This window comes from Phycodurus eques, chromosome 11 (assembly GCF_024500275.1).
Source record: "Phycodurus eques isolate BA_2022a chromosome 11, UOR_Pequ_1.1, whole genome shotgun sequence".
NCBI lineage: Eukaryota > Metazoa > Chordata > Actinopteri > Syngnathiformes > Syngnathidae > Phycodurus > Phycodurus eques.
This window is the reverse complement of record NC_084535.1, coordinates 20,333,030-20,621,387: the sequence shown is the minus strand read 5'-3', so window position 1 is coordinate 20,621,387 and position 288,358 is coordinate 20,333,030. Positions and strand designations below refer to the sequence as shown.

Below are 288,358 nucleotides of genomic sequence, written 5' to 3'. Positions count from 1 at the left end.
ATTGTTATTAGTATTATATTATTATTTTTTATTATTGTTATTAAACCTTTTTACTTTGTTTTTAAATGCTTTTAATCATGTAAATCGCATTGAGTTACATTGTGTATGAAATGGGCTGCATAAAAAAAAGGTGCTTTGCTTTGCTATTATTATTAGTAGTAGTAGGAGTTGTAGTAGTGTCATCATTACAATATTTTTAAAATCATCCCACATGGTCAGCTCAGCTATGGGAGGGGCAAATGGGTAGACCAAGGAAAACAACAGCTGTTGATGACAGAAACATTGTGAGAGTTGTAAAGAAAGACCCCAGAACAACTCTTAGTGACATCGGCAGAGTGAAGGTCAAGAATATGAAGACAAGTACAAATGCTGAACTATAAGGTGATAACCATGTATAAGTACAGAGATGAGCCATTTAAATGTTCGGACAGAGTTTTATGGCTTGACGGGACAAAGATGAACTTTCACTAAAGCCTTAGAAAGGATAAAGTCTGGAAAAACGAATGATCTGATCATCCCAGCTCATCTGTGAAACAGTAGAATAATAATGTCATGTCTTGCGCCAGCATGGCTTCTTCTGGGATTACATTGCATTGATGACGTATCACATGATGGCAGCAGAAAAATGAAATGCGAAATCTTCAGAAACATTTTAGCGTCCAATTTAAAAACAGTGCTACCAAAGTGATTGGGAGGGCCTTTGATCAAATGGTTCACAGCAGGCTAACTGCATTTATTGCAGAATTTGCAACCAAACCAAATATTATTATTATTTACTGTCCATCCCTCCATCCATCCATTTTCTACCGCTTATCCGAGGTCGGGTCGCAGGTGCAGTAGCTTCAGCAGGGACGCCCAGACTTCCCTCGTCCCAGCCACTTCATCCAGCTCTTCCGGGGGGATCCTGAGGCGTTCCCAGGCCAGCCGAAGGAGGTAGTCTCTCCATCGTGTCCTGGGTCGTCCCCGGGGTCTCCTCCCGGTGGGACGTGCCCGGAACACCTCACCGGGGAGGCGTCCGGGGGGGGGCATCCGAATCAGATGCCCCAGCCACATCATCTGGCTCCTCTCGATGTGGAGGAGCAGCGGCTCGTCTCTGAGATCCTCCCGGATGACCGAGCTTCTCACTAAGGGAGACCCCAGACACCTTGCGGAGGAAACATTTCGGCCGCTTGTATCTGGGATCTCGTTCTTTCGGTCACGACCCACAGCTCGTGACCATAGGTGAGGGTAGGAACATAGATCGACCGGTAAATAGAGAGCTTCGCCTTTCCGCTTAGCTCCTTCTTTACCACAACGGACCGATACAAAGTCCGCATCACTGCAGACGCTGCACCGATCCGCCTGTCGATCTCCCGTTCCATTCTTCCCTCACTCATGAACAAGACCCCAAGATACTTGAACTCCTCCACTTGGGGCAGGATCTCATCCCCAAGCTGGAGAGGGCACGCCACCCTTTTCCGACTGAGGACCATGGTCTCAGATTTGGAGGTACTGATCCTCATCCCAGCCGCTTCACACTCAGCTGTGAACTGTTCCAGTGAGAGTTGGAAGTTATGAACAGAATCGGTGACAGAGGGCAGCCTTGGTGGAGTGCAACCCTCACCGGAAACGAGTCCGACTTACTGCCGGATATGCGGACCAAACTCTGACTCCGGTCGTACAGGGACCGAACAGCGCGTATTAGGGGGTTCGGTACCCCATACTCCCGAAGCACCCCCCACAGGACCTCTCGAGGGGCACAGTCGAACGCCTTCTCCAAGTCCACAAAACACATGTAGATTAAAAAAAGATTAACAAAGCGACAGGCCCGGACCATGTGTCCCCTTCCTGCCTCAAAGTCTGCGTGGACCAGCTCGCTCCAGTCTTCACTCAGATCTTCAATAGATCTCTGGAACTGTGCGAAGTTCCATCCTGTTTCAAACGCTCCACCATCATTCCAGTCCCCAAGAAACCTGAAATCTCGGGTCTGAATGACTACAGGCCTGTCGCTTTGACATCTGTGGTCATGAAGTCCTTTGAACGTCTCGTGCTGGACCACCTCAAGAGTGTCACAGGTCCCCTGCTAGACCCCCTGCAGTTTGCCTAGCAAGCGAACAGGTCTGCGGATGATGCAGTCAACATGGGACTGCACTTCATCCTAGAACACCTCGACAATGCAGGGACCTACGTGAGGATCCTGTTCGTGGACTTCAGATCAGCGTTCAACACCATCATCCCTGAACTCCTTTCAACCAAGCTTCTCCAGCTCAGCGTCTCACCTGCCATCTGCCAGTGGATTTACATCTTTCTGACGGGCAGGACACAGCAGGTCAGATTGGGGGAGGCCACCTCATCCACATGCAGCATCAGCACTGGGGCGCCCCAAGGTTGTGTCCTCTCTCCGCTGCTCTTCTCTCTCTACACGAACGACTGCACCTCAGCGAACCCGACTGTCAAGCTCCTGAAGTTTGCAGATGACACCACTGTCATCGGCCTCATCAAGGACGGTGACGAGTCTGCATATTGACAGGAAGCGGAGCGGCTGGAGCTGTGGTGCGGCCGACACAACCTGGAGCTGAACACGCTCAAGACTGTAGAGATGATCGTGGACTTCAGGAGGCATCCTTCGCCACAGCTGCCCCTCACGTTGTCCAGCTGCCTTGTGTCAACCGTCGAGACCTTCAAGTTCCTGGAAATTACAATCTCTCAGGACCTGAAGTGGGCGACTAACATCAACTCCGTCCTCAAAAAGGCCCAGCAGAGGATGTACTTCCTGCGGCTTCTGAGAAAGCACGGCCTGCCACCGGAGCTGCTGAGACAGTTCTACACAGCGGTAATTGAATCAGTCCTGTGTTCTTCCATCACAGTCTGGTTTGGTGCTGCTACAAAAAAGGACAAACTCCGACTGCAACGGACAATCAAAACTGCTGAAAGGATTGTCGGTACCCCCTTACCCACCATTGAGGACTTGCATGCTGCCAGAACTAAGACAAGGGCGTGCAAAATCCTCTCGGACCCTCCGCACCCCGGTCACCAGCTCTTCCAGCTCCTTCCCTCGGGTAGGCGCTACCGATCAATGCAAACTAGAACTAGTAGACATTCCAACAGCTTCTTCCCTCTTGCGATCAACTTCTTAAACACCTAACCTACAATTCCATTACAACAAGCTGGCAATTTTTTTTGACTGAGTTCATTGTCACATTTCTGTGGGGCCAATTATGTATTACTCGTGCACTCACTGAAGTTGTCTCGCCATGCTGCACTATTTGCATGTACTGGCCACTCATGCCAGAGTAGCATCTGCTCCATTTGCACACTGTTTGAGGAGTATCTGTAACATTTGCACAACCAACATTGTCCCAGATTATCGCACTACTCGTCACTTTAAACCGCATACACTCCTTGAAGTCTCAGCGGCCCTTGCACATTGGTCATTGCACCGGACTATTGCAATATTAGTCATTCGCACTGCTCTAAGTGCTAGAGGACTCTGCTTCTTTTTGCACAATTGTTTTTTGTCAATGTCTTTATGTCTCCAAAGTGTTCTGTAAATTGACTGTCTGTTGTACTAGAGCGGCTCCAACTACCGGAGACAAATTCCTTGTGTGTTTTGAACATACTTGGCAAATAAAGATGATTCTGATTCTGATATTTTGTATCCTATTCTGACTCGCCTTTCGAAATATGACGCAGTCACCCTCATCTTGGTATCTTTGTACTGTAGTTCCAACAGTGCTGTTGGTTACAAACTCCAAAGATGCTATTGTTATTTGATGTGACTAAAAGAGTTCTAAAATGTTCAGTTTAGTATTTCCACATCAAGTGTTATTGTGGGGTCTGCATTGTGGTTTCTTGTGTGTTTCAGCAAGATGCATCCAAGCCCTTTGCCAGTCATGTCCCAACCTGTTTTGTTTTGTTCTGTTCTGGTCAGCATGAAACATGGGAACATATGGCATACAATGAAAAGATCAAGAATACCGTATGAAGCATACACACACACACACACACACACACACGCGCGTGCGCACACACACGCGCAGACACAAACTGACTCATCCTAATGTAGAATGTGGACTAAACAGGATTGTATTTGTGCAACACTAAGAGTCTCTTTAAATAAAAATTGTCACCTGCTACCGTTGGGATCCTGGTTTAAGTCACTGACTGGCAGAAGGATGTGGGCAACAAAAAAAACAAACAAAAAAATAAACATCAGCTTCATCTAGTGTGGACAGAGCTTGAGAAGATGCAACAACGGACCATCCACCCCCAACAACCCCCAGCCCCACGACTGTGGTGTCGTTGAGCAATAAACAAATCTGTCGCGTAATCGTCGTTAACGCTCCGTGGTTCACATTCTGCCATGTCGCTGCTGTTACTGTCACATAATCACTCCCCAAGATCGCAATCAATCAATTCAAATCTCATTCCATCTCTCCCCCTGTATTTACGTCATTTTTGACACTGTCATCATCCACTGAGTTTGCCCAAAGTAACAAGCCTATTTTGACAATGTCAGGAGTGGAAATTATAGATATCTGTTTTCAAATGAAGGAATTACAAGTAAAAAGTTGTCTGAAAAAGTAAGTAAAGTACAGATACAGTAAGTGAAAAGTCTAGTGCAGTCCGGTAGTACTAAATCAGTCTACATTTGTATTTCCCACCACTGAACGGACGTGACAGAGTCACAACTTGGCATGTGAGCCAAACAAGATCTTATGATTTCCCATTTTTCCAAAATATAAACTTCCAAAAGAGTTCATCTCACAAAAGCCAACGCCCACCCAACCCCACAACACACCACCCCGCATCTCCCGTGCTGGTTCTTTGGCTGGTCAGGAGAATTCAGGTGCTTCAGAGGAAAAAAAGAGACTTTTGTAATCCCTGGTAAACTGCCAGAAAACAACCAGAGGGCCAAGAGTTTCACATTCAAAACATTCTCAAAAGAACTTCAAAAGCATGTCCAATATCATTGCTCAGGTCTGAACCGAGTGGTGTCATTTTATGCAGTGCAACATAAACGTGAGGGAAGACACTTAGACAAAACTTACATAAGCATATCGTTGGATGGAGTGTTTTGTAACTGCCTAAAGAGGCACCGTCCTCCCCCAGATGGTGTCGTTTGTTTGTGTGTACGTGCAGGATGCCATTCTCCCCTTGTTACCAAGACTCACGTCCTTAAGTAGATCAGCATTCTCTGTTTAGGCTTCAGTTCATACATTCCCATCCTTGATAACATCTTCAATGCGCGCGTGTGCGTGCATTTGTGTGTACGTGCATATGGGTCCCTAAAGGCAAATCTCGATGGAAGCATTGTGACAACGTCAGGACAGCTGAGTTCTCTTTCCGTTCCAGATTGAGTTTATCTTCGAAACATATTTATACCGACCACTCATCGACGTGATGCCATATAGTGATTACCAATCATGAGAGATCATTGGGAGTGCTGTGGAAAATTATCCAATTTCATTTAATTTGTCAGAGGGTGATGGTTAGTTTTACAAACAGTCCTTTGTCACTCAAGCTGTCTTTACCGTTAATGCCACTGGAGAGAGCCTCATCATGTTGTTGCATGTCTTTATCATGATTATGATTGGATATAGACAAGAGTGTAATGGGTTTAATGAGTCGTTGGGATCATTTATGGACTTGTACCTGCAGAGTTTGAAGTACGACACATGTAAATTGTGCAACTCAGATTGGGTTATATGAATCTGTTCATGATTTTACTGTTATGCACTTTGGTTTTTACCGTTATATAAAGAAGTGTACTTCAATGGGGCACCACCGTTTGTTCTGTCAATAAGGATTGCCTTTACTGTGAATGCCTAAAATTTTAAATCATCAATAACATTTTGAAAATAGGACTTTAAGTGCGGCTGTTTTCGCATTGGAGGCATTTCCCCATATAAAACCAAGGCGGCATAAAAAAAATTGCTAAATTAGAAGTGTCTCTACCGTTATTGATCAAATTACTGTATATGAAAATGACCCATATCCGCTTTGTATTCAATTAAAGAGGCCCAGATTGCACGCCGAGTAAATCAATTTGTGTTTAAATTGAATCGAGATCATCATTATTGCAGTATTCATACATTTTGTAACATTTTGTTTGGTGGTGTGCAGGGGCGTCGAACTGGGGGGAGAAAGGGGCCAACTGTCGCAGGGCCCTAAGCAGATGGGGGGCACCTGGCTGTCCAGCAGGGGCCCCTAAGCCCCAAAACCCTCATGACAACAAATAATTTCTGGAAGGAAAACTCCATCCACCACAGGCCCCCTCCCCATATACCCCCGTGACAAATATATATATTTTTTAATGGAATGAAAGTGTGGTGGAGGCACGGTGATCGACTGGTTAGAGCATCTGCCTCACAGTTCTGAGGAGCGGGGTTCAATCCCCGGCCCCGCCTGTGTGGAGTTTGCATGCTCTCCCCGTGTCTGGGTGGCTTTTCTCCGGGTACTCGGGTTTCCTCCCACATCCCAAAAACATGCGTGGTAGGTTAATTGAAGTCTCTAAATTGCCCCTAGGTGTGAATGCGAGTGCGAATGGTTGTTTGTTTGTATGTATGTGCCCTGCGATTGACTGGCGACCAGTTCAGGGTGTACCCCGCCTCCTGCCCGATGATAGCTGGGATAGGCTCCAGCACTTCCGCGACCCTAGTCAGGAGAAGCGGCTCAGACAATGGATGGATGGATGGATGAAAGTGTGGTATGGGGGCCCAGAACCTGGTGCTGCGTATGTGACATTTGTTGCCACCTACAAAGATAAATGTGGAATTGTTCAGCGTGGGCGGCACGGTGAAGCGTGTGGGTAGCGCGTCTGCATCACAGTCAAGGATCTCGGTTAATTGAAGACTTTAAATTAACCATATTTGTGAATGTGGGTGTGAATGATTGGTGATGATCAGTCCAGGGCGTACCCCACCTCTTGCCCAATGTCAGCTGGGATAAGCTCCAGTTCTCCCGTGACCCTGGACAGGATAATGTTCCTTCATATGCTTTATAAACTTTCATTAAATTCACACACACACCCTTTACCCAATTTCAACAGGGAAATTACAACTTAGCAGTCGTTTGTTCTGTCTGTTTGCATGCAGTTTTAATGTTTGACTTCCTTTTTAAGATTATGATTTTTTATTTTTTTTAGAAGCGCTTCGAGTTGCTACACGCCTGCTCCTTAAGTGAGCTTAGTTCTCACCTCGCGTGCAAAAGGTAGGCGTTGTTTGTTCTGATAGATAGTAGCAAGTTAAGCGTCTCACACCATTTCTCGGCTTATATCTTATCTGTGGTATTTTTTTGTTGTTGAAATGCCAATTGAAGCAGTCACGTAAGCACCTGAGTGACAAGTCCAACAGATGATCTGAGGTAAAATGAGAAGAGCTTTTTGTGTGTTCTGAATGGGTTTGGGAGACAATCAGGCCTGCACGTAGTTGCGTGTGAACCGCTGGCTCGTGGCCAGAGGTGAGAATGACTTGGTTGCGTAACAACAAAAGTATGTTTTGATTTTGTATGAGTGTGTGTCACAGAATAACAGGTGATATACGTTGCATATGCTCAAACCTCACGTTTACGAACGTCAACTCAAGACTTAAGCAAAGCAAAGCAAATTTATTTAGATAGACAGATTCTGAAACACAAGGTATCTCAATGTGCTTTACGTGAGTAAAAGAATTTAAAAACAAAGAAAAAACTTCACTTCTGTTGGCAATTTATTCCATTTATGTGCAGCACAATAGTGAAATGCTGCTTCACCATGTTTGCTTTGGACTCTGTGCTCCACTATTTGACCTGAGTCTGTCGATCTCATTCTCATTCAAGTATTCAGGACCTAAACCGTTTAGTGATTTATAGACCAGTAGCAGAATTTTAAAATCTATTCTAAAGCTGACTGGAAGCCAGTGTAAATATAAGTAACATCCTCTGACCTCTTTATTCTGGTCAGAACCCGAGCTGCAGCATTCAGAATGAGCTGTAGCTGGTCAATGCTCTTTTTGGGAAGTCCAGTCAGAAGACCATTACAATAGTCAAGTCTACTTAAGATAAAAGCATGGGTGAGCTTCTCCTGGTCTGCTTGACACATGCAAGCCACTCTGTATATGTTCTTCAGATGGTAGAAGGCAGTTTTAATAATTGATTTGATATGACTGTTGAAATACTTACATTATTTCAGTTTATTTCAGACTTTCATTATTTCAGTTTATCTGTTCACAAAAAAAATATGCGAGCGGTGAATTTGAATGAAATGGGCTAATAATACATGACACTGCAGTGCTCGTCCAGAACAAATTTTAAAGAACAAAGTGGATACAAATGTGTTGACTATGTTATTCATATATACATCCATCCATTTCAACACCGCTTATCCTGGTTAGGGTCGCGGGACGCTGGAGCCTATCCCAGATGGCTTTGGGCGAAAGGCGGACTACACCCTGAACTGGTCGCCAGTCAGTCGCAGGGCACATATAGACACGGACAACCATTCACACTCACATTCACACCGTCACTGAGTGGGAACTGAACCCACGCTGCCTGCACCAAAGATAGATGTATATGATGTATATATATATATGTATATATATATGTATGTGTGTATATATATATATATATATATATATACATACATACATATATATATATATATATATAAAACTTACACTTGAATTGGAAGTGAAGGTCAAAATTATGAGTGCTTTAATATATACAGCTGTATGGTTGGTATTTTGGAACAGTAAGCTGTGATTGTGTTAACGCTACAGTACCAAATGGATTAACTTCCTGCCTGATTTAAAAGCAATAGGCTTGAACATTGGTTGATGGGCATTTTGGTTTATTACCGTCCTCTAGGGGATGTAAAGGGAAAGTGCGGTGTATTCATAAATAAACTACAATTCCCAGCATCGTGTTGTTGGTCGAGTTGAATTACTTCCGCAACTCGATGAGCTCTACTTCCGTGTTCTCAGTGTAATTTGGCAATGGACGCTAATGCTGTAAAGGCGATACTTTTTGACCTGGACAACACGCTCATCGAAACACATCGGGCGGGTCGATATGCGATACAAAAGGTGGTATTCTCCTGCTCAAAGTTTATTCCTGTTTTAATGCCATGTGTACTAAGCCAACCTGAGTTTCGTCACGGCTGCGTTGCGTTCATATGACTGGGAAAGTCAGCTGCCACACCCTTGCGGTAAAAATCATGATATATATAGTACATGTACTGTACTTCCCATCACTGTACTTTTTCACGCGATCATTTAGACGCCCTTTTTCAGATTGGCTGTCATTCTCTTTAAATGTACCTGTTCTACGGCCTTATCCCACAGCTAATTTGTTTCCCCAGTTTGTCAGCTGATGCTGCACTTTTTTTTTCTCCCCCTCCCAAATCATCACGTCATTTTGATTCTGTGGACTAAAAAATAGTCTAAACTCAGTTACATACGAAAACCTAATGATTGATTTGTATGATACTTTTGACATACCTTCAAACCAGTCAATGAGACCATTGAGCTGTGTTCAGGGGTGTCCGAACTTTTTCCTCCAAGACCGCATAGATACAGAAAAATCGAAGGATGCAAAAAAGGGTTACTTCGACATTCTTCATTTGAGAAACTGCTACATCACAGCTTTCTGTTCAAGGTGATATGGTAAATAGTTTTAGATTTTGGCCATGAGCAGATCTCCATATTCACGACCAAATCAAGTGCAATGTGTAATAAACTAGCAATCTTTGAAGTGGTGTTTACTCCAGGATCATAATGAATCATGAAGAATATATTCACAAATAGAAACTTCACACAAAGCAGAAAGTGGAGAAAAACGATTTTGTTTCTGAAACTGAGTTCTCTTTCATTCCTGACCACTAGAGGCAGTGCTTCAAGCACTGGATGATAACGCAGGCGCAGGTTGAGATTTTAATGACAACAAAGTCACCTGTGACTTCCCCGTGCCATCCATTTGCCTCCATACGTGCCTGAGCGGTTCCTTGTCCTATTTGTTGTTGGGCCTGGTGTCTTCGCTGGAGGGTTCAGGTACTGATACTCCTACATGGGGGCTGGTTGACACTGCCCTACAGACATTTGCATTCATGTCAAGAGAACATGGCCTCCTCCTTTCCACGCTGACGCAAGGGCGTCGGCAGGTCTGGTTGGCCCAATCGCTCTTGACTGAGGCCTATAGGGGAGCACTGAGGGCATTGCCCCTCATTCCAGGGGGAATCTTTGGCAGCGCGGCTGTCTTCAGCGCACTGCCTAGGTCTCTCAAACGAGGCAGCAGTTGGCGGGCCTAAACTGCCGTGCCCATCCGCAGGTTGCACCTGCTTCTACTGTTTCGCGTCAACGGCAGTATTTGGTGTCTGCGAGCCCGCTCACGGGTCCTTGGCGGCCCATTGCAAGGCCTGGCTATTAGGGGCCAAAATGAACTTTTTGACTCACCTGCCAAGTTGGCCAGAAGATGGGGGGGAAAAAAATCGACTGCCATTTTACAAACCACCTGAATAATAATGACACGATTTATTGTTGTTGCTGGTGGCCTCACCGCTAGCAGTGGCTAATAGCTAATGCTACTTGTGCTACTAACAGAGTGACAGGCTGTACTCATTGTAATTGTTTTTTTGTTTGTTTGTTTGTTTTCTTCCCACATAATCACTTGGGTGATACTTCTTCAAATGAATAAACACAGTGTTGGATGTTTTTGAAGGTGCTGACATACCATACACATCGCCTTGTTAATAAAAATTTCTCCACGTCGCTTTGGAGACTCCGCCACAAAACCCATGTTGGCTCCCACCAGTAGAAAACGCCAAGGTGGACTCAATATAGTAAAGTAAAACTAAAGGTGGAGCAATACTGTGGACGCAACGTGCCACAACCAGACTCAACCAAAGCGCGAGAACAAACCAGGGACGCTTATATAGGCTAATGGATGGCACCGGGAGGTCACAGGTGAAAAATCTCGACCTGCACATGCGCATGAGTGATCATCCAGTGCTTGAATCACCTCCTCTGGCGGTCATCCGGGATTCATTAGAACTGAAGTTACATACAGTATGTAGAGCTTTGTTTTCAATTAAACAAGTCTACAATTCACACTGAGTAAATCAATTTGCGTGTAAACTGAGACAAGATCTTCATTATTCCAGTATTTTTGTTTGGCGGTGTGCCATAAGTTTTTTTGGGGGTATCTTGTCTCTGTAAAGGTTGTGAGACAATGCTCTAAATCTGCCATTTCTGGACATTGTTGAAGTTTACTTGCATGTCGTAATTGCAGTGCTATTTGTAACTTTTACAGACCCAGGAACTTTTGAAGACCTCACTGGCTCTTGACGATGACACCATAACCAATATTTGTGACAAGTTCAAGCAGAAACTTCTTCATGAGAACTTTGACCCCACAGCTGGCAGATCCATTGATGAGGTCCGAGTGGGTCACTGGGAAGACAGCATTAAGGAAAGTGTGGACAGTTGTTCAACATCCTCCCTGGCACATCAGTGTTACTACCTGTGGAAAAATACTCGACTGGAGCTGCTCAATCTGTCCCCAGAGATATCCAGTCTTCTGAAACAACTTCGGAGGAAATACAAGCTGCTGCTCCTCACCAACGGGAATGCTCAAACACAAAGGGAGAAAGTCGAGGCAGCCCGTTGTGAAGGCTTTTTCGATAGCATTGTGCTGGCGGGAGATTATGCTGAACAGAAACCTTTCCCCTCCATCTTCAGACTGTGTTTTGACCTGCTGCAGGTGGAGCCCCAGGACTGCATCATGGTTGGAGACTCACTGGACACTGACATCCAGGGTGGGTGGAGTGCACATGTACGTGCTACAGTTTGGATTAACAGTGCAGGTGACGCTGTGCCTGTTGGTTCAGTGACACCTGACTTTACACTTTCCACTGTCTTGGACCTGGAAGACATTTTGGCACAACTAAAATAAGGACAACTGGTGATATAATCCTTTTATAACTTGGTCAAATGTGGAAGAGCTTGACCCGGTTGAATCCTATATTTTATCAAAAAGGTTGTTTTTTTTGCCAAAGATGTTCTGAAATACGAGAATAAAATGCATGCCTACTGCTAGAAATTTCATCAACATATGTTTTAATTGCATTTCCAAATAATAACACAATTTGTCAAAAGAAGATGCATGCGACCCTAATAATTATTTTTTGTTGGTATTCCTACTTACTGTGCAAGTTTTTTTTCTTATTACGTCATCACCTATCCATAATTAGTTTTTTTTTAAACGACGACACGCATAACTCACTTGTAAGCGTCATCATGGATTATGATGTCACATCCATGATCACATGGCATGATGTCATAGAGTGGTTATGGTGTTAAATGTGCTCTTGACGCAAGCCAACAGTCCTAAAGATATATTTTTCACATAATGTAAAGATAATAAAATGGCAATGGGTGTAAACTCAAATATTCAAAACTCATCAACTGAAACTGGTAGGTACTTCTGCTTGTAGCATCCCGTGTCTGCTAGCAATCTCTGTAGGCTCCATGACCTTTGCATGCCCACTATAATGTATACGTCTGTTGCCATTTGCAGATCAGAAGAAAAAATCGAAGCCATTTGATAAACTACAATCAAACATTCTGAGTAGTAAAACAAGCACCTACCTGGTTAAGGACTTAATTGGTGAAGGAAGCTTTGGTAAAGTTGCCCAGTGTATAAACTTGGGCACGTCACAGGCCATAGCCCTCAAAGTCCTGAAAACCAAGTCAAATGTGATATCCAAAATGGAGGTATAGCATCCTAAATCCTTAGGGAGCTTTTACCTCATGTAGTCTTTCGATTTCACTCATTGGTGTGTGGTTATTTTTATTTTATTTTGTTCTTCTCCACAGATCAAAATGCTTGGAATTGTGAGTGTTCTGGATCCGGTAAAAAAGAGCATTGTGAAGTTTATTGAAAACTTTGAGCATGAAGGGTATACGTGTTTGGCATTTGAAATGCTAGACTTGAGCCTTTTCGATTTTGTTGTCAAGAAACGTAAGAAGCCACTGTCTATCAGTGAGATACGGCCGATTGCGCATCAGGTAAAGGGATCATTTAGTCATTTCAGAGCTGTGTTAAACATGAAATTTCTTACATTTATTGTACAGTGTATGCACATAATTAAATTGCCCTTTTAAGCTTGTGACGTGGTCAAGGATCACATCTGAGTATATTTCCTCCTCTTATAATACAGTTGCTTACAGCCTTTGAGGCTCTGAAAGCTATCCGAATAATTCATGCAGACCTGAAGCCAGATAACATCATGCTGGTAAACCATTCATGTGAGCCATTCAGGGTTAAATTAATCGATTTCGGCTGCTCCCTCCAGACCTCTGCAGTGACTCTTGGAATGACCATACAGCCTATGGGGTACCGGTAGGGATCAAGCCTCTTTAAATTTGTTACCATGGAACCTCTAAGGTCGAGCACAATCCTGGGTAATATGTCAATACAATATTAAGACAAGCGGAACGGTGGACGACTGGTTAGCAGAACTGCCTCACAGTTCTGAGGACCCGGTTTCAAATCCGGCCTCGCCTCTGTGGAGTTTGCATGTTCTCCCTGTGTCTACGTGGGTTTTCTCCGGGTACTCCGGTTTCCTCCCACATTCCAAAAAACATGCGTGGTAGGTTCATTGAAGACTAAATTGCCCGAAGCTGTGAAAGTGAGTGCAACTGGTTGTTAGTTTATATGTGCCCTGCAATTGGCTGGCGACCAGTCCAGGGTGTACCCCGCCTCTCGCCCAGAGTCAGTTGGGCCAGGCTCCAGCACGCCCACCCTTGTGAGGATAAACGGTATGGAAAATGAATGAATATTAAGAAAAATAATCCCATTGAAAATAATGGAAAATCAAATAATCCATCCCAGTTTCAAACTGTCATAAAGCCTTTATTAATGTTCAGAACAAAGTCAACAATCTGGTATGGGTACCAAATTAACCTGTTTGAGACGTCGAAGAGGTGGTCTGGGACAGGTTGAGTTTGTTTCAAGCGAATAATAAGATCAGTCCCACCTTTGTCCACTCCATCTGACAAATGAAACAACCAGGTTTGATCTAAATGACATAACGCTAAGAAACCAACACCTTTGGTTCAGCATTAATGCAGCTATGTTATCGTAAATAAACGACACGTCTTCTTTTCGCTGTGTCATTGCACTTGTGGCCTTCCCTTGAAGTGCACTTGACTATTTTCTGTGGTCTGGTAGATTCTATCCAACCATCCATTTCTATTCCGCTTGTCATTATGAGCATCACAGGTTTACTTTGGAGTGGTGTACACCCTGGACTAGTTGCCAGTCAATCGCAGGTTTGCTAGATTGGCCAGAGGATCGTCTCTGTTGTCAACATAGGGCAATATTACATTTGCAGTTTGAGCTCGGTGGCACTCACCACCTCAGAACAAGAAACCTTCCCGTTCATATTCTTGCAACCACTGCTGACCAGTGAGAGAAGCAAGCGAATGTTAATTTAATGTTTTGTTGTGATGCATTAGTTGAATTGTATTATTTATTTACAGTATGTGAAATTACACTAAACCAGCAGGGAAATTCATCAGGATTACTAACCCATCAAACTGATCAAAAATCACTTGTAACTTTAGTGATGTCGGAGTCTTACTGCTTTGAATATAAGTCTGCTTACTTCACATAATTTCCAGCTAATATTTAAATTCCTCTTCTTTTGTTGTGTTCCATGATTAAGGCTGGTGGTCCTTTTGTTGGAATAGCAATTGCCAAAAAAACACAACAAGCTCCTTTTGATTCTCGCTGAAATACTTTGTTGACACTTTGCCTGACAAATTCCAAATTATACGACATCAGGGACATTTCAACTTTCGAGGTTCCACCGAATATATCTGTAAACAATTTGCCCAAAAATATTTTCAAATGAAATTCTTATTTCTGGTGGTCCTACAAACAGAGCACCTGAGGTCTCCCTTGGCCTTCCGATCTCTGAGCAAGTGGACATGTGGGGTCTTGGCTGTGCTCTCACTTTCTTGCATATTGGCCAGCACCTTTTTGCAACAAATTGCGAGTACCAGATGGTAAATAAAATGCAACATTTCACTTTTTGTTAAAATAAACCTATAAAGGAAGAGAGTGCCTGATGACATCAAACATGTTTTGTGCCCCAAGATGAGTACCATCGTACATATACGAGGGCAGCCAGCCGACTCGCTCCTCTTAGCAGGGAAATATAGCGAGAAGTATTTCACCCACTTGAACTTTGAACAGTGGAAACTAAAGGTACTAACGTATAACTGTCTAGAATTTAAAATGTTAACAACAGCCTTTATGAAAGAGTAGTGTTTGTTTTGTTCCTATAGACTCCAAATGAATATAAGCTTACGAACGGAGAAGAGACTAAAACATGGAAGATACGACTAAAGTCTCTGGATGCCCTGAAAACTGTAAGCGGGTCTCTTTTTTTAATGAGGAAAGAACAAATAAATGCATGCCTATTTGAAGAACCCTTTTCCAAAACAGTATATAAATCAATGTTGATGATTATTATTAATTATTAGAAAAATGGCTTGCATGTTTTACAAACATGGATTTTATCCCGCTCAAACAATTCGTTGCCTCAGTGTTATGTTCAACAAAAAATGTAATGAAGTCCTAACACAACAGAAGGACGTGAAAAGATCAGTTTTGTCAGTTCATCTCGTTTTGGAAAAGAGCTTTTCATCTACTCTAGTCCAGTGGTTATCAACTGTTGTCACCATGGGACCCTCATTTTCCTATTTTAGCAAAGTTGCGACCCACTTTTATAGAGATTAAGAACAATATTTTGGTTTTGGAAAAATAATTCCCCTGAAAACACGTACAATATATTTTTTCAACACCATCTCAAATGTCTATGATGTAGTGGCAAACGCATATAGTCTGAGCTACACTGTTTGTTTACAGAGTGAACGAGAGGCTGGAGCGCAAGGAAGTAACATATTTTGTTACTTACCTAATATGAGGGAACTTGGTAAACCTCTTTACTATACTGAAAAAATCGGAATTCATGTAATTTCTTTACTAGCTGTCCGCGACCCACCAGTTTAGAATCACTGCTCTGGTAAACGAGGCTGGATATCAGCCATCTTTGTTTCACACCCAGCAGAATCAAGCGGATACAACAGAGGTGTTCAGCGAATTTGAAGATCAGAATGAATTTGTTAACTTTCTAAAAAGTCTTCTAAACCTTCAAGCTGAGAGAAGAATCACACCGGCAGAGGCCCTCAAGCATCGATATGTCTCTATGGCTCATCTGGTTCATGAGAGTCACACAAGCGCATAGTAAGTCAATTAATCGTATTACATGCATGGAGCATGCGGCGACATTTGTGCTGTATGTATGCACAGTGAAACCTGTAAGGTCAAACACAGTCCAGTGGTCATGCAGAGATTCTTCGGGACGTGGGTTGCTCTCTTTATGGGGGCTTTATTAGGTGCTCGGGTGTGTAACTCAAATTCTGCTCGACCCTAACTTTGTTAATACTCCACAGCACATGGATAGAGGAACCTTTTTTTTTTTTGGTCCAATTATGACCAATTATGGACTTCTTCCCACGGGAATGTACGATCTGTGACCACCACGTGTATGGAGTATCATTGAAGCATATACACCAGTGCTTTTCGACACAATAGATTTTGATGATCATTCTCTTTCTTCTATAATTGTCTTCTTTTGCATGTGTCTCTTGTTATATAGGCCTATGCATGTCTTGCTATTTACACCAAAATGCTTACGCTGTGGAGCCATGAATGTTACAACGCATGCTGGCAATTATGGGCATATACTGTTTTACAATACACTTAGGCATTTCTTTATAGTCTAGTTATTTACCACATACCACAAAGTACATTAGTGTAAAGTGATTATACAGTATCATTTTCCACTGCATCATGGGATTTTGGTTGATGTCGCACAGAGAGTTACTGTATTTTTTTTTTTTTAAATTGATGGTTTTATTCATTGCGGTGCTAAGGAGTCACAAAAGGGAAACGTGAGCTCTTTTGGCTTGGAGAAGAAGTCCTTCCAAATTCAGAAATCACAAGGAAGTAGACGCGTGTATCTAACGCAGCTGTTAAGTCGCTTGACATCAATTTAAAAAATACAGTAACTCTGTGTGACGTCAACAAAAACCCAATGATGCAGTGGAAACCAGAGATAATAACGGTGTAAAGTATATTACTGTATGTAGTAAATACTGTAGAATTTACAAAATTGTCTAACAGCGTGGGGTTGTGTCCTGGGGTGAGGGGCTTAAATTCATCAAATTGTTAGCTTTCATCAAGCATAGAAACTCGAGAGCATTTTTAAATCTTCAAGGAAAGTATATACAGTATGTAGACATACTAAGATCATCTTTGGGAAAGACACATTTTCCGAGTTAAAATCTTTTTTTTTTTTTTTTTTTGGGTTGTTTTGTTTTCAGCCTGCATTTGTGATTGATTGCTCTCTTTCAGTGTGGACAACGCTTTTGATCAAATGCTGGTGTGCCCTATTGAAGGATTTGAAGAGGAGCTCATCTCAGACAGCGAGGATGAGGACAGGCCTGCCTACAACCTCATTTTACACTCATGCTCCTCTGACGGAGCAGCAGACACGGGACATTGGAGCAGTAGTGACTCATCTAACTTGGCATCAGCAGCTGAGAGACGAACTGAGCAGGAAGCTCTTGGGTCAGTGCAGGCTTACAAACGAACTGACCAAGTTGAACTTGAGCCAGCACAGGCGAACCAATGTGAAAAAAAGACCCCAGTTTTTGTGTGCAGTGGTTGTGGAGTCTTGTTTGAAAAGTAAATATCAAAAATGGACTCATGAAGAAGAAAATGTGTACAGTTACACTTTAAAATGGGTTCAGAAGAGCATGGGCACGAAAACAAGTTTGAAAGATTTCCACCATTGATGGAATTCCCTCTGCTAACATGTATAGTTGTTTTTGTATTCCTCACTCAAACTGCCAGGAACGTTCATTAGAAAAGGCAAGGTTGAATAAAAGGATTATTTTTCTACTGGCAGTCACCCCATAGCCTAAAAAGCAAACTTTGTTGACATTCATGAACACATCGACAGTGACAACTCATCCACGATAAGACGTCTCACACTCAAGGTCGCGTGGGCCCCATCTGACCGTCCGTGTCATTTTATGTGGACTGCAAAAGCTTGCTCACTAGTATTCCTTAACCTCTGTTTAAAACTAGCCAAAAGAATTATAACTAGTTGCAACTAGAAGTTTACACTACTGTTTCTAAAAAGACACTTTGTTTTTCTCACTGTCTGACATGAAATCAAAGTAAACCGTTCCTGGTTCAGATCAATTAGGATTACCTCTGCTAAATGCCAGAATAATGAGAGGATTTGTTGAGACATGACTTTCTTCAACGTCAGAAGTATACAGACAAGAAGATAATTATATGCCTTGAAAAGCAAAGGGGAAAACCAAGATGATGATGTCATGTCTTTGGAAGCTTTCTGTTTATTGACAACATTATAGAGACACACCTCTGGGTGTATTTGAAGTAGAAATACGTGAAACATTCCTTTTTGTATCATCAGCATCAAAGTGCTTGAACCAGACATCGAACCACTAATCCTTGCCGTACCCTGCTGACGTCACATGCCTCCAAGTCAAAGCCACCAGAGGTGTCGCTTGGTCTCGCCGGGTGCGGTGGCGCGTGCCTGTAATCCAAGTTCCTGGGAGGCTGAGGCTGGCGGATCGTTTGAGCTCAGGAGTTCTGAGCCGCAGCGGACTGTGTCGAGCGGGTGTCCGCGCTAAGTTCGGTATCGATATGGTGCTCCCGGGGGAGCTCGGGACCAGCAGGTCGCCTAAGGAGGGGTGCACCGGCCCAGGTCGGAAACGGAGCAGGTCAAAGCCCCCGTGCCGCTCAGTAGTGGGATCGCGCCTGTGAATAGACGCTGCGGTGCGGCCTCAGCAACACGGCGGGACGCAGTCTTTTGCACTACTTCTCGATTTACAACAAACACGCTGACAGCTCCAATTAGTTTTGCATCACCCAAACGCTCTTTTTTCTTTACTTCACAGAACACAGTTTTTGTTTGTCCTAAACTGCCTCCGCCTGGAGGAAGGCGGTACTACAATGTGTACCATATTCATCAAGGTAAGTAAGTAGGTTAAGCATGGAAAACAACAGTTTGGGTCAACTTGTAAAAGGGGGGGGACGGGGGACGTATTAAGTCAACATTTCACACAATTATATCCCTCTAGTACAGAAAGAGTGTTGCAGCTATTAATAATAGGCAAGAAGATCAATATTCTACACAGGTTTACTCATTGTTGTCTCAGTGTGTAGGATATAAATAATGTGTAAATAGAACAAATCTGCCACAGTATTTTAAAATGGTCACAAATTAAAAAACAACAACACAGGAACCAAAAGAATAGCGGTCACACAAAGCATTGAAATAGGGTGGATTCATAATGAGAATAAAGTATCAAAACAAGTCAGAGCAAAGCAAGGTGGGGGGACAAGGAATGTCACAATGAATACTCGGGCAGAGTTTGAAGATATTCTTAAAGAAGGAAAGGCCCTTTTCTTTCCTGAGGGAAAATCTAGCAAAGGTGACTCGTCACATTTTGAATTTGATGTTTGGGACTTCAAGAAAAATAGTTTCCCTCAGGGTGTTACAATTGAAAACATACACAACAATGTCAAGCTCCCACATTTGCGCTTTTACTTAGCAACTCAACCGCAAAACATTATTAACGATTGATTGATGGATTGGGGGAAGACATTCACAGGTTTCGGTGGCGAGATTGTATATTACGACCACTAGATGGCGCCGTCTGATGACGTCACATGCCTCCAAGTCAAAGCCACCAGAGGTGTCGCTTGGTCTCGCCGGGTGCGGTGGCGCGTGCCTGTAATCCAAGTTCCTGGGAGGCTGAGGCTGGCGGATCGTTTGAGCTCAGGAGTTCTGAGCCGCAGCGGACTGTGTCGAGCGGTTGTCCGCGCTAGGTTCGGTATCGATATGGTGCTCCCGGGGGAGCTCGGGACCAGCAGGTCGCCTAAGGAGGGGTGCACCGGCCCAGGTCGGAAACGGAGCAGGTCAAAGCCCCCGTGCCGCTCAGTAGTGGGATCGCGCCTGTGAATAGACGCTGCGGTGCGGCCTCAGCAATACGGCGGGATGCAGTCTTTTGCACTACTTCTCGATTTACAACAAAATCAACAATGCACATGGCATCTTTACGCCAAATAAAACTTCGGATTCCATTTCTTCCTTAACAAAACGCTGATTTTGGTGGTCCTACACTGCCTCCTAATGGAAGAGAAACACAACTCGGCAGTACACCTATTCACACATTGAATCCTAACAATACCATCACCAGATTTAATAGTTAGGTTTTTGGATGCTTTCCAAATGCAACGTATTTGCTATACTCAAGCAAATGGGGGAATAAAGCACGTGTTAACCAAAAAAAAGGAATTCTCTGATGAGCAAAGCCAACTACAAACGCAAATTCCAATGCCAATGAAGTTGGGATGTTGAGTCAAACAAATAAAAACAGAAGGCAGTTCAATTATTTGCTAATCCTTGAACCCATATTCAATTAAATACACTAAAAAGAGAAGCTACTTCTTGTTCAAATGTATTTATGTTGCACATTTTATACACACAGTAACTCAATGTGCTTTACATGATTCAAAGCATTTTAAAACAAAGGGAAAAAAATACAGAAAAGTCAAACACTGCTTTAAAGCATTTTAAAACAAAGAGACTAAAAGTGTTACATTACTAAAAGCGTACAGTGCAAGAAAGATTTTTTTTGCCAATATTCTCTCATTTCGAATTGCCTGCAACACGTTCCAAAAACGCTGGGACAGGGACATGTTTACCACTGTGTTACATCACCTTTCCTTTTAACAACCCTCAATAAGCATCTGGGAACTGAGGACACTAATTGTAAAAGTTTTTTTTGGTGCAATTCTTTTCCATTTTCGCTTGATGTCCAACTTCAGTTGCTCAGCAGTCCGGGGTCTCCGTTGTCATATTTTGTGCTTCCAAATGCGCCACACATTTTCAATGGAAGACAGGTCTGGACTACTGGAGGCCAGTCTAGTACTCATTCTTTTACTACGAAGCCACGCGACACATGCAGAATGTGTCTTGGCATTGTCTTGCTGAAATAAGCATGGACGTCCCTGAAAATGACGTTGCTTGGATGGCAGCAGATGTTGCTCCAAAACCGGTATGCACCTCTCATCATTAATGGTGCCTTCAGGGATCTGCAACCCATGCCATGGGTGCTAACACACCTCCATACCATCACAGACGCTGGATTTTGAACATTGCACTCATAACAATCCAGATGGTCCTTTTCCTTCTTTGGCCCAGAGGACATGACGTCCATGATTTTCAAAAACAATTTGGAATGTGGACTCATCAGACCACAGCACACTTTTCCACTTTGCATCAATCCGTCTCAGATGAGCTGAGGCCCAGAGAAGCCTGTGGCATTTCTTGGTGGTGTTGATATATGGCTTTCGCTTTGCATGGTAGAGTTTTAACTTGAATTTGTAGATGAAGTGACAAACTGTGTTAACTGACAATGGTTTCCTGAAGTGTTCCAGAGCCCACTTGACCCGTATTCTTATTTTTTCCAAAACAGTACAGAGGCGTACCAAGTTCCCACACAGAACATAGTAGGACAGTGACAAGAAAAGTTTCCTCCTTGCACGCAAGTACTCCGTAAACAAATATTGTACAATGTAGCTCAGCCTAAGGCTGGCGGACGTCATGGCAAGCAATATACTTTTGGCGGTACTGCAAACTCATTTGTAATGACATTTGAAAATGTTATATACTGTACTTGTGTTTTCAGAGGCCATCTTTAAACCCCCCCCCCAAACATCTTTATTCCTCTTAACATCTATAAAAGTGGGTCACAATATTACAACAATAGGAAAATGGGGGTTCCAGTGTGATTGATGGACTGGGGGAAGACATTCGCAGGTTCCGGTGGCAAGATTGTATATTACGACCACTAGATGTCGCCGTCCCACCTGCTGACGTCACATGCCTCCAAGTCAAAGCCACCAGAGGTGTCGCTTGCTCTCGCCGGATGCGGTGGCGCGTGCCTGTAATCCAAGTTCCTGGGAGGCTGAGGCTGGCGGATCGGTTGAGCTCAGGAGTTCTGAGCCACAGCGGACTGTGTCGAGCGGGTGTCCGCGCTAAGTTCGGTATCGATATGGTGCTCCCGGGGGAGCTCGGGACCAGCAGGTCGCTTAAGGAGGGGTGCACCGGCCCAGGTCGGAAACGGAGCAGGTCAAAACCCCCGTGCCGCTCAGTAGTGGGATCGCGCCTGTGAATAGACGCTGCGGTGTGGCCTCAGCAATACGGCGGGACGCAGTCTTTTACACTACTTCTCGATTTACAACAAAATCAACAATGCACATGGCATCTTTACGTCAAATAAAACTTCGGATTCCATTTCTTCCTTAACAAAATGCTGATTTTGGTGGTCCTACACTGCCTCCTAATAGAAGAGAAACACAACTAGGCAGTACACCTATTCACACACTGAATCCTAAGAATACTATCACCAGATTTAATAGGTTTCAGCTTGTTGCAAATTGTTCAACTGTAGTTCTTCATCAAGCATAACAAGTCAAAATCATGAATATTGTAATTTTTATTTGTATTTTTAGTCATAATTCGAATTGTTATATACAGTTCTGTATACATCAACTTGGAAGAATCTTTGTGAAAGTAGTATTTTTGCGCTCATAACAATCCAGCTGGTCCTTTTCCTCTTTGGCCCAGAGGACATTACGTCCATGATTTTCAAAAACAATTTGGAATGTGGACTCATCAGACCACAGCACAGTTTTCCACTTTGCATCAATCCGTCTCAGATGAGCTGAGGCCCAGAGAAGCCTGTGGCATTTCTTGGTGCTGTTGATATATGGCTTTCGCTTTGCATGGTAGAGTTTTAACTTGAATTTGTAGATGTAGTGATAAACTGTGTTAACTGACAAGGGTTTCCTGAAGTGTTCCAGAGCCCACTTGAGTCGTATTCTCATTTTTTAATACAGTACAGAGGCGTACCAAGTTCCCTCACTGAACATACTAGGAAAGTGACAAGAAGTTTCCTCCTTGCACACAAGTACTCTGTAAACAAATATTGTACAGTGTAGCTCAGCCTTTGGCTGGCGGACGTCATGGCTAGCAATATACATTTGGCGGTACTGCAAACTAATTTGAAATTACATTTGAAAATGTTATATACTGTAGTTGTGTTTTCAGAGGACATTTTTAAACCCCACAAAAATCTTTAGTGCTTTTAACATCTATAAAAGTGGTCATGACTTTACAACAAAAGGAAAATGGGGATTCCAGGGTGATTGATGGACTGGGGGAAGACATTCACAGGTTCCGGTGGCGAGATTGTGTATTAAAACCACTAGATGTCGCTGTCCCACCTGCTGACGTCACATGCCTCCAAGTCAAAACCACCAGAGGTGTCGCTTGCTCTCGCCGGGTGCGGTGGCGCGTGCCTGTAATCCAAGTTCCTGGGAGGCTGAGGCTGGCGGATCGTTTGAGCTCAGGAGTTCTGAGCCGCAGCGGACTGTGTCGAGCGGGTGTCCGCGCTAGGTTCGGTATCGATATGGTGCTCCCGGGGGAGCTCGGGACCAGCAGGTCGCCTAAGGAGGGGTGCACCGGCCCAGGTCGGAAACGGAGCAGGTCAAAGCCCCCGTGCCGCTCAGTAGTGGGATCGCGCCTGTGAATAGACGCTGCGGTGCGGCCTCAGCAATACGGCGGGACGCAGTCTTTTACACCACTTCTCGATTTACAACTCTCTCGATTTACAACAACAACACTGACCTTGTTCCAATTGATCTTTTCACCTGTGGAATTTTCCAAAAAGGTGTTTTTCGCGTGAACAACTCCAAGACCATGTAGTCATGTCGCCTCTGCATATAGGAGACCACCCACCATTGTAGATGTTTCCCCTTGATTTGAAGTAGAGAGTGGGCCGATTGCCTCTTTTTAACTTTTTGTTGCTAACTGGTTATATAATTCAGACATGAAACTACATTAGTCTCCTTTGGTGCGAGGCTGCTGTGTCCCTCCAAGTGGCTCATGAGCATCGGGTACACATGAGCAAATGATTAGCATCTCTTCTGTCATGCCTCCTGTCTCTACACCCACTGATTGTTTTGGTTCTCCTCGCATTGAGTCTGTTTTAAAATGATAATTAAATTTGAAATGAGCGGCATTAGGTGGTGCCTCTTTTTCAAAAGATAATTTCAATAATATTGTGCTGCCACGTCATGGAGACAGTTTGAACATATCTAACAAAAAGTGTTTCTGCATGCCTTGTCCAGGATACGTGAAACAGCCTACAGCCACACAACAAACCATTTTGTCCAAAATCGCCAAAAAACAACTTTGAGAAGGCCAAGATCAGGCTAAAGCTAATGCAATTCAGGGTTGTCAACATAGCGTTTGTAAACCACGTGACATGGATTGAACCAATGATAGAGCAGTGCGATTCAAGTTCAAACATTGTCCAGACTTTGTTTTTCCATATGGCTTTGAGTTGTCAGTATGTGTGTTGAGCTTGTTGTAAAAAGAGACGTAGCCTACTGGAGTATAAAAGGCTGTGTCCCACTGTATTATTGTGAATTTACAGTCGCGATCCCACTTCTGAGGGACAAGGGGGCTTTGACCTGCTCCGTTTCCGACCTGGGCCGCTACACTTTCATTGTCCAGGGCACTCGCTTGTTTTCCACTTTGGGCTCTGTATAAGTACGAAGCCAATAGCCACGAACACTCGAGGCGGAAGAGGAGACGGCCAAACACTGACAGGAATGCAACCCATTGGTTGTCAATCTCATGAAAACTGAGCTCACCATTGGCCCAGCAGTATGTGGGCCTGAATGAGGGCTGGCGAACTGCACGAGACAGGCCCGCCTCTTTAAAATGAGCCACTTTTTACCACGGCAAGAACTATGATGTAAAAATATATCATTCTTGATCCTTAAGGTATTTTGATGAAAGCATGCCATAGACAGGTTATTGGGACACCTGGGAACTGTTTTAAATTATTATTATTAAATTATTTTAAAAAATACCAAAGGTCTCATTAAAAGTAATGATGAAATACAAGGCCAACAATTGGACCAGAAGCTGATGGATAAACAGAGGAAGGTTGTTCAAGAAAGGAAAAGTTATTGACAGCATCAATTCCAGGTAAAGTACTTGACACCAGCTGAAACCGAGCGATTTATTGCATGCTATCCAACAGAAGGATAACCGATTGCTCATGTTCTGATGGTGACATATGGGGGCGGGGGTTCAGTGTTTTGATTCTTAAACTGTGTAGTTGTGCTTCTGTTCCAGGCGGAGCCAGAGTAGGACAAAAGGAAGGTGTGTTTTGTCAAGGAAGAAATGGAATCTAAGAGCGTTTTGTCAGATACAAAATAGAGTGTGTGCTGTGTTGTTGTTATATCGGAAAAACAGAAAAAGACTGCGTCCCACCGTATTGCTGAGGCCGCACCGCAGCGTCTATTCACAGGCGCGATCCCACTACTGAGCGGCACGGGGGTTTTGACCTGCTCCGTTTCCGACCTGGGCCGGTGCACCCCTCCTTAGGCGACCTGCTGGTCCCGAGCTCCCCCGGGAGCACCATATCGATACCGAACCTTAGCGCGGACACCCGCTCGACACAGTCCGCTGCGGCTCAGAACTCCTGAGCTCAAACGATCCGCCAGCCTCAGCCTCCCAGGAACTTGGATTACAGGCACGCGCCACCGCACCCGGCGAGAGCAAGCGACACCTCTGGTGGCTTTGACTTGGAGGCATGTGACGTCATCAGACGGCGCCATCTAGTGGTCGTAATATACAATCTCGCCACCGAAACCTGTGAATGTCTTCCCCCAATCCATCAATCAATCGTTAATAATGTTTTGCGGTTGAGTTGCTAAGTAAAAGCGCAAATGTGGGAGCTTGACATTGTTGTATATGTTTTCAATTGTAACACCCCGAGGGAAACTATTTTTCTTGAAGTCCCAAACATCAAATTCAAAATGTGACGAGTCACCTTTGCTAGATTTTCCCTCAGGAAAGAAAAGGGCATTTCCTTCTTTAAGAATATCTTCAAACTCTGCCCGAGTATTCATTGTGACATTCCTTGTCCCCCCACCTTGCTTTGCTCTGACTTGTTTTGATACTTTATTCTCATTATGAATCCACCCTATTTCAATGCTTTGTGTGACCGCTATTCTTTTGGTTCCTGTGTTGTTGTTTTTAAATTTGTGACCATTTTAAAATACTGTGGCAGATTTGTTCTATTTACACATTATTTATATCCTACACACTGAGACAACAATGAGTAAACCTGTGTAGAATATTAATCTTCTTGCCTATTATTAATAGCTGCAACACACTTTCTGTACTAGAGGGATATAATTGTGTGAAATGTTGGCTTAATACGTCTCGTGTCCCCCCTTTTACAAGTTGACCCAAACTGTTGTTTTCCATGCTTAAGCCACTTACTTACCTTGATGAATATGGTACACATTGTAGTACCGCCTTCCTCCAGGCGGAGGCAGTTTAGGACAAACAAAAACTGTGTTCTGTAAAGGAAAGAAAAATTTGCGTTTGGGTGATGCAAAACTAATTGGAGCTGTCAGCGTGTTTGTTGTAAATCGATAAGTAGTGCAAAAGACTGCGTCCCGCCGTATTGCTGAGGCCGCACCGCAGCGTCTATTCACAGGCGCGATCCCACTACTGAGCGGCACGGGGGCTTTGACCTGCTCCGTTTCCGACCTGGGCCGGTGCACCCCTCCTTAGTAGTACTTGCGTGCAAGGAGGAAACTTTTCTTGTCACTGTCCTACTATGTTCAGTGTGGGAACTTGGTACGTCTCTGTACTGTTTTGAAAAAAATCAGAATACGGGTCAAGGGGGCTCTGGAACGCTTCAGGAAACCCTTGTCAGTTAACACAGTTTTTCACTTCATCTACGAATTCAAGTTAAAACTCTACCATGCAAAGCGAAAGCCATATATCAACACCACCAAGAAATGCCACAGGCTTCTCTGGGCCTCAGCTCATCTGAGACGGATTGATGCAAAGTGGAAAAGTGTGCTGTGGTCTGATGAGTCCACATTCCAAATTGTTTTTGAAAATCATGGACGTCATGTCCTCTGGGCCAAAGAGGAAAAGGACCATCTGGATTGTTATGAGCGTAACGTTCAAAAGCCAGCATCTGTGATGGTATGGAGGTGTGTTAGCACCCATGGCATGGGTTGCAGATCCCTGAAGGCACAATTAATGATGAGAGGTGCATACCGGTTTTGGAGCAACATCTGCTGCCATCCAAGCAACGTCATTTTCAGGGACGTCCATGCTTATTTCAGCAAGACAATGCCAAGACACATTCTGCATGTGTCACGTGGCTTCGTTGTAAAAGAATGAGTACTAGACTGGCCTCCAGTAGTCCAGACCTGTCTTCCATTGAAAATGTGTGGCGCATTTGGAAGCACAAAATATGACAACGGAGACCTCGGACTGCTGAGCAACTGAAGTTGGACATCAAGCGAAAATGGAAAAGAATTGCACCAAAAAAAACTTTTACAATTAGTGTCCTCAGTTCCCAGATGCTTATTGAGGGTTGTTAAAAGGAAAGGTGATGTAACACAGTGGTAAACATGTCCCTGTCCCAGCGTTTTTGGAACGTGTTGCAGGCAATTCGAAATGAGAGAATATTGGCAAAAAAAATCTTTCTTGCACTGTACGCTTTTAGTAATGTAACACTTTTAGTCTCTTTGTTTTAAAATGATTGAAAGCAGTGTTTGACTTTTCTGTATTTTTTTCCCTTTGTTTTAAAATGCTTTGAATCATGTAAAGCACATTGAGTTACCGTGTGTATAAAATGTGCTACATAAATACATTTGAACAAGTAGCTTGTCTTTTTAGTGTATTTAATTGAATATGGGTTAAAAAGGATTAACAAACAATTGAACTGCCTTCTGTTTTTATTTGTTTTCCTCAACATCCCAACTTCTTTGGCATTGGAATTTGTGTTCGTAGTTGGCTTTGCTCATCAGAGAATTCCTTTTTTTGGGTTGTGGTTCCAGTTGTTGTGCAGCTGGTGTTGACAGCTGCAATGGTTAACACGTGCTTTTTTTCCGCATTTACTTGAGTATAGCAAATACGTTGCATTTGGAAAGCATCCAAGCCTATAATACAGTAACAATAAGGCAAAGCTGAGCTGTGAAAAAAAATACCACTTTCACAAAAAAAAAATCCAAGTTGATATATACAGAAGTGTATATAACTATTCTTAATATGACTAAAAATACAAATAAAATGATAATATTCATGCTTTTGACTTTCTATGCTTGATGAAGAACTACAGTGAAACAATTTGCCACAAGCTGAAACCGATTAAATCTGGTGATGCTATTCTTAGGATTCAGTGTGTGAATAGGTGTACTGCCGAGTTGTGTTTCTCTTCCAGGAGGCGGCGGTGTAGTGCAGGACCACCAAAAACAGCGTTTTGTTCAGGAAGAAATGGAATCCGAAGTTTTATTTGGCGTAAAGATGCCATGTGCATTGTTGTGTTTGTTGTAAATCGATAAGTAGTGCAAAAGACTGCGTCCCGCCGTGTTGCTGAGGCCGCACCGCAGCGTCTATTCACAGGCGCGATCCCACTACTGAGCGGCACGGGGGATTTGACCTGCTCCGTTTCCGACCTGGGCCGGTGCACCCCTCCTTAGGCGACCTGCTGGTCCCGAGCTCCCCCGGGAGCACCATATCGATACCGAACCTAGCGCGGACACCCGCTCGACACAGTCCGCTGCGGCTCAGAACTCCTGAGCTCAAACGATCCGCCAGCCTCAGCCTCCCAGGAACTTGGATTACAGGCACGCGCCACCGCACCCGGCGAGAGCAAGCGACACCTCTGGTGGCTTTGACTTGGAGGCATGTGACGTCATCAGACGGCGCCATCTAGTGGTCGTAATATACAATCTCGCCACCGAAACCTGTGAATGTCTTCCCCCAATCCATCAATCAATCGTTAATAATGTTTTGCGGTTGAGTTGCTAAGTAAAAGCGCAAATGTGGGAGCTTGACATTGTTGTATATGTTTTCAATTGTAACACCCCGAGGGAAACTATTTTTCTTGAAGTCCCAAACATCAAATTCAAAATGTGACGAGTCACCTTTGCTAGATTTTCCCTCAGGAAAGAAAAGGGCATTTCCTTCTTTAAGAATATCTTCAAACTCTGCCCGAGTATTCATTGTGACATTCCTTGTCCCCCCACCTTGCTTTGCTCTGACTTGTTTTGATACTTATTCTCATTATGAATCCACCCTATTTCAATGCTTTGTGTGACCGCTATTCTTTTGGTTCCTAGTGTTGTTGTTTTTAAATTTGTGACCATTTTAAAATACTGTGGCAGATTTGTTCTATTTACACATTATTTATATCCTACACACTGAGACAACAATGAGTAAACCTGTGTAGAATATTAATCTTCTTGCCTATTATTAATAGCTGCAACACACTTTCTGTACTAGAGGGATATAATTGTGTGAAATGTTGGCTTAATACGTCTCGTGTCCCCCCTTTTACAAGTTGACCCAAACTGTTGTTTTCCATGCTTAAGCCACTTACTTACCTTGATGAATATGGTACACATTGTAGTACCGCCTTCCTCCAGGCGGAGGCAGTTTAGGACAAACAAAAACTGTGTTCTGTAAAGGAAAGAAAAATTTGCGTTTGGGTGATGCAAAACTAATTGGAGCTGTCAGCGTGTTTGTTGTAAATCGATAAGTAGTGCAAAAGACTGCGTCCCGCCGTATTGCTGAGGCCGCACCGCAGCGTCTATTCACAGGCGCGATCCCACTACTGAGCGGCACGGGGGCTTTGACCTGCTCCGTTTCCGACCTGGGCCGGTGCACCCCTCCTTAGTAGTACTTGCGTGCAAGGAGGAAACTTTTCTTGTCACTGTCCTACTATGTTCAGTGTGGGAACTTGGTACGTCTCTGTACTGTTTTGAAAAAAATCAGAATACGGGTCAAGGGGGCTCTGGAACGCTTCAGGAAACCCTTGTCAGTTAACACAGTTTTTCACTTCATCTACGAATTCAAGTTAAAACTCTACCATGCAAAGCGAAAGCCATATATCAACACCACCAAGAAATGCCACAGGCTTCTCTGGGCCTCAGCTCATCTGAGACGGATTGATGCAAAGTGGAAAAGTGTGCTGTGGTCTGATGAGTCCACATTCCAAATTGTTTTTGAAAATCATGGACGTCATGTCCTCTGGGCCAAAGAGGAAAAGGACCATCTGGATTGTTATGAGCGTAACGTTCAAAAGCCAGCATCTGTGATGGTATGGAGGTGTGTTAGCACCCATGGCATGGGTTGCAGATCCCTGAAGGCACAATTAATGATGAGAGGTGCATACCGGTTTTGGAGCAACATCTGCTGCCATCCAAGCAACGTCATTTTCAGGGACGTCCATGCTTATTTCAGCAAGACAATGCCAAGACACATTCTGCATGTGTCACGTGGCTTCGTTGTAAAAGAATGAGTACTAGACTGGCCTCCAGTAGTCCAGACCTGTCTTCCATTGAAAATGTGTGGCGCATTTGGAAGCACAAAATATGACAACGGAGACCTCGGACTGCTGAGCAACTGAAGTTGGACATCAAGCGAAAATGGAAAAGAATTGCACCAAAAAAAACTTTTACAATTAGTGTCCTCAGTTCCCAGATGCTTATTGAGGGTTGTTAAAAGGAAAGGTGATGTAACACAGTGGTAAACATGTCCCTGTCCCAGCGTTTTTGGAACGTGTTGCAGGCAATTCGAAATGAGAGAATATTGGCAAAAAAAATCTTTCTTGCACTGTACGCTTTTAGTAATGTAACACTTTTAGTCTCTTTGTTTTAAAATGATTGAAAGCAGTGTTTGACTTTTCTGTATTTTTTTCCCTTTGTTTTAAAATGCTTTGAATCATGTAAAGCACATTGAGTTACCGTGTGTATAAAATGTGCTACATAAATACATTTGAACAAGTAGCTTGTCTTTTTAGTGTATTTAATTGAATATGGGTTAAAAAGGATTAACAAACAATTGAACTGCCTTCTGTTTTTATTTGTTTTCCTCAACATCCCAACTTCTTTGGCATTGGAATTTGTGTTCGTAGTTGGCTTTGCTCATCAGAGAATTCCTTTTTTTGGGTTGTGGTTCCAGTTGTTGTGCAGCTGGTGTTGACAGCTGCAATGGTTAACACGTGCTTTTTTTCCGCATTTACTTGAGTATAGCAAATACGTTGCATTTGGAAAGCATCCAAGCCTATAATACAGTAACAATAAGGCAAAGCTGAGCTGTGAAAAAAAATACCACTTTCACAAAAAAAAAATCCAAGTTGATATATACAGAAGTGTATATAACTATTCTTAATATGACTAAAAATACAAATAAAATGATAATATTCATGCTTTTGACTTTCTATGCTTGATGAAGAACTACAGTGAAACAATTTGCCACAAGCTGAAACCGATTAAATCTGGTGATGCTATTCTTAGGATTCAGTGTGTGAATAGGTGTACTGCCGAGTTGTGTTTCTCTTCCAGGAGGCGGCGGTGTAGTGCAGGACCACCAAAAACAGCGTTTTGTTCAGGAAGAAATGGAATCCGAAGTTTTATTTGGCGTAAAGATGCCATGTGCATTGTTGTGTTTGTTGTAAATCGATAAGTAGTGCAAAAGACTGCGTCCCGCCGTGTTGCTGAGGCCGCACCGCAGCGTCTATTCACAGGCGCGATCCCACTACTGAGCGGCACGGGGGCTTTGACCTGCTCCGTTTCCGACCTGGGCCGGTGCACCCCTCCTTAGGCGACCTGCTGGTCCCGAGCTCCCCCGGGAGCACCATATCGATACCGAACTTAGCGCGGACACCCGCTCGACACAGTCCGCTGCGGCTCAGAACTCCTGAGCTCAAACGATCCGCCAGCCTCAGCCTCCCAGGAACTTGGATTACAGGCACGCGCCACCGCACCCGGCGAGACCAAGCGACACCTCTGGTGGCTTTGACTTGGAGGCATGTGACGTCATCAGACGGCGCCATCTAGTGGTCGTAATATACAATCTCGCCACCGAAACCTGTGAATGTCTTCCCCCAATCCATCAATCAATCGTTAATAATGTTTTGCGGTTGAGTTGCTAAGTAAAAGCGCAAATGTGGGAGCTTGACATTGTTGTGTATGTTTTCAATTGTAACACCCAGAGGGAAACTATTTTTCTTGAAGTCCCAAACATCAAATTCAAAATGTGACGAGTCACCTTTGCTAGATTTTCCCTCAGGAAAGAAAAGGGCCTTTCCTTCTTTAAGAATATCTTCAAACTCTGCCCGAGTATTCATTGTGACATTCCTTGTCTCCCCACCTTGCTTTTCTCTGACTTGTTTTAATACCTTATTCTCATTATAAATCCATCCTATTTCAATGCTTCGTGTGACCGCTATTCTTTGGTTTCCTAAGTTGTTGTTTTAATTTGTGACCATTTTAAAATACTGTGGCAGATTTGTTCTATTTACACATTATTTATATCCTACACACTGAGACAACAATGAGTAAACCTGTGTAGAATATTGATCTTCTTGCCTATTATTAATAGCTGCAACACTCTTTCTGTACTAGAGGGATATAATTGTGTGAAATGTTGACTTAATACGTCCCCCGTCCCCCCCCCCTTTTACAAGTTGACCCAAACTGTTGTTTTCCATGCTTAACCTACTTACTTACCTTGATGAATATGGTACACATTGTAGTACCGCCTTCCTCCAGGCGGAGGCAGTTTAGGACAAACAAAAACTGTGTTCTGTGAAGTAAAGAAAAAAGAGCGTTTGGGTGATGCAAAACTAATTGGAGCTGTCAGCGTGTTTGTTGTAAATCGAGAAGTAGTGCAAAAGACTGCGTCCCGCCGTGTTGCTGAGGCCGCACCGCAGCGTCTATTCACAGGCGCTATCCCACCACTGAGCGGCACGGGGGCTTTGACCTGCTCCGTTTCCGACCTGGGCCGGTGCACCCCTCCTTAGGCGACCTGCTGGTCCCGAGCTCCCCCGGGAGCACCATATCGATACCGAACCTAGCGCGGACACCCGCTCGACACAGTCCGCTGCGGCTCAGAACTCCTGAGCTCAAACGATCCGCCAGCCTCAGCCTCCCAGGAACTTGGATTACAGGCACGCGCCACCGCACCCGGCGAGAGCAAGCGACACCTCTGGTGGTTTTGACTTGGAGGCATGTGACGTCAGCAGGTGGGACAGCGACATCTAGTGGTTTTAATACACAATCTCGCCACCGGAACCTGTGAATGTCTTCCCCCAGTCCATCAATCACCCTGGAATCCCCATTTTCCTTTTGTTGTAAAGTCATGACCACTTTTATAGATGTTAAAAGCACTAAAGATTTTTGTGGGGTTTAAAAATGTCCTCTGAAAACACAACTACAGTATATAACATTTTCAAATGTAATTTCAAATTAGTTTGCAGTACCGCCAAATGTATATTGCTAGCCATGACGTCCGCCAGCCAAAGGCTGAGCTACACTGTACAATATTTGTTTACAGAGTACTTGTGTGCAAGGAGGAAACTTCTTGTCACTTTCCTAGTATGTTCAGTGAGGGAACTTGGTACGCCTCTGTACTGTATTAAAAAATGAGAATACGACTCAAGTGGGCTCTGGAACACTTCAGGAAACCCTTGTCAGTTAACACAGTTTATCACTACATCTACAAATTCAAGTTAAAACTCTACCATGCAAAGCGAAAGCCATATATCAACAGCACCAAGAAATGCCACAGGCTTCTCTGGGCCTCAGCTCATCTGAGACGGATTGATGCAAAGTGGAAAACTGTGCTGTGGTCTGATGAGTCCACATTCCAAATTGTTTTTGAAAATCATGGACGTAATGTCCTCTGGGCCAAAGAGGAAAAGGACCAGCTGGATTGTTATGAGCGCAAAAATACTACTTTCACAAAGATTCTTCCAAGTTGATGTATACAGAACTGTATATAACAATTCGAATTATGACTAAAAATACAAATAAAAATTACAATATTCATGATTTTGACTTGTTATGCTTGATGAAGAACTACAGTTGAACAATTTGCAACAAGCTGAAACCTATTAAATCTGGTGATAGTATTCTTAGGATTCAGTGTGTGAATAGGTGTACTGCCTAGTTGTGTTTCTCTTCTATTAGGAGGCAGTGTAGGACCACCAAAATCAGCATTTTGTTAAGGAAGAAATGGAATCCGAAGTTTTATTTGACGTAAAGATGCCATGTGCATTGTTGATTTTGTTGTAAATCGAGAAGTAGTGTAAAAGACTGCGTCCCGCCGTATTGCTGAGGCCACACCGCAGCGTCTATTCACAGGCGCGATCCCACTACTGAGCGGCACGGGGGTTTTGACCTGCTCCGTTTCCGACCTGGGCCGGTGCACCCCTCCTTAAGCGACCTGCTGGTCCCGAGCTCCCCCGGGAGCACCATATCGATACCGAACTTAGCGCGGACACCCGCTCGACACAGTCCGCTGTGGCTCAGAACTCCTGAGCTCAACCGATCCGCCAGCCTCAGCCTCCCAGGAACTTGGATTACAGGCACGCGCCACCGCACCCGGCGAGAGCAAGCGACACCTCTGGTGGCTTTGACTTGGAGGCATGTGACGTCAGCAGGTGGGACGGCGACATCTAGTGGTCGTAATATACAATCTTGCCACCGGAACCTGCGAATGTCTTCCCCCAGTCCATCAATCACACTGGAACCCCCATTTTCCTATTGTTGTAATATTGTGACCCACTTTTATAGATGTTAAGAGGAATAAAGATGTTTGGGGGGGGGGTTTAAAGATGGCCTCTGAAAACACAAGTACAGTATATAACATTTTCAAATGTCATTACAAATGAGTTTGCAGTACCGCCAAAAGTATATTGCTTGCCATGACGTCCGCCAGCCTTAGGCTGAGCTACATTGTACAATATTTGTTTACGGAGTACTTGCGTGCAAGGAGGAAACTTTTCTTGTCACTGTCCTACTATGTTCTGTGTGGGAACTTGGTACGCCTCTGTACTGTTTTGGAAAAAATAAGAATACGGGTCAAGTGGGCTCTGGAACACTTCAGGAAACCATTGTCAGTTAACACAGTTTGTCACTTCATCTACAAATTCAAGTTAAAACTCTACCATGCAAAGCGAAAGCCATATATCAACACCACCAAGAAATGCCACAGGCTTCTCTGGGCCTCAGCTCATCTGAGACGGATTGATGCAAAGTGGAAAAGTGTGCTGTGGTCTGATGAGTCCACATTCCAAATTGTTTTTGAAAATCATGGACGTCATGTCCTCTGGGCCAAAGAGGAAAAGGACCATCTGGATTGTTATGAGTGCAATGTTCAAAATCCAGCGTCTGTGATGGTATGGAGGTGTGTTAGCACCCATGGCATGGGTTGCAGATCCCTGAAGGCACCATTAATGATGAGAGGTGCATACCGGTTTTGGAGCAACATCTGCTGCCATCCAAGCAACGTCATTTTCAGGGACGTCCATGCTTATTTCAGCAAGACAATGCCAAGACACATTCTGCATGTGTCGCGTGGCTTCGTAGTAAAAGAATGAGTACTAGACTGGCCTCCAGTAGTCCAGACCTGTCTTCCATTGAAAATGTGTGGCGCATTTGGAAGCACAAAATATGACAACGGAGACCCCGGACTGCTGAGCAACTGAAGTTGGACATCAAGCGAAAATGGAAAAGAATTGCACCAAAAAAAACTTTTACAATTAGTGTCCTCAGTTCCCAGATGCTTATTGAGGGTTGTTAAAAGGAAAGGTGATGTAACACAGTGGTAAACATGTCCCTGTCCCAGCGTTTTTGGAACGTGTTGCAGGCAATTCGAAATGAGAGAATATTGGCAAAAAAAATCTTTCTTGCACTGTACGCTTTTAGTAATGTAACACTTTTAGTCTCTTTGTTTTAAAATGCTTTAAAGCAGTGTTTTACTTTTCTGTATTTTTTTCCCTTTGTTTTAAAATGCTTTGAATCATGTAAAGCACATTGAGTTACTGTGTGTATAAAATGTGCAACATAAATACATTTGAACAAGAAGTAGCTTCTCTTTTTAGTGTATTTAATTGAATATGGGTTAAACGATTAGCAAATAATTGAACTGCCTTCTGTTTTTATTTGTTTGACTCAACATCCCAACTTCATTGGCATTGGAATTTGCGTTTGTAGTTGGCTTTGGTCATCAGAGAATTCCTTTTTTTTGGTTAACACGTGCTTTATTCCCCCATTTGCTTGAGTATAGCAAATACGTTGCATTTGGAAAGCATCCAAAAACCTACCTATTAAATCTGGTGATGGTATTGTTAGGATTCAATGTGTGAATAGGTGTACTGCCGAGTTGTGTTTCTCTTCCATTAGGAGGCAGTGTAGGACCACCAAAATCAGCGTTTTGTTAAGGAAGAAATGGAATCCGAAGTTTTATTTGACGTAAAGATGCAATGTGCATTGTTGATTTTGTTGTAAATCGAGAAGTAGTGCAAAAGACTGCATCCCGCCGTATTGCTGAGGCCGCACCGCAGCGTCTATTCACAGGCGCGATCCCACTACTGAGCGGCACGGGGGCTTTGACCTGCTCCGTTTCCGACCTGGGCCGGTGCACCCCTCCTTAGGCGACCTGCTGGTCCCGAGCTCCCCCGGGAGCACCATATCGATACCGAACTTAGCGCGGACACCCGCTCGACACAGTCCGCTGCGGCTCAGAACTCCTGAGCTCAAACGATCCGCCAGCCTCAGCCTCCCAGGAACTTGGATTACAGGCACGCGCCACCGCACCCGGCGAGAGCAAGCGACACCTCTGGTGGCTTTGACTTGGAGGCATGTGACGTCAGCAGGTGGGACGGCGACATCTAGTGGTCGTAATATACAATCTTGCCACCGGAACCTGCGAATGTCTTCCCCCAGTCTATCAATCACCCTGGAACTTCCATTTTCCTTTTGGTGTAAAGTCGTGACCCACTTTAAAAGTTGTTAAGAGCAATAAAGATTTTTTGGGGGTTTAAAAATGGCCTCTGAAATATAGAGTATATAATATTTTCAAATGTCATTACAAATGAATTTGCAGTACCGCCAAAAGTATATTGCTAGCCATGACGTCCGCCAGCCATAGGCTGAGCTCCATTGTACAATATTTGTTTACGGAGTACTTGCGTGCAAGGAGGAAACTTTTCTTGTCACTGTCCTACTATGTTCAGTGTGGGAACTTGGTACGCCTCAGTACTGTTTTGAAAAAAATCAGAATACGGGTCAAGCGGACTCTGGAACACTTCAGGAAGCCATTGTCAGTTAACAATTTGTCAGTACAGCGACAAATCGACTCATCTGAGACGGATTGATGCAAAGTGGAAAAGTGTGCTGTGGTCTGATTAGTCCACATTCCAAATTGTTTTTGAAAATCATGGACGTAATGTCCTCTGGGCCAAAGAGGAAAAGGACCAGCTGGATTGTTATGAGCGCAACGTTCAAAAGCCAGCATCTGTGATGGTATGGAGGTGTGTTAGCACCCATGGCATGGGTTGCAGATCCCTGAAGGCACCATTAATGATGAGAGGAACATAGAGGTTTTGGAGCAGCATCTGCTGCCATCCAAGCAACGTCATTTTCAGGGACGTCCATGCTTATTTCAGCAAGACAATGCCAAGACATATTCTGCACGTGTCGCGTGGCTTCGTAGTAAAAGAATGAGTTGTAGACTGGCCTCCAGTAGTCCAGACCTGTCTTCCATTGAAAATGTGTGGCGCATTTGGAAGCACAAAATATGACAACGGAGACCCCAGACTGCTGAGCAACTGAAGTTGGACATCAAGCAAAAATGGAAAATAATTCCACCGAAAAAAACTTTTACAATTAGTGTCCTCAGTTCCCAGATGCTTATTGAGGGTTGTTAAAAGGAAAGGTGATGTAACACAGTGGTAAACATGTCCCTGTCCCAGCGTTTTTGGAACGTGTTGCAGGCAATTCGAAATGAGAGAATATTGGCAAAAAAAATCTTTCTTGCACTGTACGCTTTTAGTAATGTAACACTTTTAGTCTCTTTGTTTTAAAATGATTGAAAGCAGTGTTTGACTTTTCTGTATTTTTTTCCCTTTGTTTTAAAATGCTTTCAATCATGTAAAGCACATTGAGTTACTGTGTGTATAAAATGTGCAACATAAATACATTTGAACAAGAAGTAGCTTGTCTTTTTAGTGTATTTAATTGAATATGGGTTCAAGGATTAGCAAATAATTGAACTGCCTTCTGTTTTTATTTGTTTGACTCAACATCCCAACTTCGTTGGCATTGGAATTTGCGTTTGTAGTTGGCTTTGCTCATCAGAGAATTCCTTTTTTTTGGTTAACACGTGCTTTCCCCCCCCCCCCCATTTACTTGAGTATAGCAAATGCGTTGCATTTGGAAAGCATCCAGGCCTATAATACTGTAACAATAAGGCAAAGCTGAGCTGTGAAAAAAATACTACTTTCACAAAAAAAAATCCAAGTTGATATATACAGAACTGTATGTAACTATTCTTAATATGACGAAAAATACAAATAAAATGATAATATTCATGCTTTTGACTTTCTATGCTTGATGAAGAACTACAGTGAAACAATTTGCCACAAGCTGAAACCGATTAAATCTGGTGATGGTGTTCTTAGGATTCAGTGTGTGAATAAGTGTACTGCCTAGTTGTGTTTCTCTTCCAGGCCGAGGCAATGTAGGACAAACAAAAACTGTGTTCTGTGAAGAAAAGAAAAAAAGAGCGTTTGGGTGATCCAAAACGAATTGGAGCTGTCAGCGTGTTTGTTGTAAATCGAGAAGTAGTGCAAAAGACTGCGTCCCGCCGTGTTGCTGAGGCCGCACCGCAGCGTCTATTCACAGGCGCGATCCCACTACTGAGCGGCACGGGGGATTTGACCTGCTCCGTTTCCGACCTGGGCCGGTGCACCCCTCCTTAGGCGACCTGCTGGTCCCGAGCTCCCCCGGGAGCACCATATCGATACCGAACCTAGCGCGGACACCCGCTCGACACAGTCCGCTGCGGCTCAGAACTCCTGAGCTCAAACGATCCGCCAGCCTCAGCCTCCCAGGAACTTGGATTACAGGCACGCGCCACCGCACCCGGCGAGAGCAAGCGACACCTCTGGTGGCTTTGACTTGGAGGCATGTGACGTCATCAGACGGCGCCATCTAGTGGTCGTAATTTACAATCTCGCCACCGAAACCTGCGAATGTCTTCCCCCAATCCATCAATCAATCGTTAATCTTTTGCGGTTGAGTTGCTAAGTAAAAGCGCAAATGTGGGAGCTTGACATTGTTGTGTATGTTTTCAATTGTAACACCCCGAGGGAAACTATTTTTCTTGAAGTCCCAAACATCAAATTCAAAATGTGACGAGTCACCTTTGCTAGATTTTCCCTCAGGAAAGAAAAGGGCCTTTCCTTCTTTAAGAATATCTTCAAACTCTGCCCGAGTATTCATTGTGACATTCCTTGTCCCCCCACCTTGCTTTACTCTGACTTGTTTTAATACCTTATTCTCATTATAAATCCATCCTATTTCAATGCTTCGTGTGACCGCTATTCTTTTGTTTCCTAAGTTGTTTTTTTTAATTTGTGACCATTTTAAAATACTGTGGCAGATTTGTTCTATTTACACATTATTTATATCCTACACACTGAGACAACAATGAGTAAACCTGTGTAGAATATTGATCTTCTTGCCTATTATTAATAGCTGCAACACACTTTCTGTACTAGAGGGATATAATTGTGTGAAATGTTGACTTAATACGTCCCCCGTCCCCCCCCCCTTTTACAAGTTGACCCAAACTGTTGTTTTCCATGCTTAAGCCACTTACTTACCTTGATGAATATGGTACACATTGTAGTACCGCCTTCCTCCAGGCGGAGGCAGTTTAGGACAAACAAAAACTGTGTTCTGTGAAGTAAAGAAAAAAGAGCGTTTGGGTGATGCAAAACTAATTGGAGCTGTCAGCGTGTTTATTGTAAATCGAGAAGTAGTGCAAAAGACTGCGTCCCGCCGTGTTGCTGAGGCCGCACCGCAGCGTCTATTCACAGGCGCGATCCCACTACTGAGCGGCACGGGGGCTTTGACCTGCTCCGTTTCCGACCTGGGCCGGTGCACCCCTCCTTAGGCGACCTGCTGGTCCCGAGCTCCCCCGGGAGCACCATATCGATACCGAACTTAGCGCGGACACCCGCTCGACACAGTCCGCTGCGGCTCAGAACTCCTGAGCTCAAACGATCCGCCAGCCTCAGCCTCCCAGGAACTTGGATTACAGGCACGCGCCACCGCACCCGGCAAGAGCAAGCGACACCTCTGGTGGCTTTGACTTGGAGGCATGTGACGTCAGCAGATGGGACGGCGACATCTAGTGGCCACTCACCACCGGAAACTGCGCATCTCTTCCCTCAATCAATGGATGCAAAAAGCAGCAGGCGCATTCTGCATCATATTTATCGATTTAACTGCTGCATATCTCAGAATCAGAATCATCTTTATTTGCCAAGTATGTCCAAAAAAACTGCACAATTACTCTGCTATTTAAATCTGCTATCGAAATGGCAGATGTGGTTAGTAAAGGGGTTCTTGAGTTACCAAGAACATTTTTAAAATCTTTGTCCTCTGACCTTTAATAATTTATTGCACCGTTCATACTTAAAAAGCAACAGTGGTGCTTCACAGAACAGAACAGAACAACAACAACAAAAAAACTCCTCGTCTATCAGGATAAAACATAAGATTTTAGGCATCAGCAGTGTTTGGAAGATTACTATGGGTATGTGAGGGCCGTGAAAAACTATAGGCCTCCTTCTCAAATTCTTTTTTTTTTCCAGGTTCCCCACTTTAAGATCATCAAACGCATGTAAATATCAGACCAATATAGCCTGAGTGAACTTAAAATGCTGTTTTTAAATGGTGAATTCATTTATTAAGGTAAAGAAAGAAAAATCTCTTCAGTTACATGGCTCTGTGTGAAAAAGTAATTAGCCCCCTTGTTAAATCATGAATTAATTGTGGCTAATAACAACCTTGGGTTCAGTTTCACTGATTACACCCAAGCCTGATTACTTCCAGACCTGTACAATAAAAAAAATCACTTAAACTGAATCTTTTCCGACAAAATTAAGTGGGACAAAAGATCTAAAAACACTGCAACAAAATGACACGCTCCAAAGAAAGTTCAGAACAGTCGACTGCACCGCAGCCGGCCAGAGGAAGCTTGTCTCTGATCCAGTTTATTGTTATTCTAGCGATACAGTTCATGACGAACAACCATGCAACATTTGAAGAACGCACCAGCAAACGAAAGCACAACACCCACACCCTTCTTATTATGACGCTCAATTTCAGATGGGTTCATTAACTTAATTCAGATTACGGTACATGATTGGAGTATCTATTTAACATACAGCATGAATTTCATCTTTGGTTGGGATGAAGACATCCGAGACTCGAGAAAACAGTGGAACAAACATGGTAACAGTAAATTGGATGTGCAATTTAAAAATAAACAGGAAATGTCATTTGTTTGTCGAAAAGGAAATTTACACTAATTTAATAAGGTACAAATGCTTCGTAAAAGAAAAAAAATCTACATACAAGTCCTCCAAGGCACCTTTTGGAATCACATTCCCCCCCTAAAACAAACAAAAAAAAAATCACCAGTCATATTATAGTTACCAATTTGTCACCAAAATAACATGAAAAGCCTTTTTGTGCTTACACAATTGCCTTTTCATTCTTCTGGTTACAAATCTGTTATAATGAATACACGAATGGACTCATCATATTTAGGAATTCACTGAATAAATCTGCAAACGCAGTGTCTTCCATGAATAAACCAGACATTCTGGATTAAGTTGCCCAAATATCCAGTCTCCACTCTTCAGAAATGTAAATACACAGTAACTTTAACATAAACAAATGCATTAACAGCATTTGTTGACTTATGACAAATAACAACAAAATACCAGAGGCAAACATCAGAGACTAGATTAGGAATAGGAAATAAAATGACGTGTTTATGACTAATATGTCCAAAGGGAAGAAAACAATTCTCAAAACGTGTTTACACGGACTCACTAATTAGGTGGTGAGATAATTGACACAGTTCAACATACAGTAAATGGAGCCTATCCAAATATGTTTCTTGGATAAAGTTGGAGCATGATTCGTGCCCTGGACCTCCCAAATGAAGGATGGCCTCCTTGCTCACTAGTTCTCTCTGCTGCCTGTATTGTCAAGATGTGTCAGTTGACAAACTTCCAGACACATGTTGATGGGTTGTTACATTAGTAGTTGAATGGCCAGAAATGTAAGGCACAGGTTTTATTTCTTGAGCGTCTGCACTTTCTCAGGATTCCCAACAATCTGTCAGGGGGCGAAGGACAAATTCCGGTTCCTAAAGTACACTCTCAGAATGTTTGGTATCTTTTAATTTTGTTCTTCAAATAAACCAAAATGTTACCCCACCTGCATATCGAACACACACACATGGGTGAAAGACGAGGTACAAGAAATGCTCAGATTACAATTGATGGCCTTTGCTGCTCCTCCAGCAGTGAGGACAGAGGAGGGTGATTTGCTTGTGCTTTAAAGTCGAGTAAAAGGTCCAACATGAAGCGGGCCTCTCAGTTTGGGTGAGGAGCAAGCGTTGGTCGAAAACAGGGCTGATGGAGAGGAAGAATAAGGCGAAGACGATGAGGAGTCACCACTATTGTTCCGGGTGAAGACACTGGAAATGGCTACATCCACTATGCCTTGACACAGCTCAGGGTACAGCTTCCTAGCGGAACAACATCAAGACAAGACAGTGTCAGTGAGCTCTTAGCAGAGGAGGGGAGAGTCATGTACAGTTACTTTGGAATAATAGGACTTCAACTAAAAGTCAAAAGTAGTCCCCCATACTTGAGGAAGATTAAGTACTCAGTGGAAAAACTAAAGTACTGAGTAACTTCCGATTTTTATTTCAGAGCATGAATTTCCAATAAACAAAAATATAAAATGGGAATGTGCAACTTCAGATATTGCCCAACAATATCACTTTGAATAATTAAAACATATAGTTATTAAATAACACCAATTAAGGCAAATTCAGCTACATAACAATTTCTTAAATTAACTTTTTTGTTTTGAATTTTACACTTGTTCAAAAAAGATTACATAGAAAGCCGCAATGTTTTATCTCAAGTTCGTAGTGGAGGTCTTGCAAGCTGTAAGGTAAACATAGATTGGCGGTGAGGCCAGGGATGATGTGCCTCTTCTGACTGTAAGTCCCAGGCCATTGTCTCCTCAGTTGTTTCTGCCATGCCTCACGTAAATGAGTGACTTTACTGAGAGGACTCGGAGACTTTGTGTATGGTCATGTGACTGCCCGGCTGCGTTTGATAGGTGAAATAGAGTCAAACGTTGCTTGTGGTTACATTGGATTGGTGAAAAAGAATCCTGTGACAGCACCCAAGGCGGGAGTCTCTCTGACGAACCAAAAAAAACAGATCGTGTGTGCAGCAATAGGTAGACGCAAATAAAAGTAGCAAGGGGAATGTAGCGTAACATGAAGGAGTAAAAGAAGCGTTTCTTAACAAAAAAACAAAATGCTCAAGTAAAAGTCGAAAGCATGTTGACTTAAAACGACTCCGACAAGTACAATTCATCCCAAACGTTAGTTAAGTAAATGCAATGGAGTAAATGTAGCATGTTACTACTGACCACTGGCTCTCATAAACCGCTGTAATCGAAATATTATGCCTACTCAACCGCTCCGTAATAATTACACTTGAAAACCTGTTTTTCTGCAAATATGTGTTGCTACTGACTGTGCACAGGCTGGTGCTCCGTTGATCTCAATGAGCCACACTTTGAAGTTCACATCCACCATGAAGTCGAACCCAAACAACTGGAAGCTCTGGTAGGAGAGATGCTTGGTGCTAATCGCTGGTTCAATGCATGACAGACAGCTCCTGCAAAAACACAGTGAAAAAATTTCATGTTGTATTCAGAAATAGGCATTACAGGAAAAATTGAAAAGATTAAATATTTAACTGACCCTTTTGTATTTATGAAAGGCATAAAAAAATAATTAATCGATGAATACTCAGAACAATGGGAAAGTGCAAATCAGTAAACTAGTGAAGGTCTAAGGAGGAGAACTGTATACGGGTTGACTTTTGCAGCCTTTTTTTTTTTTTTTTTTTCAGTTGTGTGTCTTTTTAAACAGCACAGTGTTGTTGTTGCCAGGATGATGGGACAACGAAAAGTGATCGATAATTCACGGCCGTGAGAGGATTCTGGGTGTGCTTGACAGGGATTGGCTGGCTCCTCCTGGTGAAAACTGTGCTCGGGCTGTTTTGCTGCCAGTTGTACTGGTGCAATGCACAAAGTGGATGGAATAATGAAGAAGACCACAACCGTGTATAAATGGATACATCCTGTCTAAAAATGTGAAACAAAGTAGCTGAAAGGAAATTAAATTACCTTATTTATTTTTTTTTTTAATAGATTTTTCTAAATTGATGACTCTGCTGCCTGGACACCAAATTAATGACTTAATGATTTGTGTCATGAAGAGCCGCTAGCATTTTCCAATCCATGTGTGAAGCAGAGTGTAAATAACCAAGGGTTACAAAACAAGTGTGTGAGTTTGTGGTACCAAGCTATGAAGGGGGGGGGGGGGGGTAAAAAGTAGAAAGTTTCACAAATGGAAAGCTTATCAAGCAAATCTGACTTGTGATTGCTTGTAGAAAAATTGTTGGGTCTCTGGAGTGCCAGTCCACTCATCAAGAACATTTTTCTGTGAACAAGACATTCGGATTTTAGCTCATTTACACAACACTGCACCCACACCAAGTTTCTCCACCAATGACTTGGCAGCTACCTGTGCGAAGATCCATCAATTTCAAGCTCAGGCTGGGAGACATAAACCACTATCAGATAAAAAACAAAAGCTAAGCAAGGCTGCAGTGTTCTTGGATAAGTAGATTAGTGTTTGCTAGCGGCGGCTGACTGGTTAGCACATCTGCCTCACAGTTCTGAGGACCGGGGTTCAATCCCCGGCCCCGCCTGTGTGGAGTTTGCAAGTTCTCCCCGTGCCTGCGTGGGTTTTCCCCAGGCACTCCGGTTTCCTCCCACATCCCAAAAAGAAGACTCTAAATTGTCTGTAGGTGTAAATGTGAGTGCAAATGGTTGTTTGTTACAATATGCCCTGTGATTGGCTGGCGCCCAGTTCAGGGTGTACCCCCACCTCTCGCCCGGAGATACCTGGGATAGGCTCCAGCACGCCCGCGACCCTAGTGAGGATAAAACGGTACAGAAAATGGATGCATGGATGTTTGCTAGCTGCATTATCAGCATTAGCGTCCCAGAACCGGCACATCATCAATTTCTGGGTGAGGCTGCCGACTTGGGAGTGTGGGAATGGTATAACTCAGCCAAAAATCTAATATCATTGCTAATAGGAATGTAGTAATTGGTACTTTTATGGATTGAGAAGCGGTGACATACATGCCAGAATCATTGCCATTGGGCACAAGCACGTCTTTGTGCGCGTTCTTCTTCTTCGTTAGTTTTTACCACTTCTCCATTGGTTTTCGACACTTCTTATTCGGGGTCGGCGGACTAGGCATCGAAACTGGGAACCGACATGTTTAAATTTGAACGATTCCGGGAGAACCGTAATGTTAGTCCCAGTTACGATCGGTTCTCGATTCTCGATGCCCAACCCAAGGGCCGTCTACTACTCTCAAATATAAGTGGCGGGTCTTGGTTCATCGCTAACCCCCACAAGTAGCGATGGTTAACTCCGTACCGTGTGTGTGTGTGTGTGTGTGTGTATATATATATTCTTTTTTAAAGATACAATTACTAGATATGGCTACAATGCGTTTTTGCTAAACTCTTTTTCAGCAGCTATGTCAACAAAAATGAAAGAAAGCAATGGCGATTTACTTGATGATTTGCTTGATCTGAGGTAATATTGTGGACTCCAGGATGATACTGTGAGTGTTGAGCAGGTATAGACGGAACTCGTCAAAAAACATCTCGTTCCCTTCCTCATAGCGACCGTAGTTCTGGGAGTGCTCCTTCTGGATGCAGTGGTTGGTCAAGTGGCTGGTCATGTCCTGGAGGTCGGAGCTGTTGTACGGCTCAGAGGATGTCCGCAGCACGCCCTCTCGATATAAATACATGTTGTAATGGTGGTCCACAAGGACCCAGCTCCTGGTAAAACCATAATAGACTGATAGTATGGCATAGTGTAGACTTTTTCTGTGAGTTTCTCTAGTCCAAAACATTCAAGACTTGCCTGATGTCAAACTTCCGATGTCCAGGCTGCAGAAGTAAAGGTTTCTCCAGGTACTTCTGAATAACATGAACCTGTCCTTGATTGTCAATGTACTCCAGTAGCTGGTGAGCATCGTGCGATATCAGAATACCAGCACCTGTTGGAAGATAATGTTGTAAAATACTGTATGTTTTCTAAGCTGCATGACACTATGAAAAGCCATTTGAGCATTTCTTCGGTATCCTTGATAGTCAGCTCAAGGTCCATGTAATAGTATTCTCTTTGTCCTCACTAGTAAAACAATTGAGTGCACTAGTAGAACAGCTAGAGCAAACAAGCAGAATGACAGTTTTGCTAGTGATGTGCAGAATGACTGTCGACCCACAAATGTCTTTTTCACTACTGTATACCATTTCTGCACACTAGTAGGACAACTCTGGGATACATGCCTACTAGTGAGGCCTGAACTACTACGAGGTATTTTGATACTAGTTGGGTCCATGAGCCTACTAGTTGGGCCTAGCAGTGTTACTCGTTACAAGTTCACTTGTAAGGTTTAATCACCTACTAATAGGCCTAAAGTGGCACTCGTAGTGATAAAACATTACTCGTAAGACACAGTTGTTCTACTAGTGCAGCATAGTAGTTCTTATAGTGCACTAAATTGCTTTACTATTGAGGACATTGCTTCACTCGTGACGAAAAAGAGCACACTCGTGCATTGCCTTAATTTGGATACCAAGGATATCGGCTAAATACTCAAACGGCTGTCCATGTCACATGCTCCAAGTATAACGTAAAAGGGAATGTGAATTTGTAGTGTATCATTGCTTTAACGCCTCTTTATTCTTTCTAATGTACCGTTTATCATTCAAAGCTGGTGCCTCTCTCCACTGCCATGCAATTTCCAGCTGGACTACCGGTAACCTGTAACACGTTAGTATTCAGTTTCTGTTGATTCACTACTTTACATTTATGTTAGTTTAGTGATGAGCGTGACTTCTCTATCGTTCTCGCTTGCATGTTCAGTTACTCCCCAATGTCCTTTAGGGATAATGATACTTTATTACACTTAATAAATGCTGTTTATTTGCCATTTCAGAGGTGATGATTAGTAGCACCATGGAAGGAAAGTCTTCAGCCGCAAGAGCTGGCCAGCCACCTGTAGCTGATGCGGAGCAAGTTAACTTAGCACTAAGTGCTCCCTTGGTGGATCCAGAGCAGGGGGGAAAACCGGGGAGCCATTGTTGACTGTCTCGCTTGCAACTATTTTTCAAAGAAGCGACCAGCGACAAATCAAGTGACTTTTGACCTCCCGAAAGACACTACAGTTCCAAGAGAAAGCATATCAGCCCCTTCCCAACCTGACACACTTAGCTTTATGTTGTCATCATCCCATTACTGGTTGTTGAGGTTGTGCCTCGTGAATAACGTGGGCTTCATAGATAGTTGGCTGTGATTCTGGAGTAAAGCCGAGCTTAATTGGACAACATCCATTCCACACCCGGATAAGGCTGCTCTCCTATCCAGAAGAATGTCAAACTTTGTCAGCATTCACTGCATCTAATAGTCAAAGTTGGGGACACTTGGGCAAAACATTAACTAACTACCACTACAACAACTACCCTGAACTTCATGGAGACTGCATCCTTCACCATCCCCGTCAAATGTAATCAATTCACATTTTATAGATGTTAAACAACTGGCAAATATGTTATTGTTAACTCTGTTGTCATGTCCAAAACACAGACTTAATTCAGAAATCATTTGAAAGCCTTCTTCTTAATTTCTCACATCCAGCCCAGAGTACACAAAATCATCTACCATTCGTTACTGTGCACCACCCTCTGAGTCCCAACAGTTATTTTTTTTATTGAATTCTCAAAATTAGTATAATAAAGTAATTATAGTGGATGACTTTTAACCATCATGTATATGATCGAAATAATAACCTAAGCTCGTCATTTAACGATTGGACGCAGTTGGGTTCTCTCAAGCATAATCTCAAGTATAAAATGGAGCAAGCCATCTTTATAATTACACCTCCAACCTTGTTCTGATATACTGTATGTCATAAATGCATAAAACAACATTTCCTCAAAATCCTATCGAACCATTCCTAATGACCTTCGACTTCCTATTAATTGACTACGCACCAGCGACAAAGCTGTTTCATGTAAATGAAATATTGCTAAATTTGAGACAGCTACTCCTCCCATCTTCGATAGAAAATGCCGTCTAATCTTAACAGATGATTTCAACACTAGTTTTCGGCCCTCTCAAAATGATGAAGAAGATGGCTTCTTGCGAGCAACTATAAATTAAAATTTGCAGCTAAGATAAAAGATAAGAAACCAAACCAGGCAGCTCTCCAATTACAAGCTAGGCTGCTTTGCCCTTACCCACACTAGCATAGTGAGAATTTATCATTCAACCCCCACATTCAACCAGTGTCAAAGACAGCGTGTTTTCACTCATGCATTTCACTCTTGAATGGAGTCCACCTGTGGTAAATTCAGTTCATTGAACATAATTTGGAATGGCACACAACTGTCTACGTAGGTCTCATACTTGGCAGTGCATATCAGAGCAGAATCAGGCCTTTATGGTAGAGTGGCCAGACGGAAGCCACTTCTCGCTACAAGTCACATGGCAGCCCGCTTGTAGTTTCCCAAAGGGCACCTTAAGGATACTCGGAAATAAAATTATCTGGTCTGATGAAACCAAAATAGAACATTTTGGCCTGAATTGCAAGTGTCATATGTGGAGAAAAAGGGGCACTGCTCATCACCTGGCTAACACCATCCCTCTGTGAAGCATGGTGGTGGCAGCATCATGCATGCTGTGGGGCTGTTTTTCTGCTGCAAGAAGTGGGCGACTAATCTGCATAGAGGGTAAAATGACAGCTGCCAAATATAGAGAGATTCTTCAAGACAACTTGCTCCAGAGTGCTCTCGAACTCAGACTAGGGCGTCGATCCACCTTCCAACACGACAATCACCCAAAGCACACAGCCAAGATAACAAAGGAGTGGCTTCTTGAGTGGCCCAGCCAGAGCCCGGACTTGAATCCAATCGAACATCTCTGGAAAGACTTCTAAAAATGGCTGTCCACCGACGCTGCCCATCCAACCTGACTGACCTGGAGAGGATCTGCAGAGAAGAATGGGGGAAAATGCCCCAAAACAGGTGTGGCAAGCTCGTAGAGGCATACCCAAGAAGACTTGAGGCTTTGATTGCCTGCCAAAGGTGCTTCAACAAAATATTAAGCCAAGGGTGGGAATACTTATGTACCTATTATGTTTACATTTTCAATACATTTTCACAACTCTCTGAATATGATTTTACTTTTTCATTATGGGATATTTCATGTAGATTTTTACTCGAATCAGGTTTATAATAAGTCTGTAACATAGCAAAATGTGGAAAAAGTGAAGGGGTGTGAATACTTTCTGGTGGCACTGAGAGAACTTGTGGTGCCTTATCAACTGACCAAAGCACTAGTATGTTCCCAAAGTTCCCATTTATTTGTGGTTCCAAGAATCTGTAAAAGCAGAACGGCAGGATAAGCCTTTTGTTTTCAGGCTTCACGCCTGTGGAGCCATCTTCCAGATTTGCTTCTGGAGGCAGACACTCTTTCACTATTTAAGAGCAGACCTAAAAACCTCTCTCTTTGATAACACGTATAGTCAGGACTGACTCACTCAGGCATGCGCTTAGTAAAGTTGCCATATGCCTAGAAATGATTGATAAACTTGTAACAGACAAAATGTGTAATACATTTCTACCTTTAGCTCCAGCAGATGACTTGGCTATCCACACTGTCCCCTCTCCACTTTCTTTTTTGGAGTGATAGGAAGCCAAGAAAACTTCTCGCTCATCCGTCTTGGGATTGCTCTTCAGATGGCTGAGGCCATTTGTAGCGGGAGCCACAGGAGTGTTGAGGTTGGTGGGATAAATGATGTAGGATTCCGGGAACCAGTTGGACGAATCAGAGAGCTCTGGGCTGGTCTTTATTAGCCTGATGAGTTCAATGTGGTTGATGGTCAGCTAATGCAAACCCTTTGAATAATTTACTGGCAAAACAAAACATATTGGTAAGTTTAAAAAGGCAATTGTATAAAATATACATACTTGACCAAGGACGCCTTCCTGCAAAGCTTGTCTGCCCCTCTGTAGTAATTCACCAGCTGCACCAGTCCTGGTTCATGACCTCAAGTAAAGTCCCAGTACAACATTTCAACACAAACACTTGAATGGTAAAAAAAATTGCACATTTACAAAGAGATACTGGTGGAGGCGTTGATCCCCCCCCCACACACACACGACGCAAGGATTAGCAGTCCTGCATGGTCACTGCAGACTGCGAATGTCTCGTCCTGAGTGGGTGGACACCAAATGTAGCGCATGCAGATTCTCCCCCCCCCCCCCCCCCCAGTATAATAACGAAAGGGTAAAACACACATTACCTAGACGTCCAAATGGTAGTCTGTTCCGTTCACCGAGCATCAAATTGAATCTGGGGTTGTCCCTTTTCAGCCTCTTCCACTGCCCCGTAGACAGGAGGATTTTGGAAACTTCTGCATAAACGCTGCTGTTGTCGTCGCGGCTGACAAAAGTATACATCTGAGAGGCCATTGTCCCAACGGTAGGTGGAAAAACGAAGACTTGGAAGCAAAACAACTTTTCCTGCTAGGGAGCTACTTGTCTGGTAGGCAGAGCACAACACAGAGGGTCCAGCGCTACCTCCTCTGACCGGGCCATGCTGTTGATGAATCGGTCATATCCAGTCCAAACATTCACTTCGTATCCGAATCAGAGGATCGACGGCAATACTGCAGGCATGTAGCAATTACGATGCAACAAACCACGACACTGAAAAGGCAAAAAAAAAAAAAACAACAACAACAACAACAAAAAACGTCTTCTTACTCAACAGTCATCGACCCAGCAGTGTCCAGTGGCACACAAGGGTGTGACTGGGCAGGCAGACAGCAGCTCCCCACACGACTTAATGTCTCGTACGGGCCGAATAACTGTCAGCATCCGGTTTTGCGGCTCAAAAGGACTGTTGCTAAATGGGCTGACTTAATTTACAATATGCTACGACTCTGAACAAACACTTCCAAACAACACCATCGAACTAGATGTCCAGTTATGTATAGGCTATCAAGAATATTGTTTATTTACTCAACACTCACATGCGTTTGCATTCTGAAGCGGAGCTGTGTCCTCCTGTGGATAGCGTAATAACGCTCCCTCGGTTATATGGATAGTGTAGTTTTTGCCTACAATTAAAAACAGGTTAATACATATCGATGTTTATTATATATCTTATAAATATACAAAAGTGTTGGAGAGATTATATATATCCACACATGTCGTATTTTTAAAAGTATATCGTTCGATCATCGGTGTGCAAGTGGATGCTTAACGTTGTGAGCACTTCAATTCCCAGAATGCAAAGGGAAGGTGGCAAGAACACTGGCCAATATGGCTCGACGCCCTATACAACACAAGATGTCGCTGCAGGTTTCAATATGTAGTTGTCTGTGGCGTTGTTACTTTATGTTTGGGATTTGGAGTGCTTCGATACATTTGCAAAATTAAGTATTAATAATTTGTAAGTTAGTTGGGTAGGTTTTTTTTTTTTTTTTGCATGACAGCGAAATAAAAAAAAGTGGTCACAGCAGTTGAGTTTTCTCGAGGTGATGTTTCAAGTTTTGTCACATAACTTCGTCCCCCATCGTCGACATAATTCCATTTCATTTGTATGGTTTGTTCGTTCACCACTAATGATTTGAAGAGATTGACTGTCGTTGTAAGTCTTCATTGGCGATTTAAAAATATATAATAATAATAATAATACAGTACAAGGAACGCGACCGGAAGTTGTGTAGTAGAGGAAGCGAATAATGGCGTCAGCAAGTAGCTTTGGAAACGTAAGAGCAATAACGTTTTGAACTGTACGTTTCACGCGAGTAAGAATAGCTTGTGTGGTATTTAATTATTTAGTAATAAAGTCGTGAGAGCATACCGTCAATAGTAAGTGAGCAGTTTTGTGATGCGTGCCTTTATGTTCAATGTGTTTACGAAGTAGGCGGATTGTTGCATGTTATGTAGTCACTACACCGTGCATCCTCGCTATTCTACTACTAAAATGAGTTAACGTAAACTGTCAATTTATAGTTGGTGAAATCTGAAAGTACTTTAATTGTCAATTCTTCAAATCGCGTAACATAGAAAGGGTTGAAATTACGGTACTCAGGGACCCGCGGTGCTACAAAAGACAGTACAAATAACATCAATATAAAAGATAAATAAACTATAGTATATGCAGTATAAAAAGTATTAATTGAATGTGCAAATATCAATGGTCAGGTGACTACAAAAGACAGTACAAATAACATCAATATAAAAGCTAAATAAACTATAGTGTATGCAGTATAAAAAGTATTAATTGAATGTGCATATATCAAATGTCAGGAGACGTGTGTAACACAGTCAAGGTCAGAGAACCAAGGCAAATAAGACATTTATAAATTAGAACACAAAACCCCAATGCTGCGGATGTGGTTGGTGCGACCCTTAGTCTAGTGTGAGTGTGTGTGAGAGAGAGAGTGTGTGCGCATCTATATGTTTGTCAGACTTCAGAGTTCTGGTGGGCAGAGGACAGAAGACGTAGAGCGTGCAGAGAGTTCAGATTCCTGACAGCTTTGAGACTTTGAGTCGGCTTTGAGACTTTGAGTCCTGGTCCGCAGACTGAAGAGGATGTGTGACGGATGGGTGGCATCCCCTGCTATGCGGAGGGTTTTGCGGGTGAAGCGGGTGCTGTTAAATGTCCTGCAGTGAGGGAAGAGAGGTTCCGATGAGCTTCTCAGCTGGCCTCACTATGCGGTGGCGAGTCTTGCGGCAGGATTCGGTGCAGGTTCCGTACCATACAGTGATGCAGTTGGTCAAGATGCTCATCTTGCGAAACAAAAATCCTTTTTTTTTACGTCAATATAGCAAATACGCTCAATTGTAATATTGTTACTTGTATAAATGTGGCCTGGAGCTGCAGGTTACATTTGGTCAGGGCTTTGCCTCAGGTGTTGCATTTTTCATCAGTTTTGACTTTTCTTCACCAGGGTGGAACAGCCCAGGCATGAGTGGCGCACACCTGGACGAATGGCAAAGGAGGTCCTTTGACATTTCATCTGGCAATTGTACACCTGAACAGACGGCCGATGCCTACCGGGCCCACATCCTTTCCATTCAGTATGCATGGGCAAGTTCCCACCTATCAGAGGCCGCCATGGGCAGTCTGCTCAGGACCTACTCAAAGCGCTATGCTGCATTGCTGGACTCGGATGACCCCAGCACGGGGCTGAACAACTATGCAGAGAGCGCGCTTCATCTGGCCCGTAATCAGAAGAACCACAGCGACAAATGGGAGTCGTCCCTCACCATGGAGCGCATGCTCGACTTGCCCTGCGTGCAGAAGATGATTCAAGCAGGGGCAAGGGGGAGAAGGCTCCCTCGTGGCACCAGCAGATGTTAGCATATCTGTTGGACAAGAGTGCAGCAGCATCAGCAACTCCTTGTCTGCTTCCACTGCTCCGGGCAGGTCAGAGGGCACATCCTTCAGACCCACTTGGCCATCACAAGCAAAAGTAGAGGTGAATAACACAGCCGCTGTTTCTGTGGATAGACCAAAAACCTCTGAGGGCATGTCAGATAATATCTATTCATCTTCACGTCCAAATGCCAGAGCGCAGCCGGTGTTGATCCATCCCTCTTCAGGTCCTCCTCAGAGCAACACACATCCCACAGTCAGCAACTATCAATCCGGCTTCTTTCCTACCTCCAGTCCATCAAAGCGGAAGAATTTTTACAGTCCAGATGCAAGTGAAGGTAGAAGGGGGCCACAAGCAGGGGCCGACCTAAGACCAACAAGTAACTTCAAATCAGCCCGTGAACAGCTAATTGTGGATCAACAGAAGAAACATTCCCAGCAGCCCCAAAGAGGAGCAACTTCTGTGGTGGCAGCTACAGTGAAGAAATCCCTGGGAGCCAATAGGCCTCGAGGTGCTTTTTCTAAATTTGTGTCTCCCATGCCACGACAGGACGAACAGGAGGGTGGGCCGAGAACCAACTCCAATCGGGGACCTCAGGTTCTGGATGAACGTCTGAAAAACTTTGAACCAAAGATAGTGGAATTGATCATGAGTGAGATCATGGACCACGGGCCCCCTGTGGTGTGGGAGGACATAGCAGGCCTGGAGTTTGCTAAGACCACCATAAAGGAGATTGTTGTTTGGCCAATGTTGAGACCTGACATCTTTACAGGCCTCCGGGGTCCACCTAAGGGAATCCTGTTGTTTGGACCCCCTGGGACCGGGAAGACGTTGATAGGCAAATGCATCGCTTGCCAGTCGGGTGCCACATTCTTCAGCATCAGTGCGTCGTCGCTCACATCCAAATGGGTGGGTGAGGGGGAAAAAATGGTGCGGGCCTTGTTTGCCATAGCACGTTGTCACCAGCCTGCTGTCATTTTCATCGATGAAATTGACTCGCTGTTGTCCCAGCGCACTGACGGGGAGCACGACTCATCGCGCAGAATCAAGACCGAGTTTCTGGTTCAGCTGGATGGGGCCGCCACAGCCGCCGAGGACCGCATCCTGGTGGTGGGGGCCACCAACCGACCTCAGGAGATAGACGAAGCTGCCCGTCGTCGCCTGGTCAAGAGGCTGTACATCCCCCTTCCCGAGGGCCCTGCCCGACAGCAGATAGTCACCAACCTCATGGCTCGAGAGAAGAATCAGCTGAGAGCGGAGGAGCTGGAGCGCATTGTAGCGAACACTGAGGGCTTCTCTGGGGCAGACATGACCCAGCTGTGTCGAGAGGCGGCCTTGGGACCCATCCGCAGCATCCAGCTAGGTGACATCGCTACCATCACGGCAGATCAAGTTCGGCCAATCCGCTACGGCGACTTCCAAGACGCTCTGAAGACGGTGCGGCCCAGCGTCTCATCTAAGGACCTTGAGCTGTACGAGGAGTGGAATAAGACATTTGGAAGTGGTCGATGATGGGCTTAGTTCAAGAAAACACACCTTTCATCAAAACTTACAAGTGGCTTGGTTTTTTACTTTGCTTCATGAATAATTGTCGTTATCGGAGACAGTTGAATAAATATTCCTTTTGTGGTTACTAAGCAAACATGCACATATTGCTATTTAGACTTTGTTGTGAATTTTGTTTCTGAAATACTGTCCTTAATAGGATATTCTCAAATGTTCCAGGTTATGACTTGTCATTAAAAGTTGGTGGTGTAGTTTTTTCTCAAATACAATAAAATAAAATGCTTACAGCACTGTTATGTTTTTTTGAAGAGATAACACACCGGTGTATTTTGTCAACAGTATTTGCCCCATGCGGACACTGGTAACAGGCTCCAAAAGATGGATGTGTTAATCATGTCCGCGGAAGTTGGGTAATGCACAAGAGTATCCTAAGAACTGTCCTCTTGCGTTCCTCTCTTCCTGTTGTTGATAAAGACAGTAGTGGACAGCACAGGAACATTAGTTACTGCAACACATCCCTTTCAGTGAGCAAGTGTTCCAGAATATTAGTGCATGACTCACATGGTTCCTCCCGCAATACTGGCCACAAGTCTTAAGAAAGTAAAGCTGACCACAATCTGATGAAGGCTTCCGAGCCAAGAGTCTCGTCGGTCACACGCACGCCCCTCTGGAAGGGGACAATTATAGAGTGCACACACATGAAATGAAATTGTCATGTAATTTTAATGAAATGATCTTTGCAAATCTGGAAGACCATGAAAAAGGACTTTCATTTATTTTTCATCTTTTTGTCAAGTCCCTCATAAATATTAAAGACTTGTGTGGCTGGCCACTGTATTTAAACTTTGTTGGTTTCGCCAGCAGCGAAAGTGGTCACACAACCCCCCAGTTGGTATGCACGGGGACTCCTCACAGCTGGACTGGGACAGATGCACAGAATTCCTCTTGTGCTGCCTGGGATCCACTGAGTATGGACTCCAAACTGAGACATATGGTGTTAGCTTGTTTTCTTAATTTCTACAGTGGCAATGCACCAGTCATATCTGAGCTTGTTTATGCATAAACATACAAACTAATAAAGCACACATTTTGAATTAATAGTCTCGTTCTTAATGATTCCTCAACAGTACCTTTTGTTAAGTAATCATTTAAATACTTGGTTTTAACCACAGAACATACTGGATTTTAAGATGTCCTAAAATTTTACTAATTTTTTATTTTTTTTTACCTTTCTAAATGTTCCTTCGTTGACTGGAAGAAATGGAACTCAATATAGTGAGTGTGAGCTATTATTTTAAGGTAGCAAATGTGGTTCCTAAAAGATAATTTTTAAAAAGGCTACCAGTGATGTATGTTTTTTTTTTACTTGACAGTGAATGAACGATGAGCATGTTTTATCTACCCGACTGCATGATACTAACCAAGGCAGGTATTCTGTTGGTTTTTCATCACTTTGCGTTTTTTGTTTTGTTTTGTTTTTGTTTTTCAGTGTATCCATTTCCTTTTGGTCACTTTTAAGATTTAACATAAGATATTTAGGAAATTATCCACACACTCATTAATTTCCCTCCCCAAACGTAAGGCCTGATTTCTCTTTTTGTTTGATTTTTGTCTTACTTGTACAACCAAGAGCATGCATCCTCAAATACTGTACCAATACAGCGGTTTAACCTGAAAGCAATTTTTCTTTTCTTTTTTTTTTAACCGACAGCTCTACTTGTGTACAAGTGTGTCCCACTGTCACAGCCACATCTTGAGAAGCACATTGAAAATGGTGAACAAATTTGCAATGTCAACATTTAATGTCTTCATGTCACTTTGCATTAATGGGACATAATGCTTTTGTGTGAAGTCCACCAGCACAAACATGTTCACACTGTAGGAACTTAAGTGTAATTCACTTAAAGCTGTTGGAGTAAATGGACTGTAGTAAGCATTTGTAAATATAAAATAAAGACATGGTCTAAATCTGAAAAGGTCAATGAATGTTCATACTACAGTATACAACAACAGAAAATGTTCTGTGTAATAGCAAAGCAAATTTATTTATATAGCGCATTTCATACACAAGGTAACTCAATGTGCTTTACATGATTAAAAGCATTTAAAAACAAAGGAATAAAAACAGCTTACAAACCTTTAAAACAAAGAGAAAAAAAATACAATTAAAACAGCGTACAGTGCAAGAAATATCATTTAAAAGTGGAAATGCTCTAAAAAGCGTGAGGAAAAAAAGAAGAGTTTTTAACCTGGACTTAAAAACATGCACACTTGGGGCTGACGTCACTTCTGTTGGCAAGTTATTCCATTTGTGTGCAGGATAATAGCTAAATGCTGTTTCACCATGTTTGCTTTGGACTCTGTGCTCCACTATTTGACCTGACTGTCGATCTCAGCGATATATCTCATTAGCATTTCATTCATGTATTCTGAACCTAAACCGTTTAATGATTTATAGACGAGTAGCAGAACTTTAAAATATATTCTAAAGCTGACTAGAAGCCAGTGTATGCATGGATCAGCTTCTCCTGGTCTGCTTGATACATGCAAGCCTTCACTCTGGATATGTTCTTCAGATGGTAGAAGGCAGTTTTAGTAATTGATTTGATATGACTGTTGAAAGTCAGGTGGGAATCTATCAGAACACCAAGGTTTTGGACTTGACCTTCATTAACGACGTCCTCCGTGATATGTTGAACCAGTTTGTTTTTGTCTATTTGCATGACATTCTCATTTTCCCCTGCTCCCTTGAAAAACATCACCGTCATGTACGTCAAGTCCTCCAACGCCTCCTTGAAAACCGCCTTTATGTTAAACCCGAAAAATGTGTATTACACCTCTCCTCCATACACTTCCTGGGCTACGCTATCTCTAAAGGACAACGACCCTGCCAAGATCCAAGCCATCGTTAACTGGCCCACTCCCACCACCCGTAAAGAACTGCAACGTTTCCTTGGATTCACTAATTTTCACCGTCGATTCATCTGTAATTACAATAAGGTCGCAATTCCCCTCACTAACCTCACATCCACCAGCTCCCCCTTTCAGTGGACCCCGGCAGCATCCCAAGCATTTAGTCAAGTCAAGACCCTGTTCACCAGTGGGCCCATTCTTCGCCACCCCGACCCCTCCCTCCGGTTTGAGGTCGAGGTTGACGCCTCGGACACGGGAGCAGGGGCTGTCCTGTCGCAGCGGGACCCCACGACCCAGAAGCGTCACCCCTGTGCCCGTTTGTCCCCTGCCGAGAGGAACTACGACGTCCGCAACCGAGAGCTACTGGCCATTGTATGGGCCTTGGAAGAGTGGAGACACGGGATGGAGGGGACTGAACTACCATTTATCATTTGGACAGACCACAAGAATCTCTCTTACCTGCGTTTCGCCAAACGCCTTAACCCTCGCGAGCTCGCTGGGCTCTCTTCTTGAGCAGGTTTAATTTCAGTCTCTCCTTCCGTCCTGGCTCGAAAAACAGCATACCAGAGGTCTCTCTCCAGACCATGGCTTGTGCTGTAGGATTTGACCACAAACATGTCAGGGAAAGCCTACGACAAAATCAAAAGAGAGATAAAGTCAATCGCAATGTAGATTTTGGTTGATTGATTGAGATCTTGGGGATTTTTAAGGTGGAAAAAAAAAAACGAAAGCAGTGACATGGAGGAACATGGACCCTCCATCCGTTAATTTTCTGAACCGCTGCTCCTCACTACGGTCGTGGGGGTGCTGGAGCCTATCCCAGAAAGAGCATTAATGACGATGATGCAACAGATTCAGAGAAACTAAATATTTCCCATCCATGGCCCTATTAAAGAGAATTGTTTGATATTGTTGATTACAAGAATAAGTCATGGCAAATATGTTTTGTCTTGTGCTAGCCTAAAAACCACCAGCTTCTGGCATTCCAAAATAATTTGTCTAGTCTGAAAAAAAACAGATAACAGAGGTGTATTTCTTCAGTTATCCAGCCATCATTAGCTAATTTTGCACTATTTTTTGTTTACTAGCTCACCATGTTATCAAAGAACACTGTTTTGATAGTGTTTCTAGTCATTTTTTTTCTTCTTTATGCAAGTTAATGAAAGAGGGAAACCATTTCTATTCTTATATCTGTTTGTCCAAGTTATCAAAATGGATATAGATTTCATAGTCTGTACTACTTTTACTAAAGGAGTTGAATCTGTACTTCTATTTTACCAGTCTTTTTTTTTGTTTTTTTTTACATGAGTACCTGTACTTCTACTGTCTGTAAGTGGAGAGCGTGAGTACATTTGCCACCTCTGACTAATTATTCCACTCCTACAACCCAGTGTGGCATCCAACTAACTTTGAACTTCAACTTTAAGGTTAAAGTACATATTGTTGCTTCAAGGGAGTATTTTAAGGTGAAGGGGGAAGTGAGAGGTGGAATTGTGTAGCAGGTCTTGTTGGACTGGCCCTCTCATGCAAATGTCCCTCTCTCCCCTCTTGGGTCTCAGCCAAGCGTGGGACCTCGACGCTACCCACAGCTGGTTCCCACTTCTGCTAAATCACACTGCAGGCCACTGGATGATGCTGTCACATCACAACGCCAGTGCTGAGTAGTCCTCCGTTGACATGCGTGGCGATCCAAGCCCTGGCCCCGGTGTCTGCTCCAGTGCCTGATCTTCTCTGTCCCAGCTCTCCGCTGTTCTCTCTGAGGACCCTGCAGCTCGTGGACTCGTCAGCTACTGATTGTGGAAAAAGTTAATCTGAGCACCTTTCCCGTTATAATCTTGAAACCTCATCGCGTTGAATCATGCTCGCGTGATAATCCGTTGTGGAATGTGAAAGTTATCATTTACTGTTATTAACACCACATATTAGTGGGTGCATGATTATTAGGGGCTCAAATCCGGGCTCCGGCCTCCCTGTATGGAGTTTTCATGTTCTCCCCATGCTTGCATTTGTAGTGTTTGGATAAAACATAATTTACTTAAGAAATAAATTTGTCGAAGTTGAACACCTGCGCCTGATTTATGTTTTTAAAGTTAAAATCAAACAAATTTTGTGTCGTAAGGGCACCACGCCACTTTTTATGTCTACAATTTAGAGAAAGCGACGAGAAACCTTATATCATTCTCATAATCTGAATGTTGCTTCATTTGATGAAATACGAGTTCTAGATTACAGAGGTTTCATTATTAAACTTAAAACACACGCAAAACACATCAAAGAGTGGAATTTTATAGAATATTTAATGAAATCTACAAGGGATCTATAGGGAAACATACAAAGGGGTCTAACTACAGAAAGAAAATAGCACTAATAATGGTGAAAGAATGATAAATAGGCGTACGAAAGGGGAAATAGAACATTATGTCACTCACGACTTGACAGACGAATCCCAACTGAGGGAAACCCTAGGTTAAAATGTTTAACTGAAAACAGATAAAAGCTCCATGTTTCTTGTCCAGATTAAGTTTCAGTAGATCAATTATACTTTACTATGGACAGTTTTGAGAAACCCCTGTTATTAAATGTGTCGTTATTTTGTTTGTATGCATATATAAATCTGAAGATGTGCCAAGGGCGAGTCTAGGTGAAGTACTTTGGGTGGGCTGAGCCCATGACCTAATTGTGGAAAGTACCCTTCTGAAATTTGATCGAGCTTTTTAGACCTTGAAAAAGACCATTTGGTGGGTGATCCAAAATAGGGCTAGCGTCGCCACTAATAAATAATAATAATAATATTAATATATATATATATATATATATATATATATATATATATATATATATATACACACACAGACAGCGGATGAAATAAGTATTTAACACGTCACAATTTTTCTCACTAAATACAGGGTGATTGAAAAGTAATTCCCTATTTTTAAGTACTTAATTTCAGTTCTGAACTATAATTCTTACAAGAAATGAACATGAGAAGAAAGTGTATTGCATGGAGTTTTATTTAAAATGCGACATGGGCGCCAGCATTAACCACCAGTTTCTCAAGCCGCCTGGGAACCGCATTGATTGTGGGATGGAAGAAATAACTTCTCGTATTCGCCCTTCAAGTTCTTCCAAAGTCGTTGCTTTGGTAGAATAGACTTGCTCCTTTAATCATGCATCATACACAAAAAAATGTAGAAAAATATTACACATGTTAATAAATTATTATCTATTATTTCAAAATAGGGAGTACTTTTCCATCACCCAAGGTGCTAATGATTGGAAAATTCACCAGATGTTGGGAACAACCCAAGTAATCCATTCATACAAAGAAAGTAGGACAAATACGCTCAGAAATTAAGTTACGCCCTATCTTGGCATAAAATACTTAACGGAGAACCTTCATATTGTATCAGACACAATGGGGAAATTCTTTGCTATTCAATTAGCTCCAAGTGCATAATTAGTTTATTAGCTAATAGCTACGCAGTACGCACCATGACAAGCCTCTGTCGAGTCAATGCCGACACATAACAAATAGCAATTCAAAAGGAGGCATTTCATAGACCTTGTCAGGGTTGTAAATCAAGCATTACCTGGTCATTAGCGTAAACACACCTGGAAATGTGTGCAATTGTTCTGACCATAGATATGAAGACTACACCAGCGTGCAGACCGACAGATTGACGTGCCTACGTGGCAGCCATGTTGGAAAAGTCGATGTTCCCTTCAAATGCAATGCTTGGACATTGAATTTAATTCATAACTTGCTCATGTCGCAACAAATTTTCATGGTTTCCTTTTTTTGTCAATGCCAAAGCATGTGACATCACCACAGAAAATTCTTTATTAATTATTATTATTATTATTTTTTTTTTAATTAAATGAATTTGAGGATGAATTCATAGGGTGGGCCAAAACTGGGCTGGCCTCGCCACTGTGATGTACACATTCTCTTGTGTTCCTTCTTCAATCTCATTACAACAGTTTACTGGACAACAAATGAAGTCAAGATTATTCTCCCTTATATAAAATATTCTTTATTGATATTTTGTTACCATGAAACTCCCTCTAAGCCTCAAACAGCTGAAATCTTGTGAGCAAAACAATTCTAATTTGACAGGAACGTAACAATTTCCAATATAACATTGTCTTCATCTTTGCCGTTCAGCAGCAGTCATGTTTTCGCCATAAACACACTTAATACAGTTGAACAGGAGGAGTGGCAACTATTCTATTGACAAACACCAATCACAGTAATAAATACAAAAAAAAAATGAGCAACTAAATGTAATATAAATAATATGTGGGTTGTTGTACTCGATGAAGAGTTATCTACATTGGCATTTGTGATTGATTGTGTTTTATCCAGACAATTAGCTTGCACTGATTGAACACACCTGTAAATACATATGTTTTTTTAAGTAAAAAAAAAAAACCAAACAAAATAAAGTTGCTGCTTGGTTGTAGAAAAAAAGTGTCCCTATACACACATATAATGAAACGTAAGAACATTTACATACTGTAAGATGTGATGCTGTTTTGGCACAACATTTTTGCCATTTTGTCTTTAATGAACACTATTTAGTTTGTTATTTTTTTTACATACGTTTTATATTTAAAAATGAGATACAGGTGGCTTTTAAACACTTCTGTATTCCACAAACATGCACACTGTATAAAAACACACTTTCACACGTCAACTGTTTATTTCATATTATGCACTTCCAGGCATTGATTTGATGTGTGTGTTGTGGTCATTACGTGTCAGTAGCGATGCTCCCCTCGTGTAATGTGAGAAGAGAACTCATATCGGTCTTGACTGCGATGGCCACAGAGATTGCATTCAAAGGGGTCTCTGAAGCCGTGGCAGCCCATGTGTATGGTGTACATGACATGGTCCAGGAAGAGAACACGACAATGTTCACACCTGTACGCCCTCACCTGCTCACCGTCCGCCGTCATCACTTTGAAGCCCTCCGAGGCCATCTCCATGCTTGCTCGGATGGCCTCGTACTGTCGGTGCTGTTCCTCCTTCACGTGGGGCAGCGCGCCATTCCGCACCCCCGAGGTGATGTGATTGGTCAGGTAGATGAGGCCGGGGGCCGCCCCACCTGCTCGATCACCGCTGTTGCTCTCCGTGTCAGTGGAGTCTTGGCCGCTGTGGCTCGGAGAGCCGTCCTTCTCGCTGGAGGCAGACTTGGACTTGGAGAGCAGAAGCAGGTTCGCGGCCGCACTGTCCTTGGCTGACAGGTTGTGGCCCGTTCCTGTTTGTGCTTCCGGGGCCGGTTTGTGCAGCGGGTAGATGGAGCCCATGCCCACATCAGAAGAGGAGGCAGGGGAGGGCTGGACCAGGGGCCGGAGCGACTCTGCCCCCAGGTAGCTGATGGCACTGTTGATGGCCTGGTCGATGACGTGGGGCTGAATCAGCTCGCCTGGCGCTCCGTCGTAGGAGAGGTCTGACAGGCGCTTTTCACCTGAGGAAACACACGTATGTTGATTGTCACAGACACGAAAATGTATGGCCTAAATCTTGTGACAGAACATCTTGAGCTAGGCTCTTGAGGTCATTTTCTCACTTTACCATTCCAGATCATATAGGTAGATCAAATTGAAAAATGTATGAGATAAAACACAACAAAAATAGAAAAAAAAAAAAGTGGCTACTTAAATGGACACACCATAAAAAGAGGCCTATTTCTCATTATAAACTTTGTAAATCAACCGCTTTCCACAAAAGTGTAGGCTCACTACTTGTCAAGTTCAAGTAAGTTCCTGTGAGACTCTACACTGCGGTTGTCTGTTCTGTTCAACGTCCGAGCCAGTCCGAGCCAGTCAGGTAAGTGAACCTGAAGTGACTTTTCAAGAGCTGCTACCATTTATAGGAAGTAAAGTCGCAAAACGTTAGCGCTTTAAGATGAGCTCACAAGCAGTGGGTTACCCTCATATAGTTCATTCGAAAAAATGAATACCAATTTATCACCAATTCAAAACCCTTGATAAAGCTACCGTTATTGTAAAGTGTTACTAACACATTGGATTCACCTATGTAGCATTACTGCATGACTTTATATTTTATGACACAAAGGAAGCAGATTTCAGCCCTTACCCACAAACTTCTGTGGCATAGTGCTCTTACGCTTAGCTACATTATTAGCTAGCCTGTCTAGCACCAAAGCTCTGTCAGATCCCGTCTGGCTTAAGTCTTCCCTCTGTTCATTCTGGCTGCTTTCTTCCTTTACTACTGGAAAGCAAGACAGAGAAGGAGGTTTTAGAGTCAAAATAGGTGGACGTGGTGGAAAAGTGATGTAGTGCTGTAGAAGGGCTGTTTTGTTTGTCTATTTTTTTTTTTTTTCTATCTAGAGCACTAATTTTGATGAATGTCCCTTTACGTATAGTGCATGGGTAATCTATGCGTGTCTCAGTTTCAGCTCACATTTACACAGTCTGCGATGTATGGATGGATGCACAAGTTCAGTGTCCATCAGATATCAAATATAAGCTATAACCTGAACCATTGATTCTGCTCTACTGTGCTGTGCTGATGAAATTAAGTTAAGTAAGTCATCAATATTTAGGTGAAAGGGAAGGCAAACATGAGGCTCCAACCTGTGTAGATGCTGTTCTGCAGCCCCATGCATTGGAGGTAGTTGTGACATCTCTCCTTGTGCTCCTCCAGGGAGCTGCGCTGCTTGTAACTCCGCCCGCAGTAAGCGCACTTGTGGGGTTTTCCGACTACAAAACAACAACAGACAAACATATTCCATCAATGATCACAGTAAAAACGAAATCGATGTTCGATTCAGAAATTGGAAATGTACTCAACAAAATATTTGTGTGATATCCCAATTCAAACAATTTGTTGTAGAACTTGAATTTTTCATAGGCTGTTATGTTTCTGGATTTTTGGCACCAAACATTTTGTTTTTCATTTTTGAGTAGTCTAAATTCTGCACATTTAAAATTGTTCTATTTTTTTTACTGCAGTTCGAATAGATTCATTGCGAATGCTGGCAGACCAGGAACTTGACTTGACTGGTATGCATTTGTCATTGGTGTTAAGCCCCACATGCTCGATAAGGCTTCCTAAAGCTTAATGAGGGAAATTGAATCGCATTATCCGTAAACCCCTTCATAGGGCGAGGAATCATATTTAGTAACTTTGGTAGCAACAGTTAAGTTTAACATTGCTGGCACATGCTTCTCTATTTATCAGTAAGAAATGAATGATTTCAAAAGAGTACGGATAAAAAAAAGTTATACTTTCAAAGTTATACGTTCATGTCATAAAAAACATATTAAAATGGTAAACATTTGGGGAAATTACATAAAAAACAGCTCATAAGGTTTAATATCACATGTAAATAAGTTGACTGAGAAAATGAATGCCATGATGTCATTATAAAATGCATGAAGGCAATTGCCAATTGATGTGCTCTCACTGCAGAGCACATCATGTACAGCTCTGGGGGGAAAAAAAGACACTGACCCTTTTGGCATTCTTTATTCCCCGCAAGTAAATACTCCGAATGACAATAATGGTATTTGAAATTTCGGAGTTATGTTGTCAGTAGTTTATAGAATGAATCGCCACTGCAGTAGTGTGTGACTGAACTTTGCGTTACTCACCAGAGTGGGTGCGCAGGTGTCCGGAGAGAGCGTCCCTCCTGCGACAGGCATAACTGCAAAGGTGACACTTGAAGGGTTTCTCTCCAGAGTGGAGCTTGATGTGACGCAGCAGGTTGCCCTTCTGGGTGAAAGAAGCACCGCACTGGCTGCACTGGAAGGGACGTTCTCCTGAGAGCAAGAACACAACACAAGAAAATACTGTTAAGTGACAGCTGAAACAATGAACACCATTGTTTTAACATGTATTTTTGATGAGGACTTTCCTCCTGATCTCGGTCTGAAAGAGTATGCTACAGCAGCGGGAAAGTGGGGTCAATGTGTTACGAGCATCCGAGGAAAGCGAGAACAATGACAGAGCGGCTCCGGAGAAGAGGGGGTGTGGGGGTGTTCCACAGTGACGCTCCATCTCTCCATGCTCCCCCCTGCCCCATCAACTCCTGGTGCTCTGATCGAACAAGAGCTTCTCAGACTCAGCCTGGCAGTTTTGTAACGCACCATTGCCTGGGTCAATTTGATCTGAAAATCTCATTTTTTCCTCTTCTTCGTCTCTAAAATAAGAGCAGCACATCACAATGCAAATTCAGCCTCATTTGAATAAAGTGAAGGAAACACTTTGTGTTGAGAGCCAGTCTTCCTGATCAGCGCTCCTGGAATAAATCAATATCCAGCCTCCTCGAGTGTTGTGGCCTTCTGTGAGAACCTTTTCATATGGCTTTTTCAACGCCTCCTCCTCAATAAAATAAGAGTCACCAGTGAAGCAGCAAAAATATATAAAAGGGGAAATTCATTAAAAAAGCATTTCAGGAGCAAAGACTCACCACAGAATATTTTCTATTCAAATGGGAGGCACTTCATTACATCTTTTATTGTACTTTCATTTACATTAGCCTACTGTTCCCCGATTCCATTTTGAGTGTCATTAGTTTCTACAGCATGACAGTTAAGTGCCTTTTTCAAAAATGTTCCCCACCACTGGTTTGGGTTCATTATGATAGAATATCAATTCACCATTTTTGCGAACTTTTAATAGCTAGATATATTTGTGACTGCACGGAGATCCCATTTAATTGTTGCATAGGGAGACCATTTTTCTCAACTTGGGCAAGTTTTTTTTTTTTTTTTTTAAGATTATCTGATTGCACAATAATGTAATAAGTTACTCTTTACTTTTCACATGGTCTTACTCAGTTCTTTTTTTAGCATGACAAGACATACCTGCATCCACACAGCCAAACTACAGGACAAGTATTATCACACATTGTTTGTTCGGAATGCACAAAGAGACACAAGCGAAGTTGCAGTAAAGCATTTGCCAAAATTCTTTTTTTATTTGTTATTTTTTTTTGCATAGTTTCCCCACAAAGATAACGCAAGTTAACATAAAATGTGGTTTGTGAACAAGTATAATTACCTCCAGACCTGTTAAATCAAGAAAACAGTTAAATAAAACCTGTTTACAAAATGAAGTCAAAAGAAGTAAAAACAGCTCAAAAAGCTGCAAACAAATTTTACGATCCAAAGAAATTGAAGAACAGATGAGAAATAAAGTAGATGAGCTCTATCAGTCTTGAAAAGGCACAGTTGACGTGTGAAAGTGTGTTTTTATACAGTGTGCATTTCTAAAGCTTTAGGACTCCAGTGAACCACGGTGAGAGCCATTATCCACAAATGGAGAAATCATGGAACAGTGGTGAACCTTCCCAGGAGCGGCCGGCCGACAAAAATGACCCCAAGAGCACAGCGATGACTCATCCGGGAGGTTAAAAAGGAACCCAGGACAACATCTACAGAACTGCAGGCCTCCTTTGTCTCAGTTAAGGTCAGTGTTCATGACTCAACAATAAGGAAGAGACAATAATAACAATAAGGAAGAGAAAATGTCATCCATGGCAGAGTTCCAAGGCGAAAACCACTGCTGACCAAAAATAACATGAAAGCTTGTCTTACTTTTGTAAAAAAAAAAAAAAAAAAAAAAAAAACACACCTGAATAATTCTGGGAGGATATTATATGGACTGACAAGATGAAATTCCAACCTTTTGGAAGGTCCGTGCCTCGTTACATCTGGCATAAATGGAACACAGCATTTCAGAAAAAGAAAATTTTCCAACAGTCAAACATGGTGGTGTAGTGTGATGGTCTGGGTTGTTTTTCGGCTTCAGGACTTGGATGACTTGCTATGATTGATGGAACCATGAATTCTGCCTTTTAGCAGAAAATCCTGGGGGACAATGTTAGGCCATCAGTTCATGACCTCAAGCTGAAGCGTGCTTGGGTTCTGCAGCAGGACAACAAACCAAGAACATCAGCAAGTCGACTTCGAAATGACTAAAAAAAGAAAAGGTTTTGAAGAAACCAAGTGAAAGTCAGGAGTTGAATCCGATTGAAATGCTGTGACATGACCTTAAAAAGGCAGTTCATGCTTGAAAACCCACCAGTGTTGCTGAATTAAAGGAGACGCGCAAGAAGAGTGGACCAAAATATCTCCACAGAGATGTAAAAGTTTTAGAGAACATTTGATTTCAGTTGTTGCTGTTGAGAGTGGCCCAACTACTTATTAAGTTTAGGGGGTAATTTTTTCCCCACAAGGCCGGATAGTTTGTTTGTCCTCAATTAATAAAATTACCCTGCGATTGGCTGGCAACCAGTTCAGGGTGTACCGCGCCTCCTGCCCGATGATAGCTGGGATAGGCTCCAGCACGCCCGCCACCCTAGTGAGGAGAAGCGGCTCAGAAAATGCATGGATGGATGGAAATAAAATTACCATTTTAAAAACTGCATGTTTACTTGGGTTATCATTAGCTGATATTTACAATTATTTGATAATCTGAAACATTAACTGCGATTGGCTGGCGACCAGTTCAGGGCGTACCCCGCCTCACGCCCAAAGATTGCTGGGATAGGCTTCAGCACGCCCGCGACCCTAGTGAGGAGAATGGGTACAGAAGATGGATGGATGGATGGATGGATGAAACATTAACGAGGGGAAACTATGCAAAAAAAAAAAAAAATTTGAGAAGGGGGCAAATACGTTTTGACAGCACTGTTTAGCAGGCGTGACTTTCATGCTAAAGCAAAAGAAAAAAGTACCAAGACACCCATTTTGAGTCTTCATTTGTAAATCTAAGGAAGTCTTCCAAACATGGGATGGTGCCACTTGGCTGCCCCTCATCCATCCTCTCAAACTAACATTGAAAATGGGTGCATATGGAGGGCATGATGTATTGCAGGTGGCTTACCAGTGTGGCTTCGCTTGTGCACCATCAACACATTGGGGCCAATACAAACTATCCCACAGATATCGCACTTGAGCTTCCCGTTGGACAGCCGGATGCCACCAGCCGAGGAGAAGACCTTGGCTTGGGGACTCGGCTGTGAGCCGTTCACCTTGACCCCCGAGGCATCGATCACGCGCAAGTCTTCCGCGCACTCCTCCTCCTCCACGCCATTCATGTCACAGGACAGCCCATTCTCCTCATCACTGCGAGCCTCAACTTTAATGTTACAGGCTGGAAAAGAGGGCAGGGGGGAGGGGAAGGGCCACGGTTTAGAAGAAGAGCAAGATTCTGTCATGATGTCATATGGAACGAGCGATGGGCAGTCTGTTAACGTGACGTGTAATTAGTTCATGTTACATATGAAAAGATAAAGCTAGCTTTTGTGACATCACGTGACCTTTACCTAGTCTGTGAACATTCAACTTTGTTTTCTCTGTGATAAGGTCTGAATTCCAATTTAGTGCCTATATAGACAGAACTGTGTCACTCGGTAATTGAGTCGTGGCACGCTGGATTTACTCTCCACGATTCGAAGGACCCCATACCTTTTTTTGGTCCCTTGTCCCACACGGAATCAGATATTCTCAGATCCCAATGAGGCCACATGAGAATATGTGGGTGAAAGCTGATGTGACTCAAATGTCACACCCACAGATGTGGTGCCCCTGAGCAGCACTGAAAATCTTGAACTAGGTCGCCTGTTCTACCAGCATCAACAATGTTCATTATCGTTGTGCAATGAAAAGTTGTGGGTAAATGCTCACTTTCTCTTGTTTTTTCTTCCTTACATGATGTGAATCTCGGGATTCTCCTCAATGTATTGTCAAAGGAAATAAATGGCCAGTGAAAGTGGAGTCAAACCGTCATTAAGACAAGAGCCGATTGCCATTTGTTTTTTCCAATAATCCAAATGCAGACAGCTTCAGATAATAAACCAACTATTTTGAGCTTGACAATAAACGACAAACCTCAGTGAGCGTTCACACATTTTTCCATGATTCTATTGTTATCACTGGCAAAATATCGTATCGGTAACATATCGGGAGCTACTTTGGGATTCTCACCCCTAGTGCATTGACCATTGATTAGGCAGGGCACGTGGAGCGACGCTGACAATTACCATTTATGAGCTCAAAGGTGGTAGAAGCCTGTCCAGGCCAGGCTGAAACCTATGTAATATTGAATATGATGTTTCTTCCAAGTTGTCACTGTTATTGGTGTCCTTTCAAGATGTAAACAGAAGTGAAAACGGATACAGGCACTCCATTGAAATTGGGCCGAAACATTGGCATTGTAAATGAAGCATATTGTAAAGATGTTAGGCAGCATCTTTTGTTTAGGATAAGAAGTTCCTAGTTTGCACATATACAAATGACTGCTGAGAAGCCTTCCAAAAAAAAAAACAGTGGGCTCTGCCGCAACGCGCTCCACAAACATGATAGATGCGCTTGAAAAACTTCGCTTATTTTGACAAAATTAATTATATACTAATTAGAGCTTAATTGAACAGTACAGAAGAAGTTGTCTAAATTAGATCTGCTTTGAGTCAGCCTCTATTTTGTCAGACGATTACCATTGTGGTCACTCTGTGTTGAACCTCTTATTAGCTTTTTGTACTTGCATTTTCTTGGGTTTTGTGTGCGACGCTGAATTTTATAGCTGCTTAGAAAGTGTTGTAACAATAAAACCTTTATATATTTTGGGACAACTATATTCATTTGGAAAAAAAAACTACGTTATTAACGTAGATTTAAGAGTTTTGCATTGCACCTTAAAAACTTCCTTAATGATAAAAATGTATATGTTCACGATTCTGACAATTCAACATTTGATATGATCATTCTGTAGTGCCGTCCTAAAGCAAGATGGTGTCACGCGGGTGGAAAAGATTCAGTAAATGTGTGTTTGAGAATGTCAACAATAAGCTCATCGCACGCCATCAAACTTAGGTGAAACAAATGACAGCGAGATAAACAGGAAACCGAGACACAGGAAGCCGCGTGAAACGAAGGACTGCAGCATTGACAATATGATAGACATACATGCAAATTCTTGCTGATTTTCATCCTCGTTTCAATCAATCAGAATCTGCAAATTAGCACATCGCGTGTGCATGATGATGGCTATCAGAGCCGTCGTTTTTATTTGATTTGTGGGTTTCCCGGAAAAGAGAAGTTCCCTTTGCGTACGAACGACCTTCTCCTTCTTTCTTTTAACAGAATTGACAGACATCATGGATGTCGCCAAGCTACGGTTTGTGTGTCATGTTCACAGCCTGATTTCCCCACGCTTCAAACCCCTCTGCTTTTACAACCGAAGAGAAAGAAGTGGAAATCATGAAACATTTTGGAATCCATGGAAAAGGGGAAGCTTCAGAAAGAGGGCCTGTGTAACTGAAATACCAAGAATTATGGAGAAGTGACAGAAAGGGAAGCATGGGAAAGGAATTGTAAAACAACATGTAACTGAAAGAGGTTGACTTTTTTTCCCCCTCTCTTGTTTGCTTGATCCTCACATTTGCAGAGAAAACATGTCTCGATATTTCTACACCGTCACATTTTGGTTGTATGTTTGGAAGCTTATTTTCGTTACATTTTGTCTTTTTTCTTCTGATGAGTAGATCAGAAAAGACAAAAAATCGTGCAAAAAGTATGATGCACAAAAAAAAAAAAAAAAAAAAGCAAAATGAACACAAACATATGGTTACATTTGAGTGCAGGTACTCATGTTTGATCTCACTCTCTATTTTATTCCCCATTTGTTGCATCTATTATGTTAAGTCCTTGAACTAACCCTAAACAATTTATAATGTCGCTGTCTAGTGAAAATCATGTACACTATCGCAAGTTTTTTTTCTTCTTCTTCTTGTCTGAAAACACACATGCTATTCATGATTTTTTAAGGGATCAACACAATAAAAAAAAAAAAAAACCTGAGCAAATTTGGAGATATATTTATAAAAAAGACATACTGTTTTATAAATTTATGAAACATTTTGACTTGGATATTTCACTTTCAGTTTCTCAAATAATTTAAGTAATGAGTAATATTTTAAACTAACCATTTCACAAGTCCAGCTGATAAATTATGAACTAAAATAATATTTATCAATGTGTAACTAGTACGTATACAGTAATTTACTACAGTGAAATTCAATGTTTAAAGGTTTGATGATGCGCTTACATCATCTGAATATTGATCCAACTGACTGGAGTCTGGATTATCACAATTAAAATTGAGCATTTCTTGTCTGTTTTAAAAACTTTCTTCCAAACTAACAAATTGTTTAAAGCGTAGTTTCGGCATGCATACGCAGAGCTGACAGTGGCACCGCAGTTCTTTGTAGTTGAGTCTGTTTTGCATGAATTTACCATCTAAAGGTTACATGCATATACAGTAGTAACATATTGCAGAGAGCTCAAATGCGTCTGTGTTCTTGAATACTCGAGCAAATTTGAGCTTTTAAGTCATGTACTTGACTATTATTTGAAGATGACATTCATTCAAATGGTAAATGAAAAACTAGAAACCTTTCTGTTGGAGCTGTCATGCAAGCCTCCTCTCACTGGAGCAGACATAAGGGAACCGTCGGGCTGTCACTCACTGCTCATGGACATGGGGAAGTTGCAAATGAACTGGGAATAGTAAGAACCTTTTTCACTTTATATCATGTTTGTCACAGTCACTTATCCTGATGAGCTCGTTTTGGGAAGCAAGTGTCACAACCCACGGTAGTCAAACAAACCACGTATCAATAAAACGGCCGGGAGTCGATGTGGATAAATGTTCTCCTTGATTTGCAAACAAAGGAGAAGCAAGTCATGCGGCAGAAGTAATTGGCACATTTCGGCGTTGATAGATAGCAGATATGGGAAGTTAGATAGCAAGTGTTTTAGTTCTTGTCTGCAATGTGGAAACACACACTGAGCTTGCCGGGGGTTCCTGTTACAAAGCTGAAACCTGGTGCAAGGTATTGGAACGATGTGTTCAACACGTCCAACACACAAACAGCCCACTTTTACCCTTTTTGCATCCAAATATGGGAACAACTCAGTGTCTGTCAGTCCAAGTTGCATTTACCAGGATGTCACTTCTTTCAACTTCTGACACAATGACATTCACTGGCAATCAAAAGAGGTCCAATACGTGGCACATGTATGAGAAATGTGCGGTGCACATTATCCCTCCAATTAAGCTAAATTAGATGATCAAAATATGAAGTAACAGCTTTTCAGTCTGATGCTATGCAGTTGCAATCACAATAATAAACACACTGAAAGTGTCAATATAAACTGAGCAGACAAACATAGGTAATAATAATCATCATCATATAATATACAGTAGAAACCATAACTTACTCCATAATAAAGGCATACTTTCTAATATATCTCTTACATTGGACTTCAGGGAATGCTTTTTGCTTTTTTGAACAACTGATATGGATTGCTTCAAACAATAATAAACGAGGCGCGTCATTTGCTTCTGATCCAAGGCATCGACACAAAAATGAAGGAGAAACTTACACTTCCCCCTCTTGTGTTTTCTCTCTAACTACAGAATATAGATGCACCCACTGAGCACATGCTTACACCGTTTTATGCTGGCTGTTTAGGGAAGTAACAAACATACTACTATAAACTACATCACGTTCACACTTATTTTGCTCAATGTCAATCAGCCGCTCTAGATTTGTTGTGCTCTATAAATCTTGTGTACATGTGCATGTTTGTGTGTATATATATATATATATATGTGTGTGTGTGTGCGTGTGTGCGCGCAGGTGTGCATGTTTCAAGTTTGTTGTTGGCCTTGTTCCTGAACTCTTTATCTCCCAGAGTGTTGAAAGTATCTGACGGCAACTTGTTTCTGAGGAAACTCTTACACATCCTATTTCAGTTTCCTCTCGCTTTTCATTTCTCACTGCATGCTGCTAATCTTTGCCGTTATCTGAATGAGTGGAAAAACACAGATATGATAGAAGCTTTTTTTTTTTTTTTTTTTTTAAGCATCGTGTGAATGCAATTTTTGATTGAACATCCATCCATGTTCTACCACTTGTCCTGTCACGAGTGAGCTGGAGCTGTTTGGAATGTGAATGAACATACTTTTTTTTGTGTATAACACCCATATATGTGAGGGACAGCATCACTTCAATAAAGTCAAATAAAAAAAATCCGAACATTTGCACTATATTGCAATTGCAGCCATTTAAGGGGAGTTAAGGGAAATCTACAGCACAGATAGGAACTCCCAAACATCCTTAGCTTTATTCCGTGATATTCCGTGACTTGATGTTGACACACTCAAATCCAGGCCACATTAGCTATTCCTTAAGATTTGGCTTATTAATTACATGCCACGGATCAGACGTTTTTTTTAAAAAAACCTTTTATGCCAATGACCTAAATGCATCCATTCCGCTCTTTTTAGATCCTGTAATTGATCCAGGGGATTAGAAGCCGCAAATATTTCTCACTTAATGTGCAAATTAAAAAAAAAAAAAAAAATGTATGTGTGTAACACTTTTGAATTTGACTTAACTGCTGCTTTGGGAGGGGATTACATTTCTGTTTAATCCTTAATAGGGCAGTCATTAACATTTCAGGAAATTTGAATGAAGACATTCAAAACACTGACGTAAGAACGGTGAGAGCTTACAAATGCCACACGGGAAGGCTGGAGCTGAGAATCGAACCCTAAACCTCAGAACTGTGAGGCAGATGTGCTAACCACCCGTTCGCCGTGCTGTCCAATTCGCTTCAGTTAACCTAAATTTCATGTTTTTCAAATGTGGGAGAAGCGGAAAACCCATGCAAGCCCAGTAAGAACGTGCAAACGGAGTTCGGAAAGATGCGGCTTCGTTTATACCTTTGTCCCCTCTGTCGTGCTGCTGGTGGGCGGAGCCCGCCGACAGGTCCTCTGGGACAGCCATGGGCTCCTCTGCCTCCTCGGCCCCTTCGTTGGCAGGGGGGCTGTCTCGGCCTGGGGTGACACACATCAGAAAGCGCTCGTCACTCCACACGCGCGGACCCCAAGCCCCTCTCTCAGACGACTAGAATTACCTCGGGTGGATTTAAAAGCTGTTTGTGGCTATTGTGTCTACATTGTGGACGTTACAGCTCAATCATGCAGCAGTCGCTTACCTGGCATTGGGGCCATTTCCTGGGCCTCCTCTGTCTCCATGCGGTGCAAGTACTCTAAATGGGGACAGATTGAGATGTAAAAGTATGTACTTTTAATCAAGAGCAAGCAGAGGAAACATTACATGAAGCTGGAGCCGGGTAAAGGGTGTACTCTCGCTATGTCACCTCTGTGAGATCACGCTTGTCGCACCGCTGTCGCCCTCATTACTTTACAAAGAATTACAGACGATTTCATTACAAGTCTGACAGAGTCTGAAATCGGAGCGTGGCCCCGCTTCAGCTGATGGGCCCACCGATATAACGCAGGCTTGCTGGGAACAGGCTTTCAGAGCACATTTGTTATTTATTGTTAATTTCCTGCCACGTAATCATCTAAAAAATGCAAAGTGACCGCAGCAAAATTAAGCAGAAAATTAACTGGCCTCAGGTCACTGAGAATGCGGGCGCTTGCCGTGCTCAGCTGATCACCACTCATGTTCTCTCTAATTTACTGAGCACGCATGGCTGAGTCCGCGGCCTCGGCACAGACACAGTCCCATTCAGAACCCAAAAGAGGAGCAATAAGACGAGGCGAAGCAAGGGCGCCAGCGAGATTGACATCCAGGCAGTGGAATAGATTGCTATTGAGGGTAAGAAGACAAGAGGGCAAATGCAACAAGAAGGTGGGGAGAAACCAGTTTACGAGCAGAGACGAAGAGGATGGAGGATGGAGAAGTTCTCTTTATTTGTTCGATCTGAGCAAGAGAAGGCAGTTGAGTCCAGAGGTGCTCCTCCGGCCAGGGCTGAATATCTGAGGAGTCACCAGTGCTCGTGGCCCCATTAATAATGGATGGGCCTCAAGCCTGAAGCAGATGGGCCCGACAGCCTCGGCCCGGTCTCCGCCACTTCAAGAAGCCCTCGGTGGGGCCGCTGCCCGGTCCAAGCAGCCGCGCAGGGAGAAGTGAAGCTCCTGAAAATAGCGAACCAAGCCCAAGGGAGAAGGGGAACCTCGGCCTTCCTGTTTCGCTAACAGATGGCTCCACACATTTGGAACAAATAGTGGGAAGCGACCGGGCTTCTCTGTCGCAACTCAACAGTATTTTGCGGAGTCAAGTCAGACACAAAGGTCACTGGTGCAAATGATTTACTGCACATCGGGTGTTGCGTGTTACTCGGGTGAGCTGCGAACACCATCCTCCTGCATCTGGAGTTTGGAGGTCGAGGGTATAGGGGGGTATGTATTCTCTTGTGCCCTTTCGTCTGGGCAGATGGTGCGAGGGGAATCACGGATGTGTTGGTGGGGGCACACTGACAGAAATGGGGGAAAAAGAAAGCGAGATCCTATTTACATTCAGCCAAAACCTACTTGCAAAGGCGTCTGTAAAATATGGTGCACACTCAGTAGTCAGGAAGTCTGTGTGCGTGCATGTGTGTGTGTGCGTGTGTGTGTGTGTGTGTGTGCGTATAGGGGTACTGGAAAAGTTTTGGTCTGAGTATAAGTGAGGAGAGGCAGGAAGAGGCTTGTGGGTTGACAAAGGGTTGTGTGCGTGTAGACATTAGTGTTTACGTGCCGTGGATAGGGTGGGTGGAGTGGGGGCATCTTCTCATAGAGATGTGCAAAACAGCTACAACAGCAAGTAGGGTGGAGATGAGTAAGAGCGAAACCGTTAACAGATATGGAGGATCACACCAGCGAATTCTCGATACCCAAAAAGAAGATCACAAACGGCGTGTGTGTGTGTGTGTGTGTGTGTGTGTGTGTGTGTTTCTATGATATCAAATAAATTGCAAGCATGGGTATCTACACTCATCGGTCACAACATAAAAGGAACACCTGCACAATTTATTGAAATTCAATACAAAAGCTGTATACAATATATTCAAGTCTATCCATTATTGACAGTCAGAGAAGGTATTCATTTAACAGTGTGTATTCTTGGGGTTATAGTTTACAGTGGAGTAAAATTACACGGCATGATATTGAGATGTACCGAAGCAGCTCTAACAACTCTATGAAAGTATATTCAGAAGTAAATATTAATGTCTTTTCAAAGTCCAGATTTCTGGTACAGTTGTTGTATTGGACCTTATTGAATTAAGCAGATTTACCTAATGAAGAGTTGAATGGTTGTATAATCATCACTGGTGGAAATGATAAATGAAGTTAAAAAATTAAATAATGGAATCATGCATTTAAAAATACACACACACACACACACACACACACACGTCCAATGTTGTAAATGAAATGAAACCATATTTCAATATTTAGAATAGTGAAACATATCATGAATAATAATCAACCAAAAGGAAATATTATAGCAATCAATCAATCATATATCAATGATAAAATATATCGAATAAATTAAACATGCAAATTTTGTATAAAGTATATATTCTTTATGTGTGTATGCAGGACATAAACTATAATCGTATTATCAGTTAAAATCAAATGTGCCATTCACATTTTTAATTTGTGTTCACATTCAGGTATTCAGTGATATTTGGCAAAAGAGAGATTTGATGTGACTTGGAATATGTGAATTTAAATTGAAAATGATCCTGTGGATTTGAGAAAAGTAATAAATAAAGCGACGAATGCTATCAATAATTAGGGGGCTAACTTGTCTCATATAGCCTCCTGTGCACATTTGTTCACAAGTAGCATCATATCAGTAATTCATGAAATGTATGGATGGTATAAGCGGGGAGACAGAGCTACCAGATGTGTTTCTGGGGGGGCTACTGAGGGAGACGGGGGGGGGGGGGGGAGTAAAGGTGCATTTGAGAGAAGTTTCCTTCATTTGCATGTGACACACTTCACTAGTTTGCTACTCAGACAGTACAATCATTTTAATAACTGCCTGTCTTGCACTGCCTGCTCCCCACCTACTTCTCTTTCTTCAGACAGTACACATGAGGCACACATTTGCAGCACTTCTGCTTCTAACTCTTCTATCAAAAAATTCATTTGTGCAGGTGTGTTTCCAAGCTTTAAATAGAAGGAAAACTGAAATATTTTTTTGGGGAAGTGTTGCTTTTTTGTAAAATGTCTGATTTCCGATTTGAGTTAATTAAATTAGGATTTTTGACTTCCTTTTATTGTTACTTGTTTTAACCATTATATAAAGAAAGTGGTCTTTTAAATATGAATTAAAATTCAACAAATTCTGTTCTATGTTTTCAAAATCAACCCATATGACCACATATTTCTATACACGCACTCACTTAATTCAATTTGTAAAGTTAAAAAGCAGAACATATGAACATTCCTGAGTGTTTTGAGGCAGTCTTTTTTTAATCAAAGAATTTTAAAACTTTTTACCTTTTTGTAAAAAGTTTAATCAGTCCTAAAAAAAAAAAAAAAGATACAAATGTGCACTGTTTTCTTCCCTTTGCACAATTTAAACAACTTAATGAGAATGTGAAACGAGCTTAGACGTGCAGGAAATGATCATGTATTTATCCTTGGACCATCTTTAAGAGTCATGGTAAGGTTCCCGTTTAAGCTGTACTGATATACTTTCTAATTCGGCTATGTTTGACCACCATAATTGTCTAAAAAAAAGAAAGAAGTTGCTCAAAGAAATGCATTTTTAAAGCCTTCAATTTAACTTCTCTGCAGTGGTACGGCATATTCCTTGTGTTACAACAGAAATTAAAAAAAAACAGATGAAAAACCTGAATAAGTAATGAAATTTGGGAAAGACGAGTGAAATTACGATCATTTTTGAATGAAACATTTTTAAAATATGGATCAAACATTTTTCCCAAAAAGAAAATGGAAAATGGGAAATGCCACAAATGTTCCTCTAATTTCTGTGAATGTTGTTGAAGAAAACAGCCTCCAATTTCCAGTGTTTCGTCAAGTGTTGGTGCAATGTGTCGGCAGAGAAAAGCGCGCGTAGGAAACGGGATGAGATGATGCACCTGCAGCCAAACTTTGCAGGAATCTTTTCCAGCGGGCGCATGCCCCCTTAAAAAAGCCTGAACAGGATCTCACCGTGCTCATGTAGAACTCTTCCCCTGTCCTAGAGTTGTTAAGGTTCTTGCTGAGTTAAAGGTCAGTGGAAGCCACTTTACCTGCTATTCCTTGAGTTTGCAGTATGAAGTTCTTCCAACTGTCCCCGGCTCCATGTGCAGAAGGTCGCAGCACCGCGGCCCCATGGAGCTGCGCCCTCAGTCCCTCCCCTCTCCACTGCACTTCCTCGTTCCAGCCCAACATGACTACACTGTCCTCGACTGAGGCATTTTGCTTGCTTTTATCCACAGGCCCGGTGTGTGGCGGGGCGTCTTGGCACTTGCTTTGTGCTGTGCCAATAAAAGCTGACACCCAGGAGACCATTACTGGCAGCCATGCATGAGATGGGATGAGGCGCGTGGAAGAAGAGTGGACCATTCATTGTTTATTTATTTCATTCTCACTGAGGATGCTGATGGAGGAGGGAGGGGGGAAGGGGGGGCACCCCTTCACTCGCATATTGGACAGCTCCCCTTCTGTCACCTATGCTGGCATGCTGAGGCAGTCCATGAAATTAACACAAATACTTTCTTACCCCCTTAATGTCACAATACCTACATAATAACACTCTAAATGTCCAATTAGTCATTAATTAATGTTAATGTAGCCTCACCTGCCACAGTATAATCTAAAAAGACATAATCATATCAGACAAGATATATCATTTAATGAAACATTATAGAACATTTACTCTTTAATTGCTCATATACAAATTGTTGGGTCACTGGAGTGTCACCACACCCATCAAGTGTGAAATTAAACAACCAAGGAAATGATTCATTTGCTGCCGTTTTCTGAAAATGTGTCTGTGAGCGAGTCGATCAGAATTTTGCCAAATTGTGATAGTCTAACTAATTAACATAATAACCATTCCTCTCACACAGAGTTCTCCACCCACGGTGGAAGTGAGACACTGGGTATCATCCACGAAGCAATGAAAGAGAATATTACATTCATGGAAAATGGCGCCGAGAGGGAGGAGGTAGATGACGAAGTGTTGGAGGGCCAGTACAGAGCTCTGGGGCACACCTGTAGTGACTGGGGAGGGGACGATTGAAAGGGACATTAGCTGAATGAAGATGACTTGGCGGCTAGGCTGAGAAAAGATCTGCGATGTTCAAATCCCAAAGTTTTATTGGATGCACAGATAAGCATCCACTAACAGTGTGAGCTTTTGATATACTTGATTGTTTGGTAAGTTGTCGACGGGGTAGCTATGCGCCACATATTGTCAGCACAATAATTGCCAAGCTGAATTTGGCAGCTTGGTGATAAAGTCCATCCTCCATGAGTGAAGATGATTGTACTCGTGAGGGGGGCATGCATTTGGCACTCACTTTTTTAGGCTCTGTGCTCACCAAGAAGGCTGTACGTGATCTTTAGGGTATTTTGATAGAAACCATGTCAAAGACATGTTGTTATTAAGATACCGAAAAAATGCACAATATGTATCGGTGAAAAGAGCCACACATGGACAGAATTGTTGGCACCCTTAAGAAACAAAACCCACATTGGTCATTGAAATAACTTAAACATGTTCAACAACAAAGAAATAAAAAAATGAGCTCACAAAAATCTTTCACTTATTTATTTGTTTGTTCGTCCATCCATCCATCCATTTTCTGAGCCGCTTATCCTCGCAAGGGTCATGGGAGTGCTGGAGCCTATCCCAGCTATCTTTGGGCAGCAGGCAGGGTACACCCTGAACTGCACGCCAGCCAATCGCAGGGCACATACAAACAGACAACCATTCACACTCACATTCACACCGACGGGCAATTTAGAGTCTTCAATGAACCGACCATGCATGTTTTTGGGATGTGGGAGGAAACCGGAGTGCCCGGAGAAAACCCACGCAGGCACGGGAAGAACATGCAAACTCCCCACAGACGGGGCCGGGGATTGAGATTGAGGTCCTCACAAGTGGGAGGCAGACGCTCTAACCAGTCGGCCAATGTGCCGCCTCTGTTTGTTTATTTATGTCTAACATAATGATTTAAAAAAGTGGTCTGGACAAAAAAAAAAAAGCTTAACTTCAAATTTCGTTGTACAATCTTTTTAGGCAATCACTGGAGTTAAACAAGTTTTGTAATTCTAAATGAGGTTTGAGTATAATGTCAACAGGTATTTTGACCCACTTCTTGTGAACTAACTGCCCCATGTGTCCCCGGTTTCTGTAACCCCAGAACTTTAGAGCCTTCCTTTATGTTTCACAGCAGCTACAGTGTGTGTGCATCTGTAAACATAGAGCTAGCTAGATGTGACTTGCCAAAAAGGCTCCAGTTTTGTCTCATCGGTCCAAAGCATATTCTTCGTAAAGCTTTGTGACTTGTCAATATGCATTTTGGCAGAATACAGTTTCATCAGTTATTTCAGTGACCATTGTGGGTTTTTCCTTCTTTATCAGAAGGTTGACAAAAAAACATTTCCACATATGTATATGCAAAATGTCAGAGAGGTATTAATCAAACAATCTACCAAACGTGTAACGTGTGATGCACTTTTATATGGGTGGAATTTGTTTCTTTTTCAGTCGCTAACATCAGCATATAACAAACAAATCAGCGATAGATGTTTCAGGATGCATTGCAGTAGCGGGTTCATTTTCACATAGCTGTCATGCAGTCGTGCAGAATGCAGATTTGAAATACGCTACTATGTATAACTGTTCACTAAATTGTGTCCCTCAACAAGTTTAGCTTACACTCTGCGTACACTCTGTAACATGAAGTATGGTAGTTTTTAAGGATCAAAAAGTATAAATAACGTTGCATTTTTGGAAGGGAAGAATATTCCGCTCTTCATTCTCTAAAAAAAAATAATGTTGTCGTATCAAAATCATGTCACTAAAATTATTTCATTATAAAGTCTTATAATTTGACTAACACTGTATGCTAATTACATTGTATGCTAATTACATTGTCGTTGTTCACATCCCATAGAATTGTGTCTGGAATCTCTTGTCAAAAATCCCGCTGTCATTTCATCTGCGGGTATTTCCAATTTAGTGGCCCAGTAAAGGGTGTTAATATTGGTGTTGGAAATGATTGAAATATATATGATTTGAAGATTAATATTGATGTGCATTTTTAAATAAATAATGACTTCTGTCTTGGCCAAATGGAATCACACCTTATTCGCAGTTCTTCCATAATAATCTCATATCAATGTCTGTAAGGATCTCTGTCACACACAGAATGTGTGTGACATTAAAAAGTATGTCTTTGAGCACTTGTATTCTTGTCATTTTTGTTTTAATCAGTACTTCAATTTGGTCAATACTATGAATTCTCCTTGCATTATTTTCGGTGTGTGTGTGTGTGTTCTGTTTTTTGTTTTGTTTTTTTCTCCCAGTATCCCACTACCTTTATAGGCCCCACAGACTCTTATCTCAGGAGCAGTCGTGTACTGGATTGCTGAGTCACCTTTCGTGGGAGGCAGCTCTTATCTCCTGAGAAGCACAACATTTAGGCAGTTGCTTGCAAAAGGAGGAACTTTGAGCGGGAGCGCTGTGGCCTGCTGTGTCTTCTTGGCTAAAATGTGGATTGCAACAACACTCACTAACTTCCTCAATGCTTTGTGTTGGGTCAGAAGCGTTTTCCTTTTTCTTAATGTTTGACATGCTGGTATGAAAAGGCAAGTAAGCTCGCTGGCCCCTCTTGCAATGCAGAGGGAATGTTGGGACTTAAATATGACTCAGCATGATCTGAGGCTTCTCATCAAAACGCTCTGTAGGTCAGAGTCGTATTGACGCAGCACTTGACATACTTTGTTTGTGTGATGTGCTTTTTTAAATTGCAATCTCTTGATCAATCAAAACAATACCTCTCACACTCATACTTTTAGTTTGGGGAAGGTAAAAAAAAAAAAAAAAAAAAAAAAAAGCATCTCTCGTGCGCAGTGTATACAATTTTAAGTAGATAGTTTTATAAGTAAACAGAAATGTAGCTTGACAGAATTGCTTGGATTCTTTTGCCTCGTCCTTACGTATTTAACCTAAAGGCAAAGTTCATGGGGTTCACACTTAACTGGCCCATAGGTGAAGAAAACATTTGCATTTGCCCACCAAGCTGTCTGAGTGTGAAACGAGGGGCTGAGAGACCAATGCTTCCTAATGTTGTTCTGTATTAAACATAAAAGACGTTTTATAACTAAAGTAAAAAAAGTGTAACAATGTGGGGCCCTGCACTACACTCCTAATCAGTGTCTCACGACTCAAAAAAATCATGAGCTTTTATGAAATAATTGAATTCCATATTAGGTTTTATGTTCATGTTTGATCCAGCATTCCTCACAACTCAAGGTAAACAGAAACCTTGGCCCCTTGGAGTTGATCCACAACCTGAAGCAAGTTGTGTTGCTGTAATTAATATCACTGGGCGAGTCTGGAAAGAAAAGAGGAAAAAAAACATCAGCCGCTGATGTAGCTTGCCGACTACCACACAATACGTTCCAGCTTCTTATTTCATGGATCCTTAAGCAGTATTCAATGTTTCACATGTGGAAGCATGAGCAGCATGTAGCGCTTAATTGCTTCGAGCACCTTAATAAGCCAAATACGTTCAAGGCTGATAATCACATTAAATAGTCCCATTTCTCTAAAAAGTCAACTGCAAAGTGAAAAATTCTCTTTCTTTAGGAACGCATTATGCTGTGAGGTTGTCGGGGTAAATTAAATTCCCCCCTGCACACTAAAGCATCAATTTCCTTATGGTAATTATCCGCTGGAATAGACGTGTCACTTGAAGGAGTCAGGCATGCTTGACATTTAGCCTTTTTATGGGGAGGCGATGAGTAAAAATTAAGATGAGGAAATGAAATTAATCTCCAGCCCAGGCAGGCATTGAGAGATCCTGCAGGATAGTGCTGAATCAATCATGATGTTTGTGAGGCTGTTTTGAAAAGAAACCAGTGATGAGATGGAGACCACGGGGCGGAACGGCAGTCGGGGTCGGCGGGGGAGGACGGTCTTTCTTTTTCTTTTTTGAGCAAATAGAGTTCTCATTATGAGGCGTGCGTTTACGCCATTTGATTGGGCGTGGACACTAGAGCAAATTTGGAAAGTTTGGTACTTTAGAGTTTTGAAAATAGAATCAATCTTAAACATTGTTAAATCCATTAATGTAATTATGACCACAATTACTGACTCATTGTTTTAGCAATCTTGTGGCACGAGCATCCAGCCATCCATTTATCCTCACTAGGGTCGCGGCCTATGCCTGCTGACTCTGAGCGAGAGGGTATACCCTGAACTGCTCGCCAGCCAATCGCGGGCCACAATGTAAACAAACAACCATTCGCACGCACATTCACACCTACGGGCAATTTAGAGTCTTCAATCGACCTACCATGCATGTTTTTGGGATGTGGGAGGAAACCGGAGTGCCCGGAGAAAACCCACGGAGGCACGGGGAGAACATGCAAACTCCACACAGGCGGGGCCGGATTTGAACCTGGGTCCTCAGAACTGTGCAACAGATGTGCTAACCAGTCGGCCACCGTGCCGGTGTGGCACTAGCATTGTATACATTATATTATATGTATTACAGTGGCCGGCCATGCATTTAGTACCTGATCCTTCGGTGGGGACTTACCCAACTTAATCCATCTCTTAATAACACCACTACTATAGAAACCATCACCACCACCAAAATCAATATTTACCTAATAACATGACAAAAAAAAAAAAAAAAAAACATAAAACGTCAATAAAACCATACTCACCAAGTATGCTGATCGTGACAGACGTGTTTCGATAGTCAAAGTCGGCTGACCGAGCAATCAGAGGACGGAAAAATGCCGACATCATGGAGGGCTAGCTAGCTGCCAAGAGAAACGCTAGGTAACATTTGAAGGTAACAGGAGGGTTTAAACAAAATAAAGATGATCGGCAGGGATTTGGGGCCCCTATATAGAATATCACCACTTCAACACCACAAACTGAAAATAGAATTTTCTGCTATAGCTCCTGCCAAACATGGGCCATTAAAATTAGCATAACCTCTCTCCTCCTCACGGAACCCCTGACGACCGACTCCATGCTTGAAATTGTTGTCATTCTTATGTGTTGACAATACATTAAGAATACAAATAAACGGGAGATCACAGTACAAAGTCAGTCTCATCTCAAGTGCGCAACAGTGCATCCTCGAACGATTACTCACAGAATCAATATTCAGCACTGTTCATGATTTCAATATTTTGGCCCACTCCTAATACAGTAACATTCAATTTATTCTGACCCAAGATCATACCGACTAAGACCACCTTGAAGTGCTTCAAGTCATCTCAAAAGGTCAGTTCAAAACTGTTTTTTATTCGTAAGCTTGCTAAATCCTTTTCTAAAAAAAAAAAAAAATGTTGCAGCACAATATTGTTAGCTCAGTCGCCAGCTGCCGACATCAAAGATGCCACCACACCTACTGTGGCGTAGGAAATAATGTAGAAAAAATACAGTGGAAATTTCTAAATGTCCCTATGGTCGTACAAATTGGAATTTGGGGACAATGTTGTAGCTAAACGTACAAAACTTAAATCCTGGAGGAAAGGAGGTCAACTCGCTTCTGACGATGACAGTTTACTGAAATTAGTAGAAGACAGACATTTGGTGGTTACTTGAAAAAGCTCTTTATTTTCAAGAGAAACAAAATGTTATACCGATGAACTTTTCATACAGTTTCCTGCTTAATTAAACAAGCAATGATTGCATATCCCCAATCCCTCACTGATGCAGAATGACACTTTGCATTTCAGTCCCGTCTGAACAATGCTGCATTTGAGTTAACAATCGCTGCACTTGTATTAGTTTCAGCTGATACCAAAACTTTACTTATTTACGAAGATATTAGTCTCTAATAGCGTAAATTGTGGGACATTAGTACATACCTACGAATCCACTACTTCACAAATAGGTTATTGCACACAGACGCACACTTCTGTAGGACGAAGAAAGTGCTCATTTCTTCGAGTAGCCGAAAACCATTCATGTAAATCACAAAAATGATGATAATGAGGCACCTCATTATTCTCCAGCTCCGTCTGAATCAGTAACTGACATCATTATTGTCTTTTTCATATAAACAGATTGAGGACTCCAAATCGAAGTCGACACCTTTGAATGTTTCTTATGTTTTGCCTAATGTCTCTTTGTGTGTTGTGTATATGACACAGGAAGTGTGGGTGCCAGCATGAAAGGCTTGAAGGGGGTGATGGTGGTCACCATGTGGCATAGGAGTGCTGCATAACCAAAAACGGGGTGCCCTTTTGTTTACAATGTCCTAAAAATGTCTTAAGAATCTGTTAAAAAAGAAGGTAGTGCCAACGTACACATTCCAGGAAACCAACAACTACCAATAATCTTAACATGACCGCTTGTTCTGTGCGAGCGCTGCCAAAATAAGATGTGAAGGTCGTCTGACCGTTGCGGACGACCGTTAATCATCCCAAGCAGTTGTCTTTTTGCTCTTTTGGGGGAAAACTATGGTGGATGCCAGTGTAATCAGCAGAGGAAACAGATCTCGGGGGCTTTCGGGCACCAGGAAAATGGATCTGGGTTGTGAAAACCACGATTACCACGAGCTGCTCTGGATTCAGCCATCTGGAGCTGCCTGCTCCAAAAGCCGGTAAAGTTCACTCTGCTGGGGCCCCCGTAGGAAACAGGTTTACACCCCTTGACAGGCGGTGGGCACTCCCAGAACACATGCATGGGATGTACGTGGCTGGTTGACTAAGTGCATTTACACAACAACAATCGAGTAAAAGAGGAACATTTTTAATTTGCGTGTCTTTTTAAGTTTCACATACAGCACAGGCACCAACATTCAATATGTTCACATGCACTGTAACTACTGTATTGCATTAAATTGATTGAAAAGAGACTGCGTGTAAAATGCACGTGAACTCTGTAATCTGACGTTTTAAAGTTCAATAAACACACCCATTTGCAACACTACATTTGCATCAGAATATGGAACGACGTCGCATTCGCCGTCATCATAGAGATAGGTTCAGCGACCTTCAATGGATTGCCTACGGGCATGTATGTTTCTTATTTTTATATTTTCCACACTACATTTCCAGCTTTTTCACTTTTCCCCACAAATGCACAGTTTATGCTTTGACACAGCCGTTTTGTCAATCCATCTTCCAGTAACAATGGTGATGAGGAAATAGTAATGTGAAGGATTCGACTTGGGCCAATGACAATTGAACTATTGAACTATAAAAACTATTTTTGCCGCCCCCGAACTGCTACAGCAATTTCCAACACCAGACGAGCTCGAGTGTTCTCAGATTAGTAATATGGCAGCAGGAAGCCACACGTCACACAGTGCAGTACGCAGCCGAGCAACCCGTTCAAAGCGTATGTGAGGTCGAGGCGCCCGAACTGGAAAATGTTTTCCTTCACTGTGGGTTTTAGTTGAATCAGCACGTGTATACTGGGACTTGTCTCGATGTCAACGATGCACAGAACCTATAGAAAAGACCCCGAAGTCATTAACTGTTAGGGAAAATATGTCCATCTCTATAGCTTGGGTGCTTGAAGCATTTATGACTTTTGTGTTCATTTGTATAGTTGTTATTCAAGCGGTCCAGTTTACACGGCTTGTGCATGTGTAGTGACATCACGGTGGCAGGAAGCAGAGGATGCGACGAATGTCTCTGTCAGTAGCGTGTGTACTGGAGGATACATTTTGTTCGGCTGTGTGCGTTAATGACAGGAGAGTAGCGGCACACAAGCGTACTGTAAGTGTCTTGCTCGCATCAGCCATGGCCTGTTGCACCCAAATTCTTTGTTCGTGTTTTACGTGCTGTTAGTTCGTGAAAGTTACAGCGTATTGATCGCTAAGTCAGCTACTTCCACAACAGGAAGTGGGGCCATTTTTCTTTCAGAATTGGAGCATAATACAGGAATTAATATCGATAATTTACAACATTCTTGATAGGTGACTCATTTGATTATTTTCATTATTTCTATGTTTGGGCTCACTTAGCAATCTGTATTTACTTATTCTTTCTCTCTTAGAGAACAACATGCGCCCAGGTCCACACACACACACGCACGCACACACTGGCACAAACCCGATGTGTGAAGACCCAGTTTATATTTATTTATTTATTTATTCGTTGTGGTTATTTGAAAAGAAAAGTGTTCTTAGCCCCCTCCTGATATACTTGTATTGGATTCGTGCCAGGCTTAATTCGACTATTTATTTTGACATCAAAATGGAAATAATATTTTGTTGAATTTTGTATTTTGGGTGTTGTTTTGAGGGGAAAAAGACATTTTGTTTGAAATGTTATTGTATTAGGGCATGGGGCCTGACCGACCTCAATAAATGGACCTCTGACTCATTGAAAAAAATGCTTGTGGCCCTTCAAGATTTGTATTTGAGTACCCGTGCTTTAGTGGTACACTCACCTGACTTCAGTGCAGGTGGTGGTTCAGTTGCCACTCGGTGAATGTGAAATCGTGAGTGCTTCTGTCTCTATACATGATGTAGCCTGTGACCGACTGACCACCGGCCCAGTTCAGTCTGCCTTCCACGGCCTCAAAGTCAGTTGGGATATGCTCAAGCTCACCCGAGACCCTAATGAGGATGAGCAGTAGAGAAAATGAATGGATGAGGATTTAGCTACCCTGACAAATCTGATGATTGTTTTTAGTGTTCTATAATATCATTAAAAGCAATATTTGAAGGACCGTGAGTAGACTTGATTCTTCTTATCTGTCTGCATAATACACACTAAGTCAATAATTCAAAGCCCATGCAATACACGTAATGAAATTCTACTTTGAATTCTTTTGCTTTGCTCTTGTCAAAATGATTTTTCTTCTTGGAGCTTGGAACCTGGTAAAATGATGACTGAACTACAGTCTACACTACTCCTATTCCAAAGGACATAAATAGCAGCGCTGTGCTGTGCTGTATTAGATTGCGTGCATTAGATTGCCCTCTAGTGAGCACTTGTGGTCACTACTGATCAGTGTGGCATCTATGACGAGTCAAAATGTTGAAAGCAAAAGTGTGCAACAGTGGATAAAGAACATAAACATTTTTCTGGTTCGCTATAAAAAGAACAATAGGCCAAAATTATTCACGGGAATATTTTGAGAAAAAGGGGTTTTGTTTGTTTGTTTGTTTGTTTTTTACTTGTTGAGCTGCTATTTGCTATTTTATGACTGGAAATGTCACAACAACGCAGGAAAAAACAGGTTAAGAAAAATATTCATGTTGAACTTTTTTTTTTTTAACCTTTTGAAAATGATTCACATCCATGGGAAAAATAAATAAACTGCTATATTTTGCACCATTTTAAAAGATCCAGGTAACGTCTGGTATAGTTTTGAGCATTACAATCAAGATCTGCATGGATTGCAAATCCAAGACTCATTTACATAAGTCATATTCAGTAGGCATACAAATATTTACTGCCCTGCAATTGGTTGGCGACCAGACCAGGGTGTACCCCACCTCTTGCACAAGGTCACCTGAAATAGACTCCATCACACCCGTGACCCTTGTGAGGTTGTATGGATGGATGAACAGATGGTTGGATGGATAGATGACACATATTCATCCCCATTTCATGATAATTTCATAGAATGTCGTAAATAAGATATGCACTATAATTAGCAGGAAAGTCATATATATATATTTTTAAGTTGTATTTTTATGAATGAAAGTCTAGAAATATGGTGCCTTCATGGTTTACTAGCAAAGCAGCATGTTTGCACAACTCAACATTGTTACGGGGTACTTTATGATAAGTAAGGTTGAGAATGTAAGGCCATGCCAAGAGCGGGGCGCTTGTAATTGAGTGCACACCATCTGACAATTTTTTGCATTCATAATTAACAATGTCAACAGATCTGCAGACATTGAAATAAAAGTCCCGATTTTGCCAGAGGGTATGTAGAAGCCCATAATGTAATAATGGCCATAACATGGTAAATTTGCCCTTTTTAAATCCGCTGCCATTGATGGCTGTTGAATTCAAATATCCATGTTAATGAAGTGAATGAGTTCAAATGTAATAGACCAATAACGTAATAAGACTCCTGAACCTACAACATAAGATCTTTAATTTAAAAAAAAAAAAAAAAAAAGTTAAATAAAGTAATATTAGTATTATTATTATATTAGTAAAGTAATATAGTATTTGGGACCTGGGCCTTCAGTGGAGATTTACTGTACATGACCCAATCCAGCCCTAAATACCACCACTATCACGTCGCCATTTTACAAAATATACAAAAACGAAATGTAACAATGTGTGGCATTACACAGAGAGAGAGATTTTCTTTTGTTATTTATCATTATTTATTTGGCCGCTAACTTAGCAATTGCTGCACGGCATCTTTCACTACTTAATATTGAACGAAACACTGACAACACGCAGGGACTGGCCTTTGTTAACAGGGCACGTATGCATGTGTACTTCTGTGTCACGATAATCTGGTACACACACTACCTTCTGCCAACTGTATCGCAAGTGTCGCCTCCTCCAGCCCCTGTGACATTACCCCCCACTCACAAATCACATCACTGATAAAAGGAGTAGGGCCAATGACTGCCAGTCGGGGACCTGGCAGTCATAGTAACGGGGGGGGGGGGCTCTCACTTAGCTGCATGGCGGTGCTCCTTAGGCCGGGCCCCCTCGGGCTGAATGACTGCTTAGTGTTAGGGCTCCCCTCTCATGACCCACGGCTGCTCCCCCCACTCCCTTATTGTTCCCTTGTCGGGTGCCCCTAGCCGCCCTCCTTTCCAACAAACAAGGGTCACTCTCCCGCCCTCGGGCTGGGCGGGGACTGGCCGCATCGCGGACCCTGCAGGTTAGGGGCTGGCTTTCCTGGGGGTGGATGGAGGGGTTGGCGGTGCGTGTTTATTGGGTCCCTGCGGTGGGGCCGGCGTACCGCCCTGGGTTCGTCGGTGTGGGACATGTCCCGTCCACCGGGCTGCTCTCGGATGGACCCCTGTGCCCGATCCCGTCCCTCGATTGATTGGGTGGTGCGGTGCGGCCACAGCAATTACAGGACACTTCTGTCAGTTTTTTTTGCTTGTAAAACGGTGTCAACTCACTTGCACGTGTGCGCAGGCACACACCCCAAGGACTCTTTCGCTGGGTGTGGGGTCATGCACTTACTGCAACAAATAACTCATGAATATGCAAATTGCTTGTGTATCCCCTCACTCATACTCTCATCCTATAGACTTTTATAATTTACAAAGTCAATCCCACCACACTTCAGTTGTACAGTCGGGTTCACGACCCTTGTCCTGCACGCTTCTTCTCCTGTCCTTGTCCTGTTCCAGCTTGTCCTGTCCTTCCCTCACTGGGTGTTGCACTATAGCCCCATGCAACACTCATATTTATTGTTTCATTGTTGTAGATAATGTAATGACTTACTTTTCTCATACTGTTTACAAGTAGTCTTTGTCTTTTGTCTTCATTTCTCTCTCCCATCTAGAAATGTTGTTCTGTTTTGAACAACTCTGATTCTCAGAGTTGTTCAATTCTCTGATTCTTTTGAACTCTGATTCTCAATAAACTTCAATTATAATACGAAGAAACCACAGCGGAAGCTTAAAAACTCCACGGTGACACAGTAAAACTGTTCCGGCATGAAAGGGATGCAGATCCTCCATTCTGCTTGACCTAACAGGCGAACAGGACAAAACAAACAAACAAATAAGCAAACTATATAACTAATATACTGCGAAAATAAATTACAGTAGATGAGCTGTTAAAATTACGGTGACATACTGCAATCCATAATAGGGTAGTATCCTGTTTCAATAAATAGATGTGTTGTTAAATTGTGTTAGTAATGCTCCGTAGATGCACAAGAGGTAATAACACCTATAACCTATAAGCTAATACTGTAAATGTGCAATTTAAAAATGTCATAGGTCTTTTAAAAATGTAATTTCACAGTTGTAGCCAAAAGTAAAACGTGAAATGGAATTATATTAGTACGTTATTACATTATGGGCTCAGCTATTGCATTTAAAATTTGTTTTGTTTTCTTTACCCCGCAAATAAAATAATAGTCAGCCAATAATGTAATAAGTTATTACGTTAGTTGCCAGTTATTACATATGGGCCAATTACATTTTAAAAAGGACCAATGTATTATATTATGGGCCATTATTACGTTATGGGCTTCCACAGAGCATGTTATAGAATGAACATCATGCCAAAAAAATAGTACACCCTGAACTGGTCGCCAGCCAATCGCAGTGCAATATAACAAAGAGTGAAAATTTTAAGGGGGTCTGAATACTTTCCGTGCCCATTGTACATGCAAACACAGTGCTAACTTGCTGACATGGTGGGCAATTAGGTGGGCCTTTTTAGCTAATGTTATCATTTAAAGTCGCTGTAAAGCGAAAATAAAAACGTTTGATAGATTTGACATGCCACAGATAAGTGTCGTTAACTGTAAATTTGAATGAATAAAAAACTCACCAAGTATATAAAACGAGGCTCCAAAAATCGTGGAAGAAAAACGAGACCTCCTCCCAGCTGTCAGACGCTGTGGGCATGTCTGCTGAATCCGCTGAAAACACGCCCCACTTGACTTTCACCTGTCACTCAAAATACGTTCACACAATATGTGCTCAAATGTCTGTCATGTGAGCCACAGGCTGAATAGCTTGGGCCGCTGTGTTTAATAAATGGTTAAATTTCCTGTGTGGAGCTACATATGGGTGGAAACGAGGGATCATTGGAGGGGATATACTGTCGATCAATGACGTCAATGGACACATTTAGGCGGTTTATCACCAGCTCTTTCTGTATTTAATAAGGGTATACCGCTAACGTTCAATGCTCCAGTCTCGCACGGGTCGCTGATATATCATGTCACCGTGCGAGATCATTTGCACCGCTTTTGAACGGTATGCAATAACCTGCTTCGATTGGACAGAATTGAAGCCAGGTGTGTTGACACCCAAACCAATTCAGACGTCCCATTTTGAATGGCCCACGAAATTACCAAAAGTGGGTCAAGCCCGTCTCCTCACAAAGTGGAACCGCGTCTGAGTCCGGAGCAGTATGTAGACCGCTGGTCTAACGTGATTTTGAGCTTGTACAGTATTGCACAGAGATAAACTGCAAATAGATTTTGTAATAGATTTAACCGTAAACTGGACTGCATTTGAGCAAATATTATGCTTCTTTACCAGTGGGTTATTATTATTGTTTTTGCTGCGTCAAGGACTCTCCTGGAGTTCCAAGCTTTATCCTCTCTTACCTCTCCACCAGACGGCCCTGAGGTGATTTTCAACCTTTCCTCATCATGGGGGGGAGCACATGCTGGAAGTCAATAAAGTTCTGACGACCTGCTGCTGCACTCAACTGCCAGCTGCATGGGTCCAAAAGGGGAACGTCAACTCGCTTTGGAGCCACAGGGGCGTGCACAGCTGGGGGGTCAAATCCAGGAGTTGAGTTTACATGCGGTTCTGGTCCGTCTCCACCAGCAGGCAGGCACACTCGAGAGTTCAGCCGTCTGATGGCACGTAACCCTGCAGAGAATGGCTTGGAGCCATCCAAATCTGAGACCACCATTGACACGAGTCCGTGTGTGCCAGCATAGGTCATACATCTTCTCAGGCAAAGTTTTTTAGTGAGCACTGAGCATTGGTTGCCGGGAAACTGACTCTTTGCTGCTTGGATCAAATTGCTGACATGCGCAGAGGTCACATGACATTCATGGCAGTGGACACATTTATTCAGTAATTCAGTCAATAATGTGAAGTTCTGTTCTATTTGTTTCGTCGCACTTTTGATTTTGCGACAGGACAACCCTCAGGATTATCTCGTCTGAGCTGCTTTAATTTGTCAACCTTCCACAATGAATTCCTTTCTGAATAAGTTCTCAGTTTTTAGGTATTCCAGTTGTCCTTGGGGATATGGATATTTTCTGTGACACTGTCACAGAGGTATAGCAAAACTGTATGTTGATTATTGTGGTTGTATTTTGCTGTGGAACTCTATGACATAATATTCAGAACAATTCCTCATATGTTTGACACAAGTTGAGGTAGCCGAAATAGAAAAAAACAATAATAATAATAGTCATTCTTTTGTTTGGTTGTCTTTCTGATTTTAAATAATCATTCAAATATTTTATAGAGCGTTCACTAAAGATCTTTCGAGGAGAACAGTTGCCATCCACTCAAATGACCACTAGATAGAGTGCTTGCACTAGCAGACTGTGGAGAAACCTGTTTCATGCAGTTTTCCTGCCCTTAATAAATCAATAGATAGTATACAAAGAAATATAAGTCCCTGTTGGGTTCATGTGAGTTTAAAATACCACAATCCTCTAACAAGGTCACCATAAACCTTTCATTGAAAACCTCAATCCCACTCCCTAAAGTCCCTAAGGAAGCATTGAGGTGTTTTCTTCCTATTTGTTTGCAGGTCAGTTGACAGAGGAAAAACAAATGCATTTGTTGCTTTGTTTTTAACAGTAAATGTTATGGAGATTATGTAAATGATAGCGATGTAAAAACAAACAAACCTGTTTTTACAAAGGGCATAATATCTGATGAATATGCTACCTTGAAAGAGCTGTCTCTTCTATTCACTGGAACCCAAAAACAAAAACGAAAAAAACTGCAAATATTGCACAGTATGTGCTTGAGTGCTTATTAATTCATTTGCGTGGGTTGCCAAAATTGTGATGTACAAATGTTCATCCAGTATATGTAAACACAGCGGACGTTATGTGTGCTGCAGCTTCACTGGCTGGGGACTAAAGCATTTTGCGCTGGGTGGTATTTTGTTGGGAGAGAATGTATTCACGTTAATGTGTCAGTGATGATGCTGATGCTTGCTGATAGCTGAGTTTTACGCAGGCTGTCATTTGCAAATGTAACCACCCACGAGCTGTTGAAAGGGATGTGTTAAAAATAGCCTAATTATGAGTTATTGCAATAGTGGTGAATGTGTCGCCCATGCAATGCTCCCTTGACAAAAGGAGAGCAGAAATGACACTTGAGACGTGATGGGGTTCCGTCTTAAATTGGTCCTGTTGACAAAAAAAAAACGTGCCATTTGTTGCATCGGTTATGCACCTCCCGCTGATTGTATATTCATGCATCTGTAATGAATGCACTTATATTGCGATAGCCACATGATTTATTGCATATGGTGTTGCCAAATCCCCTAAATCTTTGTTTTCTCATGACTTCAGATTTCTGTTGTGCTGTTCCGGGAATTTAAATACCAAACCCCGCCCGTGATGGCAGAATGCTTTGCAGGGAGTTGGGCATTTCTGGAGGGAAGCGCCATTACCACAAGAGCAGTCTGCGTTTCTGAATTGTGACTTATTAGTTGGCTTGTGAGCCCTTTTCAAGCATCCTCCACTATCTGTGAAAATATTTACTGGCCAACTCAGTGGACCCAGTGCTGCAGTGCAGTGTTCATTTGCACAGGCTAGATTTGTCCGATTGGATCCGATACTCCGGCTTGAGCATCAGTGTTGTCGCTACTGCAGAGGGTCGTTAAAGCAAAATAACAATTGGAGGGTGAAGATTTGAAGACAATATGGGCAGCTACTGCTTTGGGCAAAGTCCCCTTTTAGTTAGGAGAGTAAAGTGGCGGGGCCTTGATGTCATACAGCGACCCGGTGGTGTTTTCAGTCGGGAGAAAACGATAGGGCACGATCTTTGACTTAGTTTCTCTATTAATTGTGAGATAGCAATTGTTGTGATTCATTAGGAAATTTCACAAATACAATTTTGACAGAGTAGATCAACAAGATTTCTCAGTTTCGTTTTCTTGTTCCCATCTAACTTGTTGCTAGGCGGAGTTCATGAGACTTCAATTCAAGTGCCCCAAATTACCAAACGGCATGTCAGTCAGTGGCATGAGCCTGTCCGATGATGCCAAACTAGGCATTTTGAACGCGAGGCCTAAAACGCTGTTGTTGGAGTAGTTCTTTTGAAACGTTAAGGAATTTTGGAGACCTCTCACTTCCTCTTTGAAAAGCCCACAGCTGTTCAAACACTCTCTACCGTATTGATTTGAAACTTTTGCAATGAATAGCAAGATGCTTATTTTCGAGGTCAACATTCAGAGAGAACTGAAAACAGAACGTTCACAGCAAATTTATGTGCAAGGTTGCCCAAGCTTGGAATAAATCCCATACCGAAACAACTCAGATGGCGTGGCACGAATGATCAAATATAACGTGAACTTGCAGACGTAAACATCTTGACCACCCAGCAGTATTTGTCTGGGACAGATTTGGGGAGTGACCCATTCTAGCATATGCAATCTTAACTGGCAACAACTTCGTTATGGGTGGTGAATGATCTTGGAGTACGCGGTCATTGTCTTATTCTACTAAAACGTTTTCATTTATTGAACTCATCACTTTCGTACACTCGTTAAACAAAGATAGAATTAAATTGTCATTGAACGACCAAATTTCTTCTTCTACCTCTGCTCCTCTACTCTTTTGTCTTTTTTGTTTTTTCATTTCCATGATGGCACTCACGGGCCAGTCTTGGTCTTACCACAGACATCTGGTTTGCGGAGGAGACGAGGGATTGTTGCTATAGATACCTGCGGGGTGTCCTGGGCTGGTTACTTCAATTGCACCAAACGGAGGAGTGCACACACACACTTGGCGATATTTTCCGAGCCATGTCGGTTATGTTTAGAATGATTCATGTCACTGCTATGACTGCTGTCACTAAAACCTGGTGCTTTTGTGATTATTATTTTTAAACCTGCTATTCATAAGAACTTGCTAAAGCTGATCCTGTATTGTCAGCCTGGAATATGGAGTAAAGGGGCTGTTTACAGTGTACATCATTTGAATGGACAGTTGCTAAATATGTTCATTGCACCTGAGAAGGCAAAACATTTTCAAAGTGGAAGTCTTTGAAACGACTATAACGACTAATTCATGGGATCCTGCGGAGCAAAATCCAACCTTTCCTATTCCGACAGGGAATATCAAATATCTAGGCATTAATATCTCAGCAAAACGTACAGAGTTCAATCATCTAAATCACTTACCTCTACTGGAAAAAAAAAAAGTGTGATTCAAAACGTTGGAACGGCCTTCTATCTCACCTTTAGGGCTCATAGCTATGGTAAAAATGAAAACGTTACCTCAAATGTACTATTTATTTTAATAGTTCAAATGGTTCCAAATGCTATACTCTGGCCTTTTACATTTCTACTCTAAAAATAAGATAAGTAGAATTGGGCTATCTACTCTTCAGAAAGGTAAAACAAAAGGGGGAGCTGATGTACCCAACTTCAAACACTATTACTTAGCTGGCCAAATATAGTAGCTCATAAAATGGTTACATGTAGAAATGGTTAAATGTTGAACAACAATCTTGGCTGGAACTACGTTGTAGAACAGATAGAACTGCAATAGCACGGAACTTTCAGACCTCACATTTACCAGCACAAGTCTCAAACCCCACAATTGTTTCAAGGATCCGATTATTGCACCTCCTTTATCAGCTTCATGGAAAAGTCTAGAAACCACACAATGTCAGTCAGCACCATATCATTCCTCCCCAATCTGGCACAATCCCGATTTTGAGATGAAAAAAATGATCACTTATTCAAAATGAATGCATTCGTGTCATGTGAAAGCTTATTCCAAGAATTTCAAATTAGAGATGGTAACTTCTTGCAATACTACAAAGTAAGAACAGCAAACCTAAAAAGATTCTCAACCCACATCATTATTTTAGAACTACCTCTTCTTGTTCAGAAAATAGTGGAACTACTCCCACAAAACAAAAAACTCCTTTTTAAAAGGACAAATTCAATACACTTACCAATCGCAAAATGGGGAAAAGAACTCTCAGTGTCTACTGACAATGGTTACTGGGCACAAATCTGTATAAATACATTCCCAATGACAAAAAACAGTCATTTCCAGCTAATCCGGTTCCAAGTACTCCACAGATCACACATTACGCAATTTAATACGCATAAAATGGGCTATTCAAATTCAAACATTCATCCACTCCTTGTACTGAAAACACTCCAGACACTTGTTTTCATGCTGTTTGGCATTGTACACCCGCACAGCGCTTCTGGTCACTAATTACACAGAAACTCTTCTCAGTTTTGAACTGCAGGGTTCCAATTTCTCCTAATCTTTGTCTGTTCGGTGATTGTCCCGTCCGTCAGTAAAAAGTATAGATCTTCCAAATAAACACGCTCAACCAATACTTGTAATTCTATCAATCGCTAAAAAAAAACAATATTGTGAAACTGGAAAGATAAGCTATCAACATTAACCAATGGCATAATCTCGTGATAGAGTATGTAACACTAGAAAATATCTCTACTAAACGTAATAACCAAATGGATAACTTTAAGTAAAACTGGTCACCTTTCATTAAAATGGTGAACCTTGAAGCGTCATTCTTCTTTGCCTGGAAAAGTAATACAGAAATGTAATCTAATGAAATGTAATGCAATGTGACCAAATCGTATCTTCTGATTTTCGACTCCTGACCCCATAGGGTCACTTGCATGTTCTTGAACCCCTATCCTTCTGTATCTGTGATGTGGGCCTCTGAGGATGCTGGGCCTGTTCCCCCCTCGTCCTCTTGGGTCTGGTTTTGTCCGTGTTGCCCTCCTGGGGGGGGGGGGGGTGCCGATCCCGGGGGCTGCTTTCCGTCTCTGGGTGCCGGGGAAAAGCCCACTGGCCCCACTCCGGGAGCCTCGTCCTGGTCTCTGGGCGGGGGCTTGGGGGCCGTGCTGCTGCGTCCCGGGCCTGTGTCCTCGTTCCGCCGTGGTCGTCGCCCCTCTCTCGCTCGGGGTGTGTAGGGTCCCCGGCTGACTAGGGGCCTACGGTAGGGTGTCACCGCCTCCTGCCTCGGATGGGCCCGCCTTCAGTGCCCTGTTCTGAAAACCGGTTAGCAGGCTTGATGCCTCACAGTTATGAGGACCCGGGTTCAAATCCAGCCTTGCCTTGGTGGAGTTTGCATGTTCTCCCCGTGCCCGCGTGGGTTTTCTCCAGGTAATCCAGTTTCAACCCACATTCCAAAAAACATGCATGGTAGGTTAATTGAAAACTCTAAAATGTAGGTGTGAGTGTAACTCATTTGTTTGTTTATATGGTCGGGTGTACCCCGCCTCTCGCCCAAAGTTTGCTTCAGCATGCCTGCGACCCCACTGAGGATAAGCGGTGTAGAAAATGGATGGATGATGGATGGAGGTTCAAACTCTTTTCCAATTATGTTCACTAAGCAGGGAATACATCACAGACACTGTTCATTGGTTCCAACCATATTGTAAGATGATGAAAATGATGATTCTGTTTAGGGCTTAAGGTTTTAGGTCACCGCTCCTGGTTCATATTCATCACACTGTAAAGGTAGTGAACTGATAGCACCCAAGAAGCACGCTAGAAAATTAGTGAACTATAATGTATATTATTAGTGTGTGTGTGTGACGCCCACAACCATTCGGAAAGATCTCCGCGTGCATAAATGAAGCTCCTGTGAGCGATGTGGGCAAAAATGTCCTAAGAGAGGTGCCCAAGGCTTCATTGTAGTGCTGCTTCCCTGCCATCTCTATCCCACTGCTCTCCACTTGTCATCCTCAGTTAGCTCAGCAAAGTAACGAGTATGCCACTGTACATGTTTCACAGGGGTGTGTGTGTGTGTGTGTGCGTAGAAAATGTGCTCCTTACAATGCTTGTAATATGGACGTTTTCCCACACACTCTTCACCCCGTCCCCTGCCAAGCACCCTCCAGGCTGGTATGATGCTGCATGAGCATGTTTAATTGTAACATTCCCTGCGGGAGAGTCAGCGTAATGCAATGTCACTCTCAGTGATGAATATGTTGACTGCAGCAGATACACAAGCAGCTGTAAATCATGAGTAAATTAGATCATAGCACACGTCCTCTTTTGCAAAGGAGCATCGAGAAGAATTATAGTACAGCGAGGTCTAACATTAACAGAATGAAAAAGGGGAATGGACCACTATTGTCATTATACTCAGCTGCAATGAAATATGAATATAATATTTTAGGAGTAATCGTAAAATAGTGTATGGTAAAATACACACATGAGAAGATAAACATGTATTTAATAAAATGATGAGACATCATCTACATCTTATTGAGATGAATTCTAATTATGTTCAATGAGATCCAATAATGAAGTAGTATTGAAATTCGGTCTTTTTTATGCTCATGTGACAACCACGTTAATAAAAACCTATGCTAGTGCTAACAAATCATGGAAGATGTAGCTGGCCCAAATTATAATTCATAAATGTTGGTGATGCGTGATTGTCATGGCACCGATAAACACTGTTCACTGAGCCAGTGAACCATCCTAATTATTGATTACGGCGATATTTTGTTTGACATTTTGTACTTAGCCATTCATCAGTGATAATCCCTAATTACTGCACATATGCGACATTCGATATTTGCATGAATGAATGTTAAAATGTGAAACATTGCTCATTTCAGATAAACCAAACAAAATCTCTCCTACCAGCAAGATAGATCTCAGCCATAGTAAATATGTCAGCAATCCTTTGAATTGAAAATTACTTGTCCCTTTATGCGAATTTGCACACAACAGCAATTCTTCTTGTGCTTGGACAAATTGCTTTATTAAAATGTGAAATTGTACACCTAGCATACACGTTAAACAAGGAAGCCAAATTCAACACAATACACCCCTTAAAGTGTTTCCATCAAAATATACACACAGGCGAAATTGTTGTTACCCTTTGTTAAAGAAAGAATAAACTAAAATGGTCACTGAAATAACTCGAAACTGACGAGAATTTTCCAAAAATTCATATGCACAAGAGTCAAGTTTCTTGACTGTGTCGGCTTGCTTAGGGAATGCCTAAGGATTCCCCTGGAAGAGCTGGACAAAGTGGCCAGGGAGAGGCAAGTCTGGAGCTTTCTGCTTGAGTGACCCAAGATGGATGGATGGCCAGACAGACGGATGGATGCATTTAGATCTTGTGGCTGATTCAGGAATCAACAAGCTCTCGGAAACTGATGACGTAAAAGCATCGCAATAGACCATTTGTGAAGAACACAGTGTGATCTACACCATCTCCCCTGACAGCACGTTATCATTTTTATTTTTATTTTTTAAATCTAGGCCGCTATGCTGTGGCTCAGAATGAACTGAGCCGTTCATGCAGCCAAAGCAAAGGGGCAAAGGATGATTGATGACAGATCCAATGACTGTTGCCACAATTTCATTTGAAACCAGAGCTGTATTTACTCTTGCAACCAGGTGTGCAAACTCGTCATCCTCTTCTATCGTGCTTTTGGCTACTTTGATCCATGCTTTCAAATATGAATCAAGGCGTCGTTATTTTGTTCTGGAGTTTCATCCATCAATAATAATCAGAGCTGCGATAATAAGCTCAATAGTGATTTTAGTGATGAAACACTTACAGTCCCCTGCAAAGGTATTGGAACGGCAAGGTCAATTCCTTTGTTTTTATTGTATACTGAAGACATTTTGGTTTCAGATGAAAAGATGAATACGAGACAAACGTTCCGAATTCCAGCTTTTATTTCATGGTATTTACATATAGATACGTCAAACAAGTCAGGACAGAGCACCTTTTGTTTGAAGCCACCCGCTTTTCAAGTGAGCAGAAGTATTGGAACAGACATTACTAAATGAACTTAAAGTGAATAAGATTTAATGTTCGGTGGCATAACCCTTGCTTGCAATAACTGCATCAAGCCTGCGACCCATTGACTTCACCAGACTGTTGCATTCTTTATTTGAAATGCTTTTCCAGGCCTTTACTGCAGCCTCTTTCAGTTTGTTTGTTTTTGGGGGTTTCTCCCTGCAGTCTCCCCTCCAGGAGGTCAAATGCATGCTCTATTGAGTTGAGGTCCACCATAAATCCATCCATCCATCCATTACCTGAGCCGTTTATCCTCACAAGCGTCGCAGGAGTCCTGGAGCCTATCCCGGCCATCATCGGGCAGGAGGCGGGGTACACCCTGAACTGGTCGGCAGCCAATCGCAGGGCACATATAAACAAACAAGCATTCGCACTCACATTCACAACTACGGTCACCACCATAAAACATAAAATGAAATTAAATACAGTGTTTTTTAAATGTGGAAAAAAATCACTCGGGTTAAATAGTTCAAATAATAGTACGCCAAATACCAGATAGATTATAGCAACCTCTCTTACTGTCTGATGTGCTAAGTAGAGGAGAGCCCCTATTTTCTACATTTTTGTTTGTTAGCACATCTCACTTCGATTGATGTCATCATTGCGGCACGGTTTTTAACGATGCAGTACTATTTTGAAAAGGAAAACAGTGTTACTTCAGTTTGAATTATTAATTTTACTAATCTATGCTGAATAGTCTTTGCTCTGGCCATTTTGTGTGGCGTTTCAATGATCTTCTTGTGCTCGCATGGATTTTCTGCAGGTCCTCCGACTTTCTCCCATATTCTAAAAACTTGCATGTATGGATAATTGAAGAGTCTAAGTTATCTCTGGGCTAAATTGTTCCTTGTCTATGTGTGCCTTGTGATTGACTGTTGAGCAGTGTGTACCTAGCCTCTCTCCCAAAGTTCGTTGGGATAGGCTTCAGCTCACCTCTAACCCCGAATAGGATAAAGCAGCATAAAACAGATGGATTGATGGCTATTGGAAAGAAGGGGAAAAGCCTCACTGCTGGATTTGCCGAGACAAAGCCACACTGTCACAGTTAAAAACTTTGGTGTCTAAATGTGGCATACAAGTCACTTTCACATTTCTCTGCAGCATAACACAGATTTGCTTTCAATAACAAAGATGTTGCATTAGGCAAAGTAGCAGCAATGGTAATGGAGTTTCTCTGTTACCCCGGAATATTGACTTGTCCCTCGCTTCTGTCATTAAGCTGCCACCAAACTGCAAAAGTCCCTTCTTTTGAACCCCAAAAAAAAAAAAAAAACCCTTAGGGTGGACAGCCACATTGTAATGAATATGTTTTCTTCTACCTCTTAGTTCAAGTTGTTTCAGAACGCAATGGAGAAAAACTAATTTAGCAGCATTGTACTGCATGTATTCAGAACATTTTCATGCACACAATATCCTAAGGGTGTGTGCATAGGCATGTGAGCTAGCATCTGCTGTACGTGTACTTTCACAGTATGGATCAAGATATGACATGGATGATGCATTACCATTGACGTGCAAAAGAAAAAAAACAACAGACTGAAGGTTCTTCTGCAAATACAAATTCAATATTAATATTCATCACGGCACAAACAACAGCTGCTTTTTCTTGATAACCTCCCAATCCACAATGAGAGCTCCAACCTGACAGCAGCATATGCAGATGTGTGGCGTCCATGCAGCAGTGCTGTGCTGAATTAACCACCGAAAAAGGAAGGTCTTCAGCAAACAGGTCACTTTGGCTCAGTGAGCTGTGTGTTGTGGATAAAATGTTGCCATCCTGGGCACTCAAAGCTTTGTCACTTACTTCCCATAACAAGCTGTGATGGATCGGATGGCCAGTGTGAACTTGTTCTAGCCTATTCATTTAAACCTGCAGAAAACAGAGGACCCTTGACACAGATAACTTGGCAAAGTTACACAATGCTAGGTTTTTGTTGCTTGGCGCTTTTGATAGGCTCTTGTTGCTTTTTCATGCTGATGGTGTCTACCACAGGTTTATGCGCAGAAGGGCAATTCAACACCTCCATGGGACGAGAAGTAGAATGTAAAATGTGAACGTCTAGTTAATGGCCTGGGAGCAGTGCGGCAGTAACAATACCGAATCTATAAAAGGCAATTTGAGGCTCCAGACGCTCAATGGTGAAGCGATTCGCTTGGAGTGGTCAAGAAGCATGCCGATCGCATGGGAGCATCACACGTAGCAAAAGTTTAAGTACGTGGAACTGGCAGGGGGGATTCGAAGCTTAAATTGAATGGATTTGTGGAGATGAGCTTAGAAATAAATCCAGAACGTGCAAATAGAATTCTCAAAGCCTTTTAACTACTTTTAGCTGGTGTGCATAGAATTTTAAGTTCATAATAATATCAGTACGATTTTAATGAGCCAAGCTGGCATGAGAAACGCACATCTCAGAGCAGAAACTCACAGGTCTAGCTCTGTGAAAACGAACAACACCGCCTTGAGCAGCAGGCCTAAATTCACTGACAGATTACAAGGCTTTTTTTTTTTTTTTTATTCTAATTGATTCTCATTAAAAACTCATTACCCTCTCTTCTATTGAAATGAATGCAACACATCTGCCATTAAAAATGTAGAACCTGTGGCTCTTGCACTCTATTGTACTCTTCCTCTCCGAAGATAAATGGGCTCCGAAAAAAAACAAAATCCTACGTAATGATTCACTTCTAATGATTACCAGATCCGTGAAGATGGATCACCAAAGCAGACACATTCATTTAAAAAAAAAAAGGGAAAAAAATAGTTGATCACCACAGCAGACGTATTAATTAAAACATTCTTAAAAATGAGTAAACAATGAAGCAATCAGCAACTTCATGCCTCTCAAATCACAGGTTCATGAATCTTGCCTTCAATTTTACAAAGCGGTAGCCAGAGCAGGCCAGTGGTCATGAACTTCAAGTTGCTAGTGAAGTGGATCCAATGTTTGATTCAAGTTGCAGATTTGCACAATTTTATAAGAGAAGCCTGCAAAATTTATATACTATAAGTCCATGGCGTCATGGTTGATTTTACTGCTGTGTGACATTATCCTTATACGACTTGACCTTACCTGGACCTTGTCGTTCCATCCTCATGAAGACATCAATTTGCGGCGTTTTAATTGCAGAGGCAGAGTTGGCTGGTTGCAATAAAAGCGTAATGAATTTCATCAGCAACAGTAACATGATCGGCAATGGTGCAAGCAAAGTAGTGTATTGTGGCCAGAACAGGGCAGGAGTCTATTTACGGAGTAGCAGTGTTGGAAAGAGAAGAGGCTAATCCTTTATGAGCGTCTCTGACAGATGTGTCCAATTAATGGCCTGTCTGGAGGAAGACTAGTTTAGATGCATACCATCTAGGGAATATCACTTCAAAGTGATAGAGACTCACTTTTGATGACAATTTTTGGTCAGATTTAATCAGACTGTCCTTATTTAACAGTCATGTGCTGAGACTACAGTTCATAAAGTGCTATAATAAGTAATAAGTAATTTTCTCAGGGAATGGGTTAGGTAATGTTAAAGTAGCAGTAAGGAGCAACTGTTTTTATTTTGCTTTCGGCCTCTGCCTTGAGAGGAGCTCAATTTACAGTTCACCGTAAAAGTAAAAATCAAACAAAAACAGAAAATGTTTTTTTCCCGATTAAGACATGATCGGAAACCAAAGATGTTAAGCCACACACACATGTAAATGTGTGTTGCCACACATTTACAAATAAACATTATAAAGTAAGTGCCAACACCGGCGTTAACCAAAACCATATTGTAAACCACTCAAGCAGGTGAGCTGTTGTTGCCACGGCAATCACAGCGACATTATTTTCCATACCGCATTACAAACCAGTGTAATGATTTTAAAGTCATTTTTAGGCCATTGGTTCCCTGCTGGGGGTGCTTTCACAATAACGTGTTGGGGTTGTGAAAACTTAGGTGCAAGAACAAGACAAAGGTTAGGTGATCTAAATAATGTTAATGAGTTACTTATGAAACCAAGACATAGTTTGTACAATGATCTAAGTCGATGGTGCAGTTCAACAAAACATACAGTATTTAACACTTTTTAACGCTAACCCTCCAACTGGGAAATGTTGGACTGAAGAGGGTAAAACATTCCACTAACATGTACCACTCCTATGCGTGAGGACATTTTCACTCCTTTTTGAATGAATGAATTTGGTTTGAGAGGACAGTCAGAGAATCCGCCACATTATCTCTTACAAGAAACCGTCGTAGAGCTGCGCCACCTCTCCCCGACTGCTCAGAGTAAAGCCTGTCTGCTTGCATGTACATGCATTTAGGCTGATTTGCCTGGGATCCCGCTGGCAGGCTCACAGGCACGTTTCACTGCTGGAGATGTTACGCCGTTGTCTGGCAACCCCCTGGATCACACAGTGGTGCTGCATGGCCGGCGCGTTGTAAAGTGTGAGTGCACCATGCTGATCATGCAAACGATAGCTTGTAAACATAGAAACACAGCATGTGCATTCATTGATAGCGGCCTGCCCTTCAGTGCCTCATTACATGGACTTGTTATGAGGCATCGTTTTGATCTGCTGGCCGAGGGCGTGCCAGACACATGCACTTATTACTTCCCATTTTAAACTGCAGAAAGCAACTATAAACTGCATGTCGAATGTGTGAGATTTAATTTCGAAAGCTGGATGTATGCTATGGATCAATGTGCCGGTTTCTGATTTAATGCTTGTACCCGATGGTTTTGACTGCCTGTTTATACTGTACGTAGGGCTTCCATTTCAAGTGACATGAACTGATTTGGTGCCACGAGTCGCTGTTTTGTGTGTGTAATAATAATATACAGCTTGACATGCGAGGAACACATGCAGGTTTTACATCAGATATTTGAAACACATGAGAAAGCATCACTCACATTGAATTTAGCCCAGTGTTAGTTGGTCAGGGCCTGCTGTGGCCAGTGGAGGAAAGGGTGGCTTTCTCTCAGGGCCTCTTTGGATTCTGGTCTTTGCTTAGGATCTTTCCTTTCCTATCTGAGTGACATGACCCAGAAGTGCTGGGAGGAAAGTTTGTTTCAACTCTAAAAATGCTAAGTAAGGTGCCTCAATGCAACTTTTAACCCACCTTTAACATAGATTATTTCTGGCCAACGTTTAACGGAAGATACCCCTGATCTTTTATTTTATATTTTATATTTAAAGCAAGTTTACCAAGTCCACGTGGAGACTCTAGAGAAGAGAAGCAAAAGAAAAAAAAAACTATTATGGAGAAGAAACAACAAATTCTACTAAACAATAACTACAGATATCAATATTAGACAGTTTCATATTAGTTATTTTCATAGACAATCTGTGTGAAATAAACACCACAAAGATGCATAGATCGAAGAAGCGCTTTTTGCAGTCCATCTTCAGAAAATAATAGTTTCACGCTAGCGACGTCAGCATTAGTTGCCGCAGCGTGATGACGTTTGACCCTCAACATCCTAGATGCATACACACGCACACACACAAAATACATGTAAACTCGCTGAAGACTAAACATAAAACTGCTTCACCACCACAATCCATCCATATCTGAACTGGACTACACAGGGGAAAAAATAGGTCCCTTGAACCATGTAGCTTAAAGGTCCCATATTTTACTAAAACATCTTTTTCTAGTATTTGGGATGTTGTATTGGCGCTATGATGCCTCAGTAAACGTGAAATATGAATTAAAATCATCCAGGAATTCCTGAGTTCAAGATGTTTTACTACCGAGAGGCCTGAAATCAAGTCATTCGAATTTCTCGAGCTTATCTAGGTCACTAGCGAAGATTTCTGCCTACCTCTGTGCCCCCGAGCCAGCGCTGTCAACATAACAAACACGTGTGCTCTCACAAGTGGGTCTTCTACACGGAGGCAACCAGTCAGAGAAAAGGGGGTGGTCTTAGCCAAATATGGACAAAGCGGATACAAAACTGGGTCAAACAGAAGTAGCTGTCATAGGGTCGTTTTATGGACACTCGTATGACAAGAAAAAAAAAGGTGTTGTTTTAAATGAAATTGACACTTTTACACTAAGTTCATCTTAGAGAGTCACTCTATGAATAGCCAAAATATGGGACCCTTTAAAACTAGCATTAAAGAGAATAAAACCACATTACTTCTCCCAACCTGTAAGCTAAAAAGAATAAGGAGAACTAAAAAGTCATGGTGGTATAACACCTTTTTTTCCCGATGCACTCAAAATTACTTTCAAAGTACATACAGTATTGTAATGAGTGCTTTTACAAAGGATTAACATCGTGCGGACAATAATTTGATAAAAAGTTAATGTTTTTAATTAGACATAATCCTTTATAGCCTAAAATGAAACATGCTTACTTTACAAATTGTTTCTGTTCATCTTTGTCACATTCAGGGATCTCCCAAAATGTCACCAACTCTAGTGATATTTGACGTCCATGTCACGACTACACGGAGGCCAAACATTTCAGGCATTTAGCAGTCTGTAAACAAGCCTTGGGGTTTCATACAGGCTGATCAGAAGCATCATGCAGGCACCCGCAGCGCCACAGACTTCCATTTATTTAAAACAGGAAACATACAGACTAAGATACAAAAAAAAAAAAAAAAGTACTTTTAAAATCAAAGCACATTTGAAACATCCAAACAGACTAAAGTACATAGTACAAGTCAGAAATAGTCAAGTCAGTTTTAATATCACTTTTAGCGCCGTATTCGATTACCTTGAACAGCAAAACCCGACAGGTTACTTCAGACTGAGACGGCTGCTCGTCTGAACTGTGGGGAATAGGTGTCAGGATTTGTCAGAATTCCGAGGATGTCAAGGTTTCAGCTTTAGAAGACAGCTGCGTGTGTTCTATACATTCGCTTATGTTTCTTTGCAATCAACGAGGCTGATTATTAAAATACAGAGCCTATAAAAATGTGTACCGAGTTCAGCATAATGACATCTCCACAGTATTTGTATATATTCATGAATAATTCAGTACATAGATAAATAAATATTCTATGTGCGGATTATAAATCTTAATAAAAGCCTTTGCTAAGTACAGACTCCAAATGCTGAGCCGGCTGACCCTGATGTCCGGAAGTCTGGGTGAAAGGCCAAATGTTCACATGGACGGGCGCTGGTGTTGCATGCCAATGTTCATCTCACCATGCCGGTCTCTAACCGCGCTGGCATTCATTCTTACTGCAGGTGGCCTGGCGTTCGATCTGCCAGGTGCCCTCTTCGTATGTGCAGTAGCAGATTGTACACTCATCGATCTTCACCTCCCGTCCGGCTGGTATCACTGTTGTGTCTGCAAAGCAGTTGGGTCCTGTTGGCACAATTCAGAATGGAAAATGAGAATAGCAAAGGAATAGACAGAATGCAATGAATAACAGCGGCCACAAAAAAATCGAGTTACAGTGTCTGTGTTGAGGGATTTCTATCCAAAGTTAGTTCTGTTATTGAAGGTTATTCAATCCCTTCAAGAGACCACCATGGTCACGGTCTGATTCGTGGAATGAAAAGTTATGCAGTTACATTCAAATGTAAGACATTTCTAAAGACAGCCAATTAACAGAATGATTACAATCAACCACTTCTGGGGTCTTTTTTATACTGTATACACTGAATGTTTCCCGTATTTAAACACTTCCAATTTGTGCTGATTTTGTAGTTATGTTTGGCAATGTGTCTGCTTACTTTCCCTTTGCAACTCAAATTCAGATTTAAGGCTTTTCAAAATCTAAATCTAAAAGCTAAAGAAGTTAATCGATTAAAGATTTTACTTACAGCAAATCTCCGCTATTGGCAAGGGACCGGGACAGAGTCCGTTTTTGTAGGTAATGGGGACTATATATTAAATATGATACCTTCTTTGGGCCATTTGAAGCCACTTCGGAACTTAACACTTTCTGAGACACGATTGTTCACATCCATTGCTTCTGATTCGTCTACATGAACTTTATATCATGAACAATATCCATACCTAGAAAGACGTTGTTACACACATGGTAGAGTTGATATGGAGTTTCTTTTCACAAGACATCATCTGCCCTTAGTGATATTTTGTTCTGTTTATTATAATCTCTTTAATGTTATCGGCATATCTAATAAACTGGGCCAGTGGTCCAACACTAATAGTGAACAACAGGATTGATAAAGAGCAGCTTTGTCTGCATCCACATTCTAGTGCGAATCTCAATTATCTACAGTATATCCATTAACCTTGACAGCTGTTTGTACCCAATCAATTAAAATATGACCAAGTTTACACTGTTTTAGCATTTGAAGGCGGTACTGCCAATACGCGATCGAATGCCTTTTGTGAATCTAAGGTAGGGATGTGCAAAATACAGCCCACTGGTAATTGAGGCCCACTGTTCTTTTTTTGCGGCCCGCGGCTTGTACTAAAAATAACATCTAACATAGCCCGCAACCCTAATTTTCCTGGTCTAGATATATTGCCATGTGGTGATTTTCCTCATCGCTAACCTCCAAAGGGACTGGATGACAAGTGGATTCACTATGCGCATAGATCTCGCCATTTGGGCGTGTTTGTTTAACGGCATTGTTGTTGAACGGAGCGATCCCTCTTATATATATATATTTATATATATATATACCACTTCCTGGCTGTCATTCGCAAACGCCTCCACGTTCTTATAATACAGCTGACAGTCGATTGTGGAATATTTAGGAGCGAGGACATTTTACAACTGGACCTGTTGCACAGGTGGCATCCTATCACAGTCCCACGCTGGAATTCACTCAGCTCCTGAGAGTGACCCATTCTTTCACAAATGTTTGCGAAAACAATTGCAAGCCTACATGCTAGATTTTATACACCTGTGGCCATCAAAGTCATTGGAACACCTGATTCCGATTATTTGGATGGGTGAGCGAATACTTTTGGCAATATAGTGTTATCTATTCATTGATTTAACAAATGTTTAAGCCTTGGTTGATGTACGCTCACTCTGTGTGCGCTATCACCTTGAATCTTGTTTGTCATGTCTCCTTTGTGTATTTGATAACCTTTACTGCCCCTTCTGTGTCAATACTTGTTTCTTTGTGTCCTGTTCCTGTTAACCCATTCCTGCCTTACAGCTTAGCAAATTCTTTGTGTGTTCAATGGTTTGTGCCTTATTAATTTGACCATTCATTGTTTGGACATTTTCAGTCATTATCTTTTTAATATTGTGACTCATAATTAGAACTAATAATTGGACTTCAGATTGTTCATCTCTCAACGTGAGCCTTAATAATACACGCAAAAAATGGAAATTGTTGGTACCCTAACGGCAGAGAAGGAAAAACCCAACACCTGTCGCTGAAATAACTTTTACGTTTAGTAGTGGTCGGCACATCTGCCTCACAGTCCAGAGTTCCTGAGTTTGAATCTAGGACTCAGGCATGTGTTGAATTTGTAATTTTTCTCGTGTTAGGTCAATTGAAGAACTGTTCATAGGAGTAAATGTGAGTGTGAATGGTTGTTTCCCTGTACAGTACCTGCCAAGCAAGTGACTGGAAACCAGTGCTGTGTGTACAACGCATCTCACCCAAAGTAAGCTCCAGCTCATCTTTGCCCTTTGTAAGGGACAAGAATGATAATAAATGGAAGGACGGATAAAATTTACTTGAAACAAAACAAAACAAAAGAAAGAAAAACAGGCATTATTATATTATTATTTTTGTGGTCGAACAGATTTATTTAAAAAAAAAAAAATAAATGTAAAACTTTCCTGGAAAAATCTTATGGTACCCTTAACGTAATATGACACGTTTAGACCCCACGAATCGTGACCAAACAACTGTCACGGGTTTAAAGGTTGCCTTCTCCAGACACCATGAGCTCCTTCCACAGATGATCAATTGGATTTCGATCAGGGCACTTCAGAATAGTCCTATGATCTTCTTCTTAAAAATACCCAAGAATCGCTGTGCTTCTGCCCCCATGAAGGACGTTGATTAAGCTAGGCATGCTGCCTGTGTACAGATGGATCTTTCATCCATTACGATAAAGGTAATGTCGCTCGATAAAACAGGAAAAAGAAAAGTTAATACAGTACGGAATATGGATATTCAGGAGTGGAGGTGAGTAGAGAAGCCTAATATTGTACTCAAGTACTGTTACTTTTGAATTATATGACTGAAGTAAAAGGAAAAAGTAGTCCTCCAAGTAATTACTTGAGTAAGAGTAAGAAAGTACTCAGTGAAAAAACTACTTGAGTACTGAGTAACTTATGATTTATTTTTGTAAATCAGAGTATGAACATCAAATAAAATAAAAATAACTAAATAAAATATTAATCTGCAAATTCAGATATTGTTGAACAATATCAGATTGTTGAACAATATCATTTAATCTAAAACAAAAAAATATATAAAATAAAATCTTTGTAAAACAACAAATGAAGGCAAATTCAGCTTCAAGAAATGGTCTTATACAATATTGTTTCTACTTGTTAAACGATACTGTAGGCTCACCGGGCATATTACAAAAACAGGAACAAGGGTGCAGTGGATATAAAAAGTCTACAGACCCCTATTAAAATGCCATGTTTTTGTTTACTCTGGCAAGTAAAATTCCTCCAAAATGTTACTTGAGTAAATGTAACGGAGTAAATGTAGCGCGTTACTACCCACCTCTGCTCAGGAGTCACCGACTTGGTGCAGACGCTTGCTGTAAAAATAGCTCACCAAAGATGGGACATTGATAATTCCTTGGAATGTTGTAGAAGTAATCATTTGAAAATGTAAACACTGGAGATTTATAGAAATAAAGTGCAGCAGAGGCGGCACGGTGAGCGACTAGTGAGCACTTCTGCCTCACAGTTCTGAGGACCGGGGTTCGAATCCCGGCCCCGCCTGTGTGGCGTTTGCATGTTCTCCCCGTTGCCTGCTTGGGCTTTCTCCGGGCACTCCGGTTTCCTCCCACATCCCAAAAACATGCTTGGTAGGTTTATTGAAGACTCTAAATTGCCTGTAGGTGTGAATGTGTTTGCGAATGGTTGTTTGTTTATATGTGCTCTGCGATTGGCTGGCGACCAGTTCAGGGTGTACCCCGCCTCTCGGCCGAAGATTGCTGGGATGGGCTCCAGCACGCCCGTGACCCTAGTGAGGATAAGCGGAATGAATGAATGAAAAAAATTGCAGCATATTGATAGCTGTTTTCTACCTTGTTAAATCATTGTTGCTAATTATTGTGAGAAATCATTTATAATGATAATTTCATTGTCTTCACATACATGAATATCATTACAACAACCTAAGAAGTAGCTCTGTTTCAAAAAGATTGGGAACCCCCTGCTCCATGGTCAATTCTTCTTTATAAGTGTATAAATGGGACTTAAGGACAGATTTCTTCTTAAGAATGATTTGTGAATGAGGCCCAATATGTGACTATTGCACACATCTAAAATAACAACTAAAAGGTTGAACATCTTTGAAATCCTACATGCAATAGTGCATCCTCAAAGGAACTCCAGCTAGAATAAATGTTTTACGGCTCTTTAGAGACATTAACAGTTCAAGGGTGTAAAGACTGTATTTCCATTTTGAGTTTAGCATATTATAAGTCTATAATACAATAAAGTATATGTATATATATATATATATATATTTACCCTGACATTACAGCTAGCTAGAATGCAGTCTAAGACAAATAGACCGCAAGAAGCCACAGCACTCACTAAGAGAAAAAAAATGCTCTCTAACTGGGCTGTTCCAAAATTATGTTATGGTATCCGGATAAAAAGGGCAGGAAAACAATGTAATAGATACAGAAATATAAATTCTTGCGATAAGGTTTTGTAATACTGTAGGTGCCCTTTTCTAACCAGCAGTAATCAGAAGCAAACCAATACAGAAGATATTTAAACAGGATGCCTCAGTTTTCACCAGGGTCATTTAAAAGGTGGAATTTACACTCTGACATTTCCCCCAAATAGCGATGAATCATCCAAAGGATCCAGATCTGCTTCTACTTTAGCTTTTCGCTTCCATTAGCAGGCTCTTGAGAACATTGAGTGGCCGCCTCTGTTTTATACAGAAAAGGATTTTCCATTTAGCTTCAGATTAGTGAGCCACATTTGTTTTTTACTATAATAATCTAAAACATTGAAAATGGACCTATTAGGGTAATGGGGAAGGGCGGGTGGGGGGGTTTGGGGAAATCTCTTAAAATAACTTTAGCGTCTCCCAAAGACTGACTTTTAAATGACTGGGTCGTCATACTGCTGGCATTCAATTGAGCATTAAAGAGATAGGAAGGATCCGTGGTTTTTAGTTCACATGAAATAGACGGCACACATGGATAGAAGCCATATATGAACCAGAAAGGCACCTACACAATTGGTTTTAAATTAAGACACTGGTGCTTTCTGTTTAGATAAGTCTCGCCTCGGCCATTAATAACTGTTTGCATGTAAATTGATTGAGTTTGCTAAAAGAGATGCTGTGTTGGTTAAACAGTGAGCAGAAATAAATGACAATATTTGTTCTCACTTTATTAGATTGCTGTTTCTTTTTTTAAATTAAATGCCTTTTTAATTTTGCAACTGATTCCTTATTACTCAGTGCTTTTATTATCTTCTTTTAGTAAATAAAAAAATTATAAACGTAAATAAGGCTGCTTTGTGGGGGCAAAATTGTAACAATAGCATCACACAACATCTTGTCAGTATGAAGTCCCTCTATGTATTTAAGTGTCATCATCTGCCACTCCAGACTTCCGCATGCAGTACCACAGTTCCTTTCTGGGTACTCTGTCATAGGCTTTCTCTAGATCTACAAAGACAATGTAGCTCCTTCTGACCTTTTCTGTGTCTGAGTCTAGCCTCCACTACTCTTTCCCATAACTTCATTGTGTGGCTCATCAATTTTATTCCTCTATAGTTCCCGCAGCTCTGCACATCACCCTTGTTCTTAAAAATGGGCACCAGCACACTTTCCTCCATTCCTCAGGCATCTTCTCACGCGCTAGAATTCTATTGAACAAGCTGGTCAGAAACCCCACAGCCACCTCTCCTAGATGCTTCCATACCTCCCCAGGAATGTCATCAGGACCAACTGCCTTTCCATTTTCCTCCTCTTCAATGCCTTTCTAACTTCCCCATTAGCTAATCATTGCCACTTCCTGGTCCACCAAACTTGCCTCTTCTACTCTCCCTTCTCTCTCATTTTCCTCATTCATCAACTCCTCGAAGTATTCTTTCCTATCTATCTAGCACACGACTGGCACCAGTCAACATATTTCCATCTCTATCCTTACTCACCCTAACCTGCTGCACATCCTTCCCATCTCTATCTCTCTGTCTGGCCAACATGTATAGATCCCTTTCTCCTTCTTTAGTGTCCAACCTGGCATACATGTCATCATATGCCTCTTGTTTGGCCTTTGTCCTATGTCTTTTCACCTCCAAGACATTCTTAGCCCACTCTTCTTTTAAAATAACCCCGACTCCATTTCTCTTCCCATCTACACCATGGTAAAATAATTTAAACCCTGCCCCTAAACGTCTAGCCTTACTGTCTTTCCACCTGGTCTCCTGGACACACAATATATCAACATTTCTCCTAATCATCATGTCAACCAACTCCCGAGATTTTCCTGTCACAGTCCCCACATTCAGTTCTAGGATCTGTGCTTTCCTCTTCTGTTTCTGCCAAAGAACCCACTTTCCACCGTTTCTTCTTCTTTGACTTCGACCCACAGTAGCTGAATTTCCACCGGCGCCCTGCAAGTTGATGGCGCCGATGGCGGACGTTGTTAACCCGGTCCACGACTAATCCGGTATGGAATTCTTTGGATGAACGCTCATATTTGTTTGGCAAAGTTTTAAACCGGATGCCCTTCCTGACGCAACCCTCTGCATTTATCCGGGCTTGGGATCGGCCTACAGTTTGCACTGGTTTGTGCCCCTCATTGGGCTGCATTTACAGTAGGTTAATTGAAGGCACTAAATTGTCCGCAGGTATGTGAGTGAGTGTGAGTGTGAATGGTTGTTTGTTTCTATATGCCCTGCGATTGGTTGGCGACCAGTTCAGGGTGTACCCCGCCTCTCGCCCAGAGTCAACTGGGATAGGCTCCAGCACACCCGCGACCATAATGAGGAAAAGCTGTACAGAGAATGGATGGATGGAAGGAATATTCATTTAAAAATGTAAACGTTTTTGTTCCGCTTTCCTGAAATTGCCTGAAGCACAACTATAGCTGCAGGTAGCAGAGAATGTGCTAAATAAATAAATACAAAATAATAAAAATAAATACAATTTCTACAGTATATAAATATTACACACTGCGTTAATTAAATTCTGAAGCATTCCACAGAGGGATTATTTTATAATTTTGGATAAAATTGGTTTCAACTAATGGAAATGTTGACACAAGAACACAGTGTTCTTTGAAGGTTGATGGTCACTGCCATCAAATGACAATTATCTTGCCAAACCATCAATTCACCAGATTCCTCTTTATACTTTTGTTGCTGTTTTGTTTTTCATTATTTTTGTATGAGGGAGGGTGTTTTTGGATGGCTGTTGTTTCCTGAAGATGCTTTTGTCTTCAACCACGGGGAAGAAAAAAAAAGAGCCCATGAAGCATCCATTATCTCCCCAGCTACATCACAAACTATAAACTCGACAGGAATTGGTTCTCGCAGCATCAGGTATGGCATAACAATGGCCATTTCTTGGACTAACAAGCTCTCAAGCTGCTGTGTTATACATTACAATGTAATTAGGAGGCTGAAAAATGAGGAGTCCTTCTGCTGCAGCTGCCGCATTTCATTGGGTGTCAGCACCCAGAGGAAGTGCGCTGCGAGCACATCAATCAATGTGAACAGCCTGTCAAAATGTCAGCCTTAGCACATTCATAAGTCCTTTGGATGCCAGCATACACGCTCGTGGCAGAACAGCTCTTCCTATGGCTGCTGTCCTTCCTGATTCATCATCATTAGGGTTATTTACAACAGTTTCTCAAGTAACGTGTATCAAAGATTTTCATGGACAATAATATTATAAATCAACCTTCAAACTTCATCTTGATTACAGTCTGTGAACCACTCACACTCACAGTTGGTGCATGGATTGCACATTCATTTGTACCACTCTTTTATTCTTTTTTCATGACATCATGAATACACTGGCCTCCTCTGCATAACGCCGTCTTTTCTTTGCAGCACACTAGGTACAACAACAGCTTTTCAAGCAACACTCACAGAGACAAATGGACTGTACATATGGACCCAGACTTTCACTATGGTTTGCTAAGAGGTGACAAAGGCAGCATGTGAAAATTATACGCCATTAGCACCTATAGCTTGAAAACACCACCACATCATGTAACGGAAGAGGAGACCATCACATCCTATCATTCGAAAAAGTGAAAATCCGGAGATATCAATGATTCAGGGAGAAAACTCGCTGAAATCACTCATCTTAATGGACTTCTTGAGCGCATTTGCATTATAAATGCAGAATAAAAGTGGCACTGATGTGTAAAGATATAAAACATGAGAGGGACCAATTTCACAAAACTATGAATAAATGAATTCAAGATACAAATAGCTTAGAGTATCTGTATTCCGTTCAGCATAGAGTTTTCTTTTTTACGTTTTATCCAGCGAATTCATCTTTATGGATTAATCCACCAGGACACACCTTGCCTATCATAATCATTGTCCTTCTTGAGGCCAGAAACACAGACCTTTTCCAGTCATCATAAGGAAGTCCAGGTCACACTCGGACCATTTGAAGCCCATAATATATTTAATGCTTTGATGTCGTTGGAAGGGAGCTCGATCTCTCCTTGTAATGCAAAAGATCCAACTAAAGGGACACAATTAATTACAAGCCCAATTCCAATGAGTTGGGACTTTGTGTTAAACATAAATAAAAACAGAATACAATAATTTGCAAATCATGTTTGACCTATATTTAATTGAATATACTACAAAGACAAGATATTTAATGTTCAAACTGCTAAACTTTATTGCTTTTAGCAAATAATCATTAACTTAGAATTTTATGACTGGAACACGTTCCAAAAAAGCTGGGACAGGGTCATGTTTACCACTGTGTTACATCACCTTTTCTTTTAACAACATTCAATAAAGGTTTGGGAACTGAGGACACTAATTGTTGAAGCTTTGTAGGTGGAATTGTTTCCCATTCTTGCTTGATGTACAGCATCAGCTGTTCAACAGTCCGGGGTCTTCATTGTCGTATTTTACGCTTCATAATGCGCCAGACATTTTAAAATGGGAGACAGGTCCGGACTGTAGGCAGGCCAGTCTAGTATCCGCACTCATTTACTACGAAGCCACACTGTTGTAACACGTGCAGAATGTGGTTAAGCAGAGGCGTCCATGAAAAAGACGTTGCTTGGATGGCAGCATATGTTTCTCCAAAACCTGTATGTACGTTTCAGCATTAATGGTGCCTTCACAGATGTGTAAATTACCCATGCCATTGGCACTAACACAGCCCCATACCATCACAGATGCTGGCTTTTGAACTTTCCGTCCATAACAGTCCGGATGGTTCTTTTCCGTCTTTGGCCCGGAGGACACGACGTCCACAATTTCCAAAAACAACTTGAAATGTGGACTCGTCGGACCACAGAACACTTTTCCCCTTTGCATTAGTCCATCTTAGATGAGCTCGGGTCCAGAGAAGCCGGCGGCGTTCCTGGGTGTTGTTGATAAATGGCTTTTGCTTTGCATAGTAGAGTTTCAAGTTGCACTTACGGATGTAGCGCTGAACTGTATTTACTGACATTGGTTTTCTGAAGTGTTCCTGAGCCCATGTAGTGATATCCTTTACACATTGATGTCGGTTTCTGATGCAGTGCCGCCTGCAGGATCGAAGCTCACGGGCATTCAATGTTGGTTTTCTGCCATGCCGCTTACATGCAGTGATTTCTCCAGATTCTCTGAACCTTTGATGATATTATGGACCGTAGATGATGAAATCTCTAAATTCCTTGCAATTGTATGTTGAGGAACATTGTCCTTAAACTGTTCGACTATTTTCTCACACACTTGTTCACAAAGAGGTGAACATCTTTGCTTGTGAATGACTGAGCAATTCAGGGAAGCCCCTTTCATACCCAATCATGGCACCCACCTGTTCCCAATTAGCCTATTCACCTGTGGGATGTTCCAAACAGGTGTTTGATGAGCATTCCTCAACTTTCTCTGTCTTTTTTGCCACCTGTCCCAGCTTTTTTGGAACGTGTTGCAGCCATAAAATTCTAAGTTAATGATTATTTGCTAAAAACAATAAAGTTTATGAGTTTGAACGTTAAATATGGTGTGGTGTCATTTGCAAACTTCAGGAGTTTGACAGCCAGGTGCGTTGAGGTGCAGTCGTTTGTGTAGAGAGAGAAGAGAGGACACGTCCTTGGGGCGCCCCAGTGCTGATGGTGTGTGTAGATGAGATGGTGTCCCCCAGCCTCACCTCTTGTGTCCTGCCCATCAGGAAGCTGTAAATCCACTGGCATATGGCAGGCGAGACGCTGAGCTGGAGAAGCTTGGAGGAGAGGAGTTTGGGGATGATGGTGTTGAACGCAGAACTGAAGTCCACGAACAGGATACTCGCGTAGGTCCCTGCGCTGTCGAGGTGTTCTAGGATGAAGTGCAGTCCCATGTTGACTGCATCATCAGCGGACCTGTTTGCTCGGAAGGCAAACTGCAGGGGGTCCAGCAGGGGACCTGTGACACTCTTGAGGTGGTCCAGCACAAGGTTTTCAAAGAACTTCATGACCACAGATGTCAAGGTGACAGGCCTGTAGTCATTCAGACCCGAGATTGCAGGTTTCTTGGGGACTGGGATGATGGTGGAGCGCTTGAAACAGGATGGTACTTCGCACAGTTCCAGAGATCTATTGAAGATCTGAGTGAAGACTAGAGCGAGCTGGTCCGCGCAGACTTTGAGGCAGGATGGGGACACAAGGTCTGAGCCTGCCGCTTTGTTAATCTTTTGTTGTTTGAAGATGCGTCTCACATCCTGTTTGCAGATGGTCAACGCAGAAGTCAGAGGTGTGATTGTGGTCGGTGGTGCGGCTGTGTGGGTGTGGGGTGTGGAAAGTGTCCTATTCAAATCTGAAGTAGAAGCTGTTTAATTCGTTGGCTCATCTACTATTGTTCTCTGCTTGGGGGGATCGTCACTTGTAATTGGTTAGCGATTGTAATACATGCCAGACTGATTTGAAGTCGTTAGCGCTAAACTGTTTTTCTAACTTTTCTGCATAGTTTCTCTTTACAATGTTGATTTCTTTAGTCAGCTTGTTTCTAGTGTGATTATACAGGGCCCTGTCCTCACTTCGATATGGGTCCTCTTTAGCCTGGCGAAGTTGCTTAAGTTTGGCAGTGAACAACGGCTTGTTGTTATTGAATTGGAAAGTGTCCAATTCAAATCTGCAGTAGAAGCTGTTTAAGTCGTCGGCTCATCTACTATTGTTCTCTGCTTGGGGGGATCGTCACTTGTAATTGGTTAGCGATTGTAATACATGCCAGACTGATTTGGAGTTGTTAGCGCAAAACTGGTTTTCTAACTTTACTGCATAGTTTCTCTTTGCAATGTTAATTTCTTTAGTCAGCTCATTTCTAGTGCGATAATACAGGACCCTGTCCTCACTTCGATATGGGTCCTCTTTAGCCTGGCGAAGTTGCTTAAGTTTGGCTGTGAACCACGGCTTGTTGTTATTGAATGTGCGAAATGACTTTATTGGTACACACACCTCTTCACAGAAACTGATATAGGATGTGACAGTGTCAGTATATTCATCCAGGCTGCCAGCTGAAGTTTCAAAGACACTCCAGTCTGTGCAGTCTAAAAAGCTTTGAAGTTCTATCTTTGTTTCATTGGTCCACTTTTTCACTGTTTTTACTGTAGGCTTCGCGCATGTCTGTATGTTGGTATTAAGTGAATTAAGCAGTGATCAGACGAGACCAGGGCTGCACGAGGTATGGCACGGTATGTGTTATTTAGCATAGTATAGCATTGGTCTAAAATGTTATTTTCCCTGATAGGATAGTCGATGTGCTGCTTGTATTTAGGGAGTTTGTGGTTGAGTTTAGCTTTGTTAAAGTCCCCAAGAATAATGAAGGGTGAGTCTGGGTGTTTTTTTTTTTTTCCAATTTCGTTTACTTGTTCAGCAAGCGTTAGCAGTGCGGCGTTCGTCTTAGCTTGAGGCGGAATGTAAACACAGTCGAGAATGAAAGATGCAAATTCACATGGCGAGTAGAATGGCTTACAGTTCAAAAACAGCGACTCTAAATGCGGGCTGCAGTGTGTGCTGAGCTGCATGATGTCGGTCCACCATTTTTCATGAATATAGAAGAATCACCTTTTATTGTCATGAACATGCATGCATGCACACAAAATTTGCATTTAAAAAAAACTATTCTGCATTTAACCCTTCACAGTGAACACGTTAGTGGAACACACTGGAGTAGGGGGTAGCTGAAGCGCCCGGGGAGCATTTCGGGGTATCAGTGTCTTCCTCAAGGACACCACAGCCGTGAGTCCAGGGGATGTTGGTGGAGGGTCCAGTCGTGGACTTGAACCTAGGTCCCCCACGGTGGCAGGCGATGATCTTAACCATTGGGCCACGCATACCCCGCCACCTTTTCTTAACTCCATGACGCAGTCTGCCCGGTGAAGATGGAAGCCGGAAAGCATTACGGCGCCATAGGGGACAGACTCACAAAGCCAAGTCTCCGTAAAGCACGGGGCAGCGGAACGTCCAAAGTCTTTACTGGTCTTTATCAGAAGATGAAGCTCATCCATTTTGTTGGGTAGGGAGTGTAGATTTGCGAAGTGGATCGAGGGGAAAGCCAAGCTTTGCTTTATTGCTTTATGCTTTATTTATTTAATGCTTCATTCTTTGACGGCTGTTGGTTCCGTGAGGCTAATTTGACCACAGCTCCTATTAAATATGCCATACTTGGTCAAATATACGTCGTCCATTCATCCGAATGCAACGTTAAGCTGCAACGGTTTAACAGCAAGGATGATATGTATCACTCTATATTCTTAAGCAAGCACATGCATAAATACATTCTGAGTGGTGCATGTGCACCAGCCCTTTTGCCCTTAATGAAAAAAGTGCACTTTTTGATTGAGCCCTATTTTTCATTGATCAGTAATAAAAAATAGATATATACCCTCTCGGTAATCAATTTTACCTAAACTGTTTTGATATACGACGGGCATTCATTTAAGTCTTTGAGAGAATTGTGCCCCTCGCTGATCTGTCGTGCACATATGCTCCTGTTTTGTCCCTCCCCCACCCTCTTCCTCTTCCTCCTCCTCCTCCTCTTGGCTCTCGACGGAACCAACCTTATCCCAGGCCAAGTATGCAATCTACTTCAACTTTGCCTTGGCATCAAGTACTTCCAATACAACGACTGTTTCTACAAGCAAAATCACAGCTGTGCCATGGACTCAGCAGTCCCCCCATTGTGGCCAATAAATACAAATCCCAATTCCAATGAAGTGGGGACGTTGTGTAAAATGTAAAAACAGAGTACAACTGTACTTTCAAATACACTACAAAGACAAGATATTTAATGTTCAAACTAATAAACTATTTTTTTGCAAATATTCAATCATTAAAAAAAAATGATAATTCTACATAGTAAGCATATGGAGAAGAAAAATGCTTAATGTCCATAAAATCCAAAATACAGGGGTTATCATTCTGATATTTTCAGAGGTTGAAGCGGGCATATGTAGAGATGTCTACATAAATTTTTATGACAACTGATTGCAGTTTTGTGATATAAAGCTACATTAAGATTTTTCTCTATAGTGAGGATATAGAGGAGTCTCCAGAATGTTCGATTTCACTGCAACCTGTGGCAACTAGTCTGCAGGAGACTCCAGGAGACGTCTCCGCTGGTTCGCCATCAGGTCGTCAACTAGTCTCCAGGCCAGTGGGACAGGGGTCTTACTGTAGGTATCCAAAGTATGCCTTAGTCAAATCTGCCAAGAGAAGAAGAGCCACGACACCAGAGTCTGAAGAGAGAAACGGGAGGCGAAATGTGGTGGTCCCCTACGTGGCTGATTTGTTCGAGAAACTCAGAAGGATTTTCTCCAAACATGACAGCCCAATGCATTTCAAACCCACTAACACCCTCAGACATAAGATGGATCAAGGACAAAATCCAGAGAAGCAAACTCAGCAATGTTGTTTATGCCGTGCAATGCCGTGGGGAGGGCAATGACTTCTACATCGGACACATGGCGCAGTATTGACAGCCAGCTTCGTCGGGTTTAGAATCAGTGGATTATTTGTATCTCAAGAAGAACAGACATTCCTACGAGGAAAACATCATCCAAATTCTGGATTGGGTGGCCCGCTGGTTTGAAAGAGGTGTAAGATAAGCCATCTCCATCAAACTAGAAAAGCCATCTCTAAACAGAGGAGGTGGTTTGACTGCATATAACAACATGCTGACATGTCTCCCCCCAAATTACCTCATTCTAATGAGCTGTTTTGCAACATGACGTGTAAACGATGGATTAGTATGCAGGATCACTAACCACACCAGGCAACAACAACAACCTATTGTTGATCACCCCCAGGGAACACACCCAATGAGGCATAAATAGGGAGACTCTACACCACATCTTGACCGAACAAGACCAGTCCAGTTGCCTTGATTCAACCTTTACAGAAGTCCAAGTTATAGGCTAACTAATCGTGGGGGGGCGGGGGGGGGGGGGGGGGGGGGGGTTTATAATGATTTATCTTGGTCTAACTTTTATCTATCACAAAAACCTGCCATTTGAACAGGGACCTTTTATAGCCACTGTTACTCCCTTTCATCTCCTTTGTCAATAGTTGTATTATTGACTGTATTGATTGTGTTAACAGAAATAAATAAGGGTTCCCTTTTTTTGGGCTTCAGCACCTGCCCCCAAAAATGTCAGCACATATGCCTGGTCTTAAGGCTTTATGAATGGCTTTGTACCTTTTACAGGAGCCAACTGTTTTCCGTATAACTGCACACATTAAAACAGAATAAGATAAAAGTAATATGATCTAACTGTTCTGCAGAATCTTTGTTGCTGTATTTGTCAGCATTAATTTGTCTGTGCAGCATCGGAGCCTCAGTGTCTCATTAAATTCATCAAAGTGTAGTCTCGTGTCATCAAATTAAGTAAATAGTTTCCAGTCAGCTCTTACTCTCCTTTTACTAGCTGGATGCAATTCAATTCTGGTAGTAACTTTGGTTATTTCAAATTTAAAATGTTCATTTCTTTAGTTTTGCAGTTGTGTTATAGTATCAGATACTCATTTCAATTCTTGAAATATTTCTGTAGACTTATGAGTTTATTTTGCTGCTGCCATCATGTCATTCATCAAATAATAGTTTTGCTTGTGTGTGTTCAAACAAAAGGCGCTATCTTCCAAGTGGTGTTTAAGATCCATATCTAAATACCTGTAAATAAAAGCGGAACTATTGATGGCGCAAAAGTTTTTCAGTCAACAGCAAAAATAATACGAATTTGCATTGGAGGTGATTGTGTGTGTGTGTGTGTGTGTGTGTCTGTATGCATGTAAATTAAATTTCTTATGTAAATTAAATTTCTCATGGTGGACGACTGGTTAGCACATCTGCCTCACAGTTCTGGGGACCGGCGTTCACCGCCTCCCGCCCGAAGATAGCTGGGATACGCTCAAGCAGCCCGCGACCCTAGTGAGGATAAGCGGTAAAGAAAATGGATGGATGTCTATATCTGATGTAAGGGAGTCATCAAATGGACTTACAAACAACCATTATAGTGTTGTTTTTTAGGGGAAAAAGTCACATCTTGATGAATCATAAATCTCTTAACTTAAATGAGCCTTTATTGCTCTTGGCAGCAGGGCCACCATGTCTCATATTGCTCTATTTGAAGTGATATTGGCTCCGGTTCAGACTGTTTATCACATCCCCCCAGATTAGTGCTGACCCTAATGTCTGGGTCTTGAAGAACATCATCTGTTTCCTTGTATGTTGCCATGGCGGTAACCTGCAAGAGTAAAGGACAGGCGAGATTGAAGCTGAGGTGATGAAGAGAGAGGCTTCTCTGATTTGAATTTCTTTAATTTAACATCCTTCAAAATCAGAACCTTGACTTTAAATTGAAAAATAGGGGATGGGCATGATAATTGATTTGTTGATTGATTGTTTGATCGTTGTCAGGACGCAAGGGTAGCAGCCTACGCTAAGAGACCGAGACAACCCTCTTCACAAAAGCTTCATCCACCTCTTCCGTGGAAATCATGAGGCGTTCCCCGGCCAGCCAAGAGACAGTGGGCCTGACACTAAAGGTTTGCAAATGCAAAAATAGGCGCAAACTTGATTGCTCACGCAAATAGATGTGGAATATGATCTAATAACAGGGCGTAATCAGGATTATGACTGCTAAAATTTGCCATGCAATTCATTTAGTGCGGTCTGGGAGGACTATTTTGCATCTTTAAATTTTCCGTCTGAAACGCAGGTACAAAGTAGTGCGAGCATAGCAGAGGCAAAATGAGAGGCGTTGAAGAAAATGTTTTCGCTCCTGTAAACCCATTAGAAATGCCAAAAACCAAAATTATTGTGTCCTATTGTCTAATCAACAATGCAATTTTGGAGTTTCTGAGTCATCTAAGGGCTGACTGGTCACAAGTACAAGTCATGACAAAACACCAATGAGAAAACTCCTTTCAACTCTGCATTTCCGCGCATCTGGGTCATTTCTGCGAACTGTGACTTGGCCTCTTCGAGAGCGGTTTTCTGGGTGTGCTGTTCCAGTTTTCAACGCAATAGTATGCAGGATGCACTTCAGACGAGTTAAATCAAAGAAAACAATGGCTTTTATGGAATTGGTGGTGTCCCCAAAATTGTCGAAGCAATCAATTTATTTTCTGTAACTAAATAATGTTTATTACTCTTCCACTAACACTTCCAATTCCATTATTTCAAACTTCATTTTGTACTTGTGGTTCTCTCCTAAATGTTTCATGGTGAAAACCATCATAACCTACCTAAAGCACAAAACCCCCTTTAAAATACGACAATCTCCACTACTTTCCGGTACCCTTTTCCTTCCACATCTAGAGTCTTGGCGTCACCTTGTTCAGGACCCTCACATTTGCACCCAGACTGCTGTCTTCCACCTCCACAACATCTCCAGACTCCGGCCATCACTGTCCCAATCCAGCACTGAAATCTCGGTCCGCTCATTTGTCACTTCCTGTATCGATTATTGCAACGCCCTCCTCTCTGGTCTCCCTTCCAAACTCATCAACAGGTTCCAAAACATCCAGAACTTGGCCGATTTAATGTGCCATTCGCAGTATTACTTAGACCTGCAAGGCTTAATCTTTGAGACACTCTTTATAGAGCACTTTTAAAAAGAGCCACATCTACAACCAAATGGTGTACATAAAGATTGAACATAAATAGAATACAAAAGCCATCATTGTATGGTGCAAGATCAGTGTTCTCACAGCTCGAGATGTTCTCAATGCCTGTGACATGAGCTTCATGACAGGATGCGGCTGGATCTGGGTCTGACCACCAAGGCCTTCGTCTGCCACAAAGTTCACATTGCACTCGACCCCCTTGACCACTCCAACATGTGGTAAGCCCAAGGGAAAGAGGGACCCATGTTATGTCTTTGGACTGTGCTAGGCTGAGCCCCACGGGTGCAGGCTTGAGAGGCAGACCCTGGTGACCCACGACTAGGTGAGGGAAAACAAGGTCCATTCATGTTATTCATCATAGGCGCGTTGCTTTGTCTGGTCCCTCACTTAAGATCTGTTTGCCCTAGGTGACCCTTCCAGGGGCATAAAGCCTCAGACAACTTGGCGCTTATGATCATTCTGACACACAAACTCCTCCGTCACGATAAGGTGTCAGCTCATGGAGGAGTATAAAAAATATGATTCTTGAAATGTGTATGTACTGTATGTGCTATAATGAACCCATTATTTCTTGTTTGTATCATATTGTCGACAGGTGTTCTTTTTTTAGAGTCACTCTTGTTAAATGAAACTTGACAGCATCCATCAAATGTCGGTCACAAACCTTTCGAGGTAAAAGGATTCAGGATGATCAGTAAAATGCAGAACCTGCCTACATTCACAGCTGTTCTTTGATATTCATGAACAACTGTCTGGGTGAGATGTCAGCAATACCTCGTACTTTCATCTTCATCCCCTGGCTCTTCCCCAAATGTCTCCATGCATAGTGACTGAATAACACATCTGAGCAGTGGGAGCTGCCATAGGCATCGATTTTGCATGCCTGAAAAGGCCACGATAAGGCCTGTGCATAATTGATAAAGTCATCAAACACAATACTTTATCGTATTTAGTGATAAACGTAATACAGAAGAAAACGCAGACTGGCTAAATCACACCTTGAATGAGGAATCTCATTTGGATACTGAGGTCTAATGTTTCACTCTTTCATCTACTGCATTTTGTTTCACTTTCTCAGCTTTTTGTGTACCATACTTTTCAACATCAGCACAGTTACTGTAATTTACTCAGTTAATCAATCAGTCAGTCAGTCAGTGATAAGGCTCCCCTGGGAGACTAATTTGTTATTTCCCTATTAATGAGGTGATCTTTTGATGTGACACATTTTCTACAAGCTATTAGCATCTGTCGATACTTAAACCGCATCTGCTAGCAGGGCGACAACTTTATGACTGCCAATAACCTTATTTTACACTAATTACCTAGCGGGACAAGTCGAAAGGAAAAGAAGAAGACTGTGTTGGTCGAAAGAGTTTTCCCTTCTCTGTGCCATGTAGAATTATATGTAATTAACACTAATTAGGTGGAATGTGACAGATGGTGATTGTCACCCTTGTAATTCCCACCTTTCAGGAAGCGTCATGAATAAAAGTGAAAATAAGTTCAGTTATGTCAATTTAAGCTCATAGATGACTTTATTCACTTCACGTGTATCAAATACATCCATCCATCCATTTTCCGTACCGCTTATCCTCAGTAGGGTCGCGGACGTGCTGGCACCTATCTCAGTTATCTCTGGGCGAGAGGCGGGGTAAACCCCAAACCGGTCGGTCACCAGCCAATTGCAGGGCACATATAGACACACAGGCACGGCCGGATTTGAGAACTGTGAGGCAGATGTGCTAATGAGCCGTCCACCGTGCCGTGCCGTATCAAATAAATATTGCAAATAGCTATCTAAGTAGCTCCTGTGTGGCTGCAAGGAGAATTACAAACCTGAATTGTCTTTATTTCCACAGCACTGTAGCAATTAACTTTGACAACAATGTCAACTGTTTTATTATTGTGTGGTTAGTCCTATTGGTTGTCTTTTGCTATTTGGCAACAACATATTTGCAATGATGTATTTTTTTTCAATGCTTTTACTTTCTTGTTGTTGTTTTTTACATGTAAAACACATTTAACTGTCTTTTTCTATTAAATGCAGTCTATAATCATAAAATACAGCATGTATTTATTCAGAATGTTAAAAGTGTAGTTGTATAGTTTTATGCTATTTTATTTTTCTGCTGTTTATCTATTTAATTTCGAGTGTCTAATAACTGTATAATTTTGGTCACAATTGTGATATAAATTTTTCATACCATTTCTTTTCTAGGTGGTTGTGGGAGATCAATGATGAATTATATTTTGATTTGATTTAAATTATGTTTCTGTTCCCTTAAGACAGGTGTGTCAAACTCATTTTTGTCGCGGGCCACATTCTAGTCACGGTTTCCCTCAGATGGCCGTTGACTGTGAAACCATATAAATGTTTAGTCACCTCATTCGTACATACAAATTGATGGACACCGAGTTTTGAAATCAGAAGTCAAGGATAATAGTTTGTTCAACTATTGTTCAAGTTACCATAAACAGAAAATGCTTGCAATGTCTCAACGCTACTATTTGTTGTTATTATTTCATGAGAATTTGAGCAATAATCATGGACGTTGACACAGATGATTTGCTTTCGCGGACCACATGAAAGGACTTGGCGGGCCAGATTTGCCCCCCGGGCCTCGAGTTTGACACCTGTGCCTTAAGACAATAAACCGCAAGTTACAAAAAGTGACGCAGGGACTGATATGTATTTCTGTATAAAACTATATGCATGCATACTTTTAAAATTGTCCCAACAAAAATGCCTGTGTTCTACACTTCATATTTATTATTCATTTATGCCACAGGTATCTTGTCACTGATTGTTCAGAAATATTTTATATTCTTAAATGATCCTATCCATCCATCCATCCATTTTCTACAGGGCTTGTCGTCATTACGAGCTGGAGCCTATCCTAGCTGACTTCGGGTGAGAGGCAAGGTACACCATGGACTGGTTGCTGGCTAATCGCAAGGCACAAATAACCATTTATGCTCACATTCACATCAATGGGCAATTTAGAGTATCCTGATGTGGGGGGAAGGTGGTGTACCAGGAGGGCCCGAGCCAATACTCTGTGTGAAGAACATGCTAACCACTAATCCACCGAGCTGCCCTTCGTCAATGTAATGCATCTACAGTATAATGTTTAGTTGTGTAACAGAGCCACAATACAGGTAATAATGATAGCGTGTCCCCAAAAAATAGGTATTACACTTTTTTGCAAAGATGCAATGATCGATGTTTTGGCTTTGGTGACATATCAGATGGTATTCAGTGTGAGGGATTGTACTGTTGGAAGAAAATGTGTATGATTTGATCATTTGACTCCAAATGGCACTGCGAATTTGGTACATGCTATCAGATGTACGCTACACAGAGTGAAATCAGCAAAATAGTAGCACGAAAAATAACAGGCTGCTCTTATTGTCATTTTTGTCAAAACTCGAATCCCTGCATTTTACATTTAGAACGTATCTATGTGCTATACTCTGGGGATGCTGAGGAGGTTGGTTAATTGTGTGTGTGTGTGTGTGTGTGTGTGTGTGTGTGTTTGTGTGTAAAAACAAGAACATCCATCCATGCATTTTCCGATCCGCTTGTAAAAAAAAATAAAATGAGAGCATCGAGAGAGACATGGCTTGGTCATTCTCCTACCCATTGAAGAGTCCGTGTCTGTCATGGTAGCAGCCTTATTTTTACCAGTGTATCCTAAAAATCACATAATATATAGACTTTACGCCGATCTGATCGGTGTGATCGGTATCGGACGATACTTAGCATTTTATGCTGATCGGCTTTCATGTCAATTCGCCGATCCGATCAACGACGTCCTCGATCGGCTCCGCACAAGACAAATTCCGTGTCGCTGTCGCGTATGAATCCAAAAGCTAGTTGATTTTTAGCCTTGTCACGTGTCTTGTGGCACAGTACTGTAACTATCTGACGGCCAATACAATTTTTTCGAACTTGTCGGTGAAAAAACACATCCTTGGCGTGGGGCTATTTTGCGGTGTCTCAGACAAACAACACTTTAGTTATTTGCAGTCTGTGCACAACTGAACTACGTCGTGGGGAACGTCCTCTAAATGCTTCAACACAACAAATTTGATCGGGCACCTGAAGAATGCACACAAGGAGGAGCATGCCACGTTCAAGCAACGCAGCATGGGAAAAAATAAATACATTTTAAAAAAAGGAAAAGCCTAATGGACGCAAACTCTGGACAACACTTATCCATATAGCTTGGACAGTAAGAAAGTTAAAGTAAGCATGTCATTAACAGTATTTGTTAACGTAATTTAATTGCAGTAAGTTAGCAACCATTATTTCTGTCATGTTGTAATGCTGATTTGACCTAAACTTATGTCAGTGGCCAATCCTCAAATGCCCCCTAGAGGTCATTGATGTTTTAACTTTTGTCTAAAATGCTAGAGAATATATTTGAAGATACAGTACTCAGTATACAGTACACAAGTATATGCAATAAATGAACAAGTCATACAGTACGCAAGTATATACAGGAAGTCCTCGAGTTACGACGCACTCGACCTATGACGTTTCGACTTTACGACGCCCGTGCCTCGTCCGCCATTTTGTCCCAGCACCATAGTGTTTCTGCTTAGCTAGTGCATAGTGCTTGTCTGTGTTTGTGCGCCGGGAGTATCTTTGCCTTTTCGCCCTCCTTTTTTCACACTCTCAACAGTAATGGTTAGTCCAGCATCTTATTTTTTTATTTTAATGTATTTTAGTTACTTTATATACGAAGTGTTAACCTTTCCTGCTACGGTCACCTGACCGTGGTCGGGAGACGCAGGGGTTAACTCCCTTCTCTCGTTGCACAGCTGCGCTGGTTGGGGGCAACAATAAAGACACGAAGCATCAATTTGCTGCTTTAATGGCTTTATTAGCTCCTCTGCGCATTCAACGTCAACGGGTTCTCCGCTAATCGCTACTCTTCCCCGGTCGCCGTCACTACACTTGCTGCTGTACACAGTAGCGCACTCCTTCCTCCTTCGCAGTCCCGTCCCGACGCACACGCCCACACACACTGAGCTTGCTGTCACAATCACGTGGGACAATACCCGTAACAGAAGTATTTCACCTTAAATTTCGACTTTAACGGTGAAATCCGACTTATGCGGAAATTCGTGTTACGTCGCCAGCGTAGGAACAGAACTCATTCGTAAATCGAGGACTTCCTGTACAATAAATGAACAAGTCATGTAAATAGACATCTTTTGATCGGATCGGTGATCGGTTATCGTTTTTTTAAACTTGCTGATCGGTGATCGGCCTCCAAAATCCTGAAAGTGTAAAGCCTAGTAATATACAACGTAATTAGCATCAAGGTTCTGCTTCTTACTTTCGACACTGGGTGGCACTGCTTTTATAGGGCAGGAGAGGAGGAGGAGGACAACGACGAGGACGAGAAGAAGAAGAACAAGAAGAAGCGTAGTAGTATTAGTGGTGGCCATGGTGTCAGTGATGTGATGGTGTCAAATGTATAATACCAAGCATGTAATAAGGAAGGGGAGGGGGGGGGCGTTAAATAAACACTGACGACAAGCATTTGTTGTAATTGTTAAACTAGTTGTAAAATGAATGAAAACTGAAATAGTTATGTAATTAGTGCCTCGTCACCTAAACCGCGATTGGCTGGCAACCAGTTCAGGGTGTACCCCGCCTCCTGCCAGTGTCAGTGACAGTGTCTGTATATTCATCCAGGGTGCCAGCTGAATTTTCAAAGACATTCCAGTCTGTGCAGTCTAAACAGCTTTGAAGTTCCATCTTTGCCTCATTGGTCCACTTTTTCACAGTTTTCACTGTAGGCTTCGCGCATTTAAGTTCTTGCCTGTATTTCGGTATTAAGAGAATTAAGCAGTGATCAGACGAGTCCAGTGCTGCACGAGGTTTGGCACGGTATGCGTTAGTTAGTGTGGTATAGCTGGAGTCTAAAATATTATTTTCCCTGGTGGGACAGTCGATGTGCTGCTTGTATTTAGGGAGTTCGTGGTTGAGTTTAGCTTTGTTAAAGTCCCACAGAATAATGTGGTTTCGTTTACTTGTTCGGCGAGCGTTAGCAGTGCGGCGTTCGTCTTAGCTTGAGGCGGAATATAGACGCCAGCGAGAATGAATGATGCGAACTCGCGAGGCGAGTAGAATGGCTTACAGTTCAAAAACATCGACTCTAAATGCGGGCTGCAGTGCGTGCTGAGCTCCGTGACGTCCGTACACCATTTTTCGTTGATATAGAAGCATAACCCGCCGCCTTTTGTTTTTCCCGATGATTCCATGTTGCATGTCTGCCCGGTGAAGATGGAAGCCGGGAAGCATGACGGCGCCATCGGGTACCGCCTCACAAAGCCAAGTCTCTGTAAAGCACATGGCAGCGGAAGTCTTTACTGGTCTTTATCAGAAGATGAAGCTCGTCCATTTTGTTGGGTAGGGAGCGTAGATTTGCGAGGTGGATCGACGGAAACGCCAATCTGTATCCTCTCTTGCGTAGCTTCACTTGGATGCCGGCTCGCCTTCCTCTGTGGCGTCGCCTCCGTCTCCATGCGCCAAAGACTGCGGTTGCTGCTCCGGTGAGTAACTCGGGGAAAAAACTGGGCGGATTTGCGAAAGTTGGTGAAAGAAAGTCCGGAGTAGCCTCCTTGATGGTTAGCAAGTCTCCCCTTGTGTAAGTGAGTCGTGTAATGTAGGCGCCATCTTGTATCCTCATTAGGGTCATTGGAACGAATCACAGCAGACATTGGGCAAAGGGCATACATATTTTATAATTGCTTATCAATATGTCTCCCTACATCGATTGATTGGTTTGTGCTTCATTGGGTATTAGATTATTTGCAGTCCATCACATCGTCTTTAATTATGTCCAATGTCGTTTTAGTTCGAACAGTGTCATAAACCTCTTCCTAAGTAAGTGATGTTGTTGGGTTGAATCGCAACAACACAATATTTATTGTCCTTAAAAATTTCGAAGAATCCAATGAGAAAAATATGTGCACTTTTATGTGTATGATTCCTTCAGGCCTTCGGCTCACTTTGGTCAGGGATGGCTTCATTGTATGCTTAAGATGCATTGTGTGTGTTCATTGTTTGAAACTTGGCTTGTTGGTGGTGCTGCACGGTTGATTACAGAGCGCGCGCGCTTTTTGTGTGGTATAATTTCCTGTCTCACTAGCTACAGGGTATATGAACAGATTATATCATTTAATACAGTGTTATTTCTTCTTGTCACAGATCTGCTTTGAATGACAGCAGCAGGAGGTTCAGCTTCACTGTGTTTTGTGTTTGAGATAAGTGTGTGTATTCTTCTTTTCATCTTTTCCCTCTCTCCTTTTTTTTTTGTCAGTCCCCTCTAAAAACTTTGTTCTGTTCGACTGATCGACTTTGATTGTCAATAAATATCCATCAAAATACAAAGAAACCACAGCAGCAGCTTAAAAAAGTCCACGATGACACAGTAAAACTATTCCGGCATAAAAGGGATACATATCCTCCTTTCTGCTTGACCTAACAGCAGAACAGGACAAGAAATATATATTTTCATCAGCGCCCGCAACCACGACCCCCACCCACCACGCCCGCGCACACACACACATGCCCCATTGACCATATTTTTTGGGAGGGAGCGAGGTTAACCCATCCCAAATGTCAAAAGCTAGCAACACCCCTGATGTGACTAAAACCTTTTATTAAAGTTTTTGTCAAGCAAAACTGGACTAAAGCGATCACATATAGAAATTAATAAAATGTGACTGAAACTGATTTTCATCCAAAAGACTAAAACTAAGAAGCCTGCCAAAAACAACACTAGTCGATGCGGAGCAGCGAAGTCGACTTGTCGAGCAGTCGGTTCAACCTCATAATATGATCCAATCCTTTTGACATGTTGACAGTTGACAGTTTGTTGTCTGTTGTGGAGTAACACTTTCAAAATTACAACCATACATCCCTATTTCTTCAAAAAGTACAATCTCACAGTTCCTGATATTGTAGCAGAACTCAGTCTTATGGAAATATGGGCGGAATCCATCGCAACACAGCAAATCCTTCTCGGCTCAAAGAGCATGAGGACTCGGTGGGAGTTGTGAATGTAATTTTACACCCATGGCACATCTGTCTCTAAACAGATGTGCGTGAAGCCACAGCTCAGCAAATCTACTCTGCAGACCAAAGGAGAAAAGATGGAGCACTGCCCAAATGCAACACCAAGCCCTCTCAGTATATGCATACTGTGTTTAATAAATGAACAATCATCATGTTGTCTGCCAAATTACAGCAGGTAAATATTACTACAGTTTTCTTTTGAGGGGAAAGAAACAAGATTTCAACTTTTAATTTGCATTTTGATTTTATGTGCACATTTTAAAATATTTTAAAAAGGTTTAAAGGTTTTATGAGTCTAATGGCAAATTGATTACGATTCAGCAATACTTAATATGTTATTAGTGTACTTTGATTTGATCATACAGTTTTTCTACTCAGCGAAAACCAAGTTATATTACTGCTGTCACGTATGTGGTTAGGGCGAGGGTGAGTCACGCAAGGCAAGAACATGGTGGACCCAATTGCAGGGAAGCAGGGAGGCAAGGCAGGAGTCTCAAAATAATAATATTTAAAATATATATTGAAAAAAAAAAAAAAATAATAATAATAATAATATTGAACAAAGTCCCACAAGAGATACCAATCAAATCAAAGTAACACAGAAACACTCGAATATCTAAAACTGGAAACAAACTATGACCTGTGAGTAAGACGTGGAAAAGAAAGGGGAAATGACAACTGACAATGACATACCACAACAATAAAGACAATTGGCGACTATGACATGGCAAAGACATGTGACAACGACAATGAACCGCCAAGAACTGAAAGAAACCAGGGAACTAAATACAAACAAATTGACGAGACAACGAGGAACACCTGGACAAGACACGAGTGGCTGGAGAGAGCTGATTGGTTGACACAAAGTAGACGCGAACAGGTGGACACAACAACCTAATGAGCACACGACAAACATGGAACACAGGAAAACATGGAACAAAACTAAACACAACCCAAACCAAAACACAGACCATGACAACTGCAGCTTTTCAGCAATGTTCTTGTTCGTGTCTTTTCATCAAATCAATGTGTTTTATCTGTATGCGTGCATCACCCTGCCCCTTGAAGTCCAAGACATGCCTAACAGAAGCAGCACAAATACCGATACATCTACCATACACATAAGTAGAAGAGGATTAGGCCGGGTTATAATTGAGTAAAAGTTGTTCCATTTTAAATAAAAGATTGTGCTTTCTGTTTTTGAACAATATTTGATTGTGCGTTTAAAAAGTTTTACATTTAACTGAAACTTCTGCAGTGTTCAATAAAAGTTTGTGTTATTTAACAATATTTGATTTTTAAAAAACACATCTTTATCAAAATTGCAATACGTAATGGCTTTATCAAGTATCTCTAGTTGGTATCAGCAAGTACTCAAATGTAAGTACTCACACCAATTCCTGCATCTCCACATATACCCTAATTTCTCGTGTATTATGTGGGTTTTTTTACCCCCAAAATTGTCAAAAGTCAACAGTGCGCATTATACATAGGTATAGGGGGAAATGAAAATGACGTTTACATTTTATAAATGTATGCCGCCATCTAGAGGTTATGAAAAAGCTGTACACTTTCATTCCAATATGCCACTGCCCCCTAGAGGTTATGAAAAAGTTGTACACTTTCATTTTGGTATGCCACCTAGAGGTTATGAAAAAGGTTTATCCTACACTTTCATTCCAATATGACAGCGGTACATATGACTGCATATATGTACAATTGTGCTCATAGGTTTTCATACCCAGGCAGAATTTGTGAAATATATATGTATTTATTTATTTATTTTAATATGACTGAGGACTGAACAACAACTATCATTCCTTTCTTCATGGTTATGTTTTGTTTAATGATGCTTTTTTGAAATGTTTGACAGTTTAATTTGAATCCCATTTAAATCAAATTAAATGTGTTTAGTCTGGTCATTAATTTTTCCTTTAAAGAATTGTACACGTTACAAATTCTGCCTTGGTAATCAATCATATGAGCACAGCTGTCGGTAGAAGGGTTTTCCAGGATTTTGAGGTCAACTTTGGGGGTGCGTATTATATATGGGTGTGCGTTATACACAAGAAATTACGGTAAACATCAGGGCTAAATCAACATATTTGAATAAAAATAAAGAACAGAACGGGCTCAACCAATATTAACATTGTCCCACATGCACGTGATGTGTCCATGTCCATATCAGTAAATGTGTGTCCGTAACATGCACAACAATGTTGCTTGTCATCTTCCAGTGCCATCAGACTCAACATATTTTTTTACATGCATTTTGCCCACATGTGCATGTGGTTTGTTATTCAGTGAATGTAAACACAGTGATATGAGTCACTTAAATGCACAGCTATTGACAAATCAAAATCTCAATTGGGCCCTTACACTTGCAGGGTAAATCTAACAACATGAGCCGGACAGGATGGAAGAAAATGGATGGTGCCATTCCTTTGTTGAGCTGTCTAAAATGACTAAATCTGTGGGCTGCTGATACATTAAAAACAATTATTCTCTCTTGCACCCAAGTGTTGTTGAAAGAAATGTCCGTCACCTACCGCTCTTGCAAATTGGACAGCACTGGTCCGGCTCATATTCCGGGTCCACACATTCTGTCTGAGGGCAGGCCGACACAGAACACAACACCTCTCCGCTTGGCTCACATCGACATTTCTCACACGGAGACACCTGGAAAACATAATTACCACGCTAAACAGAGTTCACACAAACACAGTGGAAAGATCCTTTTTAAATGAATTCCTTGCCGATGTTGTCTCACAAAGTCTACCCGGGTATGCATATAAGAATTAAACAGTTATTAATCTTTTTTTTTAGGTGTTTATAAGCCAATGTGTTTCAACCTGAAACACAAGTAACATTCAACATAAAACATAATGAGAGGAGTCTTTTATAGGTGTATAACAAGTCAAATAAATTCTCAATGGAACAATTTTACAGCAAAGTGGTATGTCAAGTTACACATAGCCTTTAAAACCTAAATGTCCTTTTGAACCATCTACTGTATAACTTCTTGTTGACTTTATGGATAAAGCAAAGCAAAACAAAGCAAATTTATTTTTTATAGCACATTTTATATACAAGGTAACTCAAGGTGCTTTACATGATGAAAATCATTTTAAACGAGAAAAATAAAAAGCAACTGATAAGCATTTTTTTTAAATTAAGAACAAAATACAATGCAGGAAAGATCATTTAAAAGTGTAAATGTTCTAAAATGCCTGAGAAGAGTTTTTAACCTGGACTCAAAGACATTGACATTTGGGGCTGACTTCAATTCTATTGGCAACTTATTCCATTTGCCTGCAGCATATGAGCTAAAAGCTGCTTCACTGTTTGCTTTGGACTCTCTGCTTCATTATCTGATCTGAGTCAGCAGATCTCAGAGCCCTAATGGGATTATATTCCATTAGCATGTCTTTAATGTATTCAGGACCTAAACCATCTCGTGATTTATAGACGAGTAGCAGAATTTTAAAGTTTATTCTAAAGCTGACTGGGAGCCAGTGTAGAGACTTTAGAATTGGAGTAATATGTTCTGAGCTCTTTGTTCTGGTCAGAACCCGAGCTGCAGCATTCTGAATGAGCTGCAGCTGTTTAATGCTCTTTTGGGGGAGTCCAGTCAGAAGATCATTACAATAGTCAAGCCTACTTGAGATAAAAGTGTAGTGGACATGCTCCCCACAAACTGAGGTGACACAGTGACTCCCCACACTACATTCTTCCAAGCGTCCCTGCTTTGAGACTGCCCCCAAGTAGACTCCTCGGGGACCATTAACATCTACCCTCGAAGTCTGAACTCCCAATCATCAAAGGCCAGATGTTTCCGGACCACCTGTCTGGGAAAAGGAACAATTGCTGGGACAAGGCGTCGAGAGGAACTGCAAAGTCGAACCAGGGGGACTCTCATTTGATGCTTAACCAAGGATAAATGTCTGTTTTGATATTTCACGAACTCTGCAGACTTATTCCAAATGTATGCCTTGATGTCTGTGTCAGTGTGTCAACCTTACAAACGCAGCTGTGAGATTTTGAGAATTGTTTGTCTTGATTTGACTCCAAGCAGCATGAAATGTTATCTGAATCATAAGCAGTTGATTTGCCAAAACTAAAGTATAAACATTCTATGTGCTTGACCTGTGAGTAAAGAGAGTACCAAGTTGAGGTTATTTTATATTAATGTATGATTTTAAACCAATTTTATCAAATGTGTAGACAAGATTCAAGCTGATGAGTGTGGTCTTCTCCGTCCCTCATCGACACGCCCCTGGGGTACTTCACCCTGGCGCTCGTGTGTTTGCTCTCTCTTGTATTTTTGGCTGCCTTCTTAGCTTCCCAGCCACGGGGCAGCCGTGGGCCACCCGACCTCCTTCTTTTGTTCGAGCACACAGCTCGGTAACAGCGAGCCTCGGCTATGGAGACTTGGCTTCCCAGCCTCTATGTGGGCCACCACTGGGCCATCAGAGCAGCTGCTCCTAAGGTACCAGGTACGCTTCCAGCCAAGCATGATCGGTCTGAAATTGCCAGCGAGCCACAAAAAAAAGGCAGGAAGAGACAGTCATTTTCCCCCTATGAGGCGTGACAACAAACGTCTTCTGCCACTTTTGTTTCTTGTTATATTTTTCTACATCTTTTTCTTCTGCAACCAAATCTCTCTCCTTGCTACCTGAGACGCGCCTAGAGAGAGAGACTACCACCAACCAGCTTGAACCCACACTCGTAAGTAGACATGGCAAACTTTTGCCAGAATGTACAATATTAGTGGCTAATAATTTCGGGGAAATTACAAGCTTCAGACAAAATCTCAATTTTGTCCTCTCTCTCCCGTCCACACTGGACGCAGTAAACGCTCACGTTTCCAACTTTAGTCCAACACACAATGTTGTTTTCCTTTTCGTGTGCCTATTTTCCTTCTTTTTATCATTATTAGTGTTATTTTCTTTCTTTAGTTAGACCACTTTGTGTGTTTCCCTCAAGATCCCTTGTAGATGTCATTAAATATACCATAAAATTCCACTCTTGGTTGTATTTTGTGTGTTCTGAGTTTAAGTAAGCCTCTGTCATCTAGAACTCAAAATTTCATAAAGTGTAGCAACCTTCAGATTACGAGACTGATAAAAAGGTTTCTCGTTACCTTCCCTAAACCTTATCGACATAAAAAGTGAGGTGGTGCCCGTTTACACACTAAAATAGTTTGATTTGAACTATTAAACTTAAAATTACGCTAAACAGGACGTAACGCAGGCGTCGCTTCCGGCTTATTCTTTTCTCCTAAATTAATAAAATTTTAATTCAACCAATATACGCGACAAAAGCATGGATTAGCTTCTTCTGGTCAGCTTGGCACATGCAAGCCTTCACTCTGGATATGTCCTTGACCTAGAAAAAGGCTGTTTTAGTGATTGATTTGATATGACTGTTGAAAGTCAGGTCAGAGTCTTTCAACACACAAAGGTTAGGGACTTAGTCTGTGGTCTTTTAAGAGAATGAGTCCAGGTATTTATTAAGAGCTATCCTATTTTCTTTACTGCCCAAAACAATTGTCTCAGTTTTGTTGTGGTTTTATTGAAGAAGGTTTTGGCTCATCCAGTTATTTACCTGTTTAAGACAGTGACACAACACCTCAACTGAACTGTAGTCATCTGGAGACACTGCTAGATATAACTGTGTGCTATCTACAAAGTTATGGTCGTCAACATTAAGGTTCTGAAGAATTTGACCCAAGGGTAGCATAAACAGGCTGAACAGACAGGGTCCAAGAACTGACCCCTGAGGGACCCATATGTCATTGCCATTAGATGAGATTGAACACTTCCACTGGTTACAAAAATAACTCCTTTCCTCCAGGTAGGACCTGAACCTAAGAACTGTTCCATTTAGTCCTACACGTTTCCAACTTGTTCAGCAGTATGTTATGATCTACTGTATCAAACGCTGTACTGAGATCCAACAAGACCAGAACTGACACCTTTCCCAAATCAGTGTTCAACCTTATTTTATTTAGTACTTTGATAAGAGCTGAATCTGCACTGTGATGAGCTCAGAAACCAGATTGATTGTCGTCAAATGACAATGAAATCATGAGTCAGTATAACCTCATTACGGGTTTATAAAAAATGTTTTACGATGGTATATTGACAAATCAATACTAAAATCACGCTGAAGTTGAGCCAACCCATCTAATTATGCAGCTTGTTTCTCAGCCCGTTAGAGTAACATGTAGTAAAATCCACAACACTTCGGGTGGGAGAAAGATGGATTTGAAGTAAAATACTGTATACTGAATCTATTTGTAAATGTCAATAATTTAATATTAAAAAACATAATGCTGGGAGAATGAAAAAAGTGGAAAGCAGAAATGCAGACAGGCATTGTGGCACACAAAGTGCATCCAAGTGATAGGATTGTTCCATATCATACGGGTATTTTTTTTAACGATACAAAAATACAATACAAAAATGGATGGTACTGCAAGTGACAAGTACTGTACTGTGCATCCACACAGAAACAACAAATGATCAAGCCAACATGAGAGCAGAGCAGCAGCATGTCAACCTCTGTTGATGTTGGCTTTAAAAAAAATAAAGTTTACCAATAATGACTTCATATCTACTGTTGCGTCTCCAGACTCCCAGGGATAGGCAAAGTAATTTGCAACACATTCATAAAGGGACATATGTTTACACAAAACAAAAATCACAACTTTGTATGAGAGCCACTGTGCCAACTACAAGCCTTGTGAGTAAATAACATACACTCACTTATATTAACTCTGGGGGAATAAAAACTCTGATATGATTAGGACATCGTGTAGGCTAATGTAAAACATTCGTTCTTATCTTGGCTGCATGCAGACCCTGTTCGTAGCTCTTCTCGCTAGCACACTTTGTCTTTGAACAAAGTTTAAACAAAACAAGTTAAAAATTTCTTGGTACTTGAATTGTTCCGATGGGTCTCATAGTCCAGAAAAGACTCAAACTGATTGTGTACAGATTAAAAAACTCCTATATTCCCTGTGAAAGGCTTGTTTGGCAGTCTCTTGTGCATAACAGCATACCTTTTGTCCCATCAAGACAACTAAGGTTAATTCTGACAGCATCGCTGCTGATTGCAGAGGCTTGCAGCTCCGCATGCCAATTCACTGTGAAAAATAGAGCGAGGCAGCACTTGCCAAAGAAGTTACCAATCACGCATAGCAAACTGCCTGTTGCAAATCCCACTGCTCGGCACAAAGGTATGCCCCCATATGATGCTTGTGTGAGAATGTATTTTTTTATTTTTTTTTTTTTGCTGCTTTACCTCAGCTGACGTGCCATAAAGCCGCTTTCAACATCTGTGAGCAATCTCAAGCTTCACTTGCAGTTTAAGCAATCACAAGCATTAAAAGGTTGCTATATGGTAACTGTAACATTGTGTTAGACAAATAATTGCAGCACACACCTTATCCATGCTTTTCATAATTGTTAAGAGACTTCTAGCTTGCACTTGTGAGATTACTGCAACAGTAATAATACGTAAAGACTTTGCTGAACCTACACGTCGAAATTGAGCCGAAAGAAATATTCTATTGAGAACAAAGACAAGGACTGACCTTTGCCATTATAAATCTGCCTTCATGCCTTCTTCCCCCCTTGCTTGCTGCGGGGCAGCTACTTTTAATGTAGCACTTGCCATAGACTCATTTGAACGTCAAAGGAGGATTCTGTCAGCGTTTCGTTCCACTTGGAGCATGTCAAGTAAATAAGTGAATGCAGTTCATGAACTCACCTTAAACTCTTCTAGTGAAGAGTAGATCTTTCCCCGAAATTCGCAGTAGTTCTTTTTCTCCTTGCACTGCGGACAGCATTGACTTGTGTCCACTTTAATGCAGCGAGGGTGCACCCTGGGACAGTCTGGCTTGCTGCACAGAGGACCTTCATCTGTACAGAGGCAAGGGCATGTGGACGGGCCCGGGGTGAATTGGTCACCGATTGCGAATACAAAACCGCTCTCATCCATGCAGCCTTTACCCCTGTAGTCTGGGTAGGCGTACTCGTCGATGGATTCCAAGGACAGGGCGACGTCACTTGTGGGGCTTACGTTTATTTGGTTGAAGTTATCTTGCTCAGTCCACAGCTCTTGGGACTTCCCAACCTTAGATCCTCGGCTGTAGGAGCTGAGGTTAGACCTGGCGCGGCTCATGCCAGTTCTGTTTGGACCCAAAGTATCGTTGTCTTCAGGCTGCAGCTGCTTGGGGACCGCTTTGTCCTCTCTGGCCTGGGTCAACACCCTTTCCAGACGTTCACGGCTAACTGGTAAGGTTGTTAAAGGATTACTCTCAGCACCGCCCATCAGGAACCAGAGAACAAAGAGAACCTCTGCTGTCATGGCAACGGAGTGCAGCATCTCTCCCCACCACCAGTGAGGTGGGAAAACACCTTGGCTCACATAACACACTTCACATCTCAGGTGTTAGCCAGTCCATCTGGAAAGAGAAAATTAAACTGGGGTTATGTGCTCAGTATTTTGTCACTTTTCATCCCAGGTGTGGGCTTTGGAATAGAGCAACAAATTCACATGGTTTTGTTCCATCATGTCAAGCAAACACCCCAGTGAGTCTGAGGTGAGCCTGTAAGATCAGTGAATTGGGTCGTCAGGATAGGGAACATTCATAGGCCTATGTTACGAAATCAATACTGCTTGATACTGTCACAGTTCTCTGCATCAATCACTCTTGTCGGTGGCAAAGAGCAAAGACTTCAATCAAACATGCTCCTCTTAACGAAACAAATAATCTGGATTGATTGACTTCTTAAGATTAACCGCAGGCAACTGTAGAACAAATTGATTTGAAAAAGAACATAATTTGTGTCAGGCTGCAATTGTATCAAGTAATTCAAAGTAAAGTATCTTTACTTTTTATTGTACCCATGTGTAGAATCAAAATCCTCCTCGAAGTCTTCTATTGTGTTGTAATCACATGTAATTGCACATCACTTTAACATTACCTTTATCCAAAGTACGTTAACACATAACACCTCGGGAGGAGTTAAACCTTGGAGTAAACTGCAAACACAGCACATTTTATAAAAAGCTGCGCTCGATATTTCTATTTTTGCCTCTCGTTAAACTTGATTTACTCTGGCACTTTGAAATTCAAATGCCTGCTATGACGCTTTGCTTCGTTCGGTGGCCTACTTCCATTTATTTCCTTGCCATCGCTGAGGCCAGACAAACGCTGCCATTGTATTGATGTTAACAATTTCATACAATGACATAATTATTCTGCGTTGCCAAACTAAATTTAAAATAATCATATGTGCACTTATTCTAGCACAATTCATTGTATTGGTTCATTTGTGTACTTCAATTCTCTTTCCTACAGAGTAATAGAATGAATTTAGCGTGAGCGCAAAACTAGTACAAAATGTTTGTGACAAGATGAACGGCAGATGTTAAGACAACCTGACAACAACAACAAAAAATAAATCTGACAAACTCAAACTGTGGCGCGAAAATTATCTTCATAAATTATGTGCCACTCAGAGGGAAAAAGAGCTGAAATTGACTGCTGGCAGCCAACGGTATTTGAGTAATGTTTCTAGCTGATTTGCTATGTTTGAGGCAGAAGCTTTTGAGTTGTAGTGGAACGGAAAGGCAGCAGAGAGACAGAACGAGAAATGAAGAGATTAGCCCATTAGTAAAGTAACCTCGCCCCAAACCACCTTAACAGCTGTTACAAGCTGTCACTTGGACACTGCACGCTGCCTTGTTGCTCCTCCGATCACTCCGATCACTGACTGAGTGGCTTTCAAGTTGCTTCTCAAATAAACACAAACTACCTAATGTAAGCGAGCAAATGATTAATGACAGTGTGTTTTGCTTTTTCGACGGGGTATTTAAAGTTGTAAATGTAAAGATGACCATCGAACCAGAAGCAGATGTTACATAAAAAAAAAAAACGATACACAGTTCTATGTCCTGGCTGCTCAGCACACAAGAGACTCACCTAAAAAAAGTGCTTTTGATTTGAAGCATCTATGTGACGATTATGTTGAATCTGAGTTCATCTGTTTGCGATGTTCAAGAAGGAGGAGCACTGAGTGAAGATGAAGACCCCTACAGTATGTTAGCTTCTCATGCGAACCACCAGCGTATCTGCTGACTGGATTTTTTTCTTTTTGTGTGACAGTTAATGTTGAAAAAATGTTATGTGTGGGGGTATCAAACACATTATTTATTACCTCTCTTCATTTGTCATCACTGTTTAAAGAGTGTTTTAAACATAATCATATTTGACTGCTTACTCAAATTCTTCTTATGATAATAATCTTGAAATGTTACTTAAATCATTGCCTGTACATTTAATAAAGGTATTCGGATTGTGTCAGTTTGGGCTCTGGAACAAATCACATATTCGCAGTTCGGCATTTGCAAATTTACATATTCACAGATTTTTGGATCCTCCGTGATTCACTGAAACACTCACAAAATCGCAATTTTTGTGCTCAGGCCAAAACAATATACAGTAAGTATTGCTTTGGTGCTGTTTTATGGCATCTAGCTGCCAAGGGACTATGTTGAAGTTGAGGGGCTTCATTTTGACAAAAGCAGTGCTTTGCCAGCATCTTGTGGCATCTACAGGCAATAACAAACTTTTTAAGGGGTGCATCAATTACTCATCTACTTATCTTCAATTACTCATCTAACTTCTGTATTTGCAGCAAGGCATGGTCCCTCTCTCCCTGGAAAAGTGATAAACACTGTTATATTCCATGTGTTGTGTTGTGTTCCATATAGTATATTCCAAATACGATTGATCTCAATGGCACATGTTTTTTTTGAAAGATGACCGATCCGCAACCAACTGCCGCATTCTGCAAAACAAGATGAAGCACTTCCTTCCGGTTCAGGGGCCTCGTGCCACAAAAGGTGCGTATGCACAAAAACGCGGCGTCCGTTATTTTTCACGGCAAAGTTCAGATGTATCAAGAGTGGCATGACCGTGGAAATGTGCGGTGCCTCACGTCAACTGCATGGCTGGCGTACGAACGTTTCCGCAGCTTTTGGTGCTTTGGCGACACTTGATGATGCTGGGAAACTGTTCTCATAAATCTGCGCATCGGAGAGCCATGAACAATGAGCACTGATGAACAATTCATGCCCGGCAACATTTGATTTCAACAGTGCAATTGAGGCAAGGACTCAGAATTCATTTGTTAACCAGTGTATTTAATGAACCACTGATATTTGTGAGGACACCTATTAATTGATCAAGGCGATCATTTATGCCGCCTATGTCCTCACCATCGCTTCGTGACTCCAGCACATGCACTGAAAAAAAAGAGTCCTTTGAATTTACTTCATTTGAACACGTGCATCGGTTGCACATGGTTAAAATGTGTTTAAATTGACCAAATTTACCCCTCTTCTTCTAAAAAAAAAACATGATTTTTTTTGCCAGTGTGCATGTCTCCTGTGTGTTAAAATAATAAATTGAGTAATCAAAAAGGAGTCAAAGTTTTTGATATCCTCTTTGATATGCTGATGTGCTTCTATTTGAATTCAAAATATTTATTCTAAATACCACACATTTACGTATGAACCTTTATCTCACAGGGCTGAGTGTAGGTTACTGTATGAACACATTTGTTAGGAGTTCTACAAATACATGGTCCACACCATGTACTCCACACCTTGTGGAGTGATCATAGTCAGCCACATGTCCTCCCATCACCCCTGAGAGAGCAGCGTCACCCATGATCGCAGCGATTCTCTCCTCGAACGGGTGAGGCCCTCCGTGCCGGCTCTTCCGCCTTTTTTTTGGCCACACTTTGGCGGTGGGCAGCTGTCCTCCGCTTCACATGCACCTTCATGTCTGACCACTTCTTTTTTAGTTCAGCGTGTGCGCGCTATTCTTTCTCCACAGCATTGACAGCCGCACACGCGCTGTCCCGTTCGCTCCTCTTCCACGTGTTGTTAACGCCGGAGGACAGCGTGCCAAAGAGGATTTTCTTGCACACCTCCACTTCATTGAGCAACTTCACATTCAGAAAAAAAATATTTGTATTCATTACCGTACTCATTTTCCTTTTTTTCTGATCATGCAGAGATCGCCATCTCAGGTGCAGGGTTCATTTAAATGTGATTTGCATATTCAAATGTGGCCGTGGAAAGGGAGAAGTCGGCTACTCCAACATGTGCGGTTATTTCCACGTTGAGTTTCGCAGAGTTTCATACATCTGGATATTTTTGTGCGTACGCCGTGTTTTAGGAAGATACCCACGTAAGTCTTTGTTCATGAGGCCCAGGTCACTGGCGGAGCCCTATGGCAGGAGACCAGGACAACGCACCTGTAGAATTATTAAACGTCGGCAATGTCTTTTGTTGTATCCAAGATGTCTTCAAGAGCTACCAAAGATGACCATGTATGATGTTTAGGCTTTGTTCATGTTTACATACAGTATATCATGTCATATACAGTATGTACTGATAAATTATACTCTGTACAACTCCAAAGACGCCAGCAATAAAGAGAACAATATTTTGGCAAGTTCGGGTTCAAACCATCATGTCATCAGCCCATAGTTAGCGTAGTTATCCCTGCGCACAGAGGAAGTCTACTTGTTGTCCCGTTTGATCACGTCACATTCTGCATAACCCCTATCAAAGTTCAACCAGCGAAACAGAACAGATATTGATCAGCCTTCATTGCAATTTTCCTTTAAAATTAACAAACCTTGAAAGTAGCACAGGCAAAAAATATCAAGTCACAATTAGGGCTAGGCAGTATAATGAGTTTTCACAAAATATCAATATACAGTATTTTCTCACACAATTTTGGATGAGACAATGCTGTGTATTGTGGTATAATTTATAGACTTTACACCAATTTCATCGGGCTGATCGGTATCGGCCGATAGAGCATTTTATGCTGATCGGCTTTAATGTCATAATTCACCGATCCGATCAATTACGTCATTGATCGGCACCGCAAAAGACATTTACTCCGCGTCGCAGCGTGCACAGTATATTTTAATCCAAACACTAGTTTATTTTTAGCCTTGTCGCGTGTCTTTTGACGTAGTACTGTAAATATCTGACGGCCAATGAAGTTATTTATATAAAAAAAAAAAAAAAAAAAAAAACATGTCAGTGGTGTGGGACAGACAACACGTCTGAGACAGGCAACACGTAATGCCGGATCAAACTGCAAGACAAATTTGCTCTTTCACGATTGCACTGTGAGATATATTTATTATAAGGACAAAATGGGGGAAAACGTGTGTTGGTGGTCACCGGTGCTCAGGACAGGAGAGGATGCTCGTTTACGGCTTGGTTGAGGTATGTTTTTAATACGATACGGCTCACAAGCAGGCAATAAAATGTTATGTAGCCGAGCAAGCTACTGCTAGCACGAACAGTTGTACGTAAACATGCCGCCGTTCCGTCGAATCATGCTCTAAAGTTTCGGTGTGGGTGAAGTCATTTAATTAAAAATAAAGTAATTTAATTACAGTAAGTTAGCACCAATTATTTCTGTCATGTAATGTTGGTTTGACCTGACTTATTAGAATACACGATCTGACCAGAGCAGTGATTTCCAACCTTTATGGAGCCAAGGAACATATTTTACAACTGAAAAATCTCACAGCACACCAACAAATAAAAATGTCACAAAAAGTGGATACATTAATTACTGCATTTACTTCCTGCCATCTAATAGAAGACCATTCATTTGTTCGGTCCGTCACTATGCCTCACTGGCATAAATAGAGGAACAAAGATACATTATTCATTGTAAATATAATTTTTTGAGCAATTAAGTACACAAGTTTATACAGTAAATGAACAGGTCATTTAAATAGACACATTCTTCCATTTTGTGATCAGATCGGTGATGGGTTATCGGTATTTTAAACTCGCTGATCCGTGATCGGCCCCACAAATCCTGATCGTGTAAAGCCTAATAATTTACTGTTGCGTTTATAATACCGAATTCGTAAGCTATCAGCATAGGAATTGAGAAACGGAAGTGCAAGAGTACTCACAACAAGAAATGCAGTTTGAGCTGGTGACACAAGTTTGTGGCACAGTCTCTTATGATGTGCGCCAAAGAGCTGGCATGTGGTAGCAGGTGTTAGCATCAATCCGGAAATAAAACTATCATATATATAAATAAAACTTCCTCCCACATTAAAAAAAAAAAAAAAACATTGTTAGTGTAATTAAGGGCTCTGGCTCATTCATGTTATTCTGAATGTGAATGTTTGTTTGTCGTATATGTGCCCTTTGAGTGGCTAGCGACCAATCCAGGGTCTACCCCGTCCCCTGCCAAAAGTCAGCCTGCGTGGGTTTTCTCCGGGCACTCCGGTTTCCTCCCACATCCCAAAAACATGCATGCTAGGTTATTTGAAGACTCTAAATTACCCGTAGGTGTGAATGTGAGTGCAAATGGTTGTTTGTTTCTATGCGCCCTGCGATTGGCTGGCAACCACTTCAGGGTGTACCCCGCCTCTCGCCCGAAGATTGCTGGGATAGGCTCCAGCACGCCCGCGACCCTGATGAGGACAAGCGGAACGGAAGATGAATGAATGAATAATGTGTGTATACATTTGGGGATTGCATTTAAGTAAAATTACATTTGATGTTAAGTTACAGCAGAGGAAATGGTGAATGATTATTTTTAAACCTAAAGAAAGACTGCTAACACAATAGTAAATAGAGCAAGCATCAGATGATAGCATAGTCATGCAATTAGAGCCATACACCATTTTAACACGAAACAAATCACTTTAACATGAAGCATCAGCACTAAATGCAGGTTTATGGCTCTTGTGGCAAAAAAAGGTTTATATTTTCGTCTCCTAATAAAACTTAACTGAGATCATCAAGGCGATGAATGTTAAAACAAAGCAATATTAGCAAGATATCTCATAACAAAACCAGAACTGGTTTTGACTGCCTAATGATACTGAGAGCTTTTCTTTGACACAATGCCAAATTTCCAACCGATACTTTTCCACATCGTTGCTCTGCTCTGCTATTAATATTGTAAATTTGCTATTGATCCGCGTTCTTTTTTTAAGAACTCTATGATCCTGATCTCCACTGACATTTGAATGCTATACTGCCTTTCTGCACAAGAAAAAATAAACCGCTTGTTTTGCAGCGTGAGCAGGTTAGTGATGTCACTTTCGATACATGTTTACAAAGTCAAAGGTCAACATATTTGTCACAGTTGAAGACCGAGCTGCAGCCACGGTGATTAATCTACGAGAGATTTAACCTGGCTGTTGGTTCACGGTTCCATGATTGTCACCATACCTGTAGTGTTGATTTATGACTCATACTGTTGCTTTCATTACCAAGCAGAGGAAACAAAGCCCATAAAGTCTTGAGAAGGAGAATTAGCTCAGGGAGAAAACTTAGCTCAAGCTTGACTAATAAGACACGACTCATTCTATTCCTATAGATTAGACTGACAAGACTTCAATAATACAAGATGTGGAGAAAAGGTTGACCTGCCTCTTGCTTTATGCAATAATGTCACTGAAGGATTTTTCTTCCAGCGTAGCTTTGAGCAACTTAAGCAACACATTAATGCTATAAATAGGCCCAAATAAAATGAGGCAGAGTGCTCATCTTCAGGAATTTTCCACACATGAGCTGATATACATCTCCGTTATAGTTGATTTCAAATTACTTCTGTTGCATTCTCACAGTATTTTATTTTATTTTTTAAAATGTAATCATGTTTCATCCAGACGAGCCGTGCAGACATGCAGAGGAAGCAATAATCTTACAAGGCTTGGGAGCAGCCTCTTGTTATGATTTGTATTTGGGGCTGTTCCTGTAAAAAATGCAAGGCTCACACAGGTTGCCTGGCAATGAACCTGCACAGCAAGTATCACATCCAAAATGTCTCAGTCAATAAAAGTAAAGCGATGTCCCTCTGTCACATCAAACTGGATGTCATTTAGAGGAAAAGCAGGTCCACGGGCTAGAATTAAATCAGACACACAATATGCCTGGATAGCTGTCCACACGTCACTTTTTGCACATGCTGCATCTAAATCCTTATCGCCACTGCTTCAACATCCAAACGTGCCATCTAAACACACAGGGAATGTATATAACTATTTACTTTGGGTCAATTTGTGACAAAGCACATCGCAGGGGAGGAGACATGAACAGTTAAGACAGTGTTTGCTTGTGGGCTCCAATCTGACAAGGCTAAGAAAGCATTGAATTAATGATGCCATGTTAAAAAAAATTACACAGATAAAGGCTGGAATAATGCAGTCTAATTAGAGCAATAAGGTACACCAAAGCAAAGTATCAAGCCATCTGCCAGCGAATAATTTGCTGCGGAGATGTCTAATTGAATTTGATCCTCTCAGTGCAAATCTTACAAGTGACCTACATCAAAAGAAAGTTCAACAAAACACGCAACGCAAAGGCAACCGCACTTGCGAAACTGTCATGTAACCTTTGGATCATGAGGCCTGGAATAAAGGTGAAAATGTGCTTGTGTGCACAAATCCAGCCAGGAAAAGTTAAAAAAAAAAAAAAAAAAAAAAAAGAAGAGAAAAGAAAAGAAATGAGTTGATATTAAAGGGCAGGGGGCGGCATGACACATCCTTTATATTTCATTTTGATGCAGCTCACCCAGAGATGTAGTGACATTTACATTTTTAGTGAGTGCAAAATGTAAGACAAACACCAGTACATAGAGCTGCGTTTTGTTTTGTTTTGGGTTTTTTTCCCTTAAAGATCATCCCCCAGCAGTACCTACTTAATACAATTTGAATACAGTTGCATTGTACTGTACACGAAATGTGTGTTCTACCATGCTACGACTGTATTTTCTCTTCCCATCCTTAAATTGCACACAGAACGAAGACACATGCAGCATCTATTTACAAGTGCATATAGTAGCTACTGCATGCACCGGTAGATGCTGTTTGCATATATAATTACAGCTTACACGTTGGTTGAAAGGTAAATTAACATCATTTTAAGTGCACAGAAACACGTACTATAATTCAAAGAAGAACATAATATAAGAATTGAACTCCATTGACAATGACGTGAACCTACCTGTGATCAATGTTCGGCTCCGTCAGCGTTTTGGGTCACCAGTACGCAGAGTTCGGAGTGTATACAGTGTGTCGGTGAGAACCCAGACAGCAACAAATGATCAAAACAAGTGCAGACTGCTCCACTTTGTTGAAAGACGATGGTTCTCTGGGGGATGGCGGCTCGTCTTCAACTTTACTTGTCTCACAACGTGCTGCGCTCTCTGCTTGCGCTTTGGAGAGTGTGATGTTGCCCTGCTCCACGCACACACAGAGACACTTTAGTTCTCCCTCGCCAAATTATTAAATACACGGAGGCGGAGTGCCTCGGTTCCGACGTCGCGGTAAGCAACGGTGTGACCGCTAGATGGCGCAGTTTAAAAGCCTGAACCGCTGGAGGGGGGGGGGGGGGGGGGGAGTCAGGCGCCTGTAAGCAAAAGCACGACTCGTTGTTACTTTCCTAATTAACAACGTCGCTTAATTGTGGACGGCTCATTCAAGAATTGGAAGACCACTTTGGCACCGACGGTTTTGAAAAAGGGACCATTTATTTTGTATTTTGTGTTTAAAAAAAAGAACAACACTAAAAAAAAAATAATAATAAATACAAAAAGTCTTCACCGGTACACTTTTTCACGTATTTTGCTACTGATACGCAGGCACCTGAAAAAACATACATTTCACAAATGTTGCTGAATAAATCCTTTACAGTTCAATACAGAAAGTGAACTTGTATTTGAATAGCTAATAGGTACTCTCATGTTCTTATTAATCTAATTGCAGTAAAAGGGTTGCATAGTGGAATACATTCGCGTTTTTGCTCAAGAGTACGTGCTAGCTCACCTCTCTACATAATAAGAAAAAAATAAAGACTTTGATATTCATTATTATATTTTTCTGATAATTCGAGTAACAGGGTTGCATTCGTTTGAGTGGCCCATTTCATTACACCTGGGGGGATTTGAAAAATAGGGGAGAGGACTTGCCCTTAGTCTACCCATAGTCGCAGATACAGTATTAGCTTGATGACATCATTTCTGCTAAGTCATGTGGCTCACTTGTTTTCTCTTCCTCTAGATGGCTTAAAAGGTTTTGGTAGCAGCGTTGCATGTATGTTTAGAGCCACAACTTCAGAGGGTGATTACTACTATTTGAAATATGTCATTCATTCACCTTCCGTTCCGCTTATCCTCACAAGGGTCGCGGGCGTGCTGCAGCCTATCCCAGCTATCGTCGGGCGAGAGGCGGGGTACACCCTGAACTGGTCGCCAGCCAATCGCAGGGCACATAGAAACAAACAACCATTCGCACTCAAAATCACACCTACGGGCAATTGAGAGTCTTCGAATAACCTAGCATGCATGTTTTTGGGATGTGGGAGGAAACCGGAGTGCCCGGAGAAAACCCACGCAGGCACGGGGAGAACATGCAAACTCCACACAGGCGGGGCCGGGATTTGAACCCCGGACCCCGGAATTGTGAGGAAGATGTGATAACCAATCTCTAACGTGCCGCCTATTTGAAATATGTCTGTGATAAAATAAAATGTTTTGACACATCAACAAAATCGTGTATTAAAAATGATTTAAAATATTGTATCTCTTACGAATGATCTGTAAATTGGTCATCAAGAGAGCAACGAGTCATTTTAGGAGTGATTAAAAGCTATTTGGTATTTTAAATAACAGTTAGGAATCACGACATGGCTTTCATTTGGGCCCCTCCATGTTAATGCTGCAAATTGAAAATATTGTTCTCCAGGGTGCCTGTCAGTTAAGGACACTTAGAATCGTCATCCCTTTTTCATCCTTACTGTGGCCCTGCGCTGACATGTCACTTTCACACATCTGCTTGTCCGTTTGCAGATGCCATGCCGATGTGCTGTGCATAAACCGCAATAAACTGCTTTGATAGTTTCTGTGTAAAAGACAGAGGCAGATATATCCTGATTCAGAGTTTCATAATTTTGAGGTATCTTTGTGTAAAATATGCTATTGTTTTCAACACAACAGGGTGGGAGAATATCAAGCGAGAAACCGCACGCACCTGTCTGGCCATTTCAGCATTTACCATTTACACAGGCATCCCGCCATTGTTACATTGTAACTAAACAGTACAATAAAATACTATATTTTTATTTTTAAAAGACCACTCTATTCTCTTCAGTTGAAGACGGAAATACGTATTGTGGCATCGGAGGTTGACTGTGATGCAAGAACTGCTCTGAACTCACATTAGCATACACACAGCGGCTCTCTCTGCTCTTACACCTTGCCTGAGGTTGAATGTCATTCTTCACTGTCATTATATTTTGGCCCCCATTAACTATTGATCATCTGCACTTCAACATTTAATCCCAGCTAAATGGCCCATCCAGTCAGAAGGGTCAAGGTTGCGACGGAGCATTGGGGACACAGAGCAGTAACTACACTACACTACCAGCCTGTTAGCACGACAGTATACACTTGGGTGATTAACATTTTCTGTTTTTAGGTTCAGAATTTTGCTGCACCATGTGCTGAATATTTAATAGGCTATATTATGCATTTCCTTCCTGTTCACCTGGGATTTGCAAGTATGTTTACTATCAAATGTCTGCATCCAAAATGCCCCAATTTATGATTTGACAGGACAAAAACATTCATCCATCCATCCATCCACATTGTTCTTTTTTGGGTCAACTGAAAGTATGTAGCATAGGTTTGGACAAATTATACCACCAGGCACTCTATCAATAAATAGTATTTTATTTGAAAATAGGATTAAGACTCTCTAGATATTTATTTAAATTAAGGCCAGGTCATCTTTCTTCCTATTTGGTCCTCATTTCAATACAATAAAAACTCAAAGTCATTTAAGAGTAAACAATGAATTAACCTTCCAACTTATTATGGAGTCATTTGCATAATAAACCATTTGCATAATAGACCATTCTAATTCCGCTGATAAAAAAAAAAACAATCTTTTATTAACAAAAGGTCACATTTATTCCAAATCCATATCATAAACATCAAGCATTACAAAATTGCAATGTTTCAGCACAGATCATCACCAAGAACGCATGAAAAAAAATGTTTCACAATAACTGTACTGCGTCAGTTTCTGACGCAAATGGTTAATCGGTTGTGATGGAGATTCAACAAAAACAAGCAGAAACAAGAAATGAGTTGTTTGGACCAGTCCTGCTCTACAGGATTACTGTGCAGAGTGAAATCCACTAGAATCCAGTGTGGCTTTAGAATAATCCCATCAGAACTGCAACAGTGCCACGCTACTACAGAACACCCAAGCCTGTGAGCCCTGATGAGAGCCTATAGTGAAGGAACGTGGGGAAATATGACAGAGAAATTAAGCAATCCTTCTTAATTATACTAAGCACAACCACTTCTATTGTACATAACAAACCATTTACCAGCCTGCTGCCTACAGAAATTCTCTATCAAAAAGAGGTCCAGGTACACAGAAAGTAAACATTGCATAATAAGAAGCAAATCTCCTAGAGTAAGTTTTCATATAAAGCTCTGTGACATGAAGCCATAAGAAATGTGTGCTTTTTCCTGGGTTCAAAGCTAAGCCTGAGTTGGTACATTGCATATTATGCAATTGATACTGAGTTAATATGCACCTCTGCCGCCTTCTTCAATAATGATAAGTAAGCTCTCCTGATTAATGGAAAGCAAGTGCTACATTTGTAAACCTTGCATATTTTGTGTCAGCAAATGACACATTCACCATGATTTTCTAATTCAATTAGACAGGAATGTCCAAGAAAAGAGGACTCAATATGGAGCAAACTTTTGTCGATCAGATTTTTTGATGCCAGAGGATGATATTTTTGTAGTGTAAGGGGCTAAACCCTGAGTTAGGCTGGTAGCGGCTGCTGGGTGGACAGCCAGAACGGGAAGTGTTTTCATGCCAAGCAGGCTGGAAACAGGGACGGCGTAGTGGGAATTTTGGATGGCCTGCAAGGTTGCGGGAGAGTGGACGTTAATGTTGGTGGGAGCTGGGGTGGTGGCCGCCAGAACGGCTAGAGAGGTAGCAGCATTGGAGGCGTTGGAAGCAGACTGAGCGTAGCTCATGTTGAGGTCAACTGGGGTCGCAGCCGAAGCAGCCTGCATGGTGTATTTAGCCATCTCTAAGCTGCACGCCGTGATGTTGGAGGGGATGTTGAGACGGTGTGAAGTTAAGGGAAGACAATGGAACGTGAAGGGACAGAAAGTGGGTAAAACAACAGAGGAGGGAAGAGAGAGGATAAAACATAAGAGTCAGAGTAGAAATGTGTTAAAAAGCAGAGGCAATCAGGATGTTTTATGTAGAGTCAAGACGCTGGAGCAGTTAGCTGCAACAAATTCAACCACACCTTGACCACAATTATTCTCCCCTCACACAAACGTTTGGTTGGCTGTCATGTCAGAGCGCATTGTGCTGCCCTGCTTTAAATGGCAGCTGTGCATCATGTCTTACCTGGCGCTGATGAGGTATTGGGCCACGCTAATGCTTGCCGGTGAGCCTGTGATCGTGACTTGGCGCACAGCTGAGCCATCAGTGGCACTGGCAATTTTGATGTGAGCTCCCGAGACCTGGCGAATTTCATTGATCTTGCTGCCTTGTCTTCCGATTATGCAGCCAATAAACTAGGAGAGCAGAAAAGGAAATAATGTAAATTGCAAAAGAGCTCATGTTTCTCCCCTTTTCAGAAATACAGTAATATCACAGGGGAACAACAACAATAACAACAAAGCACCACAGGAAATTGTTCAGAGGAATGGATTCCCAGAAGTTAGCTCAAATTGTGGGAAGAGATTACAGCTCACTTTTAGAAATAATGCAAAATTTGAGAGCTCTTCCCAAACCTCCACAAATAAACACAAGCTAGTAGTGCATAACAATATTGAAGGGGTGTCGCATATGTGTCCATCTGTTTGTTAATTAACTGGCTACATTATGGTTTTGAGGATTGACGGGTTGATTGATGCCATAGGGCATAGGAACATGAAGTAGTGAAACTAAGTCCTTGTATCTGCAGTTTTATCCAAACCCGCACAAATTTAATGGGTTCTTCCTTGTCCCATTTACCACCACTCAATAAAGTTTTTTATTTTTTTTCTCACTATTTACTGTTGTACTGTGTGAAAAAGAGTGCAAAAGGTCATTAAAACAACAATACTGAGTGATGGCCTGAGACATGCATGTTACTATCAATTTAATAATTTTATAAACCTTGCTAGCACATCTGCGTCACAGTTCTGGGGACTGGGGTTCAAATCCCGGCCCCGCCTGTGTGGAGTTTGCATGTTCTTCCCGTGCCTGGGTGGGTTTTCTCCGGGCACTCCGGTTTCCTCCCACATCGCAAAAATATGCACGGTAGGTTAATTGGCAACTACATTGCCCGTAAGTGTGACTGTGAGTGCGAATGGTTGTTTGTTTATATGTGCCCTGCGATCAGCTGGCGACCAGTTTAGGGTGTACCCTGCCTCTTGCTCTCGATAGCCAGGATAGGCTCCAGCACGCACAGAAAATGGATGGATGGATGGATGGTTGAATTAAGGAAGCGAGGATACAGTTCTTCCATCAAATTACTGGTGCCCAAACATTCCTCATCAAAGATGGCCACCAAGAGGGTTAATGAAGTATACAACATTCAGATTGTTGGAGTGGATTTTAGTACTGCCACAACACAAACAGCGAGACACTTACATCATTAGGTATTGCCAGCTCCTGTGAACTTGTGGGGGCGGACGCATCCAATCCTGCAAAGTAGGACACAGAATGCTCACAACCGCATGGCACTAATGGCTTCCACTTCTATGATATCACAATTTGACCTACTTTTAGTAGTTAATACTTTTGATAACATGAGAGTAGTAAAAATAATGGTTTTAGGATCTTGTGTACTATACAACACATCCATATTTAACACCCATTCCAGCCACATATTTCACACTGCTACAGTTCTAATGCTATATTGTCATATTTGACTTATATTACATCAGTCCAAGTCTATGTGGTGCAGGTTCAGTTAGTTGTGGCAGACTGCTTGAAAATGTGGGTTGATGACGTCAGGGATAGTCTGGCCCAAGATAATGTTAGATTTTGAGGGGAGATATTTCTGGGTGGGAAAGGTGCAGGGTCAAGAGATTGGGATTTGTTTAGAGAGCGAAATTGGGCAAATGGATTTACATTTTCAGAGGATTTGGGAAATAGTGACAAATGGTTAAATATTCACAAATTTGTAAATATTACTGTCATTTTCACATTTCCCTCTTTGAGAACTTGCTTGAACTATATGGACAGAAGTATTTAGATATGCCTCATTGAATGGATTCATTTATCAGGGGTTGGGCAGAAATCACCTCTGAAACAAGTCTATAATTCTCCATTTGTGGGAACAGTTTGGAGAATTGCCTTTAAAACTCTTCCATCATGAGTGTGTCCCACTAAACAAATGAAGGTCGACAAAGGAAGAATTGTGGAAGAATTTGAGAAACTTGACCTAAACTCCATCAAAAACCTTTGTGAGACACATAGCTTGTGCGTCAGCTGATCTGGACAACCAATATTCATGACCCCTAACCTCATAAAGCTTCCTTTAGCTCAGTGATTCGCAAAGTGTGGTACTCCTACCACAAGTGGTACATGGGCTCCCTCTAGTGGTATGCAAAACAATCACCGCCAAAGTACAGTTCAGTTGTATTTAACTTTTTAGTACAATATATTTCGATTTCATATTTAAGACTTTTCTTGTTTTATTAACTTTTAGTGAGCAAAAAAATTCAACTTTATGTGCAATGTATTTAATTGAGTCATAAGCCCAAAGTTATTGTTTTCATACTGCATAATTATATTAAATATACCTTTTCGGAATAAAACTTCTCTCTCTCTCTCTCTCTCTCTCTCTCTCTCTCTCTCTCGGTTTTAACGAACACTTGGGCCTGCTATGCTACTGTATTAATATTGGTCATGATGGTCAAAAATCTTGGAGGAAGTCTATCCACAAAAGTACTGCTAATAAGGGACCAACTCCCAATGATTAATTCTATTGTTTCCCTCTATTGATTTCCCCAAGACTTTTGTCTATAAAGTCTACATGCTATCCACACACTAACCGACTTTGCAGGTTTCACATTTTGTTTTGATCTCTACTTGTGCTTTGTGAGAAGTAGCCACTAACAAGAACCGAGAAAGGGAATGATCTCTGAGAGAATGGAGGCCTCCCTGATACTCTCTAATATGACCAGGGTTGTTCGATGTTGTGATTGGAAGAGGAGTGATGACAGAGGGATTGATGGTCTTCCCTGGGGAGCCGTGGGTACGTACCAGGGAAGGTAGGGTTGCTCTGCCCAAGGGAAGGGAGGGGAATATGCTGCATAGCCAACTGGTGAAGCTTGGTCAACTGCAGGGTAGGAAGGAAGTTAGAGCTAACCAATCAAACTGGATTATTTCAGAGGAGTTGACAGCTACAATACAGAGACAATCTGAAGTTCACAAACATCACAGATAGTGTCAGTGAGAAGATTCGTTTCCTTCACAAAGCATGCTGGATTCTCACGGAAGTAGTCTGAAAATAGAGTCACATCTCTGGCTACAAAACTACAACTTGATCATGAAGGGACTACATTTAAACTTTGATTTCAATCAGAGCATGCTGCTAATTGGTGTTAGTGTTAGTAATGTTGACAAATCAGAGTTTCATTGATGCTGAGACGGGTTAAGAAAAGGGATCATTGGGACTGGTGGGAGTGGGCAGAGTTGTACAGAAAAAAGAGGAGTCCGTCATTGAAATGAACACACTTACATCTTGATGAGCAAAAGCATATTGCCCTGGAAGTGCAAATGCCTGGATGGTATAAGAGAAGAGATGTGATTAGTTGTCACTTGACATACAAATTGACTTATGAGCATGAAAAGTAAACTCAGCCATTGAGTGCTTTATTGAGAATCCATTCCCTTGCTTTTTCCATAGTCAATCGCTGTAATGGGTTTGATGGAATTTTATCGAAATGTCAGCTGATGTTTTTCTCCTATTTTGACCATGCCAGAAATTCAATAACAGATGTCTGATTAAAAAAAAAAAAAAAAAAAAAAAGCAGCCTGTGCCAAATCCAGGACACTGGCAAGCCAGTTAATGGAACACATCAGCTTGAGTCACGATATCGTTTATGTTTCACACTGCAGGGAATTAATAATGTAAATGGGTAGCATTTATATTCCTCACACATTAGCTATATTGTTGAATGTGTTTTAATCATTACATATTACCCCAATTAATGCTTAGGTTTGTGCAATATTAAAGGTGAGATTGCTGTTCAACAACAGATATCTCTGCTTCTAGTGTCAAAATAAACTGACGGTTGAGACAGAAAAAGGGGTTCCAGAGTAGTTTTTTATTAGGCTGACAGGGTAAAATACTTTAAGATATTTTATTGATCAAATTCAAGTTGCAGACCTTTTTATAGCGAAAGACATCTCGATTCATGGTTGTTATGAGTTCTATGTGCATTCATTTATAGTTAAACTGTATGTCCATGGCATCATGTATTTTTGTACATTAGTGTGTCAGGAAGGAATTTCAAATGTTAAGTTTGGAGAAACCCTGGCCTAAAAATAAACATTTCAACTCTTCTGTTTTTGCAAAAAGGCAAACATGACATATACATGGAAACTTACTGGTGCAGAGTGCTGTTGTGCTAACACTGCATGGGCTCCAGCAAGTATGGCCTTTGGGCGGTAGGGAATAGTTGCTCCTTTTGGAGGACACTAGAGACAAAGTCATGAAAACCAAATAATCTGAGAACTCTTACTAAAATTGATACATTTTACATCACTTATATCCCTCGCTGAATCTTTTAATAGCTGTCTAATCGGTTGAGAAGGTTATATGGACCTTGTATGCCACAGATGAAATAAACTCTTCATTTACAACACTTTTCATTTTTCTTGGAGGAGGGTAATGGTGCCCTTGCCACGGGGTTGGGAAGAGGTATAAATTAATTTTCCCAACTGCTTAACTCTGAAAATACAAATTATTCTGTCATATTGAGTAAAAAAAAAAAAAAAAAAAGCTATTGTGATAATGCTTCATGATATTATGCGACAATAACCCAGCTAATTGATAGCAGCTTCATGAATGCAAAGGTGAGTGGATTTAAAGGTTATGAAGTAGCTAATTAATTTCGTGTGGTTACGGAAATGATCACTTCAGAAATAATAGCTTAATGGTTGAAAAGTTGTCTTTGTAAAAATTCCACCAAAGCGTTCGACACACAGAAAAATGTATATGCATCATATATAGTATAGAAAAATACTGTATCGTAATACTACTACTAGTGGAAGTGTCGACACATTTGAAATGTTTTGTAATGGATGGCATAATGTAAGGGGTACAGGTGATTCTGTATGTCATTGGATATGACCTACAGTGTGCTTAATGCCTCAACCTCAATGCAAAGCTTTTTCCAGAACACAAAACAAATTTGAAAAAAAAAACTGTGTCTAAACATAGATCATGAAGAGCGGTTTGACAGTACTTACCTCCAGCATGATGGAGCAGATGTGTCTTACACACTGAGTGATGGCCTGTGGAGTGCCAGAGATTGTGACAGCCCTCTCGGTCGAATCCGGCAGCATGTCTCCTGCCACCTGAACCTGGGCGCCTGTGGTCTTGACATCGCAAGACAACAGAGCAAATTGGCTACTTATTGCCAGAAAGAGCACACCATCACCCAAAATTGAAATGCAGTCTCAAGCACCTGCAGCTTTACCCTGATAAAATACGGACATGCAAAGAGCAGCTGCAAGCCAAATAGAAACGTGAGCACTAATATTTAAAGAGGTGCACATAAATAATCTACAGGCAAATGGGTATAAAACTTCTGTACAAGCTCAGTCATTCCGATTCTTATGTGCAGCTGCCAATGCAATTCTACAAAATGTATGGAGAGGAAAAACATGGAGGCTTGATTGAAAGTGTTTGATAATTGAAGACACTTGATGCCTGAACATCAAGTAAAATGTGGTCTCCTCTTATTCGTATGCAAACTTCCTGGCAGAAAATTGCAGAAACGCAAGGCCTCCCACCTCTCGGATCTCTTTGATCTTAGATCCTCCTTTTCCAATCAGCGAGCCACATTGGCTCCCTGGGAAAACCAAGCGAAGTGTCACAGGCGGATTGCTAGTCACGTTGCTGTTTGCCATTGCCGCCGTTATATCCTGAGGGAAAGATCAACAATGCATTGCTGATATTAGCACAAATCTTAGTCAATATAAGGATGTCAGCAATACTGACCTCCTCAAACTTTTGTGCAATCATGGAGAAAGCTCTGAAGATTCCCTCTGTGGGTCCTGTGATGGTTACTATCCTCTCGGGAGACGATCCCTCTGATATGTTGATGCGAGCGCGACTCTGCGAAAAAATATCCAATCTAATTTCTATGCGGTTTCAGACCTGTGAGAACATGCCGAGTTACACTTTGTTTACTTCTTACCTCCTCTCTCATTTTCTTCACTGTTTCCCCTTTCTAGAAGAAAATACAGTGGAATCACCGATTACAATTATCTTAAACATGGCTTTGACACAAGGAAGGATGATTCATTTTTAAATTAACCTACCTTTCCAATTATACTGCCAACTTCCTGAAATGAAAATAAACCTTCAATAACAGCAATAACAGGCAACAACAAAGCAGGTATGATGAAAACAATACTACAGTGAATTAATTCCACATTGGTCAATTACCTTTCCATGCATCAACAGCCTCAGTGTCAGTGTAACATTCAGGCTCCCATCTGAGGCCATTTCTTCCCTCTCAGACATGCCCTGTGTTTTCACAACTTTTATGTAAATACTCTGCAAATGAATAAAAACAGTTTAGACAAGAGATCTACCACGATTCCAGGTGCTTCAAGGACATCTATAACGTAGATGGATCGTTAATGGAGATGTTGTTGTCATCACTTTCACTGCTGAATGCCCTTTTATTATTGTAAAGTTGCTGCTGCCTGGGGGATACCAGAAACATATCATTTGCCACTGTGACTTCTTGGAAGAATGTCTTCAGATTATCCATTTTCTGTACTGCTTATCCTCACTAGGGTCGCGGGTTAGCTGGAGCCTAACCCAGCTATCTTCAGGCGAGAGGCGGGTACGCCCTGAACTGGTCGCCAGCCAATCGCAGGGCACATCGAAACAAACAACCATTCACACTCACATTCACACCTACAGGAAATTTAGAGTCTTCAATCAACCTACCACGTATATTTTGGGGATGTGGGAGGAAACTGGAGTACCCGCAGAAAACCCACACCGGCGGGGCCGGGATTTGAACCCCGGTCCTGTGAGGCAGATGGGCTAACCAATCAACCACCGTGCCGCCGCCTTCAGATTAAAAGTGCTGAAAAAGGAATATCGTAATAATGTAGTAGCGATGGCTTTTATAACAAAATCCTTGACTGCATCATCATTGCATAAATCTCCAGCAGAAATAAAACTGATTTATATCTGTAAAGATGTTCAGAACCTCATCAGGGCACTGAGACTGGACCAGTGAGGTTTTTCTCCTGATCCTGTGGTTGTGAGTGGAAGGAAGATAAGCCTATCACGAGGTGCAATCTTCACATGGGACTGAGTCTTTGGTTCCGGCTTAACACAAGATGTGTGACTCCCTTGGATATGATAACACACAAAGGATGCCACTGTGGAGAGCTCAATCAAGTGATATGTGTGTGAAGGTCTCCAATGTACTGACCCACAATTTCAGCTCGGAAGACACTGTGAATTCAATCTTTGTTGTCTATGCAGAACAAATGAAGAATGTGTGGAGGCATTCTGTGTCAGAAGAGAGGCTCATTGCTAATAACACAGAGACAGAGAAATAAAAAAAAAATTTAACCAGATTAAATAACAATATTTTGAGAGTAAGAAAGTTATACTTTTTATCTTAGAAAAAGAGAAACCACGAAGTGTTCTTGGAGCATGCAGACCTCCCCTACAATACAGGCTATAATGTCTGACACGTGGAAGACATTTGCACTTTTTATGTAAACCGTATCCTCCTTGGCAACAGTATGATCAAATTCAATGAACAGAACTTCCTATTTGTATTTCAGTGCGAGTTTTGTGGGCTGGGGGGAGGGGGGGGGGGTGTTCTGTCGCATGAAGCCTCATTTAAACCCTGTTGGCTCAAGCAAATGTACAGTAGACTGATTCCCTGAGACCCCAGGAAGGTAAAAAAAAAAAGGGGACGAGAGCATGGCTACATGCTATTGGTGCATGCCCATGAGCTGTTACTTGTTAATCCAGATTCATCTGATCCTACAGCAGGATTTTGTGCACACAATTACATTTGTAATACATGACCGTTGACCCGCCCACAGATCCCTGTTCGGATACTTACATTAACCAATGAATGATGAACTCCTTGCTGCCATTCTAAACCTAATAGAAAACCAAAGAAATTAGAGGAGCGTTTACCTTAATCTTAATGCAATTACCAGAATTAAATATGATGATGATTTGATAATGAGTTGTTGTGCTTATCATGACACAATTACCAAATCCAAGTAATGCCTTTGAGGTTGTTTGGATCCTAACAATGAAGATTTATTTTCTCTCCTCTGTGTATTATTATAAATTTACATTGACAACATCAACAAAACAGCAACATCTCTTCCTAATCCTATAGCCCAGGATTTGTTTAGTTAATGCTAATACCCTTTTGACCCATTTCTGTCACCTCTAGTATGTCAGCGCCTACTCAAGACCTCCGAACAAAACACTGGCGTACAATGGCGGCCACAGAGTATACATCATAATAAACACAATTAAAACAGCATATTAATCATTCAGGCAGGTGAAAACCCTAACATGGATTTCTTTATGGTTTTTAAACATGGTAATGAGCAGGTAAATTAATTTTGTATCGAAAACAAGAATGCTTCATTTTTATTTCATTTTATTAATCAAGTGCATTTTGGAGGAGCATAGAAACCAATGCTTACCACAACTTAATGTGCCAGTAATATTTACTGTATGTTACAACTGCAGTATAATATCTTGCATCAGTTTATTAGGCACTGCTCAAATCCAATTAAAGTAAATTGAATGCACCAAACTAAAGGGAAACAGCCATCTTAAGTAATTTCAACTCACTAATGGAAATCAGGAGTTGTATGTAGGTAAAAAGATGTTCATTCTTTCATTGCCATCATTACAGTTGTCCGTAACACTGCTGGCTGTCCAGAGTAGACGGTGAACACCCTACCTCTTGTAATTGTATCTCTGGATGGAGGTCTAATGAAACAAGAAAAAAAAAAAATGTACTGACCTTATTTGCAAACCATTCACTCCTCTCCTTTATATCGGGCAGCTCCTAATGGAATAACCTCTTAGTTTGTTGTCCGTGTTCAGTGTTTACTTCCTTTGTTTTCAGTTATCAACAGAGTGGACAGATGGCTCTCTGTGCCCTTAGACCAGCTAGAGTGGAGGCTGGCTTTGCTATTAGTCCCTCAGCTTAGCCCAAGATAAGCCCCTACAGAGGGCAAGTGAACCCACATCTCTTGCTTAATTCTCCCCTTCCCTGCCACCAAAGAGGCGTTCCTTCACACGAAGATCCACAGGCTGAAGAGGCCTAAGGGCAGGGCAAAGAGTCTCATGTGCTGGCCACTGTCCAGCCACAGATAGCACTGGATGCAGTAAGGGCCACCACAAAATAGGAAAATCCTTATATTAAAAGGAAAAATATTGATATATATATATGGAGAAAAAAACAGACATACAATGATGCAGTTTACCGATGTTGTAAAGTAAATTTTCAAGGTTAAAAGAAACAATCTAGTATGAAATTGGTTTGTTGTAGTTGGAGCCCAACTAATTGAGGGCTGGAAAGGACAATGTGGCGTTGGAGGTATTTAGTGATGTTGAGCACAATGTCATCGTGGGGTGCTTCCCCCCTCTCTCTGCTTTGCCCTCCCCCACACCAAGCCCCTCTGCCCTAGAAATGAGGCCAGACTAGATACAATACAGCCGTTCTGCACAGAAAAATGTATTCAGCTGAGCTTCAAAATTGCGAGGGAAGTGAATCAGTGAAGCATAAGTGGCATATTTAATTACTATTCACTGTGTTGCACGGAAACAATGATGGCTGCTGTGAGCCTCATGGCTCTCTTTTAGACATCTGAGCACTGCTCAGTTCGCAGTTCAATACAACTCCCCATTAGTTCCTTTACAAATACAATTGTTTAATGTAGTCATGAGAAGAAAAGGCGTATGTATGTTAAGTGATTTACTCTGAGAAATTAAAATGAAAAGGAAAAGAAAGAAGGTCAATAAAAGTTCATTCTTTGATTCTACAAAGAGTTATATTGCTATTCATTTGAAATGATAAGACATTGCAATTGCACGTCACTTGTGACTAATACCCCCTTCTGCGCTGATGCTTCTGTTGAGGTTGGGATTATGTATGTAATGAGATTATTGTGGAGGGATTACTTAAAATTTGTTAGTGTAACTAGTTCCAGTTAGATTTAAAGACATGCAGTATACACCCTAAACAAATGCTGACTCCCCTTAGGTCAGATAAAATAACAATGTAAGACACTTTGTCTTTTATGAACCTATTGCTTCATTGAGGATTAAAACCATCATAGAGGACTGTGTATTGATTTGTATCCATTTCTTATTATGAGAGTGTCATCCGTTACATTTGACTAAATTAATCATCTTGGCGCTTTATTTGTACATGAAAAGAACTATTCTCGCTTTTGGATGAATGGAAAATATTGTTGCGATGTATATTTATATTTCCATTCATTTTCTTTTTACTGCTTATCCTTACTAAAAATACATAAATGTTGGACATGTTCATTGATCAAAAATTTCTAGCTCCTGCTGAAAAGCAAACATCCATTCTCCGAGCCGCTTATCATCACAAGGGTCGAGGGAGTGCTGGAGCTTGTCCCAGCTATCATCGGGCAGGAGGCAGGGTAGACCCTGAACTGGTTCCCAGCCAATCGCCGGGCACATATAAACAAACAACCATTCGCACTCACATTCACACCTACAGGCAATTTTAGAGTCTTCAGTTAACCCACCACACATGTTTTTGGGATGTGGGAGGAAACCGGAGTACCCAGAGAAAACCCACACAGGCACAGGGAGAACATGCAAATGCCACACAGGCGGGGCCGGGATTGAACCCCGGTCCTCAGAACAGTGAGGCAGACGCTCTAACCAGTCAACCAGCGTGCCGCCGGAAAGCAAACAGCCATGTAAAAATATCTGAGGTGAAAGACTGTGGATGTGGCTTTTGTCACGTGATTATACAATTATTTTCTCACCTGTTCATTATTAATGAATATCTAGCCTCTGTCTTTGTGTGTCTGGGGCAAAGTCCGCGGTCACAAAAAAAACAATTGGGTTTGAGTAGGGTAGTCAACTTGCTATAGTCTTGTTGTAGCTTTAACTTTAATAGCATTTGTTATTAAAGTTAAAGTTACAACAAGACCATGACATGTGAAACTGACCACGTGGTCAGCAGACTTTGAGCGTGGAAATCAATCAGTAACTGTCTTTTCTAGCGCCTGTTAGGGTTTAGCTGTGTCAAACGCAGACAGTTCGCTGTATCGCAAGAAGCTCGATGGACTTCCACAAACTTAACTCTTTAGAAACATTCAAGGAGGCGTGGAGTTGTTATGGTTACGGAGAAAACCTGGAGGACGTGCTTGAGGGAGAGTTCACTCGAATTAAAGGTTAGAATTGTGCCCTGTTGTGAATTGCTGTGAGAGCTTTAAAGTTAACTGACTGCACACTGCACAGCGAAGTACAATTCTTGTTATTGTACACAGGCACTGTATATCTGGATCATGCAGCAACTACTTTGTACCCGGATTCACTGGTCAGGAGCTACTGCCTGGATATTTCAAGGAACGTGTATGGTATGTAAAGCAACATTTGTTTTTATTTTTCAGCTCATGTTATTTTATGAAGCTCTAAAATTAATGGATGGCATCATCTTCCTAATAGGAAACCCTCACAGCCACAACCCGAGCAGCAGGTTGACACATGAGACCGTAGAGAGGGTCAGATACAGGTGAGCTCCAATCATGCCCTTAGACACATTCCAAATGGGCCCATGTGCCCTCTTTGAAACTACCTTGCATGAAATGAGTTTTTAAAAAAAAGATCATTTTCTTTCAGGATATTGCAGCATTTCAACACTACCGCTGAGGAGTACTCAGTGATTTTCACTTCTGGCTGTACAGCCGCTATCAAATTAGCGGCAGAAGTCTTCCCCTGGAGGTCACAGACAGAAAACGAGGCAGGCAGTCACTTCTGCTATCTCACTGACAACCATACATCTGTTGTCGGCATAAGAGGTCTAACATCTAACCGGGGAGTAGTTACCCTGCCCGTCTCCCCCCAGGAAGTGGAAAATAGGGCAAAAGACAAGGCTCAGGGTGAAAATGCGGTTTGTCAGACGCCACATCTCTTCTGCTACCCGGCACAGAGCAACTTCTCAGGGACGAAGTATCCCCTTAGCCATGTAGAAGGCATCCAGGCAAGACGTCTTTACCCAGCATGTGACTGTCGAGGCCAATGGTTTGTGCTGCTGGATGCGGCCTCGCTTGTCAGCTGTTCCCCTTTAAACCTACAAGACTGCCCTGCTGATTTCATTCCCATCTCCTTCTACAAGATATTCGGCTTCCCTACAGGTCTGGGGGCCCTTCTTGTCCGCAACCAAGCAGCAGCCATACTAAAAAAGACTTATTTTGGAGGAGGCACAGCAGCAGCTTACCTTTCTGGAGAAGATTATTATGTGCAGGCTGCAAACCTTTCTGACAGGTAAAGCCGTGAACAACGTTGCCAAGCATAGACAATCTCTGAAAACACCATAACTTTGCGCATTCCTACCCTGTAACGTCATGTTACTTTTTTCCTGGATAAGATTCGAAGATGGCACTGTCTCATTCTTGGACATCATTGCCCTCAACCACAGTTTTGAAGCTCTCTACAGGATCACTGGTATGTAACAGCAATACAAAAAAACATGCAGAGGTAAACAACAGTCCTCTGCTCTTTTTTTTTTTTCTTTCAGGGGGAATGCAAAACATACAACAGCACACCTTTGGCTTAGCGCGCTACACTTACATGCTTTTGTCAAGTCTTTGCCATGGCAACGGGCAACCAGTGGCCCAGATGTACACACAAGGCCAGTTTGACAGTCCAAACACACAGGGCGCAATCCTAAACTTCAACCTTATCGACTCTCGTGGAGAAATAATAGGGTATTCTCAGGTGCATACGTTGAATTGCTGATGCCACATCAAGTAAAAAACACTTTGAGTTGTAGATGCATTGGCAGCACTGATGAATATCATAATAATTGTCCAACAGGTAGACAGAATGGCAAGTTTGTACAACATCCAAGTGCGCACTGGTTGCTTTTGTAACACTGGAGCCTGTCAGAGCTTTCTCGGGATAACAAATCAGCAGATGAAGCGTAACCTGCAGGTAAAAAAAGAATTGTGACATGCAATACACTATTTCAATATATGTGCTTGTTGAATGAAACTTTGTTTGTTTTATTTGTTTATTTTTTTAAGGCTGGCCACGTCTGCGGAGACACCATCGACTTGGTGGATGGGCATCCCACCGGATCTGTTCGTGTGTCATTTGGCTACATGTCAACATTTGATGACTGTCAAAAGTTCCTGAGTTTTGTTGCCGAGTGCTTTGTGAAGAAACCAGTGGCAGTAGACCATACGAGAATAGAGAGGCTTAGAGCAGCTAGCGCATCAAATGAAGAGAAAACAGTCAATATCAATGAAGTGAAACACAAAGTTGAAGAAAAGAAGAAAGTTTCACAGAAGGGATTTGAACCTGTGCATCCAAACAGCCGTGAGGGGGCTTATACATTGACCAACATCTACATATATCCCATCAAATCATGTGGTGCATTTGAGGTGTGACCATCCCCTTGGTGTTATTCTTTCACTTTTGGTCACTATCTGCATTATAACATTTCTTTAAACGCTACATTTTGTAATGTATTCTAGGCCCATAACTGGCCAGTAGGACCTCAAGGTTTACTATATGACAGAGCCTGGATGGTGGTAAATGGAAATGGCGTGTGCTTGAGTCAGAAAAGAGAGCCACGTTTATGCCTCATTCGCCCACAAGTTCATCTGTCCTCAAACGAATTGTTCCTGCAGGCATCAGGTCAGTCAGTCTCTCTGAACGTGACACACTGCGCAAGCAAAAGAAAAAAGAAAAAAAAAGAGCTGTCAATCAGTCTGTAATTTTTCTGTCTTAAAGGATTTTTCCCACTGTCCTGCAGGGATGCATACCATTTCAGTTCCACTGGAAATCAGGACTGAAATGCACGCAAGCTATCCAGTCTGTCAGAGTAAAGTTTGTGGTGATAGGTGAGTTGTTGACAGGAAACAAATCCTATTTGTTTGATATTTATACTTGCAGCTTGTAGCGTTGCATTTTCCTTTTACAGCAATCTAGATGGTGCTTTTTGACTACAAATGACATTTTAAGGCCTCACAATTTCAAACGAATCTTTCACTTTTCCCCATCTTTTATGGGAATGGGAACAACGAGTAAGAGGTGTTGTTAATACTTTTTGATGACAATGTTTTTTGAAACGGCTACGTAGATGATTCTTGGATTAGATATTGCACAAAGTTTACTACTTTCTGTTTCTGATATAAAATTCAGTATCCCCAGGATCTCCTAAAAAAACAATTCTCCTGCTTTGTCCAGGGTGGAGACTAAGGACTGTGGTGATGAGGCTGCATCGTGGCTTTCAGACTTGCTTGGACAGCCATGCCGCCTGATAAGACAAAGTCCTGATTTCACTCGATGCATGAAAAATAAGTCTGATACAGGTAATTGTGTCAGAATTTTACTGTGCTTCATATTAAAACACTTCAAGTACTATCTTACCACTAAGGCCACACTATAAACTCAATCCATCTATTTCTGATAGCACTTATCCTAATCAGGGTTACTAGTGAACTGGGGCCTATCCTACCCCAGCTAACTTTGGCTGTGTTACATTGTACACCCTAAATGTGTTGCTAGTCAGTCACAGGGCACTCTTAAGACAAACAACCATTCACACCAAACACCAAACCTCAGAACTGTTAGGTAGACATGCTAAACCATTCGTCCAGTGTGCTGCCCACTCTATGAATCCCATGCTTACCTTGTTTTAAGTAGCAATTACTCCCTATATAATTGAGCGTGCACTGGCTCAATACTGAATAACAATACAAATGTTGAATGTGCAGTTTGTGTGCAGTATTTCCTCCATCTTGTAGCGTACACTCATTGAGGATTTCCAGCAGAGATGAGTACCTGAAATAGATGGGTAATATAAAGTATTTTCCTTCCAGCTGTCACCTCCCCATCGCTCTCCCTGGTGAATGAAGCTCAGTATCTCATGATCAACCGTGCAAGTGTGGAGCTCATTCACAAAGTAATGAGCAGCAGGTTTGAACACATGATGTCTTATTCAAAATAGACAATGTGCACTTTGTGCAGTGAAAGACGTCAGGATGTGACGCCTCCACATTTACATAACATTGGGTAATTTCGAGAGTGCAATATAATAACATGCAATTTCCGCAATTCCTTTCAAAGGCAAGACTACCCCGAGCTTGACACACAGAACATCATCAGTCGGTTCCGATCCAATTTCGTCATTGCAGGGGTTAAACCATTTGAGGAGGATAATTGGTCAAACTTGATTATTGGCAACATTCGATTCATGGTGAGCTGACACATTGGGATATGAAATGACGACTGCTAATGTGTCAGAGGTTGAGTCTTAAAAAGATAAATATTCTTCTTGTGTGATAAATCAAAAAGGTCAGAGGTCAATGTGTTCGATGCCAAATGGTTGGGGTTGACCAGAGCACTGGGACCAAAACAAAGGAGCCTCTGATGTCTCTTTCTGCATACCGCAATGGAAAGGTGAGTCAAGGGTTTTCATCACATCCATTCCGACATTCTTGTGTTTGTGTGCAATTCTTTTTTTTTCAAATTGTGGAGTAATAAACATACATATATGCACTCCTCCCGTTTGGAAGTTTTAAAAAAAAGCTAAAAGAAATATTAAATTCTTAGTAGAATATTTGGTTCCACATCATGCAGATTGTTATTTCTGGAATTTCAAGGTCACATTTGGCGTGTACTTGACCAATCAGTTGCCAGGTTCACCGACAGCCAGCGTCCTCAGTGTTGGCTCCCACATACTGCCAGAGCCCCAGGCTTCTTAAAGTGGTCATCAATAACATCTCTTTCCTCTGCAAACACAAGGAACTTACCATAGACATAAGGGGAAATTCTATCATGATTGCAGTTACCTGTTGAGTATGCAAAGGGATGTTATACAATATGCTGTTTTATTTTGGTGATGTCCATGGCCCTTAAAGCGTGTCAGTCGATGGAATCCTGAAAGATAACCGGACAAAATTGTTAAAGGTTTTTTTCAATGTCTGAGCACTGAGTGGCGGCACGGTGGACGACTGGTTAGCGTGTCAGCCTCACAGTTCTGTGGACCCGGGTTCAATCCCCGGCCCCGCCTGTGTGGAGTTTGCATGTTCTCCCCGTGCCTGTGTGGGTTTTCTCCGGGCACTCCGGTTTCCTCTCACATCCCAAAAACATGCATTAATTGGAGACTCTAAATTGCCTGTAAGTGTGTGTGTGAGTGCGAATGGTTGTTTGTTTCTATGTGCCCTGCGATTGGCTGGCAACCAGTTCAGGGTGTACCCCGCCTCCTGCCCGATGACAGCTGGGATAGGCTCCAGCACGGGATAGGCTCCAGCTGGGATAGGCTCCAGCACGCCCGCGACCCTAGTGAGGAGAATCGGCTCAGAAAATGGATGGATGGATGAGCACTGAGTCTCCAGTGGTGTGAAAAGGTGTTTGCACCCTTCCTGATTTTTTATTTTTTGCACCTTTGTCACACTTAAATGTTTCCAATGAATAACGTGTGCTGCTGTTTAATAAATGATGAACGTTCCCTGAAGTGTCTCTCTTATATGGACCCACGCATAACACAACGCCAAGCGAAGTGGTGATTTATTACCTGGATGACCCCTCACGCCGCCCCTTGATTGACAGCTGAAAGTTCAACGAGATTTTTTTCCCCCCCCCCCGACTGCATTCAGCAGACACGCTCACAACACCTGGGAGAACATCTCGCCTTTTCCCCATTTTGAAGCCTGATGTCATATATTTGCCAATGTATTTATTCATTCAAATCTGGCAGGCTTGTTCACAATTCCAAAATCTTCTGGGGACTTGTAAGTATTGCAAGTGCAAAGTATTAATTACAATTGTTTTCAAGTTGAATGAGCAACTCCCGGCACACACAAAATGTCATAAGCCAGGCTTGATGCAATCACAGGTGCTCATTTTAACCTGCTCAACAACTCTTCCTCTGCTTATTCCCGTGGAGTTTAATGTTGTTTTTATTCCAAACACACAACTCATCCTGCTGCCAGAAATCCAAGGCAGACTTTTCCCAGGGAAGAAGAAACTACCAGAGAGATTATATCTACTCTCATCATACGTTTATTGCCCCCCTCCAAATAAAAACAACAAGTGGTTAGCAAAGCTGTATTTCCTGAAAAAAAACATTGAGGTCAGATTGCTCAATCAACAGGCCACAGTTTTTATAGATTATGTTTGAGGTCATAGTCTAAATCACTATAAAGGTGCTGCTTTGGACCTTATGCTTGAGACGCGGGTTTACATAATTTAGGGTGGGGACCCAAAATGTGTTTTTATTCGGTCACTGCCTGCTGGACCTGTAGTTTTTTTTTAGATTCATGTTAGTTATGTCTGTTGTATTCTTTATCAGTAGTTTATGCACAGTATATGGTGGCGGTACGACAAAGTTTGGGTCCCAGGGAGGAAGCAAATTTCAAATTTTGGAGAGCCCTGAAACGGCTGCTGGACTGCATATTCAAATCAACCACTCCATTTCCTGCATAATCGAACCACATAGTTCATGATCCATGTCTAGCATTTTGTGTGGGAATATACAATTTAAAGAAATACATTTATAGGAGCTCTTTGATTTGAATTCATTGAATCGTCGAGGTCCACTGCACAATATTTTGCTCCCATTCACGAACGCCAATAAACAATTAAAACAATGTATTTTAAATAGATGGAGAAAGTTTTAGTTCAGATACCATCAGCACGGGGACAGATGCATAATTTCATTTAACAATATCCCCCCACCCCCATAAAAGTTCCTTCGATAACAATAGATGTTTTTGCCTCGTGGTACGTGTCCAACGAGGTTGCGCTCACGACTAGTGCCCCCTTAAATTTTAACTCCTCCTCTGTCGCCCTGAAACTGAACTGAACGAACTATATTACAATAACGATGCAATGAAGAGCGTCTAGATAGCGAAGTCACGACCGTTGCTGTTCAAAATGAGACAAAGGACTACAAAGGACGTGTCGACCTGCGCTCACACAACAGCCAAAGTTAAGAGGAAGGACGACCCTCAGTAAGTTAGCGTTTTAGTGTATGTTCTTAAAGTCAGTAAAAATTCTCATACTCTGCTTCACTGCAGGACGTACGCGTCAATTGTGTAATGTCTTGACTAAAAGGTTGGACAATGGACATTATCGCTAGTAATAGTCAAAGCATGTACGATGGAATGCGAAATATGACACTTTCTGTTTCATACAGACAACGTTCTGTACTTAAGCTAGCTAGCTAGCTAGCTCGCCAGCCAGCCAGCCAGCCAACACGCCAGATGATAACTAGAAAAACATCCATCCATCCATTTTCTGAGCCGCTTCTCCTCACTAGGGTCGCGGGCGTGTTGGAGCCAATCCCAGCTGTCATCGGGCAGGAGGCGGGGTACACCCTGAACTGGTTGCCAGCCAATTGCAGACTAGAAAAACAGATTCAGAGTATTCATAGCGTTCAAACGGTAGCTTTGGAAGTTGGTGCTAAATCCGGACAAATTATTCGACTTTTTAAGAGGCAGATGGAATAATGACCTCCTAGATATTTCCCAGTAGGAGTGTGAAGAAGAAATCAGTCTTTCCACTCAAAGAGCTCTTCCGTCATATTACAGTGTTAAATGGAGGGGGGCGATGTGTTGTCCATTAACTGGAAACAGTCTGAAGGGCCCGCTTTTGTGCTGTTGCTTCTAGCAAGGTCAAAGCAATTCCTCTAAGAGTCTTGACATCCCGAACACATCATTCAACTCTTGCACCTTATACTACAACGAGAATTGATGTTTTAGATGCATTGTACGGGAGCAGTATTAATATACCTTTTGTGGATCTTTTTCACCCCTGAGTACAGTCACACATTTATGCTGCATGGAGCCTATCCTAGCTCAGGGTGAGAGGTGGAGTACATGCTCATCCTGGAAAGATCACCTCTCAATCGAAAGGCTGACATTTGTAATTCAACTACATAACATACAAGTTTTGGGACTGGTGGGGATACCAAAATGAAAGTCGTATAATCGGATTATAAACGGATGTGTCTGGTTACTCAAGTATTTTCTCTGTTTTTTGCTTAGGTCCCGGTGGATGAAATGTCATTTATTTGCCCTGTTTGTCATCCTTGTTTTGGTGCCTTTCATACTGATAGTAGCACGGGAATTATTCCAGTACCTTGTTTACAAGTACAGAAGTAAGTGAATTCCCAATATGGATATGAAGCCTTGATTTGCTTATAAAATATCCTTGTCTTCTGTTTGCAGTCAAGGTTCCGCTTTTTGTTGACCTCAGCCAACCAGTTGATTTCTCCCTAAATCACACTATAAACATATACTTAACATCAGAGGAAGGAATCTCTCTTGGTGTATGGTGAGTCCAGTATCAAATTTCAAACAGAAATTAAATTTTAATGAAACAGCTTAGCTTTGTATTGTTTTGACCTGTTCCAGGCACACCGTTCCTGAAGGTAAATGGAGGGAGTCACAAGGGAAAGACATGGCGTGGTACCAAAACACTTTAAATGATGACAGTCCAGTTTTTATATATCTACATGGGAACACAGGCACAAGGTATGTTAGATAATGTTTGTTCATTAGCCAGAAAGTATAGGAAAAGACTCCATCAACTAGATCTGTTCCCCCTAAATCATTAACAATTGTATTTCTTACAAACTGTTTCAACAGGGCAGCTACTCATCGGGTGGGAGTTGCAAAAGTGAGTAATCACCCACACAAGCTATTCACTTTTTAAACAATGATATTAAGTCAGTAGAGCTAATCTGATGGCAAATGAGATTTAAATGTGTCAACAGTTATTGAGTACGCTTGGTTACCATGTGTTGGTGCCTGACTACAGAGGTTGGTGAAAACAAACATTTAAATTTCTTCCTCACTTTTTCATTCCAAATAATTGCAGCAGTCATTATCCTCACATTGATCTGCATGATCGTTAAGGAAAAATTTACCTTTCCTCAGGAATAAATAGCGGTTACATTTTCAGTCAGCCTGTCATACGGTGCAACTTTTCCTTTGCGTGACGGCCATCTAGTGGTGACAAGGAGCAACTATATCTTACTGTCTTACATATGAATCCTGGCAGGTTTTGGAGACTCAAGTGGTGAGCCTACTGAAGCTGGACTCACTACAGATGCTCTTCATGTGTACAACTGGGTGAAAAAACATAGTGGAAGCAGTCTGGTCATCCTCTGGGGACATTCTCTTGGCACTGGGTTAGTTGAAGTTGCAACCGTTTACAGTCAGCGTTAATAAAGCAAAGTACACAGATACCATTTTTAACATCTAATTTATTGGCTCGTATAGTAGATGGTGTTCTGGAAACAACACACCACATACATACAGTAATGACATGCATACAGTAATTCTTTCTCCATCAACAATCGCAAGTCTCCTCCCCAATCAGATCTTTATTGTTGTAACAAGACTGACTTGTGGAAGGCAGTATGGTGCCACAGTGCATCCAGAAGCTTGAAAATGCAAAGAAGGAAGTAGTACAGTAAACCCACGCTTATTTGCGGTTTGGCATTAGCAAATTCATTTATTTACTTTACTTATAGTTGATTTTTTTTTGGGGGGGGGGGGGGGTTATCCTCTGTCATTAAAAAAACTCACCTATTCGCTATTTTTGTGCTCAGGCCAAAACCATTTTTTATATAAGAAAAACGCTAGGATTAGGGAGTGATTCCAAGCACAGTCATTGTCCTTTTTAATGTGGTGAGTTACTTGAGATACATTATGCAAACATTAAAAACAAAACCGTTGCTCCTCTAGTCGTGTCCCACAACACTGAGAGCTTCAGGTCACTTCCTAATTGGGTACTGTTCCATTTCACGTCACTATCACGGCAGTGTCAGTGGCTCTGCTATAATCTTTGTTGCGCACACAAAAAAGGATTTGCAACTGTGAACATTGAACAGGTTTAAAATTTACAAGTATTAGCTCTGATTTATTTCTGAGCAGATAGGGGAGGGGAAAAAAATCACACTAAACACCCCCCACGACACCGGACCATTACTCACTGTAAGCTTTCAGAGACATCCAAGAATCAGGTGCTTGCTTACTTGAGATGAAAGGAGAGAAAATGGTTAAATTCGGCCTAATTGTCGGTACGTGTTTATCACACTTTTAATATTTTTAATTTTTAATATGTTTAACAATAAAATACTAATGCAGTAGTACCTTAATTTGAGTGATCTACAATAAATACACAAATTCAAAATTATTTTCATCTAGCATTTTATTTAACTGCGATTGGCTGGCCACCAGTACAGGGTGTACCCCGCCTCACGCCCGAAGATAGCTGGGATAGGCTCCACCACGCCCGCGACCTTAGTGTGGCTAAGCGCTGAAAGAAATGGATGGATGGATCTTATTTAACTAAGCTTCAAATTAATGTTGCTACTCTGTCTTTGTAGAGTGTCCACTAACACTGCAGTCAAACTTGCGGAGCAAGGTGAGTTCCACTACACAAGAAAATACTAATTATAAAATACAACTCAGTTTCACTATGATTGCATCAGCAGGTATTGTTTTGGATGGTGTGATTCTTGAAGGCACCTTTAATATGGCTAAAGAGAAACTACCAAGTCATGTGTTTTCTTGGGTAAGCGTCGCCAACATTTGTCACTTATGCTACTTCAAAGGTTTATTTTATAAAAAAACATAATATTGACTTTTATTTTATTTGCATTTTTGAAAGTATTACTGGAAATTTCCAGGCTTAGGATACTTTTTTCCAGAGCCATGGGCTGAAAATAAAGTTGTCTTTCCCAGTGAGGAAAAGTAAGTTTTGATTATGGGCAATCCTAATGTGTTGAAAAAAAAATTAAAAATCCTTTACATTGTAATTTGATGTAACAAATAATCACGACCTTAATGTGATTTTGTTTTATCCTGAAGTTTAAGAAGAATGAAAAGCCCTGTACTTTTCCTTCATGCAGAAGATGATCCAATTACTCTCATTCAGTATGCTCAGCAAGTACGTCAATTAATATTTACCAATTTACCAAATGTGAAACGGCTATATTAAATATGTGTGTGTGTGTATGTATGTGCATATATATAATATATATATATATATTTCTTTTTTTTTATACATTTTCCCGCCAGCTGTACGAGGTAGCAGTGAGTACTCAGAATGCAGAGCGAGTCAAGTTTGTGTCCTTTGAAGGTTCTTTAGGGTACCTGCACAATGGATTATACAAAGACCACCGTCTGCCAGACATCATAAAGTGAGGAAACATTTCAGTCACTAAATATTTGAAACAATTACTGTAATTTCTCATGTATAATGCGCACCCATGTATAATACACACCCCCAAAGTTTACTTCAAAATCCTTAAAAACCCTTCTACCTATGTATAATGCATTTTTACAATGCATGATTTTGCTTCTACCCATGATCAAAACAAGAAGTATTATTTCTATTTTGTTATTTTTAAGCACTTAAGTTAAGCACTTTATTTGAACACATACTTTTTGTATTTACTTGCTCTTATTTTGAAATTCACAGCCCTACTTTTATTTAGTAAATGAGAAAACACACAGTTGTGCTCATGTTTGAATTTGCAGAATTTGTAAGATGTGTACAATTCTTTAAAGAAAACATGAAGGACCAGGTGAAACGCCTTTAATTTTATTTCATTGGGATTCAAATTAAACTGTTATTTATTTCAGAAAAGCATTATCATTAAACAAACATAACCATACATAAAGAAATTAATTAATGAATTAATGTTGTTGTTCAGTCATCAGTCGTATTTAAAAAAACAAACAAACAAACAAACAAACAAACAAAATCAACAACATTTCACAAATTCTGTCTGGGTATCTAAACTTATGAGAACAATTGTACATATATTCAATCATATGTACCCCTGTCATATTGGAATGAAAGTGTAGGCTACACCAGGGGTGGGCAAACTTCTTGGCTCAGGGGCCACAGTGACTTTAAAAATTTGACAGGCGGGCCAAGCCAAGACCAGATGCTTACATATATATATATATATATATATATATATATATATATATATATATATATATATATATATTTTTTTTTTTTTTAAAAAGGCATTGTAGTGTTAAGACTTAGATTTACTTTTAATCGGAACAGTGTTGTTTTGTTGATCACCTTTTTTTTGCCAGTGCATCAAAGTTTAGTGTTAGTTTTGTTGTGGCAATTCTCAGAACACAACTGAGGTGTTCATCACTCAGCTAGGATCTGTAGGATGTTTTGTCGGTGTTCATCACACTAAAGGTCTGTTCACACACACATGTAGAGCCAAACACCACCAGCATCATCTGTGCCGCCATCTGGATTTTTGGAAATTTGTCTGCGCTTAATGAAGCATAAAACTCATCCAGTTTGTGAGTTTTAACTTCTTTTTAAAGACAGTATCACATTGGAGATCAATCGGTACCATCTGCAGGTCCGGTGTCGCTGTTTCAGGGTCTTGTGTGACTGAATCTTGGATGGAAGTATATCAGATAAAGGTGTTTTGCTGAGCCTGCAAGCTTAATTTTAACCTCTGAGCCGTACCCATCAGTTCCTGCGTTGATTGGCTGTTAGCATAATCAGCATGCTTTGTAGAAAAGTGACGGCTGATGTTATATTCCTCTAAAACCGCAATGGTTTCTTAACAAATTAGACATACAGCCTTTGACCGGACTTCAGTGAAAAAGTATTTAGTAGTCCATTCTATATTAAACACTCGGCACTCACTGTTGACTTTTCTTTTCTTTGGCCCACTCATGGTTGAAGTAGGGTTCAGAGCAGTAGCAGAGTAAAAACAGAACAGCCAAAGTCAAGTCAATGTATCAATGTAGCTATTGCACTACCTGGTGGAACCACTGGGCATTACAGGACAACCTGGTGGAACTACTGGGAATTACAGGACAACCTGGTGGAACCACTCGTCATTACAGGACAAGGTAAAATGAATGTAGTCATGATCTTTGATATGATTTGGGTGATTCTGTACCAATCTTTGGCGGGCCGGATTGAAATGATCAGTGGGCTGGATGTGGTCCGTGGGCCATAGTTTGCCCACCCCTGGGCTACACCTTTTTCATAACCTCTAGGTGGCATACTAGAATGAAAGTGTAAAGCTTTTTCATAATCTCTAGATGGTAGCATACATTTATAAAATGGGAAAGTCTTTTTCAGTTTCTCCTATACCCATGTATAATGCGCACTATTGACATGACAATTTCTGGGAGGAGAAAATGTGCATTATACATGAGAAATTACGGTAACTAGTCTGCTACACATATGTTAAGGGGTAGTGGCTTAACTGCTCTGTTTTTCTCCACAGAAAGTTTATTTTGTCTTTGTGAAGTGGGAAGACGCCTTCTGCAGACGTTAGTGTGAATGACAGTGATATAATGTTAAAAATATACAAATGATTTGCTTTACCTTAAATGCAGCATTCCATTTATTGTGTTCATTGGTTTATACATACTGAATGTGAATAGTGTAAACATCGTTTGATAATTACTCAAAGCTATAGTAGGTTTGTTCCTTTTACTATGTAACAATGCCTGAAAAACAGTGCAGCGTCGATTGTTATTATTATAGAGCTGTGCATGAAAATCTATTAAGAATTAAGTAGATTATGAAGAACTGATTGTTAATAAATCACGCCTCGAAAGCAATGTAGGCATAAAAGGAGTGAATTACAGTACACTTGGCTGCAACCAGCAGAGCTGTTAGTGATTCAGTGTTAGGTTGCTGTCTGAACATGTAAAATGACATTAGCTATTGGAAGTTGAGCTATAGATGCACGCACACCTCCACTTTGACACAAATCCTCCAGTCATCCACTGGTTAATGCAACACTGGCATCAACACTTTATGGGATTTTCCCATTCAATTAAAAATAATAATTAAAACAACATTTGTGTCCATTCTTAATGCCTTTTTAATATAGCAGAAATTTTAACTTCACCCCTGAATCCTGTTTATCATTACAATGTAATTACAAGAAGTGTCTTTGTGTCTTAAATGTCTTATTTCAAGGATGTAAATTCAATTTTGTCATGGCCCACGTTGTTGGTATGGATTCTCTCAGCGGGCCGTTATGACTGTTTCATCACCTCATAGTATTAATATTAAACAACACATGGCTAATTGGGTGGCACGGTGGCCGTCTGGTTAGAGCGTCAGCCTCACAGTTCTGAGGACCCGGGTTCAATCCCCGGGCCCGCCTGTGTGGAGTTTGCATGTTCTCCCCGTGCCTGCGTGGGTTTTCTCTGGGCACTCCGGTTTCCTCCCACATCCCAAAAACATGCATTAATTGGAGACTCTAAATTGCCCGTAGGCATGACTGTGAGTGCGAATGCTTGTTTGTTTCTATGTGCCCTGCGATTGGCTGGCAACCAGTTCGGGGTGTACCCCGCCTCCTGCCCGATGACAGCTGGGATAGGCTCCAGCATGCCCGCGACCCTAGTGAGGAGAAGCGGCTCAGAAAATGGATGGATGGGTGTATAATTGGTTTAGATATCAGAAGTCAAAGATAATAGTTCAACAATTGTTCAAGTTACTGTAAAAAAAAAAAAAGTTTGTTAACCCCAAAATGATTGCAATATCTGAATGTTAAATTATTAAATATGACTGAAATTTTGGTACAGATTTGATCAAGAATCATGGAAGTTGACTCAAATGATTTGCTTTCTAGGGCCACTTAAAATGGTGTGGTGGGGCGGATACGGCCCCTGGGACTGAGTTTGACTGTCTTATTTTTTTCGACTGAACATTGAGGTGAAAATCAGCATGCTGGATTCATGTTACAAAAAAAAAAAAAAAATGATTACCCTTTTCCACGTCCATATCACCTTATTATTACACACCCTCGAGACTGATCGAACCTAGGTAAATTTCATGAACCAAATATTTATGACAACCCGGCAATGCAAAGAACAGTATATTCTCAGTAAATGTACATTCATAGTATGAACGAAACATGGATTTTTTTTTTCACACGTTACATTTTAATCGCCTTTGCTCACTTGGAATAAGATGTAGGCTTTTTTTTTTTTTTTTTTTACCTAATAAACAAAATGCCCCAAGAATCTACTATTGCAATAATGTATTTTATGGTAAACACGCACGTAAAGTCAAGATCCTTAAATATCATTAAAGTAAAATTCAGCATCACCCCGTATCCTGTTTTAAGTGAACGGATGTCGTTCTCAGTTTTGTTGACTTAATTTTCATACACATTGAAAGCTGAAAAATTAGATCTTGAGGCATGTAATCACTTTGGCGTGCGCATTTGTTTTTGTAAAATGCTAAATAATTGTTCCGAAATGCACCAGCTTATATAGGGAGGCTGGTGGGGACGGTGAACAGATCCACGCATTTGGTTTGGTTTGCAATGTTTCGTATTTCACGTATACACTGCCTTCGTCAAAACACAGAGCTCCGGTCTTGGCGGTCGGATGACGTGGCTGAAGGTTGCGTTGATGCGCAGCCACTGTTTCTTTAATCATCGGTTCATTCAGCGCTTCTCATCGTGATTGGATGTGCTAAGTCACATGTCGTACTTGAGCCAATCAGAAGTGCATCCGATGAGTAAACGTGAAACACTTACGCCATATGCGTAGAACTCCAGCGTCCCCAAAATCGCTTCAGTCATCGAACCAGGAAGAAGGTGGGCTAGCCCTGCAAAGCTAACACCCCGATCTTTCTGTTCACTTTCTCCGACAAGAATGGGATCATCCAGGTGGAGGGTGGCAGCTGCGGTGTTCCTCAGTGTACTAGGCTCCTTATTACCTGTCGAAGCAGATGAACACGACCACACAGTAAGGCTGTGTTTTAAGACCGAAAGAAACGGGGCTTTTGAAATAATGGACGTTTGTGCTCTGTGCAACATGCTAACGTTTTCCTTAGGCTTGAAGGGTAGCTGTACTAGGATCACACAGATGAGTGTCACTCGTCGTGTTACTCCTTATCGTTGAATAGTGGGCCAAATGAACTACATGGAGCCTGACACATTAGCTAGCTAACCTGTCAACGCTCATCGGCCTATGTGCTTGGGACCAAACGTTTGGCAGCCTGCTGGTTTGTTAGCATGGCTGCTTCCTAGCTCCTCGAGCTATTTAGGAGCACCGGCCGGCGGAAGCGACGCTCAAGTTTGAGTAGCGAACAGGAGCGTTATTAAGTCTGCTCACAGAAAGTCTCCGAATAAACCCTTTTGCAAAGTTATTTACCGTATATGTAGCTCAGAACAGACTAAGTTGCTTTCGTCTATGTTAACATGCGCGGACCCTTGTTTAGTGCCAGGCCTCACACTAGTCCCTCGATCTTACATGTTTTTGATTCTTATTCCACAGTTATAACATGCAAACATAGATGTATCCATACATTTTTCTCCACCGCTTATCCTCACTAGGGTCGTGGGTATACTGGAGCCTATCCCAGCTAACTGCAGCGAGAGGCGGGGTACACCCTGAACTGGTCGCCAGCCAATCGCAGGACACAAATAGACAAACATTCATTCACACTCCCCTACGGGCAGTTTAGAGCACTGCTATCAAACTGGTGGCCCGGGTGCCAGATCCGGCCCGCCATCTGATTTTATGTGGCCCGCGAAAGCAAATCAAAACTGCTAATAGTGTTCCAATGTAATGATGTTGAGAATATTGCAAGCATTTTTGTTTCCAACCCCGCTTTGAAAAATGTAGTATTTAAAAACATGTTTTTGGAGACTTCTGATTTCAGTTGTTCATCACTTTGTTGTGTATATCTAATTTTATGAGGTGATAATTGCTTTATACGGGTTCACAGTCATAACGGCCCTTCGAGGGAAGTCATAACTACGATGTGGCCTGTGACAAAAATTACTTTGACACCCCTGGTTTAGAGTCTTCAGTTAACCTACCATGCATGTTTTGGGAGAGTGGGAGGAAACCGAAGTACCCGGAGAAAGCCCAGGCAGGCATGGGGAGAGCATGCAGACTCCACACAGGCGAGGCCGGATTTGAACCCGAGTCCTCAGAACTGTGAGGGGGTTGTGCAAACCAGTCGCCCACTGTTTCACCCGCGTACATAGATGCGCTAATTAAAATAACTAATAGCAACTTAGTTCTGTGCGTGTGTGTGTGTCTGACATCGTTGCGCTACTTTTCACGTTCGCATGTTGGTTTGTCCTAAATTTCAAAGTAGGATGCACGGAATTTGTGTATGGGTCAAAATTACTCTGAAGTGTCTTTGATGTCCTCGTCGTAATCCCTCATCATTAAAAATTTAACATGTAATTTGCACACGTCAGTACTATGGGGGGATGGGGTGTGTCTTAAAATATGTTCCTTTATTTTAAACCGTTTTTTGTTGGATGATTGTTATTTTTGGCTTGTGTGTAATGTAATGTAATAAGTGGTTGTATTAATGATGTTAAATTCATAATTTTACCTTGTTTCATTGTCCACGGGTTATAAAAACGAAGTCATTTGATCATGTACATTATATTTTAACGATCATATTGGAGTGGTATAGTGGGTGACTGGTTAGTGCATCGGGCTCACAGTTCTGAGGTCGTGTGTTCAAATCTGGGCTCTGGACTTCCTGTGTGGCATTTGCATGCTCTAACCTTACCTGCATGGGTTTTCGCCAGGTACTCTGGTTTCCTCCCAGATTCCCAAAACATGCATGGTAGGTTAATTGAAGACTAAATAGTCATCAGTTATGTGTTGTATGTGTGAATGGTGGTTTGTTTATATTATACTGTATATTCATTGAGTTTGGCTGGCGACCAGTTCAGGGTGTACCCCGCCTCTCGCCCAAAGTCAGCTGGGATAGTCTCCAGCGCACCTGTGACCCTAGTGAAGATAAGCGGTACAGAGAATGGATGGATGGATGTCATATTGAACATTTTGCATGTGTCCCTGAAATTGTTGTCTACCCAGTCATTATGGGTGGGGGAAGTGCCCCTTTAAGAAACCCTCTGATGATTTTTGTGACATTACTACCAGCATTTTGTCTTTTTTTCAATGGAGGCTGAAACAGTGGCTAGTTGCAGATTAAACATTTACAGTTATGTTTAATAATTTTCATCATATTAGGTGCTAGTTGAATGTTGTCAAGCTTAACATGTCCAGTCTGTCATTGAAAAAAAAAAAATCCTGTAATTATTTTTGCTGTTTGCATGTACATTGTCTGATACCAGTTAATTGATTTAAAAAGGTGTGAAAACTTGAACAATATTCATTTCTGACAGCATAACATCTACTTAATACAACAAATATGGAGTTAAATGGAGAACAAATCTTTTTCACTAGTCTCACAGGCATTTTATGGTGCTATTGACTCGAATGATATCTGGATTTCTGAGTCCTTGTTTCCCCCTTCAGTACATAGATAAAGAGGAGGTGGTATTATGGATGAACACAGTGGGGCCTTACCACAACCGACAGGAGACGTACAAGTATTTCTCTTTACCCTTCTGTGTGGGTACAAAGAAAACCATCAGTCATTACCATGAAACGCTTGGAGAAGCTCTGCAAGGAGTGGAGCTGGAATTTAGCGGCCTTGACATCAAGTTCAAAGGTATTTAACTGTAACACTGACATTAATTCTTGAGCATTTAATCTAAGGGATTAATTGCTGTTATGGGTTTGATTCTTGTTAGACACAACTCAAAACACTCAAGAACAACTTATAAATGAAAACTATAGACACAATACAGACAGTTGGCAAATAAGACATGTAGGATCCAAGTTTAATGGCTATCTTGTGGATGAGAGTCCTGAGTTGAGGGGTGACCAATGTGAAGTGTCTAACCCCAGTGGTAGTGTAGCAGGTACAGTTGAAACCAGATGTTTACATACAGTATTTAAAATACAGGTGTCAAACTCAAGGCCCGGGCGCCAGATCCAGCCTGCCACATTATTTTATGTGGCCCGCGAAAGCAAATCATGTCTGTCGACTTCATGTTTCTAATTGTTACAATACCAAAATGTCAAATTGTCGTCACAGTATTAATGTTGTGATAATGAAAGCATTTATTTATTTATATATATATATATATATATATTTTTTACTAATAAAATAAATTGAATAACAACAACAACAAAAATTTCCTGGTTTGTGATTTCAAAACTCGTTATCTATTAATTTGTTGTGTATATGTAACAATATGAGGCCATCATACATTTATATGGGTTTACAGTAGTAATGGCCCCCTGATGGAAACCATAACTACGATGTGGCTCATGACAAACATGAGTTTGACAAAGACACTTTTTCCCTCATTGTATAACATGAAATCAGACTAAACCTTTCCAGTTGTACATTAAGATTACTACAATTATTTCCATTTGCTAAAATGTCAGAATGTTTTTTTTTTCTCATGACTTTCTTCAGTCAGAAGTTCACATTTCATTAGAATTTGGTACCATTGCCTTTAAAATGTATGACTTGGGTCAAACGTTTTGGATATCCTTCCACAAGCTTCTCACAATAGTTGGCAGGAATTTTGGCCCATTCCTCCTGACCGAACTGGTGTAACTGAGCTACGTTTGTAGGCTGCCTTGCTCGCACACTGCCTTTTCAGGTCTGCCCATACATTTTCAACACGATTGTGAATGAGACTTTGTGATGGCCACTCCAAAGCATTGACTTTGTTGTCCTTAAGTCACTATGTAACCAGTCTGGCAGTATGCGTTGGGTCATTGTCTATTTAGAAGACCCATTTGTGCCCAAGTTTTAACTTCCTGTCTGAGGTCTTGAGATGTTCTTTCCTCGTGATGCCATCTGTTTTGTGAAGTGCACCAGTCCTTCCTAAAGCAAAAGAACCACACATGATGTTGCCACCCCCATATTTCAAAGTTGGGATGGTGTTCTCAGGCTTGCCAGCATCCCTCTTTTACCTTAAAATGTCACAATACTAAGACAGGCCTTCAAAAATTAAGGACTTTGTCCCTGTGTACATTCGCAAACTGTAATGTGTCTTTTTTGTTTATTTTGATATAATGGCTTCCTCCTGGCAGAGTGGGCCTTTCAGCCCATGTCGGTACAGTACCCGTTTCACTGTGGATAATGACACGCTCTTACCAGGTTTAGCCCTTATCTTCACCAGGTGTTTTTCTTTTGTTCTCTGATTCATATGCATATTTTGGACCAAAGCACGTTGATCCCTGGGAAACAGAGCCCATGTCGTTCCTGAGCGGTATTATGACATATGCCTTCAAATACACCAAAAGGTGTCTCTAATTAACCCATTGTCAATACACCTATCAGGAGCTTCCAAAGACATGACATCATCATTGTTTTCCCAAATTGTTTAAAAACATAGTAATATTACTCTACGTAAACTGACTTTGAAGAAAGTAATGAAACATTGTCTATTAAAATCCTTCTCATTATTCTGGAATTTAGCAAATGGAAATAATTTTTCATATTTATTTAAACCTAATTGATCTAAAACAGAAAAGGTTTTTGTCTGATCTCAAGATAGTGAGGGGGGGGGGGTAATAGTTCATATAGTATTTATATATATATATATATATATATTTTTATCTTTATACATAACCATCTGGTTTGTATACCTCTACCATACAGTTGAAACCATCTGGTTTCAACTGTATGGTAGAGGTATACATCAAAGACGAAACCCAAAGGAGGACTTTGTGAGGAAATACTTGAGTTGGGTAGTAGATATCACTGTCAGAGCTTTAAGGAATGAATGGCAAGTTTTGGTGGCTATGACAACGATAGATGTAGGTACCTTAACTGATATTTTGTAGACAGGAGAATGCAGACAACTGCTATGCTTAAAAGTAATGTCCAGGGTGGCACCGTTGTTCTTGACCTAAATTGAAATGGAACTGCAACATGCATCTTAGCTTTGGTACATACCATGACCTGATCACAGTTTTGATCAAAGTAACATTTTGCTTGATTGAACGCAGTTGTGATTTCAATTTCAAGTAGCCCGCAAAAGATGAATAAAGTTGACAGTTGGAATGAAACCCCATGAACTAACTGTTGTACATAAACCACGTATGTTGCCAAAACACAAATGGTAAATAAGAAACCAAAAGAGTCCTCAGAAGCATTGTTATGAGGTATGATTTTTAATTTGGAAAAACTGCAAGCCACTAAAACAACATGAGACCTAGTGAAGTAAGAGTTATTTAGACTTTGCCTGAGCATAAATTTATGTGTTGTATTTTTTGATGATGGATTTGATCAATGGGTAGATATTCAAATTATTGGTGAAAATTCATGAGATGTGAGGGACAGATAAAAATAGATGTAGTAAGATATAAAGTTATGGTAGATGTACTAAATGGGAAGGCTGAGCTCTATTTATGTTCGGGTCGGTGGGACATATTTTAATTTCTTATAAAAAGCAAATGAATAAAAATGATTTGATTTGACTCCGTGGCCTTGTCTCTTTTTCTGTGAAGAACATGTAGCAGAACACATTATAAACACATTTGTATTACATACAGGAGGTTACGATCCAATTGTGGATAATGTGTTTCTAACCTTGCCCTTACAAGTTGCATAATTGTTGCAAAATCCAAGCACCAACACCAACTCTCATACTCTGAAACATTTTCCCAGAGGTTTGAGTAAGTCACATATCTAGTATGTACGTCTGTCTATCTAGTGTACCTTCTAGTCTAATCTGAAGTTCAGTCCGTTTATCACATTTCAGACTTGTTCACAGATTTCCGCCAGATTTACGTACACTGGCTGAAATACGATGTGAACACCACACAAGGGCTAAAACGAGTTGAAATTCTACCTACAACTGTTTTAAACTGTACAGAGAATACAAATACAGATTACAGGAAATTGGTAAATTTTCACATTACTACTGCTTCTGAAAGTGTAGGTGTATGTTTTCACATTGACAATTTTAATACTGTATACCCCTCAAAATAATGCGATTTCTCAACCTCTGTAGATGAAGTCATGCAGACAACATATTGTGAAATTGACCTGGACAAAGTCAAACGGGATGCTTTTGTGTATGCCATAAAGAATCACTACTGGTACCAAATGTACATCGATGATCTGCCCATCTGGGGTAAGTGACAATCAAAACGATGAATAATTGGTTAGACATCTGTGTTGTTTCTTCGCTGCCCTGTATATTGTCCTGTGTTTCTTGATCAGTCATGACAGCTTTATTTTGCATATCATAAGCATATTAGTTTACATACCTTTTTGTGCTGTTACATGTGCCTACTGTGTATTTGTCTGCATATGTTATGTCATAGGAGATAAACTGCTTTTTGTCTATGTATGAATCTGTAAATTCATCATTAGCCACCCTCCCATTTGGTTTAATGTAATATCATGTCCCACAGAATGTCATGATTTGGTCAGTTGATTCAACGTTGAAGTTTTTGTTGTTTTTTGAATCATACACAATTTGAATAAGGTATGTGATATTATTCACACGGTGGGCGACTGGTTAGAGCGTCAGCCTCACAGTTCTAAGGACCCGGGTTCAATCCCCGGTCCTGCCTGTGTGGAGTTTGCATGTTCTCCCCGTGCCTGCGTGGGTTTTCTCTGGGCACTACGGTTACCTCCCACATCCCAAAAACATGCATTAATTGGAGACTCTAAATTGGCCGTAGGTGTGAATGTGAGTGCGAATGGTTGGTTGTTTGTATGTGTCCTGCGATTGGCTGGCAACCAGTTCAGGGTGTACCCCGCCTCCTGCCCGATGACAGCTGGGATTGGCTCCAGCACGCCCGCGACCCTAGTGAGGAGAAGCGGCTCAGAAAATGGATGGATGGATGGATATTATTTATACATTGTGTTACAATATGTTGGACGGATTCTATTTCTCAGTAGTATCATTAATTATTGTCTTACAGTGTTAACAGTGAAGCCACTCCTGTATATTTGATCTTTTTTATATGGATGCCACACCTTTGGCTGCTCAAACAAAAGTACAGTAGTAATATAATTATGTTGATGTTATGGGTGGAGTGCATGTACATTTCTCCATGTCGTGTGTATATACCGTCAGCGAAACAACAATAAGGGAAAATGGACTTAGACCTCCCTAGAACAGTGTGTATCTTGTACAATGAAATATGATGTTAAATGGTTCATGGGAACAAGCTCAACTTGTTACAGCCGTTTTCTGACTGCACCATGGAGGAAGATAACACTTTCTGAAATAAGTTAGTCAACCCAGGCCAGGGTTGTTGAGAGAATTATATTCTGACAATTAGCAGTACAGTTGGCCACCGCTGTTCGCACAGGATAGGGACAAGGCTCGACGGTGAATCGCGAAAATGTGTGAATATAGAAGGTCACTCAAAAAGTGATTATAATTGCAGAAATTAGTGGTCTTGATCACTTTTTTTTCCTGAGTTGTCTTGAGTTGAGTCACTCTTGATTTTGAGTGTATACCGATACAGAATCTCATGCGATACCTTGGCAATCCAGTAAGAAAAGGATATATAAGCTTTAGCATACTCTGTAGGATGCCTATATTTGAGCGTATTTGATTTCTTCCATGCGGTATGCTAGACGACCGATTAGCACATGTGCCTCACAGTTCGACCTGGCTTCAAATCCGGCCTCACCTGTGTGGAGTTTAAAAAGTCTCCCTGTGTCTGGGTGGGTTTCTTCCGGGTACTCTGGTATCCTCCCACATCCAAAAAATATGCATGGTAGGTTAATTGAAGACTCTAAATTGCCCAGAGATGTGAATGTGAGTGTGAATGCTGGTTTGTTTATATGTGCCCTATGATTGGCTGGCGACCAGAGTCATCTGAGATAGGCGCCAGCACGCCTGCGACCCACAGTGAGGTTAAGCAGTACGGAAAATGATGGATGGATGTATTTCTTCCATAGTAAACAATAAATTTACTGTGCATCGTTATTTAAAAGTATGTCTTAATGCAGCTGCATAGTTGGTGGGTGAGTTTTCAACTCAGTTCAAGTGCAAACAACATTGCCTCGTCAAATGCAATCAGATGGCACAAGTTTACTTGTCACAAAATAATTCACTCTTGTTAGACTTAGATTTGAAGATGTCTTTTAAATGTGTCATATGTGGTAATCTGTTGGTCTTTTAAGTCTTGACAATGACATTTAGCGTGCTGTTTAGCCACACTATACATTATATCAGGCTTTGCAGACCTAGTTTGTAGTATCTTTCTTGCCCTAACTGCAGGCCATAAGCAAACCGTTTCCAAATCTCACTTAGTGCCGCTTTTATCACAACGAGCTGTGGACAAACGGGAAAGCTTGTGGCCATCTCTTTCTCCCTCCTAACAAACCAGAGAGACGCTTTTTGGGAGGCACCGCCCAGTACTTGAAATTCCGGTACTAATAAACTTGAAATGTTACATTGTGCAGTGTAAAACGAAGCTTTTGCTATTCCATTTGGCAAGCTCTTTGTATTTTGTCACTTTGTGACCTTACATACAAAACCAGATCTGTTTCAGCTGATACAAGTCAGCTGAAAATTAGGTGTTCTGCCCTGATTTCTGATCTTGTGATTGGATCGGGACAACACTAGGCTATATTAAGTTTTAATCATAAATATACCACATACTGTGATCCCAAAAGACATGGGAAAGAGGCCCATCACATTTCAAACACAAACAAACTTAGTATAGACAATATTTTGCCATTGGGGAAAAAACAAACAAACCTTTGGACAAAAAAAAAAAGCAAATAGTTCCAATACATACAATAATATAACAATATTTGAATTGGTGAATTTGTGGATGCAGAATCGCAACAATGTGGGGGTCCACTGTATACACTTGATCCTGATTACCAAGACTCTATCATGTATAAGAGTATTCTACAAGCAACCCATAGTAGCACCTTTCTCAAAATATCATATTCATAAAAGTAAGGTAACTTCTGCTTAGTATTATATTTTATGGTAACCTACTACCAATGTGCTGCCATAGGGCAAACATGGTAGCAATAGAACCTGTACATAGGCCCATGTACAGGCAAAACAGCGGGATTGTGTAATTGTGTCTGGCAAATGCTTTCAGAGCTGCCAAATCTTACGGAATGTCCGTATTTTGTTACGGAAATCACTGCACATTGACTCCAGCTTCTGACATGACCGTGCGTCCACATCGAACAGCTGCTTCTTACACTATTTTATTGACATCTCCACCCCCGGCTGCCAAGCCGCAGAGACGAAAGTTCTATTTGGATTCTACAACCCCAATTCCAATAAAGTTGGGACATTGTGTTAAACATAAATAAAAACAGAATACAATGATTTGCAAATCATGTTCGGCCTATATTTAATTGAATACACTACAAAGATATTCAATATTCAAACTGATAAACTTGATTGTTTTTAGCAAATAATCATTAACTTAAAATTTTATGGCTGCAAGACATTCCAAAAAAGCTGGGACAAGGTCATGTTTACCACTGTATTACATGTTTCTTTTAACAACGTTCAATAAATGTTTGGGAACTGAGGACACTAATTGTTGAAGCTTTGTAGGTGGAATTCTTTCCCATTCTTGCTTGATGTACAGCTTCAGCTGTTCAACAGTCCGGGGTCTTCGTTGTCGTATTTTACGCTTCATAATGCGCCACACATTTTCAATGGGCGACAGGTCTGGACTGCAGGCAGGCCAGTCTAGTACCCGCACTCTTTTACTACGAAGCCACGCTGTTTTAACACGTGCAGAATGTGGTTTGGCATTGTCTTGCTGAAATAAGCATGAAAAAGACGTTGCTTGGATGGCAGCACATGTTTCTCCAAAACCTGTATGTACCCTTCAGCATTAATGGTGCCTTCACAGATGTGTAAGTTACCCATGCCATTGGCACTAACAAAGCCCCATACCATCACAGATGCTGGCTTTTGAACTTTGCGTCCATAACAGTACTGATGGTTCTTTTCCTCTTTGGCCCAGAGGACACGACGTCCACAATTTCCAAAAACAATTAGAAATGTGGAGTCGTCGGACCACAGAACACTTTTCCACTTTGGATCAGTTCATCTTAGATGACCTCGGGCCCAGAGAAGCCGGCGGCGTTTCTGGGTGTTGTTGATAAATGGCTTTTGCTTCGCATAGGAGAGTTTCAAGTTGGATTTACGGATGTAGCGCCAAACTGTATTTACTGACATTGTTTTTATTTATGTTTAACACAACGTCCCAAATTCATTGGAATTGGGGTTGTAAGTCACTGATCATCCCCTCCGTGGTAGCGACTAAGCTACACTTCTTACCATGCTTCTTACAAAAGTGTCATGAAGGGAGGACGAGGAGTGGATAGATGAAGACTGTCAAAGCCATGCTAATTGCTTAGCTATCTTCACAAGCAGTCGCAAAACATCAAAATAAGTGAAGTTGAAAACTCGTCACATAGGTCTGGCTGTAATTGCGTTTTTGGAGAGTAACTACCCCCCCAAAAAAAAAAATTTCAAAAGACAATAGTGCGCATTATACATAGGGATAGGGAGGAAATCAAAAAACCTTCAAATTTTATAATGTATGCCGCCAACTAGTGGTTATGAAAAAGCTGTCATTCCAATATGCCACTGCCACCTAGAGGTTATGAGAAAGGTGTACACGTTCATTCTACAATGCCACCACCGCCACCTAGAGGTTATGAAAAAGGTGTAGGCTACATTTTCATTCCAATATATCAATCCAGTACACATGACTGCATATGTACACTTGTGCTCATAAGTTTACATACCCTGGCAGAATTTGTGAAATAGTTTATTTATTTATTTATTTATTTTTAAATACGACTGATGACTGAACAACAACCATCATTTATTTCTTTATGGTTATATTTTGTTTAATGATATTGCTTTTCTGAAATGCCTGACAGTTTAATTTGAATCCCACTAAAATAAAATGAAATGTGTTTCGCCTGAACCTGCATGTTTTCTTTCAAGAATTGTACCCATCTTACAAATTCTGTTTGGTTAATCAAACATATGAGCACAACTGTGTGTTTTCTCATTTATTAAATAAAAGTAGGGCTGTGAATTTCAAAATAAGAGCAAGTAAATAAATTTAAACAAGTATTACGTATTCAAGTAAAGTGCTTAACTTCAGTATAATCCTTTGAAAAAAACTTAACAAAATACAATAATACTTAGTTTTGATCATGGGAGAAGCAAAATCATGCATTGTAAAAATGCATTATACATAGGTAGAAGGGTTTTCCAGAATTTTGAAGTCAACTTTGGGGGTGCGTATTATACATGGGTGCACATTATACACGAAAAATTACGGTAATACAAGTTTAGAGAGATAAAATAATACACGTCCACACAGGACGGCGCGTCTGAACTTGAAATGAATTAGTACGTCACTGGACACGTCACTTCACAATGTGGGCGGGTTAGAAGTATATTTTCATTATTCATAAATCTTTGTAATATAAGATAACCTTGATTAGTCCCACAATGGGGAAATTGGCATCGATTCAGCAGCAATTGTAGATGTAGGAAATATAAATATGTAATATAAATAGCATGCAAGAGAAGACGTAAATACATTTCTTCTTTGTACATGTACTTCTTGTACTTGTACATGAAGTACATTGCACAAAATAGAAACCAAAACTATTGTCCATACATAAACTATCCAATTCAATCTATCAAAAAATGTTGTTAGTTTGTAAAATAGAGTGCTGAGTTTTCATTTTTACGTTTGAGATCTGATTAATCAGCTTCAATAGACTTGTGGGGTTTTTTGTTGCCAGGGTGGAAAACCGAATTGGCAAAGGTGAATTAATCCATAGACACAGATATTTCTGATGATGGAACGTCGAAATCTCATATACTGCTACTTTGATTTAGGCTGCAACTGCGTCCACCATTACAAGCTTAATGTAATAAAAACAAGAAATTTACAACTATTGAAGCCATAATTGATTAACTATTATGACTGTCGCACGGAAATGTTCTTGACAAAAATGTTAAAATATGGAAATTCAGACAAATTTGGAACATTTGTTCTGGAAGTGAATTTTTATAGATTGCCAGCTCTGAGCTGCTTTACAATTGATGTCTCAAAGCAAATAGGCAGTGTCACAAATGACAGATCTGGATTCACAATGTGGACAACATAATACCCTGATTATTTTCACGTGCTTATATGCCTTCGTTGGTCTATTTGTGATTAGAAAATTAAATCCAAATGATATCCATTTCTCTCCAGGTATTGTTGGTGAGGCAGATGAAAATGGAGAAGATCACTACCTTTGGACATATAAGAAATTGGAGATCGGCTTTAACGGGAACAGAATTGTTGATGTAAATCTTACTAGTGAAGGCAAAGTTCGACTTGTGCCCAACACAAGGATTGCAATGTTTTACTCTGTGAGTACTGAATGAGCTACTGGAATTTCCTGTGGTATAATTGATAAATACAGTGCTGTGAAAAAGTGTTGCCCCCCTTTTCAAACTCTTTCAATTTTCCATAGTTTCCCCACTTTATTGTTTAAGATCATCAAACAAATGTAAATATCAGACAAATATAACCCAAGTGAACTTAAAATGCTTTTTTTAAATGATTTCATTTATTAAGAGGAAAAAAACTCTTAATTTACCTGGCCCTTTGTGAAAAGGTAATTACCCCCTTGTTAAATCATGAATTAATTACAGGAAATCAGAATCTTTGGTAAATTTTCCCTGATCACACCCAAGCCTGATTATGTCCAGACCTGTCCAATCAAGAAATCACTCAAACAGAATCTGTCTTGACAAAAAGATATAAAAAAAAGCTGCAGCAAAATTACACGATCTAAAGAAATTCCATAACAGCCGAGAAATAAAGTATTTTACATCAGTTTGGAAAGGATTACAAAAGACATTTCTAGAGCTTTGGGATTATCCACAGATGGAGAAAACAGTGGTGAGGAGTGGCCGGCCTACAAAGATTATCCCAAGAGAACAGCAATGACTCATCCAGGAGGCCACAAATAAACTCAGGACAACTTCTAAAGAACTGGAGGCCTCCCTTCCCGCAGTCTGTGTTCATGACACAACAATAAGGAAGAGACTGGGGGAAAATGGCATCCATGGCAGAGTTCCAAGGAGAAAACCACCGCTGACAATAAATAACATAAAGGCTCATTTTACTTCTGCAAAAAAAAACAAAAAAAACATCTGAATGATTCCCAAGAGTTTTCAGAGAATATTATATACACTGACGAGATAATAAAGGTTTTGGAGTGGACTAGTCAGATTCCAGACTTGAATCCGAATTAAATGCAATGGCATGACCTTAAAAAGACCGTTCATGCTCGAAAATCCTCCATTTTTGCTGAACTCCAACAATTCTGCGAGGAAGAGTGGGCCAAAATATCTACAGAGATGTGAAAGACTTTTTGCCAGTTATAGAAAACACTTGATTTCAGTTTTTGTTGCTGCTGAGGATAGGCAAACCAGTTATTAGGTTGAGGGGGCCATAACTTTTTCACACACGGCCAGCTAAGTTTGACTAGTTTTTTTTTTTTTTTCCTTCATAAATGAAACCGCCATTTGGAACCAGCATTTTAAGTTCTGTTGGGTTATATCTGTCTGATATTTACATTTGTTTGATGATCTTAAACATTAAAGTAGGGAAACTTTGCAAAAATATAGGAATTTGAGAAGGGGACCAATACTTTTTAATCTCACTGTATTGCTTGTGCCTTTAATGTAAATATGATTTTGTTGAACACAAAAGCTATACATCTAAGTTTCCCCAAATGCATATACAGGTGAAATGGAAGAAGTCTGATGTGAAGTTTGAGGACAGATTTGACAAGTACCTCGACCCATCCTTCTTCCAGCACAGGGTGAGTGAGTTGATCATCTGGTTTAAATCACATCACATGATCAAGCATGCTACTAGCATGATGTGAGTGTTTCTCTAAACTCGATGTAGATACAAGTTGAGCCATGTAACAAGGCACATTTTGTCGAAAGATAAATCAATACAGGTTTGACCTATTTAGAGTCAACGACAAATTTTATGTATACAAAAATTAGTTTTTTTTAAATATAACATTAAATAATAACTTGTATTTCCAATTGCGCCTTTCAAGGGAGCCAGGGACACTTTCTCTGACACACTCCTTCCTGTGTTATGTAGTTGAGCCAAGCAAATACTCATTTTGCATGCACAGTATTTATTTTATGCAATGTATTTATGTCACACATATATTTTAAATCAAATGTATTAATTAGTTCAAAATTACCGCTAAGGTCGAACACAATTCATTCTAGCATGCTGGTAGATCTACGATCTGTTTGTAATTGGAAACCATTTTTCCCATTTTTCAGAAATTCAGTAATGCAAATAATAATATGCACACTGACATACAGGAAGCTGTGTGTGTACAATGTCAACATGTTTATCCATCTCCGTTTTGGTTAGGGCGTTTACGAATCCTCTTTCAGGTTCTTAAAAAGGCATAAGGCAATCTTGTAATTACTTTTTTATTGTCATCATAGCCTAATATAATGCAAACTGTTTCACAAAACTTTGAATTATGAACCTTTTATTCAGTGATATTCACGAATTTCTCTTAGATACATTGGTTCTCTATCTTCAACTCCTTCATGATGGTGATCTTCTTGGTGGGTCTGGTGTCCATGATTTTGATGAGAACCCTCAGAAAGGACTACGCCAGATACAGCAAAGAGGAAGAAATGGATGACATGGTAAGCTCGGTAACGGTTCTTTGAGTGACAACCACCTGCACTATCAAACATGTGATATGATGCTGTGGTTTTCCCAATAGGACCGAGACCTGGGAGATGAATACGGCTGGAAGCAGGTGCATGGAGACGTATTCCGGCCCTCAAGCCATCCGCTGATTTTCTCCTCACTCATTGGTTCCGGCTGCCAGATCTTCTCAGTATCTCTCATTGTCATAATCGTGGCAATGGTTGAGGATCTGTATACAGAGTAAGTCTTGTACAACAGTGCAAGCAGACACGTTAGCCCAAGCATCCCCAATCCATTCACAAATTGTGCCGTAACTCGCCCGACGCTGCTTCCTAGTCTTAGTAAAGCTGTGTTTGCCATCTGTCATCCATCGCTCCCACGCCGCTCTCAACTTCACTTTGAACGCCCCGTTTACATCGGTTGCAGTTCCTTCGTCAAGCCTCCCGGAATGATGGCAAGCTCAGAGTTATTGCACTCAGTCGAATGGTGACTGTAGAGACGCTTGACTGTAGAGACGCTTCTCCCGGATGTTCTTTGCTCATTAATCCATTGCTCGAGTTGGTCTTCCAACTCGGGCCGCTCAGCTTCGTCTTCTTGACTTGGCGAAGCTCGTTTTCCTGCTTCCTCCACTTGCGAACCATGGATTCGTTGAGCTTGAATTTTCTCGCGGCTGCTCGAAGTAACTTTTAGCTTGCAGTTTAAACTGTGCTTCGTAAGCGTGTCTCTTCGCAGGTGTCATTTTCGGGGGTCCTTAGCCAAACCGATGTTGTTTTGCACAATGCACACCCCGGCGCTATATACCTACTGGGGGCGTGCCTTTAGCGTCCTCTTTCACGCACACCCTGCCCCCTTTAACGTCCGCATGCTGTCCTCAGTCACATCCGCCTTTCCTCTATATAAGCAGCGTGTCAGCAGGAAATGCATCAAAGTCACACAACAACATTTAGAGATTTTGGAACTCGGTGCACACATTCGGCGCGCCGCATTATAAGGCGCCCCGTCCATTTTGGAGAAAATTTGAGACTTTTAAGTGCGTCTTATAGTCGTGAAAATACGGTACTTTAATGCAACCCGATTCTTGTACATCAGTTATGGTGGGTGTGCTCTGTGTGCGGCAGACTTTAGGGATCACACCAGATTCTAGCACTAACTGCATCAAGCATCTCCTTGATATATACCAATTATACTGTATGGCTCTGATGAACCATTTTTGCGACAGACACTCACTCTCCATTAGGAAAATAAATACCTAAATATTTTGGATTGTTGGCTTCTTTAAAACAAGTGGTTATATCTACATGTTGAAAAAAAGAAAATGCTTAACGTACTATGTGTTCAATGCCAGTTCCATGAAAGGAATCATGGATTTAACAGACTACATTTTGCTCTGCAGGAGAGGATCGATGTTGAGCACAGCCATTTTTGTGTATGCTGCCACCTCCCCTGTCAATGGCTACTTTGGTGGAAGTTTGTATGCAAAACAAGGAGGTAATGGTAATATTTGAAAATAGGCCGTTGCATTTACATGTCATAAACCGTATCCAATTTGTTATTTGATTTCTTGACAAATACAGGAAGAAGGTGGATTAAGCAAATGTTCGTCGGAGCCTTCATGATCCCAGCAATGGTGTGTGGAACGGCCTTCTTCATCAACTTCATTGCAATCTACTATCACGCCTCCAGAGCGATCCCATTTGGCACCATGGTAAGTTTACGCAGATGCATAAAGAAACAAATATTGTTTACGTCAACAACTAACATTTAATACATTTAATTTACAATTATGTTGTTATAGTACTAGTAGTAGTTACTGTTATAGTAGTTTGAGAGCAAAAAAAAAAGGTAAAACATTAATCAAAAGAAGTAACAATATAATCTTGCTGTGTTCACATTTCCTGCATCTTATGCCTAGGTCAGACTACAGGATTTTAGCTCTGATATTGGCCCAATTTGCTATCGCGGGCGATTCTTGTAGTGTGACATCCACAACCAACAATTTGGCCGGTAGCCCTACCACAACATGAAAAGTCAAGCATATTTTATTTATTTATTTATGTAATGTTTTTTTTTTTGGGGGGGGGGGTGGTATCTCCCGTGTAGTGTGACATATCAACAACAACTCTCAGGCAGCACAACTTGACGTCGACTAATAGGATTGCATTTGGACCGGTGCATCGCCGCCCATGCTTGCTGTTGCCAAGATACTTGATCGCCGTTGTTAACATTTATTCACACGAACAAACCAATGTTTACCGAAGCTTTAGCGCATGATTCGACAGAACGCCGGCACATTTACATACAACCGTGAGTGCTAGCACTAGCTTGCTGGGCTGCATAACGTTTTGTTGCCTGCTTATGAGCCGTATCGTATTAAAAATACGTGAACATACCTCAAGCTCTTCTTGAATGGATAGCCCAGAATGTCCTCTCCCGAGCACCCGGTGGGACATTCTTTTCCTTCCTTTTTTTCCTCCAACTTTGCTGCAGTGAGCCATTGTTTGACAACTTGTTGTATACGGTTGCGGTAAAAGGTGGCCTGTTTTCTGGTCTCACCTCCCGGACAGTGTTTGATTTGACAAGATAAAGCCCAGTATTTGTAAAAGACGGGATACGGTGGTATCTGAATGCATGTCGTGTAGTATTGCCACTGTCTGATTTGTAAAAGGCGGGATACAGTGGTATCGGAATGGATGTCGTGTAGTATTGCCACTGTCTGACTGAGAGAGGGCAAGATTCTATGGCGGTAGTCTGACATTGTGAAAGAGAAAATTTGTCTTGTAGTCTGATCCCAGCATTAGTTGACCTTTTCAACTTCAGTTGTTGGTGCTGCCATGATTTTTGTTTTCTTTGGTCATGATTTTTTTTTTTTTTGGGGGGGTAATCACATTGCCCCGAAATTCAACGTTTCCCAACTTTTATTGAACCAAAGCACGTCTTTTACATTAGAAAAATCTCATGGCACACCACCAAACAAAAATGTCACAAAAAGTATCTACAGCTTCGATTTGGAGAGGATCATAAAAAAGGGGGAATACAAAGTCTCCAGGAATTATATTGGTTAGATTGCTAAGGTAGAGATGGGCGTGTTGAAGTTAAAGAACACGGATGCTCACCTTCCATTTGGACTTGTTTATTTAGCTCTGGTCTTAAATTATACAAACAAGGAATCAGTACAGCAAACTGCATGCATGTATTAGTTACATAATCATTAAGCATTAGTTACATAAATCAGTAATTCCCAACCTTTATCAGAATCAGAATCCTCTTAATTTGCCAAGTGCGTAAAGAAGAAAAACATGACATCAATGGGAAGTTGATTTACATTTACGGCGAACCCTGGCAGCAATAGTCTGATTATTACAACACAGGTGTCGAAACAGCTGTTCAGAACATAGTCACATTCCCCTCTCTAGTGTCAGGTCAGCACGTCACTCCATTGGTAAGTACATGACATTAGGGGAGCAATCCATTTTACTGTGGTAGAATTAGTATTGGCTGTCATGTCACTTGAAAACGGATAAGAACACTGTCTCTATGTCCGTATGCAGGTGGCTGTTTGTTGCATCTGCTTCTTTGTCATTCTGCCGCTAAACCTGGTGGGAACAATTTTGGGGAGGAATCTTTCTGGTCAGCCAAACTTCCCATGCAGGGTGAATGCTGTGCCGAGGCCAATCCCTGAAAAGAAATGGTAGGTGTGTTTTGTTAGGGAGGAACAGTCAAGTTGTGTAATTGTACAGCTGCCACAAATGATTATTTAGATCGTGGACTTGTCACTGATTATTTTTGCAAATAGTTGACTCATCGGATCATATGTTAATTATAGCTTATCGCACCAGCAAGCGGGTGCTCATATACAAGCATCATTAGCTTGCAGCTTGAAGTGTTTAAGGTATGTGGAAAAGATTGAAAATTAGGGCAATAGTACAAAGCTGTGTTGGAATGTGTTGCAGATTCAAATTCAAAATGAGTGAATATTTGCAAAAAAACATTTTATCAGTTTGAACATTAAATATCTTGTCTTTGTAGTGTATTTAGTTGAATATAGGTTAAAGGATTTGAAAATCATTGTATTATGTTCTTATTTACGTTTTACACAAGATTCCAACTTCACAACTATCTTTATTAAGAGCACATGCTTTGACGCTGACAAAAAAGCAAACCTCATCAAAGTCTGTTGAGAAATGAGCCCGCGACCCCAGTGAGGATAAGCGGTACGGAAAATGGATGAGCAAGTACTGATTTACTTCAAATGTACTTGCATTGCCAATGTGGCTGCTACCTAGGCACATTGCTAAGCCAGCCTGCTACAGTGTATAGCTTATATTCATATCTGTATTTATAACTTTACATCAAACGCATAACCCGTGCGCTAATAACCTGTGCGCTAAGGCCAATGAAATCGTCATTGTTAGCCTTAAGCTAATGTCAACGTTTACGTCTTTAATCATTTAGCTCAAATGCCCTTGACGTCTGTATTAGCAGCTAATCAGCCAACTAATTTACCGTGGTGACTGTCTCTATTTGTCAGAAATTGAATCAGCCACAATATGCTTCCTTTTAGATGCTCGTGTGTCACTGTTGTGCTGCTATGAAAGGCAAGTTTTGTCTCGCAGGTTTTGCATCGCGTTCGTCTTTAGTATTTTTGGTGAAATGCTGAAACTTTCGGGCTCCCTTGCTGATGCCAGTGAGCCATAGTTTTTCGGGGAACGTCACGGGCTGTGCATGTCCGTCATTACGAAAGACCCGAATTCCCACTACTGTGCATGTGCGTCAAGGCCAAAAGGCAACAGGTGAGCAGCGGTGAGGATACAGGCACTTTTGAGAGAAAAACAAAGCTTAAAAAAAAAAAAAAAACAACAATTACATCAATTATTATATCGTCGTCGTAATCGTGACTAGTCGACTAATCCTGGCAGTCCCAGCTTTGACCCAGGCGGTGTCCTTTTTGGGACGTAACCAGGGTCGTCATTTGTCACTGAGGGAAGGTTGCGATTATGTTCTGCTCTTTATTAATGTTTACAACAATGACTCTTGCCAGTTGCCCAAAGGAAATAAGTGAATTGATTTTCAAACCAGTATCTTCGTTTTCCTCTTTACTTCAAACGCAATAAGCATGTGTGGGAATTCTTGTGCCATTAGGTTCATGGAGCCAGCTGTCATCGTCTGTCTTGGTGGAATCCTTCCTTTCGGTTCCATCTTCATTGAAATGTAAGTCGACATCCTGAGAGAGGTTTTGATATTTTAGGCTCATGATCATCACACAACTTGACTTTTCCTCACTCATCAGGTATTTCATCTTCACATCTTTCTGGGCCTATAAAATCTACTATGTATACGGTTTCATGATGCTGGTCCTGGTTATCCTTTGCATTGTGACGGTGTGTGTCACCATCGTGTGCACGTACTTCCTGCTCAATGCCGAGGACTACAGATGGTGAGCGTCTTAGTCTTTCGATGGCAACTTTGGAAGAAAATAATAACTGAACATAACATTTATCCTTTCCAGGCAATGGACAAGCTTCCTGTCTGCTGCATCCACTGCGGTTTATGTTTACATGTACTCTTTTTACTACTATTTCTTCAAAACCAAGTGAGTTTGAGTCTGGTGGATGATTGATACTTTCTTTTTGCGGGGTTGTACAAACTGATTTTTTTCTTCTCTGGCATATTTCAGGATGTACGGGCTGTTCCAGACATCCTTCTACTTTGGTTACATGGCTGTGTTTAGTACTGCTCTTGGAATCATGTGTGGTCAGTCCTGCTTGTTGTTCTTAAAAACCAAAGTATGAAATATAAAGCAATAAGACAATTGTTAATAAATACATGGTCAGAAGCACAGAAACACAAAATATGTTATGGGTTGAAATTTAATAAACATTGTCTTAGCATTTTAGCTTTAATTTGTACAATTCACACAACCCTGACATTAGAATTGACACTAGTGGTAACACCAGTACTCTTGGGCTAAATATCCATCCATCATCCATTTTTTTTTTTTTTTTTTTAAACGCATGTCCAGCTTCGTGGGTGAGTTGGGAGCCTAGCACAGCTGCCTTTGAGTCGAGAGGCAGAAGTACACCCCTGGACTGGTTGCCAGCCAATCGCAGGGCACTGAATATTTGTTTGCCTACTAAATATATGTAGATGACTTATGTAAATGACATTGTCTCTCAGTCTTTGGATAAATATTGGACATAATATTGCTTCACATTTTTAAGTCTTTAATACTGTACTATGTTATTTTTCTGGGACGTGTGCTCCATTTAGAATAGTGCCTTCAGAGGGTATTGGTCACGTGGGATCTTATTTTGGGGGGATGTCGGGCAACTCTCCCTCAAACGTGTAGTTTTTTTAATTTTCCTTTTTAGCCATCAGCATTTTGTCAGGAAGAGGTGTACAGTATAATGAAATCCCAGGGAGTTTGACTGACTGTGTGTGTGTTCGTTGCAGGTGCAGTTGGATACATGGGAACAAGTGCCTTTGTGAGGAAGATATACACAAATGTGAAAATAGACTAAAGCAGGTGGATCATGGTCATGGAATCGCCTGCATGTATCCTGGAAGACGGCTGGCACACAACATTCTTTATTAGTTTCTTTCTTGCGACGAGATTGTGAGAATCTCACTTTGTACAATGTAGTTTTCCATTTTCTGAATGAATTTCAACGCTGCAACATGATCAGATGCAGAGTTGTGGATGTGGCATCAAACAAGGTTCTGTTTTTATCAGTTGCTTTCATACAAATATCGGGGGCAAATATGTTCAGGCTTATGTGGCTTCTCTTCCAAACCAGTCCCACCTGAGACCAGACTACATACTACATGTTTATGGATGGAATAGTGCAGCTCTCTTCAGTGAAGAGGCCCAAGTATATTGAAAGCCTTTATTTGTTCTATTGTGTCAGAATAACGAGTTGGCTTTGTGCCCATATTCTGACTTGATTTCTATTTTGTATTCTTGAAGTCAACTCACAGTAACGTTAGTGCATAGTGCAGTACTTTGTTCCCATTTTCTTCCGCTCCAAAATAAGTTGGTCACTTGTCATTCCTGTATTTTGGCGGCTCTAATTTACCTGTTCCAGTGATCCATCCAGTTGCAATGTTTTGAGTCCTACTGTAGTTTACTGTGGAGACAAGAATGAGGGCCAGATCAGAAGTTGAGGTACAGTTAGAGACTTTTAAAAGGATGTGATGCTATCCCCCAGGTTTAGTCATTTTCTTAATGTGTGGGTTTGAATTACATCTACATGTAAAGATAATATATATATATGAGGGGAGTGTATATAACCTTAATGTACCTCTTGCTGTAGAGCGCAAATGTATTTTTGTTGTACAGATTTAAAATAGGGTGTTTTTTTAATGAATCAGCTCAAAACAAAAGTATGTCTTCGGTGATCGGGGGTGTGGTTGGTGGCGCTGGTTCATCTTGCCTGAAATTGCATGGTTTTCACCAAACTATAGAATGATCAAATTGTTTCACTGGTAGGATCAGCTTCATAGTGTAAGGAAGGAAGCATTGCAGAGATAGGCTGGTCTGTGAAGGCTCACATTGATTTCATATTTAAAGCTTTAAAAAGGCTTGGCATCTCTTAAGTCCATTACAAACCCCTCTTTGTTGCGAAACATGACATGCCATGTGTGAATGTCCAAAGGAATGAGCTTTGTTTTCACACTGTACAAAAAGTACACTTGACATCTTCATAACCACACAGAGTGCTGCAGTCCTTCAAAGTCTTTATTTAGTCCCACATATTGCGTATATACAGTATGTTCCCTACTTGTACTGCCTTCTCATGTCCAATTCTGCCCCACTGAAGTTTATTTTGGCACCTCATGTTATGTACCAATGTCTGATGAGACATTTTCATCCTGCATATTGTTGTAAAAAGAGGGAATAAACATGTTTATGTACAGTGGTTGTGATCTTATGCCTTTTATCTTCAACAGACAAATAAGATGCACATATATTGTATGGAAAACACCAACAGTTGAAGAAATTTCACTTTTTTTTTTTCCTCCCCAGGAATTAGGTTTTATTAGCATAGATGTCCATGTCAGTGCATAAAACAAATTTCTACATGGACTTGTAGTGCTTTACAATCAGTTGACTTTCTCAAAGTACTCTCTTGATCCTTCGGGGGTTGGTTTTATCTGAAACAAAAGGAAAAACAATATTTGACTTTCAAATGCAGAGTTTCTCCACAGGAATAGTTCATATTGGCAAACTGGAATATTGTCCACTCACTGTTGGCGACTTTGGGGTCCAGCTCGCTGGACAAACCTCACCATGGGTCTCCACAAACTGGAAAGCCTTCACAAGACGAAGGGTCTCCTCAACACAACGGCCCACTGGCAGGTCGTTTACACTCATGTGTTTCACCACGCCATTTGGATCGATGATGAACAGACCCCTAAAAGGAAAGTTATCAATCATCCAGAGGGAGTAGCCACAAATTGTATTCAAGTAAGAATACTGTTAGTTAAGAATAATATGACTAAAGTAAAAAGTCCTCCAAATAATTGCGTAAGCTATTCACCTGAAAAAAAAAAAAAAAAAGTACTGAGTAACTTTTATTTATTTTTATTATTATTATTTTTTTAAGCAAAGCATGAACGTCAACTAGACACAAATATAAAATGGGAATGTGCAAATTGATGTGGCTTGTACCTCAGAGCAATGCCCGGGTCCTCCAGCAGCACACCGTAGTCTCTGGAAATCTGCTTGTTAAGGTCGGCGAGCAGAGGGATATGAATGCTGCCCAAGCCTCCAGCCTGCCGGACCAAAGCAGCAACACCGTAATTACAATGGACTACAACATATACTCCTCATTGGCCAACATACAGTACCCGAGCCCTATTGTTAGTATTTTTTTGTATTAATATCTCACAAAGACAACCCAAGTGAATATAGAATGCAGTTTCTAAATTTCAATTTTGTTCAGTGAGGGGAAAAAAAAATAATCTAAACCTATAGGACACTATGTGAAAAAGTAACTACAGCCCGAACCTAACTTGTGCCACCCTTTGCGGCAATAACTGAAATCAAAGGTTTGTCATAACTGGTGATGAGTTTTTTGTATTGCTGTGAAGAGATTAGACTTTATTTAAATTTTACTCAGTCATATTGGAAGGCTTTAGAGCATGAAATGCCCATATAAGGTCATATCACAGCATCTGAATTTGATTTAAGTTCAGACTTTGACTTGGCCACTCCAAAACCTTCTTCTTTTTTTTTTTTTCCCCCTCCCCTCCAAGCCAGAGGTGTAGTCACCATGACGTTTCAGATTGTTGAAGAACGCTTGAGGGCACGAACTGATTGCCTGACATTTACACGCAGGATTTTGTGGTAGACAGCAGAATTTGTTGTTTCATTATTACAGCAAGTCGGTCAGGTTCTGACGTAGCAAAGCAGCCCCGGACCATCACACTGCCACTACCACGTTTGACAGTTGGCGTGATGTTCCTCGTATCAAACGCTGTTATTTTTATGTCAGATGAAATGGGGCCGCACACGTTCCAAAAAGTTACATTTCTTGTCTCGTCAGTCCACAGAATATTCCTCCAAAGGACTTCAATCTTCAAATCCGTTGGGCTGTACTCGTATACTGTATGTTCAACACTACTTCTAATAATGCATAATTTGAATGCCATTCAGCTGTAAACACAACAGCCGATTGTTGTGTTGATTGTTGTTTTGATAATTGTATTATTCCAGAGTATTATATTATACCTTGCGAGGAGTGTTGGTCCATGCCAGGTGTGTGAAGTGCGAGTCCACAGAAACACCCACTACCTCGCAGTTGATGTCATGGAACTCATTTGCCTTGTCGCTGAATGATATTATCTCTGTTGGGCACACGAACGTGCTACAATAAAACAAACAAAGAAACCGTTTTACAGTACAGTACATACATGAGCATATTATAATATTTGGTCAGTACGCATTTTGATTCTTAAACGTACGTGATTCATGTACCTCCTACTACTGTACAGTATATTGTATCTTTTTCAGAGATCTTTGTGTTTTCAATTGATATGAAAAACCTCAAAAATGCAAAATATATGTTAAACAGTACACGGTCCGCTTGCTAAATGAAATGTTGCTAAGGCTATGTGCTCGTAAAATGCTAAAATCAGCCCAAAATGTCCACCCTGTCAGCAAGCTCACATACAGTACTGTATTTTGCTGTTCACATGTATATTGTCTGCTTGCAGTTAATTTATGAAAGAAAAGTGTGGGTACTTGACCAATATGAATTTCTAATCGCATAACATCCACTTAATACAGTAACTAAGTTTGGTGGAAAATATCAGATTTTTGGGTGAAATGGGAAATTCTCAAAGGCACCATATGTTCATACTCTCGACTCTGCTGTTGGCCACAGCTCTTACCCAGAAATTCACATGCAGGTCCCGCCTCTTAAAGGCACATGCACGTACAATGACTGGTTGATCATTACGGAAATATTGATCGATTTCAAAGGACAGCATGGGATTTTCTGAAGTTTATCGGAGGGAGTGAATGGCAGCACTCACAAATCCAGTGGGTAGAAAAAGAGGACCAAGTATTTGCCCTTGAAGTCAGCGAGGCTCATCTCCTTGAATTCCCCATTCTGGACCGCTGTGGCTTTAAAAGCTGGCGCAGGCTGAGTGACTGCAGGGATCCACCTGCAAGAGCCTGAGAGAACAAATCCATTAGCCACTTCAGGCACTGTGAACTATATTCTGTGCAAAATGTCATTATTCAGATGAGTTGTCTTCCCAGAAATGGGTTGGCGACATCAATACATACTGGTAGAGAAAGAGGCCCTCTGAAGTGCAGAAGCAGGCACAATTCGTTCGGCTGCAGCCCCTCCATGCCGACATGCTGCTGCAACTCTTGCCTGGAAAAGACAGCCATGATTTAAACATATATAATACACAGTTAGAGTGTTCCTCCACTATATCACGGTTCATCGTTCGCACACCCACTATATCACAGGTTTTTAAGCGATCGTTTTTTATGTCTTTTTACAGCACACAGGCCGAATTTAGAGTTGTGCACCTTTAGTGTAGTATCATGTCGTGTTGCAGCATTCTGGGCAGCACTGAAGTCTATTGGAAATGATGCAGCATCATTATGCGTTAGGATGAGGTGTAGAGATTGGCCCTAAATAATATTTTCCAGTGACAGTCATTGTTCCTACAGAGCAAAAAAATATATATACACAGTATAAGCCTGTGACTCTTGCTGTATGTTCTGTTTGTATGCGTTGTTGTTGTGCATTAACAGTTGTTTAAAGGTTTAGAATTACTGTAACATTCATTCTAATTCCCATTAATGTGTCTACACCCTTTTGCACTATATTTTAACATTAAGCCAAGTTGATATTACTGGAGCTGGTTTGGTTTAACTTTGTGGTGTTTAAATATACAATAGGTTGACTCATTTGTTTTACAGTAAACTTAAACTGGGAGCGACAAATACAGCGCTTGAAGAAAAAGTGAATATTTCCAATTGATTGTCTCAACGTACAATCGGTACAGGTGGGTCGCGAAAGGAGGTCACGAACGAGAGGTTGCTCGAATGTGTGCGACACGCAACATGTCAGCACAACCTCGGAAAACTTGTGACGTATTCTTCCGTAGCATCTCTTCATAGATTTCTCAGTGACATTACTAACCTGAAATGAACGCAAACACACAGCCGTGACACAATTTAGTGTAAAGTTGTCAACTCACAGACGTCCTGAGGAGTCTTCCGAAGCTGGCTGCCATTTTGGATTATGTCAGCGAGCGGTTTGACGTTTACGTTTATCATAATTCAATGATGTTGTTCCCTTGTAATTATTATTATTATCATTTCATTCCAGTACAAAAATTGACACAAAACAAAAACAAACAATACAAATGAAAATTAAAGTATAAGGATGCCTTCAAGTGCTCACTGAAATTGAAGAACTAAATATATTTCAAACAGGCAGCCGTTATATCTTTCAACTTTCGACTTAAATATATAGAATATACTACATGTGGGTTCCATTGGAAGCTATATGTAAATTTACACCCTCTCATTGTCATTGTGGAGTATTTGTCAAGTTTCCGATTGTCCGTGAACAAATAACTGAACACGTGACTGAACACGGAAGTCGTTTGACCTCAACAACATGTCAGAAGCCCCTGTTTGAATGTGACAATATTTGCCTTGAAATGGGAACCATCGTCTTTTAAGTTTACAAGAATTGCTGTAATGGATGCCAATCTGTTGTACTGGAAGAGCCATGGGGAGGTAATTGAGCAGGTGGAGCTTCTTAAGCTTCGTGTTTAGTTACATTACTGTTATATCTAATGTAGTTAGTAGCCCGTCCTTTAATTCACTCTATATTTGTATGTTTTGTGTTCCAGTCTGTATTTAGCCGTTTAAAGGTGTGGGTGAATCTTTTGGATCCATCCTTTCTGCTCACATCGAATGTGAGTATCAGGAATAGTGTGACAATACTGGACAGTGATGTGTCACTAGTGTTCAACTGATGTTCCTGCGCCACTCAGGCAGAAATACAAGAAACCCGCACTCAACTTAGAAGTGAAGAAAAAGTCAAGAAAAAGGTAAAATATGCTGGTCTTTTACACACCGTGACTGCTACCAATGTTTTCTGTCTGCTCTTTCTGCCTGTAGGATGAACATGCATGGAACATCTCCCTTGTAAGTAATGCAGGAGACACAGGCCTGTTTTAGCTGCTGAAAATATTATTTGGCCTATGTTATATGCCCCATAATTTGGGCTTCTAATTAAATCATATGTGTTCACATAATTCACTGTCTGAAAGATGAAGTTAAAATTCATGTTTTTGACACACATTTTGTCTTGACAGTCGTCCATCCATCCTGATTCTGGTTCTGTGCTTCCACTGGTTTTCCGCCCTCCAGGTACAGTACATTTAAAATACATATAGATACAACTGGTGGATATTGTGGCAGATAGAAAACTCTATGCAATTGTGGACATGTTAGTAAGAAAATACCGTTGACAGTTAGGTCCAAACACATTTGTATATGTTTTTATAATTTTGTCTTCATACCACCACAATGGATTTGGAAAAAAAAAAAAAAACTATGATAGTGATTTAGGTGTAGAATTTCAGATACAATTTAAGTGTTTTCAAACAAATACGGAATTTATCGTTTTGATAGCTAACAATTTTATGCAAACTACCTTCTAGTATTTGGAATATTGACTCGAGAGAGGTGAATTGGCCCTGGCAAGTGAACCGCGCAAATGTCCGGAGTTCATCAATACTGAGTTGTCTTTTGGCAGCTGTTTAAGTGGAGTAACATGAAGTCTGACGAGATCTTAATGCAAGTGAAGGAAGCCATCACTAGAAATTGACAGTATCTTTAAGACAGATAGCAAAAATCTTTGGTGTGGCCAAATCAACAAAGCGCTGGTCAGCCCGCAACATGAAATGCCCTGAGAGGCCGCAAAAGACAACTGAAGGGCACACAGTTGTTGTTTTTTTGTTTGTTTCTTTTTGATCATGGTGACTGCTGACAAGGGTACACCACTGTCACACGATTATTTGTGAGGTGTTTGGGGCTTCACACTCCACTCACATCACCCTCGCATCCTACAAAGCTCCCTCTGAAAGATGTTTCCCTGCTACTAACACCCTTGCTTGTCTCATTTCCCCCCCCCCAGCATTTTTGCCATTAACTGCTCCTTTGGTAAGTCTGTCGTCCAGTAATAATACACGATAGTCTGGAGCTCGTCGGAGGAATATTACAATTTTCTCTGTTTTTAGGTGGTTGCTAGCTTTTTGCCACATAAAAGTATCAAACCAGCCTTTTTCTGGCAGGTATGGACATATTAAACTGTCTTTTGTGAACTGTGTTCCGTACCACTTGATTTACATCAATGAAACAACTCTCTGCAGTTTTTACTACAGAGTTACACTGCCGGGTTCAACTATGCAAACAGAAATTCTTCTTCAGAGCAGGTAATGTCCTCTTTGCAATTCTGCAATAAGGTGCTTTGACAATTCAGGAGTCGGCTCTTTTTGCTTATCTGCAGGGTCAGACAGCATCTCTGAAGCAGCTTCTCTTGATAGCAGGGACAGTCTCATATGCCACATGTGCAGGGGTATGTGTGTACAACGGTCATTGTGCTACCTCAGCTGTAGAGATTTAGCCTACCTTCAAAAGTCCTGACCACAACATTGAGTGCACATGCACAATTTAATGAGATACAATACAACTGCTTTAGATTCCTACATATTTCACACCCCTCTAATGAAGTGCAAAACTGTCACTATGATGTTGTACAATTCTAATCTACATCCACAATAGTAAACTACAGTGGACCCTCACATATATGCTATTCAGCACCCACAGATTCACCTTGATGCAAATGTTCTTTTTTTTTTTTTTTTTTTCCCTCCTGCTTATTGAAGGTTTTTGAAGATTGTGATAATATCTTGTACATTTTGGTTGCAGGCCCTTCCTCAAATTATTGTGAACCGACTGGGTACAAGAAGCCTACTCATTCAAAATTTCTTCAGGTTTATCGTACCAGTCCCACTCTCAGGTTCATCATCTCTTAAAATAAAAGCGCTTAATATCATTGCTGTCGGGGGAATCCTTGCAGCTCCAAAATTGTTCAGAAAATTATTTTGTATTTTTAAATTTTGTAGTAATTAAAGATTGTCTCGTTACAGAGCTAGCTGTTTTCAACACTTTAGATTGATCATTGTTTTTTTTAAGAAAAAAAAAAAAACTAATAGGGATTGAGCAATAGTATTGATTTGTCATAGAAATATGAAACTCACCAAATTTGGACATAGGGTTTCCCCCGACAATGACGATATGAAAGTATTTCAAAGCATAACATGTCTTCTGCTGCCAGCGGCTCTTGCTTTCTCCAACGTGTTTACTGTCAGAGGGGAGGAATGCGAAACTGGTATCCAAGTGTTTGATTCCAATGGCAATACTGTCGGCATATCTAAGGCAGCCGCAGAAAAGGTAGTAGAGGAGTAAATGGCAAAGGAAGATGTTGCATGTTGGTTGTTCACACTATGGCACTGGTTTGTTGTTTGTCAGGCCGTGATGGAAACTGCATTGTCAAGAGCAGTACTGTTTGGCACAACTGGTGCTGTTCCTAGTCTCCTGGTTTCAGTCTTAAAGAGGTCAGTTGACTCAAATATGAATCATCAGATTGAATTTTTGGGTGAACTAAACAAGTTCTCTCCTTCAGAACCAGACTTTTCCAGAAGAATTCTCTGCTGATCCCTCCTATCCGTCACATAAGTGTAGCATTTGTCCTCGGCCTGATGATCCCACTTTCATTCAGTCTCTTCTCTCAAATGGGGACGGTAAGATTCTGAACATCCCCTCGGCTGAATGTATCCACATGAGCCCTGCTGACACAGACAATGTTTTCCAGATAAGGAAAGAAAATGTTGAGGAAGAGCTCCAGGCCAAGATGGCCGAAGGACAGTTATTCTACCACCGAGGACTTTGAGCAACAGTTTAACACAACTGAACCTATACTAGGCTCGGACCAAACGTAGAATAAATAAGAAGCACATCTTTTTTAACAATAGATTTATTAATACAGTCAGAATAATCTGAGTGTCTATCACTGCCAAATACACATCTGTTCATAAAAATAAATTTAATCCTCCAATGTTACATCATCAGTTCTATGCACTGTACTGTGGAATGAAATATTGAGGCGCAAAACCATTCTTCTCGCAAATATATCCCACAATGCAACTATTTATTAATAATTTAAAAAAAAAACAATAAAACCTGAACAGAGACACTATCTGTGGCCATGGAACAATCTGTTAACTAGATAAATTTAAATTAAACACTTGTTTGAACACATCTGAAATGATTAGCAAATCATTTAAATAGAAAAACGGACTTGGTTTAAAATGGTTGTCTAAGTATTCCTATCACTATGGCAACCAAGCCACAAAGTTTGTTTTTTTTTCCTCTTCAAGGCGACGTGAAAAATTGACTGACAAAGAGTGCCAGGCCACGTTTCAGGTGTGACAATAAACAACCTAGTAAATCTTGCATCTGCCTGTTGCTGTCAATATGTCTGTGAGCTAGCTCATCTTCATTTTCAGAATTATGTTCTCAATTCTGATCATTTTCATAGTAGCTGCCCCCCCCCCCCACTGACACACACACGTTTCTCAGGCCTCCTCCCATGCAAAAATCCACCCTTTTAAACAATTACCAGACCAAAATACAGAGTTTTGTTAGCTTCACAGATTAGAGTTAGTGTTAGATTTTGATAAGTGGCACATGATTCATGCAAGTAGTAACTTCACGGGTAAAAATAATTTTCAATGTCTTTATGGGTGCTAATTTTTTTCTCCCCACACCCTGGGCTCCTCTTTCTCAACTTTAAGCTTCCTGGGTTAAGCCTGAGAACCACGTCCACGGCCGTCATGGTAATAAAAGCATTACTTGGTCAAAGTAGAGCGGACGGTGTTTTCGGGTGCTCATTTTCATGAACAGGACCGCTCCCTCGGAACAGGCTTTTAAAAAATGGGGTCTGAAGTGTATTGTAATTCTTGATCCTTGGAGTATTCTGACCAGCTTGGGACAGACATAAAAAAGCATGTTATATTGCAGAGAAAAACAATCTTGTTTTAAAGGAAATATTACTTGGGTAATTTGTTGTGAATTACTGGATTACTGCACCATGTTTCTCGCTTTGGGAATGACTTGCACAGCATGTAACAATGAGGCACAAGGACAGTGTCGTAAGGCATAAAACACAAAGCTACACGAGCAGATACAAGGTCATTTCTTGGTTTGCATTCTGTCTGGGAATCTGAGGTCAATAAAAAAAAAAAAAAAAAAAAGAAATCCTAAACTCATACTTCATGGGGGAAAAAAAAACAGCACATTTGGCACAAAGAAATACTCCTTTAAATGTACTTCGAACATGTACAGTACATCAGTTGCACATGATTAAAATATGGTAAAGTGTCATACGTTTACTTTCGAGGAGAAGAGGGGGAAAATTTGTCAGTTTACCACATTTTAATCATGTACATGAACAAATTAAGGATATTTTTATTTATTTATTTATTTTTTTAAGTGCATACTTTTATTGTTATAATCAGAGTCTGCTGAAGCGGCAGGCGTACCCGAACTGTCATCCTTTAGGACAGCATCTGAAAATCTGTCTCATATCCGTAAAAGTTGCTCGGCAGCAGCCAGATGAAACAGGAAGTTTTCCGTTGCTGGAGGGAAATGTTGCTGCTTTAAATGTTCCAGAGTAATTTTGGAGCCTTCACAGTCACCAGCCAAGGTCCCCAAATGAGCAAGAATCTGTTTAGTCTTCAAAGAAATGTCCTGCAATTGAGAATGTGGGTGTCACGCTTGGGGAAAATGGTCTCCAGTCCCGATAGCTTAAGACCAAAAACACAACTCTCACCTTAATGACTTGACCATCTGACCTCTCGGTGTCTTCTGCAGACTGGACAATAAGATGGCCGATATCCTTGTGTAACTTCCCCATCATCATAGCCTCTGTGTTGGAACACATCGTGTATTGTCATTTCCCACTCACCATGTTGAAAATGCACGGGAGTAGTCATTTTCTTTACTGAAAAGTATACAGCACCTTTAGTGCTCTGTGACACAGTGATGATGCTGTCTGGGAGGTTCACATACACATCAAACAGGTCTGATCTGTTGCTCACCTCTGGATCGACAAATCCTGCTATATAACCTGTAGGAAAAAAATTACTTGAACATAAATGACTGATATCCCTTACCATGAGAAAACAAAAGTTCTCTTCCATCGCAATACCCTCTCCTACCATAATCCACTGGAGCTGTGCTGCTGCTGCGCTTACTTTATTATTGTTTTAATCATGATTGATTGTGTTGGTTTACTTTTTTAATATAATGTGGAAAAAGATGACAAAATGATAACTTTTTTAGTTTGGTGAAACATGAAAAAGCAACACACTGAAAGCATGTACCGAGCATTACATTTGATGAGTACGAGTGTTTTTTTCCTGTTTTTGTTCCATGTCGTCATTACCATTTTCCTCAATGATGTCATGCCATGGCCATATTTAGGCCCTTTTTATTAAACCTTCACCGCCCTACAATTACAGTTCAGTCGCCCATTTATTCATACTGTGGCCAAATGATGAGTTAAAGTGACTGCTTTATTTGTTGAATTATTATCTTCTTGCTGGAAATGACAAAAGAATGTGACAAAAGACTAAGATGTGTTAGAAATCTAAATATTTTCACCATTATCATTGTTATTTTTCCAATAGGAAATTCATATCTCTGACAATTATGCACCACTCAGAAGGATACAGGTAACTTCTGGCATCATCTACTCAAGAGCATGCTCATCAAATATAAATTTACAACAACTTTTGTCAAGAAAAATGTGAATGCCAGAGTAGGAATAATTTTGGACTTAACTATGCATTCATTCTCTAAATTATACCTTCAGCTCATGCAGTGGACTTCTCTTTTATGCCTTAAAAAAACAGATTAAAACGCAAGGGAGTGAAGGAGAGTTCTTTTGTCCTGCCTTGCCAAACTTCATGTTAAAAAAAAAAAAAAAAAAAAAAAAGCCACTGACCTTCAACATGAGTCATGCAGTGAGTCAGCGTGGCTCTTATTGGATATTTGTGAATTAGTTATTATAAGGCATCACGAGTACTTTCTCAGTCTTCTTGTTTTTATTGTTTGGGGTGTCACAAAAGCAAAAAAATATTAAGTGATGAAGTCACTGTTCTGCTTGAGAGGTTTCTTTTCACGAAAATCTTGTTTTCTCTACTTTTCTTTGTCAGAAACTAGTGTTTTTGGTGAAACCAACACATTTAGTAAAAAACAGAAAAAGCTGGAAACAAACCTTTTTTCAGCTGAAAAAATATTCTACTCTTTCTTTTGTTAGACTCAGTGTTTACCAATTTCTATATGCAGTGGTGCTTGTGTCCACAGTAACATTATTCTGTGTGGACAAAGAACACTGTGAAGCCAAGGCAGAGATTTTGCTTTGACCTTTTTTGTAATCAAATTATTTGAGTTATTCAATTAATCATTTTAGCAGTATACTCTGCTTTATATATTTGTGTTGCAGAGAACAAGACCACGCAAATGCAGGCATGCAAGGGGTGACGACAGAGTGCACAAATGGTGCTGCACTCCTGAAAGGAGGTTGGGTGGCGTTAAAATGCTTTGGTTATGGTAACCTCGACACTAGTCAAAATGCAGACTTGCTATTTCTTCATGTCCAACGCAGGACTTGAACTGTGACCTTCAGGTTCCAAATTCCAGGTGCTTGGGAATGAGCTAGCTACACCGAATAATTCTGCCTGAAGGGGTTGTGCCCGACCAGACGTCCTTGTGGATGCACATCAATTTCTCGTAGCAGATTACAAAGTAGTTGGGACTAGTAACAATCCCTTAATTGACCAATCGATTTTAATGCCCGACCTAGGTGGTATACAATTTTGTTGTATGGACTGTCGCACTTGAAACTTCATGCACAATATCTCCCTCTATCTTTACAATCTAAAAGTCTCTTACTAGCTTAAAACAGTGTGACTTAATTATTTAAATGGAAATCTTATCATGGTAAATATTATTTGTTCACTCCCAAAGGATTGGGGTTATTGTGACATTCGCAACTACTGTGCTGGCTTCCCTGATTCTAACTATAAATTCTAGTTGATAAAGCAGGAACGCAAACCGCTCTGTGCGCTACTAGTAAGCAAGTCTGCCTCACATTTCTGAGGTTCAGGGTGCGAATCTAAGCTCCGACTTTCCTGTGTGGCGTTTGCACGCTCTCCCTGTGATTGCGTGGGTTTTCTCCAGGTAATCTTTCACCTAAAGTCAGCGGGGATCAGCTCCAGCTCACCAACGACCAACTAAGGACATGCGGTATTAAAAATGGATGATTGAACGCAGGAAACTTTCTCACCTGGGCATTTACTGAGATGCTCTAGTTCAGTATCAGTCAGGTGCACACATGGATGCAGGACAGACCAATCTTTCCTGTGCCACGCTAGAGCAGGAAGCACTCTAAAAATAAAAGACAGGAAGGGTGTGAGTATGTACACTTGATAATATTACAGCCACTGTTACATGCAAATATTTAAGAATTATGAATTGAATATTAAACTTACCTTGTGAATTCTAACAAGGCTTCAATTCGAGGGTGGTGGACAGCAATCCGTTTTTTCAGCATGACAGCCGTGTACAGGATAATGGTCTCCATGCCAAACTGAGATGCCACATCTGATACAAAACATGTCCAAATTGATGTGTGTGTCTATCTATCGATATCTATATACACTAAACAGAGAGAAAAAAAGTTTAAGAGTTACGTACAACGAAGGAATGGTAGCAACAACGCTTTACCTGCTTGATTTAGATTCTTAATTTTCCAAGTTGAAATTGTCCCAGAAACTGATTCCCTCAACTGCATCCCAGCATTCCAAAGATTTGGTTCCAAATGTTGTTTTAATCAGATAGGTTGTTGGTTTTGTCTTCCCCCACCAACCCCAAGTCTTTTTTCCATGTTAGTTGGTAGAAGTTCAAGCTATCAGCTTATCCCATAAAATATATATATATATATTTTTTTACATCACTTTCAATTTATATAAAATGGTGGTCTATTACTGAAATCAAGCAGAAGTCACTTTTTTTTTTTTTTTTTTTTACATCTTTACCTTTGATTGATCCTGCCAGGAACGCCTTGTGAACATTGTAGTCCTTGATTAAAAATGAGCCATTCTCTTCACTCTGGCAAATACCTTTGGTGAGGACAGCGATGTACACCTCCATCATTTTCACTGGGACTGCCAAATTTGATGTACATCCTGAACAATAAAACAAAGCTTTGTTTAAGGTACTCCTCTCAGATTGTGTAATAGTTCAGCCCGACAACAGGTGCGTGCACACTGTACCTGCACAGTATTCGATTGAGTGCAGCATATTTCTCGGGGTTGAAGTCTCTTGCTGTCACTACAACTGACAAATGAGTAACCTAAGGATGGGAGGAACACAACTACATTTAAGAAAATCAACTGCTGTGCCATTGTTATGAATAAATCAGGCACTGTACCTTGTTTAGCGAGGTAGGCTCCTGTACCTCCAGTGTGCTAATGTAATACCAAGTACGACAGAACTGGCCAAACACAAACGTGTGAAAATCTTCCTTGTTCTGTGTCAGGCAGCACTTGCTGAGCAGGACTTGTCGAAGTTCTGAGCCTACCGCGGGATAGCACCACACCCAAAGAGTGTCCCCGTTCACATCTTTTTCTGGGGACGACATGAGACATTTTCAATGGCTGGCTCTTCTTAACACACTAGTTGTAAACGACGCGTCAATGGTGTAACGCCAAGACGGAACCAGCAGATTCTGCTGTTGGCGCAATTTGGCTCACACTGCTATCATGTAACTCTACTACACAAAGCGTGAGTCGCTAATCTCCCATGTAAAAGAACACGACGTGAAACATAATGGCTTGAGAACGCTAACTTACCAATCAATCCAACGCTTAACATAGACTGTGCTTCAGTTGCTGCCATATTCCATACCTGGAGAGTTTCAAGTAGCCACAAATACAATTGGGGTAAAACACAACATCACATCAAGATGCGACTGACAAGCTGAGAACCCTAAAAACTATTTAAATAGACAAACCTCAAAATGGATGCTGCCAGAAAGTGATTAACTATGAACGCGATGAGTTATTGCTGTTTATTTTACCTCTGCTCTCACCACTTTTCTTCTGTTTCTTTCTTCTTCCGGATCAGGAGACCGATGGGCCAGTCGTAACCAATCACAGTGGGCGTAAAAGATGCATTTAATGGTATATAGAAAATAGGTTTTTACTCTTCAATGGTAATGACTGGAATATTAGATACGTAACTGCCGGTTTAATCACCAGTTGTCAATAAGAGGTATTTAACATTCATTCAGCTATTTCCTCATAGACTTACACAGTTCTGCAATACCAGTAGAAAGACTTAACATTTCAGTTTGTCTGCATTAGGAACCTGGATAGCGGGCTTTCTTGGCAAGCAATCTATTCGAATGTTTCAAATACTTAAAATTTGAGGTATATCCACTTTAGGGATTGACATGGAAACCCCACATTATTTAACAACATTTGAGTGTCAGCGAACGCACCACAATGTTTGTGCACTACATACGGGGATTATAACCAACCGTAGTTGCCAGGTATGTTTGAAAGAAAAAAAAACGCATAATGTAATTGTACATTTCATAAGGCACAAGTTTGAGGCTGTTTGAAATGGGCCCATCGAATCATCGTTGAAATATTTAATACTTTGTGAACTCTTTAAAATTAACTCAATGTCCTTCATTTGAACTGCTATTTTTCATGGGGATAGTGTATGACGCACTTGGCAACCCTTAGCAGGCCGCTCACGTGCTTCCTCCTTTCTCAGTCGCCGCCGTCTCCGTGCGTGAAGCCGCGGCCTGGATGGACTGGTGAATTCTGTCCAAATTCACACGAGTTCGGCGAGTTGAGTAGACAAGAGAGCCACCAAAATGCCGGCGTATTTTCAGCGCCCAGAGAATGCTCTGAAACGAGCGAATGGTGAGTAGAAGTCGTTTGCACGGGTTGGCTCACGCTACCGGGGTGTAGAGCACGCTAGCGGACTGTTAGCCTTGAGCTGCCTCGTCACCTAAACTGATGCTAATGCTAGCTAGCGAATGGCGCGGGAGCAGTCGGCGTGATTGAACTCCGCTAACTAACGAGCAAGGTCGCGCTCCACGATTAAAAAGAGTCGAGCCTCGAGACCATAAGTACGACAGTGGAAGTGAATGATGCGTTGTCAAATGATCAATGTCAATTCTCGCCGTTATATCAATGCTTGACGACGGCCATGCTCATGTGTCGCTGCATTGGGCCCAGCTATGTAATATGAAATTGTGTTCTGTATAGATGAGTTACGACTGATGATGTAGTTATGTGTGTTGAATTTCAAAGATTAATTCACTTGACATGAGGCAAACATTACCAGACGAATCTTCTAAAGACGGTTCGAGTGATATAAGTATCATTTTACTGTTACGAATAAGACATTTAGGACTCTTTGAAGCCGCTGAACATGCACCAATTTCTGGCCACCGTCTTAATACAAAGTGGATGGGGGTTGACATTTTAAGTGTGACCTTTTTTGTTGAATCTAGTTTTCAAACTATTAGAACTGTCTAACACTTGAACACTTAATTTACAGAAAGCCAAGGGCCCAATTCTACAAAAAAACCTGAAAATGACAAAATAATGATCAAGCGCGAGAGTTTGCAGATGGCGGTCAGATGATGGGGTGTAGTTTAATTAGGCATGCAAACATGCATAGAAAAAAAACAAACAAATTAAGAGTCGGGAATGAACAAACACGCCACCCATTCATACATTTTCCGTACCGCTTAGCCTCACTAGGGTCGTGGGTGTGCTGGAGCCTACCCCTGGGTTCTGGGCGTGAGCCGGGTTACACACTGAACTGATCGCCAGCCAATCGCAGGGCACACATTAACAACCATTCACACCGAAGGGCAATTTAGAGTCTTCAATAAACCTACTATGCATGTTGTTTCCATGTAGGAGGAAACCGGAGTATCAGGAGAAAACCCACGTAGGCACAGGGAGAAAAGGCAAACTCCACACAGGCGAGGCCGGATTTGAACCCAGGTCCTCAGAACTGAGGCAGATGTGCTAACCGGTCATCCACCATGCCGCCCCAAACACGCCATAGGTTGTTGAAATACATAGTAAGGAATACATATACATAGTTAAAAGGAATTTGCACTTGTTAAAATTCGTGAAAATAGCGTAGGAAGCAACGGAAAATACGAGCCATTCAGGCTGGTCAGAGTAACATCACAAGGGGCCTGCAGTGCGTCCAAAGAATGTGTCTGCAGATTGACCAATTTACATCAAATTTGGAAGAAGCAGAGAAAAATATGTAATAAAGTTTTACTTATGAATTTGAAAAATTGCCTTATTCAGAGGTTTTCCAGGGGGATTTTTCAACTATAAGCTCAGGAAATGTTGTCCGAGCCTTATAACGCCTCTACTTGGTCCTTTGAAAAATTTAGAAGTCGTGATTAAAACTAGGACAAGTGTTCTACGTGATCAGTAGTGGTAAGGTGAAAAACACAAACACAGAAAACAGCCGTTCCGTCACCACTCAAAATGCGCGATCAAGAGTGGGGCTTGTTGAGTGACCACTCCCAACAGCCAGTCAGTGGCAGATAGAGACATACCTAGGGGATGCAATCTGCTGAGTCGATACGAGAACTTGTTACACGGGCACTTCTTTTTTTGTGTAATATACAGAATTTCTGGAAGTTGGCAAGAAACAACCTGCATTGGATGTATTGTACGATGTCATCAAGAGCAAGAAGCATCGAACATGGCAGAAGATCCACGAGCCCATTATGCTCAAATACTTGGAGCTTTGCGTGGATCTTCGCAAGAGCCACCTGGCAAAGGAGGGTCTCTACCAGTACAAAAACATTTGCCAGCAGGTTTGGTTTGCATTCATCAATTTCGGGTGTCCTTTTGTCCAAAATCATTAGGGATGACTGTTCTTTGCCTGTGCCACCAGGTTAACATCAAATCTTTAGAGGATGTGGTTAGGGCTTACTTGAAGCTGGCGGAGGACAAGACCGAAACAGCTAAAGAGGAGTCCCAGCAGATGGTCCTAGACATCGAGGATTTGGACAACATCCAGACTCCAGAAAGGTGAGTTTGTTTGGGTATCCTATTGGTAGTGGTTTATAGTTCTTAAATAGTTGAAAACTTGCTTATGTGAGCTGGGTTGTGTACCTTCAGTGTGCTTCTGAGTGCTGTGAGTGGAGAGGACACTCAGGATCGTACCGATCGTCTGCTCCTCACTCCGTGGGTGAAATTTCTGTGGGAGTCTTACCGCCAGTGCCTAGACCTCCTCCGAAACAACTCCAAGGTGGAGCGCCTTTATCATGACATCGCCCAGCAAGGTACCAATCACATATTCATTAGTCACGTTTTAACAACAAATTTTGGTAGATTTTATTTGGTATTAAAGTGAATGTCTTAGGTGGGAATATAATTGTTGTTAAGGCCCCCCCCCCCCTTTTTTTTTTTTAAGATCAAACATTTCGCAGTAAAGGTCTCCTACATGGTTTCTCATCGTGTGTTGCCATCTCTTTTGTAGCATTCAAATTTTGCCTTCAGTACACCCGAAAGGCAGAGTTTCGCAAGTTGTGTGACAACCTGCGAATGCATCTGGGTCAAATTCAGCGACACCACAACCAAAGCACTGCCATCAACTTGAACAACCCTGAAAGTCAGTCCATGCACCTGGAGACGCGTCTGGTGCAGCTTGACAGTGCCATAAGCATGGAGCTCTGGCAGGTCTGTATCTTATAGAGGAATATACAACGATAACTTGTTTACTTTGAATACTGTGAAACCTGAAAGGTGCAACACAATCTGTTGTGGTACTTCTGAATGTTTACAATTGCTTGTTTTTTTTCCCCATAGGAAATAATTGAAATACAAATAATAAATTCCACAAACTGCCTACATCATAACTTGTGCCTCTACAGGCAATGTTTAAAGTAATGTTTAAACATTCTTAATTGCGCAAGTATAAAATAAGTAACCTGCTGAATCGGGAAACTTCAAATTGTGTACTCGCCATTAACTAACATGGTGACAAATGTATACAAAAATGTTGAATATTTCAGACCCTGTAAGAAGGGTTTTTCCTGAAAATGTTAACCTGAGTCATAGTTGTTCGACCTTAGGGGCATTCAAGTAATACGTTTCCAATTTGTATGACAACTGTCAGGAAACTGGATAATTTCCTGACAGTGTAATGGATAATTTAATACCGTAGACCACTCATGATACTTTAAATTTTCTCTAATGTTGCAATTGTTAAGAGAGCGATGCAATGTTAAAATATTTTCTCTTTCCAGGAAGCATTCAAGGCTGTTGAGGACATCCATGGCCTGTTTGCTCTTTCCAAGAAGCCACCCAAACCCCAGCTAATGGCCAACTATTATAACAAGGTGTCAACTGTGTTTTGGAAGTCCGGAAATGCCCTTTTCCATGCATGCACCCTTCACCGGCTTTATCACCTCTTCAGAGAGATGCGCAAAAATCTCACACAAGAGGAGATGCAAAGGTATCTTATTTTTTGACACTCTCAGATATTTTATTTGTACAAGATTCACTCTGGTGATGGCATTTAATTGTAAGTGCCTACTCACTCCACCTTCAGGATGTCTACCAGAGTCCTCCTGGCCACTCTCTCCATTCCCATTACCCCTGAGCGCACAGATATTGCTCGGCTGTTGGACATGGATGGTATCATTGTCGAGAAACACCGCCGGCTAGCAACCCTCCTGGGTCTACAAGCGCCACCAACCCGCCAAAGTCTGATCAATGACATGGTGCGTCATTTGTATGAAAGACACCTTCTCAGAAAAGTTTTTGATTATGTAGTAGTTTTTGATTATTATATTTCAGAATGAGTCTGTATTATTTTTTTTTTTTTTCAAATGAACTCAAAAGATTTAGACAAGATTTAGTCAAATAATTGTAATACGCTTTGTATGTTGGTAACAATACTTGAATTCTCAATATAGACCAAAATTAGTATGTTGTTTTTTCCCCCCTGATGTATTAAATATCTTTCAATAGGAAATTTCATTTAAATATTTGAATTGCAGATGATAGGAGTGTGCAAGGCAGAGCTACAAATCAGTTTCGTCTTGCTGCATTCTCTACATTAATGTATCAGTAATTGGCAGATGCCCGATGGCTAGAGAACAGTGTGGTCGTGTACAACTATGCCTTTCTAGTTTGTAAAGCTTTTGTCTTGGAGGTCTTGAAAGACTTTTATGTGCCTTGCAGGTGAGATTCAACATGTTGCAGTATGTGGTACCTGAGGTGAAAGAACTTCACAACTGGCTCGAAGCCGACTTCCATCCTTTGAAGCTGAGTGGAAGAGTAACCAAGGTAAATAATTTTGGAGCAACAAACTTCACAATATAGTAGTAGTAGTCCCCCCCCCCCCCCCCCCCCCCACACACACACACCCAAGTTAGACATTATAAAATACATATGGTAATTTCCTATTGCCATCCTAAAATCTGTACATATATTCCCAGGTGTTGAATTGGGTGAGAGACCAAGGTGAAAAGGAGTCTGACCTTCAGCACTATGTCCCTCACCTGCAAAGTAACACCATCTTGCGACTCCTGCAACAAGTAAAAAAAAAATAAATAAAAAAAAAAAAAAATTCTTTTGAAATGCTTCTATTTTACAAGCACACCTTTGATGCGGTAGTTTCATATTTTGTGTCCTATATATTAGGTTGCACAGATCTATCAGAGCATTGAGTTCAGCCGCCTGGCCTCCCTTGTTCCATTCGTTGATGCCTTCCAGCTGGAGCGCTCCATTGTTGATGCTGCCAGGCACTGTGATCTGCAGGTAACGTCGTGATTGCATTTTGCATTCTCAAGGTGTTAACATGAATTCACTTAGTGTCAACATTAGGGCTCGTAATCACAGTATAAATCCCAACTCGCTATTCGTATTGACATTATAAAATGATGTCCGAATCAGAATCAAATGGTTACTATTTGTACTATTCAAAAATATCGGTCATAGTCCATTGAATGTAAAACCCAGTGTGATTATTTGAAAACTATCTATAAACTACTAATATTAAGTTTTGCATCTGTATAATATCACAAAAACTACCAGAAAACATGTCGTTCAGCTTGTCAGCGTAAGATGGCCATTCCACTCTTCCAGTGGTTGAATCTAAAAGGAGGCCACTTTGGTTCTTTGTATGTCAAGGTTATTATAGGAAGTGAAAACGAACGAAATAAATGAAAATGAAACGTAAATGAAATAAAAGCATTTTTTTTTTTAAACAACTGAAATGACATTTTACGTTTGCCAAACTAACTAAAACTATACTTATAGTGAATGTACTTTGTGTTCATCGTCCGCGCAGGCCTGTCACGATAATTACCTTATAGACTTATTGGTCAATAAATGAAATTGACACGAAAGTTTTTCCAGACTTGATGAATTGTCATTGTTGTGGTGAGCCGGCATGCGGATCACACAGTGAGCCGACAGAATTGGACAGCTGTGTCATCAGCCGCAAGTGAGCTCGTGAAACGCCGGCAGACCAGTACACTCTCGCCTGTGTTGGCTCCGTCTAGTACTCCACAGCCATGCTCCATGTGCAGTGCATAGATTCACACAACAGACACTTAAGGAAAAGTTAACTGTTTTTTGTGTTGCCCGCAAGCTAAAGAGCTAAACAGCTCGCTCCACCTTAGCAAAGTCGTTTAAAACGTTTTATGCCCCAATTGGCACTAACACAATAACGTTACCTGTTTATTAAGCATAACCTCAGTGGCACATTTATTCATTATTCAGCCAGTAGTTGACTACGGCGAACCACAGCGTATATTTGATCGTCACAGGCCTACTCACCGCACAGATATGTATTGGTAGATACGATACTCCTATTTTGTGCACCGTGGTGACTGCAACGCTAAGCTAAGGTGGTCGAAGTAATCAGTGCCTTCACTGTCTGGGTGTGCGGCAAGAAAACCAAAGGAAGTCATCAGTGCCTTCACTGTCTGGGTGTGCGGCAAGAAAACCAAAGTAGTCAACAGATATTGTATTGATTATTTATCATCAAAATCTGTTTCCTTGTGAAGGTTCGAATTGACCACACCTCTCGGACGTTGAGTTTTGGATCTGACCTGAACTACTCGACTAAAGAGGATGCTCCAGTTGGTCCCTTCTTGCAAAACATGCCGTCTGAGCAAATAAGGAACCAGCTGACTGCTATGTCTGCCTCTTTGGCCAAGGTGCTGCAAGTCATCAAACCTGCATCCACACTGGTGAGCTGAGTCTATTCTTGCTTAGTTACTTGCCACTTTATCTATCTTATCATGTGGTGGTCCCACTCATGGTTTCAAGCTACGACTATGAAATATAAAAAAAAATTTAAATTCATATATTATTCCCTTTTCATCAATGACAAATTCTCACAAACGTTTCCGTTCCAACTAAAGCATTTCTATGTTAGATTACTTGGATACCTTCACATTTGGACATATGTGGCTTTATGCCTCTTTATTCATAAATAGGTTTTACATTCTTCAATACAAAATTTTAACCAGCTGTACCTGTCTTTTTAGCAAGAGCGTGAGGAGCAGAGCCAGCAGGCCATAGCTGCTTATTTGAAAAATGCTCGCAAAGATCATCAGCGCATCCTGGCTCGCAGACAGACTATAGAAGAGCGCAAGGAGCGCCTGGAGAGCCTGAACATACAGCGTGAGAAGGAGGAACTAGAGCAGCGGGAGGCTGAAATGCAGAAGGTCCGCAAGGCAGAGGAGGAGCGCCTGCGCCTGGAGGCTAAAGAGAGGGAGAAGGAGCGCATTATGCAAGAGCATGAGCAGATCAAGAAGAAAACGGTGCGAGAACGGCTGGAGCAAATTAAGAAGACTGAACTGGGAGCTAAGGCCTTCAAGGATATTGACATTGAGGTAAAGTCTAACCTTTTCTCGGTTAATGTGTTTCATCTCTGCATTGCAGCAATGTGTCATAGTTGTGAACTATGTTGTTTTTAACATACGTTTTGCTGTGCAGGACCTGGAGGAGCTGGATCCTGACTTTATCATGGCTAAGCAGGTGGAGCAACTGGAGAAGGAGAAGAAAGAACTTCAGGAACGTCTGAAGAATCAGGAGAAAAAGGTAATGCCGAGATTTTTTATTGGCTTCGTGTGTCACTTACCTTTGTACTGGACACTAACTCACTCTCTCGCCGCAGATTGATTACTTTGAGAGGGCAAAACGACTTGAGGAAATTCCCCTCATCAAAAAGGCATATGAGGAGCAGCGTGTCAAGGACATGGAACTTTGGGAGCTGCAGGAGGAGGAGAGGGTTCGTTGGAAATGATCTTTGGAAGATGAATTAAGTGCTTTCCAGACTTTACATTTACAATTGTTTTGTTGTTGCAGATCAGTAACATGAAAGTAGAACGGGAGAAGGCCCTGGAGCACAAGCAGCGCATGTCACGCATGATGGAGGACAAGGAAAACTTTTTATCTAAAATAACTGCTGCTCGGAGCTTCATTTATGAGGTGAGATAAAGTAGTCCCTATATCTGTTTAGTAATAAGACACTTTGGGCACATTTTGTAAGTGTCCTTTGATTTTTCTTTTTGTAGGAGAAACTTAAGGCATTCCAAGAGCGCATGGTGGAGGAAAGAAAGACTCGTCTGGAGGAAAGGAAGAGGCAGCGTAAAGAGGATAGACGCAAGGCTTTCTACCTCCAGAAAGAGGAAGAAGAACAGCGCATTCATGAGGAACAGCTCAAAAAAGGTAATTAATAAGCTTTCCACGATCAGGATTTTTAGGGCCGATCAGCAAGTTAAAAAAAAAAAAAAAAAAAACTATCACCGATCCAATCACAACATAGAGCATGACTAAATTACTTGTTCATTTACCATATATACCTGTGTAGTGTTTACGGAGTATCTTCAAAAATATCTTGTTAGGTCATGTATTCTAATCAGTCAGGTCAAACCAACATGACAGAAATGATGGGTGCTAATTTATGGTAATTAAATTACTTTATTGTGATTAAATTGCTTCACACACACCGAAACTTTAGAGCATTATTCGACAGAACGCTGGCATGTTTACGTACAACCGTTGGTGCTAGCACGAGCCTGATAAGTTAAATAACGTTTTGTTGCCTGCTTGCGAGCGGTATCGTATTAAAAGTACGTCAACATACCACAAGCAGGCCTTGAATTAAAGTCCTCTCCCGAGCACCAGTGACTACCACCACATTTTCCCCCATTTTGTTCTTATAATACACACGACGCGATCCATTGATGATGTCGTCGCCGTGGTAACGAGTGTACTTTTGAGTGTACACTTTTGAGTTAACAAGATCAAGCCCAGTGATCTTAAAAGACAGGATCCGGTGGTATCGGAATACAAGATTTTATTGCAGTAGTCTGACCAAGTGCAATCTTGAAAGACCAAATTTTTCTTGTAGTCTGATCCACTCATTACGGGTTGTCTGTCCCACACCGCCGCCATGTTTCCCCCCAAAAAAAACTTTATTGGCGGTCAGATATTTACAGTACTACGTCAAAAGACACGCGACAAGGCTAAAAATAAACTATTCTTTGGATTCAAATATAGTGTATATGATGGCGATGCGGAGTAAATGTCTTTTGCGGAGGCGATCAATGACTTCAGTGATCGGATCGGCGAATTATCCCATTAAAGCCAATCAGCATAAAATGCTAGTTATCAGCAGATACCGATCAAGCCGATCAGATCGGTGTAAAGTCGAGTAGTTAACATTTCTACAGTTAAACCACTAATCAAATCAGAGGAGGCAAGATACAGTTTGGTGCATAAGTATTGAGACAATGACAGTAGTTTTAGGATTTTGTTCACTATTACAACGGTTGTAAAATGCAACAATTAAGATGCGATTAAACTGTAGACTTGTTTTAAATTAAGAGGTGTCACAAAAATATGAAATTGAAGAATTTTATGAAGAACACCTGTTTTCAAGCATTTGGACAAAAGACAATCCAGTCTTCCCTCGTTTTTCGCGGTTAATGGGGACCAGAACCCCCCGCGAACAGTGAAAAACCGTGAAGTAGGATTTGTCCCCCTCTCTAGGAATTTTCGTGGATGTGTATGTCGGTACCAGAATGTTTAAAATATGTAAACCGTATTTATACTTTACATATTTGAGACAAAGATTACAACAGTACATCTATTTACTTAAATCTTTAATTATAAACCCTTATACAGTAATTAACATTTATTATACAGTAATTAACATTCATCAACATTGCCTTCTGAGAGAGGCGAAGAGGCTTGAGTTGGTGGCGGAGGAGAGGCTCTCACTTGACTCAGAGGCGCTGACGGTGAAGCTCGGGTTTTTACCTTGGAGAAAAACATGGTGATCTAAAAGTTTCACTTTTTCGCTGATGGTCATCATCTTCTTCTTCCTCTTTGGCGCCCCAGAGGAAGCTTTCACAGGGGCACAGTGCTTCGCCAGCATTGTAAGGGCTTGCTTAACTAATAAAAAAATTATCGCTTAAACAAAAAAAGTTATTGCGAACACAACAGCGTGGACGAGACTGGTGAGGCACAACAAGGGAAGATGCTGGGTGAGGCTGCGATGATGCGCAGCCAATCAGCTCACGGGATAAATCCACTCGTGCGCTCATTGGTCGATGTCGCGCCGGGAACCAATCACGCGCCTTGTATGAGTGCCCGTGGCATGTACAGTACAGTACAGGCATGTACAAAGCCTCTTGAGTCAACTCATCTCTCTGTTTGGCATGATATGGCTGTATTCTTTTCATTTTCATTTTTTGATGAATTTTTTTTTTTCGCACTGAAGCCGCAAAACGTGAAGCGCGAATTGGCGAGGGAACACTGTGTGTGTGTGTGTATGTGTGTATATATATATATATATATATATATATATATATATATATATATATATATATATTTTATATATATATATATACATAATATATAATATATATATATATATATTATATATATATATATAATATATATTTATATTATATATATTATATATATATATATATATGGTCCTTTATTTTATGGTCCTTTAGGATGGGATCAGGCCACTGATCTTTGTGTTCATTCTACTGTATTTGCTGCTGACCAGTCCATGATTTACCCAACTGGGATAGGCTTCAGCTCATCATTGACCCCAATAAGGACAAGCAGTATAATACCCTAAATGTACTACGAAAAAATATAAAACATTTGAATGAAAATAAATGGAATCTTCTTTAATGGCAAAGTCAGTTGCCTGATTTCAACCCAATAGAGCATGCGTTTCAATAAATGAAGACCAAAGTGAAGGCAGCACAAGCAAGTTTTTATTTTCGTCGGTGCCATTCTTCGGTTTTGACTGACCACAAATTGTCTCTTGTTCTGTCACTTCATTCATTAGAATTAATCGCCTTTTAACTTGTATTTTTTTTATCAGAACGTGAGGAGCGTGAGCGCATTGAACAGGAGCAGCGAGAGGAGGAGGAGAGGGAGTATCAGGAGCGCTTACGCAAACTTGAAGAGCAGGAACGGAAGCAACGTGCTCGTCAGCAGGAGATCGAAGAGCGTGAGCGCCGTCGCGAAGAGGAGAGACGGACTGTCCCAGATGAGAAAGCCAAGGTTCATCTCAACTTGTCTCTTAGGGCCACATACTGTTTATGTTTTCAAAATGGAGTTAACCCCAGTTTATTTTGGGGTTATGTTCCCGACCCACCTGCGATAAGCGGAAAGCAACTATTTGAGAGGCCATATAAAAACATTATTTTTATAGTTTTACCCCTCCCACATGCCTTTAACACATTTAAACTTGGCGATATAGCTGGGGTTCACTATACATCCTATTGTTTATTCTAAACAGGACTGGGGTGAAAAAGAGGAGGGAGGCTGGCGGAAGCGCACTGAAGGGGAATCAGAGTGGCGTCGTCCTGCGCCTGACAGGTGGGTTTACTGCATGCTCGTTGTTGTGGGAGTCTGTACTCTTAGACTTGAGGTGTCTCTCTAGGGAATGGAGGCAAGAGGGTTGTGATGACGACAAGGAGGAGGGAGAGCCTTTCCGACGAGGAGAGGGTCTACGTAGGGTCGGAGATGACAGAGGGCCTCGTAGAGGTTATGATGACGATCGAGGTCCACGTCGGGGTGGAGATGATGACCGTCCGTCCCGCAGAGGGATGGATGACGACCGAGGTCCACGCAGAGGTTTTGATGACGACCGTGGCCCGCGACGGGGCTTCGACGACGACCGTGGCCCGCGACGGGGCTTCGATGACGACCGTGGCCCGCGACGTGGCTTCGACGACGATCGTGGCCCGCGGCGGGGCTTTGACGACGATCGTGGGCTGCGACGGGGCTTCGATGACGACCGTGGCCCGCGACGGGGCTTTGACGATGACAGAGGTCCACGTAGGGGCATGGATGACTCCAGGGATTCCAGGCGTGATGATGACTGGGGACCCAGAAGAGGAGGTGATGACGACAGAGGTGGAAGAAGAGACGATGACCCCGCACCCTGGAAGCCGCTCTGTAGACCGGGTAAGTATTTGGGCATTGAGTCATCTAGTAAAAGGGGACTAAAACCAGTGAGCATTTTAGTTTCAGATATCCTGTAAATGACAATTTGGGATTGTGACTTTTCAGTAAATGTTCAAAGGAGGCAGCATTGAATGTTTTTGAGTTGTGAAGAAATAACCTAAGCCAATTTGATATACGTCATATCATAGAAGAGCAAATAAAAGCACTTTCGGGCCTTTTAAAGCAGGAAAGACATTATTGCACATCTCCCAACTGATCTTTAGGAATTATGTGATTTTTCTACTTGTGAAATTGATTTGTCTACAATGGATTGTTGAATCGCTGTCCAATCCCCTTTCACATCGCTTTTCCAAGGAAATTCTTTGGACTCTCCGAGTTGTATTAGTGAAGCAAATTTGAGTGTGATTCTGTATCCATATACTGACGAATTTGAATCATTCCATTTACAACCTGAAATGTTAGCAAATTGTGGTAATGTTTCCCATTGAAATGCAATTAATCTGTTACAGCCGAAAAAGTTATATTCACCTGAGTTTTATAGGTGTGTGGTTAAAAGTGTAGAATTCACAACTGTGAAAACACTTTACTGTGAAGACGTGTTCACTAGCAAATCACTGTGCAACGTCTCCTTTTTGCAGAGTACTTTTTACGTTCACCTTGGTTACAGGAGCTAGCCTGTATAGAGGGCCAGAAAATGTGTATCGTGCTCTCCTCAACACCAAAAGCATTTAACATAGGTGCACACAAAGAGACGCCCCCAACTTGGGGGGGGGGGGGGGGGGGGGGGGGGTGTAAAACTCCCCTTTGTCACAGGCCACAATCAGTTATGACTTCCCTCGGAGGGCCGCTACAACTGTGGACCCATATAAATGAAAGATGACCTCATATACTGTAATTACAGTATACACAACACATTGACGAATGACCAGTTTTGAAATCAGAAGCCTATAAAAACATGTTTTTCAACTATTACATTTATTTTCAAAGGGGGATTTGTAACCAAAAAAATGCTTGTAAATATCTCAATGGTATAACATCCGTCCATTTTCTGAGCCGCTTCTCCTCACTAGGGTCGAGGGCGTGCTGGAGCCTATCCCAGCTATCATCGGGCAGGAGGCGGGGTACACCCCGAACTGGTTGCCAGCCAATCGCAGGGCACATACAAACAAGCAACCACTCACACTCACATTCACACCTACAGGCAATTTAGAGTCTCCAATTAAGGCATGTTTTTGGGATGTGGGAGGAAACCGGAGTTTTTATATCATGGTATTTACATCTAGATGCTCAAAAGCCCTCCACTGTTGCTGAAGTACAACAATTCTGCGAGGAAGTGGGCCAAAATATCGCAACAGAGATGTAAAAGACTAATTGGCAGTTAGAAAAAGCTTCATTTCAGCTGTTGAAGCTGTTGGTGGCCCACACACTTACTGTCCCCTCCAAAAGTACTGGAGAATTGGAAAGGTCAATTCCTTTGTTTTTGTTGTATACTGAACCCATTTGGGTTTCAGATCATAAGATGAGTAGGAGAGAAAAGTTCAGAATTTCAGCTTTCATTTCATGGTATTTACATTTAGATGTTTAATAACTCAGGACAGAGCACGTTTGGTTTGAAGCCACCCACTTTTAAAGTGAGCACAAGTATTGGAACATGTGACTGAGTGCTTCTAGTTGCTCAGGTGTTGCCTTTTAGATTGATTGCTTAAACGTTAGAAACTGCAAACCTGTGAAAACTTCATTTGCTCTTAAGCAAACATGAAGACCGGAGAGCTGTCCGTGGGAGAAAAGCAAATCATTTTGAAGCTGAGAGAAGAGGGAAAATCGATCGGAGCTGTTGCACAAATGTTGGGGTTAGCCAATACAACAATTTGGAATGTCCTGAAAAAGAAAAACTACTGGTGTGCTGAGCAACAGAGTTGCCAAGGGTTGCCAAGAGTTCAGCCAAGGGTATTAACAGCAGTTTATGACCGAAACATTGTGAGAGCTGTGAAGAAACGCCCAAAGACAACAGTCAGTGACATCAAATCCAACCTCCACAGGGTAGGGGTGAGGGTATCACAATCCACTGTTTGAAGAAGTCTTTGAGAGAAGAAATATACAGGCCATACCACAAGATGCAAACCACTCATCAGCAAAAACAATCGAAAGGCCAGATTGGATTTTGCAAAGTACAGAGATGAGCCACAAAATTTTTGGAACAAAGTTTGATGGACTGATGAGACCAAGATTAACCAAAGTATGGAGAAAGAAAGGATCTGCTTGTGATCCAAAACACACAAGCTCATCTGTGAAGCATGGTGGGAGGTAATTATGGCTTGGGCTTGCATGGCTGCTTCTGGAACAGGCTCACTGGTCTTTATTGATAATTTAGCGCATTATGGTAGCAGCTGAATGAATTCTGTAGTCTACAAAACAATTATGTCTGGCAATTTACAGAAAAATGCATCCAAACTAATCGAGAGAGGCTTCATCATGCAAAAAGTCATTGACCCAAAACACACTACCAACACAACAAAGGACTTCATCAGGGGGAAAAAGTGGAAGGTCTTAGACTGGCCAAGTCATTCACCGGAACTCAACCCAATAGAGCATGTGTTTTACAACCTGAAGAGGAGACTGCAGGGAGAAACAAACAATAACTGAAAGAGGCTGCAGTAAAGGCCGGGAAAAGCATTTCACACGAAAAATGCAACAGTCTGGTGAAGTCAGTGGGTCGCAGGCTTGATGCTGTTATTGCAAGTAAGGGTTATGCCACCAAATATTAAATGTTGTTCACTTTAAGTTAATAGAATATAGTTCTAATACCTAATAAATCTGGGTGGCTTCAAACAAAAGATGCTCTGTCCTGAGTTGTTTAACAGATCTAGATGTAAATACTAGTTTAGTAGTAGTTTACTAATTTATAATGTGTAAACATATGAAATTATTAGTTTGATTTGTTTTAATATTTTATTAATGTAAAGGGCTTTGGGTTGCATTTTCTTTTTTTGTACGAAAGCGCTTACAAATGTTTAATTAATTTCTTAACCAGTGTTTCGGTTGTCGGCCTTGAAGTTTTCAGTTTCTGTTAGGAATTTTAATTTCGGTGCATCACTGGTTTGTCTAATATTTACATTTGTTTGATAATCTTAAACATTAAAGTGGGGTAACTTGCTGGCGATAGTGTTACCAAGGCTTTGTGGTCTAAATAAATCATTACATTCCCCATGGTTACCGCTACAAGGATAATTCTATGTTGTAAGGGTTAAGAAGTATTTTTTTTTTTTCTTCTATGCACTCATGGATGTTGCCTTTGGATGTTGAGAAAAGCAAATCTGAGTTATTACTACAATGGTACAAACTGCGCAACTAGATCCCAAAGGAACACGATCCTTGTCACAGAATTATTATTTTTATTATTTTTATTTTTTAAATCGTAATTGGCATCCTAATAGCACTAGCAGTTTTCCCTTTCTTGAGCCATTCTGATAGCTAATTTAGAGCAGAAACAGATACAGTACCTTACTTGGAATGAGTGATGAACAGAGCCAATGATGCTTTTGCAGTGTGAGAAGCACAGCTGATCCTTCCCCATTTCGTGTCTTTACGAAACGTTTGTGCATAATCTGGTTTGTTTGTAGATCAGGTCATGCGTAACTTGAGGTTGCACTGCACTTAATTTTGATCAAATGACAAACTAGGGGCTCATGTCACAGGTGGTTGGCGTGAGCGAGAGAAGGCTCGGGAGGAGAGCTGGGGTCCTCCTCGAGGTGGCACCAATGACGAACAAGATGACAATAATGGAGAGGAACGACCCAGTGACCGCTTCAGAGACCGTCAAAGGTGGGTCTGACTGGATGAAGAATGTATTGTACCTTTGGAGTACCTTTGTCAGTTCAATTAATTAATTAATTAATTGTGTGTGTTTTTCTAGAGAGGACAGTGGCTGGAGAAGACCAGAAGAAGGAAGAGGCGGTTGGAGAGATTCTCGCCGAGAGGAAACAGAGCGCCGTGGGGAACGCGATGATCGCCCACGTGACGGAGACCGCCGTGATGATCAACAAAGAGCCCCACCGAGAGACCAAAATGATGGTAAACATCGCACACGTTGGTTCTCCCATCACACCACAAGGGAGTTGGACTTATTTTAGTAGGTGTAGGTGTGGTGTTATTAGAAAAATATGATATTTATAATGAACCTTTTGAAATGTTGTGGCAGCAAAAAAAAGAAAAAACTCGCAAATTATGGCTGCTTCCCTTTTTAAGTACTGTATGTGAGCCACACTTCAAACAGCCAGTAGGTGGTGTAATGTACCTATGAAAGTAGTGCTTCCGCATGACTCCAACTGAGTAAATATACTTATTGCTTTATGGCCCTACAAAGCCTAATTCCAATAAAGTTGGAATGTTGTGTAAAATGTAAATAAAAACAAAAAAAAGTATTTGAAAACCTTTTCAATGTACATTCAATTGAATACACTGCAAAAACAATATATTTAATGTACAAACTGATGAACATTGTTTTTTGTTTTTTTTGCGAATATTCACTCATTTTAAATTTGATCCCTGCAACACCTTCCCAAAAAAATGACAGGAGCATGTTTACCACTGTGTTACATCACCTTTCCTTTTAGCAAAACTCTTAAGTATTTGAAGGCTGAGACACTAATTACACAAATATAACTTAAGTGAACTTAAAATACTGTTTTTAAATGATTTCATTCATTAAGGAAATAAATATTAAGTTAGCTGGCCCTCTGTGGAAAAACTAGTTACCCCGCCTTTGTTAAATCATGAATTGTGGCTAGTCACAATTTTTTATTTAATTTTCACTGATCACATCCAAGCCTGATTACCTCCAGACCTGTTCAATCAAGAAATCACTGGAACAGAATCTGTCCCGATGAAATCAAGTTAGACAAAAGATCTCTAAAACCTGCAACAAAATGACACGTTCCGAAGAAATTCCATAAGTCAAGAAAAAAAGTAATTGACATCATTCTGTAAAGGGTTACAAAAGCCATTTATAAAGCTTTAGGATTCCAGCAAACCATCGGGAAAGAGTCATTATCCTCACATGGAGAAAACATGGAACAGTGGTCAACCTTCCCGGGAGTGGCCAGCCTACAAAGATTACCCAAATACAACAGCAATGACTCATTCAGGAGGCAACAAATGAACTCAGGAGAACTTTTAAAGAACTGCAAGTCAACTTCTGAATGGCTCAAAAAAACAAAATTAAGGTTTTGGATTGTCCTCGCAGACTTGAATCCGATTGAAATGCAGTGGCATGACCTTAAAAAGGCATTCATGCTCGAAAACCCTCTATTTTTGCTGAATTCAAACAATTCTGCAAGGGAGAGTGGTCCAAATTATCTCCAGAGATGTGTAAGACTCATTGCCAATTTTAAACGTTTGGATTTCATTTGTTACACTTGAGGATGGCCCCACCAATTATTAGGTTTAGGGGGCCATTACTTTTTCACACAGCACCAGGTAAATTGGATTTAATGTTTTTTCCTTAATAAATGAAATCACCATTAGAAAACAGCATTTTAAGTTCACTTGGGTTATATTTGTCTGATATTTACATTTAATGGTTTTACAAATTAAAGTGATGAAACTATGCAAAAATAAAATAATTTGAGAAGGGTGCCAATACTTTCTCACGGCACTGTATATGGCTTTCGCTCTGCATGGTAGAGTTTTAACTTGCATTTGTAAATGTAGCGACGAACTATGTTAACTGACAATGGTTTTATTAAGTGTTCTGAGCCCACGTGGCAATATCCTTTCGACAATGATGCAGGTTTTTAAATGTAGTGCCGCCCGAGAGATCGAAGATCACAGACATTCAATGTTGGTTTTCGGCCTTGCCGCTTACATACAGATTTCTCCAGATTCTCTGAATCCTTTGATATTATGGACCATAGATGAGATCCCTAAATTCCTTACAATTGTACGTTGAGAAACATTCTTAAATTGTTGGACTCTTTGCTCACGCAGTTTTTCCCAGTGTTGAACATCAACCCATCCTTACTTGTGAACAACAGCCTTTCAGGGCTGCTCTTTTTATACACAATCGTGATACCCATTTCCAATTACTCTCTTCACCTGTGGAATGTTCCAAACAGGTTTTTTTTTTCTTTTCTTTTTTGTATTCCTCAACTTTCCCAGTCTTTTGTTTCCCCTGTCCCATCTTTTTTTGGAACGTGTTGCAGGCATCAAATTCAAAAAGGGAGAATATTTGCCAAAAAACAATTGTTCATCAATTAGAACATTAAATATCTTTCCTTCGTAGTGTATTCAATATAGGTTGAAAAGGATTTGCAAACTGTTGGATTATGTTTTTATCTGTTTTACACAATGCTCCGACTTCACTGGAATTGGATTTTGTAATTTCTAAAGAGCAGTGTTGTTTCTGCAGGAGGCCCCTGGCGTCGTGGCGGTGAAGAAAGGCGTGAGGAACGAGATGGGCCCAAAGAAAGGGAGAGGGAGCGTGAGCATGACAAAGATGCTGAGGGAGAGAAGAACTGGCGTTCAGACAAAGACAACGCTCGCCGCACAAAGAATGAGACGGATGATGATGGCTGGACCACTGTCCGCCGCTGAGTCCCAACATCACAAAAGTGGCTCCAAAAATGATGGAAAGACAGAATAGCCTTCGATATATCATCCCTCATTTAGTTGGATTAAAGATTCTGATAATCCCTGTCTGTGTATTGTTAACTTTTGAATTTAATGTCAAAACCTATTTTTCCTGGGGATGGATATTCCTTTTAATACTGGTTGACTTTCTGCAGTTCTGAATACCTGAGGGCTCAAGCAAACATCACTTTTAGACATGGTAACCCCCAGTCAATAGGAGTTGTATCCAAAACATTATCATAGTATATTGTACAATATATCAACCTCAGCTTCCAATGCAAACTCAGTGAATCACCAACTGCCTGTTTTAAACTGTTACGTTTCATGTTGATGTTATATGGTGGCACACACAAATGTCAACCGCTTGCATACACTAGTGTTCCCGATTATTATTATTATTAACGTTAAACGAGTGAAATATCCCATTTGAAGTGCGTGCTTCAAGTATTACATTTGCCTCATCTAAAAGAGTTTGTGCTTTTCTCGCTGCAGTGACATTGCTGTCACACCAGGTTGCATGTCAACAGATAAAGCCTTTATTAAAAATGTCTGACCTCCACTTTTTAGCAAAAGGCATTCAATGTTGACATGGCTGGGTGTGCTCATATGAAGGGCCTTAATTGCTATAGAGGAGAACTGGTGCCACTTGCAACATTTATGACAACTGTTGAGCGAGTCTGCACACATTTTCAGATTTAGTTTTCGGCAGGTAATGCAAAATTACACGTTTGGGGAGAAAACGATGCTTTGTTTCACTTTCAGCGATCTTGAAAGTGTACAAGTTGTATGTATGCCACTGTCAAATATTCTAAGTACATCCACACTAAACTGAGCTGTGAAGTAGTGGTTCATTAGCCTAATAGCAGAGTTGCTGGTCGTGTTTGAAAGTTTCCAGGGGGAAAGGGACTTTATTTTTAATTTTAAATAGCTGTCATCCTATAGCTTAATTTCCAATAAAGCTTACTGTCACAATATCAAGAATAACACCAATGTGCTTGCTTTCATTTAAAACCAAAAAAAACGTTTTCCGAAAATGTTCCAATGTGGCTTGAGCAAACTGAGCTCACGCTTTGGAACTTCTGTCTTTATATGGCTTGCAGCCACGAGAGGTCGCTAAAGCTCCACGTAGTGAGCGAGACTTCTCACGTGGCAGTAGCAGGTAAAAGGAAACATTGAATCGCGGAAATGCATTCGGTATACAGTAGTCAGAAACTTTGCATTATCAGTAACATGCCAAAACACAAGTCATATGAAATTGAGCGTTTATCTAATCGACTTTATGAACCATACATTAATAGTTTCATACTAGAATAAGATAAGATATCCTTATCCAGGGGGGAAATTCAGGTGTATTTTACTCCGGACTAATATTAATTCTCGACAATAAAAGTCCACTTGAGCAATGGTACGACAAACTAAAATTATATATATATTAAAAAAAACGCAATTCAACCTTTTTAAGCGTATATGAAACAGAAATGCGTTAAGTTTGCTATGTCGTGCTGCTGTTACATGGACAGACTTACAAATGATGTCTGGATATATTTTTCCACAGGCGCTGGACATGATTTAAAAAAAAAAAAAAATTATTATTATTTTTTTTAGGGCCGCATAATAGTAGCAGTTATTCCTCGTGGATGAAGAAAAAAACCGCTTAATTTTAAAGTGAATTAAAACCAACTGGGGAAAAAAAGAGATGAAGCGCCTGTAGAACAACTGATACCCGACATAGGCCTACTTACAAATGCAAAACGACAATTAATTACTCAGAAATGTGTACGAATTCGGAAAGCCTCGACGTGCATTTGTTTACATCAGATTCTGAACGAGCAATTTCCTCACTTGTCTTTCAGCGATAGTGTGCTTGTGCGCTCTTTTTTTTTTTTTTTTTTTTTTAAACACACTACGACTTTGGGCTCAATCGGACCGAACCAAAACAATTGGCGGAGGAACGTCATTAGCGCGTGAATGAAGGCCGAGCGCTCGAGGATCGGAACGGACTCATAAGGCTCGTTTGAAGTGCGGACGTGTCAGAGGCCTTCGCGGGCGTGAGCCGTGCGCGCGAGTCGCGCGGGGTGCGCGTGCACGGCGGGGGTGCCGTTGAGTGGACGAATCGCGTCGGCGTCGCGTTCCACGCTCGATTCGCCCGCCTCACTTTAAAGCGGCAGCTCGCTCCCGCTTGTGCTCGTCGTCCACCTCAAGGCGAGCGGCAGAGGCAGCGGCCAATCGGCGCGCCATTAGAGGCTTGACAGGAAGCCGTTTATGGGAGCGCAGCTCTAATTAGCCTCATGAACTAACACATCTGCCCGCACCGAGTCACCGAGGAAAACGATGGCATCCATGGATTAGTCTGGGGGCGCACGGACACTTTTGCCCGCCTGCCGCATGCTGCGCGTTTCCTCAACTTCGCCAACTTTGCGCTCTTCGTCAACTCTGGAGTATTTTCCACGATAAGTTCCACTTCGAGTGGGTTCACGTGGACTACCGCGCCATGTTCCAACCCGCACCCAAGAGGTGTTTCACCATCGAGTCGCTGGTGGCCAAGGATAATCCGGTCCCGGCGTCGCGCTCGGAGGAGCCCATCAGGCCGGCGGCTCTCAGCTACGCCCACTCGGGCCAGATGAACCCCTTCCTCAACGGCTTCCACTCCAGCGGCAGGGGCGTCTACTCCAACCCGGACTTGGTGTTCGCCGAGACGGTCTCGCATCCGCCCAACTCGGCGGTGCCGGTGCATCCGGTGGCCGGGCCGCACGGGCTGGCCGCTCACCCGCTCTCGTCCCCGCACAGTCAGCACCCTCTTTTTGGCGGCCAGCAAAGGGACCCCTCCACCTTCTACCCCTGGTTATTACACAGATATAGATACTTGGGGCACAGATTTCAAGGTACGTTCTCGGCTCATTTTTATGCATGGAAAAAAAAAAAAAAAAAAAAAAAGGTTTTGCAGAGAGAGCAAGAGGGAAGGAAGGATACGAAGCAATATTGCTTCAATTTAAAAAAATTTTTAAAAAAAGAAAAAGTTTAAAAAAGCGTTTTTAAAAAAGTCCTTTCCAATGACTTCATTCGAACATGTACATCAGTTGCACATGATTAAAATGTGTTCAACTAACGTAGAATTTTTTTTTATTTTCCAGAAAAAGAGGGGAAAATGACGTCAGCTGACCACTATTTCATCGTGCGCCCAAAGATTAAGTTTTTTTTTTCTCAGTGTAGCGTTATTAACAGAAACAACGCATTCGTTCAAATATTTTATTGACTTATGCTTTCTTAAAAACTACATTTTAGTGATAATTTGGCTTTTGTTGCGCATTGTGAAATATATGCGCACAATGTTCGGACTGCAGCCAGCAAAATAACAGGATATTTATTCTAGTGACATGCATACACGCGTGTGTCTTTTGTTTATTTGAAATAATACTAATATTATTTTGCAGGTGGCCTGCTTTTGATTTAGGGTCGCTCTGTATTTTCTTAAAAAAAAGAGCCTTGACACTCGCTCATTGTTTGTGCTTACAAATATGAAAATATTTGTATTTAAATTAAGTTACATTAAAATGCAATTAAACCACTTGAATTTAAAATGGACACAATTCTTTCCCTTTTCTGCTTTCATATATATTTTTTTCAGACAAATTAATTGAATTAAGCCTCTGCTTTCTTTTTGTTTTGTTTCTTTTTTGGGCACGTGAAACGAGCCGGTTCGATGTAGTAGCGCAATAATGACACATTCCCGATAAGCTCCCAGTGCGCAGTTAGACATCGCCATAAAATCCGTGCACGGGCCCGCCGTTATTGCACGAGTATCATTTCAAAGCAAGCATGACAGCGTTGCTTTCTTTTTTTTTTTCCTTGTCGGGCTCCAGGTAACGAAACGAGTCCCGAGAGCTTCCTTTTGCACAACGCGCTGGCCAGAAAACCCAAACGAATCCGCACGGCTTTCTCCCCCTCGCAACTGCTGCGGCTCGAGCACGCTTTTGAGAAAAACCATTACGTGGTGGGTGCGGAGAGGAAACAGCTCGCGCACAGCCTTAGCCTCACAGAAACTCAGGTAAGACCATCATTTTTTAGTTGCTATTTTTATTTGTATTTGTATTTTTGGGGGGCATTTGGATAACTGCACCATGTGTGTATATATATATATATATATATATATATATATATATATATATATATATATATATGAGTTTGCGTGCATGTGTTGTTTGTGGTTATCGGGGGAAATAGATTTTGAAGGGGGAAAAAAAATACTCACCGTGAGTGACGTTTATTTTCTCCAGTATTGGCTCTTGTTTATTTGAAAACTAATATTCGTACGGTGTTATATCTTAAAAAAAAAAAAAAAAAAAAAAAAAAAAAAAAAAAAACGCTGATGCAGGAAGATAAAGATGCATGTGTGCACTTCTATTTTGGCATTGTCTTTAAATTAATTGTCCACGAATGGCGTGGCGCATACAGAAGACAATATGGCAACCCCCTGATTGTCCGGCCCTCTAACCTTCTTTTAGGAGGGGTTTGAATGACTTTTGTTTTGCGGGCGACACTGACAATGTCGCCTTTCAAAATGGAGGCTACGCGAAGGAGTGAAGCATTTTTGCGGGCTCGGCGATACAAAGGAGGTGGCGGGCGGCCTCGGCCGTATTTGACACGCGGTTCGAGCCCATCGGCCCTTTGGAGGAGCCGACGGGACAAATGCAGCATCGCGTCGTTCAATTAGCACACTGAGGGCTTCTTAAACGCACCGCGGACGCCAAGTGAACAGTGACAATTGAGCTGGGCCAGACAATCGATCGATTTCCGTGTTGTTAATTCGCCACTGATCAGCTCGCTGAGTGGATTAAGGAGCGCGTTAAATGTGTCACATGATGGCAATCTTTCTTTCTATTCGATGATTTGATTTGATTTGCATCAGATGTTTTTTTTTTAAAAGAAAAAAAAACAGTACTTGTAACTGTATGAATACAATTTGAATTGTGTGATTACGATTTTACCCTTTAATGTTGTGCATGTTTGGTCAGGCCTGTGCGTATTTACGCAAGGTTTTGCGCATCTGTTTGGTGGTACTGATCCATTTTTTTTCTTTTTCTTTTTTCTCTCACCTCAGGTAAAAGTGTGGTTTCAGAACCGGAGGACGAAATTCAAGAGACAGAAGCTGGAGGAGGAGGGCTCCGAGTCCCAGCAGAAGAAGAAGGGCTCGCATCACATCAACCGCTGGAGGCTGGCCACCAAACAGCCCAGTCCGGAGGAAATCGACGTGACTTCGGACGATTAAAACCAGACTCAAACGTGCTTCTGAGCGGAGGAGGACGCGAATACGGGATACCGTGGACAGACAGAAGGGTCGAATAACCCAAGGTGACATTTCACACCTCCGATGGGCAGCTGAGGGCGACGGAAGGCCGGCTGGTGCTGGTCCACGGCCCAGCCGTCACCCTGCGGGCCCGTCAGTCCAAAAGAACCAGGAACATGGTACTGATGACACAATGTGTCTCACCATCCGCCAACACCTGAATTCTTCTTTTTTTTTTTTTTTTGGTTTGATTTTTCTTCTCCAATTCATATTGGACGTTTGCACTTCCATTTTCTTCCCACTCAAGATACCAAAACTGTTTTATTTTTTTTTAAAACAAAAAACAAACTTGAATTGCATGGTAGTTGTTTTAATTTGACACAATCAAGAGGAAGACAAAACACATTTTTATTTGACTATTTTCGAACAGAGAGGTGCTGTACTTCTCTTTCAAACAGTGTGCGGTCTTTAAATCATCATTCTCGTGTAAAAGTGATTGTGGAAACATATGAAGTAGCAGTGCTTTATCGTGTTTTTTTTTTTTTTTTTTTTTTAAATCAAGAAAAGAGCAAAAACTGGTTTTCGAGAAAGAAAAAAAACAAGACAATTTAAGGGAAGTCATCAAGACATTCCTAGAACCTCTAAAGCTTTACCAGTGTGTGGCTGTGCTTTGGCCGCACGCACGCACGCAGCCACGTGAGCCTCCACTCCATCATGCCACAAAGATGAATTATAAACAAACAAACAAATAAAAAAAAAACAAGCACTGATCGTATTCCATGTACAGAAAAAAAAGTTATTGTTATTGCTTCTGTTAAACTCTCTTTTTCAGAATGTAAATAATTTTTGTGTCTGTGTTAAATTTGCTACAATTTTAACACAAAGTATACTTCCAAGAAGTATGTAATTGTCCATATTTTGTCAATAAAGTTTTATCAATATGTCGCGCGGCGTAAAAGTACACGTCTTTCATCATTTATAGTCGTTGCCGGGTTTTGTGCATTGTAAAACAAACAAACAAACAAACAAACAAACAAACAAAAAACAAATCAAAAGAAGAGCAAATCATTTGCGTCGAATTCAGTATTTGTTTCTCACATGCAGGATTGTGTGCAGCTCCAAAGAGTCGCCACGAGCTTTTGTTAAAGTGCAAATCAGTTTGGGCAATTATCATGCGAGTAATATGAGGGTGGGGGGGGGTGGTGGTGAAGGGGGAGCGGGGTGGGGGAAGCATTGCCCAGTGGTCCACTTTAATCTCTTAATCCGGATCCAAGGGGGCTTGCTTGGACATAATTTAGCCCAATCTGACTCGCCCTCACGACGCGATAAGGGAAGGTTGCAATGGGCCGCAAAATAGGATCTTTGTTTTCAATCTTGTTGTGCTGCAACCACAACACGGCGCAATTTGAACGAACATGCACACTTCAAAGCAAAAAATGACACACATTCAAAGGAGTTTTTAAAAAAAATATATATTTTTTTGTTTTGCTTAATGTGTTGTTTTTTTTTAAAAAAAAAAGTCCACCCCCCCCCCTTCTTCTTAATTGGTCCATTTGATTCTAACAGCAATACAAATCTTTAGAGAATACCATTAGCGTTGGGGGGGGGGGGGGGGGGGGGGGGGGGAGAGAGAGAAAAAAAAACAACAACCCTAAAAGCTTTATTACAAACCCAGCTTTGAAATAGGGGGGATTAGAGGAGTGAAAGGGTCCCACAATAGTTAGAAGAAAAGGTTTCATGCTAATGAGGTTAATGCCCTTTGTATCTCCGGACTCCACAACTTCATTACTCCTATCTCGGGCAACACCGAGCGGCTCAGAGCCTCACAATCCACTCGAGCTTTTCCCCTCCCCGCCGCAGCCGAGAAAGACGGATTTGATAGCGCTCCTGTTCAAACTAGATAATTATATCTTTTCAAGTTGGAATTAAGATAAAGAAAGTGCAGTGGAGGCGGTGAGCCTTGATCCACCAAACAAAATTTGGCGCACCCATCGCACCCTCTGCGTGTGTGGACACACACGAGACAGGACGGCGGCTCATTAGAGCCTGCTGCCACCATTTGATAAAACAAAATTCATGCATATGTTTTAACCTGCAAATCCCTCCATTCAAACCCTTTTCACTTTTCATTTCTGTTTTTCTCTCTCTTCAAATGCGCAATATACAGGGAACGCGAGCCCGTGACGAATATGGAAACAATGCTCGACTGTATAATATAATCATATATAATACATCAATTTTCTGTACCGCGTAAACCCAAATTATATTATACTTTATTACATTATACTATATTATAGTGCCGGTTTATTTTCAAATTCTATTAGACTATATCAAATTGTATTGTCTTAGTGTTGTCAATTTAATACCATGCATTTTCTTTGATTGAAATATACAAACCTAAAAAAAAAAATACGTTAAAACTATGATATTTTGTTTAGCAAACCCCGCGGATCGAATAATAACAAATACTAACTGTAGTGCTCATAAAATACCTTTAATATGTAACGGTGGATTATTGATTGTAATGACAAAAACACAATCTTTAGTAAAATAATGTTGTATTGTCAATAAATTCTGCTCAGTCGCCGTTAAAATGAGAAAGTCTCTTTCATTTTCGGCTGCACGTGATTAAAATGTGGTAAATTGACGTCATTTTCTCCTCTGTAAAAGTTTGGACACATTTGAATCATGCGCAGTTGACGAACAAGTTCGAATTCAGTAATTACAAAGGACGCCCCCCAGTGTAAAAAGTGCATCACCCCCCCTCAGCAGTTCAACGCGCAATATGGGATTCAAATTTGCATTTGCCGAATCCAGCATTCCAAACATTGTGTGCTCGCCACACATCATCTCCAACGTGATCCTATTCCATCTGTACCCCGCACAATTTGCAGCATTAAACATTCAGTGCGCCATGTGAAATAATTATCCTTCAGTGAAAAGAGTAGTTGCGCCTATCAAGTGACCCCCACTGACCCAAAACCTCTAATCTGCAATTAGTAGCTCTAATGACGTCCGCTGACAGCACTAATGTGAACGGAGGCTGCGCGAGGGAGGGAGGGGAAGACACCGGACAGGTTCAATGTCGCTGCTCATATTCAACAACGGAGTTTTGTTTTGCAAGTGTTCATTTTTTTTTTTTTTTTTTTTTTTTGATTCGCGCGTGGATGTTGTCCCGGAGCGCGTCCGTGGCACCCGGCAGGCCGCAGCACGTCCGCGCAACCGCATCCCGACTAATTTGAGCTGTCCGGTTTCCCAAATTGCCACTGAAATGGATCCGTGAAACGGGAGAACGGACTCCACCACACAATTCTTCCCGACCTTGCCATAAGGCAGCGATAAATATGCAAGACAAATGAACACTTACCATCATCAATCAGCCTTCAAACAACTCGCATCGTAATTAATTGAACATAGGAGCCTCGGTTACAGGTTCCTTTTTTCTTCTTTATTTTATTAATAATGAGGCAGACATGATGCGAAGTGACGATTTGACAAACGCAGCACTTTCCAGTCTCAAGGAAGGCCGTCAGCACTTACACTCCGCATTCACCCCCTCAGATGTTGCTCTTAATTGGTCGGATTAACAGTCAATTCACATTTAGACACCCAGAAAAATGCAAAATATAAAGTACAACGAGTAGTACTATTTACATTTTCTTCTTTGTTGTGTCCTTCGTGTACATCTTTCGCCACATTGTTTCTTCAGCATTTTGCACATACTGCGAGTATACGTTGTGCAACTATGTGATGAGATAGATGGATAAGAGTCACATGATGAAAGTCACACACAGAGGTGCCACAATTAATCAGCAACTATTTTGATAATCCATTAATTGTTTAGAGACCTTAATTATTGTTCGATTTCGGTCGTCCTCCATATCAGCAGATTGAATATCTTTTTGTTTATTCAAAATAAGACGTTCGCAAACATCCGCTTTTACTTTGGAAAAGAACGATCGACATTTTGGACAATTTACGGACATATAACGGACCAAACCAGTAACTGATTCATAAGCAATTTAGGTTTGTGCATTTTCTGCACTGTCAATTTGAAATAAGGTCCTGTTTTTGAATAAAGAGATGAAAAAAAGGTTTTTTTTTGTTTTTTTTTTTAATCCGATTCATCGATTAATCAGAAAAGAAAAAAAAAAATCACCCGATGAATCGACTATTAAAATAATCGTTAGTTCCAGCCCTAGTCATGCATTGACTTATATACGGGGTCTGCATGTTGCCCGGGGCCCAAACACACCAAGAACTGGCAAATTCAGCAATATTTCTCCTTGGCCTCATACCCATGATGCACTGCCCTGCACACTACCCTCTGAAATTACTGTGACAAATAAGAGCTATTTATTGCTTTTCTTTTTCTGAAAGAATCAACTTTTACAGCTCTCCTGAAGTCCCACAGATTCCATGAGGTTTATTTTCTTTAATGACGAGAGAGAGTGAGTGTGTGTGTGTGTCTGTGTGTAATGTGATGCTGTGTCATTTGCATATAAGTGGCATGTTTTCCATCCGTCCGCCAGCTCTGAAGGGAGCAATTGTGGACCCCCCGTCCTCTGAAATTACAAACATTTTATAAGTCGTATGTGCAAACGGCTACATTCCCCTCAGCGCCCTAATGTGTAACACATGGCGGACTGTACACCTGATAAAATACCTCAGGGGCCCAGCAGTTTGGAAAATCCTCAATTCGCGCCCTAAATAAAACAAACAATGGCTTCACTAAATATATCACATGTGCCTGCTGAACTATTCTGCATCTCTTGACCTGCGAGTCCCCTCTCTCATCAGCGCCACTGATATGAGAGTCGTCTGTGTCTAGCAGCTAATAATACGTGAAGGGAAAATAAATCAAGATTTTACAAGGACAACTCGCTATCAAGTACATTTACTAATACATTCTCGTTCATTGCAGTGCTGTTGTGACTCAGAAGTTGAAATAAAGCTTGCAGTGTGAGACAGGTGCGCACCTGCTTTGCACCCAGGACAGACTCTCTGTGTCTCCCCCTCTTGGTAACAAAGTGGTGGAAAAGTCTGTGTCCCCCCCCCCACCCACCCCCCAGCCCCCCCACAATATATCAAGTTTCTGTCGGCCGAGTCCGGGTGCAAATGAATGTCTGGAAAGTGAAGCAACAGAAAAATTGCAATGGTGTAGGAGGGATGCTTGTTTGCACTGGGATGGATGGACCGCACTTCTGTTTCGGCATGAAGGTGACGTCAAGCCTGCCACATTTAGGAAATAGAATTTTACAGCTTTATATTGAGCAGTACAGTATAACAAATAACTAACCAAGTATTAAAATAACTGTTGCAGTGAAAAAAAACCAACCTTGGAGGTTGAAGTTTCACCATGCATGGAATTTCAGCTACTTTCTCGAGAACTTGGTTCATTCAGTTTCTTGGTTCTTTTTCTCCCCAACTCAAAAGACTCAGGGAGGGGTCTTAAAAGAAGAAGTGAGTGAAAACGTAAAGGACAGATGGAGGCAATGGGCAAGCAAAGTGCATGTTGGCATGGCCCGGTATCAGATTCTGACGGTACAATAACCGTGAGCAAATATATTGCGATGTCATGGTATTGCAATTGCAGCTCCTAAAATGGATTACTTTGTTTGGTTCAACAGCACGATCATTTGCGTATAATTTGATCCATAACAGTAAAGGCATCATTTTTTTTTTTTTTTTTTTAATTTAGCAATTTGATATTATTATATTTTATGGGAATATTTCCCATGCTGAAACAGCCACGTTTAAAGTCTCATGTTCAAAAACGTTATTGCTGTTTTTAAATCTTAGGCCTTCATAGTAAGGGCGATCCGTATTGACAGAGCACATGGTCGTGGCCCACTGAAACACACTCCTTGCATAACCGTAAAGAAATAAACAGCTTCATAACAACCACGTGAGTTGCACAATTTCCATGTGTCGCCCTTCAAACTTTGCGGATCCAAGTGTATAAATGATCCCAACTACTCATTAAACCCATTACACGCTTGTCTTTATACAGTCATAATAAGGATAAAGACGCAATAGTTTTGACACGTTCACAAATTCATACATATCTCAGAAATAACATCATCTCTTTTGCTATCTGCTATTGTGTGAATGCCAAATAGCTCACAGATTTGCACAGAAAAGTCCTATTAAGCAACAGGAAAAAAAAAAACCCTACAGTATTTCCCCCCCCCCCCTATTTCTATGTAATTTGCATATTGAGAAAACCTGTAATTCATTAAACTGAATTTGGGACTTCATTTCTTCTTCTACTCGTCTTGAATCGTGGGACACATAACAGCAAAGACATTTTAGCATTAAAAGTTTGACAAATATTACTTTAGAATTTTTCTTTCTGAGTAACAGTTATTATCATTTGAACGATAACAAATGCTAAAGATTCAAATACTCATTTTAGTCAAAGAAATTGATTTTCAAAAGGAAATTCGGTGGTGTTTGTCTTTACCCTTATTGATCACATCATATGAAAATGACCCACAAACGTTTGTCCTTTGAACAAGCTCCATAGCTACATTATTGAATGCAAAAAGAACAACAGTACTTATTTTTCAGAAATTGAGTCGCTCTTCCCCGCTTTGTGAAGAAATGTCAGAGCGAAAACAAACTGATGTAAGCCAGGCTAGTTAGCTAGTTATCTGCCTTTGTAGTGAGTCTATAGTATTTATTGTTAACGTATTAATGTTACAGAAGTTAACTTATTTTTTTTTACTTTTGCATGAACATTAAGAATGTTCAAATGCTACTTGAAACATTGCCTTAAAAGTTAATAAGGCTTTTATGATGGTGACAGTTTGACCCTGGAAAGGATTCATTCAATTTCCATGATTTTTTATGTGGAAAAGAATCCGCGTTGGAAATATGAATAAATGCGAACTAATCATTAGATATTTCTAAATTATACAACATTAAAAAAATATTTTAGAAAACATGGAATAAGAGTAGTCGCTGATAGTGTAGTGCTTCACTTGCCTGACTTGGGTTTAGTTCCCACTCAATGACGGGGTGAATGTGAGTGTGATTGGATGTACACGGAATGACTGGCGACCCGCTGCAGGCTCCCCGCAACCCGCAACAAAACAAGCGGTGTAGAAAATGCAGGGATGAAATACAAGCAGTTTATTCAAAAATTGACTTCACATTGGTTTGTCACACACGAGTGTGAGAATCAGAATGTGCCAAATTGTGTCTGCAGCCCAGACAAGACATATGAGGAAAGTCACAACTCTGAAATGTGAAGCCAACGTCTATGCCAACTCTCATTAGAACCTTTTCAAGTGCTATTTATGGTATCCATGTGAAACGGGTCCAACTCCTTGATCAGTGCTGTCATAATAGCACCCCTCCAAATTCAACAAACCCTTAAAGTTAGTTTTAACATGACTAATATTCCCAAACAATATTTTCCATGAGGGTTTCTGTGTGTGCCTCTTCACTATGTGCTCACGTACTGTATTTGTGGCTGGGCAGCGGGGATGTGTGCAGTCTGTGCTCGTCTCGATAAGTGGAAAAATGCTCTTTGGTATGTATGACAAAATAGTCTGTGTGGTTGTTTCCAATAATTTAATGTCCTGATGTTGTGGCTGCGAACATGCTGGCTCGAGGTTGAGCATTAATACCAAAACGAAGAATGACTTGGCCACATGAACCCGTGGACTAATTGCTTTGACTGTTTGACATGGAAGTAGATGTATTGTACAATATATCGTTAGCCTAATAGCATAGTTGCCTAATTCATACTTGAACCTTTTTTGAAAATAAGAATAAAATACCATTGTTAGCATACACATTGTTAATTTTGATAAGAAAGACCCTGTAAAGTACATTGAGAGATTTGTTTCTAAATATGTTATACGGTACGTGTTTAAGATTGTTTGATGAGCTATGAATTTCTCAGTTGTGGAGATATAGCTCTGTATTTTCGTGACCAGCGTAAATCCGACACGCTGGGTGGCACAACTGTGCGCCGAGGAAGGGTCACACTGGTTGGTGTTGGTAATTTTGTTGACCAGCGCACCCCGGTGGTGGTGCGCTGAAGTTGGATGTCTACATCCAACTTCATTCGCCCGCCAACCAAAGCGGCTCCTCTCATTCCCTTTAAATGTGGCACAATGGCAGTCTCACATGAAGATGTCTCTGTGCGGAAGAGGACGATGCGTAATTGCATAGATCTGTGCATTGTAAGTGCTCTTGGATGATGTGGCAGCAGGCAACTTGAGCAAGTACCCATATTAAATAAAGAACGAGCTCGTGGTAACCGCTGGTGACTTATATATGGCCACGGGCCTCATGTATCTATCCTTCCCCCTCATCATTCATGTGCCCCCCCATAGCTGTCGGCCAGTGGGATGATTAAAAAATATATAGTAATAATAATATTAATAATAATAGGCGGCACGGTGAACGACTGGTTAGCACATCTGCCTCACAGTTCTGAGGACCGGGGTTCAAATCCCGGCCTCACCTGTGTGGAGTTTGCATGTTCTCCCCGTGCCTGCGTGTTTTCTCCGGGTACTCTGGTTTCCTCCCATATCCCAAAAACGTGTGTGGTAGGTTGATTGAAGACTCTAAATGAATGTGGGTGCAAATGGTTGTTTGTTTATATGTGCCCTGCGATTGGCTAGCGACCAGTTCAGGGTGTACCCCGCCTCTCGCCCGAAGATAGCTGGGACAGTCTCCAGCACGCCTGCGACCCTTGCCGCAGATGGCCCGTCCACGAAAATAGAGCCCATAGTGTTTTCATCATTTCAGTTTTCTTGATTTTTTGGGGGCGTGGCTAAAACGAGGTCCAGTGACACAGTTGGGCCTGGCATGAGTCGCTGCACCCCCACTGTATAACAACTTGAGCGCATTAATTCGCACCAGCAGTTATCTGGCGCAATTGTGACATGCAGTTGTGAAGAATTCAAACGTCAGTAAGTCATTAATAGGTAAAACTCATGTAGATGAATGTAGGACTTTGAGACTTGTGGGAAATGTTAAAAGATTTGCACTCTAGAAGAGGTTAAAAACGTATTTACGTTTAAATATGGTGAACACTGTTTAAAAATCCTTGTCTATACCTGTACAATATGTCAGGTTTGTGATCTGGTAGTTTAGCCTCTTTGAGAAAAGCGATCGGTGATCTTTATGGATGAAGACAGCAGACATTTGACGGCATTTGTGACTCCATGGGGCCTCTATGAATGGATAAGAATTACATTCGGGCTAATGAATGCACCCGCAGCTTTTCGACATTGTATGGAGGAGTGTCTGTAGGAAGTAAGGGACAACATCTGCATCCCCTACTTGGATGACTATCCATCCATCCATCCATCCATCCATTTTCTGAACCGCTTCTCCTCACTAGGGTCACGTGCATGCTGGAGCCTATCCCAGCTATCATCGGGCAGGAGGTGGGGTACACCCTGAACATGCAAATTCCAACCAGGCGGGGATTGAACCGGGGTCCACAGAACTGTGAGGCAGACGCTCTAACCAGTCGTCCACCGTGCCGCCCTTGGATGACTAGTGTATAGTCAATCCTTCGGAAGACATTTCATTCAGGTCAGAACAGTGCTCCAGCTGTTGAGAAAATACAGAGTCAAATTAAAACCCAGCAAAAGTGAACTATTCAAACGTGAGATCCGCTATCTGGGAAGAATTATCTCAACTGAGGGGAGCAAAATTGACCCAGCTGACACAGTTTCTGTGAGAGCATTGAAAGACAAGAAACCAACCAATATAGGAGAGCTTCGCGCTATCATGGGCTTGTTAAGCTATTATAGACAATACATACAGAATTTATCACACCGAGCAGGGCCATTGTATGACTTGCTAAAAGGGACAACAGAGGACAACAATGTGCCACAAAACAGGACAAACAGAAGACATTTAACAGGAAAAGGAAAAGGGGTACCATCACATAAACCGATTGAGTGGACTGAAGAGCATCAGCTCATCTTGGAGCGATTGATAGACTGTCTGGTTGAGCCTCCAGTCCTTGGATTCCTAGACTTTTCACAACCATTTATCCTTCACACAGATGCCTCAAATCAAGGCCTCGGCGCAGTTTTATACCAGCAACAAGATGGCAAACTCCGTGTGATAGCATATGGTTCTCGCACACTAACTGTCGCTGAGCGAAATTATCATCTCCACTCTGCATAGTTGGAATTTCTTCCGTTAAAATGGGCCATCACAGAAATATTTTGAGACTATTTGTACTATGCACCAACCGTTACTGTCTTTACTGACAATAATCCACTTAATTATGTCCTGTCAAGTGCTAAACTCAATGCAACTGGATGTAGATGGGTAGCAGAACTAGCTGATTTCCATTTTACCATTCGGTATTGTCCAGGTAAAGAGAATGTTGACGTCGACAGTCTGTCAAGAATGCCTGTCAATATTGAAGAGATGATGGAAGAGTGCATAGAAGAGCTTTCATCAGATTGTGTGGCAGCGAGAACCCAAGCTGTTGAGACTCAAGACTCCAGTTCAACCTGGATTTTTCCAGTATTGACTTCTCTACAATGTTCAGAAGTTAATGAAGAAACACAAAAGCCTTTTTCAATGGCTGCGATCAAACAAGCTCAACACAATGATAAATACATTGCTCCAGTGTTACAGTTGAAACTAGAAAACAAGAAACCATCAGGACAAGAGTTTAAAACCCTAAGTTTGCACAGCAAATGTTTGCTACGTGAATGGGAAAGACTTCATATTGATGAAAATGGCATTCTCAGAAGAACAACAAACAAAACCCAACTTGTATTACCTGAGTAGCATAAAACCACAGTACTGAAAGAGTTGCATGATGAGATGGCCCATCAAGGTATTGATCGAACATCACTGATCAGAGATCGATTCTTTTGGCCTTACATGCAAAAAGAAATTGAACATTATGTGGTGAGGACTTGTACCTGCTTGAAACAAAGGACACCATGCAAAGAGACACGGGCACCACTTACCAGTATCATCACAACACAAACCTCTGAACTTGTGTTGATTGATTTTCTCCACTTGGACAAATGTAAAGGTGGATACGAATATATACTTCACCCGTTTTGCACAGGCTTATGCAACTACCTCCAAGTCTGCCAAAACAGTAGCTGATCGGATACTTCATGATTTCGCCCTCAAGTTCGGACTACCAGCACGGATACATCATGATCAAGGTGGCGAATTTGAAAATCAACTCTTTACCCAGTTAAAAAGAAACTGTGGTGTACTTGGATCGCGAACAACAGCATATCACCCACAAGGAAATGGACAAGTTGAACGCTTCAACCGGACATTGCTTCAAATGCTAAGAACACTCACCGACAAACAGAAGACAAATTGGAAATAATTGAATAAATGGATCTATGCATATAACAGTACACGTTGTGAGGTCACAGGTTTCTCTCCTTTCTACCTGTTATTCAGAAGGTCCTCAAGACTACCTATCGACCTCTTATTTGATTTCACAACTGAGGCAGGAAAAACAGACCACCGAAGATACAGGGAGAGATGGAAAAGAGAAATGCAGGAAGCGAATGACATAGTACAAGAGAATGTGAAAAAGTCAACTGAGAGGTAAAAGACACTATGATAGCAAAGTGAGGACATCTGTTTTGTATCCTGGCGATCGTGTCCTTGTTCGAAATTTGACACCTCGAGGATGCCATGGAAAGCTCCGAAATCACTGGGAAGAGCATATCCATTTTGTGATCCGACAGGTTGGAGAGAACAACCGCGTCTATGAAATTAAACCTGAACAGGGCAGCGGAAGATCAAGAATCTTACACCGAAACTTGCTATTACCATGTGATCACTTACCGTTGGAGATCCAGCCAAAGACAGAATCCAAACAAAAGAAGAAGATGACTCCAACTGAAAACACAGATCGAGAGGGAGACAATGACGAAGAGGATTGTGTGTACTACTACAGGCCAGTAGTAGAGCTTCAAGTGCCTAGTGCAGACAGAACTAGTGAACATGACATACGAGAGGACAGTAACCAAGAGAGACCAGCTTTGAACATTGACGAGCCCGGACTCAGCTCGAACACAGATGAGGCTGAGATACAGCAGGAGGATGTGCTGTTGGAAGAGGAAAATCATTGTCATGATGAACTAGTGGAAGAGATACGGGATGAGGTTGCAATGTTCCCACAGTCAGATTCTGGTGGACATGAAAGAGAACAAAGATAAATGCCTGCTGAAGACAGAGGAGGGAGTTCTCGGCGTGATGTCTCATTCTCAGTAGAGCTTCTGGAGAAGAAACATTGTTGTCTGAGTGGTCAGTTCATCTCCCTTTATTAAGGCTGTTACACAGTTAGCGAACTATCGATGCCTAAACCCTGAAAATATATCTTGCCTTGGGTAGTCCGCTGTTGTGGTTGCTTTAGAGTGCTTCATTGTCGGCCGTGAGTACGCGCACGTCACGCAGCGATGGCAGAAGAGTGATGGGAAGAAAAAAAAGTCAGGCGTGACAGGCAGCGTGTGGACAGGGGCTTCGTGCTGGCGTGGCTGCTTTAGAACGCTTCATTGTCACGACAACCCAATGGGATGTATTCCAGCCACCACAGGCTTTAGCGGATATATTTTCACAGCTCAAACATTAAGTTATGTGAAGGCATAAGAAAAAGGATAGATGAAGTGGCATCCATTTTTTTCCATGTCATAACAGTGGTATTTGATTGACAGTTGAGTGGGATGTGGTTTCAGCGCATTCAGTGGACACAGCCACAGCGTTTGAGAATGGAGAGAATGGCTTGATTCGTCATGATTTTAAAACCTCATTTTAGATACTTGGCAATTTTGTAATCATGCAAATTTGGCAGGGTTGTTAACAACATGCATTTCTGTGGCGTATCAAATTCAAAATACACTTATTTTCATTTTACGGGGATTTACCTAACTTTGTTGAACCAAAGCCCCCATTTTGCATTCGGAAAATCTCTCCACCAAACAAAAATGGCCCAAAAAGTCAGACTCCTAAAATAATGATGATCTGATTGAGACGGTCTCAATTTACTCACAACTTGATTTGATCTGTTTGAAATCTCGGCCTGTTTAACTGAACACAAAGTTGATCTACTCGAAGGAAGCCATGACTTATTAATTATGTCATATGAATAGCAACACGTAGATACAGAGGTTTACTGAGGCCAACCATCTACTCTCTAATGGAACAGAATTTAATTTTTATGGTTGACACTATACGTCACTGGCGTAGATAGCGGAACAGAGATACATTTGTAATTGATAAATAATACATTTCACACAAATTTAGTAAACCTGGACAATAATCATCTGTCACAGCACACAAGGGTACCACGGCAATCTGGCTGGGAATTACTGATATAAATGACTTATGATAAAAATGACATAACAATATGGAATATTAGTTCCAAAATGTTCATGCTTGTTGGACATTTTGTAAGATGGCAGATTTAGATATCATATAGTAGTGTGGTCTTGTGTACACAATGGCTCACAGTGAGCTCAAATGCTGTCCTATAGAGATGTAGGGTCGTTGTTATTACGGGTGACAATTTGGATGAGGCACGGTGCGACTGGTTAGCACAGCCGCCTCACAGTTCGGAGGACTCGGGTTCAAATCCGGCCTCACCTGTGTGGAATTTCCACGTTCTGCCCGTCCCTGAGTGGGTTTTCTCCGGGTACTTCGGTTTCCTCCCACATCCCAAAAACATGTATGGTAGGTTAATTGGAAACTCTAAATTGCCCGTAGGTGGGAATGGTTGTTTGTTAATATGTGCCCTGCGATTGGCTGGCGACCGGTTCAGGGTGTACCCCGCCTCTCGCCCAGAGTCAGCTGGGATAGGCTCCAGCACGCCTGCCACCCCAGTGAGGATAAGTAGTGTGGAAAATGAATGAATGAATTAGGATGATGAGTCCCTAAAGAGGGAACATGTTTTCTCTTCAGGGTGTACATGACTGGTTGTTTTAATTCACACAGAGACATCTCTGATTGGCTAATGAACACTTGGGCCTCTCCAACTAAACCAAATAATACGTGCTAATCATTTGCTCTCATTCACTCAGAATGTTTCTCCTCTGCGGTGAAGAGTTTAGCCATTACAAAAGAGACGCGGACATTGTGTAATGATCTCAAGCAGCCATGACTGATGAATGATAAACAGAAAGCCTTATGGCAGGTTCAGGAAGCTCAAATAGTTAGTTACTAGATTTTTATTTTCAAGCAGGGATATATATGACTTTGCCTATATCTATCTGTACAGACACTTTCCTAAAAAATTTAATATCATGGAAAGGTTTATTTATTTCCAGAATGTGTATGAGGGCATCATATTGGTGAGGAGGGTCAACGCTTGGAGTTATAGCATATTTGCAGGCGAGGGCATGCGCAAGCCTAACGCTTGGCACATGAATGGCACTAGGAGGCCCTTGCAATTCTCTGTGCCTCCATCTTGCAGTCTTTTTACAGGAGCGCCATGGGCTAGTTAAAAGGTTTGTGATTCTCAACACAAATCTAATTAGATCTCTGACTGGGGTGTAGACAGGAAAAAGAGAAAACCATAGAGCGATAAAGGTGCTAAAGCAGCTAACTCACACCCTTGCTGCACCTTGGCCCGAGTTGTCCCCTGCTTCCCTCTTTGCAGGAGAAAAACAAAGTCCTACGGGCTAATGAAGTTTGTAATTAAGGAGATTCTGTCAGGGTGAATGAGTAATTAGGACGAGGTTTCTCTGGGGTGTTAGTGGTGGCCAGGCTCAGTGGAGCACAGAGTGTATACGAACGTCCACAGTCACCATCTTCTTTTAATTCACACCCATATCTTTAATGGCCTTGTTTTATCATCTGTAAATGTGCTGATGTGAAAAGTTGCTATATAATTTAAGATCAGCCACCACACGAACAGATTTGTCTCCCTCCTTACCATGCATAAATGTACGCAATGCCATGCTGCCATGGTTGCCACGCTATGGATCTCTGATGTGTTGTGAAATCAGACATAATTGGAGAAAAATGGCTGAGGGAGATGACTTCGCTCTGTTCACAGCGAAGACATGTCCGTCCTAATTATCACATTTACTTCAGATTGGTTGACTATGCAGCTGATAAAGAAAGTTCACCTGGCCTCAATTAACTATATTTATCTGAGATTATCCCTCCATGAGATTTCTTCTCTGGTGAAAAGATTAGCGTCAGGAAGAGTTGCATATGCAGGACGAACACATTTTCTACACAAAGTGACATCTCCAAAGAAGGAGAAATTATGTCAACGAAGTAGGAATGAAGACAACCTGGATTCTGGGGATTCTCAGGCAGAATGCTTACAAAAAAAAGACTAAAATATATAATAATAATAACAATAAAAGTATGTATATATATATATATTAAGGCTTTACATGATCCAAACACTGATCACCGATCAGCGAGTTTAAAAATAACCAATCACCGAGCCGATCACAAGATGGAGCAATGTGTCTATTAAAAGGACCTGTTCATTTACTGTATATACGGTACTTGTGTACTTAATTGTCCCAAAAATTATATTTACAATAAATAACATATCTTTGTTCATCTCTTTATGCCAGTGTGGCATAGTGACATACAGAACAATTCCTCTATTAGATGGCAAGAAGTACAGACAGTAATTAATGTATCCACTTTTTGTGACATTTTTGTTTGTTGGTTTTTCAATAGTAAAATATGTTCCTTGGCTCCATAAAGGTTGGAAATCAGTCAGGTCAAACCAACATTACAACATGACAGAACTAATGGGTGCTAACGTACTGTAATGAAATTACTTTATTGTAATTAAATTACTGCACCCACACCAAAACTTTAGAGCATGATTCGACAGAACGGCAACATGTTTACACACAGTAAACAGTGCTAACCACTAGCTTGCTAGGCTACATAACGTTTTGTTGCCTGCTTGCGTGCCGTATCGTATTAAAAGTATGTGAACATACCTCAAGCAAGCCTTAAACGAACGTTTTCTCCTGTCCTGAGCACCAACACACGTTTTCCCCCATTTTGTCCTTATAATACAGTTGGCGCGATCCACTCTTTTTTGCCGTCGCCACAGTAACGAGCGTATCCGGTCGCATTTGACTTGACGAGATAAAGCCCAATGATAGTAAAAAACGGGATGCGGTGGTATTGGATTACAAGATTTTATTGCAGTAGTTCGACATCGTGCAATTGTGAAAGAGCAAATTTGTCTTGTACTCTGATCCGGGCATTACGTGTTGCCTGTCTCAGACGTGTTGTCTGTCCCACACCACGGACATGTTATTATTATTTTTAAAAATAACTTCATTGGCCGAAAGATATTTACAGTACTACATCAAAAGACACGCAACTGGGCATTTCACTGTTGGGACTGTATTGGACAGGTGATGAGCAGTGCCTGGTTTTCTCCACACATGCCACTTAGAATTAAGGCCAACAATTTCTATTTTAGTCTCATCAGACCAGAGAATCTTATTTCTCACCATCTTGGAGTCCTTCAGGTGTTTTTTAGCAAATTCCATGCGGGCTTTCATGTGTCTTGCAATGAGGAGAGGCTTCCGTCGGGCCACTCTGCCATAAAACCCCGACTGGTGGAGGGCTGCAGTGATGGTTGACTTTCTAGAACTTTCTCCCAGCTCCTGACTGCATCTCTGGAGCTCAGCCACAGTGATCTTTGGGTTCTTCTTTACCTCTCTCACCAAGGCTATTCTCGCCAGATTGCTCAGTTTGGCTGGACGGCCAGCTCTAGGAAGGGTTCTGGTCACCCCAAACGTCTTCCATTTAAGCATTATGGAGGCCACTCTGCTCTTAGGAACCTTAAGTGCAGCAGATGTTTTTTTGTTTTGTAACCTTGGCCAGATCTGTGCCTTGCCACAATTTTGTCTCTGACCTCTTCAGGCAGTTCCTTTGACCTCATGATTCTCATTTGCTCTGAAATGCACTGTGAGCTGTAAGATCTTATAAAGACAGGTGTGTGGCTTCCCTAATCAAGTCCAATCAGTATAATCAAACACAGCTGGACTCCAATGAAGGTGTAGAACCATCTCAAGGATGATCAGAAGAAATGGACAGCACCCGAGTTAAATATATGAGTGTCACAGCAAAGGGTCTGAATACTTATGGCTGTGTGATATTTCAGTTTTTCTTCTTTAATAAATCTGCAAAAATTTCAACAATTTAGTTTTTTTTCTGTCAATATGGGGTGCTGTGTGTATATTAATGAGGAAAAAAATTAACTTAAATTATTTTAACAAATGGCTGCAATATAACAAAGACTGAAAAAATTAAGGGCGTCTGAAAACTTTCCGGACCACACACATATATATATATATATATATATATATATATATATATATATATATATATATATATATCCGTATATGTGGGGGCTGTCTCTGGGTACATGTACTTCTTTTTGTTGTTGTTTTTTTTGTTCAAATATGACTTCAGCAACTAACAATTAGGCAACTTGTGCAAAGTTGTTAAAAGTGAGATGGATGGGTTGCACCTAATTCCCTATGCATTAAGCCTTTATCATTCATTTAATTTTAGACTGTTTTATTGTTTTTCTGTTCATCTAACCATTTTGTATAGCACTTTTGTCCTCAATATGATCTGAATTTGGGAAAAAGGCAGACTTAGGGGTACACCCTGGACTGCTCGGTAGTCAATCGTAGGGCAGATATCTGGATCCAAAGCTGCGCCATGAGCGGCGCGCCAGGTGTAACCACTACAATGAAAATTATCGAGTACGGAAAAAAGTCTCTGTTGTACTTTTGGAACGCACACACTTGCAAGTTCCCACTTTGCTTAACATAAAAAAAAAAAATCACCAGCGCATCTTACACATGATTTTAATATGATTTAAGGCATATCATATTGGGGACTTGAAATTTGTCAACTTTTCATCTGGAGTCCCCTGTGCGTGAGTGTGTAACGTCGCCTAAGTCTCACATACCTCTGGTTCACGAGCACACACACACACACACACACACACACACACACACACTTATACACGCACACACACACTTATACACACACACACACACACACAGACAGACACACACGTAGGCAAGCAATGCTGTGCGTCGATGGACATAGATTAATTGAGTTTTATGCGTCCCTGGTCATTTTTATGGGTTTCAGACGTGGTACACACATCCAACAAGATCCCTGGACCTTAGCTGGTCGGCTGTAAATGAAAAAAACAACAACAACAACCTTCTCCACAATAAAGATATGAAGAAAATGGAAAATATTAAGCTGCTGTGTGAAAGAAAATTTTAACAAGCGATGTCTTCACTAAGTGATGTTTTTAGCTGATACAGTAGAGAGTCAGAGTCAGAGGCGGACACTTTTGATCTCAAGTTAACCTTTCCACTCTCTAAAACCATTGACACTGTTTAGACTGGGAAGTGTCCTGCTGCGAGGCACAACACCTGGGCTGTGAACTCATGACCTCACATTTGAGTGTTCTCACCATCCCCTCCCCTAAACTCCTTGCCTCCTGGTCAGCTGGAGGATCAGCATGGACAGACAAGCCCAACACTCTTCATTTCCTGTTTCGCCTGCAACCAACCCTCCCCACATAGACAAAAAGATGCTTCCTGTGTTTCAGGTATCATCACAGCAAAGGTATGACCTTTCAGATGACATGTTATATCTTCACTGTTGGAGAAGTGCTTGAAGGGAAAAACTGAGGGAAATTTCTGCAAATGCTATTGTCATTCCCGATACAGTCCAAAAGAGAACAGGCGCAATTAACATTTAAATTGATATTTGTCATATCATAATAAACTTATTTTCTTTTTTTTCTTTCTTTCTTTTTTTTTAGGATTGGACTCAGACAAATGTCAGAGACAGAATAGACACACAACAGGTTAAGTAGAACAGGTGTTTGTCAGCTCCAGGCAGACCTACTTGGAAGAGACCTTTTCATGTTGACTACTTCCTCACACATTAGTCTTAGCCAATGGCTTCAAGTGGAAGTTTTGGCCAGGCCATCCCTCATAGTCCAACGTGACCTCTCCCCCCTCCACGCTGCAGGCAAGGCTGGAGATAGGAGGTCTGAAAAACGACTTGTGGAATCCAAAATATTAGTTTCTGGAAACAAGGCCCAGTGGCGTATGAATAGCAATTATCTTTTTTTTTTTTTTTTTTTTTTTTCAGTAGTAAATCCCTGAAGTCCTCGTTTCTCTCACTAATTTGTGTAAAACAATACAAACTAAATCATAAGTATTGCACAAGCTAACTGGGAGGGGTGCAGCAAACAAATGAGGTCTCTTCAGCAGTGGATTACACTCACATACAGTCAGAAGGGTTAGACACACTGACCAGCCACCACTTGCACAATATAATAATATCCAATACAATATTCTGTCTTTACAAAGAAAATAATGTTTAGTTTTGATTGACTCTCAGCGATTTATTAAATTAAGAATATGTTTATTATTGCGGTTATATGTTGCAGTGGTTTAAAACTGCGCTGCATGATTGCATCATGATGAGAGCTGTGATATTTTTTTTACTCTCTCACGAAACTAACTGGGCGAACCAAAATATCAGCCACAGCTCTTATTATGCTGCAGGACAGTTCCACACAACTGCAACTAACAATCATACAACTCTTGACACTGAACATGATCATCATTGTAAAGGCGGAATATCGGATGCGTCCCTTGTATTGGATATAGTTTCATTGTCCGTGTGACCATGATGTTGTGGCGAGTAGTTGTATGTAGTCTTTTGTGCTTGCCGAACACAACTTGTCATGTATGCGCCGCGAGGGAAATGGTGCAGGATCACAGGACTTTGGGAATTCTGATGATATCGGGAAGCAAGTTCTTATCAGCACCTTATCCATAGCAGGAAAACATGGCATACTTCAGTGCTCAGTGACTGGTAGAAGCTTAAAGATTTCTAGAAAATGTCAACGGAAGAGGCGCTGGCACAGTGTGGTGATGAATGAAAAGCCACGTTCTGTTAATCTGATAGCATGCATGCACAATCTAAAAGGCGGTCACTCAGAATGGTTTGCATAGTCTTTGTGAAAACAAGAACATTGTTTTTGCATTTTTGAAAAGTTGGCAATACCATGCCTACTAACATAGACCTTTATAAAATGACCCAAACCGTTGCAATATACACACAGTACCTGCTAGTGAGAGGTAATACTTTTTTTTTTTTTTAAAGAAACACTATGCTGATGCATACTAACTGCTTGTCCTTCTGGATTAAACTGTCTTCAAAATACCTTCCATTGGCGTAGTGACGCACGTCATATACTGTACGAAAACTGAGGTAAGTATTGCGACTCCACAGGTCACAGTAACGATGCTGTACATGTAGACTTTGTAGGCACACGTGCAGACTGAACACTTAACATTCATCACAAATGACCGTTGTCATTTTCTAAAACTTCGACAATTTATGGGCATTTTACCCCTCATTTTTCACAATGAAAATGCTGTAATATGGAGGCCAGTACAATTGCTGGTAAAGAAACAAAACACCAACTTCTTGTCGTCCTGTAACTTATCCAAAACCTATTTTGAATATTTTTCATCAGTGTATGTGCTTAAAGGCTTATGTTTCATTGTTTCTGCAGTTAATGCAGTTACTTCTCAAACCTTTGCATTTTAGCCCCCAAATTTCTGCTGTGTAAATGAACGGCTAAAACAGTTTTTAGCTGAAAATTTAGCTGTGGAGTTAGTTGACCCTAGTTTTTCTTTAGGCCTCCCCGTGAGAGTACACTGACTGTTTCTCTGTACTCCGCTGAGACTGCAGAGACCGCAGCCTAATGGTCATCATACACCTTTGAGAAAAACACAACAATCAGCAACCATTTTCCCTCTACACTACACCCTGATTCGGTGTAAAATGTTAACCTCATTAAGCCCGCTCACAACTGAGATACATAATTATCCCTGAGAGGATCGCCAGTGTTAATACAAATTAGAATGCTAATTAAGCTGCTGAGACTGGCCGTCGCATCTCCCAGAGGAATGAACCTATGCAACCATTACGGTGAATTACAGCCCTTGTTTACCATCACAACAAGTGCCTTTTTACCAGTTGAGATGTTTGCCGCAAGCCCCACAAGTGTGCCACGCTTTGCTCACGGTGAGTGAACCTACCTTACACAGGTGTTTGAGTTACAACCCCTAATGACGCTCAAGAGCCTGTGCATTCCGTTCCTTTGCGGTGTCAGGATCAATGATTTCCAACACCCAACCTGCTTAAGAGCAAGGACCCAAGGCTCCCTTTCAGAGGAGTGCCTTTGGCTGCTCATAAAACCTCAATCTGAATGACAATTCAATGCATCTGCTCGTCTGTGCAACAAGGCAGTTAAGTGGCCTAAAGTCTTTAAAGATGCTTTAAATGCCTCCTCAAACTGGGGGGAACTTCTTTTCGCTTTTCCTGTGGTGGCACTGAGCCAGAGGAACAATAAATCTGGCTGATTTCTACATTCCTCTTCAGATCATATGATACCTGAACAGCAAGGGTCAAGAGCTCCAACTACTCCAGCCTGCGTGCTCCAATCACACGCGTCTCTCTGCAGTGTCATGTTTAGACCAGCCCCTGCCTTTTTACTTTTTGATAAAAGTGTTTTTAAGGGGGGGTATGTATAGAAAAAGAAGGTAAGTGCACACAGCTGAAAACATTTTAGAATGTAATTCTCCTTTGAATAAAAACACTGCAGTGGATGAAAATGCTGTTGCGTTTTTAGAGCACAATGGCAATTGTAGGTAAATTGCAGCAAAGGCTTTAAAGGTACAAGTTTAAAAAAAGCTGCAGGCTTGAAAAACGCTTTGGCCATGTACAGAGGCTTTCTTTTTCTTCACCTTCATGTTGAGGGGAGTACGGAGGAGAGGAGCATGCTGCTGGTTGAGTGCCAGCTCGGCCTCCTGCGGTTTCACGCATAACAACTTTGCATGTGCACAGCTCTCAGTAAAGCATTGATTTAAGAGGGTACTTCTGCTTTCCACAGCTTTAGCAAAACAAGCCCCTATGTTTGGATAGACCTGGTAAGCAGCTCACTGACCTGAGCAATGGGTCAGATTAAGTTAGAACCCCTCCTCCTCATCCTTCGCCTCTCTCAATCCCCTGTGCAGAATGAGGAAAGGGAAAGTGCTCTTCAGGGCAGGCAGGCCTGACAGCGAGGTCAGAGGAGTCGCTCAGGAAAACAGGAAACTGACAAGAGAGACAAATGATAGGTCTCACCCAACCATGGGCGTTTAAATGTTCTGACATTAAGGTAGATCAAACATAATTGTTGCAAGAGTTATAACTAGTCTTCAAATTGGGTCAAAGAGCTCTTTAAATATTGCCTGGATACAGATCAAGGTGTAAATCGAGGATGTTTTTCTTCTCTTTATACTATTTGAGTCACTTTAAGTACATTGAAAAGTGCATTTAAAAAAGATTTTCAATTATTTTTTTTTTAAATGATTCTAAGTCCCTGTTTAAAAATCCATCTAAACACATTAACCTGGCATTCATTTTTTTTTTTAAACAAAATTTCAAAAAGTCACAGGTAAATCAAATGTAGTGTCGGTTTGGCCTAGATTCTGAGCAGGCATTTTGTGCATGCTCCAGTCTCCACTGTGGGAACTGACCTGGAACATTAAAAGCCAGAGTAAAAGAAGATGAATAATACCATGGATATTGCTATATGTGGAGGAGTCCAAATTTGGCAATAAAAAAAGTCTCACCAAGACGAAAGGGGGCGGATTGCCCCCAAGTGTTGCAGAGATGGACGTAGTTATGAGGGACAGGGAGAGAAGACTGAGTAAATGAAGTAGTCTACACTATAAGGCAGCTCAATGTATGCATGTAAACATATTGATTATAACATGAATAGAACAGTCCCTCAGCCTGTTCATTTGTAGTCTTTTATCATCCATGAACCAGGAAGTACACTGTCAACTAACGAACTAACGGCCAGGTGGACAAAAAAAGGGGAAACCTCTCCATAAATATTGTGTTGTTCTTTTTCCACTTTGCGGCGTCCACCAAAAGCGCAGGTGAATGAATTGACTCTAAAGCGCAGCAAGGGAAAACATTCGGTAGCCTTGTTTCAGACAATGAGCCGTGGATACGGCAACATTAGCACTATTTTATGGCCACAAGTAACTAAAGCATGCATCTTATTCTCTCTCTCGTTCTCTCTCGCTTTCCCTCTCTCTCTCTCTCTCTCTCTCTCTCTCCCGCACACACAGACACTTCATTCCGTAAGTCTGGTCAGCAAACAGTTTTTTTCATGCAGTTATCTTGGTGGGTAAAGCAAATAATTTTTCTGTAAGGTCCTGTGCATGTGTTGTTGTTTTTTGCCACTTCCAAATTGAAATGGTGGCAGGTGTGTGTGGACTCCCATTGAACATGAGTTCGATTGTGATCTGTTACATCTGAACACCGCCAGATGCAAGTTATAAGAAGGAGTGCATCCTTGTGCAACCAAGGATTATTATTATGTATTTCGTAATGCATTGTCCATCCATCCATCCATTTTCTACCGCTTATCCGAGGTCGGGTCGCTGGGGCAGTCGCTTGAGCAGGGACGCGCAGACTTCCCTCTCCCCAGCCACTTCATCCAGCTCTTCCGGGGGAACCCCGAGGCGTTCTTTCGGTCACGACCCACAACTCGTGACCATAGGTGAGGGTAGGAACGTAGATCGACCGGTAAATTGAGAGCTTCGCCTTTCGCCTTAGCTCCTTCTTTACCACAACAGACCGATACAAAGTCCGCAGCACTGCAGACGTATGTAATTTAAATGTATTTTATTTAAACAGAACATCTCTTTTGCAATGGTAAACTGGCCAAGATGGCCGAAAGAGAAACACACATTCAATCACATTCCAGTTTATTTCAGTTGTTTATTTTTACCTCCCCTCTCAAAAACATACAAAAATAAATCAGTTGAGTTGTAGAAATTCTGGGTCACATTAATGGGGGATAAAGTTTTAAAATTATTTATCGAGGACAAAATTATTTTATTTTTAAACTCAAAAACCTGACATTTATATAGTTTTTATATGTACTGCAGCCTTGGTCCTGTTTTTGTAATCGGACGGGTGAGCCTACAGTATTGTGCTGTTTAGCAAGTGGAAACAATATAGGTAGTGTAGGACCATTTCTTGGAGCTGAATTTGCCCTAATTTGTTATTTTATTTTATATTCTCATTCATCCGGGTCATTTCATTTCATTGAATTGATCGCAACTGGACTGTTCAGCTGGTCTTAGAAGACGTTTTTATTTAAGATGTTTGAGATGAAGTGATATTGTTCAGCAATATCTGAATTTGCACATTCATATTGTATTGAGTTATTTTTATTTTATTTGACGTTCACGGTCTGATTTTAAAAAGCAATCAGAACTTACTCACTAGTTACTCGATACTTGAGTAGTTTTATTCACTGAGTACGTTCTTACTCTTCCTCAAGTAATTATTTGGAGGACTACTTTTTACTTTTACTTGAGTCATATTATTCTAAAGTAATAGTACTCTTACGTGAGTACAATATTTGGCGACTCGACACACCTCAGAATATAATACAGAAAGATGACAACCTTGAAGTGTTTTGCAATGTACTCCAAGATTAGTTGCTCTATAAAGTGTTAAATTTGTCATGAAAACAACAAGGGATTGGTTTCAATAAACAGCAATTAAGGGAAATATTAACTTGAGTGACTTTTTATGGAAAACCACAAAGCAAACATTGTTACAAGGCACATGTCTGAATGAACTACTGAACCTGCTCTTTGTAGTGAGTTAGTTATATATTATATAATTTCTCCAGACAAGCTGGAGGGAGAATTGTGTGTGTGTGTGTGTGTGTGTGTGTATGATGGCTTCAGTGCTGCGTTTGGCAAAAGGCAAAGATAAGCACACGGTGGATGAGGCAGGTGGGGCAGGGGGGACATAATGCAGTAAGCGGGGCAATCAGCAAACAATCTGGGGCGCCGTTTAGTGGTGCTGTAAGATCTGCTAAACTGGCCCTAATTTCCCTTGTTGTTGGCGATGTGTGAGTGGAGGTGGAAAGGGGCAGGACGAGGGGAGCGCTCTCTCAGACTGGAGTTAATCTGAACCTGGGGCGGCACGTTCACTTTTGATGGAGGCCAGAGATAGGACATGGAGGCTCAGGGGGGAGGAGGAAGAGGAGGAGGGCGAGGAGGATGAAAGATCACCCACACCTGTGAGGGGCTGTCAAAAGTTACAGCTCACTCAAAGAGGCCTTTCTACCGCTGCTCCATTTATCAAGGATGATGAGGGCAATGGCAGCAAAAGCCTCGCTCCATTTCACTTTTCATGGTGGCTCATCATATACATTCCCCACCATGCATAAAGATGACAGGATTTTGCCTTTTTTTTTTTAACTGTTCAGTCTTTTACAGATGCCAATAAACAGAGTTCCAATAATTTGAAAGGATTTTTCTTTTTGCCACAAAGCAGTCTTGAATTGAATTTGATCCCTTTGTATTTGGAACTGTTAAACAAATGCATGTCCTCGCCACTATACAGAATATTCGTTTCCACCATAGCCTCTTTTTTTGGTGTGGAGAGGTGTCTGTGTACAAAATCCCCCATAATCCTTTTGGAGAGGAATATGAAGCACCACCCCTTGAGGTTTGCCCTCTTTGGCTCCTGTCTTGCTTGCACGCAGCAGATTCATTGGTGCTATCGAGAACGTTTGCTTATAGCAACAACATAAAATTAGACCAGAATAAATAAATCAATGGTTAAATCAATATACACTCCACAACATTAAGTAGACCTGCAAAATCAAATGAGCTCTTAGAGAGAGAGCTAATGTGCTGTGTCAAAAATTCTGCCTTGTACTTTCTTTTCTGGGTGTTGTGTGAACCATGAAGATGATTGTAGTTGTGTTCGATTTTGCCATTAAAAAATAATTTAAATTGAAATAAGCTGCTCCAGGGTTAAGCAGTTGCCATTATAAAAGGATTGTACATCAGTTATTAAATAACATTTTAACATTTCTACACAAATGTATTTAAAAAAATATATTTATATATATATATATATATATATATATAAATTAAAATTAATAAAATGACTTACCCTTTGATGATGCTTGCCTGCATCATGGAAATGGAAATGTGGAAATTCATCAATTTTGACTATGAAAGCGTGGACATGATTGGATTTAAAAAGAAAAGCAATATAAAGCACAGACCAGAGAACTAAAATTGAAAAGATTCATTTTTTTACTCTTTATGATGCCTCCCCTGACTGCACGTTACTGCTCTTTGCCATCACTGGGCTGAAGTCACACCTGATATTTTCAGTTTTTGTGCAACTTTTGAGACATGTTTATTCCCACAAACTGGTTGAAATCTAAACGATACGACCTTGAGGGCTATTTTTGGGTTCCACACCTGATTTCTGGCCTCTCGGCAGAAAAACGTCTGGAGCTCAGGAATGTGTGGACGATTTTAATTCATATTTCACATGTTTACTGAGGCACCATAGAGCCAATAGAACATCCCAAATACTAGAAAAAGTTGGTTTGGTAAAATATGGGACCTTTAAACAATAACCACATGTGCAGTAAGTAATCCATAAACGGGTTTCTTGAGCTGTAAAAACGTGCACTTTATGCAAGTCAATAACACTGAGAAATGCCAGTATCTTCCAGCAGTTGTAAGATCAGCATAGAACTTTTTCCAACCCAAATCACTGAGTAGTGTAAATGCATTACGGGTTGTTAGTTCCACATAAATAAAAGCTTTGAGGGAGTCTTTTTTCAGCTGTCCTTTTTTGCTCATAGCCGATGGTAATTGTGTTCCGTTTAGCTGGCAACCCAGACTTCGCCGGGAGCACTGCACATCTGGCTGTGAGGTTGAGGGAGGGAAAGTGTTTATATATATGCTGTTTGCGTGTATACAGACAGAGGGATTGTGCAAGTCAGTATGTTGGGCAGGTGGGCCGCATTACGTGTATGGGCACATTCTGGAGGAACCGCTACTGTCCTAAAATGACAAATAAATCAAAGTAGCAGCTCAGAAACAAAAATATGATCGTGAAGAATTTTTTTTTCTGCTACCCTGGGCTCTCACTGAGACTGAATACACTTAAGAATAAGTGTATTCTGCGAAATGTGCAAATTATTATGTTATTATATTATTATTATGAATGTTCTCCAGGAGGCGGCACGGTAGTCGCCTGTTTGGCACATCCGCCTCACAGTTCTGAGGACTGGGGTTCATATCCCGGCCCTGCCTGTGTGGAGTTTGCATGTTCTCCTCCTGCCTGCGTGGGTTTTCTCCGGGTACTCCGGTTTCCTCCCAGATCCCAAAAACACACATGGTAGGTTGACGGGAGATCATCAGAATCAGATGATCAGAATCAGAATCATCTTAATTTGCCATGTATGTCAAAAACACACAAGGAATTTGTCTCTGATAGTTGGAGCCGCTCTAGTACGACAACAGACAGCCATTTGACAGAAACAATTTTGAGACGTAAAAACATAACAAACGGAGAGTTACTGAGCAATGAAAGGTTACCGGTAATTCTGTTCTGGCAGCGTGTAAGTCCTCAAGGGTGGGTAGGGTGGTACCGACAATGTTTTCAGCAATTTTGATTGTCCGTTGCAGTCAGAGCTTGTCCTTTTTTGTGGCAGCACCAAACCAGACTGTGATGTAAGAACACAGGACTGATTCGATGACTGCTGTGTAGAACTGCCTCAACAGCTTCTGTGGCAAGCCATGCTTCCTCAGAAGCTGCAGGAAGTAAATCCTCTGCTGGGCCTTTTTGAGGATGCAGTTCAAATTGGTCTCCCACTTCAGGTCCTGAGAGACTGTAATTCCCAGGAACCTGAAGGTCTCAACGGTTGATACAGGACAGCTGGACAGCGTGAGGGGAAGCTGTGGGGAAGGATGCCTCCTGAAGTCCACGATCATCTCTACAGTCTTGAGCGTGTTCAGCTCCAGGTTGTGTCGGCCGCACCACAGCTCAAGCCGCTCCGCTTCCTGTCGATACGCCGACTCGTCACCATCTTTGATGAGGTCGATGGCTGTGGTGTCGTCTGCAAACATCAGGAGTTTGACAAATGGGTGCGTTGAGGTGCAGTCATTAGTGTAGCGAGAGAAGAGCAGCGCAGAGAGGACACATCCTTGGGGTGCCCCAGTGCTGGGGCTGCGTGTGGATGAGCTGTATCAAAAATTCTGCAATGAAAATAATGCTAATATTTGATTGACACTGTCAGAGAGTTTCATTAATTGTATGAGTGCCAAGAGTGTTTACATTCACGTTATTCTACAACTAAAAACTGCTGAATGTTAACCTTTTAACCACATGTAATAGCAGAGCTATTTCACAACAAATTGGAACAAAATGTACAGATGCTGTGACTTTTTGCATTCCAAACAATTATCACATCTGAAATATTGTACATTTCTACAAAAGCATTAAAATATTCTGGTGAGATAAGTGTAATGTTGCAATGACACACAACGTCACGGAAGATTGTCAGAAGGGTTGAGTGGATGAAATAAGCAGCACATTTCTTTGTAAACTGAAGGGGTGGGGCGGTCATCCAATTTATATTTTGAGGAGTGCTGAGAAAAACAGTTGTTGCTTACAGAGGACATCTCACACTTACGTAGATGCAAGAGGGTTAATTGGGTTAGACTCATACTCATTTTTAATATCCATCCATCCATTTTCTACCGCTTATCCGAGGTCGGGTCACGGGAGTAGTAGCTTTAGCAGGGACGCCCAGACTTCGCTCTCCGCAGCCTCTTCATCCAGCTCTTCCGGGGGGATCCCGAGGCGTTCCCAGTCCAGCTGAAAGACATAGTCTCTCCAGTGTGTCCTGGGTCATCCCCGGGGTCTCCTCCCGGTGGGACGTGCCCGGAACACTTCACCAGGGAGACGCCCCATCCCCACTATACACAGTGTTGATGGTGCTCTGCTTCCCCCTTCTGAGACGACGGATGGTGGTCTAGAATTTCCTCGAAGCCGTCCGGAAGTCTTTCTCCATGGCCTCAGCGAACTCCTCTCATCCCCGAGTTTTTGCTTCAGCGACCACCAAAGCTGCAATCCGCTTGGCCAGCCGGTACCCATCAGCTGCCTCAGGAGTCCCACTGACCAAAAAGGCCTGATAGGACTCCTTCTTCAGCTTGACGGCATCCCTCACCATTGGTGTCTACCAACGGGTTCGGGGATTGCCGCCACAACAAGCACCGACCACCTTACGGCCATAGCTCCGGTTGGCCGCCTCAGCAATGGAGGCGCGGAAAATGGTCCACTCAGATTTGATGTCCCTGCCTCCCCTAGAACATGAGCAAAGTTCTGTCGGAGGTGGGAGTTGAAACTCCTTCTGACAGGGGATTGTGCCAGACGTTCCCAACAGACCCTCACAATATGTTTGGGCCTGCGACGTCGGACCGCATCTTCCCCCACCATCGGAGCCAACTCACCACCAGGTGGTGATCAGTTGACAGCTCCGCCCCTCTCTTCACCCGGGTGTCCAAGACATGCGGCCGCAAGTCTGGCGACACGCCACAAAGTCGATCATAGAACTGCGACCTAGAGTGTCGTTGTGCCAAGTGCATGTGAGGACACCCTTATGCTTGAACATGGTGTTCGTTACGGACAATCATGTCCGTAACGAGCCCCTCCTCCAGGCCTGGCTCCAGAGGGGGGCCCCGGTGACCCGCGTCAGGGCAAGGGAAACCTAGATCCATTTGTTTCTTTCTCCATAGGGTTTTTGGAGCCGTGCTTTGTCTGGTCCCTCACCTAAGACCTCTTTGCCATGGGTGACCCTACCAGGGGCGTGAAGCCCTAGACAACTTAGCTCCTAGGATCATTCGGACACACAAACCCCTCCACCACGATAAGGTGATGGCTTCCAGGAGGGGGATTTTTAACATCTTAACAAATAGTGTGTGTGTGTGTCCTGACTGCTATTACAGTGTGCGGTGGAGAAGAAGATGACCAGCACAGGACACACATAACGGTATCTCCACCCAGGGGTGTAGTTGAGGGGCGGAGTTGAGTAGGGGGATGGGTGGGACGAGTCCCCAAACTTTCTGCATCTGTCCTGTCTGTCTCCCGAACACCATTTATTTTTTTAAAGACCCAAGACAGGTATGCACCCTGGGTGGAGCTACCATTAAATTTGGCCATTCCATGTTAAACCTGGACCGGCGCGCCTGCTGCGCCCATTCTCCTGTGGACATTTTATCTGACGCACTTCAGAGGATGTAATAAGCACAGCGCCCCTTGAATGTGAAACAGGATCATACATGTTTTGTGTCAGTTAACTGTGGAAGAATATTATATGGACTGACGAGACGAAAGATGAGGTCTTTGGTAGGTGTGTGTCTAGTTACATGTGGCATAAATGTAGCACAGCGTTTAAGAATAAGAACATCATATCAACAGTCAAACATGGTGGTGGTAGTGTGATGATCTTGGGCTGCTTTTCTCCTTCAGGACCTGGACAAAATGCTGTGATTGATGGAACCATGAATTGTGCTCTGCTCTTTAACAGAAAATCCTGAAGGAGAATGTTCAGCCATCAGTTTTTCACCTCAAGCTGAAGTGCACTTGGGTTCTGCAAGAGGATAACGATCGAAAACACACCAGCAAGTCAACTTCTGAATGGCTTAAAAAAACAAAATGAAGGTTTTGGAGTGGCCAAGTCAAAGTCTGTAATTGAATCCGATTGAAATGCAGGAGCATGACCTTACAAAGGACGTTTATGTTAGAAACCCCTCAATTTCTGCTGAATTCAGACAATTCTGCAAGGAACCGTGGGCTAAAATATCTCCACAGTGATGTGAAAGACTCACTGCCAGTTATAGAAAATGCTAGATTTCAGTTGTTGCTGCTGAGTATGGCCCAACCAGTTATTAGATTTAGGGGGCTGTTGCTTTTTCGCACAAGGCCAGGTAACTTTGAATAGTTTTTTCCGCTTAATTAATGAAATCACCTTTTAAAAACAGCATTTTAGATTCATTTGAGTTATATTTGTCTGATATTTACATTTTCTTGAACGTTAAAGTGGGGAAACTATGCAAAAATATGAGAATTTCAGAAGGGGGCCAATACCTTTTCATGGCACTGTATTTTGAGAAACAATTACGTTTTACAGTTTACTCTAATTTGAAGGTGTTTTTTTTAAAAGCAGATTTTCCATAGGTGATATCGCACAAAAATGTTTCCCAGAAAGGGAATTTTTTCCAACAAAAAAACTCAATTTCTCTGAACCGATTTAGAAAATTCTTGCTGGATTGTACTCAAGTTGACAGGCTGTTCCAACCAGACTCAACATTTTGACGGACCGTCATTTTTATCAAATCTTTTCAGGTTGCTAAGTAAAGTGTGCTATATTTTCCAAATTGATTTCTATGACATCCACAAGTTTCAGGAAAACTCCATGCTCCATAATTCGCAGCCAGTCTCAAACTTCAATGAGTCACGCTTCTTTGGTTGTTTCACACACATTTCCAGGTTAAGCACAGTGGGTGTGTCAGAAGTCTGGACGGGAGAATTCACATAGCTGGAATGTGCACAAGCCAGGAATGTAAAAAAAGACTGCACTCATCTTTCTGTCATTTTTACTGTGGTGACTGAGTTTGCGTTTGGAGGCACATTAAACATCCATCCATCCATTTTCCGTACCGCTTCTCCTCACGAGGGTCGTGGGCGTGCTGGAGGCTATCCCAGGTATCTTCAGGCGAAAGGCGGAGTACACTTTGAACTGGTTGCGAGCCAATCGCAGGGCACATATAAACAAATAACCATTTCGCACTCACATTCACACCTACGGGCAATTTAAAGTCTTCAATCACCCTACCACGCATGTTTTGGGATGTGGGAGGGAACCGGAGTGCCCGGAGAAAACGCAGGCATGGGGAGTATCTGCAAACTCCACACAGGTGGGGCCAGGATTTGAACCCCGGTCCTCAAAACTGTAAGGCAGACGCTCTAACCAGTTGTCCACCCGCACATTAAACAAACACCCAAAACAACTAGTACAGTAGTGTCTCTTTCGATTTTTGACGCTTCCCAAATGGCTATCATTCCATTTTCACGTGACAATCACCGAGTTTGCTGCTCAACCAAACTTGCTGTTGACTGCACACATAAGGATTTGCGATTGTAAATATTGAACAGGTTTAATGTTTATGATTATTAGGTTTAATGTTTATGCTTTCCTCTCCGAGCAGATCTTGGAGGAAAACTTACTCTTCACACACGCCACACCACAATTTGTCAGGATAATATTTTAGAGACATTCGATAAGCAGGCTTTTACTGAAGTGAAAAATTCTCAAATTAGGGCCAGTGGTTGGTATTTGTGTACCCTGCTTTGCTAATGCATCGACATGGCTGGGAATATGAGCAGTTGTAATTTAGCAGCAAGCCTGTGGCTAAGCATAAAATAGATAATAGGAGGTGAAAACAATAATATTCCAAAAATAATAATGAGCTCAACTTTATAGCCTTTGGACCTTCATACCTTATGATGAAAAGTAGTGTTTGTAAAAAAAAACAACTTTCAAAGAAAGTTCCGGACTGAATGACAAATAATGAGGTGGCTTGTCCTTTCTTCTTGGCCGCATCTCTCAATTGTGGACCGCTGTTGTTGGGTGTGAGAACCAGCCACTGGGATATATTACCACATGGAGGGCAAACCAATTGTGTGTACAGCCATTGCTTCTGCAGGGATTAGTGGGGCCATTAAGTGGCAACAAGTAGCAGCAGGGGGCCACATGCCCTCCTCGCTCATTAACTCACCAGCAGCTGCCCTCAGTCCAAGCTCTCCACTGCTGCCACACTGTACTGCAAGTACAGACGGTGCCAGCTGATGACCTTTGACCTTCTGTTTGTTTAATTGCTATCAAGATAGTTTAATTGCAGGATGTTGGAGAGATCACACTTGTTCTTTTATTTTTTTGAACTAAAAATGTGCCCACTTATTTTATTGAAACACATTTGAGCAATAGTAGGTTGAGTAACTTGCAATGTTTAAAAGTGATTCATGAAGCATGTATGCAGAATGTTGGGAAATAATAGCGAACAATTCAACAGCCTGGAAAGAATGTATTTAACGAGGAATGATAATCACATTAGAAATATGGAGCACAGTTTCTTACAAACTCTTACAGAGCTCCTTTAATCCACGTGTATGTGTTTGTATGGGTAAGAAAAGATAGCAAAGAAGGATCCACCATCAGTAAGCTCTAAATAGCTTTTGAACAGAGGAGAGCGCTACCCAGAATGCCGTGCCCGAGGCTGTGGCCACAGGGCACAGATGAGCTGCCGCATGCAGAGCAGAGTGGGAAAATAGTAGGTGGAATAGGCAGGAATGAAAAGCTGGGACTGTCTCGCTAAAAAAACCCACTTTTGTGAAGTTTGTCAGTCCCTGAAGGGATCATTCATTTGTGGAGGGAACATTTAAATCAGCAAGCCATATCAATATTTACAAATGCACTTTTCACATGGTCAGAAAATAACATGTGCGTGTACAGAGAGAGGGTGTAAAGCTCAGCGCATGAATGTATCGAGTATCGGTAGTTAGGTTGGACAATGATAGAGTTTGTATGTTTTTGCATTGACCATCACAATCACGTTGTTGATTTTCACTTTTAATGTAATGTACTATAAGTATTTACTGTTCAGGAAAAACAGCCATTTTATGTTGAACACCTACTTTCCAGAATTCCCAAATTTCCTTTGTCCTCAACTTAGTAGCAACCTAACCGACCTAAACTAACATTTTCAGGGGCTCAAAAGTATTTGGACAAAGAGAGATAATTGTTAAATAAAACCATAATTTCATAAAATTTGGATGAACGTCCTTTGCAGTCAATGACTGCTTGTCTTCATTTGTATTTTCAGTAAGTGAAAAGCATGCACAATACATTTTCTGTTGCTTTCAAAGTAGTGCTGGATGATATGGCCTAAATTTGGTATCACAATTTTTTTCACCCTCATGTCGATATTCGATATAACTCAATATTTATTGTATTAAACTTGATAAATGTATACAACTGGACCAGACCAAATGAATTTACATTATAAACACGGTTTATGTAACAATTATAAACATCGCAAAGAAATAAATTACTTTTCCCTGCAGGTATTTCAACATATAATGATCTCAAAATTAGTGATGCACTGAAATAAAAATTTCTGACCCAAAACCCCCAACAAAAAAATGAGAAACCCAAGGCCGAAAACCGAAACACCATAATAAATTATTATCTCAATTTTTACTAAAATTGCCTTTATGGCTATGACTGCACACCTGCAAACGTATACAAATTCACTTCCAGCACAGACACGAAGATTAAGTAGACCTGCCCGAAGAAGAAATGTGACGTCATGTGTAATGAATACAATGCGGTGGTTTGTGAATAAAGCGAATTAAAAAAAAGAAATAAAAGACTGTTCAAGGAGTGAAGACAAAAACACAACCGCTTCAACTGCTACTACGATCCCTCTGCGGCGTTGTTTTGTTTGCAGTACAGGAGCTTCACGGAGCCACGGCTCTCTTTAATGTGTCACACTCGATAACGTGCTTCATCTTCAGGTGATTTATATATGGATATGTCCAGCTTCGTCGTAACATCTCTTATATACGTTTGGCAGACTACAGTTGTTTCCAAATGATAGAGTTACAATTTTTGGGACTATTTATGAATCGTGAGTTGCTAGCATTTTCTCATCCACGTTGACGGAAGTCTCACAGAGTAGCGAAACGTATAGATAGGAAGATCGATGATCCCCTTTTTCCATATCGAGTATTAATAAAAAAAAATATCGAATTGAGCTTCTCGATATGTCACCCAGCACTATTTCAAAGAATGCCCAGCGTCATCTCTCATCTGCACTGTGAAGCACAGTCCTAAATATGAGCAGACAATATAGTCCTATACATCTGAAAATTGATGAAATGCCATTGACGAATGCAGTGGAACCTCGGATTATGAATGCCAGGGTTGATGAACAAGGGGTTATGCACAAAAAATTTGGCCAGGTTGTAGAGTTCTGTCTTTTCTCGCACTGTGTAAACATCACTGACTCCATGGGTCACACAGTGCATGTACATATGTTTTTGCTTTATAATAGCCCTGACTATGGCTCCAAAGAAAGTAAAAAGTGTTGTCCAATCATGTTATGAGGAAGCCTAATTGTAAAAAAAGAAGGAAATACAGTCATAGCTGAACATGAGAATGGTGTTTCTGTTTGTGATATACTTGGCTTGCTGAAACCCAGCGGTGGGTAGTAACACGCTATATTTACTCTGTTACATTTACTCGAGTAACATTTTGGATAAATTGTACTTGTCAGAGTAGTTTTAATGAAGCATTCTTGTTACTTTTACTTGAGTATTTATGTTCAAAAGAAAGGGTACTTTTAGTCCATTACAATTAGCTACAAGCCGGTCGCTACTTTCATTTATCAATAATTGCATGCACGATCTATTTTTAGACTTTTGTTTTCTACTTTTGCATCAGGCGCCGTTGCTCCAATCCACCGTGATTACCACAATGATGTTTGACTCAAGTTCACCAATCAAATGACACGAGAAAGTCACATGTCCTCACACAAAGTCTTCGATTGGGCTTCGCGGGCCAATCAAAGTGAGTCGTGACAGGCGAGCAGGACTCGTGTTTACGTTACAGACTACGAAAAACAACATCTTTAACATGCAGCGTAGTTTTGTCACTGCCCAAACTTGGATATTTCAGCCCACTTGTAACTCGAGAAAACACCTTGAGGTAAGATGCAGATGTTTTTGCTGTGCATATGGCAGTGCTTATCAATTGTTTTCTGTTACGACCCCCCCCCAGGAATAAGAAAAAAACATTTGCGACCCCCTCCCCCACACACATAGCCCCCGCGAGTACACCTCTATATAACATTGTATATAAAGGATAATCTAATATAATCCTTATAAGCGTTGAAGAAAGTGCAAAAGAAAGAGATATAGACTGCCATCTACTGCAGTGGATGTGCAATTACACTTTATTCTAGTACGTCAAATCATGTTCTTCAGGGTCTCACACGCCCCCCCTGGCATCGCAAGGTCGCGCCCCACTATTTGAGAAGCCCTGGCATATGGCAACATTAGCCCTATTTTATGGTCACAAGTAACTGTTAAACATGCATCTTTTGGTGTACGTTCTATTCTCTCTCTCTCTCTCTTGCACACACACACACACACACAAGCTTTAAGTCTGATCAGCAAACAGCTTCTTCATTCAGTCATTTTAGTGGATAAAGCAAATAATGTTTCTGTAAGGCCTATATGCATGTTTTTTGTTTTTTTTTCACTTAGAATTTTAAATGATGTGTGTGGACACCCATTGAACATGAGTTTGAATGTAATCTGTAACTTCTGAACACAGCCACATGCCAGTTATAAGACGGAGTACACCCTTGTGCAACCAGATTTTACAAAATGTATTTGATTTGAACTTTATTTACCAGGTAAAAGACAAAAACATAAACATTTCTTTTGCAATGATGACCTGGCCAAGAAGGCAGAGAGTTAAACATCAAGTCAAAGTCAATCACATTCAAGTTTATTTCAGTTGTTTTGTTTCACTTCCCCTCTCAGATACAAGATACAAAAATAAATCCGCTGAGTTGTACACATGTAATGGTGGGAAATGTTTGATAATGATTTATCTTGGTCAAAATTCTTTTACAACATAAAAACCTGGCATTTGAACAGGAGAGTGTAGACTTTTCATAGCCACTGCAGCCTTTTTCCCGTTTTTGTAAACTGCCTTGTGAGCCTATTGCATTGTGCTGTTTAACAAGTAGAAATAGTATAGTATAAGATCTTTTCTTGGAGCTGAATTTGCCTTAATTTCTTATTTTAGAAAGATTTTATCTCATAAAATTGTATTATGTTTTAGAATAAGTCATATTGTTCAGCAATATCTGAATTTGCACACTTATTTTATTTTGTAGTTTTTATTTTACTTAACGTTCATACTCTGATTTATAAAATAAATCAGAAGTTACTCAGTATTTGAGTGGTTTTTTCACTGAGTACTTTCTTACTCTTACTCAAGTAATTATTTGGAGGACTAGTTTTGACTTTTACTTGAGTCCTATTATTCAAAAGTAACAGTGCTCTTAATTGAGTACAATAGTTGGCTACTCTACCCACCTCTGGTGAAACCTACCATTTATAAACTAATATTATTTGTACTATTGTAGTAATGATAATAATCGGATACCATTTTCTGTAGAAGCAATTCAAAGTGCAGGTTTTTAATGTGACCAACAACAAAAAAAGCAAAAATATTAAAACGTTTTAATCAAATGACCCACCATATGGATCTATTCCAACTTTAGCCAAGTTCTGGCCTTGAAACTCGGCTAATCTTCCTTGTTAGAGTGCCATCAAAACTTTGATGAGCTCGGCAAGTTCCATGGTCTTCTCGGGGAGCGGCTAGAACACATGATGGACTCTTATGTCATGACCAAGAAAGATGGCCAGCTGGTCCATCTCAGTGTTTGTCATGTTCAGAACATTCAACGAGGATGTGCATGCTTCCGCAGTCCGGTGGATATAAGTGACATGGGAGACTTTGAAATACCAAGCTTTGAATGGCCACGGGGGGCAAGCTGGCCCTCGGGCATGTGTCATTAGCTCCTGGTCTTGCAAAGAGTTATTGGTTGACTTCAGGAACTCTACATGATTGTCTCTGCTGAACAAGGAGTACTGCACACAACACTTTTGGCCTCAGGAGAATTGGGATGATGATAATCCTTGAGTCTGCAGAGCTTTTTCTCCACTTCTGAGAACACCCAGTCCACATCCTTGTGTGGATCAGTTGTGTCACTTGGTAAAAATGCAGATTAAGGGTATGCGTGCAATTTAGCCCTCTCTGCATCAGTTAAAGAGAATCATCTGGCTGAGACACCTTTGTCAGCTTCATCCAGTCTTTAGTAAAGGGCTTTGAGCAAGGGATTTGTAGTGCTCCTCTTGCATTTGGTTGAGATATGTGTACATTTTCTGAGCAAATTCAGTAAAAAGCATAAGAGTGGGCAGGTTCCATCGAGACTCCCTGATGTTTCTCAGTGCTGTCTGTAGCTGAAATCAACTCATTCCACATTTGTTGATTGACATCTTGGAACTCAGTGACTTTGTTTTAGGGTCTTCATTGTAAGCTTTTAAGAGTTAGCTTGCTTTAACCAGGTTGGGCGCAAGTTTGTTGGCTAGTGTTTTTTACTGCCTCATTGTCATATACCCACGTTGCCTTCACAGCTAGGGCAATCTCCATGTACAGTACCTCCGTGGAATGATGAGGTGTTTTATTTATTTTTTTTTTTTTAGAGAGATGACCTTCCTTGCATTTGAAATCAGCCTCCCCATTTTTCTCATCTCATTTTGTTGGTTTGCATCTTTAGAGGTGTTGCCTAATATCAAGAATGACTTTACAAAAATCTGTGTTTAGGTCAGGATTCATGAAACTGATGATGACTCCCCAAATTTGTATGTACGGCCACGTGTATGTACACAGTGACTGAAACCAGTTCTTTCCTGGCTTTGGGGGGTGGACGGATTCTGGTTTAAGGCCATTACGGCGCATATGTCCCCACAAGCCCTTCCTTGTAAAAAGGCCTTGACAGTGCATGTAGTCACTTCCCTGCACTTCTTTAGGTGGCTGCCGAAATGGTGTGCACATACTAGGTGTCGAGCCGTCTTTGCATTAGGCTTATAGCAATACAAACAATAATGTCTCTTACTGCGCATTCTTTTTGTGCTTCTTTTTGGTATGCACAAATAAATACTCAGTTATTTATTGTACTACTTGAACTCGGTTTGTCTTGAGATGAGGTTGAATCGTGTAATTGGGGAGAATCTGGAACAAAAACGTCTTTTATCTGAAACAGGAAAATAAATAATTTGACCTTAGAAAATTCGATGGACGTTGCATCTCGCTAGGACTAGCTTCAAATATATTTTATAACGATGGGTGCTTACATTACGTATCCCTGTTCACTCTTTTCCAATAAATTGTGGAGCCTTAGCCCTGGTACACATAAGGATTTTTCAAATCTTAAAATATTTTATTTATCTGTGACAGACTCCCCACATATAGATTAATAGAAAAATCAGGCATTGAACAGTTTTAATCATATTGTGTGTGGTGTGCTCCAATAATCTCAGCACATCACAACAAAGATCCTGTTCGACCACCGGTCTGGAAACAAGTCCTCCGAGGCAGAAATCTCGCTTGATCTCGCGTGATCTCACGAAAACGAGGACAAGCAGACACTTTTGAGGATACGCTGATGTTACCCGAGTGTTTCCGGAGTGTTGTATAATGGCGATGTCTTAAAAAAAAAAGACTTGCTTTGGAAAATACTTCTCTCTGTCAGAGAGACATACATATACATAAAACCCTACATTTGGTAAGACATGTTTGTTTTTTATTTTATGGTTGTTTCCTTGTTTCAAAGCGCTTCGTGATTGGCTACATTCCGCTCCATGTAAAAAATGTCTGGGTCATGACTCGGGAGACGTCAGCATGCCACACACATTTTTGGTTGAAAATAATGAACATGTTCAATATTTAAGAATGTCGGGCCTGATCCGTTTTGGACCCAAACCCACTCTTAACACGCCACAGACCTACGGATGATTTTACACTATAATCTTAGAAAACGTCTGGCGTTTGACGTCCTTGGTTCAGTCGGGGCAACAGCCCACTTGTCTTGATGTGTACCATTCACGGTGCACCTCCGAAAAGCGTCTTTCAAAGAATCGTGTTTGTTTGTGTGTGTGTGTGTGTGTGTGTGTGTGTATAGTGTTTCTATGCAGGTGCAGCTAACCCTTTACAACTATGTTCAGAATATGTTGCTAGATTATGCTTTTGAAAAGGTTTTGAGGTTTTCCCTTATGGGGACCTGATTTTTTATCCCCATATCGGGTATCACTGTGAAAATACACACACACACACACACACGCACACACAGACACACACTTTTGATGTTAGAAGTGAATCACAGTAGTATTCAATTAGTCAACAAGTAGTTTTTCTATAAATGTTTCCATAAAAAAGAAAAACACAACCTATTGTATCATATTAAATAAGTGGCAATCAAGACACAGCTGCTAGATAAACAAGTGCAATGCAACCCATGTCAATTTGTGACAGGTGCATCATTCAATAAGAGTGTAATTTCAAGCAAATCAAGACAATCTCTTCCCTATTTATTTTTTCAATTTGTTATTTCCCACAGGCCTGTTGAATAGTTAAATCGTATTTGTAGCCCACAAATTAGGTGAATCGCAATCCTGATTGCATCTACGTATCCACCTATGTTGTGAGGCTTGACGTTAGTCACGCATCGTGCAATTACACAGTCGCGGACGGCGTTGGAGACAACATAATACGATGGTTAGTTGGGGACTCTTTCATTTCAGTGCAACAGAGATTGTAAAGACGATTGCCGTGTTGCTCCTACCTGGAGAGCTGCTCCAGTTAAAAGGAGCTAACAGCCATCATGTAGATCTCTATCCAAGGTTACATATCTGATGGAGGTGCTCTAAAGATCAAACAGTCAGGCAAACATTTGGAATTCCTCGCAGACGCCCACGCCCCTTCAAAGGTGTTGTCCTCATCCCACCAAAGAGATGTGAACATTATTATGGCTAATCATTGGTTTCATATTATTTGTTTGTTTTTAAGGCAGAGCTAAGTTCATTTTATGCAGAAAGACTAATTTAACCCACTTTTAATGACTGTGTTGTGTAATAAATGTTGCATTGCATTTGCGAAGTCGGGCTCCATACCTGAATGCCATTCCTCTTGGTGGAATTTAACTTTATGATAAAGCAGGAAAACGTTTCATTTAATAATATTCTCACACATCACGGTGTTGTAAAACTGAACATTTTTTGCTAAAATATTGAAAAACTACTACATCTTTGACTCATTTAGCCTAACCCTGATTTAGTTAAGATGAACGGTATATTATTTGGCAAAGGATGTCTAAAATGTAGTGACTATTAATAATGACTGTAACACGGCCCAATCACTTCTCTGGAAAAAATTAGAGAGGATTATTCCTGAAAGGGGAAAAAACATGCCGCTTATTAAATAACTCCCCTCTTCATGCTTTTCACGGGTGGTCAACAGTAATCAGTTTAGTGTCTGCCTCTTTCAGGTTGTTAAGACATCCACTCTTCATTTGCACAAATAGTATGATGGTTTCAAGCACCTGTATAAATTAATCCCCCTTAAAGTTTTGTCGAAAAAAAAAAAACCACCCACTTTTAATCTGAAACCTGCATTTCCTTCCCCCCTCAATTCCTGCATCCTATACTTGTAGAAAAGATCTTTTTGCACACATGCATAAAGAGACACACTATGTCGCACACGAGAACCACACTGTATAATTTATAAAGCCTAAGCTCTTTCAATACTCCAAAATGCCAGATAAACTTTTCTCATTTGCTCCTAATTTGGTCACGCAAGATAATGCCAACATCTGAAGGCTTTTTAAACTGCTATTTAAAATGCATTCCTGAAAGGAGCTGGCGCCGGCATCTCTGCACCTTGTCAGCTCCAATAATTATTTCCAATCCGGAGCTAGCCCTTAATGTGCTGATTAATCCAGCCTTCTTTTTGCTGCGAGATGCATTCAGCTCCATTAATTTTTCAAAAAGGCCTCACTCTCTTTGCCGGGAGCCCCGCAGATGTCAGGGCCGTGGCAGAGAAAGCCATTAGAAGTTAACACCTCCCACTCCCCAGAGACTGGCATCCCTCATTCTAATGCCAAGCACCCGCATTAGGGACATCAGCTGCCAAGCTTGGCATCCGCTGAACTTGGACATCACCATCTCAGCCCCTCCTAAAAGGAGAGAACAGCTTTAATAAGAGTGGTTTAAAGAAAGTGGCAGAATGAGGGAGAGAGTCACAACCACTGACACTTTGTTCTCCTCTTTTGGGAGGATTCTGGATATTGAGGATAGAATCATCCCATGTCATGTTACGTTGTTGTTCTGACTCTATGGGAGACCTCAGATCAGCGCCTGTAAAAATGTACTTTGGAATCATTTGCTAAATGATATTTTTAAATTCAAAGCAACTGGAGATCTACGTTCCAAACCTCCTCTCACTCCAGAGCTTTGTGTCGCTCCCCCCTCAACTAGACTGGTTACAAGCTGTCTCAATTGAGGAGCCCCTAGGCCCCCCCCCCCCACCCCCCCCAACCCCCCTTCCTGTTCAACCAGCTTTTATCTGCCGATAGGTAGGTGAATGGTGGAAATTAGGATTCCTGGGGAGACTTGGGTTGGAGAGAATAGAAACAAAGACTTCCCCATGTCGGGAACCGATGTCTCTTTTTCCACAGCTTTTCCCTTTCATCCCAAGGGTTCCTGTCAGACAGAGGGAAGGCGAACGGGAGCACATATAATACCTTTTAAGAGCCTGCCAGTTCACTCCCATGCGATAAGCTCTGCTCAAATCACAATGGAGTTTCAGGACCCCACTGCAGTCACCCCACTGTCGGCCTGAGAACACACTCCAACAAACACGTTGCGATGAGTGAGGAACGCGCTAAAACATAGCGCTGGAACTAACTGGACATAAAGCACTGGAATCAAATCAAACTACTGTATATGAACAAGTGCTTTTCTAATTTAAATGTCTATTGCATCAAAAGTTTTGAGAGGTACCAAAACATTTCATACGGAAAAAAAAAAGGGCACCAGTTTGTTGGAGTAACAGCGGTCAGTGATGTAGCATGTAACGAGGGGGAGAGGGGAATGTGGAATTTGGTGACGCTCAAAATTAGAAGTACAAATAGTAGTGGTAAACAAATATAGTTGCAATGAGCACCTTGACAGCGTTGGTTGCCTTGGCCCTCAAAGACCCCCCCCCCCCCCCCCCCTTGCCCATGTTTTGTCCAAACCCCCGTTCGGATAAAATCATGTTACTGGAGAAAAAAATATTTGTACACCCATAATTACCGGGTCAGTCATCGTGCTCTAATGCATGCTCAGGTTCCCAATAACGCCACTCAATAGAGGAGGTATTATGTATACAGTATTTTGCAAACAATCCCTACTGCAAAGTATTCAAAATCTGAATAAACATAGGCCGTGTCAAAATCGCAGCCTTTTTGAATGTTAATGAAAGGGAGGTGTTAGGGCGTCGGAAATCTGTCCAATAACGATAACAGTACAACTCCTGTTTACACTGAGCACGCTTCAGCTCCCAAAACCCAAAGTGCAGCCTCATTTACGTGCTAATGTGGGGAGGCAGATAAAGGACGGAGGAGCGATCACAGGCACTGTCAGAGAGTCACCCTTTGAACCATCCCTCATGCCAGTGAAGAGGGGGGAAATTAAAGAGCCTCAGCCGCTTTACCACCTTTCAAATACAACTCACACGCCACATTTCTGACAGAGAGAAAAATAGCTGCATGAGTTTAAACACATGTGCATACACACACACATTTACCACTGTGCGTATACTGAGATTTCCCTTGAAAATTTATACTCATGATTGTTGTCGGAGGCATCTGAATTAAAGGTTGATGTAATGTACATGACAGGGCTAAACATGGCCACGCTTCGGAAAAGGCATTAAATAGACACCGCTCGAACAACTGTTTTCTTTTTTTTGGTGCCGAGCAGCCAGAGCGCTCCCAGATTGACTTAACACTGCTTGCTTAGCACAGACAGAAATGAAGGACGATGAAAATCAGTCTCATGTCACGTGTCTTTGAGTCTCGTCATACTCATCGGCAGCTGTTTCCAGCAAATAAGCTTTTATGAACCAACTGTATGTTACCTGCCAGCCAGACGCCTTGAAGAACTGGCTGTTGGAAAAGCTTCACTTGAGTATGTGGAGACCAAAAACAGCAGAAAGGAGAGTGTGTATTATAGTTCTATTTGACTGCAGAAAAGGTGACATTGCTGTGTCTAGTCTACAGCGTTGAGTAAATATACAATAAACATTTGCTCGCATATTCCTCACAAGGAAAATATGATGTCACAGCGGGCTGAAACCAACTCTGGACAGGGATGAAAATCAGTCATACAGTGATTTCACTATTTCTCTCTGAAACGTAAACGAAAACCCCAGATGACATCCGTTAAGGGATGAAACTATTTGTGGAATTTAAAACATCAACAGTCACATTTCGTTAAGTAATATTTGCAGGAGTTATTGCTAAATACACACAGAAGGAAGCTATGTTGAATGGACCAATGGTGAAACTTCCCAGATATTAAAAGAATAGCTCCTGGAAATGTTGTATTATATTTGCTTTTGGACCCTACACGGCAAGAGGTCCCAGGTGATGTGTAAACTGACTTTTGTCCCCATAGAGTAATGAATACACACACACACACACACACACCACGTAGAGACTTCCAGTGTTAATCTTTCATCCACTGACCTTTCTGGAGACATTTTTTTTTCATTTCTTGAGGTCAGACAGATAAAATATTAAAAAACTTGAT

General features: G+C 41.4%; 14 protein-coding genes across 33 annotated transcripts; 8 read left to right on the top strand and 6 right to left on the bottom strand.

The window, feature by feature from the left end:
- Window positions 1–8,915: 8,915 nt before the first annotated feature.
- nanp (N-acetylneuraminic acid phosphatase) lies at window positions 8,916–13,120 on the top strand. Its single transcript, XM_061689958.1, has 2 exons — window positions 8,916–9,041; window positions 11,263–13,120. The coding sequence occupies exons 1-2, from the start codon at window positions 8,952–8,954 to the stop codon at window positions 11,902–11,904; spliced, it is 732 nt and encodes a 243-aa protein (XP_061545942.1). The 5' UTR covers window positions 8,916–8,951; the 3' UTR covers window positions 11,905–13,120.
- Window positions 13,121–41,258: 28,138 nt separating this feature from the next.
- Window positions 41,259–51,663, bottom strand: ttl (tubulin tyrosine ligase). 2 transcript variants are annotated; one of them, XM_061690672.1, is made up of 8 exons: window positions 51,561–51,663; window positions 50,829–51,234; window positions 50,494–50,572; window positions 50,148–50,380; window positions 46,382–46,517; window positions 46,027–46,296; window positions 43,899–44,042; window positions 41,259–42,868 (listed from the first exon to the last, which is right to left on the bottom strand). In XM_061690672.1, the coding sequence occupies exons 2-8, from the start codon at window positions 50,995–50,997 to the stop codon at window positions 42,676–42,678; spliced, it is 1,224 nt and encodes a 407-aa protein (XP_061546656.1). In that variant the 5' UTR covers window positions 50,998–51,234; window positions 51,561–51,663; the 3' UTR covers window positions 41,259–42,675. The 2 variants fall into 2 exon arrangements, with proteins under 2 accessions (XP_061546656.1, XP_061546657.1); XM_061690673.1 differs by having other exon boundaries at window positions 50,494–50,560.
- A 643-nt stretch (window positions 51,664–52,306) lies between these two features.
- fignl1 (fidgetin-like 1) lies at window positions 52,307–55,711 on the top strand. The gene is given in 3 exon segments (XM_061690889.1): window positions 52,307–52,325; window positions 53,490–53,853; window positions 53,855–55,711. Coding segments are annotated over 2 exon segments (1,923 nt in total). The 5' UTR covers window positions 52,307–52,325; window positions 53,490–53,506; the 3' UTR covers window positions 55,431–55,711.
- A 6,645-nt stretch (window positions 55,712–62,356) lies between these two features.
- Window positions 62,357–79,670, bottom strand: ikzf1 (IKAROS family zinc finger 1 (Ikaros)). Of its 7 annotated transcripts, none has more exons than XM_061690112.1 (8): window positions 79,443–79,670; window positions 75,381–75,434; window positions 75,106–75,219; window positions 69,199–69,468; window positions 65,961–66,128; window positions 64,941–65,066; window positions 64,441–64,575; window positions 62,357–63,808 (listed from the first exon to the last, which is right to left on the bottom strand). In XM_061690112.1, the coding sequence occupies exons 1-8, from the start codon at window positions 79,582–79,584 to the stop codon at window positions 63,099–63,101; spliced, it is 1,719 nt and encodes a 572-aa protein (XP_061546096.1). In that variant the 5' UTR covers window positions 79,585–79,670; the 3' UTR covers window positions 62,357–63,098. The 7 variants fall into 7 exon arrangements, with proteins under 7 accessions (XP_061546096.1, XP_061546103.1, XP_061546101.1 ...); XM_061690119.1 differs by having other exon boundaries at window positions 64,441–64,572; window positions 79,443–79,646; XM_061690117.1 differs by having other exon boundaries at window positions 79,363–79,528.
- Window positions 79,671–108,684: 29,014 nt separating this feature from the next.
- vwc2 (von Willebrand factor C domain containing 2) lies at window positions 108,685–151,902 on the bottom strand. Its single transcript, XM_061690442.1, has 4 exons — window positions 151,646–151,902; window positions 142,331–143,027; window positions 137,104–137,233; window positions 108,685–109,371 (listed from the first exon to the last, which is right to left on the bottom strand). The coding sequence occupies exons 2-4, from the start codon at window positions 142,946–142,948 to the stop codon at window positions 109,220–109,222; spliced, it is 900 nt and encodes a 299-aa protein (XP_061546426.1). The 5' UTR covers window positions 142,949–143,027; window positions 151,646–151,902; the 3' UTR covers window positions 108,685–109,219.
- A 2,666-nt stretch (window positions 151,903–154,568) lies between these two features.
- Window positions 154,569–165,480, bottom strand: zgc:110045 (uncharacterized protein LOC664755 homolog). Of its 7 annotated transcripts, XM_061690022.1 has the most exons (15): window positions 164,946–165,480; window positions 164,016–164,056; window positions 163,368–163,471; window positions 162,359–162,469; window positions 162,232–162,255; window positions 162,108–162,140; window positions 161,909–162,025; window positions 161,701–161,832; window positions 161,155–161,283; window positions 160,291–160,380; window positions 159,419–159,460; window positions 158,941–159,016; window positions 157,321–157,373; window positions 156,088–156,257; window positions 154,569–155,763 (listed from the first exon to the last, which is right to left on the bottom strand). In XM_061690022.1, exons 4-15 carry the CDS (start codon window positions 162,434–162,436, stop codon window positions 155,403–155,405), a joined length of 1,305 nt encoding a protein of 434 aa, XP_061546006.1. In that variant the 5' UTR covers window positions 162,437–162,469; window positions 163,368–163,471; window positions 164,016–164,056; window positions 164,946–165,480; the 3' UTR covers window positions 154,569–155,402. The 7 variants fall into 7 exon arrangements, with proteins under 7 accessions (XP_061546006.1, XP_061546007.1, XP_061546008.1 ...); XM_061690023.1 differs by having other exon boundaries at window positions 162,359–163,471; XM_061690024.1 differs by lacking the exon at window positions 163,368–163,471.
- Window positions 165,481–167,246: 1,766 nt separating this feature from the next.
- Window positions 167,247–172,620, top strand: mocos (molybdenum cofactor sulfurase). Its single transcript, XM_061690386.1, has 15 exons — window positions 167,247–167,367; window positions 167,464–167,553; window positions 167,642–167,708; window positions 167,816–168,460; window positions 168,564–168,640; window positions 168,714–168,913; window positions 169,013–169,129; window positions 169,222–169,581; window positions 169,675–169,837; window positions 169,956–170,043; window positions 170,390–170,514; window positions 171,025–171,121; window positions 171,272–171,401; window positions 171,500–171,604; window positions 171,808–172,620. The coding sequence occupies exons 1-15, from the start codon at window positions 167,256–167,258 to the stop codon at window positions 171,907–171,909; spliced, it is 2,478 nt and encodes an 825-aa protein (XP_061546370.1). The 5' UTR covers window positions 167,247–167,255; the 3' UTR covers window positions 171,910–172,620.
- A 1,320-nt stretch (window positions 172,621–173,940) lies between these two features.
- LOC133410037 (lysophosphatidylserine lipase ABHD12-like) lies at window positions 173,941–181,243 on the top strand. The gene is made up of 13 exons (XM_061690760.1): window positions 173,941–174,159; window positions 175,195–175,307; window positions 175,378–175,483; window positions 175,564–175,683; window positions 175,798–175,828; window positions 175,926–175,971; window positions 176,213–176,342; window positions 177,546–177,583; window positions 177,654–177,733; window positions 177,830–177,912; window positions 178,030–178,108; window positions 178,240–178,361; window positions 180,444–181,243. The coding sequence occupies exons 1-13, from the start codon at window positions 174,083–174,085 to the stop codon at window positions 180,463–180,465; spliced, it is 1,047 nt and encodes a 348-aa protein (XP_061546744.1). The 5' UTR covers window positions 173,941–174,082; the 3' UTR covers window positions 180,466–181,243.
- A 1,469-nt stretch (window positions 181,244–182,712) lies between these two features.
- On the top strand, window positions 182,713–205,691 carry tm9sf3 (transmembrane 9 superfamily member 3). The gene is made up of 15 exons (XM_061689811.1): window positions 182,713–182,931; window positions 185,479–185,674; window positions 189,045–189,167; window positions 195,277–195,437; window positions 196,823–196,900; window positions 197,637–197,768; window positions 197,849–198,015; window positions 199,169–199,263; window positions 199,350–199,480; window positions 201,324–201,463; window positions 202,915–202,983; window positions 203,063–203,209; window positions 203,282–203,365; window positions 203,450–203,526; window positions 204,226–205,691. The coding sequence occupies exons 1-15, from the start codon at window positions 182,839–182,841 to the stop codon at window positions 204,291–204,293; spliced, it is 1,761 nt and encodes a 586-aa protein (XP_061545795.1). The 5' UTR covers window positions 182,713–182,838; the 3' UTR covers window positions 204,294–205,691.
- Window positions 205,497–209,566, bottom strand: prdx3 (peroxiredoxin 3). Its single transcript, XM_061689821.1, has 7 exons — window positions 209,497–209,566; window positions 208,568–208,658; window positions 208,312–208,453; window positions 207,506–207,641; window positions 206,444–206,547; window positions 206,021–206,186; window positions 205,497–205,926 (listed from the first exon to the last, which is right to left on the bottom strand). The coding sequence occupies exons 1-7, from the start codon at window positions 209,530–209,532 to the stop codon at window positions 205,876–205,878; spliced, it is 726 nt and encodes a 241-aa protein (XP_061545805.1). The 5' UTR covers window positions 209,533–209,566; the 3' UTR covers window positions 205,497–205,875.
- Window positions 209,567–209,894: 328 nt separating this feature from the next.
- On the top strand, window positions 209,895–213,832 carry sfxn4 (sideroflexin 4). 7 transcript variants are annotated; one of them, XM_061689813.1, is made up of 14 exons: window positions 209,895–210,043; window positions 210,160–210,225; window positions 210,304–210,360; window positions 210,431–210,457; window positions 210,628–210,682; window positions 211,452–211,477; window positions 211,555–211,608; window positions 211,687–211,749; window positions 211,824–211,892; window positions 212,246–212,336; window positions 212,655–212,770; window positions 212,849–212,934; window positions 213,003–213,120; window positions 213,192–213,832. In XM_061689813.1, the coding sequence occupies exons 1-14, from the start codon at window positions 210,005–210,007 to the stop codon at window positions 213,267–213,269; spliced, it is 945 nt and encodes a 314-aa protein (XP_061545797.1). In that variant the 5' UTR covers window positions 209,895–210,004; the 3' UTR covers window positions 213,270–213,832. The 7 variants fall into 7 exon arrangements, with proteins under 7 accessions (XP_061545797.1, XP_061545798.1, XP_061545799.1 ...); XM_061689814.1 differs by lacking the exons at window positions 211,452–211,477; window positions 211,555–211,608 and having other exon boundaries at window positions 210,308–210,360; XM_061689815.1 differs by lacking the exons at window positions 211,452–211,477; window positions 211,555–211,608 and having other exon boundaries at window positions 212,689–212,770.
- On the bottom strand, window positions 213,226–219,741 carry dennd10 (DENN domain containing 10). The gene is given in 11 exon segments (XM_061689812.1): window positions 213,226–215,128; window positions 215,211–215,305; window positions 215,400–215,507; window positions 217,731–217,831; window positions 217,936–218,047; window positions 218,482–218,608; window positions 218,610–218,631; window positions 218,719–218,798; window positions 218,877–219,073; window positions 219,298–219,352; window positions 219,459–219,741. Coding segments are annotated over 10 exon segments (1,056 nt in total). The 5' UTR covers window positions 219,344–219,352; window positions 219,459–219,741; the 3' UTR covers window positions 213,226–214,960.
- A 487-nt stretch (window positions 219,742–220,228) lies between these two features.
- eif3s10 (eukaryotic translation initiation factor 3, subunit 10 (theta)) lies at window positions 220,229–239,158 on the top strand. The gene is made up of 22 exons (XM_061689810.1): window positions 220,229–220,380; window positions 222,127–222,317; window positions 222,398–222,534; window positions 222,625–222,788; window positions 222,986–223,185; window positions 223,755–223,963; window positions 224,060–224,231; window positions 224,695–224,799; window positions 224,952–225,050; window positions 225,157–225,273; window positions 226,527–226,712; window positions 227,013–227,360; window positions 227,464–227,568; window positions 227,645–227,758; window positions 227,836–227,958; window positions 228,045–228,198; window positions 230,882–231,063; window positions 231,302–231,381; window positions 231,446–231,972; window positions 235,668–235,794; window positions 235,886–236,043; window positions 238,379–239,158. Exons 1-22 carry the CDS (start codon window positions 220,332–220,334, stop codon window positions 238,561–238,563), a joined length of 3,732 nt encoding a protein of 1,243 aa, XP_061545794.1. The 5' UTR covers window positions 220,229–220,331; the 3' UTR covers window positions 238,564–239,158.
- Window positions 239,159–240,788: 1,630 nt separating this feature from the next.
- emx2 (empty spiracles homeobox 2) lies at window positions 240,789–244,092 on the top strand. Its single transcript, XM_061690318.1, has 3 exons — window positions 240,789–241,481; window positions 242,460–242,644; window positions 243,698–244,092. Exons 1-3 carry the CDS (start codon window positions 241,091–241,093, stop codon window positions 243,863–243,865), a joined length of 744 nt encoding a protein of 247 aa, XP_061546302.1. The 5' UTR covers window positions 240,789–241,090; the 3' UTR covers window positions 243,866–244,092.
- Window positions 244,093–288,358: the final 44,266 nt, after the last annotated feature.

Bases quoted from the DNA above. Each gene is read 5' to 3' on its own strand.
- ttl (XM_061690672.1), bottom strand. From the start codon at position 50,997: ATGGCCTCTCAGATGTATACTTTTGTCAGCCGCGACGACAACAGCAGC. The intron at 46,297-46,381 runs GCAAGTCTTGAA...TGGTTTTACCAG, and splicing joins CATCGGAAGTTTGACATCAG to GAGCTGGGTCCTTGTGGACC. The intron at 42,869-43,898 runs GTCAGTAGCAAC...TTGTTCCGCTAG, and splicing joins GGAGCACCAGCCTGTGCACA to GAAGCTGTACCCTGAGCTGT.
- zgc:110045 (XM_061690023.1), bottom strand. From the start codon at position 162,436: ATGTCTGAGAGGGAAGAAATGGCCTCAGATGGGAGCCTGAATGTTACA. The intron at 162,256-162,358 runs GTAATTGACCAA...TTTTCATTTCAG, and splicing joins GGCTGTTGATGCATGGAAAG to GAAGTTGGCAGTATAATTGG. The intron at 159,461-160,290 runs GTAAGTTTCCAT...TATACCATCCAG, and splicing joins CACAACAGCACTCTGCACCA to GCATTTGCACTTCCAGGGCA.
- nanp (XM_061689958.1), top strand. From the start codon at position 8,952: ATGGACGCTAATGCTGTAAAGGCGATACTTTTTGACCTGGACAACACG. The intron at 9,042-11,262 runs GTGGTATTCTCC...TAACTTTTACAG, and splicing joins GTCGATATGCGATACAAAAG to ACCCAGGAACTTTTGAAGAC.
- LOC133410037 (XM_061690760.1), top strand. From the start codon at position 174,083: ATGAGACAAAGGACTACAAAGGACGTGTCGACCTGCGCTCACACAACA. The intron at 177,584-177,653 runs GTGAGTTCCACT...TTGCATCAGCAG, and splicing joins AGTCAAACTTGCGGAGCAAG to GTATTGTTTTGGATGGTGTG. The intron at 177,734-177,829 runs GTAAGCGTCGCC...CATTTTTGAAAG, and splicing joins CAAGTCATGTGTTTTCTTGG to TATTACTGGAAATTTCCAGG.
- sfxn4 (XM_061689813.1), top strand. From the start codon at position 210,005: ATGGATGCCAATCTGTTGTACTGGAAGAGCCATGGGGAG. The intron at 210,458-210,627 runs GTAAGTAATGCA...TTGTCTTGACAG, and splicing joins ATGCATGGAACATCTCCCTT to TCGTCCATCCATCCTGATTC. The intron at 210,683-211,451 runs GTACAGTACATT...CCCCCCCCCCAG, and splicing joins ACTGGTTTTCCGCCCTCCAG to CATTTTTGCCATTAACTGCT.
- mocos (XM_061690386.1), top strand. From the start codon at position 167,256: ATGGACTTCCACAAACTTAACTCTTTAGAAACATTCAAGGAGGCGTGG. The intron at 168,461-168,563 runs GTAAAGCCGTGA...TTCCTGGATAAG, and splicing joins GCTGCAAACCTTTCTGACAG to ATTCGAAGATGGCACTGTCT. The intron at 168,641-168,713 runs GTATGTAACAGC...TTTTTCTTTCAG, and splicing joins AGCTCTCTACAGGATCACTG to GGGGAATGCAAAACATACAA.
- ikzf1 (XM_061690112.1), bottom strand. From the start codon at position 79,584: ATGTTGGGCTGGAACGAGGAAGTGCAGTGGAGAGGGGAGGGACTGAGG. The intron at 65,067-65,960 runs GTGAGTAACGCA...GTTGTTTTGTAG, and splicing joins ACACCTGCGCACCCACTCTG to TCGGAAAACCCCACAAGTGC. The intron at 64,576-64,940 runs GTTGGAGCCTCA...CTTGCTTTCCAG, and splicing joins GCAGAACAGCATCTACACAG to TAGTAAAGGAAGAAAGCAGC.
- tm9sf3 (XM_061689811.1), top strand. From the start codon at position 182,839: ATGGGATCATCCAGGTGGAGGGTGGCAGCTGCGGTGTTCCTCAGTGTA. The intron at 197,769-197,848 runs GTAAGCTCGGTA...TTTTCCCAATAG, and splicing joins AGGAAGAAATGGATGACATG to GACCGAGACCTGGGAGATGA. The intron at 203,527-204,225 runs GTCAGTCCTGCT...TGTTCGTTGCAG, and splicing joins TGCTCTTGGAATCATGTGTG to GTGCAGTTGGATACATGGGA.
- prdx3 (XM_061689821.1), bottom strand. From the start codon at position 209,532: ATGGCAGCCAGCTTCGGAAGACTCCTCAGGACGTCT. The intron at 206,548-207,505 runs GTATAATATAAT...TTGGTCCGGCAG, and splicing joins GGACCAACACTCCTCGCAAG to GCTGGAGGCTTGGGCAGCAT. The intron at 206,187-206,443 runs GTACAAGCCACA...CTTTCCTTTTAG, and splicing joins GACCCGGGCATTGCTCTGAG to GGGTCTGTTCATCATCGATC.
- vwc2 (XM_061690442.1), bottom strand. From the start codon at position 142,948: ATGCTGCACTCCGTTGCCATGACAGCAGAGGTTCTCTTTGTTCTCTGG. The intron at 137,234-142,330 runs GTGAGTTCATGA...TATGTTTTCCAG, and splicing joins CTTCACTAGAAGAGTTTAAG to GTGTCTCCGTGTGAGAAATG. The intron at 109,372-137,103 runs GTAGGTGACGGA...TTGTGCCAACAG, and splicing joins CTGTCCAATTTGCAAGAGCG to GACCCAACTGCTTTGCAGAC.
- emx2 (XM_061690318.1), top strand. From the start codon at position 241,091: ATGTTCCAACCCGCACCCAAGAGGTGTTTCACCATCGAGTCGCTGGTG. The intron at 241,482-242,459 runs GTACGTTCTCGG...GTCGGGCTCCAG, and splicing joins CTTGGGGCACAGATTTCAAG to GTAACGAAACGAGTCCCGAG. The intron at 242,645-243,697 runs GTAAGACCATCA...CTCTCACCTCAG, and splicing joins TTAGCCTCACAGAAACTCAG to GTAAAAGTGTGGTTTCAGAA.
- eif3s10 (XM_061689810.1), top strand. From the start codon at position 220,332: ATGCCGGCGTATTTTCAGCGCCCAGAGAATGCTCTGAAACGAGCGAAT. The intron at 231,064-231,301 runs GTTCATCTCAAC...TATTCTAAACAG, and splicing joins TCCCAGATGAGAAAGCCAAG to GACTGGGGTGAAAAAGAGGA. The intron at 236,044-238,378 runs GTAAACATCGCA...TTGTTTCTGCAG, and splicing joins ACCGAGAGACCAAAATGATG to GAGGCCCCTGGCGTCGTGGC.